This window comes from Bos javanicus, chromosome 11 (genome assembly GCF_032452875.1).
Source record: "Bos javanicus breed banteng chromosome 11, ARS-OSU_banteng_1.0, whole genome shotgun sequence".
NCBI classification, from domain to species: Eukaryota; Metazoa; Chordata; class Mammalia; order Artiodactyla; family Bovidae; genus Bos; species Bos javanicus.
Window position 1 is genome coordinate 99,936,557 of NC_083878.1, and position 227,031 is coordinate 100,163,587.

Genomic DNA, 227,031 nt, shown 5'->3' on the forward strand with positions numbered 1-227,031 from the left:
ACCAGGCCTCCCTGTCCATCACCAACTCCCAGAGTTCACTCAAACTCACGTCCATCGAGTCAGTGATGCCATCCAGCCATCTCATTCTCTGTCGTCCCCTTCTCCTCCTGCCCCCAATCCCTCCCAGCATCAGAGTCTTGTCCAATGAGTCAACTCTTCCCATCAGGTGGTCAAAGTACTGGAGTTTCAGCTTTAGCATCAGTCCTTCCAAAGAACACCGAAGACTGATCTTCAGAATGGACTGGTTAGATCTCCTTGCAGTCCAAGAGACTCTCAAGAGTCTCCTCCAACACCACAGTTCAGAAGTTCTTCGGTGCTCAGCTTTCTTCACAGTCCAACTCTCACATCCATACATGACTACTGGAAAAACCATAGCCTTGACTAGACAGACCTTAGTTGGCAAAATAATGTCTCTGCTTTTCAATATGCTATCTAGGTTGGTCATAACTTTTCTTCCAAGGAGTAAGCATCTTTTAATTTCATGGCTGCAGTCACCATCTGCAGTGATTTTGGAGCCCCAAAACATAAAGTCTGACACTGTTTCCACTGTTTCCCCATCTATTTCCCATGAAGTGATGGGACCAGATGCCATGATCTTCGTTTTCTGAATGTTGAGTTTTAAGCCAATTTTTTCACTCTCCTCTTTCACTTTCATCAAGAGGCTTTTTAGTTCCTCTTCACTTTCTGCCATAAGGGTGGTGTCATCTGCATATCTGAGGTTATTGATATTTCTCCTGACAATCTTGATTCCAGCTTGTGCTTTTTCCAGCCCAGCATTTCTCATGATGTACTCTGCATAGAAGTTAAATAAGCAGCGTGACAATACACAGCCTTGACATGCTCCTTTTCCTATTTGGAATCAGTCTGTTGTTCCATGTCCAGTTCTAACTGTTGCTTCCTGACCTGCATATAGGTTTCACAAGAGGCAGGTCAGGTGGTCTGATATTCCTATCTCTTTCAGAAGTTTCCTTGTGATCCACACAGTCAAAGGCTTTGGCATAGTCAATAAAGCAGAAATAGATGTTTTTCTGGAGCTCTCTTGCTTTTTTGGTGATCCATTGGATGTTGGCAATTTGATCTCTGGTTCCTCTGCCTTTTCTAAAACCTGCTTGAACATCTGGACGTTCACAGTTCATGTATTGCTGAAGCCTGGTTTGGAGAATTTTGAGCATTACTTTATTAGCATGTGAGATGAGTGCAACTGTGCAGTAGTTAGAGCATTCTTTGGCATTGCCTTTCTTTGGGATTGGAATGAAAACTGACCTTTTCCAGTCCTGTGGCCACTGCTGAGTTTTCCAAATTTGTTGGCATATTGAGTACAGCACTTTCACAGCATCATCTTTCAGGATTTGAAATAGCTCAACTGGAATTCCATCACCTCCACTAGCTTTGTTCATAGTGATGCTTTCTTAGACGCACTTGACTTCACATTCCAGGGTGTCTGGCTCTAGGGGAGTGATCACACCATCGTGATTATCTTAGATGTGAAGATCTTTTCTGTACAGTTCTTCTGTGTATTCTTGCCACGTCTTCTTAATATCTTTTGCTTCTGTTAGGTCCATACCATTTCTGTCCTTTATCGAGCCCAACTTTGCATGAAATGTTCCCTTGGTATCTCTAATTCTCTTGAAGAGATCTCTAGTCTTTCCCATTCTGTTGTTTTCCTCTATTTCTTTGCATTGATCGCTGAAGAAGGCTTTCTTATCTCTTCTTGCTATTCTTTGGAACTCTGCATTCAGATGCTTATATCTTTCCTTTTCTCCTTTGCTTTTCACTTCTCTTCTTTTCACAGCTATTTGTAAGGCCTCCCCAGGCAGCCATTTTGCTTTTTTGCATTTCTTTTCCACGGGGATGGTCTTGATCCCTGTCTCCTGTACAATGTCACGAACCTCAGTCCATAGTTCATCAGGCACTCTATCTATCAGATCTAGGCCCTTAAATCTTTCTCACTTCCACTGTATAATCATAAGGGGTTTGATTTAGTTCATACCTGAATGGTCTAGTGGTTTTCCCTACTTTCTTCAATTTAAGTCTGAATTTGGCATTAAGGAGTTCATGATCTGAGCCATAGTCAGCTCCCGGTCTTGTTTTTGCTGACTGTATAGAGCTTCTCCATCTTTGGCTGCAAAGAATAGAATCAATCTGATTTCGGTGTTGACCATCTGGTGATGTCCATGTGTAGAGTCTTCTCTTGTGTTGTTGGAAGAGGGTGTTTGCTATGACCAGTGTGTTCTCTTGGCAAAACTCTATTAGTCTTTGTCCTGCTTCATTCCGTATTCCAAGGCCAAATTTGCCTGTTATTCCAGATGTTTCTTGACTTCCTACTTTTGCATTCCAGTCCCCTATAATGAAAAGGACATCTTTTTTGGGTGTTAGTTCTAAAAGGTCTTGTAGGTCTTCATAGAACTGTTCAACTTCAGCTTCTTCAGCATTACTGGTTGGGGCATAGACTTGGATTACTGTGATATTGAATGGTTTGCCTTGGAAACGAACAGAAATCATTCTGTCGTTTTTGAGATTGCATCCAAGTACTGCATTTCGGACTCTTTTGTTGACCATGATGGCTACTCCATTTCTTCTAAGGAATTCCTGCCCACAGTAGTAGTTAAATTCACCCATTCCAGTCCATTTCAGTTTGCTGATTCCTAGAATGTCGACGTTCACTCTTGCCATCTCCTGTTTGACCACTTCCAATTTGCCTAGATTCATGGACCTAACATTCCAGGTTCCTATGCAACACTGCTCTTTACAGCATCAGACCTTGCTTCTATCACCAGTCACATCCACAACTGGGTATTGTTTTTGCTTTGGCTCCATCCCTTCATTCTTTCTGGAGTTATTTCTCCACCGATCTCCAGTAGCATATTGGGCACCTACTGATCTGAGGAGTTCCTCTTTCAGTATCCTATCATTTTGCCTTTTCATATTGTTCATGGGTATATATTATAATTATGTTATGTATTATAATTATATTATATCATTATGCTTATATATATTTAATTAAATAATTATATAATATTATATATTATATATTGAATATTATATATAAGTCTATGCAACCTCATAGACTGTAGCCTGCCAGGCCCCTCTGTCTATGGAATTCTCCAGGCAACAATACTGGAATGAGTTGCCATTTCCTCCTGCAGGGGATCTTCCTGATCCAGAGATCAGACCCACATCTCCTGCATTGGCAGGCAGATTCTTTACCACTGTTCCACCTGGGAAGCCTGTAAGTCAGCTATATTTTAATTAAAAAAAAAAAGAAGAAGAAGAAAGGAAAGTTGCTGAATTTCTGGTGTATTGCATCCTTACAGTGATCCATCCCACATGACCTTGATAAGTCATCTGTTATTCCTCCAGGGACTCACATACCCCAGGCTGAATATGGCTAGCCTAGCAAGGGCTGTCACTCTACCCCCAAAGGTGGGTGTGCAAAGCACCTCTCCTAGGACCCCCTGACAAGCTTTCTCCACCAGGGCTGGTATGAACAGGTGAGCTGGTATGAATAGGTGGATTGGCTGCCAGACCATATCTGTTGAGTCTAATCAGTTCTCCTTCTGCCTCTGAGGACAGTGGCTGACTCAGGCATGCAGTTGGCCAAGTCCAGCATGTTCCCTGTGGTGCCGCTGTAAGAGATGGAGGAGCAGCTCTGTGGCCTCCGGGGCCATCCGTGCAGAGAGAAGGAGGTTGGGACTCCAAAGGTCACAGAACTTGGTTCATTCCCTCTCTTCCTGGCTGAGTGGCTCTGGACACTGGACGTCCCTTCTCTGGGCCTCTGTTTCCCTATCTGTAAACTGGGGATCACAGTGGTCCTTCTTTTTGAAGTTGTCTGGGTACCAGTGAGCTGATGCAGATACAGCCCTTACTGCTGCAGATAGTAAGAGGTCAGGAAGACCTTTTGCTGTGACTGTCACCTCTTTTTGACCCTCTCAACAAACCCATGAGGCTCACAAGTCAGTTCAGTTCAGTTTAGTTGCTTAGTTGTGTCCAACTCTGCAATCCCATGGACTGCAGCACAACAGGCTTCTCTGTCCTTCACCGTCTCCCGGAGCTTGCTCAAACTCAAGTCCATGGAATTGGTGATGTCATCCAAAACATCTCATCCTCTGTCGTCCCCTTCTCCTGCTTTCAACCTTTCCCAGCATCAGGGTTTTTGCATCAGGTGGCCAAAGTATTGGAGTTTCAGCTTCAACATCAGTCCTTCCAATGAGTATTCAGGACTGATTTCCTTTAGGATGGATTGGTTGGATCTCCTTGCAGTCCAAGGGACTCTCAAGCATCTTCTCCAACACCACAATTCAAAAGCATTCATTCTTTGGCCCTCAGCTTTCTTTATAGTCCAACTCTCACATCCATACATGACTACCAGAAAAACCATAGCTTTGACTGGACGGACTTTTGTTGGCAAAGTAATGTCTCTGCTTTTTAGCATGCTGTCTAGGTTGGTCATGGCTTTTCTTCCAAGGAGCAAGCGTCTTTTAATTTCATGGCTGCAATCACCATCTGCAGTGATTTTGGAGCCCAAGAAAATAAATGTCTGTCACTGTTTCTATTGTTTCCATATCTATTTGTCATGACATGATGGGACTGGATACCATGATCTTAGTTTTCTGAATGTTGAGATTTAAGCCAACTTTTTCACTCTCCTCTTTTACTTTTATCAAGAGGCTGTTTAGTTCTTCTTTGCCTTCTGCCATAAGGGTGGTGTCATCTGCGTATCTGAGGTTATTGATATTTCTCCCAGCAATCTTGATTCCAGCTTGTGCTTCATCCAGCCTGGCATTTTGCATGATGTACTCTGCATATAAGTTAAACAAGCAGGTGACAATATATAGCCTTGCTTTACTCCTTTCCCGATTTGGAACCAGTCTGTTGTTCCACGTCCAGTTCTAAGTGTTGCTTCTTGACCTGTATACAGATTTCTCAGGAGGCAGGTCAGGTGGTCTGGTATTCCCATCTCTTTCAGAATTTTCCACAGTTTATTGTGATCCATACAGTCAAAGGCTTTGGTGTAATCAATAAAGCAGAAGTAGATGTTTTTCTGGAACTCCCTTGCTTTTTTGATGATCCAGAAAATGTTGGAAATTTGATCTCTGGTTCCTCTGCCTTTTCTAAATCCAGCTTGAACATCTGGAAGTTCATGGTTCACGTATAGTTGAAGCCTGGCTTGGAGAATTTTGAGCATTACTTTGCTAGCGTGTGAGATGAGTGCAATTGTGCAATAGTTTGAGCATTCTTTGACATTGCCTTTTTTTGGAATTGGAATGAAAATTGACCTTTTCCAGTCCTGTTGCTACTTTCAACCTTTCCCAGCATCAGGCTTTTTCCAATGAGTCAGTTCTTTGCATCAGGTGGCCAAAATATTGGAGTTTCAGCTTCAACAACAGTCCTTCCAATGAGTATTCGGGACTGATTTCCTTTAGGATGAATTGGTTGCATCTCCTTGCAGTCCAAGGGACTCTCAAGCATCTTCTCCAACACCACAGTTCAAAAGCATTCATTCTTTGGCTGAGTTTTCCAAATTTGCTGGCATATTGAGCGCAGCATTTTAACAACATCACTCTCACTTGGTCAACTCTTTCCAGTCTAGACAAACGCCTTCCCTGCTCCATGGCCCCTGAGCTTCAAAGAGCTCAGTATGGACCCTCACCCACTGACTGCCTTCCCCAGAGGTCCAGAGGGTAGGGGCAGCCTCCTCTACTTCCTTGCTGTCTCCCAGCATCCAGCAAAGAGCTGGCCTTGTAGCAGCTCAACGTAAGAATGGACTTCTGGGTTGGACCTCGCACGTCTGCCTTGCTGTAGCCACAGGGCTCAGCCTGGGGCCCGCAGTCCACAGCACTCAGCAACTGTTTCAGGAAGGCAGGTAGGTGGGGAGACTTGACAAACGCTCAGGATAGCTCCAGGGGAAGTGAAAGGAGGGCTGACAAAGCAAAGTGTGGAAAGATCTGGGAAGAAAACGAAACAGTAGAAGTTAGGCATGGGTTTGAAACAGAAGCTAACCACTCCAGTATTGTTGCCTGGAAAATCTCACAGACAGAGGAGCCTAGCAGGCTACAGTCCATGGGATCGCAAGAGTGGACTTAGAGACTAAACCACCACCACCACCACCAAGCGGGTCCCTAGACGGCTTTTCTCCAACTCTGGAGTTGGAGAAGACTCTTGAGAGTCCCTTGGTCTGCAAGGAGATCCAACCAGTCCATCCTAAGGGAGATCAGTCCTGAATATTCATTGGAAGGACTGATGCTAAAGCTGAAACTCCAATGCTTTGGCCACCTGATGCGAAGAGCTGACTCATTTGAAAAGACCCTGATGCTGGGAAAGATTGAAAGTGGGAGAAGGGAACGACAGAGAATGAGATGTTGGATGGCATCACCGACTGGATGGACATGAGTTTGAGTAAACTCCGGGAGTTGGTGATGGACAGGGAGGCCTGGCGTGCTGCAGTCTATGGGGTCGCAAAGAGTCGGAAACTAGCGAGCGACTCAACTGGACCAAGCTGAGACGATTTTCGTGCCACTCTCAAAGAAGGCGGCACAAAGCCACGCCCCTGAACGGAGACGTCTGGCTTTTGTGCCACTCACAAAGATGGCGACACGGAGCCACGCCCTTAGCCAACGAAGCCGTCCTATGGAGTGGGCGAACCTAGAGGTCGGAAGTGACGCACACCGGAAGTCCATCCCACCGCCCGGTCGCCTGGGTTGCCCAGACTGCTGGGAAGGCGGTAGTTGTGGGGGCTCTGTGTGCTATGCGGCTGGATCCGCGGCTTGGGGCCGCCGCGGCGCTGAGGCTGCTGCTGGCGGCCCACGTGGTGGCGGCATTCGAGCCTATAACTGTGGGCATCGCCATCGGGGCCGCGTCGGCGCTCACTGGCTACCTGTCTTACAAGGACCTGTACTGCCGCTTCGCCGAGTGCTGCCGCAGCGAGCGGCCGCTCAACGCGTCGGGTACGGCTGGGCTGCCCTGGAGGGGCTCGCGGGGTGCGGGAGACAGGCCCCTCGCGGGCGGCAGTGCCCCCGCACCCCGCGCTCACCCTTCGATGGGGTAGGAGGGAGAGGTGGGGTTTCGGTCCCAGCTGCAGCCTCGGAAGCCGTGTCTTCGGAGAGATCCGGATCGTGGGGGGTTCTGCCCAACTTCCTCCCTAAAAGTTTGCATTCCTTGGGAGGACAGTAAGAAGAAACTGAAAAAGCACCCGCCTTTCTGTGCCGTGTCGACCCTGTTAAGTACCTTTCAGACGTGCAGCGTCCGCCCCGAAAGCCCACATCTGACCCTCGGTTTTCTTCCAAGCCAGTAGGGTTGACTCGGGAAATTGCAAAGCAGCCCAGTCGAGAGGGCCAGTCCTTGGGTGAGCGAACACATTTAGTTTCCTTCTCCAGTCCGTTTCCTTGGAAGTGGCCTCGTGTGACCGCAGCCCCGTGGTTCCGCCTCAGTGCCAGCCCTGGGGTTTGGCAGAGATCCCATGCTGGACCACTTTGCGAACCTGTGCCTTCCACTTTGGCCAGCTGGGGCGAGCACTGCTCTTCTGGTGCGTGTTTAATGTGTATTTTTCTCTCTTGTTCTCGGGCTGGCTCCTGCAGCCCTCAAGCAGGACTTGGAGGAGAAGCTGTTTGGGCAGCATCTGGCCACAGAGGTGATTCTCAAGGCGCTGACCGGCTTCAAGAACAACAAAAATCCCAAGAAACCACTGACTCTCTCCTTACACGGCTGGGCTGGCACAGGCAAGAATTTTGTCAGCCAAATTGTGGCTGAAAATCTTCACCCCAAAGGCCTGAAGAGCAACTTTGTCCACCTGTTTGTGTCGACCCTGCACTTCCCTCATGAGCAGCACATAAAACTGTATCAGGCAAGGAATTGTTATCCCGTCCTCTGGCTTCTCCGACTGGTCTGGGTGACCCACTCCCTGACTCCAGCCTCTGTTTCTTTCTTTGCGCTGCAGTAGCCCCAGACCCCACGGGTTTAAGGCACAAGCCCCCCACCCTGGTGACCCTTTGCCATTTGCAGTTCTGCAGCTTCTGCCTCACCGATTCCAAAATAATACAGCGGGGTGTGGGTGTGCTCAGTCGCTAAGTCGTGTCCGACTCTTTGCCACCCCATGGACTTGTGGCCCACCAGGCTCCTCTGTCTGTGGCATTTCCCAGACAAGATACTGGAATGGGTTGCCATTTCCTTCTCCAGGGGATCTTCCCGATCCAGGGATCGAACCCGCGTTTCCTGCGTTGACAGGTGGGTTCTTTACCACTGAGCCACCAGGGAAGCCCAGTACAGCGGGGTGATGTTCCATTAAAAGATGGAGCCAAGAGCGGGAAGGTGACTTGCTCCCTACAGTCTTTGTGACCTTACTACAAATGAGAAACTGGAACCCAAATCTCCTGTCTCCCAGTCTGCAGGGTAGCCATGCTGTGCAGTGAGTATGCGCAGCATCCCCGTCCCAGCCCTTGGTTAAGTGAAACAGACTCAAATGGCTTTATTTAAGGCTCCTTTGGGAATTCCTTGGTGGTCTCTTGGTTAGGACTCCGTGTTTTCACTGCTGAAGGCACAGGTTTAATCCCTGATCAGGGAACTAAGATCCCTCAAGCACAGCCAAAAATGAAAAAATAAATTCCTGCCTATGATGTAGCTTCAGCTTGCCCTCTGCATTTAAGCAGTGAGGACCAGAGGATTTTTTTTCCTCCTCAGTAGCGGTTTTTCCCTTTGCTCCTCCTGTCCTTCGCATTCTTGGCATTGTATTGTTAAGTTGTCCAGTAGGGTTCTTGTTTAAGTGGACATCCTTGTATTCCTACATCCTTAGTGTTCCTATTTAGTGTTAGGTGGGGACTGAGATAAGGAATAGAAACTGAACAAGGAAGTAAAAGTGTATATCTGCCACATAAACAATAAGACAGGGAAGACAGCCAAAAAGAGAATGATTTTCTTATTTTCCAAATTCTTTCATAATTCCCTGGAAATACAGGCACAAACGCTTGTCATGACATGTTATCTAGCTCAGCGTCTTTGTTCGCTGCACTTGTAACGCCGTACAAGGCACTGGCCTTGGATACAGCGCTGGTCTTAGTCTAGTTTCTTATTCCTCAGTATGTCTAGTAGAATTGAGATTTCCATCCACAGTGAGATGAAAATTACTGGTTGGTTACCAGTGAAATGATAAATATTCACATATCTTATACTTCTTAAACCTTTAAGTTTAAAAGTTTAAAAGTTTAAAAGTTGCACTGGGTACTTCATTTGAGTTAGGAAAACACTTATTTGCCTTTTAGCACCCATCTCTCTGCTGGTTTCCGTCCCCCCCTCACCCCTTTTTTTCTTTCTTTTTTTAAAATTTAATTTTTAAAAAAATTTTATTTAATTGGAGGCTAATTACAATATTGTAGTGGTTTTTGCCATACATTGACATGAATCAGCCACGTTCCTCCCACTTTTTATAGATGAAGTTTTGGAAAACTACTTACCCAGTGAGTACAGATTAGGATGTGGTTTTTGTTAAACCCCAGAGAGCTCTGATTTTTCACCTTCCTGAGTGTGAAGAACAGCATAGCATTTCTCCCCTGGGCACACCCTTTTGAGTCCCCATGTCCCATTTCTTCTTTTATGGTTGGTCCAGGACCAGTTACAGAGGTGGATCCGGGGTAACGTGAGTGCATGTGCGGGCTCTGTGTTCATATTTGATGAGATGGATAAGTTGCACCCGGGAGTCATTGACGCAATCAAGCCGTTCCTGGATTACTACGAGCAGATTGATGGCGTGTCTTACCGGAAGGCCATCTTCATCTTTCTCAGGTCAGTGGGAGGCATTTCTTAAGTGGGAATGTACCGAGCCCTTCATTTTCCCAGGGCTAGAATGAGGTGCTGGGGACAAATGTGCCAGCCTGGCAAAAGTAACTTGCAGACGTCTTCCAGGGCAGGGGCAGGAGGAAACGAATGACGGAAATTGTTTCTGAAAATAGGCAGTTTCGCTACCTACACATGTCATCTCTGGGGTTTATAAAAAGTTGCAGCGTTGCACACCAAGTTTTTTTTTTTTTTTTTCTCTGCCTGAGAAAACAGATTTTCAGCTCCTGAAGGCAGATGCTTTGTTTTTTTTCTTTGTCTAGTAGCACATACTAAATACTCTTTGATTAAAAATAAACTTTAGAGAACTATCACAAACTGATTCCATCTTAGAAAACTCAGTGTTTCCTGATAATAAGTGACATCAGTAAGAAGTCATTACGACCCTTTAATACATATAGACTGGTTTATATATTTGGCTTTAAGCTGCATAGAAACTGAAAAGAAAAAAAAGACTGAACTTAGAGCAGGTACGTTTCCTGATTAGAGTCTTTTTCTTAAAATTAATTTTTATTGGAGTCTAGTTGATTTAGTATGGTGTTAGTTCTGCGGTAGTTTGTTGTTCGTCACTCAGTCATGTCTGACTCTGTGACGTCAAGAACTGCACCACGCCAGGCCTCCCTGTCCTTCACCATCTCCCGGAGTTTGCTCAAACTCATATCCATTGAGTAGGTGATGGCATCTCATCCTCTGTTGCCCCCTTCTCCTCCTGCCCTCAGTCTTTCCCAGAATCAGGGTCTTTTCCAATGAGTCAGGTCTTTACATCAGGTGGCCAAAGTATTGGAGTTTCAGCTTCAGAATCAGTCCTTCCAATGAATATTCAGGACTGATTTCCTTTAGGATGGACTGGTTGGATCTCCTTGCAGTCCAAGGGACTCTGAAGAGTCTCCTCCAACACCACAGTTCAAAACCATCAATTCTTCAGTGCCCAGCTTTCTTTATGGTCCAACTCTCACATCCATACATGACCACTGGAAAAACCATAGCTTTGACTAGACGGACCTTTGTTGGCAAAGTAATGTTTCTGCTTTTTAATATGCTGTCTAGGTTGGTCATAGCTTTTCTTCCAAGGAGCAAGTGTCAAATTTAAAAACTTCATGGCTGCAGTCACCATCTGCAGTGATTTTGGAGCCCAAGAAAATAAAGTCTGTCACTGTTTCCATTGTTTCCCCATCTATTTGCCATGAAGTGATGGGATCAGATGCCATGATCTTGGTTTTTTGAATGTTGAGCTTTAAGCCAGCTTTTTCACTCTCCTCTTTCACTTTCATCAAGAGGCTCTTTAGTTCCTCTTTGCTTTCTGCCATAAGGGTGGTGTCATCTGCATATATGAGGTTATAGCAAAGTGATATATACGTGTGTACACTGTGTTTTAGATATTTTTAGCCATCTGGGTCACCACAGAGCATTGAGTAGAGTTCCCTGCGCTATGTAGTCGGTTCTCACTAGTTATCTTTTATATATACTAGTGTGTATATGTCATAGAGAAGTCAGGGTGTGATTTTAATCTGGTTTCTTTGGCAAACTCAGCAACGCAGGCGGAGACCTCATAACTAAGACGGCCCTTGACTTCTGGCGGGCTGGGAGAAAGAGAGAGGACATCCAGCTGAAGGACCTGGAGGCGGTGCTGTCTGTCGGAGTCTTCAATAACAAACACAGTGAGTCTCCCTGAGTGGGTGCCCTCTGCCCTCCGCCCTGCCCACAGCATCACTGTTCTCTCTCTTTTTTTTTATTCTGGCCCTGCGGCTTGTGCGATCTTAGTTCCCCAACCAGGGATCGAACCTGTGCCCTCTGCAGTAGAAGCTCCGGTCCTAACCACCAGACTGCCAGGAAAGTCCCAGCCGTCTCTCTTCCTTTCACAAAACCACAGAATCTGCTCACCCCTGTAGCTTGGCTGAAGTAGGGACTCTTTTTTTGGAGGGCATGCTATTCTAGAAGCCAGTTAGCGGGGGTAGCCAACCAACCTTACATCAGCCTTGACCAAAAGCGAATCTTGAGGGCCGCAGACGTGGGGAATGTGCTGGGGATCAGGACAGGCCCTGTAGGAGCCGCACGCTGGCGGGGTGACAAGGACAGAAGTGGCAGGAAACCCAGCTGTGCCCTGTTCCCCAGGTGGCCTGTGGCACAGCGGCCTGATAGACCGGAACCTCATCGACTACTTCATCCCCTTCCTGCCCCTGGAGTACAGACATGTGAAGATGTGCGTGCGGGCGGAGATGAAGGCCCGCGGTTCCGCCGTCGATGAAGACGTCATCACCCGAGTGGCAGAGGAGATGACGTTCTTCCCGAAGGACGAGAAAATATACTCAGACAAGGGCTGCAAGACCGTGCAGTCACGGCTGGACTTCTACTGAGCCCTCGTGCAGGCGGGCTGAGACGCGAGCAGGCGCCCAGCAGACCTGGGGCCGGGCCCGAAGAAGCACTTTGAAGACCTCCTCGGGGTTTGCTCATTTGCACCTGTGGACTCGCGGGATCCGGAAGGTTCTGAGGGTTGATTTGTGAAATGATGCTCCGCTGTCAAGTGAACTTGTGTTGCAGCACGGTGGCGGCGCAGCTGTTCACAGTTGGAAATGAACTTTTGAAATCTGCCTCCCCCACACACTTAACTGACCTTGACAGAAGTGCCTTGAGAACAGAGGCCAAGGACTCTTTCTGACCCAACGGTACCGTCATCCCAGAAGCTGAACTAAAGTTCAGGGGCTAATGCAAGCCAGGGAGCATTGGTTTTCACCTGCCAGAAACACTCTTCAGCTCTAGCTCTTTTTCTTTTACAGAACACGTTCACTAAGATGAAGTATTTTCAGGTAACATTGGTGGCACCTTCGGGCACAGATTGTCCAGTGGGAGAACCCAGGTCCGAAGGCCAAGCACACGGCTGGGCGAGCCGTCTGCTTGTGGGGTGGGGGCTCCGTGCCAGGCCCCTGCGGCCCCACAGAATGGGCAGGACCTCTCCTTCTGTCCGCGGCTTTGCTGCTGTTTACAACCCTCGTCGTGAGATTCCATCCCCAATTCTCACTTGGTGTTGACCGCAGCCTTTCTGGTACTGCTGCTCCTCCTGAATTTCAGCCAGGGCTCCGGGTCCCACCAGCCATCTCATCTCTAGAGATGGATCAGAACACAGCCGTTGGCTTCGAGTTTGAGTCCTTGGTTCCCACGGTGGAATGCTTGTTACAGTTTACATGTGGGTCAGCTTTTCACTTGACTCCACAGAACCATTGGAAATCCGCAGAACCCCACCTTTCTCCACAGATGACACGTGCCAACTGGATGGTCAGCTTGCAGGTTCTGCATTGCCAAAGAGAAAGTATTGTACACTAGAAACGCTTGAGTTTTTAAGAACATGGCTATTTTTAATAATGTTTTTACTGGGAATCTTACATAATAGAGAAACAAAACGTTGCTTATTTTAAAACATGTGAAGGGATAATTTCCTGTTTCTTTATCAGATGCTCTTAAAACAGATGGTCTTGGCTGGTCCTGGGTGTCATCTAAGAATGATGTCCTTTATGGTGGTGCCAGGCTGCACTGCCCTAGCCTTGGGGAAATAAGACTTTGATTCCAGCCAGTGTGAATCGCTCCATCTTGTGGTTGCAATGCAACTGAAGACGCGTAATGAGAACATGCAGCTTTTTTATATGTATAAGATGTGGCAGAATGAATGTTCCTACAGCATGGCAGTGCCTTATAGAGGATCACACTTAGTCTTTAAAAAATGTCAAGGTGAGGCTTGAAACTTTTAGTACCTGTCTTCAAGTTGGATCTAAATTAAATTTCTTTTAGAACCTTTTGGGTGTCTGGTCAGGAGGAGATAAGATTTCTTGTTTACAATGATGCAATAAACTCAAGACGTGTTGGCTACCTTTGGACTGCTGTTACTGACTTGTAACTTGAAAAGGCCACAGATGCCCATGGCCCAGCCTCCTCACCCCGAGTAAGACGTAGATGAGTTTGGACTGACCTACTGAATGTCAAATAATAAAGCTTAAATTTTATCATGAGATGCCACTTGAAGATTTTTTTTTCTGGTTTATTTGGGAGCTCTGAAGTTTGAGCTGAGAAGAAAGGCTCTTTAATAACTTGGGTGAATTAGGCTTACTGGACACGCTGGTTGGCTGTCTTCATGTCAACGTTTACCTTAAAGGCTGTTCGGTACAAAGTTAAGTTGGATTAGATGATGAGTCACACCCCAGCTAATTTTCCTGGATGTAAGTACCATCAGAAAGAGCTGGTCTCACTCTGTGTTTTGGCTGCACTCCACGGCATGTGGCACCTGAGTTCCCCCACCGGGGGTCAGAGCCACACCCCCTGCACTGGAAGCCAGTCTTAATCACTGGATCACTGGGCTAAGTCCCAAGCCGGTTTTCTAACAGATATGTTCTAAAATTAATGCAGGCAGGAAAGCGAGGCCCTAAAATGTGATTCACGGCTGCCATTCTGGACCTAAAGTGTGGCCAAGCTCAGATCAGGAAACCTGCTTGCCTGGTCTTCCCGCCCAGAACCTGAAAATAACGAAATCCTTGTTATGTTAACCAGATCTCAGCTTAATCTCTCAACCTGGGCTCTTCAGCAAGTGATTTGTTCACAATGGCTCTTCCTAGGACTGAGGATGGAGCCCTTTCTACAAAGTTGAGACCCTCTTCACCATCAGGTCACCCACTCCCCCCGTTTTCAGATTGGAAGTGTGCACCCCGTGAGCCTGCCCTCTCTCCATCTGGGTCCCAGGCCTCTGCCGCTTCCACTTCACCCCACACAGCCTCATCTGGAAGACTGAACTTTCTAGGTGAGTCAGGGACCCCAGTGTCCCCTAACAGAGACTCCCAGGGGCTGGGGACTTCTTCAGATGAATGGATAGCCCCAATCCGTGACTCCTGGGGACATGACAGCAGGCCAGCTTCAGGGCAACATCAGGAACTTCCCAGTGCTCAGGGCTGCCTTAGGGGCCTGGGTGGCCTTAGTTCCTGTACTGGGTGCGTAGCCCTGAGGCAGGGGTCCCCCGTCTTCTGTGCCTGCTGAAGACCGCCCCTGTGAGCACTGCAGACACACACCCACAGGAGCCCTTGTAGGCACACATGTGTTGCACAATACAAGGTATTTAGGCGCCTACACTGCTCTGTGCTCCTGCCTGGCTTCTCAGTGGGGGCTAGGTCTCCAGACTTGAATGAACTTCACAGCTGGGAGTTGGGAGCTCCATGAATCCGTGACACCCCAGGGAGCTGAGCAGAGCCGGAGCCACCCGGATCCTCAGCTGTGTCACGCTCCTCCCCATTTCAGCCTGGGATGCGCTGTTAGGTCTCAATTCACAGCTCAAGCACAGAAGGTAGGGCCTCGAGGTGTTTTTTTTTTTCACTAAAAATGTATTCACTAATCATACTGTTTTATTGTAAAGTGGCAGCATTTGCATTTAACAAATAGAAACACCGTGCTCAGCGTCATGGGGGCTAAGCTTTCCTAGAGGTTTGGGGAGTTGATTAAACATGATGAAAATGAGTAAAAAAATATGAAAAACCGTATTTTATGAAAATTTGGCAAAACCTGCCACTGAGTGCGTGACTCATTCAGGAATGGAAAGCAGAGAGGGGCCATTGCAAAGCTGACTGACAGGCAAGCGACAGGCTTGCAGACACTTTCCTTTCCAGGAAATTCTGTTTCTAACAAATTGTTCACAGTGTTACTAAGATCATTCACAGTGTTACAGTTCACAGTGTTACTGTGATGAACACTCTTGGGAAGGACACTTGGGCCTGAGTGTGTCTGTCTGCTGTCTAAGGCTCATCGCCCTTGCAGTGGTCATCCCATGACAGGTCTGCTCGCTGCTCCAGCCTCGGTCCCCGTCACGCCACCCTAGAGGACAGACTGAGGGCGGCAGGCGTGGGCACTTAGCAGTATGACATCACAGCGTACGCTGTAATGACAGGAAATTACTAAAACACACACAAGTCAACAACTTAAGAGTCTGAAAAGTTTCTCATAATGTTAAAAACCATTTTAAATAAAAATGATCACATTTTTCAGTAAAACTGATTCGTCCTTCCTTGAAACAGAAACATTTGAAATTAAAACATGATTTTTAAAAAAAAAAATCATGAGCCCTGGCTTGGCTGGGCTGGGAGCTGGCTCCTCCCCTCCTCTGCAGGCCCTGGGGGCTGCTCCCCGTCCGCATCTGTCACCGACAGCCTGCAGATTCTGCTGGATGAAAAAATAATGCCCGGGCAAGCGCCTGTCCTGTCACACAGGACGAATTCATTTCACTCCTCGTCCAGGACCAGAGAGGGGACGCGGGAAGCAGCCGCTCTGGCGCCATCAGTCATCATAGTAGTAATCTAACTTGGTGAACACGGTTTTACAGCCTTTGTCGGAGAAAACTCTCTCCTCTTTGGGGAAAAATGTCATTTCCTCGGCCACCCTGCTCACAATGTCCTCGTCCACCTCGTAGCCTCGCGACTGCATTTCGACTCTGATGCACATCTTCAGGTGTTTATATTCCAGCGGGAGGAAGGGAACGAAATAATCGATGAGGTTTCGGTCAATTAAGCTGCTGTGCCAGAAGCCACCTGGGAAGAAAAAGGTGCTGTTCATCCACCGTCGGTCTGCCCATCGGCCCGTCCACACGCGTGGGCAGTGTGTCGACCACGAGGGGGAGCCCCGTGCCTGCCCTCAGGGGAGACTGGTCTAAGGAGCAGGCAGACTAACCAGTGAGCTCGCCTGGCTTGTCAGCAGCCGATGACAGGGTGACGCCACAGTGGGCGGGGAGGCCTCTCAAGACGTGAGCTCAAGACCTCACGCGGGAAGGAGGCTCACCGGCTGTCCCAGGACAGACAGGCCATGCAGGCAAGGGACCAGAGACTCACAGGTTGGCAGGTTCACAGAACGGGGAAGGTGACGGGAGTTCCCGGGGAAAGACCAGCCTCTTGGAAATTTGTGACTGGCTGGGGTTCCTGTGGCTGGATCAGTGACAGGGTGGACGCTCTCTGCTGCCGCCACCGTGTCCAAACCCTCCAGAGCGTTTGGGGGACCAAAAGCTAGAGCCCCCACTAACGTGTGAAGACAGTGCTGTTCTGGCCGCAGGGCGCACGCTTTCCCGGACGAGGCCTGAGCCGCTGCGGTCACGGGTCTGGGAGGACCCCGGCCTCTGGACCCTCCCACTCCCTCCTGAGGCGAGCCAGCACCTGCTGGGTCACGGCCGGAGGTTCTTCAGAATGTCTCTCCTTCCACCTTCCCGCTTCTGTCCTGTGCCTTAATCCCGGGCTGGCTCTGCCGCCCTTCCCACCTGGGTTTTTCCCCCACACTACCAAGCACTCCTCGGACACCACCTGGAGGCCCTACAGTTCACCTCAGTTCTGGCGACACTGCACCCGGAGACCTCATCAGGTCCCACAGGCCGGGCGCTGTCCCACAAGACAGCCCCCCCAGCCCCCGACCGAAAGTTCCGGCTGTCCCCTGTGCTTCTGAGGGGCCAATGATGTCCCTCCTTGGGTTCAATTTCTTTGTAAGTGGAGCTCATGGAACTCAGAGAAATCTTTTACGACTAGACTACTGGTTTATTATAAAAAGATATGACTCAGGAACAGCCAGCTGGAGGAGACGCAGGGGCCAAGGCATGTGGGAAGGGGCGTGGAGCTCCCATGAACTCTGAGCCCATCACTCTCCCCAAATCTCTGCGTCTTCACCAACCCGGAGCTCTCCGAACCCTGTCTTTTAGGGTTCTTAAGGAAAATTCTCTACATAGGCATGACTGATTAAATCACTGCCCACTGGCGACTGAATCAACCTTCAGCTGCCCCTCCCCTCCCCAGGGGCCTGAAAGGGTTGGAGACTGAAAGCTCTAACCCTCCAATCCAGGGCGGTTCCCCTGGAAAGCGCCCCCCACCTTAGGTATTCTGCAAAAGTCACCTCACTTAACACAGACTCCGGGTGGCTGAAAGGGGCTTGTCAGGAACATCAAGACACCTTTATGGCTCTCACTTCTTGGAACCTCCAAAGGGCTTTAGGAGCGCTGGGCCAGAAAATGCGGACAAAGGCCAGACACACGTTTCTTACTGTCAATCATGGCATCACAACTGGGGTTTATTCTTTTCCTGCCCAACAGGGCTTTGCACACAGCCGGGGCTCAGTAAACATCTGACTGACTGGATGGGGTGGAGTCTGTGGCCGTGGGAAAGAACCAAGCTGAGTGCTGGGTGGTAGGCCCGCAGCAAGTGGGACAGCCCTGGCCAGTCTCCCGAAGGCCTGCTGGACTTGCCTGAGGCTGGGGACAGAGCACAGCCAGGCAGACGCTGACCTGCCTCCCGGGGTTCACAACGGAGGAGCCGCCCAGTCAGCCAGTAAACAGATGATCCCCCGTAGTGCCAGGGGCTATGAATGCTGAGTTGGGGCCGTCAGGCAAGGAGGGCAGAAGGCTAATCAGCCAGGGAATCAGGACAACCAGGACCCCCAGAGAGACCCCTGAAGAGTGCTCAGGTGGAGCAAATGACTTTACAGAGCCCTGGTGACCACTCCCTGGCCTGTCCTCAGCCTGACAGGCACTCCCCCCACATGTCCCCACACAAGTGCACTGGGACTTCAGCTGCCTGCTCCCATGCCTCCAACGCGTCATTTCCCCTGCTCCCTGCAAACCTGCTCCTCCTGGAGGCCACCCCCTTAACGAACGGGGCAGGGAGGGGGGCCCTGCCAAGTGCTCAGACCAGATCCTCCTTTCTCATTCCCACACACAGTCTCGTTGTGGGAAATCTCATTGTTTCTACCTTCAAAGTACACACCAGGCCGACAGTGGCTGACCACCCCCACCGCGGCCACGCCTGGCCAAGCCGCCAGCATCTCTCCTCTAGGTTGTTGCAGCCGCTCCTCGCCGGCCGTCCCCCTGCCCCCACTGCCACCCTCAGTTTGTTCTCCACCTGGCAGCCAGGCAGTCCTGTTAAAACTAGGTCTGAACAGGGCCGTCGGCTCAAAACCCTCCAAGGACTCCCTTTTCCACTTGCAGCCGAGCCCTGCTGTGGGTCCCCAGGCCTTCCACGATCTGCAGCCCACCCCAAGCTCCAGCTCTTATCTGGTCCCCTGCTATTCTCCTATGTTCCTCTTCGTCCCGGCACACTCCCACCTCAGGGGCCTTGCGTGTGCTGTTCCCCCTGGTGCAATGCTTTTCTCTCATTTCCCCATGGCTCCCTCATTCCTCAGGTCAGCTCAGATGTCACCCTCACGTGAGCATTCCCTCACCACTCTATTTAAAACTGCAGCCCTTCCTTGTCGGGCTGTTCCTCCAGGGCACAGACCCTCAGAGTTCCATGGCAAGGCAAGAAAGCAAGGGACCTGACGGCCCATCTGCATCAAAGCCTCCCCAGCAGTCTTCCTTGTTCCACCATCTGCTTCGATTTAACTGAAGAAAACAGGAAACAAATATTCAAGATCTTGAGGATCAACAAAGTTCCTCTTTCTTGAGTGTGAGTATAAGTCACCTGAAGTTTGTTTACACAGATTCCCTCAGAATTCAGACCTCAGTAGGCCTGGGGAAGAGACCGAGAATCGGTCCCAGGTGATGGGGAGGCTGTCAGTCTAAAACAGGGATGCAGGATCATGAATGGGGCCAGGGGAGGGGTCTGGTGTTAGGAGCAGATAACCCCATTTACTGTGCTTTCTTTTCTTTCGCTGCGCTGCACTGCATGTGGGATCTTACTTCCCTGACCAGGGTTCGAACCCATGGCCCCTGCATTGCAAGTGCGGAGTCGGAACCACCGGACCGCCAGAGCAGTGCCCCCACTTACTGTTCTTGTTATTGAAGGCCGACACAGACAAGGCATGCTCCATGTCTTTGAGCTTGATTTCTTCCCTCTGCTTTCCACTTCTCCAGAAATCTAAAGCCACATCTGTGATCCTTTCTGCTCCAGCATTGCTGCGGGACAATTCCAGTGAGTAAGGACTGGGGTGTTTCTCCCCGAGGCCCCCAGGGCTGGGGCTCAGAGCTCTTCAACCATGTCCCGGCCCCGACTTTACCTGAGAAATATGAAGATGGCTTTCTGATAGGAGACCCCATCCAGGTTGTCGTAATAGTCTAGGTAAGGCTTGATGGCGTCTATGAGGCCGGCGTGCATCTTGTCCATTTCATCAAATATGAAGATGGACCTCGCACAGGCACTCACGTTGCCGCGAATCCACGACTGTAACTGATCCTGAGTGACAAGGGGGAAGCCAACAGAGATTCTCAGAAGTGCGACTGACACAGCGGGGGGGGAGCACTATTAACACTACACCTGGGGTCTACAAAGGCTGCATTTACAAGAGCTCACTGTGTGCTTCCTGCTGTGCGGAGCACTTCACACGAGCTCTTCTGTTCCTCACCACAACCCCACACAGTGGGCATCATCATGCCCATTTTACAGATGAGAAGACCGAGGCACAAAGAGCAGAATCAACTCAGGTTCCAAAATTTTCCCAATGTTACACAATTGGGCTGTAACAGAGTGAAGACCTGAACCCCACCCTGCCTGATTCCACGGCCCCACACCCTGATTATAATTCTGTGACGTGTCACATGGATGCTACATTGCTAGTCCTCTGTCATCAAAACGAACATGTTAAAATGTATCCTGTGGACACCAGCCTTCTTGGGAGAAAGCAGAGACCGAGCAACCTCTTCCCTGATTAAGTCCTTCGAAGAGCCTGGAGAAGGGCTCTAAGGTTTCGAGAGGGGTAAGGAGACCTCAAGAGCACACATGCTCGAGGATGAGTGTGGGGAGGCAACATTCCTGAGTTTCTGAAACAGTGCCTGGAGACTGCTGGAATAAATCTGCTTAAATGGAACATTCCCTACAAACATTATGTAGGTACTTCTTATATTAAGCAATCAAGATGAGAAGGAGAGAGGACCCTTTCCATCAGAAATTTGAGCTATGGTTTTGCACAATGCTTTCCTAGATGTTTCCCCCTACGATAAGGAGAGGGCTTCCCAGGTGGCTCAGTAGGTAAAAGAATCCGCCTGCAATGCAGGAGACACAGGAGACCTGAGTTTGATCTCTGGGTCAGGAAGATCCCCTGAAGGAGGACACAGCAATGCAGTCCAATATTCTTGCGTCAAGAATTCTATGGACAGAGGAGCCTAGCAGGCTACAGTCCACGAGGTTGCGAAGAGTCAGACACAACTGACGCAACCAAGCACGACGCAAGGTAAGAAGAAGAGTTAGCTATTAGTTTCTGAGGAAAATTCTAGAAGTTACGATATAGGTCTTGACTTCTTATGATCTGGAGTTTTGCTTGGCTACTCAGATCACGGCTACAGTGTTCCATGGGTGCCTATTAACCAAAGCAGTAACTTTGCTCTGTTCGTGCAACGTCACTTCAGTCGTGTCTGACTCTTGCGACCCCATGAACTGTAGCCGATCAACTCCCCTGTTCATGGGATTCTCCAGGCAAGAATACTGGAGTGGGTTGCCACGCCCTCCTCCAGGGCATCTTCCCAACCCAGGGATCGAGCCCGTGTCTCTCAGATCTCCTGCGCTGGCAGGTGGGTTCTTCACCACTAGCACCGCCTGGGAAGCCCACCTCTGCTCTGGAGATATGAACTGACCTCTATTTACAGCAGAACCTCAGGAGAGCTGGAGTGACTTGAACAAGGCCACAAAGTGAGTCACTGTTTAAACGAGAATTCCCTCAGGTCTGGCGGGCTCTAGCCGCCAAGGCCTTCCATTCTGTTCCTCCCTCTTACAGACAACAGAGAACGTACATGGAGCACTCACTACAGGCAAGACCCTGTTCTAAGCACGGTTCACCCGTTTTATTGTGACGTTCCAAAACCCGTCAAAGCAGTTAACTACTGCATTTCCTATTTCACAGACCAGGAAACTGAGGTGCAGGGAGGTTACGTAACTTGCTCAGTCACACAGCTATTGAACAGTGAAGATGGAATGCTAACTAGGAAGAGCAACTCGTCCCTATTTGCCTGGAACTTTCCCAGTTGTAGCAGCGAAAGCCTCACATCCCAGGAACTCCTGGGCGGTCAGTGACCCTGATGCTCATCCAAGCTGAAGGGAAAAATGTGTTCACACAGGTGAGACAAAAAAAAGGCAATAGTTACCAATGATTTGAACGCTCATGTGCTGAGCATCATGTTACATACTTGACAGGTTTAAGAGCTCAAGAAATTCTCAGACTTCCCTGGTTTTACAATGGTTAAGACTCCCAGCTTCCACTGCAGGGGGTGGCACGGGTTCAAACCCTGATCAGGGAATGAAGACCCAACATGCTACGTTGCATGGTCAAAATTTTTTTTAAAAAGAAATTCTCACAACTGTCATTTGACAGATGAAGAACCTGAGTCTCAAGAGAAGTCAGGTGACTCTCCCAACGTTACACAGCTAAGTGGGAGCCTGGGGCTGAAATTCAGATGTGTCTGCCCTGGAAGCCAGGCTGTTAAATCAGTGAGTTCAAGTATAAAAGCAAACTTAGGCCTCCCTAGAAATGTTTCCCCTTTTATAAAACATGTTAGATTTGAAGAGCTTTAACCCGGATTTGATTACGTCCATCTGTAAAATCCTACCACACCACTTACTAAGTACCGCATGCAGCCTGTTTGCAGAAACCAGCTTTGACGTTGTCATTGCTTCTGTCATCTCCAACCCTCTGTAATTTCCACACTTTTTAAAGGGAAACGGCCACGTGTGGCTGTTTTCAGGGCTCACTCCTTTCAACACAGAACATCCAAATCCCACCCCCCAACAAAGAAACCCCAAAGCCAGCATCGTCCCTGAAGGATTCCCAAATTCGACCCTTGCCTTATACAGGGTGATGTTCGAGATGTGTGGGAAGTGCAGCGTGGCCACAAACAGGTGGACATAGTCACTGTTCAGACCACCCTCGTAGATATTCTCCGCGATGATTTTGCTGACAAAATTTTTGCCAGTGCCTGTCCACCCGTGCAGGGAGAGGGTGAGAGGTTTCTTGGGCTTCGGGTTGCTGATGAAGCCGGACAAAGCATTTAAGATGACTTTCTTTGCAAGATGCTGTCCAAAGAGCTTGCTGTCGAGATCCTTCTGCAGCGCTGCGAAAAAATCCAAAGCCAGTCAGGCAGGGAGTAGGGGGACACACCTGGCAAAACGTAGCCGTTTACAGGCTCACGTAAAGCCGGCAAAGCCCGCTAAGCTCTTCCAACCGTTTACTGGGACGCAGATGTACGTAGGCACTCGGCCCAGATGACCCGTGAGTCCAGGAGGCCCTCCCTCTGCAAGTCCTGCCCACACTTTCGGATGAGACCCACCCCGGCCCTGTCCCTCCCCACCCGAAGGCCGGCAGGAAAAAAAGGGCAGCTTAATTCAGATCCGCTGCTCCGAGTCGGGAGAGCCCCCACCAGCCTTCCCGTCTCCGGTGAGGAACGAGCAAGAAATTCTCTGGAGGAAGTTTCGGATCGTCCACCCGTCCGCTTTCTGGGCGAAGGTGCAGCTGGCATCCGCAGGTCTCAGACCAAAGTCCCGTCGGCCTGCGGTCGTGGCCCAGGAGCCAGGCCCCGTGCCGCACGCCAGTTCCGGGTCCGGCCCCCCCCCGCCCGCCATCCCCCGGCTGGGCACTGCCCGGGCTTCCGGGCCTCCTGGCTGCCCCCCGCCTCTGACCCCCTTCCCAGCTCTCACACCAGACCCCGGCCCATCCTACCTTCCCGGCTGAGGCTCCGCTTCGGGCTGCAGCACTCGGCGAACAGGCAATAGAGGCGCGGGTAGGAGATGTAGCCGGTGAGGACGCCGGCCAGGGCCAATCCCAGGCTGATGGGCTCCACCGCCCGCACCGCCAACGGCGCCAGCAGCAGCAGGCCCAGCGCGGCCCGCCCCAGCTTCATGCCGGGACCCGCGCCGCCCCGCGCGTTCTCGCGCCTACCGCCGACCGGCGCCGCCACCAGACCGCGCTTCCGGTTCCTCCCGCCGGCGCCCCCATTCTTCAAAGGGGCGGATCGCCTCCGACGCCGGCGGCCGCCATCTTTGTGAAGGGCAAAGCCCTTTCCTGCTTTGGGCGCTGGGGTAGTTGGAGGGGCCAATTTTTTTTTTTTCCTTTTCCTCTTTTTAGTAAAACTTGCATTTGGGGAACAGTTTTACATGGGCTTCCCTGGTGGCTCAGACGGTCTGCCTGCAATGCGGGAGACCCGGGTTCAATCCCTAAGTCGGGAAAATCCCCTGGAGCAGGAAATGGCAACCCACTCCAGGGGATTCCCCCAGCCAGGGATCCAACTCGTGTCTCCCGTTTTGGCAGGGGGATTCTTTACCACTGAGCGACCTAGGAAAGCCCTAATCTTTTGTAGGATTCTCAACTATTGGAATTTGATGCTCTTCTTATGATTAGATTGGAGTTATGGGTTTGGGTGAGGAATATACAGAGATACTATTTTTATAACATCATATCATAGGTACATATAATCAACATGATTTATGACTGTTGACGTTGACCTTCCTCACCTGGATAAGGTAGTGTTGGTCAGGTCTCTCCCAGGTAACAGTTACTTCCTCTCATTCATTGATTCATAATTTTGAGGATCTCCTATGGACTAGATCCTGGGGATTGAAGAAAAAAAAAATGAGGTGCAGGTGAATCCTGCCTTCACTGACCTTGCATTTGAGTGAAGGGGAAGAAAAGAAAATCTCTTACAGATGAGAAAACAGGCTGCAAGGCAAACAGATGTGTCCAAGGATTTAATAAAGAGGCTGTGAGCAGGACTCAAATCCAACTCCAAAGCCAAATGTCACTAACCACACGATACCTGATTTAACTCAGCCCAGGAGTCAACCAACCTGTTCTTTCCTCATCACAACCTGTGTACCTGCCTCACAAAAAGCGACACCACAAGTGGCACCAAACCTGGTCACTCAAAGGCTGGTGCCTATCCCAAACGAGAAGAACCCCTCTCAGTGACGGAACTGTGCTTCCGAGTTGCCCAACCCCAGAACATATGATCTGAGTCACTGCTGGTGCAAGGAGACACAAAACAAATAAGGCTAGGTCCACTTCATATTTAATATTTAAATGCTTAAAATGATAGAAATTATTTTTCTTTCTTTAATGAAAAGAAACATAACTGTAAAAGTCAGAAAATACTAGTGTTCCTTTGATCGTCTAGATTTTTCTACTTTCAGCTGGATCCATTGTAAACAGTGAAGGAGGCATTTCTGAATCTCACTCCAGATGTTTGAAAGCAAGAGACAATGACAGCATGTATTATAATAAAAGCCCAATCTAAAGGATATTATCTTACCCTGAAACACAGACCCATTTCCTCCTGACCCGGGGCAAATACTAAGAGAAAGTCAACATATTTACAAACAAGATTTAATAATGCTCACAAGACTAGTTTGCCCCCAAATAGGAAAACTACACATTGTTTCAAAAGGTTACAAATTCAATGCCTGAAAATCCCACAGGTAAGCAGTGGGACTGACAGAGTCTCTTTTGGGAGCCATCTGCTAGCCAATGAGCAGGCTTCTGTCCAGGAAATCTTTTATCATGGGGATAAAGGGAGTGGACAACAGTTATTTATATCCCACGCTGCACCTCTCCCCATTTAGCCTCCCTCAGTACCGCCTGTTCATCTTCTTGAACTTCTCGTAATGATAATCATCCGTGGCCTTCTCATTAGCAGGACGCTTGCGGTTGGGAGGGGACCCTGAGAAGGAAAAGAGGAAAAGCTGTCTGCCACGCTAGAAGCCACTGACAGGTTAGCTCTGCACAGGCTAGGTCAACCACACCTGTGCCTCACTCTCGAGAGGCGCCCCAATGCCCACCCTGGTCAACAGGAACACAGGAGGGCCGCAGGGAATATGTGTTGCTGAGCAACAAGCACGGTGGAGTCAGGTGCCAGCTGAAATACGCTGACTTTAGTGTTAGACCAGGTGAGTAGCAGAGTCCTTTGGACTGCAGAGAGATCAAACCAGTCAATCCTAAAGGAAATCAATCCTGAATATTCATTGGAGGGATTGATGCTGAAGCTGAAGCTCCAATACTTTGGCCACCTGATGTAAAGAGCTGACTCACAGGAAAAGACCCTGATGTTGGGAAAGATAGAGGGCAGGAGGAGAAGGCGACAGAGGATGAGATTTTTAGGTAACATCATTGACTGAATGGACATGAGTTTGAACAAACTCCAGAAGATAGCAAAGGACAGGGAAGCCTGATGTTCTTCAGCCCATTGGAGTCACAGTCGGATGTTACTCAGCAAATGAACAATAACTAATTCAGCAAACTCTTAACTGCATTGAGAGTCTGACTAGGTCAGGCATGGCACAAGCTTTTAGACATGACTTCCTTTTACCTGCCCAGAAATCCCAGCAGGTGCATGTTACCGTCTCTCCTCAGAGAGGTTAGCTGACTTGCTCAAGGTCACTCAGAAAGTGACAGGAAGCTAAGCGTTGAACCCAAATCTGGTGCCTCTAAAATTTCTGTTTAACAGAGATTAATAACAGGAAACTCTTTGGGAATCAAAGACTACTCGGCCAAAGTGTTACAGGAAATAATTTCTGAAGTAAGAAGGAGGAACAAGAGAAGTCTCAGCAAATGTAGCATTTCCTAAGAATTGTCCCATTGTTGATGAAAAAGATGATACTGCCTGGTGCTAAGAGCACGTGGGGAAGGGCACTGCTGGATGGACGATCATCATTACATAGGGAAACATGGGAAACAGCCTGAGTGTCTCGCCAGAGGAAAGCAGTTAGACTAAAGGATGTCTACCTGTACAGCAGAACGTGACGTGCCCACTGAAAGGGAAATATAATTTACTGTCACGAACAAACAGGCAGAGGACAGACACTGAAGAGCGGTGATATCCTATTAAGTATGTATACAATATATGTGTGTGCTTTTTTAGAAGTCGGGAAGGTTACAGAGCTGGCCCTTGGTATCTAGGGTTCAACAGCCAATCCCAGGCGGTGTAGTGCTGCATTTGCAATCGCTGTTGGTTGGCAGCTGTGGGTACCGAGGGCTGACTGTGGAACTTGAGCTTGAGCATCCACAGATTCTGGTGTCGGCAGCAGGTCCTGGAACCAGCCCCCCGAGAATACTGAGGGTTAACACTACGTAACAATGTTGTGTATACCAGAAACTAACACGGCAGTGGAAAGCAATTATATTACAACTGGAAAATAAATAAATAAAAAGAACCCACTGTATAGCTCAGGGAAAAAAAGGATCTATTGTACAGCACAGAGGACTATACTCAATATCCTGCAATAAGCCATAACAGAAAAACTGTGAAAAAGAACATGCATATGTACGTGTAACTGAGCCACTTTGCCATACAGTGGAAATTAATGCAACACTGTAAATAGACTATGCTTCAATAAAGTAAATTGTAAAAATAAAAAATGTTAACTGTGGCCTTCTTTGGGTGGTGAAATCATGAGTAACTTTTGTTTTTGCTTATTCAAGTTTTCTGAGTCTCTGTTACACTTGATAGCCCATTGAATCCTTAGAGCAACCCCCAGTGGTACATTTTATTACCAACCCCATTTTAAAGGTGAGGAAACTGAGGCTTGGAAAGGAGATGGCACATAACCATGGTCCAGAGAAAGAACTAGAACCCAGATGCCTTGGCCCCAAAGCCCAAGCGCCACCCCTCCCCGCCTCCACCGACCCTGGGCCACGGCCGCCCCCAGCGGCCCTGAGGCCCCTGCTGTACTCACGCTCAGGCTCCGGCTTCTCTGTGTCCCCCACTCGCAAGGGTCGGGCTTTGGGCTCCTCTTTGTTTCTCCGTATGGGAGCGTTGAGCTCCTCGTGGTAAACTGGACCGAAAGAGACCAGGGGGTGTGTCAGACAGAACAGGGCCCAGGCACCTGAGCCCAGGGGTGCGGGGAGGAGCCGCCGCCCCGGACACGCGGCGCTCACATCGGTTGTGCTGCACGTAGTTGACAGCCATGTTGGTGGGCACGAAGGAGGTCTCGCTGTCCTTCTTCTTGTTCTGCTGCTCAGCCAGCAGGCGGGCCTTGGCGTCCTCCGTGGAGATGATGTTTTTTATTTTCGCACTGTGCGGAGAGAGGGGCCACTCCACAGTTAGAGCTCTGCCACTGCGGGCCTCAGATGGAACTGACTGGAGGGGCTCAAAGCACCCCTCCTCGCTCAGCTGCATAAGGATGTCATCTTTCTCAGGGCACAGCTCTCTACAGTTCACCAACTCCCCTGAGACCAGAACATCATGGCACTCTCACAGCATGGGAGATGCAGGACTTACTCTCTTCTGACTGAGGGGAAACTGAGCCAGAGGTCAGGTGAACAGGTGAACTCCCTAAGGCTCAAAGCCAGTGAGGCCAGCAAAGAGGTGAGAACTCAGACGTCTCCCAACTTTCTACCACACCCGAAGAAGATTCTGACCCTGTATTTCCTCCACAAAAGTCCCCTTTTAGAGCAGATGCTTTGTAGTTGAAATGAAAGGAGGATCATGGGGTGGGTGAACTTTATCACTGCTCCTGCTGAAGCGGGCGGGAGACTACAAGCACCTATTGGAAGGACTGTGAACAAAGGCTAAACAAAAACAAACACTTTCAGAACTTCCCCGGTGGCCCAGTGGTTAAGAATCCACCTTCCAATGCAGGGGACTTGCGTGTGATCCCTGGTTGGGAAACTAAGATTCCACACGCCATGGTAAGCCCGTACGCCACAACTAGCGAGAAGCCAGCATGTCACAATGAAAAGATCCAGAATGCTGCAACTTAGACCCGAAGCAGCCAAATTAATAAATAAATATAAAAGAAAAAACAGAAAGAAAGTATCCCTTTACTTTATAAAATAAAACAAATACTTTTGTTTTTGGTGGTGACAGTCCCTGGGGTCTTTAACTCCTCTGATCAACCCAAAGAAACTCTGGGCAGCAACCATGTCAGCAGGCCAGAGAGGGTAAGTTTGTATATGTGGATTTCCAAGGAGACAGGTTAAGAAACAGCCCCCTTAACTGTTACCTGGAAAGCAGAGAGCTAGCCCTTCGGCCTAGGGGCGGGAGAGAGGCGCAACTGTGGGTCTGAAACTCACTCGATGCCGAGGTCCACCTCGGGGATGCCGCTCAGCATCTGGTTAGACAGCATCTCCTCCGTCTTCTTTGCCGAGGAAACCCGGATGTTTTCTGGCAGCTCATAAAGGCAATCCTCTGCATTCTTTGGCTTGACTTTCTGTTCCTCATGTTCCACGATCCCTTTCCGCTTCTTCAGTTCTGTCTCAATGTACTTCATCCTGAAATGAGATACCCGCAGGCCTCAGGGAGGGGCAGGACAGCTCCAACCCTGGCCCAGAGCCATGATGGGTGATGATGAAGTTGTCATCATTCCATGGAGAAGTGAGAAAAATAAAAATAACTTTTCAGTTTTTAAATCAAGCTAAAAGTTTTCAATTTAAAGCACCAGTCTATACAATGAGATCCTGTCCCACCACATTATGTGGAAGTTTCTTTGATGGCAGTTTTTATTTAACAGCCTTGGTGGCAAAATGAAAAATGGGCAAGTCCAATGTTTCTCCCCACAATTTTCTTTAAGGGGTGGGATGGGAATATTACCAGCCAAGGAATTTAAAAATTCTAAGAACCACGTTCTTGAAGAAATCTTGAGGTTTTCAAAGTTCTCAAGCCTGAGGTGGTGGGGTAAGGGGGACCAGGGACACAAGAGGGGTCAAATTTGCTGTTTTTGGATAAGATTAGAAATGTCATCTGTGACTAAATGTCAGACACTATCTGGCTGGAGCCCACCTCCAATCGCTCAGCGCTGAAAAGACTGACACCTACATGTCGGCATCCTCGTCCCTTCGGTTGGTTTCTGCGGAAAATGATGTCCCCAGATGGAGGTCTTCCTCTTCGCTGATCCTACAAAAAAGAGAACAGTGAAGGAGAGCCTTAGAGTCACATATAAATGAGGCTGAATATGATGCTACATGAATAAAACAAGTATGCAATGAAATGTACAACATCCTGTCCATAGTTGGAAAAAATAAGATACATATATAACACGTAACCAGAAGGAACTCCAGGAATATACGCAAGCACACTGATGGCCTCTGGAGATACTTCAGGGGGGAAGAGTAGATATATTTATTTTTCACTTTTGCGTTGCTTGTATTATTTTGGTAATTGTGTTTTCTATGTTTTTCTTAAAAAAGAAAAATAACTTCCACGTGGGTTTGAAAGACAATATATAATGCACCCTTACAAGAGGTGCCTACCTACATTACACTAAGTTAACGTTTGAAGAGTTTCTGTTTTCTTTGCTTTTAAACAACATACTCTTTACAGAGCACAAAGGGCACTTCAAGCCGTATACAAGCTGCAGCAGGCCCCAGCTCCCTGGCTGGCAGGCGGTGCAGGTGAGTTTGTATCTGAGCCTGTTTTGCACGTACTTATCTTTGCCCCTTTCCTTTAGTTTCTTCATGTCCACCATCCCGCCTGTCTTCATCTGAAAGGGATCATCCTGCAGAAAGCAAACAGCGGAGAAGCAACATCTATGTAACTCGCAGTGGAATGTTTTGTTCTTAAAGAAAACTCAATCACCCACTGAAGAGCAGTCACATCTTCCCACTGCCCAGGGAGGGTCCCACAACTCACCACTAGAGTGGTCTCTTCTTGTACTTTCTCTCCCACCAGCAGGGCAACAGCACTGAGAATAACCAAAAAGCAGAGGAGAGAGAGAGAGAAATGGCACAGTTCAAAGATGAGGAGAAACATTTAGGAAGTCTGAAGAAACATTTAGGAAGTCTGCAACATTAGTGCGGGGTTAAGATTTGAGCAGTGGACACCAAAGTCAGATGGAAAGCCTACAAGAATAACAGGGATCAAGAGACACTCTAGGGACTTCTCCTGTGGTCCAGTGGCTAAGACTCTGCACTTTCAATGCAGGGGCCCTGGTCGGGGAATTATCCCACATGCAGCAACTAAGAGTTTGCATGCTTCAACGAAGACTGAAGATCCCATGTGCCACAACTAAGACCTGGTGCAGCCAAATAAATAAAATAAATGTTATGAAACAATAAGAAAGCGAGAGAGACGCTCTAGATGCTAGAGATGGGGGTAGTGTTCACCTAAGTGGTACACTTTCCTACAAAGTCATTTGGCATTATCTTGGCTTAGAAACCTCATTTCTAAGATTTTGCCCTCACAGAAAATGAAGCTAAAGACAAGTGTAGGAAAATACTATTGCAGCCTTATTTGGTGGTGAAATTTGGCACAATGACCTACAGATCCCAAAACAGAGGGGGCAAGTTAAATTATGGTATGTATATCTGGTGGAATATTATGCAGCTATCAAAAAGGTTTTTTGGGGGGGGGGGCGCGATTACCCACAATGTGGATGAATACCCACAATATCATGAATTGAAAATACAGTAGTTACCCTCCCCTTAGCTGTGGTTTTACTTTTCACAGTGTCAGTTACCTATGGTCCAAAAATATTAAATAGAAAATTCCAGTAATAAAAAAATTGTAAGTTTTAAATTATCTATCAGCTATTATGAACAGTGTGACGAATCTCTGCCCTCTTGCCTGGTCCAACAGAGGAAGTGAACCACCCTTTTGTCCCGAGGGTCCACACTGTATACACGACCCACCTATCGGTGTGGGGAAAAATAGTCTGCATAAGATTAGATACTATTCAAGCTTCAGGCATCCACTGGGGGTCTTGGAACATAGCCCCTGTGGATAAGAGGAGACTACTGAAGCATAGAATAAAAATAAGGCTGCTCACAGTCTTTACAAAAGAGAGAGAGAAAACAGGCAGGGAAGAACATTAAATGTCAATATTGGTTACCTCTTTATGGGAGAATTATAGGTACTATTTATTTTCTTGATTATACCTTTCTAAATTTCCCAAACCCTTAACAATCAGTGTGCATTTCACAATTAATTGAAGTGTAATAAAGACACTAGTCTGGACTTCCCTGGTGGTCCAGTAGTTAAGGATCCACCTGCCAATGCAGGGGACATGGGTTTGATCCCTGGTGGGGGAAGATTCTGCAAGCTGAGGGGCAACTAAGCTTGTGAGTCACAACGGAGCCCACATGCCATGAGTCCTGAAGTCTGGGCACCCTAGAGCCCATCTTTTGAAACAAGAAAAGCCACTACAATGAGAAGTCCAAGCACTGCAACCAGAGAAAGCCCCTGCATAGAAACAAAGACCCAGTGCAGCCATCAGCTCAGGTCAGCCGCTCAGTCGTGTCCGACTCTTTGCGAACCCACGGACTGCAGCACGCCAGGCCTCCCTGTCCATCACCAACTCCCAGAGCCTACTCAAACTCATGTCCATCGTGTTGGTGATGCCATCCAACCATCTCATCCTCTGTCGTCCCCTTCTCCTCCCGCCTTCAATCTTTCCCAGTATCAGGGTCTTTTCCAGTGAGTCGGTTCTTCATATCAGCTGGCCAAAGTATTGGAATTAAAACAAAAACAAACCAAAAAAACACAAGCAATGACCTGTAACTCTGGAAGAAGTGAAACTTGCTCAGTTGTGTCCGAGTCTTTGCGATCCCATGGAATACACAGTCCATGTAATTCTGCAGGCTAGAATACTGGAGTGGGTAGCCTTTCCCTTCTCCAGGGGAATCTTCCCAACCCAGGAATCGAACCCAAGTTGCCCGTATTGCAAGCGGATTTTTAACCAGCTGAGCCACAAGGGAAGCCCAAGAATACTGGAGTGGGTAGCCTATCCCTTCTCCAGCAGATCTTCCAGACCCAAGAATCTAACCAGGGTCTCCTGCATTGCAGGCGGATTCTTTACCAACTGAGCTATCAGGGAAGCCCATGGTAGCTCTGGAGCAAACTTCAAGACCACAAGGCTCAGGGCATGTCCTGGTTGAACATTTGCAAACAACAACGCTTGAATCCCTCTCCAGGAAGTACAAAGTGTAAAGTTTGTCAAGAAAAGGGGCTGTCTATGTCTGAGAATATATTTGTAACAACGACCCGGGCGGGGTGAGAGGAGTCGGGGGAGGTGGTGTCTCTGTCATCCCCTCCTGTTCTGGGTCCTCTACTCCCAAGCGGTACCCACCTCACCCCGTTGGGCCTCTTCCTCAAGTTCTGCACCTCTCGGGTCTCTTCCAGTTTTAATCTTAGAAGAGAAAAAATAAATAAAAAGGCAACGCATAGGCTGAGATATCCTTCACGGAACTCAAAGAGTCAAAAGGCAGCTTCGACGGACACCAATGACTGGCCATCTAGCCGCCCGCAGTGGTCCAGAGAGTGACTGTGTCTCGACACACCAGGAGTCAGATCCACTTCGCATCCCAGGGGCACCCCTCCCAACCATGAGACCTTGGGGCGGCGGTCTCATCCCTAGGAGCCTCGTTTTCTTCGTTCGCAGAGGGGTAACGACACCGCTCACAGCAATGGTGTCAACGAGGTACCCGGCTGGTCGTGAGTCCCCTTAGGTTGCCTCTCTCTTCCTGCCCCGTAGGATCCCGCCCCAAACGCACCGAACCTCCTCTGAGTCCTGCTCGTCTTCCTCCGACTCCGAGTCGGCGCGGCGCCGGCGGAAAGTCTTCCCGGTGACCCGCATAGTCGCACCGGCACTGGGGCCCAGAGCCGCCAAGCCTCTGCGCCGAGAACTGGGATACTTCCGGCGCGCGGCTGTGAGGTCAGAGCGCCGGCCCAGCCCGGCCCCGCCCCCAGCTCCGGCCCCGCCCCCAGCCCACACGCCCATCTGACCACGCCCCCGTCCGTGGCGTCGGCCTCTCCCGATTGGGCAGCCCAGGGGGGAGGAGGCGGGGCGCGGCTGGCCGGGCCTCAAGACCCTGCGCCCGCGGCTCGGAGGGCGCGCTTGACTGACAGGCGGCGGTGGCGGCGCGGTTGCGACTGCAGGTGAGTTCCGGGCCGCCGCCGGCTGTTTCAGGGGGCCGGGTCTCTCCGAGCAGGGGCGACCCCAGTCCGGCTCCGGGCCGGCGGGAACCTGGCCCTGCCTGGTGCGCATAACGCCGTGGCCAGGTGAGCGGAGCCCGGGACCCCCCTCGGCCGCCACTGCCCTGACCCCTCCTCCGGCCGGCGCCCAGGGTATCTTCTCGGGCCCCGGGCGCCCCACTTCGGGCCCCTAGGCTCCGGAACAGGGGGCGCCGTCTCTTTCATTTCTGCCTGGGCCTGCCCCAGCGTTGAAAGCACGCTTGTGGCGTCTCGGACCGCTGACTTCTTTCCTCCGGTCTGGGCCCTGACGTGCACTTTTTTTTTCCTGTAGGGACAAAAGATAACCACTTCTTAGCCGTGATGAATTAAAGCCCCATCCCCGACTCCCCAGCTAACGATCGCTTCCAGCCACTTCTCCCGGAGGAGAATCGTGTCTGGTGTTTTGAACCCACTCGGGAGGGTTTGAGGGCAGAGGGTGCTTGCTGGCCGCTTCCCGGGACCTTCGGGGGCCTTGTTTTCGTCCTTTGTCACGAGGACTGTCGCTCTGGCCTCCGCCCCTTCTACCCGAGGATGCTCTGAGGATTAAGTTTATTTGAAAAACAGAAATCAACCGACGCTTAGGATATAACTAAAGGCATAAATAATGGCTTATGGGACATCTAGCAAGCCCTTATTAGTTTTCCTTTTTTCAATATGCTGTCTGTCCTTTCCTTAGCAAGAACTACCTCTTATTAAGCGCTTAACGTGGCAGGCACTGGACTCAGCATTATTTCATTAAACTCATCCAACAGTCCTAAGAAGTAGATTCAATTATTGTTTCTCATTTTGCCAAGGAAGACACCAGGGCTCAGAGAGGCAGTGTGTACCTCAGGGAACACAGCTGGAAGGGGGAGTAGAAATCAGTTACAGGCCTCCCTCGTGGCACCTTGCGCTCAGTACCTGGCACAGTAGAGTTGGTTTTCTGCAGGTTCCCTCCTCGTGAAGACCATCCAGAAGTCGGGCAGCATTTCTGGAATGCCTTACTGTTCTCTGGAACAATCTCCTCTGAGGTTGCCGTCGTCTTCCGTGTACTGAGACAGATAGTAGACTCGGGACTTGTTGGAACAGCCTTGTGGTTTTGATGAAAAGCCATAGTTTAAAAGTGTCCAGGTCTAACCCTCTGCAGTCTGGTTCAACCAAACCCAGATGCACATGGGGGTCACTGGGCCCCTCGTCTGTGATGGCTGCAGGAGACGCTCCTTGGGAACTGCCGCAGGAACCCAGGGAGTGGACGCCTGCAGCTCTCACGCTGTCAGAGTTGGCTCCAATGTTGCCCTCCCAGTATCCCTCCCACCAGTGGGTACTGGACAGCACTAAGGAGAGGGCTGCAAGGCCAAGGACATTTCTGCTGATATCCCAGGAAGGACCATCTGGTACAGATGTACTGTCCCTGCTGGGCAAGACCAGCGTGCCCACTGATAACCTCGGTCTGACTGAGTTGAGTTTAGCAGAAGTGATGCTGCAGAAGTGGCAGGGGTGAATCTGGTGGCCTGTGGCTGGGCTGAGGGGCTGCAGATCCTCTGAACTTTGCCGGGCCTTTTAGGGGGTGGGTTGAAACTGCTTCTCGGAGGGAGCCTGTGGGAAATCTGAGTTCTCTTCAGTTCAGAGAAATGCCATGTTTTTCATTTGGTTTGAAGGTTTGGTTCTTGAAGAAAGTGTCCAGGTTTGGCTTGAGTTTGGGTTCGCGCACTAGCTCCTGGAACCAGGTGAAATGTGGGCTTGTCTCAGTGAGCATTAATGTCTAGGTCGATTTAGGAAAATCATTTTGCAATCCAGCAAAATGATTGCAGCTCACAGCCTGGCCATAGTAAGTATTCATTGAGTGTGGGACAGACTTACTTATTCAGCAAATATTTACTGAGCTTTCAGTATACAGGGCACTGCTTTGGGTGCTTGAAATACGTCAGGGAGCAAAAGAGACTAAAGACCCTCTGAACTCATGGACTTTATGTTCAGATAACCTGATAACTATGTAAAGGTGTTAGAAGGTGATGCTATGGGTAAAAATAAGTAGAGCAAAGGGAGGGAATCAGGATCGAGAGAGAACTGACTTGCAGATTTAAATTGGTGTTCTGGTTTGTGGTTTGGTCGGTGACATGACAAAGCAGTGGACTGAACTGTAGGCCCTGGGTTCAAGGACCAGTTCTGCCAGCTTGCTGTGTGAGCCTGGACAGGAGCCTTTCCCCACCAGAGCCCCTGCTCTGCCATCCGCTGGTCGTGTGACTTCAGCGTAAACCTCTCTAATCCTCTCCTGCTTCGTGGTTTTAGGGGTCCTGGTCTGAGTTTCTGCTTTTACTTACTCCAGGGTTTGCAGCTTCTCAGTGACCTGGGCCAGTCACTGCCTCTAGCCTGTCAGCCCCCAGGGACTGCCAGCATGGAGCAGCCATAACCCCAATTAACGGACTCTTATGGCCCCTTGGACAGAGTGCAGTACCGGGCTTCAGGCCGTGCAAGGATGTTAACCTAAACTTAAGGAACTGAAATTGAGCAGAAAAAAGTGCTGTGTGGAGAATGACTCAGAAGAGTTGCTTGTGAGGAAGGCCAGGGGAAGCCACCCTTGGGGTTGGGCATTTGGGTCTGAGGACCTGAAGGTCATCATCCCCACTCCAAGCTGTTTGGCAGCTGGTAGAGCTGACAGTTCAGAGCACTGACTTTGGGTTAGGCAGTCCTGGGTTTGAATCCTGGCTCAGCTGTTCTGTAGCTGTGCGACCCCCAGCCAGTTGCTTCCCCTCTCTGAGCCTCAGCCTTCCCTCTTTTAGTGATGGAGGCGGAGATGGATTTTGCTCTCAATGTTGCCTGACCTCCAGGGTGATTGTGAGGATTTCGTGAGGTCTGTTAGTATCCGTTTCCAGTTCACAGGGCCATCCTGAATGGGGGCAAGCAGAACTTGGCAAGAAAGAAGGGCTGAGGGTCCTGCCTTGAGAGTTGGAAGGACAGTGGACTTGGCGTATTAAGTCTGGTTAAAGAGAGGAATTTGGGGGCAAGGGGATGGCTTGGAAATAGAGTGGGGAGCAGGCAGGAGCGGGAGGTAAAGGGGACATGTTTTGTGGGGTAGAGGGGAGCATGGAAAGGTGTGGGCACAGGTGTGTGGGGTGGCCAGTGTGGTGAGGATCAGGGCAGGGGGTGTCCTTGTGTTGGTGCCAGAGTTGGCAGCATCACCTTTAAATCCTGAGGAGCTGGGCTCGCAGCTGGCAGAAGGATGTAGCCAGAGCCTCCAGGAAGTTGATGAGTAATGGGCCCCTGAGGCCTGGTCTCAGTGGTGGTGCCCATATGTGCTGCCTCACTGCCTGCGCCCCTGTGCGGGGCTGAAGTGGGGGTGGCTTTCCCCATCACTCCATGAAGGCCCCGGGGAGGGGGGACTCACCCGCCCTTGTTCAGGACAAGAAGCCTCTTAGCCGTCTCATCCGGGGCCTGCAGTGGGCAGGCTCTCTGCCAGACCTGCCAGCCTGCCTCCTCTCCTCCTGCTTTCTCGTCGCAGAGAGGAGGTGGGTCTGGTGGGTCAGGAGGGAGAGGTGCCCTGGGTGTCTGTAGCGGAGGCGCAGCCCCTTGGCTGGCATCTCGAATACCAGCTATGGGGCGGTGACTCTTAACAGCACCACGGAGCTGCTGCTCTCAAGAAGGCCCATGCCCAAATCCAGGCCTCCCCGCAGTGGAGGTGTCTTTCCTTTTCAGTCTTTATTAAACACCTTCTGTGTCCTTTCCGTTTATTTTGCACAGAGGGAAGGATGGGAAGGCTACCCCACCTGGCTCACTTCCCGCTGTCCCACTCCCTTGCTCTGTGGTCTTGGGCAAGTGGCTTCCCATCTCAGAGCCTCCGTTCTTCCTCCATAAAATAAGAAACAGCTGTCCTCACCCGAGAGTATGTAGTGAAGCGCTGCCCATCACGCCTGGCTCAGAGTAGGCACTCGGTCCTGGAGCTCCTGTTGTTGAGCTGTTGTTCAGTCGCTCAGGTGTGTCCAACTCTTTGCGACCCCATGGACTGCAGCACGCCAGGCTTCCCTGTCCATCACCAACACCCAGAGCTTGCTCAAGCTCACATTCGTTGACGTGAGTTAAGGTTACCTTTTCCAAAAGACCCTTCTCTGCTCCCATCTTAAGTGAGATAAAAGGAATCTTTAAAAAGTTTCTATTTTGATCATGTAAGTGCCTGTTCAGTGTTTCAAATTTTTAAAATGCCAAATGTTTTCATGGTCACTTGCATGTAGTGATCTGGAAAATATTCAAAGAAAAATTGAAAGCCAGTGGTATTTAACCAGCCTCAAATTGTGCAACCATGATGTGTAATAAAGAATTTGAAACAAACAAACAAAAAAAGTTTCTATTTTGAAAAAAGTCAAACCCAGACAAGTAAAAAGAGTCATAAAATGAAATGCCATTTACCCTTTACCTATATCCACCAACTGTTAACATTTTTGCCCCATTTACTCTCTATGTATTTATATATTCTTCATCATCAGAATTATTCTTGCCAATCCATTTAAGAGTAAGTTGCAGATATCATGACCCTTTGCCCTTCAATATTTAGGAGGAATCATCTAAGAACAAGGATACATAACCAGAAAATGGTTTTCATCTTGAGAAGCTTTTTTTTTTTTTAACTACATCAGGGCTTAGTTGCAGAGCTCGGGTTAGTTGCTCAGAGGCATGGGGATCCAAGTTCCCTGACCAGGGATCAAACCCACATCCCCTGCATTGGAAGGCGGATTCTCAACCACTGGACCACCAGGGAAGTCCCCATCTTCAGAAGCTTTAATGTTGATCTAACACTGTGTCAGTTTCCCCGGGCTGCCATAACAGAGTACCACAGGCTGGATGACTTACACAACAGAAATTTATTTTCTCACGGTTCTGTAGGCTGGGGGTCCAAGCAAGAGGTCAGCAGGTTTGATTTCTTCTAAGACTTCCCCTTGACATACCGGTGGTGACTTTCTTGCTATGTCCTCACATGGTCCTTTCTTTTGGTGCCTCTTGGTGGATCCAAATCTCCTCCTCTTATAAGGACACCAGTCACATTGGATTAAGGTCCACCCTAAAGACCTCACTGAACTGAACTACTTTACTTTTGGGGGGATAGTTTGCTTATTTTTAATTGGAGGATAATTGCTTTACAATGTTGTGTTGGTTTCTGCCAACATTAATATGACTTAATTACCTTTTATATAAAATAAATAAATACATAATTTAAAACAAAACCAAAAACACAGCCAGTGACATACTTTACAGGCTTCCCAGGCAGCACAGTGGTAAAGAATCTACCTGCCATTGCAGGAGACCAGGGTTCGATCCCTGGATTGGGAAGATCCCCTGGAGGAGGAAATGGCAACCCACTCCAGTATTGCCTGGAGAATTCCATGGACAGAGGAGCCTGGCGGGCTACAGTCCATGGGGTCACAAAGAGTCGGACACGACTAAGTGACTGAGCGCCACAACAAACTTTATAGTACCGAGCATTTTTTGAACATTCTTCCTCTTTTTTAAAAAATTTATTAAAAAAAAAATTATTTATTTGGCTGTGCTGGGTCTTAGTTGCCACACACAGGATCTTTTGTTGCAGCATGTGGGATCTAGTTCCCTGACCAAGGATGAACCTGGGGCCCCGGCGTTGGAAGCTTGGAGTCTTAGCCACTGGACTAGTAGGGAGGTGCTTGCTGTTCAGATAAATACAAACTCTGAGCAAGTCCCTATGATCAGAAGTCGTTACGCTAAATCCTTGCTATGTGTTGTCCCACCTCATCTTCTCAGTCACCCTACCAGCCACCTGCTGTCTTTGTCCCCATTTTCCTGGATGAGGAAACTGAGGATTGGTGATTTTAGCTAAAGACACCAGCTTGTGAGTGACAAGATCGAGGAGCTGAACGCAGGTCTGGCTGTCCCCATTATTGCCCTCCGTGATCGTAGTCAACTCCAGGGGGGTTGACGCCTGCGGAGCAGCTGACTGCGGTAAGAACGGAAAGTGGCTCCCGTTAGCGATTATAATATCCTTCATGGCTGCACACAGGCACCCTGGTGTTGAAACAGGGAACTCTGTGTCCCATGAGGGCAGCGCCCATGCCTGGCTTGTTTCCCATCACCCAGGAAGGTGCCTGGTCAGCGTTGACTGGGGACCAAGATAAAGCAAAATGACAGCTTTTAGACGGCCGGGGTCATCAGAGTGTGATCCTTGCAGACTTGTGCACTTTAGATGTTTCAGGTCCTGCATAGAATACTAAGCATCTAGTTTTTGATACTACCACTCGACATTTCCCCATATATAAACTGGCTTTCTTAAATTGAAGTCTAGTTGATTTACAGTGTCATGTTAGTTTCAGGTGTACAGCGCAGTGCTTCAGTTATACATACATACGTGAATTTATGTTTTATTCAGATTCTTTTCCCCTATAGATTATTGCAAACTATTGAGTATAATTCCTTGCGTTATAGAGTAGGCCCTTGTTGGTTATCTCTTTATATATAGTAGTGTGTGTATATACTTATCCCAACCTCCTAATTTATTCCTCCCCCCCTTCCCCTTTGGTAACCATAGTTTGTTTTCCATATCTGTGAGTCTGTTTCTATAAACTGATTTTTAAACATTAACTTTAAAAAAATATTAGTAAGCCTTAAACTTTCTATGTTGCTCAGACACTGTTGGGAGGCCAATAAATTTATATAATGTTTCTGGAGGAAAACTTGTCGGTATATATCTAGTACTTTCAAAACAAATATTTTGACCCAGTAATTTTTCTTTTGATCAAAGATGTAGTCAAAGACTTATATTCTAAAATAATCCTCACTGCCATACACACACACACTCACACAGATATCCTGTGTCTACCAGTAGGAGAATGATTGAGTAAGGTATTGTAGAGCTTAGATTATATGTGGTGTGATATTATCCAGCCACTAGAAATGAAGCTGTTAAAAAAAATTAAGTGATGTGGGAAGCATATAAGTACACTCAGTCCTGCCTGGCTCTTTGCAACCCCATGGACCACACAGCCCATGGAATTCTCCAGGCCAGAATACTGGAGTGGGTAGCCGTTCCCTCCTCCAGGGGATCTTCCCACCTCAGGTCTCCTGCATTGCAGGCGGATTCTTTACCAGCTGAGCCACAAGGGAAGCCCAGCAATGAAGTTGTTGAAAAGAAATTTAGTGACATGGGAAACAGAATGTGAACCTCCAAAAGCTGTATACAAATTAAATCTGTTATGTTTTGGCTTATGTTCTTTAATATTTATTTATTTGGCTGCAGCATGTGGGGTCTAGTTCCCTGACCAGGAATTGAACCTTCTGCCTCCACAGCATGGAGTCTCAACCACTAGACCACTAGGGAAGTCCCAAGCGATTTTTGTTTCCTTCTTTTTTGTTCATCTGCATTTTCTACAATGTTTTACTTTATTTTCTTACTGTACTGGGTCTTCGTTGCTTTATTTGGCTTCCTCTCTAGTTGCGGTACAGGCTTCTCACTGCAGTGGCTTCTCTTCTCGCAGAGCATGGGTGTAGTTGCAGCACGCAGGCTCAGTAGTTGGGACACAAAGGCTTAGTTGCCCCTCGGCATGTGGAATCTTCCCAGGCCAGGGATCCAGCCTGTGTCCCCTGCCTTGGCAAACGGATTCTTAACCACTGGATCATCAGGAGAGTCCCTTCTACAAACTCTATGATGAATTTGTGTTGCTTTTGTAATACAGACCCTAATAGGTTACTTTTAAGTATCATCTTTAAAGTTTTGAAAATAAGAGGAACCTGTGTCTGGCATCCTTGGTACATGAGGTTCCCCTCTTAGGTCTGTGCTTGTTTCTCCCCAGACCCCTGAGAGCACCTTGGGGAGCAGAACCTCCTTCCCTGGAGATCTCCAGGCCCATAGAGAGTGAACAAGACACTTGGGGACCATTTCAGAGAAGGGCATCAGCCCCTGAGAGGTCCCGGAAGCCCCAACCCAGGAAGTGCCCCAGGCTGCTACCTGGCTGGCTTGAGAGCGCAGCTCTTCACCCCATGACTCATCCAGAAAAGGGTCTCCTCTTCACTCCTTTGTTTCTGCCTCGTTAATTTCCGTGCTGGATTAAAACGTTTCATCTCCTGCCTAGCCTGTAAATAGAAAAAGGCTGTTTGGTTTGGTTTTAATAAAATTAATGTACGTGATAAAGATCAGCGTGGCCCGCAAAGCCTAAAATATTTCCTACCTGGGCCTTTGTAGAAAAAGTGTGCTGACCCCTGACTTAGAGCAAGGCTGTGCGCTGGATAGACCAGTCAGGTCCCCGCCCACTGTTTACTAGCCCAGAATTGATCTTGGCCAGGTTCCTGGCTCCTTAAACTCCAGTTCTGTTTCTTCATCCATGAAGCAGGGGCAGCGACAGTACACAGGTTTGTTTGCCACAGGGCTTTTTTTTTTTTTTTCTTCTGCTTCTTCTATCTGAAGTTGCAAGAACCTGAGTCGTCGGATGGCACCTGTGACTCAGGAGTGGGCCTGTCGACCGTCGTCCTTGTCCGGGGCAGTGTTCCTAGCATGGAGTCTGCCGCTCATGACCTGGCTTCACCATCTAGCCCAAGAGATGGAGCGCATACCAAAGACACTGAAAAGCCCACATACTGCAGCTTAAAATAGTGTGAAGCTGGCAGCCACCCAGCACACTTGACCTCAGTGGAAACGAAAAAACTAAAAGTCTGACTTCAAGTGAGGAGGCTTGGAATTCAGAACCTTGAGCCCCATCATTGTCACGTGACCGTTTTAAATGGCAGCTTCTAACCGCCTCTCCCTCTTTGAACTGCCCGCGCCTAGAAGACGTGGCCCACCACGGGGGGCCAGTGTTGACGCGCAGACGCACACTGTTGTGTCGGTAGCCTAGGCTTGCTCCCGACCCAGGAGTCAGGGGTCCTGAGCAGCGGGAAGTTCTTGGGAGGCTGGAAGGCTGATCTGAGGGTCTCAGATCAAAAGGATGATCTGAGTGCTTCCACGATCTGAGGCACTCGTGGAAAGGGTGGATCCTCTGGTCCAGCGGGGAGCAGTTGTCGGAGCGGCCCCCCGTGGCCCTCTGCTGCCGAACCATCTCTCGGAGATCACAAAGGTAATGCCCAGCAGTGACTAGTGAGGGGTCTGACACCCCCCCGGAGGGGAGGGCTGACCCTGTTTGCCAGCTCCACCCAAGCCTTCTTCAGCCGTCCCAGCAGTGGTGTGTTTTCATTGTCCCTGGAGACATACTGGAGAGTATGTCTAGCCTGTGGATGCCCCAAATGTCCAAAAATTCACTCCCTGCACCCCCTCCCTCAGGAGGAATTGTGGGCTGTTTATAGCTTCTGCTTGGTGTTGAGAGTGTTTCTTTTTCAAGGTTTATGTATGTATTTTATTTCGATGTTGGCCGTGCTGGGTCTTCGCTGCTGCGAGCACGCCTTCTCCAGTTGCAGCCGGCGGGGGCCACCCTCCGTTGCAGTGTGTGGGCTTCCCTTGCTGCAGAGTACAGGCTCTAGGTGCGCGGGCTTCAGTAGGTGCCGCTCCTGGGCTCTTCAGCACAGGCTCAGCAGTTGTGGCTCAAGGACTTAGTTGTTCCAAGGCACGTGGGGATCTTCCCAGACCAGAGGTCAACCTGGTGTCCCTTGCATCACAAGGCTGACTCCTAACTACTGGACCCCCAGGGAAGCCTTGAGAGTGATTTTTAAGGTTAACAGAACGACATGAAGTGTGCTGGTTTGTCTTCCCAGGTTCCCCAGCAGAAGCCTGTGCTCACCCCAGCCCAGCGCATCAACTCACCACCGTTGGCCGGGACCGAAGAATGCGGAGGGTGACTGCCTCCGGGGGCTGTCGCTTTGCACAGAGGTAGGCCTTCAGCCTCTCCCACTCAGGTGTCGCCCTTACACACGGACCAAGAAGGAAGTATAGATTTTTCTTTTTAGGTGAAATGATAGAATCTTGGTTGTGTGGGGTTTTTTTTTTTTTTTTTTCTTTTTTGAGTCTCATAGAAAGATGTATGCGGATGAAATGATGTGATATCTGGGATTTGCTGCACAAAGGAGGAAGTGGCAGGTTGAGATTCAGCAAGGTTGGCCATGGATTAATTGTGAAGCCAGGTAATGAGTGCTTGGGGGTGGGTTACACACTTCTCTCTCCTTCTGCCTATGTTTGCATTTTCTGTACGTTCCAAAGAGCGGGCCAAGAGTCTGACCCACTTGGGTTTTGGCCCCAGTCCTGGAGCTCCCGTCTGCAAGACCTGGGACTAGAGGTGTCCTGTTTAGTCATCTATAAAACGGGGAAAGCCCCGCCTCTGAGATGGCCGGGGAAGCTTTCAGGGGAAGAATGCGTGGAAAACACTAAGTTTGGCCCCTCGTCAGCACCAGTCACTCCTGTCTGGCGTGGAGTCTGGGCCACTTCACCGTGGGCAGATCTTTTGGGGTGGGGTGGGGCTTGCAGGAGGGCGCTTGGGGGGTCCACCTCCCTCTGGTGGTTGCACAACCTCTGCCTTTGATTAAAGCACCGTTGGCTTCTCCTGCATCTTTGATTGGGCCCTTTTTCTTGGTAACAGTTTGGAGCTAGAGTCAAAAGCCAGGTTCCTGGGTACAATTTCTGCTAAAATATTGGGTGGCGGCAGCATTTACTTATTTATTTTTAAACGTTTTCTTTCGAGATAATTATAGACTCAGAGTAAGTTGCCAAAAACTGTGCTGGGAGGTTCCCTTCCCCACGGTCCCCAGTGGTACCGCATCTCTGGTGTATCCGTAGTACAGCGTCATGACCAGCAGAGAGACCGGTACACCAGGGAGCTCATTCAGACTTCACCAGTTTTACTCGCACTCGTGTGTGTGTGTGTGTGCACGTGTGTGTGTTCAGTTCCAGGCAGTTTTCGCTGGTGGCTCAGACGGCAAAGGCATCTGCCTGCAGTGCAGGAGACTTGGGTTTGATCCGTGGGTCGGAAAGATCCCCTGGAGAGGGGAATGGCAACCCACTCCATATTCTTGCCTGGAGAATCCCATGGACAGAGGAGCCTGGAGGGCTGTATTCCGTGGGGTTGCAAAGAGTCAGACACAACTGAGCAACTAATACGTACAAATGCATACAGGTCCATGTCACCACCACCACAGTCAAATACAGAGCTGCCGGCACACCAAGGAGTTCCCTCCAAGGAAGCATCTGCTTTTCAAACTGAAATAGCTTTTTTCCCCTTCTGGTTTAAAAAAGAGAAGAATTAGTTAGCAGGCAGTGAAGATGGCGGAGAATGGCGGTCTCGCTGGTGAGAGCAGTGGGAGCGGCACGGGGCAGGGGTGTCCACAGAGCAGGTAATCGCTGGCTTCAACCGTCTTGGGCAGGATCAGCGGGTCCTGGCGTCCAAGGCCGCTGAGCTGGCGATGGAGTTGGATGAGCACAGCGCAGTGACTGATACTCTGAAGGAGGTAGCGATGGAGTTGGATGAGCACAGCGCAGTGACTGATACTCTGAAGGTGGCGATGGAGTTGGATGAGCACAGCGCAGTGACTGATACTCTGAAGGAGGTGGCGATGGAGTTGAATGAGCACAGTGCAGTGACTGATACTCTGAAGGAGGTAGCGATGGAGTTGGATGAGCACAGCGCAGTGACTGATACTCTGAAGGAGGTAGCGATGGAGTTGGGTGAGCACAGCGCAGTGACTGATACTCTGAAGGAGGTAGCGATGGAGTTGGATGAGCACAGTGCAGTGACTGATACTCTGAAGGAGGTAGCGATGGAGTTGGATGAGCACAGCGCAGTGACTGATACTCTGAAGGAGGCAGATGAAACCCGCAAGTGCTGCCTCATGCTTGGAGGGGTGCTGGGGGAGCGGACCGTCCAAGAGGCGCTGCCTGCCTTGGGGAACTACAAGGAGCAGATACAGAAGATCACGGAGACGCTGACACAACAGCTTCAGGCAAAGGGAAAAGAACTAAATGAATTCTGGGAAAAGCACAACCTTCGTCTCCTGGGGGAAGGCAAGAAGCCAGCAGCCAAGGAAAACTCAGAAGGCGCTGGGGCTAAGGCCAGCTCAGCCGGCGTGTTGGTCTCCTAGGAACCAAAGTCTTTGCATTGTTTTCTACCCTGATTCCCACTTCGAATTTCTCTTTATTGTTATTATTATTTTCTCTGCCATTGTAATATTTTTCTGTTAATTAAATGTTTTGGTCAGGAAAAAAAAAAGAGAATTATGCACAGAAGAGCGTCAGGATGGAAGTTTGCCACAATATCATCAGCAGTTTATTTTACTTTATTGTTACTGTCGTTTAGTTGCTAAGTCATGTCCGACTCTTTCGTGACCCCATGGACTGTAACCCTCCCAGGCTCCTCTGTCCATGGGATTTCCCAGGCAAGAATACTGGAGTGGGTTGCCATTTCCTCCTCCAGGGGATCTTCCTGACCCAGGGATGAAACTCGTATCTCCTGCATTGGCAGGCAGATTCTTTACCACTGAGTCACCAGAAACTGAAGTGAAGTTGCCCAGTCGTGTCTGACTCTTTGTGACCCAGTGGACTGTAGCCTCCCAGGCTCCTCTGTCCAGGGGATTTTCCAGGCAAGAGTACTGGAGTGGGTTGCCATTTCCTTCTCCAGGGGATCTTCCCGACCCAGGGATCGAACTCAGGTCTTCTGCATTGCAGGCAGACGCTTTACCGTCTGAGCCTCCAGGGAAGCCCTCTATTTTGCTCTTATACCTCGTACTTTAAAAAGTATATCGTCTGAGTTTTGTTTTTATAATTGTAAAAAAAAAAAAAACAAAAGCAACAACCACACAGCTCTTATGAAATCTGTCACCCAGTTACACCACCGTTGGTGCTTCAGCGAACATCTTCAGACCCCTTCCTAGCTTGGTTTGCCCGCCCTTCTCTGTGACTTTCTCATTCTCAAATAACATTATCTGGAGGAGCTGCTGCTCTGACTTCCTCCTCTAGTATCTTGGAGTTTAAAGATTCTTCTGTAAGTGGGGTTTCTCACAGGAAGTGAGATAAGTGGCCTTTGGGTCACCTGGCCTCTCTGAAGCTCTTGAGAAGAGGGAGCTTGCTTGCTCAGAGAAGAGCGCAGTCCCCTTCTGGTTTTGCCTTTCTCCTTGGTTTTCAGCCCTGGCCTCTCCACCCTGCCCGCTGCTGCCCCCTAGTGTAGAGTGGTCTCCAGGTCAGGGAGCTGGTGTCTCTCAACAGGACTGCAGTTTTAGATTCCCTAACAGGCAGCTCCCCAAATGCAGGAAGCACCCTTGTGTCTTCCCTATCAACAGTTCTCATCATCACACCCAGCGCTTGAATTCTAATCATCTCCCTGCACTTGCTGTCCCTGGGCCAGGCATTTCGCTGATATTTCCTCAGTGAATCTTCTGAGCAACCCTTCCGGAAGGTGTTATCTCCTTCTCCAATCGTCAGGCGAAGAGGGTGAGGCTCAGAGCAGTTAAGTAGCTTCTCTGGGTCACCAGCAAGTACGTGACAGATCTGGGGCTCGAGACCCAAGTATGCACTTAACCCCTCAGCCTCTCCTGCCTCCAGCCGGCAGGGGCTGCCATTAACCCAGGATCCCTTGTGTTTCCTTATAGGTGAGCCCGGGCCAGCATGGGGGACTCCAGGGATCTTTGTCCTCATCTTGATTCGATAGGGGAGGTGACCAAAGAGGACTTGCTGCTCAAATCCAAGGTAAAGGGTCAAACTTTCCGGGACTGAGGCCCACACCCAGGGCACCCCCCGCCTCCACCACATTCCTGGGATACAGACATTTCTGAAGCCACGGAAGCACTGGCTCCCAGCAGTCTCAGCTTGGCCTTTTATGTAAATGGAAAAGCTGGCGTCTGTTCAGGAGGCCTTCCGGGGCTGCGTCCTAACAGCCATTAATTACCACGTAGACCATCCTTTTGGGAGCGCTGATGCCCATTAGTGGCTGGAGCAGGTGCAAGGCGGAGAGTCAGGCTCCGAGAGTCCACGGGCTTTTTGCACACTTGACCTGAGGAGGGCTCAGGGAGGTTCAAAGAGAAGAGGTGGGCCTCTGTTTTTTTTTTTTTTTGTCTATACTGTGGCTTGCAGGGTCTTCGTTCCCTGACCAGGGATCCAACCCGTGCCCCCTGCAGTGGAAGCTTGGAGTCCTGACCGTGGGACCCCCAGGGGACTCCCAAAGGTGGGCCACACTGAGTAGGGAGGATGTGCTGTTTGTCTGTTTGTTAGATTAAAAACAATTTAAGTAGGTAACGCTTTCACATGGTTCAAAACTGAAATGATGTAAGAAGAAAAATGTCAGGGAGTCCCCCTCCCACCCGTCCTGTGCTCACCCTCTCCATCCCACCCTCCAGACAGCCACGAACGTTGGATTCTTTTGTATCTTTTCAGAGTTTGCTTATGGGAATACTTATTTTTCATTTCCCCTCTATTACATAGAAAGCAGTGTACTGTAGCTGTTTTGGTAACGTGCTCTGTTCGCCTGGCAGAGTATCTTGGAGCTCTGTGGTCTCAGCACATGGGTCTCGTGGTCTGTCTTAAAGCTGCATCATAGTTCACTGTGTAGACTCCGCAGCCGATCCTCTGTGGGTGGACATCTGGGCGCTTTGCAGCATTCTGTCTGTACAGTGTCCTCGTGTTCAGGGGCAGGGCCGTGTGGAGGGGCCATTCCCAGGGGTGGGGTTGGGTCAGACTCCTAGACAGATTCCTGTGTCTTCTTTCCCGGCACCTAATGCTGGTCATTCAGCCTCCCTGCACCAGCAGGTGCTGGGTGGCTTCTGGCCTGAGCTGGCTCAGTCTCAGGTGTGATTCTTCAAAGTTCCTGTGGCTTCTTTTGAAGTCGTCTTGTTTGCTGCTACTGAACCAGGTTCATCTGCTGATTCATAGCAAGCCAAACGCTGAGACACCAAGGTTTGCAGCAAAGAAAGGGTTGATTCACAAGTGAAAAAACAGGAGAACAAGCCTCAGATCAGCCTCCCAGAAGGCGAGGGTCTTGGAATATTTATGGGATGAAGAAGCAGGATGGTCTTAGGCATGGGGAGAGATGAGGTCATCAGTGTTCTGCACAAGTGTGTCTGAGTTACGTGCTTCTTCCTAGGATACGTGTTCAAAAATGGAGGTGCTTAGCATGATCTGAGGCTGAAGTTTTGGGCCCTTTGACATCAAAATGTCATTTATCAGACACTTACACACACCCAGTTTTAGGGTCAGTGGTCCCAAACAGTCTTAGCCGGCTCGAACTGGACAAGACTCCAAGTTTCTGAAAAAACAGCTTAGACCCCTATTACTATAGCAATGCATACATCAGAGCTGTTATCTGTAGGGGTGATTAAGGAGTCTTGTGATGTATAGGCTAGGGGTTTTTTACCCAGCTGTTCCCTTAGTTGCTGTTGTGTAAGACAAGTTCCATTTCTGTTCATCACCAGTTTCTAACCCTGTAGAGGATGGTTTCAGTGTGGTCAGGAGGAAGAGCAGAGCAAGGCTGTGGTGCATTTGCCCCATCTAACACTGGTCTCTTCCTGCGTCTGCACAAAGGAATAAGTGAAACAAACTGAGAGTTTCTTGGGAAATCTGAGAGCAGGGAGGAGACAAACAAGGTGGGAAGAGGGAGGCAGAACTTGGGAAGATCGGGCTGGGACATGGCAGCCTTTTGGAAATCTACAAAATGAAACCAACGTGGTTTTAAAATACCCAGAAGGCGCAAGGACTGAGCCGGGTAGCTCACAATGGAGGCAATGCAAGTGGCTGAGAAACTCTTGAAAAAAGGTGCTTGATTTCCCTGGTGGTCAAGGATTTGGCCAGGAAACCAACATGGCACCGTTTCAGATGCGCACGGCACAAACTGCTGTCACTCAGGGATAGGGAGGAGGGACGTGGACCCGACGTTTGCAGTCAAGTTACCGTGACTGCAGGGGTTCAGTTCCCGTGCTCGGAATGTGTCTAGGAGCAGTGTGTGTACCAGTTACAAGATACAAATACAGCAGTGTTTACTGAGCATTCTTTGTAAAAGGAAAACACTGGTGGTCAAACGCATATCTACCAGGAAGGGAATGAGTGAAACAGTTGTGGCGTCTGTACCCGCAGTGTGGGCCCCTGTGTACTTATCGCAAAGAATGAGATGGGGATCTCTGTGTACAGACACAGAAGGGTGGCCCTAAGTAGGTGACAGAAGCCTGTTACTGAGAAGTGTGTACAGTGTGATCTCATTTTTACTAGCCCAGGGTATGGAGGGAAATACTTCAAGTTATTACAGCATGTATGTATTATACATAATACACTACGTATTATGTACAGCATATATGTAATATATGATACATTATGTACAGCATACATATATACAATATATGACACATATACAGCATATATGTTTTATATATAATATATGACACACATATAGCATGTATTATATATAATATACTACATATTATATACAGTGTATATGTGTTGTATGTAATATGCTACATATTATATACAGCGTATGCGTCATTTAAGTTGTTGAAGTAAGCACATAATACTTTTATCATTCATATGACTGAAATGAAAAAACAAATTTGGGAAGATGGGAGTGAACTGTGAAATCAGAAAGTCACAAAAGAGATGACAAATTTGGAAAGGTCAGGAGTAGCAACTTTGAGTCTATCGAGCAGACTGGTCTCCTGCCCCCTTAGCATCCTTGGCAAGAGACCCTAAGACACAGACTGCAAACCTCAGCCCCACTGATGGGATGAGCTGCGCCTTCTCAACCTTGCTGAGAGAGCCATGTTCAGGATTTTTACAAACACAGCCAGAATCTGGGCTTAGTGGAAAGAAGTTCCCATGGAGGCCTAAGGGTCGATGTGGCCACCCTTGGAAGGAGACTAGACCTTTCCCGTAAGTCTGATGACCCTGACTCCTCAGCTGATAGTGCTTCTGACAGTAGGGTCATGACCTCTCCAAACCTCCATTTCTCATCTGTAAGAAGGGGGTCTTGGGACCTATTGCAGAGACTGTGATAAGGATTACATGAGCAAGGTCCAAAGAACTTAGCTGGATACCTGGCTCATTATGATCCCTCACCAGGGATCAGCTCTGTAACTGCTGCAGAGACCAGTGCTTAGAATTCATCTCACAACTGGCAGAGACACACTGGGTATTGTGGAAGCTCAGCTGGAAACTGCTGTTCTAGAGAGGCACAGACAAAATTACTTAGGACAGTTTAAATTATAATGAAAAGACCTTGAAATATAGTGAGTTAAATGAGATAGGAGTTTGCTTTTCTCATTGAGCAGTCCAGATGTAGGTAGCTCTGATAGAGTAGATCTGTCATTCTCAACACATGCCTTTCACCTCCAGGTCCAAAGTCGTTACTTGAGTTCCTGCCATCACATCTGCATTCCAGCCAATGGAAACAGGAGAGAGACCAAGGGTTGTGCAAAACTCAGAAGTGGCACATGTCACTTTTACTGTTACGCTATTGACTAGAACCAAGTCCCATGATCACAGTGGGGGCTAGGACACATAGTCTGTAGCTCACTGACCATGTGCTCAGCCAAAATACGTAGATTCTTTTATTAAAGCAGGGAAGAGAGATATCAGTGGACCAGAAGCAAGCTCTGTCATCCTGATCAACAGATACCTGGGTGTTTCTGTGGTCAACAAATATACTGATCTGGTTTGTACCATACTCTGTGAAGTCGCAGGGGTAGGCAAAACAGACCATCCCTCCTTCATGGAGCCCATAGTGTAGCCGGGCAGAAAGGCTTAAATAAATGAGTGTCATAAAGGAACTGGCAGTCCGGAGTTGATGATAAGAACGTGCAAGAGAGAAAGAGGCTGATATTCCCTGGTTTACGCAGAGAACCAATAAAGCTCTTGACACAGGGCTTGTATTGCTCATGAAGGCACAGGGCACCCTCTCAAGGGGCTGAAGGCACAGGGCGCCTTCTCGGGGGAGTCTTGGAAACCCGGGCAGGAGAGTAAGCGCGACGGGTTTCTGCGCTCCAGCAAATTAGCCGGAGAGAGAGAGAGAGAGAAAGAAAGAAAGACACAGGGACCCAAGCTCTGATGGAGCAGAGTGCTTTAATGGTCTTTCTGTGAGTATATATAGGCTATGGTACAAGAAATTTCTTTCGACAATGATAAAGATCAGAAAACCAAAAGTACAACAACTGTTACCAAGGTAACAAGGGATAATAATGGTCACAAGGTCAGGAGACAATCCATATCCAAGAAAGAGGATCGAGACTGGGCAGTTTTGTCTTAAGGAGAATGTTTACTGAAGGAGATTCAAGCCTGTCTCATCGTATGACCTCAGTCCTGAGAGCTGCGTGCAGTTCTACTCGCTTCTGGCAGAAGCTGATAAGCAACAGAGGATTTATGAGAAACAGCACGTAGGAATCCTCCTGTTAAACATTCCCTGATAAGCTTTAAGTGATTGTATTGAAAATGTTTTTTCAGGCACATGAAAAAACAAAATTTGAACAGTAAAGCTTAAAGTGGCCCCGTGGGCTGGAATCTCTGTGAGGCAAAGCCTCTGGGCTGAGTCTGATGGCTCATGTCCTGTGGCCACTCACACCCTCCTCTTGGTCTCTTTCCCCGCCTCACACAGAGCACCTGTCAGTCATGCGGGGTTTCTGGACCCAACCTGTGGGCCTGTCTCCAGGTAAGTTTCCTGCAGCTGTTGGGGCCTGGAGCTGGGTCCAGACTCTGGGCTGGGAATACCTGTCCTCTGTGGGCGTGGCCTGAAACCTTGGGCAGGGACACAGGGCATGGATGTCTCGGGTGTGGTGCCCAAGCCAAGAGGGCCCCAGAGTGTGTGAGCCCCTGGGCTGCCTGCCCTTCCAACCATTAAAGATGAAGAGGGAAAAGCTCTGGACTGAATGAGCCCATCGACATGAAGGGGAAATTTCTGTTCAGCACGTGCATATGAGACGATGTAGCATCTTGGCTGTGAACCCTGGCACTTGTTAGTGGCAGTCAGTTCCTGGGCTGGGGCTTCCCAGGTGATTCAGTGGTACAGAATCCACCTGCAGTGCAGGAGACGCTGGAGACAAGAGTTTGATCCCTGGGTCGGGAAGATCCCCTGGAGGAGGAAATGGCTACCCACTCCAGTATTCTTACCTGGAGAATCCCATGGACAGAGGAGCCTGGTCGGCTACAGTCCATGGGGTTGCAAAGAGTCAGACGTGACTGAGTGACTGAGCGTTCACCCACCCAGCCACACACACATACACACACACACCCCTGGGCCAGTTTGGGTCTTCGTTTTGCCATCTATAAAGCAGAGGCCACAATACTGATGACTGCCCCCGCCTTGTGGACCACCCGCCTTAGGGTAGAATTTGGCGAGATGGTGCCTGTGATGGCCTTAACATGGTTCGTGGCCCTTAGACAGTGTCCAGTAAAATCTGGTTGTGATTATTATGCTCACGCAAAAGAGTAACAGTCAATGTGTGAACAAGTGACAATTTTCTCTGGGGGAGCAGAATTACAGATAATTCATTTTTCTTTATAACTTTGTAGTGTTTTCCAACTTTGCCACAAGTATATATCACACTATATAATCTTCCTAAAAATTTCTTTGAAAACAAATACAAGGAGAGACAAAAAAAGGCAGCAAATGGGCACAAAGATCACAGTTCAAGTCTCTTAGCAGAAGGCACAGGAGCCTCCGTAGGGCTCTGGCCTCGTCCTTTGGGGCCTGTCGCTGCAGGACATGGTCTGGGGCCCCGGGGACGGCAGGAAGTGGGGGTCATGGCCCTGCCTCCTGGGAGCCCACAGACGCCCCCCTAGAGACCGAGACGGAACCCGACGCAGAAAGTGACGCTGCCCCTCACCAGCTGGTGCATGGCTGACCGCTGCTCAGGGTGCACCAGCGCTCTCCTGCAGTGAAGCCGTCTGACAGCCAGGGCTGGGTGGAGACCACAAGCTGCGCCGTGGGAGCTGGGCGGATTTGGGGGAGGAGAGTGCAAGGCCAAAGGCAGGTCACCACGGGGCACGGGGTCAGCACAGGGCCCCCGGCTGCCTCTGCCCGTTCAGCGTCCCTGTCAGAAAACGGCCATGAGGCCCAGGCTCCCCCCGCCCCCACCAAAAGTGTGGCCCTGCCAACTGGCCCATCAGGAAGTGGGGTTTTGGTGGAAAAGGGGTGAGTGGAGGGAGGAGCGGGTCAGGGCGCCCAGCAGCCAGGCCTCAGCCCAGGGCCCACCGCCCGTCTCGCTCAGAGGCAGGGCGGCTGTGTGGCAGCCAGCCGTGCCCAGCGCACACCTCGGGTGTGCAAACCGGCAGCCGGGCCTTGGTCCCTGGGGTCCCGAGGTGGCAGTGGGGACACCCCCTCACGGCATGGCCCTGTCTGTCCTCTCGGCCCCCCGCCCGCTCCCCTTCCATCTCTCCCCAGGTCTCCTGCTCCTACGTTGGCTGCGGAGAATCCTTCGCTGACCACAGCACGCTGCACGCACAGGTGAGCGTGGGCCCTGAGGTCAGACCCCAGCTCCAGCTGCCCCCTGGCTCCACCCACCTCTCTGGGCCTCGGGGGTTGTGTGTGTAAAATGGGAACAGTCACGGCAAAGAAGGAAGAGAGAAGGCAGCCGCAGCCCTTGGCAAGCCTGGCTGAGGTGGGGGGAGCAGAATCTGAGATTCCTGAAAATCTGAGATATTCCCGAGCCCGTGTAGCTGAGGCAGGCCCGCGGCACCCGGTAGGCCAGTGTGTTCTCCTTCCTCTGCACCCTGCCCTCTAGGCGAAAAAGCACAACCTGACGGTGAACCTGACCACGTTCCGGGTGTGGTGCTACGCCTGTGAGAAGGAAGTGTTCCTGGAGCCGCGCCTGGCGGCCCACCCGCCTGGCCCTGCGCCCAAGTTCTCAGAGCAGGTGAGGGGGCGCAGGGGCCAGCCGGCGGTGAAACAAGGGCGAGGGCAGGGCAGCGGGTCCCCGATGGTGTCTGTTCCCACTCCCGAGTTTCCAGGTGGCTCTGAAGAGCTCAAGTCAGCTAATGCCCGCTGAGCCCCAGCCCTGTCCAGGGCGGTGTGAGGGCTCAGGATGCAGAGGTGACTGGGGGCGGGTAGGCCTTGGGGGTGCCCTGGGCCAAGGCCGGCACGGGAAACACCCAGACACCCTCCCCCCAGGCAGTGCACCAGGCCAGGAGCCATTCAGGCCCTTCGAGGAGGCGGGTGGGAGAGCCCAGCGTGGAGCTGACCCTCAGGGAGGGCTCATTAAATCAGCATCTGAGCCTCCGGAGAGGCCTGACGTGTCTGGGTACAGTGCTGTCTTTCCTCCATGTTGACAATGATGGTCACATAATAGGTGCTCAATAAATGTGTATGGACTATGTTTGTGGACTTAAATGATCAATATATATGAGTTGTTTTGTTTTTGTTTTTGTTTTTTTTTAACAAAAAAGTCTATAAAAAAGTATATACAAGTCCTGTTTTGGATGTGTGTGTGTGTATTAACAGTTTAAATGCAACAGAGATATAATAATCAACAGTGTTTGTCTCAGAAAAGTTGGGCTGCCTGTTGTTTTTTCTTTGTTTCTATTTTTTTCTCAAATTTGTTATAAATAAAATATTATTACTCATTACTGTAAGTAAAGCACAAGCCAGAGAGTTCTTAGGGCAAAGCCACCAGTTCAGTTCAGTCGCTCAGTCGTGTCTGACTCTTGGCGACTGCAGCACGCCAGGCCTCCCGGTCGGTCCATGACCATCTCCCGGAGTTGCTCAAACTCATGCCCTCTCTTAACCACCATGTCCCCTGCTCAGGTGGGCTGACTGAGTGGCTAGGGGTCTGGGCTTCTCCCCCGAGACCCCAGCGCAGGGCCCGTGCCCAGCCCCTCTCCCCCCTCACCTACTAGTCTTCCTGACTTCTCACCCTGGTTCTTGGACGCAGGACTCTCCGCCACCCTCCCACCCTCTGAAAGCCGTCCCCATCGCTGTGGCGGACGAAGGAGAGTCCGAGTCGGAGGATGACGACCTGAAGCCACGAGGTAACAGCCCCGCGAGCTGTGCCGCCTGGACAGGTGGGGCGGCGTAGGGCGGTCTCTGTGACATGAGGGCTTCCCTGGAGTGCAGCCCTGGGGCCCGGCAGCCCTCAGCCACGCCTCAGCCCTGTGCCCCTGGGCAGGCCGGCTTCTTTCAACCCGGGTCGCTGCCCTTGCTGACTCGGCAGGTTTCCCGGGCAGGTCCTCGGGGGCTCGGGAGCCACGGCTCCTCTCCGAGTGCTCATGGTCCCCTCCCTCTGTGTGTGCTGGTCCCCAGGCCTCACGGGCATGAAGAACCTCGGCAACTCCTGCTACATGAATGCGGCCTTGCAGGCTCTGTCCAACTGGTAGGTTTCGCCTCATCTGGGATTTGGGGGGCCCTGGGAATAGCAGCTGCCGCCCCCAAGTTGGGGCGTGTGTGTTGCTCATAGAAGCCTGGATGTGGGTACACATCAAAACGCCCCAAACCACACCTGCCCTTTGACCCAGCAATCCCTCCAATGGGAATTTCTCCTAAAGGAGGTACCAGTACCCAGAGAGGTTGAAAAAGCTGTCTGTGCTGTTCCTCACCCTGCCATTTATTGGAAACATGTTAAAGGCCCATAAAAATCACAAATTCAGTACAGACCAGCTTTACGGTGAGTTCAGGGAAAAATGGTGCAGGACAATATTTACTGAAACGGGGAGGAGTTCAGAATATGATAAGTAGGAAAAGGTTGTGATCCTTTATATGGTGCAGTCCCATTTTGGGGGTGAAAATATTTTTTTCCATCTAAGACACCCTCTACTCCCTGAGGCTGGGCCATCTCCTCTGCCTGGCACTCAGGGTCTCACACCTACTAAGGGTTCTGTGTGTGTGTGTGTGTGTGTGAGAGAGAGAGAGAAGGAGGGCAAGGATGGGGGCTCTGCATGCATAGAAAATTCTAGGAGGATATCTTCAGAGTAGCTATCCCCACTCATGGTAGGATTAAGGTCAGTTACTATTGTTTGCTTATCTGTATTTCCTAATTTTTCTACAATAAATGACTATTTCTTATGTAACGAGGTAACAAAAACAAAGAAAAAAGAAGCGAGGGAGAGGCCTTCAGGCTCAGGAAGGTTTCTAAGCAGGGGCCGATGAAAGGAGGGGTGATGCTTCCTCTAATTTTTACACAACAGTCTTTAAAGAAAGACCTTATCTCCAGTGCATTTACATTCTACGGTGGGGGGGTTAGGACTTCAGTGTATGAATTTGCAGGGGGATACAATTCAGCCCCATAACAGGTGGGGTCTGTCAAGTCACCTACAGGTATTTATGGCTCTGGGGGGCCCTGGTATATCCCCACACAGGACAGGTTTTCTCCTCCAGCCAGCTCTTGTAAATGATGCCGTGTACCCTTCTCTTCTTTGCTGACCTGGCTCCCTGCCCCCTCCCCCAGCCCCCCGCTCACCCAGTTCTTCTTGGAGTGTGGAGGCCTGGTCCGCACAGACAAGAAGCCAGCCCTGTGCAAAAGTTATCAGAAGCTGGTCTCTGAGGTCTGGCACAGGAAACGGTGAGTGACCGAGTCCCCGACCTCTGGCAGGGGCATGGGGACAGGCTTTCTGTCGGGCCCCTTGATGGAGCACTTCCGGTGCCCTCAACCTCTCGCCACCACGGGCCACACTTTCCCCTGTGTCATGCTTACGGGGGCCCTTCCAGGTACAGGTCACAGCCAACTCTGGCTCGCAAACTGGGGAAATTGAGGTTCAGGGAGATTCAAGCATCTAGCCCAAGATAACACATCTTGTGAAAGGCACAGCAAGAACTTGAACCTGGCGTTGACTGCAGCTGGCAGCGCTTCAGAGCGTGTGTGCTGCGGTCTGGAGACACACGGTGACCACTCCTAGGTCTCAGCCACATCTGTGCACATCGAACAAGGTTTCAGAAGTGGTGGCTGACACTGACCAGGGGCTTTAGCTCAGTGTAAAAGGAATTTAAAGACCAGATGCTTGGGGTAGATCCAGGAAAACGTTAACATTGGGAATAAAGTGAGTGCATCGAAATATATTAAATTAAAAGCAGATTATTAAACAGCATGATGCAATACAGCTCCAACTTTAAGCCACGTTCAAGTGTTTACCTGCGTGTAATTTTGTGTCTGCATTGTCCAGGAAACGTCTGGAAATCTTCATGGTCATTATCTCTGCAGGATGCTGCTAGTGTTGATGATTCTTTGCTGTGCTTTCCTGAAATTTTGTATTTTTTTTTCCGAAATTTTCTACTGTTGAATAATGAACATGTATGACTTTTGAAATTAGAAAGCAACAGTAAATATTTCAGAATGAGAACCATTTTAAAGGAGGCATGTCACGGGCTGGCAGGACGTGATGCCATCCTAGTCAAGAGCTGACTAGGCCTGGCTGAGCCATGACTTGATGTTTTCCTTTCCTGACCTTAGAGATGTGCAGACCTGCTGGGTCCCTGGCTGGGCCAGCACCGCCCGACATCGCGGTAAACGCCACACAGAGCCTGATCTGGCCATCATGGTTGCCCAGCTGCCCTCGCAGGCTTGAGTAGCTCAGAGCAGACCACCGCCTGTACTAACGGATTTGGTCTTCCTACAGCCCCAGCTACGTGGTTCCCACCAGCCTGTCCCATGGGATCAAGTTGGTCAACCCAATGTTCCGAGGCTATGCCCAGCAGGTAGGCCATCTGAGCTGCCCCGGGGGACACCCAGGGCTATAAACCAAGACCAGTGTGGAAAAAACCAGAGGTCTGCTTTGCCAGACGGGACTCCTAGACCAGACTTGCTGCCCGAGCCCTTCATGGGTGCAAGGACCTCAGAGCCTCCCAGAACCTGCTGGTGTTCTCCCCACTTGACAGGTTGGGAGACTGAGGTTCAGCAGGCAAGTCCTTGCCCAGTGACCACGTATCAGTTACACAGCTGGTACAAGGCAGAGGGGAGAGTTGACCTCAGGCAGCCTTGATTCTAGGCGCATGCATCTCTGACCACTCACATAGGCCTGTGCTTTCTCCTTCCCCGAACCACGGGCAGAATTTCACTCTTAGTAAACTAGACATTTTGATGGTAAGTTTTTGTAAATCTAGAGAACCCCTCTGGAATCAGTGGTATCTTTCTACAGCATAAAATCATGGACCCACGGTGAAGCAGAATGCAGCCACGTGCTGCCCACTGCCCCAAGCTGACCGTTCAGGTCCTACCCCAGATGGGGGTTTCACTGCTGGGCTTGCAGCCGGGGCTGAACCTGTTTGACATTCTGCTGATGAAATCCACCCAGAGCTGGCCCCCTCCCTCAGCTAGAACTGAGAAATCAAGGCCTCTCTCTCCATGTCGGCGACCTGAGGCTTTGGGTGTGCAGCTGGCTCTGGCCACTGCATAGTCGCCACCTTGTGTGGGTGGGACTTGGGCCCTAGGGGCTGCTTCTGACATCCAGGTCGGGGACTGTGAGGGACAGGACTGGACTTTGAACCCAGTGGTCCCACACAGGCACCAGGGGCCCCCAGCTGCCCGCGGCCTGCACTATCATCTTCTGACCTTCTGAAGCACCTCCTGTGTGCAGCGTGCCTGCCTGAGCCAGTGGGCAAAGCTGTGCCAGAGGCCTTGCTGCCCTGGCTCCCCCTGGGCTTGCGACCTCATCACAGAGTAGTCAGGGTCACGGCAGCACTGCCAGGATCAGAGGCCCAGCCAGCCTGCAGTGGCAGCTGTGTTCTGCCCACTTCCTGTCCTGGCCACTGAGTCGTGCCCAGGCCTGTGGGACGCCTGTCCCTCCTGCCACAAGTCATTGGAAGGCGTGGGCACCAGGGCTGGCAAAGGGCCAGAGGAGCAGAGAGCGCCAGAGATGGGTTAAGATTGTTGGTGGCCTGGCCTGCCGGCTGGCGTTGCTACCCACAAAACTCAGCCAGGTGCTCACATGCATACACCCCCACAGCGTCACCTGTGTCCTACTCAGCTCCGTGCTTACTCTCACTTCCCCTCCTTTTGGGAACAAGGAGACTTTCATGGCTGAACGCTTACATCCGCTGTCTCCCATGCTCAGTCAGAAGCAGGGCTGGAAAGCAGGAGCCTGGAGACGGGCAGACCTGGGTCACCCTGTCTACTCTGCCACTTCAGAGCACGAGACCTGGGAGGGGTCGGCTGGCCACCCAGCCTTTGCGTCCTCCTCAGTAGAAGGGGTGGAGAAGGAAATGGCAACCCTCTCCAGTATTCTTGCCTAGAGGATGCCATGGATAGAGGAGCCTGGTGGGCTGCTGTCCATAGGGTCGCCTAGAGTTGGACACGACTGAAGCGACTTAGCACGCATGCATGCATTGGTGAAGGAAATGGAAACCTACTCCAGTACTCTTGCCTGGAGAATTCCAGGGACGGAGGAGCCTGGTGGGCTGCCGTCTACGGGGTCGCACAGAGTCGGACACGACTGAAGCAACTTAGCAGCAGCGGCAGTAGAAGAGGGTCAGGTGGGCCCTTCTGGGGAGGGCTGCCCATGCTGAGGCCGCCCTGGAATTCCAGGACACCCAGGAATTCTTGCGCTGCCTGATGGACCAGCTGCACGAGGAACTCAAGGAGCCCGTGGTGGCCACAGCGGCGGCGCTGACCGAGGCGCGGGACTCGGACTCGAGCGACACGGATGAGAAGCGGGAGGGTGACCGGAGCCCCTCAGAGGACGAGTTCCTGTCCTGCGACTCCAGCAGCGACCGCGGCGAGGGCGACGGGCAGGGGCGCAGCGGGGGAGGCTCCCAGGCCGAGGCGGAGCTGCTGATGGCGGACGAGGCGGGCCGCGCCATCTCCGAGAAGGAGCGCATGAAGGACCGCAAGTTCTCGTGGGGCCAGCAGCGCACCAACTCGGAGCAGGTGGACGAGGACGCCGACGTGGACACTGCCATGGCCGCCCTGGAACAGCAGCCCCCGGAGATGCAGCCCCCGTCCCCGCGGTCCACCAGTCCCTGCCGGACGCCAGGTACCAGCCAGCTGCGGGAGCACCGCGGCCCTCTTGGGCCGCAGCCCTACCCTGGGGGGGTTAGACGGGAAAGAATCTGCCTGCAGTGCAGGAGACCTGGGTTTGATCCATGGATCTGGAAGGTCCCCTTGAGAAGGGAATGGCAACCCACTCCAGTATCCTTGCCTGGAGAGTCCCATGGACAGAGGAGCCTGGTGGGCTACAGTCCATGGGGGTTGCAAAGAGTCGGACACGACTCAGTGACTAACACTAGGTGGCTGCTCTCCCACTAGACCTGACCTGTAGGTGAGCAGTCAGGTGAATAGCATGTCACTTGGTGAAGGAGTGAGATAGGAGCCTTCCCCGAGTTCAAGCCCCCAGCGGGAATGGGAAGTGTGTGGACACAGGTCCTGTGTAGGGGCTGGGGAGTGGGCTGGGCTCAGGACAGAGGAGACGTGGTGGGTTCAGGCCTTGGTGCCCTTCGGAGGTGCTGGAGGTCTTCTTGACCAGGCTAGGGGCTGGCTCAGCCGCCCAGTACTGTCCCCCTCGCTCCGTCCGCCCCTAGAGCCGGACAACGAGGCGCACATGCGCAGCTCCCGGCCCTGCAGCCCTGTCCACCACCACGAAGGCCACGCCAAGCTGGCCAGCAGCCCTCATCGTGCGAGCCCTGTGAGGATGGGGCCGGCCTATGTGCTCAAGAAAGGTTCGGAGGAGCGGGCAGGTGGAGAGGGGAGGCGGGCAGGGCCTCCCATCCTGGAGCTCGGGCAGGGGGCGGGAGCGGGGCGGGTGGCGGAGGTTGCGCCCCTGGTGGCGATGTTTGGTTCGCGAGCACTTGCTACCAGGGGCTGTGCCAGGCGCCCTTCACGCGGTGTCTCTGAGCCGTCCTAACATGGCTGGGACACGAGTTGTTGCTGGGGGGGCTCCCACAGACCCAGGAGGTGGAGTGGGAGCTGGTCACGTGACTCGTACAGGCGTGACCACCCAGCGCCTGCCCCTGGCGCTGGGCAGGCGGGCGGGGCGGGGCCTAGTCCCAGGTCTAGCCCCAGGATGTGGTGCCCCCAGCCCAGGTCCCCGGCAGCCGGCGGCGAAAGGAGCAGAGCTACCGCAGCGTCATCTCGGACATCTTCGACGGCTCCGTCCTCAGCCTCGTGCAGTGTCTCACCTGTGACCGGGTGGGTGCCGCGCGGGGAGGGGAGCGATGCACAGGGCTTCCCACTCAGCTTGGGGCTGGGGCACTGGCTCTCCGCCCTGTACCCCCCGACCCCTGCATTTCTCTAGAGGCAGGCCCTGGTCCTGGGGTTCCCCGTGTCCCAGGACTGGGGAGCTGGCTCTCTGCCACACACCTGTCATCTGGCAGCTGGGGTTTGGGGTCCAGACCTGGGCTCATCTGGGCAGGGCAGAACCCTGGCAGATGGAAAGCCAGGCTGACCTTCAACCTTCCCCCCGTCCCAGGTGTCCACCACTGTGGAGACATTCCAGGACCTGTCACTGCCCATTCCTGGCAAGGAGGACCTGGCCAAACTCCACTCGGCCATCTACCAGAACGTGCCGGCCAAGCCGGGCGCCTGCGGGGACAGCTATGTGGCCCAGGGCTGGCTTGCCTTTATTGTGGAGTATATCCGACGGTGGGTCCACCTCCCTGCCTGCTGAAAGATAACCACCCTTGACCTGGTCTTCCTGGAGCTGGCAGCCTGATGGGCCAACAGACCTTTAACAGCAAAATAACCAGCTTTCACAGGGATGAGGGTGTAGTTCGGAAGGGGCTTGAGGCTGAAGGATGCTCGTGAGTTAGCATGTTCTGTGGCCATATTGAGGTGGCCTGGTGTGAGCAGGGCCATAGATTGGAAGGCAGTATGATGGGGAGAGTGACCAGGTGGCAGCTAGAAAGGAGGGCAGTGGCTGAGTGAGGGCCTGGCCCTGCAGGGAGAGCCGGTGGGCTTTCTGGAGCCCCTGTGTGTTCCACGAAGCCTGCTTTACCCTCCTGATGTCAGGAACCTGTGCTCTGCCCTGAAGACAGGCCAGCATGGCCAGGGCCTCTTCACAGACAGGGAAGGCAAGACTCAGGGGGAGGTGACGTCACCCTCGCAAGGACACTGGCTGGTGGTCCCAGGTTTCTGGCTCCAGACCTCAGCTCAGACCATGTGCCAGGCCAGGCTGCCTCTCTGGATCCAAACAGACCTCAGCCCCCCAGGCCCCCCACGTCTTACTCTTGCCAAGACCCTGGCAGCACCCCCCCACACTCGCTTTCTGTCTCTGTAGGTTCGTGGTGTCCTGTACCCCTAGCTGGTTTTGGGGGCCAGTCGTCACCCTGGAAGACTGCCTGGCTGCCTTCTTTGCTGCTGATGAGCTGAAGGGTGAGTGGATCGGGCGGGAATGGGGCTGGGGGGCTGGGTCAGCATACGGTTCAAGGTTCCGGGACGCACTCTCAGCGTCTCACCCCTGCCTGCGGACTGGGTCTGGGACTGCACACTCTGGCAGCCCCACCAGCCTGAAGCTCTTAGGGGTTCCCCTGTTTTCCTTTCTTTACTTATTTGGTGGGCAAATTGGATAGCATTCTTTAATTTTGCGTTTCCTTGATTATTGATAAGCTCAGACATTTAAAAAATACTGACTGTATTTCCCATTTTGAAACTTCCCGTTCCTGTCCTCTTCCTGCTTTTCTGTTCAGTGATTGGCATTGCGTTAACCTTTGGGAAAACCCCTTTTAATTTTTAAGTGTGGTAAGATATGTATTCCCTTCTGGAGAAGGGAAAGGCTACCCACTCCAGGATTCTGGCCAGAATTTCATGGACTATACAGTCCATGGGGTTGCAAAGAGTCGGACACAAGTGACTTTCACTTAAGACATACATAACATAAAATGTAGCGTTGTGACTACTTTTAAGTGGTCAGTTCAGCGTAGTGTTAACTATATACATACTGTTGCGCACCCAGTCTTCAGAACGTTCTCCTCTTGCGGAGCTGAAACTCTCTGTCCCTTAGATAGCCGTGCCCGGTCTCCCCTTCCACCCGCCCTGGGCAACCACCATCCTACTTTCTGTTTTTCTGAACGTGACTATTCTACTTGCCCCATCCAAGCTGAATCATACAGTGTTTGTCGTTTAGCAACTGGCCTGTGTCTCTTAGCGTAACGTCCCCAGGGTTCATCCATATTATGGCAGGTATAGAATCTCCTTCCTGTTTTAAGGCCGAATAATATTCCATCATTTTGGATAGACCGTGTTTTGTTTATTCATCATCTTGTCAGTGGACCCTTGGCTTGCTTCCACCTTTTGGCTCTTGTGAATAACGCTGTAATGAACAGGGATTCACAGATAACTCTTTGAGACAGTGATTGCGTTCCCTTTGGTTATATGCCCATTAGTGGGATTTCTGGGTTATTTGATCATTCTCAAAATTCTGGATTGCTTGAAATTCTCCAAGCCAGGCTTCAACAGTACGTGAACCGTGAATTTCCACATGTTCAAGCTGGATTTAGAAAAGGCAGAGGAACCAGAGATCAAATTGCCAACATCTGTTGGATCATCAAAAAAGCAAGCGAGTTCCAGAAAAGCACCTATTTCTGCTTTATTGACTATGCCAAAGTCTTTGACTGTGTGGATCACAACAAACTCTAGAAAATTCTGAAAGAGATGGGAATACCAGACCACCTGACCTGCCTCTTGAGAAATCTATATGCAGGTCAGGAAGCAACAGTTAGAACTGGACATGGAGCAACAGACTGGTTCCAAATAGGAAAAGGAGTACGTCAAGGCTGTATACTGTCACCCTGCTTATTTAACTTATACACAGAGTACATCATGAGAAACGCTGGGCTGGAAGAAGCACAAGCTGGAATCCAGATTGCTGGGAGAAATATCAATAACCTCAGATATGCAGATGACACCACCCTTATGGCAGAAAGTGAAGAGGAACTAAAGAGCCTCTTGAAGGAAAGATAGAAGCATCTGAATGCAGAGTTCCAAAGAATAGCAAGGAGAGATAAGAAAGCCTTCCTCAGCAATCAGTGCAAAGAAATAGAGGAAAACAACAGAATGGGAAAGACTAGAGATCTCTTCAAGAAAATTAGAGATACCAAGGGAACATTTCATGCTAAGATGGGCTTGATAGAGGATGGAAATGGTATGGACCTAACAGAAGCAGAAGATATTAAGAGGTGGCAAGAATACACAGAAGAACTGTACAAAAAAAGATCTTCACGACCCAGATGATCACGATGATGTGATCACTCATCTAGAGCCAGACATCCTGGAATGTGAAGTCAAGTGGGCCTTAGAAAGCATCACTACGAACAAAGCTAGTGGAGGTGATGGAATTCCAGTTGAGCTATTTCAAATCCTGAAAGATGATGCTGTGAAAGTGCTGCACTCAATGTGCCAGCAAATTTGGAAAACTCAGCAGTGGCCACAGGACTGGAAAAGGTCAGTTTTCATTCCAATCCCAAAGAAAGGCAATGCCAAAGAATGCTCAGACTACCGCACAATTGCACGCATCTCACACGCTAGTAAAGTAATGCTCAAAATTCTCCAAGCCAGGCTTCAGCAATACGTGAACTGTGAACTTCCAGATGTTCAAGCTGGTTTTAGAAAAGGCAGAGGAACCAGAGATCAAATTGCCAACATCCCCTGGATCATCAAAAAAGCAAGCGAGTTCCAGAAATACATCTACTTCTGCTTTATTGACTATGCCAAAGCCTTTGACTGTGTGGATCACAATAAACTGGAAAATTCTGAAAGAGATGGGAATACCAGACCACCTGACCTGCCTCTTGAGATCTCTGTATGCAGGTCAGGAAGCAACAGTTAGAACTGGACATGGAGCAACAGACTGGTTCCAAATAGGAAAAGGAGTACGTCAAGGCTGTATACTGTCACCCTGCTTATTTAACTTATACACAGAGTACATCATGAGAAACGCTGGGCTGGAAGAAGCACAAGCTGGAATCCAGATTGCTGGGAGAAATATCAATAACCTCAGATATGCAGATGATACCACCCTTATGGCAGAAAGGGAAGAAGAACTAAAGAGCTTCTTGAAGGAAGTAAAAGAGGAGAGTGGAAAAGTTGACTTAAAGCTCAACATTCAGAAAACTAAGTGATGGGACATCTGGTCCCATCACTTCATGGGAAATAGATGGGGAAACAGTGGAAACGGTGTCAGATTTTATTTTGGGGGGGCTCCAAAATCACTGCAGATGGTGATTGCAGCCATGAAATTAAAAGATGCTTACTCCTTGGAAGGAAAGTTATGACCAACCTAGATAGCATATTCAAAAGCAGACATATTACTTTGCCAACGAAGGTCCGTCTAGTCAAGGCTATGGTTTTTCCTGTGATCATGTATGGATGTGAGAGTTGGACTGTGAAGAAAGCTGAGCACCGAAGAATTGATGCTTTTGAACTGTGGTGCTGGAGAAGACTCTTGAGAGTCCCTTGGACTGCAAGGAGATCCAACCAGTCCATTCTAAAGGAGATCAGCCCTGGGTGTTCTTTGGAAGGAATGATGCTAAAGCTGAAACTCCAGTACTTTGGCCACCTCATGCAAAGAGTTGACTCATTGGAAAAGACCCTGATGCTGGGAGAGATTGAGGGCAGGAGGAGAAGGGGACGACAGAGGATGAGATGGCTGGATGGCATCATCGACTCAATGGACACGAGTTTGAGTGAACTTCGGGAGTTGGTGATGGACAGGGAGGCCTGGTGTGCTGCGATTCATGGGGTCGCAAAGAGTCAGACACAACTGAGCAACTGAACTAAACTGATGAAAGTGAAAGAGGAGAGTGAAAAAGTTAGCTTAAAGCTCAACATTCAGAAAACTAAGATCATGGCATCCAGTCCCATCACTTCATGGCAAATAGATATGGAAACAGTGACAGACTTCTTTTCATGGGCTCCAAAATCAGTGCAGATGGTGACTGCAGCCATGCAATTAAAAGACACTTGCTCCTTGGAAGAAAAGCTATGACCAACCTAGACAACATATTAAAAAATACAGACATTACTTTGTCAACAAGGGTCTGTCTAGTCAAAGCTATGGTTTTTCCGGTAGTCATGTATGGATGTGAGAGTTGGACTATAAAGAAAGCTCAGCACCAAAGAATTGATCCTTTTGAACTGTGGTGCTGGAGAAGACTCTTGAGAGTCCCTTGGACAGCAAGGAGATCCAACCAGCCCATCCTGAAGGAAATCAGTCCTGAATATTCATTGGAATGACTGATGCTGAAGCTGAAACTCCAATACTTTGGCCACCTGATGGGAAGAACTGACTCATTGGAAAGACCCTGATGCTGGGAAAGATTGAAGGCGGGAGGAGAAGGGGACGACAGGATGAAATGGTTGGATGGCATCACCGACTCGATGGACATGAGTTTGCATAAGCTCCAGAAGTTGGTGGTGGTCAGGGAAGCCTGGCATTCCGCAGTCCATGGTGTTGCAAAGAGCTGGACAAGACTGAGTGACTGAACTGAACTGAATGATTGTCCTATTAATAGTTTTATTTTTTTGAGGAACTACTCTGCCATCTTCCATAATAACTGTGCTGATTTACATTCCCACTAATAGGGCACAAGGGTTCTCTTTTCTCTACATCCTTGCCAAAAATTGTATTCTCTTGTCTTTTTTAAAAACCTCTTTCTGGGATTTCCCTGGTGGTCCAGTGGTTAGGACTCCAGGCTTTCACTGCTGAGGACCTGAGTTCAGTCCCTGGTTGGGAAATTCAGATCCCATAAGCCGTTTGATGCAGCCAAAAATAAATAAGTTTCAAAAATTGAAAAGCTTTCTTTTTGATAATTATTCTAACAGGTGTGGGGTGACATCACATTGTGGGTTTCATTAGCATTCCATGATGATTAGTCATGTTGAGCATCTTTTATGTGCCTGCTGACCATCTGATATCTTCTTTGGAAAAATGCCTATTTAGGTTCTCTGCCCATTTCTAAGTGGTACTCTTTGTGTTTTGCTATTGACCTGCATGAATTCTTTACATATTTTGGATGTTAACCCCTAATATTATATGATTTCTAAAATATTTTCTCCCATCCTGTAGGTCACCTCCTGATTTTGTTGCTTGTTTTTTTTTTTTTTTTTTGCTATGCAGAAGCTTTTTAGTTTTATGTAGGCCCACTTGTTTATTTTTGCTTTTTTGGTTTGTGTTTTTGATGTCATAGCCAAAAAAATCACTGCCAAGACCAATGTCCATGAAGTCTTTTCTCTTATGTTTTCTTCCAGAAGTGTTACAGTGTCCGATCTTACATTTAAGTCTTTAACTAATTTCAAGTTTATTTTTGTGAGTGGTGTAAGATGGGGTACAGTTTCATTCTTTTGCATGTGAATATCCAGTTTTCCCACACTGTTTATTGAAAAGATTATCTTTTCCCCGTTGAGTATTTTTGGCGCCCTTGTCAAATGTTAGTTGACCATATATGCACGGGTTTACCTCTGGCCTCTCAATTCTGTTCATAATTCTCTGTGTCTGTTTTTAGGCCAGTACCATACTGTTCTGATAACCGGACTTTTTGCAGTAGAGTTTGAAATCAGGAAATGTGATGCCTCCAGCTTTGTTCTTTCTCAAGATTCTTTTGTTTATTTGGGATCTTTTATAGTTTTATGTGAATTTTAGGATTTTTTTCTATATCTGTAACAATGTCATTGGATTGCATTGAATCTGTAGATGGGTTTGGGTAGTATGGACATTTTAATAATATTTATCATTCTGCTCCATGACCATAGGATATCTTTCCATTTATCCGTGTCATTGTGTGGGAACAACTCAGTATTCCTGAGTTGTATCCTACCATTTAACTTGATTTTGACACTTTCTACTTAGAGACAGCCCCAGAGCCCAAGGTTAGAGACTCAGTCCTACAAGACCTCCCCCTCCCCAACTTCAGACGCCAGACACAAGTGCAAGTTGTCACTGGGATTCTGACCAAGTGTCTGCAGAGGGGAGTCCCAGCAGCCCCCTCCTGGGCTTCAATTAGAGCAGCTAGAGCAGCTTGCAGAACCCAGAGAAGCATTTTATTCCTAGATGACTGGTTTATTATTAACATAAAAGGATATGACTTAGGAAGAGCCAGATGGAAGAGGTACATCGGACAGGTCATGTGGGAAGCTGTGCGGCATTTCCTTTCAGATTTTCCATTTCTTCATAATTCAGTCTGGGTAGGTTTTATATTTCTAGGAATTCATCCATGTCTTCTAGGTTATCCAATTTGTTGGTGTATAGTTCATCGATATAAAGTCTCTCATGATCCTTTATATTTCTACAGTGTTGGTTGTATGTCTCTTCTTTCATTTATAATTTTGTTTGAGTCCTGTCTCTTTTTTGTTGCTTAAACTGGCTAAAGATTTGTTAATTTTTTCTTTTTGAAAAAAAAAAAAAGTTTCATTGGCTTTTTTCCCTATTGTCTTTCTAGTTTGTTTCATTTATTTCTGCTTTAATCTTTATGATCCCCTTTCTCCTGCTAACTTTGGGTTTAGTTTGTTCTTTTTCTGATTCCTTAAGGTGTAAAACAGATTGTTTGGGAACGTTCTTTTTTGCTTACTGTAGGTATTTGTTGCTCTAAAGTTGCCTCTCAGAGTTGTTTTTGTTGCCTCCCATAAGTGCTAGTGTGCTGTATCTTCATTTCTGTCCCAGAATACTTTCTGATTTCCTTTTGATTTCCTCTTTGACCCATCAGTTCAGGAATGTGTTGTTTAATTTCCACGTGTTTGTGAGTTTTTTAGGTTTCCTCCTGTTACCGGTTTCTAGCTTCATACCGTTGTGGTGGGAAAAGATATTAGACGTGATTTTGGCCTTCTTAAATACGTTGGGGTTTTTACTTTGTGAGCCAACATATGATCTCTTCTGGAGAGTGTCTGTGTGCACGTCTGAAGGACGGGTGTTCTGGTGCTGGTGGATGGAATGTTCTGTGTGTGTCTGTTAGGTCCATTTGGTCTTTAGTGTTATTCAGGTCAGCTGTTCCTTTATTAATTTTCTGTCTGGATGGTCTGTCAAAGTTTCCAGCTGTTACTGAATTGCTGTATATCTCTCCCTTCAGTCGTGCCTTCAGTATTCAGGTGCTCCCGTGTTGCCCGCAGTTGTTACATCTTCCTGATGAACGCACCCCTTTATCACTTATAGTGACCCTCTTTGTCTCTTGTAACTGATTTTGGCTGAAAGTATTTTATCTGAGATAAGTACAGCCACTCCTGCTCTCTCTTGGTTACCACTGCACAGAATATTTTTTTCCATCCCTTCACTTTCAACCTCTGTGTGTCCTTGAAGATAAAACAGAGATCTCGTGTAGGCAGCATGGTCTGGTTCTACTTCTGAGTCATCATGTGTCCTTCTCCACCATGTTGCATCCTTTCTAACCTTGGTCTCTTTATTTTACTGCCCAGGTGACAACATGTACAGCTGTGAACGGTGTAAAAAGTAAGTGTGTGCATTCTGGAGGCTTCTCCTCGACTTCCTGTCTCTATCTTCCCCCTGGCCTTCCCCAGGGAACTCAGCCTCACAGAGTGCCTGGGGTGGGAGGGGCACTCGCCTACCCCGGCCCCTCTCCAGATGCTCACGTCTCCTGCTCTCTCCTCCCAGGCTGCGCAACGGGGTGAAGTACTGTAAGGTCTTGCGGTTGCCGGAGGTGAGTGGGCAGCTCCCCGCCCCTCTGCCTGCTGGTCCTTGTCCACCGCGTGCACAGTGCTGTGCAGGGCAGTGGCTGACCCCCTCCCAGACTCAGGAGACCCGTGGAGATTCTGCTGCTGAGTCTTGAGAGACCCCCCCCCATACTCCCCACCCCGGGAGGGTCTGGCTGATGCCAGGGAGGCTCGTTGTTCAGTGTGTAACGCAGAGCCCAGTTCTTTCATCCCTCAGCACGCCTTGTGAGGGCAGGAGCAGGTGTGGGGCCACCGAGCTCACCCTCTGGGGTGAGCCCGAGGCAGGGCTGCTGGCAAGGCCTTTCTGAGGAAGTGGCGTCTGAGCCGGGCCTGCGGTCGTAGGCAGGTGTTGGCCTGGTGGAGCGAGACGAGGGGAGGAACCGGTGGGGGAAACCCTGAGGCAGAAACAGGCCTGGCCGAGGCTTGTGGCTGCAACGAGAGGTGTGCGTGGCCTAAGGCACAGGTGCTGAGCTTGGCTCAGCCGGTCTGGGGGGAGCCTTTGTGGAGAAGCCTTCTACAAGTTGGCACCCACAGAGCTGGTGGTTAGAGTTCTTTGGGGGGTCAGTGTGATGGGCCAGTGACAGCTTCTTGTCCAGACCAGCCGAGTGTTGAGAACAGCCCATCCCAGCGGCCAGGCCTGGTGGTGCAGCTCAGTCACACCTACCTTCTCTAGGGACTGGAAGCTGGCCTGGGCCCACTCCCATCCATGGTTCTTTTTTTAATGGCTCTAATAAAGGCTGTTAATCTAAAATACAACCAAATTACAAGTAGTCAATGAGGATTTTCCATCCTTGAAAATGTGTATTGAACAAAGGGAGGCTGCTCAGACACCCAGGGGGTGCCCAGCTAGGGTGGGCAGCATACCCCCAGGCGTGGTTCTTTGAGGTGTTCACACGGAGTCGAGGGCCGGACCATTGGCTCCGGGCCTCTGCGAGGCTGTAAGCACTTTCTTGTAGTCACCTGGGCTGCAGGGCCTGAGTGGGTCACACAGTGGGCTTGGGGGGGCAGTTCCCGGAGCCCTGACTTGAGGCCTCCATCAGGTGCTGGGGGTCACGGGGCCCTGGCCAGACCACGAGTGATCGGCACCTCTACCCACCTCCCCCAGATCCTGTGCATTCACCTGAAGCGCTTTAGGCACGAGGTCATGTACTCTTTCAAGATCAGCAGCCACGTATCCTTCCCCCTCGAGGGCCTTGACCTGCGCCCCTTCCTCGCCAAGGAGTGCACGTCCCAGATCACTACCTATGACCTCCTCTCGGTCATCTGCCACCACGGCACGGCAGGCAGTGAGTCCGCGCCCGCCCCTGCCCCGACCCCGCCCCGACCCCGCCCAGTGCCCCGGGGGCTCCGTCACCGCCTGCATCTCCCGCCGCAGGTGGCCACTACATCGCCTACTGCCAGAACGTGATCAACGGGCAGTGGTATGAGTTCGACGACCAGTACGTCACCGAGGTCCACGAGACGGTGGTGCAGAACGCGGAGGCCTACGTGCTCTTCTACAGGTGCGGTTCTGCCAGCGCGCCGGGGCCCTGCCCAGCAACCCGCGAGCCTAGCGTTCCGCGCCACCTCCACAGGACTTCACCTGGGTGCAGAGGGGCGCCTGAGAGGGCTTTAGGCCAGGGAAGAGTGATGATTGGGGGTTTTAGAAAGCCTGCTGCTCTGGCTGCTGTTGGGAAAGCAGGAAACCCACGTAGTTGAGTTGGGTTTTCTGCAGTGGTCCTGGTGGGAGGTGATGACGCTGGAATTCTGGCAGGGGTGGTGGGGCCTATGAGATGTGGAGGATGCTGAGATGGGAGGATGCTGAGATATGGAGGGGTGCTAAAATGCGAGGGTGCTGAGATGAGGGGTGCTGAGATGAGGAAGGTGCTGAGATGAGGGGTGCTGAGATGAGGAGGGTGCTGAGATGCAGAAGGGTCCTGAGATACGGAGGGGTGCTGAGACGTGGAGGGTGCTGAGGTAGGGAGGGGTGCTGAGATGAGGAGGGTGCTGAGATGAGGGGTGCTGAGGTCGGGAGGGGTGCTGAGATGAGGGTGCTGAGATGAAGGGTGCTGAGATGGGAGGATGCTGAGATATGGAGGGGTGCTAAAATGAGAGGGTGCTGAGATGAGGGTGCTGAAATGAGGGTGCTGAGATGAGGAGGGTGCTGAGATGTGGAGGGGTGCTGAGGGGCCTGAGACGTGGGGCTTCCAGCTCGGGGCGTGGCTCCCACCCCTGACCCGCCCCCGTGCCGCCCCGCCCCAGGAAGAGCAGCGAGGAAGCTGTGCGGGAGCGGCAGCAGGTGGTGTCCCTGGCCGCCATGCGGGAGCCCAGCCTGCTGCGGTTCTACGTGTCCCGGGAATGGCTCAACAAGTTTAACACCTTTGCGGAGCCAGGGCCCATCACCAACCACACGTTCCTCTGCTCCCACGGAGGTGAGGCCACCTTCCTGTGCGGGGGGCGGGGCGGGGGAGGGCTGGCAGGTCCAGCTCCTCTGTGTACCTTCCTCCTCAGGGATCCCGCCCAACAAGTATCACTACATCGATGACCTGGTGGTGATCCTGCCGCAGAACGTGTGGGAGCACCTCTACAGCAGGTACGGCGCCCGCAGCATCCTCTTCTGTCAAGGAGGGCCTGGGAGGGGTGCCTCCTTGACCCCACGCTGCCCTCACCCCGGTAGCGGAGCAGCACAGAAGCAGTTTGGGAGTGGCTCCCCCTTGCAGCCGTGTCTGCCTGGGGCATCCAGCCAGACCCTCGCAGTCACAGGGGACAGAAACCTGGCCAGAGAGAGCATGCGGTCCCCTCGCAGTCCATTGTGGGGCTGCCGGCTGGTAGATGTCTCTCCCCACCCCATGCCTCGCTTGGGGCCATGAGTGCCTGCTGCCTGGGGCCCTCCAGGTTCAAGTCCCTAGCCTGTGGATCTCTCATGGAGGGGTGAGCCCCTGCCCAGACTCAGGTCACTCTGCACCCAGCAGGCAGGCTGTGCCATGTCATCGGGGTGATATCGTAGTATGGGGAGGAAGAGGCTGGGGAGTCCCTGCTGCCCCAACTCCTTGGACTGGCTCGGCCCCACCCACTGGCAGGTCAGGCGTGGCCTGTGCCCTGATGGATGGGTTAGAACCCCTCGAGAGCATCCGCAGGCCCAGTGTAGACCACCCCTGCGCCCCCGACCTGCCCGCAGAAGGACCTGCAGCCTTCCTTCGGCATTGTCCTCAGAGTCAGGTCAGGTGAGCTTCGGCCACCACGGCCGCTGCCCAGTGGCCAGGACGGGAAGCCAGAGTGTTGAACGGTCCTCGTGACCATGAAGCACATATTTGTGACGCCCCTGCCCTGGGGCAGGCGCTCTCCTGGATGCTCCGGGCCCTCAGGTGCGCGGGCAGCACCGCCAGTCAAGTGGGGAAGGTGAGCTGAGCCAACAGGCCGTGCGCAGGGAGCCCAGGGAGCCCGAGGGCTGGGCCAGGGCGGCACTAGGAGACCTCACTTTCTGGCAGGTTCTGCTGCCTCCCCCGGCGGAGCCCTCCCCTCAGGACTCTTGTGTGTGTGTGTGTCTCTCTCTCCCGCCCACCCGGGTGCAGGTTTGGGGGCGGCCCCGCCGTGAACCATCTGTACGTGTGCTCCATCTGCCAGGTGGAGATCGAGGCTCTGGCCAAGCGCAGGCGGGTGGAGATCGACACCTTCATCAAGGTGCGAGGGGCGGGGAGCCCAGGGCAGGCAGGCTCAGGTGGGAGCCTAGTTCTGTAGGAGACCAGAGGGCCAGAGGCCAGGCCAGATGGTGAAGGGGGTCACCGGAGGGAAGGGTCAGGTTTAGTAAATTCAGGTGCCTCCACTCAGGGGACTCCACGCAGCTGTTAAAGGGATGGGTGCTGCCCTTTGGGGCTGGATAGTCCTTTATTGGGCTGGTTGTAGGATGTTTAGCAACATTCCGACCTCTGCCCACTTGATGCCAGTGACAGCAAAAATTACCTCCAGACCTGGGCAGGTGTTCCCCCGGGGAACCACTGGGCTCTGTGAACTGACAACGGAAGGGTGCATTGAATGAAAACACCAAGTTGCAAGATGGGACCCAGTATGATCCAGTTTGGGAGAAAAAGACTCCTGCGGGGGCCACAGGGGTGTGTGAGAACCGAGACCCCAGGTGCTGCTCACAGAGGTGGGACCCAGGGTGCCTCCATCATTCAGCCGTCCAGGGTTGGGCGTTAGACACCTGGCTTCGTCGCTGTTAAAAAATAATATGTCAGGCTAGTTAAGGAGTGAGCAGGGGACCAGGTTCAGTTCAGTGCAGGGGGAACAGCATCTGCCGTGCGATCTCAACTGGGTTTTTACAAAGTCATTAACAAGAGATTCACCCAAGTGTTAGCAACAGTCCTCGGAGTGGTGGGAGCGTGGAGGAGAGGGTTCTTTTCTTTGAACTCGTCTGGCAGTTCTAAACTTTCTCTGGGTGCCCGGTGTTTCGTGAGAGTCCAGGGTGGGGCCCGAGAGGGGCTGGATGTTCTCACTGACCCTCCCCTCGGCTCCACCCCGCCCAGCTGAACAAGGCGTTCCAGGCCGAGGAGTCGCCCAGCGTCATCTACTGTATCAGCATGCAGTGGTTCCGAGAGTGGGAGGCCTTCGTCAAGGGCAAGGACAACGGTGAGTCAGGGGGACCCGGCCCATGCCCGCCGCACCCCGTGCTGGCAGGGACTTGGGGCTTGCCCACCTCCCGGGAGTGTCCCAGGAGGTGTGGGCTGGGGTGCCCGGATCTGAGCCTGCCCAGCAGGTTTTTGGTGCCACCCTTTCCAGCGCTCACCCTCTGCACAGAGCACGGGTGTTCTCCCCGCCCCGGTCGGGCCTTCTGGTTGCAGCAGGACAGGAGCTATCTCGTGCTGCCCGTTCCGTTCCTGCCCCTCTGCCCTGTGGTGACCAGGGTGACTGCCCTTCCTCCTGCCAGGCCCTTTCCTCTGGGGACTCCGTGGCCCTAGATAGATGTTAGTTGTTCGATGCCTTCAGACTCTTAGGACTTGGATGCTGTTATTCTCCACTCACAGAGGTGGAGACAGCAGGGCCGTTCATTGAGACCCTGGGCTCACTCACCTGCACGTGGCTCTCTCCCTACCCCTTGAGTCCCACACTCGGCTCCCAGACCAGGGTTTAGAGCCCAGCGGGGCCAGCAGAGCCCGGAGCCTCTGAATGTTCATTTCACCCTTTCGAGCACAAGCACTGGACAGGACGTGGGGAAAGGAGGCGGGTCTCACTGCCATCCACACACCCCCTCCCCGCCTGTAGCGGCTTCGATTGATCAGGAACCCGGCTCCAGAGTCACAGCCCCATCTCGGGCCAGACTCTCAGATGAGGGCAGGGTCCAGCTGACACTGGATGTCCACCTCCCCACGACTGCCTCTGCCCCAAGCTAGGGTCTGAAACTGGGGCTGGTGTCCTCAGGATGCCCCTCTGCCGGGTTCAGGGACACCATGAGTGCCTCCAGCCTTTAGACTCATGTAGATGAGCCTTTGGAGCCCTGGGTGCCTCACCCCGTAAGACCTTGACCCTGACTCCTGGGGCCCAGCACCACCTCTCCAGGGTCAGAGGTATGATCTCACACCTGGAGAGCAGCTCTCATCTGCTGAGGGCTGGAGGCTGCCAGTGGCTGGGGACTGGGTTTCTGCCCACCGCTGCAGAGGCCCAGAGGTCCTGAGCCCGAGCTGTCTGTTTCAGAGCCCCCGGGGCCCATTGACAACAGCAGGATCGCACAGGTCAAAGGAAGCGGCCACATCCAGCTGAAGCCGGGTGAGGCTCAGCCCTGCCCTGCCCCCTCCCAGCCGGCCAGGCTCCCCTCCTGGCTCCTGGGAGCCCCCTCTTGCCACCTCCTGGCTTCCAGGTCCTCCCAGGAGCCCCCTTGCCCCCTGAGTCAGGCTGCGACATCCATCCAAGTCCAGGCCTGGGCCTTGAGCAGAGCGATCGAGGTGCTTAGCCTCTGCGTGGGTGCCCCAGCCCCTCTGTTCCCTACCCACGCCCTCTCCCCACTCTGCCACCTCACCTGCCTGTCCTTTTTGCATGACCCCCACCCCAGGAAATGAGGGGCTGCAGCCACAGATGTGCCCTCTGGGGGTCCTCAGGGGATGGGCTTGCCCCTGGAGAACCCCAAGATTCCCATTTACAGCTTGGCACAGAAGCCCATGATTGTCCTCCCTGCCCCCCCGCCACCTCCTTGGGGCCTGGCGCTCCCAGAGCCCCCCTCTCAGAGCCCCCATACTGCCAAGGTGGTGGCTCCAGCAAGGGCAAGCCCAGCCTGAGCGGCAGCCCCTCGGACCCTGCAGGAGCTGACTATGGGCAGATTTCTGAGGAGACCTGGGTGTACCTGAACAATCTCTATGGCGGCGGCCCCGAGATTGCCATCCGCCAGAGCGTGGCTCAGCTCCCGGACCCGGAGAGTTTGCACGGTGAACAGAAGATCGAAGCCGAGACCCGGGCCTTGTGACTCGGTGGGCCAGTCTGTAAGTCCCCTCCTCCCTGGCAGAGACCCTCCCGTGTCCCTCAAGCATTGGGGAGTGCCCTGCGCACACAACCCCCCACCCCTGCACCCCCTCCCTGAGGCTGCTCAGAAGAAGGACCTTCTCGAGGGATGACCCAGCTGTCCCCACAGGCCCCCGCCTTTGCCCTCCGCCCCGTGGAGGGTGTCTGTCCCCAGAAGAGAGGCTGGCCGCTCTGGAAACCCAGATGTGTAAAGAGGCAGAAGAGTTATTTTGGTTCACAGTGAGTAACACCGCAGCTCGGAAATACATCCCCTTCAGGCTTGTTTAAATGACCACGGCTCCGCGACGTTAACTCGGGTCCCTGCCGTTGTGTCGTCGCTGTCACCGAACCTGCCCTCTTGCTGGCTCGGGCCCAGCCGTGGTCCCTGGAACCCTCAAGTTGGGGGCTGCAGCCTTGGGATGGGGGGTCGCAGGGGGGCTGCTGCTTCCCAGGCGTTGCCCACCGGTGCCTGGTCCAGCTGCGGGTCAGAGCCCCGAGCAGGGTGCTGCACACCGGCCCTGAGGATGCCGCCCCCGCGGGTCCCCGTGCCAGTTCCTGCTGAGGCCCCGCTTCGCCCCGCACCTGGTCGGTCATCACAGAAGTCTCCAGAATCCTGCTCGCAGTGTTTCTCCTGCAGACTTAACAACTCTGGACGCATTGGCAGTTGGGACCCAGGGGCGGGCTTGGTGTTCTGTTCGGGGGGACGGTTTCCAGAGGCAGCTGGTCCCCTCTCACTCTGCCTTGCCCTGCCCCGGGCATCACTGGTCACTTGCCCCTGCCAGGGACCCAGGTGGTGCAGCAGGAATCCCTCATATTCCTGTGTCTGCTGTTAATGCAGCTTCCGCAGGGGGGGCGCTGACATTTCTCCCCAGCACTGAGCCACGCAGAGCCCCTGGCCCGGGGAGGGGAGTGCCTGGACTAGCTCACATGGGTGGGTCCCAGAAGGGTGTCTTGTAGATGCTGAGTGAGGCCACTGCCGGGGTGCTGGGACCCCTGAGCACAGCAAGGTGACACAGAAGCCCCCGGACAAAAGAGCCAGGTGGAGAGGCCCACCTCCTTGGGGCCAGAGTGAATGAGGGGCAGGGAAGGGGTCCTGGGACCAAAGCCCCCCAACTGCTGTGCCCTCAGTCTCCGTAGAAGAGATGCCCGTGGAACGTGGCGGCCGGTGGCCCTGGCAGGGCCCCCGAAGCTCTCACAGTGTGTCACTCACTTCTGTGATCTCGTTGCACCCGGATCTGGTTCCTTCCCCACTGAGGCAGCCGAGATCAAAGAACAGGCTGCTGCTGGAATCTCTGGACATTTGCCGCAGCCCTTGGGAAGTCAGCGCCGCCGCCAGCAGTCACCCCGCCCTGCAGATCCTGGCGGCCGCCCGCTGCCCCATTTTGTGACATGGACTCCGCTGTGCAGGTTGTACTCGCCCCACGTCTGCATCTAGCGTGAGCTCAGAGCATCCCAGTAAACACATGCCATGCCCCACAGTCCTTGCCCGCGTCTCTGCATCCGCCGCGCTTAATTCTGTTCCTGGGTGGGGAGGAGGCGAGGGAACCTGGCTGCCATGGGGGAGGGCCGTGGAACCACCGTGATAAACGTGACAAGTGACCAGACGTGGCAGGGGGCTCTGCACGGCTCCCCAAGAGGCTGCAGGAGCGGAAGAGGAGACCGCATCGCTTTCAGCCCGTGTTGGCCTCTGTCCTTCCTTTCCTGGGACCCACCCCAGCCCCAGAGAAGGGGGGCCGGTTGTGGTCGGGGCTTGAGGCCCCCATCGCCCACAGATCTCTCTTCTCTGCAGCACGGACTCCTCGGAGCAGTTGAGAAGCAGGGGTTCTTGCTGGACCCTTCGAGGGCGGCAAAGCCTGGGCGGGGGGGCGGGGGCACCATCTCCTCCCCAGCGGCTGACCTTGGCACCTCTGTCATGGCATTGTGGTTGCCTGTGTCTGGCACCCAGGGCTCCCTGACACTTAAGTGACGCTAGTGTTTTACAGCCTCTGCGGTTTGAGTTGGTTTTGTTTATGCTTTGGGGGTTTGGAGGGGAGAGAAGAGCTTGAGATTTTATGTATGACTTGAAACATTTACTTGCGAAATCCCATCAGACGAAGATCTGCAGAAACATCAAGAGAGTGATAAAAGGGGCAACAGATACCCACCCCCAGGAAAGACTCTTACAGTCCCACTGAAGCCCCTCCAGAGCCTGCGGATCGCCCCCGCCAGCCTCAGCCGAAGCTTGTTCCCTGCACTTCCTTTGGCCCCCAGTTCAGTTCAGTCGCTCAGTCGTGTCCGACTCTTTTGGACCCCATGGACTGCAGCGCTCGAGGCCTCCCGGTCCATCACCACCTCCCAGAGTTTACTCAAACTCGTGTCCACTGAGTCGGTGATGCCCTCCAACTATCTCATCCTCTGTTGTCCCCTTCTCCTGCCTTCAGTCTTTCCCAGCATCAGGGTCTTTTCAAATGAGTCAGTTCTTTGCATCAGGTGGCCAAAGTATTGGCGCTTCAGCTTCAGCATCAGTCCTTCCAACGAATATTCAGGACTGATTTCCTTTAGGATGGACTGGTTGGATCTCCTTGCAGACCAGGGGACTCTCAAGAGTCTCCTCTGACACCACAGTTCAAAAGCATCCGTTCTCCGACACTCAGCTTGCTTTATAGTCGGCCTCACTTTTCTTTATACTTTCACCACGTGCGTGCTGTGTGTGTGTGTGTGTGTGTGTGTGTGTGTATGTGTCTGAGCCTCATTTTAGCTTTGCTCCCCCATTTGAATGGGGGAATCTCATGGTAAAGATAGGGTGACTGGCTTTTCCTGTTTAACATGGAAGATGGGAATGGGAAAGTTTTGTCTGGAGGGTGGAGTCATCTGGAGGCTTGGAGATGAATATTCATTTGTTGCATCTACCACAGGAGGGTAGGGCTTCCCAGGTGGCACTAGAGGTAAAGAACCTGCCTGCCAGTGCAGAAGATGTTAAAGATGTGGGTTTGATCCCTGGGTCCAGAAGATCCCCTGGAGGAGGGCATGGAAACCCACTGCAGTATTCTTGCCTGGAGAATCCCATAGACAGAGGAGCCTGGTGGGTGATGATCTATAGGGTCACAAAGAGTTGGATACGACTGAAGCAACTTACCACACGCACAGGAGGATATAGGTACCACTTGGCCTTCAGATATTTCCTCTGTTTTCCCTTGAAATAACAGGCTGGGCCATACTGAGATAGAATGTGAAAGCAGAGCAGGAGTGTGTAGTTGGTGAACTTGGTTTACAGACGAGTGGAGATGGGCAGCGCTGGGCAGCAGAGGAAGTCGCCTCCATCTTCTGTCTCCCACATGGCATCCTGTGGTCTGGCTCCTCCCTCCAGGCTGGCCCAGGCCTTGCTCCAGCAGCACCTTTTAGAGTCAAAAGCCACCTGGCAGACCGGGGAGTCTGTAGACCAACTGCTACCTGTGTCTGCAGGCCTTTCCACCTGTCTGTGCTTCTGTTCACAAAGCTGCATCAGAAAATACATTGGTAAGGTGCTGCTGCTGCTAAGTCACTTCAGTCTTGTCCGACTCTGTGACCCCATAGACGGCAGCCCAGCAGGCTCCCCCGTCCCTGGGATTCTCCAGGCAAGAACACTGGAGTGGGTTGCCATTTCCTTCTCCAATTGCATGAAAGTGAAAAGTGACAGTGAAATTGCTCTTAGCGACCCCATGGACTGCAGCCTACCAGGCTCCTCCGTCCATGGGATTTTCCAGGCAAGAGTACTGGAGTGGGGTGCCATTGCTTTCTCCATTGGTAAGGTGCGGCTATCCCCAACGTGTAGTTTCCTTACCTTTATTCTAGTTGGAATTCCATGCGAACAGTAGATTATCCTGCAAGTCTTGCCCAACCACATTTTGAGTCCCTGAGAGCCTCGGGGAAGGAAGTGGTGTTTCGGAACCATACCTCCCTCTGGTTGTCTTCCCTATGACACCTTTATCTGTCCACAGCTGAGAGGCTTGTTGGTCATAGCAAAGGCACAGGATGCAGAAGAAATTAATGCCTTTGGGAAAAGCTCTTAAAGAGAGCCATCCCCATTTTAGACAAAGCGTGTCCAGGAAGGCTGCCCCCAGGATGTATGTGTTCCGATGCAGCCTCCAGGCCGTCTTTGGACCAGGCACCAGCATGCAGCCCAGATGAGGGCTGACAGGAGAGTCGGCACTGCAGGCAGGGCTCTTGGCCTGGCATGGTGGGAGGATGCACACACATGCGGGTCATGAGGCTCCTGGGGCAGAATGCCGTAGCACCCAGGGGATCCTCCCCACCCCCTTTGCTCCCGGGGCCCAACAGAGGAAAATGAGGAAATCCCTGTGTCCTCCCGCAGCTTTTGGCCCCCAGGCTCTGAGGACAAAGCCACGTGGGGGTGGTTCTGTTTCTGCTCCCATCTCCAGCTCATGGGAGGTCATTTAAGTAAACACCACTCGTTCTACCATCTGGACAGAGATAGTGTTAGGTCCGAACACGTGCAGCTGTGAAGAAATGACTCCTGACACAAAGAGGCTGCTGAGTGCCATTCTGCAGCCTTTGCACTTTAATCCTGGGTCTCAAAGGGTGCTGCAACAAGGCTTATGCCTCCCCTTCTCAGAAAAGGCCAGCAGAAGCCAGGGAGAAGAAGGAGAGGCCTTCTGTAGGCCAGGTGGGCAGCGCCAAGGTCTGGACTTCCTCACTGCCCAGGACCCATGGAGACGTTAATCCCCACATGGCGGCTGGGCCTGCTATTGGTCACCATCCAGGCCTCCTGCTCCTTCCCTCACTCACACCTGCACCATCCTTTTTTTTTTTTTTGCTGTCCCTGGATCGCACAATCCAGAGATCTCTTTCGCTTTAATTTTAAGAGGGAGGGCATCCTGGAACCACCCCCGCTGCCTCTGCCCACTTCCATTTCCGGTCTAGTCGCCCTCCTGGGGACCCTCGTCCTTCCCTCCTCGCAGGCAGGCTTCTCTGCCACTAGGGGTCGCGCGGGCGCCTCTGCGCAACGGCGAGCGGGGGCGGGGCCGGCCGCAGGGGGCGGGGAGAGACGGAGAGGGGCGGGGCCTGGCCGGGGCGGATGCTGCGATTCCCGGACCCACCCGAGGACCCTGACCGACTAGTCTGAGTCAGGGCTTTCTGCGCTACCGAGGCTGCCTTCGGGAGCGCACCAGGAAACCAACGGTCCGCCGCTCCTACTGCGTCACCGCCCCTGGTTTTCGATCCCGCAGGGGCGGGAGGTGGGTCGCAGAAGGTTCAAGTGTCACATCCCCAAATGCTTGAAGCAAGTAGCTGTATATAAAGATGGGCCGAGCTGGACGGCGGGCGGTTCAGTGTTTCAGACCTGCGCGCAGAGTGAGGTCACAGAGCTCCCAGCCCTGAATTCTGCCCAGGAATCAGAATAACACCATCACGGAGACGGGAGTGAGCTCCTGCTCAGAACTGATATCTAAGAACCTCAGAACTGACATCTAAGCTGTAGCTGTGGCGTCGACCGAGTGCTTTCTTGCCGGCCTCCTGTCCTCACCCCGCTACCCCGGAACCGGAGGCCAGAGAGGTGGCAACACGCGCCCCAGGCTGACCCAGCTCCCAGCCCCTTGGTGCTCCCCGGTCCAGCCGGCGAGGGGGGCGGTGTGTGTGAAGGGTGGGGGTAGGGTGGAGAGGGCGGTTCTAAGAGACAGGTGGAGACATTCTGCCTCCTACAGACTGTTAAGAGACTATTCCCCAAATATGAGAGAAGCCCAGAAAGAAAGTGCTGGCAACAGTCTTCCCATAATAGCCCTTTGCTGACAACCTGGACCAGAGGGCCTCGGCAGGACAGTCATAGGCCGCCTTGTTCCCTTGACCACCCCTGTCTCTTGCCCGAGAACCCTGCTTGGCTCTCTGACACCATCCTCCCCAGCAGAGAAGACATCAGGCTTTGCTGAGAACTTGGCGATGTCCGTAGGAGCTGAGGCCACAGTGAGGCTTAGCATCTCATTGGTGGCCTCCCCTCCCACCCCCTCAGCAAGTGAGTGGCACTTGGCATTAGCTAGGGCGCCCTGCTCACTTAATATTTCACTCCCTCACCAACTGTTTTCCTACCTTGGCTCTAAAGAGCCTTAAAAAACAAAGAGGTCTGGGCATGAACCAGTCTCCCCCCAGCAAAACCCGGGGTGAGACTGTCAGTGCTGGATATGGAAAGGGCCGGCCGGTGCAGGCACAAGGCCCTTACCCTTAAACGCGGCAGGCTGTCCTGAGCTTCACACAAGCCAGTGATTATTCCAGCCAGGCTGCCAAGAAGAGGGTGGGCTTGAGCACTCGTGACACCAGACCACGAATGAAATGCAAACCTGCTGCAATTTCACGGCTCCCTCCATCCCCCCACAGACAGTTGGGTCCTCGAAATCCCAGCGTAGCTGCTAGCCAAATTTGCATGCATGAAAAATGCCCCGGACTGAAGGAGCTTCCCCAGAACTCTGCACTGAGTCAACCTGAATTCTGCATCACCAAGGTCTCTGACAGCTTTTCCCCAGAGGGCCAGGGTGGAATTTCGAGCTGGCTGGGTCTGAGGCCCTTCTCCAGGCAGATGGCGCCGGGACTTATGTCCAGTTTACACCGTAAATCAATGACCTGATCGGAGCTCAGCCTCCAGCCCAGGGGACTCTGATTGCTTCCAAGACTGGGGTCACCTCTTTGTGCAACAAAGCAGTCCCGCGATACTGTGCCAGAAGTTACACTTTTATTTAACATTTAGAGGATTAACATATAGTTACAAGGTCGATATGAGCCTTCCAATGGAAGCACTTTATTTGGTTTAATTCCATCTCTAGAGACAAATGGGCAATTCCAGAACCTTTACAATGGCAGTGGGCCGTTACAACACTGAAACGCCTCTGAAGTTTAGAATTAGTGCAACACACACTGATAAACCCAGAAGTTTAAAGGTGCTGGACACCAGGTTAAAATAGAATTCTGGATCACTTTTTAAAGTTTTTTTTTTTTTTCTTCTGATGATATAAGCACAGGAGGCAGAGCCATTAGGAAGTATGAAATTTGACTTCTCTGGAAAAATACTTAGCATCCACATAACCTTTTCATGTTCAGTAAACTTTTCCCCAGCAATTACAGATGTTACCAAAAGGGACTGAGGCCTCTGCACTAACCGCTGGAGAGACAGACTCCTCGAACCCCAAAGCTTCAGGGTGTTCATGATAAAAGCCCAAAGGAAAATCCCATCCCAGCTTACCATGCCTTTTTATTCTTTCCTATTCTGCAAAGGAAAAATTGGGTAAACGACAAGTTCCTCACTTTCTGTTTTTAAGTTATTTTCAGAGTACGTTCTTTAACAATGAGTCATTCTTACGGCATAACGATATTCTAGCGTCGGTGGAGAAATGATGGTCAGTGGATATGAGGGAAGGCTGAGAAAGCACATGGCAGAGTCCACGTTTCTACTCTATGTGAACTGCTCATAATAATATATAGACGACTTCACAGTAGGATTCCCAGAGTAAATGATAAGTCTCAACTAGCCTATAATAACTTATTTTCTTGACTAAGCCCCAGCTGGTACAGCACTCCCCTTTCCCCGTAGCCACACAGACTGGCAGAGAAGCAAACACCGAGGTGAACATTGAAAAGCACTTCTTCGTTCTTTTTTGGACGCAGGTGGTACAGAGAAAAAGAAAGGCAGAGGGGACACAAGAGGACACAAGCATAGTCCATGTCAGGTTAAACAGACGTTTAAAAGAACAAATCCTGCAGCTTATACCTTTCCCCCTAATTCGGAAGGAGTTCATCTACCCTGACCCCTAATATGAAAGATGCAATGCACATGCATTCCCGAGGCTCTAGAATCCAATTTTTTTTTTCTTAAAAAAAAAAAAAAAAATTAGCATCCTTGTGGAGAGCGGGCAGCTTGACTTGGTGAAATTCAGAATTCCTGGAGACGCCTGATGGACAAACCCTATGTGGGGTTGCTGGGGCTGCACGGAGCAACCACGCGCCTGCTGGTTTGCAGGGACGCGGGTGGAGCCCAGACTCTTCCTGTCCTTTGGCATCCTGGCTTTGCCGTCATCTGCCAAGACAGTCTTGTGAGACTGAGGAGCCTGGGACAATGGGGCTGCCCCCTGGGTTAACAGAGGGGTCCCAGACGCTCACAGCTGCAGAGGCTCACTCTGGGGCGGAAGGAGTGAGTGAGAGGGGCCCAATGCCTGCTCCAACCTGAAGCCACTTCCTCTTCCCCTGCTCACACTTGGCGTTTGTTCCCTCGTGGTTTCCTGTCACCAAAGGTTGACTGAGCAGCTTTGAGGCTGGTGTGTGGTCAACCCTGGTTTGCTGAGAGGAACAATTTTCCTACCCCTGAACCAAGGCCTAACCCTCGGGACCCGTCCTGTCTGTACCGGTCCCTTCAGCTCCTGCCAGATTTCCTTGTCTTAGATTCGCAAGTGTGGCAAAGCAGCAAGGAGGCTCAAGGTGACCATCTAGTCACCAAAAGCCGAACAACAGGAAAGATGCCTGATGGCACCCTGGGGCTTCTGACGGGATCTTTGTTCACAGAAACCCACAGTCCAAGATTTCTCTTGACTGTTTCTGCACCAGGTAAGTAGAGAAGCTACGCTGCTCTAAGGCGTGAGCGGCCCACTGGGTACGGGACCTCATGTCTTCCTCAAAGATCCATGAGAGGAAGGAGATTCAGCTCAAAACACGATTAACTCTGCGTGGCCTGGAGAGCACACACTGAAATGTGGAAGCTGCAGCCACAGGATCACTTGGCGGACCACGAGAAGCACAGGGGCTTTGGTGATGACAGCACTGGAGTCCTAAGGCGCGGACTTTGGAATTCACAGAAAGGGGAGAGTCTTCCTTTGGCCAATGAGCTAATGCAGAGGCAAGACGCTCATTCACGACCCGTGGTCCTTATCAATGGGTGGCCAACGGGGAGAAGGTGGGCTGGGATGTTCCTTGACCCCATGAAAAGGGAGGGGACACAGGCAAGACAGTGGGACTGGCCTAAGAGCTGGAATTTGACTTCTGGTGTGGACTTTTCTAGGCCACTGAAGACAAGACCTCAAACAAAAACGTGTGTGTGTGTCCACCATGGACACTCAGGCCGTGAAACATTTCAAGGGCCAATTGTTTAGTATCTGGTGAGGGTCCATAGTCAGGAAAGGACCACCGAATACCCAATGGACTTGGGAAAAGATGAGTATTTTCTAACGTAAGGGACACATCAGTGACTTTTGGGCACCCAGTCCACCAGGCGCAGGCCTGACCCTCCTCGCCCAGATTCGGTTGTCTCGCCCGGAGACCAGTGGCAAAGTTTTCACGGAAAGGCACAGTGTGAATCGTGGACGGGCCGGGTTGCGCCAGGTGGACCGAGGTCGCGGGGCAGGGACGCCCTCCCCCTGCCAAGAGGCGGCCAGACTGGGCCAGGGGCGGAGCCGGGCTCTGAGGAACATGCTGTAAAAAGGAAAGAAAAGAAGAAAGCGAGCAGCTGCAGGTGGGGATGGATGTCAACTTCAGGCTGAGGGGCCCAGGGCCACACAGCAACCCAGGCCCAGGGCGTTCGCGGGCGCTCAGGCCTGTGGAGACAAGCAGACCGAAGGGTTTCTCCTGGGAAGGCTCCCCGAGGCTCTGGCTCCCGGAACCACCTTTAGCAATCTACAACACAAAAGACAGAGAAAGAAAAAGGCAGTTAGAGTGGAGGGCGGGCAGGTCAGGGGCGGGCACTCCGCCTCTCAGGCAGACTGCACCGCCCTGGACAGGGCGGGGGAGGGGGCATTTTTAGAGCACTTGGTTACCACAGGGCAAGTCTGAGATAAGGAACTTTCACGGTTTTATCTGCAGTCAGAGCAGCTAGTCTTTCCTTCCGGGGCAAGAGAAAGCACCCAGGAGACGGTGCACTCCCGCACGCCCCCAACTCATCTTTCTCATCAATTGAGCTCTGAGACAAAGAAAGAAACCAGCTTCCCAGAAAGATGTCAGGAGCCCAAGGACCCGGTTCTCTCTGTGACCGACACTCTTGGTTCCTTGGCAGTAAAAGGCAGCATCTTTGATGAAAAGGAAAACCTATTGCTCAGTAATAAACAGTGAAAGTTCTTCATCTGGGGGACAGAAGAGAAATGAGAGACAGACTCCTGAAGCCCACAGGCACACACAGGGTGAGCAACAGAGAAGGTGCCATCATTTAACAAGGGGGAAAGGGCAGAATTTTTCTTTTTTAAAAAAAAAAGCATTTGGCTAGAAAACTCCCCATTATTGAAGATGAGAGGGTTAAATGCTTGGATTACACAGAATTTCTTGGAGAGGTGAAAAATCATTTAAAATACACAACACTGAGAAAAATATAACGTTTATTAGAGAGGCAGATACGAGGGTACAGCTACAAGATGCCACACAGATTCTTTTCTCGGAGGATAAGGAAGAGAGAGGAAACAGTCATGTTGGCCGTATTTAAACAAAACTTACTCAGAACCCAAGTGTCTACAATAAACTCAAGTGTGGATCAGCCGGCAGGGGACCTAGCTACCAGTGTAACCGTCCTTCCGGCTCCCCCAGCGGTTACAAAAACAAAAAGGTCATTAGGCAGCAGAATCACCAATAAAACAAACAAATATAAGAGTAAAACGTTAAAACAACGAATTCAAGTCATCCTTTTAGTTTTTCTATTGCAGTATATACAAATAGATTGGGGAAGGGGCAGTTATGGACATATTTCACAGAGAGCAATTAAAAAAAACAAACTAAACCATAAAAGAGGACAGTCACAATTCAGTTGGCCAGTGGAACTTCCTCTAGTCTAACTATTTTGGCGGTTATTAAATAGTCACTTGGCAGACACCACACACATACACGAAAGTGCATGGGCATCACTGACGATAAGACCACTGCTCTTGAGTCGCAGGCATCGGAAAGCAGCAGCCCCACCCGGCTGCGCTGGGCTTAAAGGGAGGGCAGCGTTTGTGGGGCAGGCTGAACAGACTTATGAACAAGGTAGGGAAAGGAAAGAGTCTACATCCATTCTTAGCTTCTAAGTGTATCTCTGCATAAATGGAGAAAACTTTATACACAAGCTGAGACTTTGCTACTTTTGACAGATTCACTGTTACAAGAACACAAAGTGTGCCTTGGGGGTGGAAATGGAAGTTCCCGAACTCTTTGGGAATTGTTTCAAGACTTCTGCTAATCCTTTGCACACTGACTGAGATGGACCTGAAACTAAAAAATATCTTCTGCTGTTGAGTCACTAGGACACAGATTCATCTGGTTGAAGGTACTGAGGCATACAAGCTAAAATAATGATCATAATTTACGTGCCCAAATCGCCCCACCCATATCCAAAAGACAGTTGAGCTATTTCCTGAATTCGATTTGCACAGCTCTAAAGAGGAGGGGAATAAAAGCAAAATGAACAAACAAATAAATCAAAACTCAACCGACTTCATGGCATGCCATACTTTTCAAATCAAGTTTTAAAAAGCCTAATGTTGACTTGCCTCATTTTAAGACTTTTTTTTTCAGTGTCTAGTTTATTTTCTCCAATACTTCACAGTCTGGAAATGAGTTCATCCTGGGTTTTAATGTCTTAGGTATTCACTTGGTTTACATGCCCAAGGCTGTGACCACCTACTGTTCATGAACTCCCCATGGGTTAAGGGCCAACAGATTTTCCTTGCTGTGGTAGTTAAAAGGAAGTGCTAAAATGATTCTCCTGAGAGATCTGGGGTCAGGATGGGTGGTTTTATCAATACTACAGCAGCAAAGGTATAATAATGCAAAAGAAATTTAAATGACAATTATACCAAAAAAATAAAATCGGGCTGGCCAGTGTCGGTTTCCTGTTTTTGATACTGGATCACGATTTTGTCAGATGTAACCACTTGGGGAAGCTGGATAAAGGGGATCTCTCTACTATCTTTGCAACTCCCTGACAATCTGTGATTATTTAAAAATTAAAAGTGTTTTAAAAATCAGGCAGTCATTAAGTAAAGGTTACTACATTCCATTTTGGTGGCCCTTAAAATGTTAGCTGCCCAGTCTTGTCCAACTCTGTGACCCCATGGACCATAGTCACCGAGTTCCTCTCCAGGCAAGAATAATGGAGAGGCCCTTGGGAAATGCAGAAGAACTTTCTGCTAGAATCTGCCACAGGCACCCATAACTCCTGCCAGGTCCTGGACCCCATAATGCATTGCTGTCAGTTTTAAAATCAGTTTTAAATTGACCCGATCTTCTAAAAGGAGTCCATAGTGTAGAAGCAAGGAGCTGATTTCCTATTTAAAAGTAGGAAGGACATGAATAAATAATTTTCAAAGCCAAAAAAGAGAGAATCTCAATCCTATACCTTTATTCTGACTCATTTTTAGCTGGTTCTCTGTGATCTCAGGGAAGATTCTAGACATAAGCACAACCATTGGGCATGTCCCCAGTTTCACTACCTAGCCTGCCAATTTAAAAATGCAAATCCCCATGTGACCCAGATTTCTTTAAGATGGTGAAACATTTTATTATATAATTAACCACTTTATGGTTATTATATAAAAGGATCTAGAAGTTCTAAAATGATTTTCAGTAAAATATACACTTTGGGTCTTAACAATGCCAACGATTAAAACAAACCAAAAGAACATTAAAAAGTGATGTGCTGGGGTCTGTGTGTTGCTTACAAGGGTCTATTCACAACACCACCTGGGCACAAAAAACCTCCCACAGAACAGAATGAAGGGAGTTGTTTTTACATAATTTATCTCAACAGCTCTAGCACGTCTGATCAACTCTGTCAACTGGCAAAAGAAAGATGAGTAGTCATATGTGAAAACCAACTGGTTGAAAGACCAAGTTTTCCATAATTCAATGGGTTGTCTAGGATCGTATCGACATAACCGGGTAGCATGGTGCTCTAACAATGATCTTAAACATGTTTAAGGAAATATACACACTTTTGGTACCAACGCCATTCTTTACTTACGCTATTCTTTATTGATGACTTCCTCCAAAATGAATGACTGTAAAACTTAACGCAGTTCAGTTTATGAAGTTACCAAATGTAACATCTTAAGGTGGTTCACTTTCTGGCAGACACTAGTTATTAGTGAGAGCTGAAGTCTTCTGCACCCCTAGGACATGCATGGACTTTCAGATTCAGAAATATGAATCAGAAGCTAAAAGGCAACTTTTTGGTTATCTACAGTCGCTGCCCCAAGGAGAAATGTTTATCAGATTTCAAAGGACACCATTGTAAATTGGCAGTTGGCAGCTTTCCAGGGAAAATGTCATGAGCAAGTGACACTGAATTATCATCAAAACCAGCCCAGGAAATTCAGCTTGTGCCTAAAAGAAACACACACCGTGACGCTCCCCATCCAGTCTTTTGAAGAACTGCCTGTAACAGGCATGATTGCGGGGAGAAACAACTCCAATTTTAAAGTTTTGTGGTTTTTTTTAAAGTTGTATTAAATATAAGTCTTAGCACCTTTGGCATTTTTGTCCAAATAGACTTCGACGTAGGAAGTGGGAACATAACCCTCTTCATCTTCATTTCTCCGAATTCGGGTCCACCCGTCGCCCTTGTCTTCCTCTATTACGTACAGCGTCTCTCCTTCAACTACTGAAATGGTTCCCTCATTCTGACCTGAAAAAGCAAAGTCAGAGTAGTTTAGGTTTCTTGTCAAACCCGGGTTTGGAGCAGACGGCGAGTCTTGCAGTGAAACAAGTGGAGAAAAGACGGACGCTGTCCTCCCGTCCGGAAGCTGCCAGGCCCTCATCCTGCGTCGCTGGGACCCTTCTCTAAACTCCCCGTGGGAGCCCTCTCTCTCCTGCCTCCCAGAACAGGCGGCATCTCCCCCGGAGGAAATCTTAGGTCCTCTTCTCTACCCTCCCCTGAAGGTGCTCCTTTGGCATCAATGACACCTCTTTACACAGCATCTCCACTTTTCTTTCTCCCGTTCTGGTTCTTATCTGAGGCTTAGGTGCCACCGTGCCTTCTCTCTGAAGTCCATTTCCACCCTGATGGTGCCTGGGCATCTGAGACACAATTCGGGTGAACCTGGGCTCACTGTCTGGCCTCCCAAACTAGATCCTCCTCCCACTTTCCCATTTCAGCGGCCATCTCCATCGTCCCAGGAGTGCAGCTTCAGGGATCAGCTGTGGGTTCCTCCCCGCTTCGTTTCCAACTTCCAATCAGCCGCGCATCTGAGCGTGTTATTGGCTGCAGCATCTCTACGTCCATCTGTCTCCTAATCAAGGCCCCCAATACCATTCACTAAGATAATTTCAAAAGACTAGTCACCACCGCCCAAGCAGTGTCCCGAAAGGCAGACTGCTTAGGGGGCTGTTAATAGCAGTAACTGTGGATGCAGGGGGAGAGGGATGGTGTGGACCTGAAGTTACACTGGGAGCACTGAACCTCGGGCTTCTCTTCTTTGTTTTGTCACAATGAACATTTAGTTTATCGAAGGCTCTAAAAGTCCTACAGTAAAGGGAATTTCCTGGCAGTCCAGTGGTTAGGACTCTGCCCTTCCACTGCAGGGGGCATGGGTTTGATCGCTGATTGGAGAACTCAGATCCTGCAAATCAAAGAGGCAAGGATGAAAAAAAAAGTCTTACAGCAAAGAAGTTCATTTATCCCAGGGTTTCTGAAAACGATCTGAGCTCCAATTCCTTCTTTCACAGCATCCTTCCCAGCATCCTGCAGGACGCTGTTTCAAGGCTCATCAGTTTGGGAACCATGAGGTTAGGCGTCCTAAGCATTTGCCCTGTCTTCTAACTGATAGCACACGTATGAGAATAAATGTCTATGGTACAGACATTACAGTAAATGTCTGCTTGTGTCAACAACCTGCTCAAATACTTTCTGGAGGGCCTGATGTTTGCCAGATAACATACAAGTGTTTCTCTTACCCATCCCCCACACTGGCCCCAGACCCCTCCTCGTCTTATATTCCACTATTACTCCTAAGACACCTGAGCTCCAGGCGCACAAACCCCGTGCCTTTCCTGCTCCATGCTTGGCAGTGCCTGTGCCTCTGACACCCTGCAGCATGGTGAGTTCAGTGGATAAGAATCCAGCTGCCAATGCAGGGGACACGGGTTCGATCCCTAGTCTGGGAAGATTCCACATGCCACAGAGGGGCTAAGCTTGTGCGCCACAACTATTGAGCTTGTTGCTCTAGAGCCCGAGAGCTGCAACTACTGAAGCTCGTGCCCTCTAGAACCAGTGCCCCACCAGAGAAGCCAGCGCGATGAGAAGCCCTTGCACCAAAACGAGAGAGGAGCCCCCGCTCGCCACAACCAGAGAAAGCCTGTATGCAGCTGTGAAGACCCAGCACAGCCAAAAATAAAAATAAATACATCGCCTCAGGGAAGGGGTCATATCCTCGTGTGGACCCCCCATCACTCCGTCCCTCTCTTCTGCTGAACCTCCTCTGCTTTATTTCCTCCCAGGGCGGATGCCAGACCACACCACCTGCCTCCCACGCTTTCAAGGGTCTTTGCAAGACAGGAGCTCCATAAGTATTGAAGGTGTGGATGATATAATCATTATTCCATACTACCTGCTGCAATTAAGCTCACCGAAAGTTGGTCAACAGTCCAGACCCAAAGGCAAAATACACAGCCCTCAAACAGAAAGAAATCAGAATCACAGATACTCTGGGCAGAACGAAAGAGGAAGAGAGGAAGGTTCTGAAGGAAGGTTCATTTGAAGCCTCTTCCTGAAAGGAAGGTTCTGAAGGCTTCAAAAGAAAGTCTGACCACAGAAAGAGAAGAGGGACCTAGACAGTTGGTGTTACCTTCAAACGTGTAGAGGGCTTTACATGTCCCTATGGCAGGAAGAGGCTCCTCGTCGTCAAACTCGTCATCAAAGTCTGTGGCCAGCACCTTGACCTCACTCTCCTGACTCTGCTCCTCTGTGTAACTGCCATCGGGGCTGCTCAAGAAAGCAAAACACACAGCAACTATAGCAACTGACCCCAGCAAGCGCTCGAATGCAGCCCCTGCGAGAGCCAAGTGCTGGCAATTCTGGAGCGTTGTAACCAGGGACCGCCCCTCACCCCGCAGGCTCCAGCACCATCCGCGGGGCATCAGACAGCTGCACTGTGGGGAAAACCACAGGCCAGTCATGACAGACGCATGGAACCTGACAAGGACCTTGTGCTTGTCTCTGATTCCAGAATCGGGCAGTAAATACAAAGCCAAAAACAAACAAACAAACAAAAAGCCCCAAGCAGGCGCCGTACAGATACTGTACCTCTCCCGATCCTGCGCGCAGTTGTTGACGGAGGGGGCGTTCTGCGCCTCGTACATCCCACTCTGCCGACGGGCCTGGTCGCTGCGGGCTGGGAGTCGGCCTTCCACCTCGGCCAGCCAGGCCTGCAAAGAGAAATCAGGAAAGACTCTGGTCTGAGCTCAGCTGAGGGCCGGACCAAGCAGGGTTCAGGCCCCCAATCTGGGCTTCTGGTTGGTCATTGAAGCCGACTGAAGAAGGACCACGTGGCAGGGGTGAGGAGCCTCCAGTCTGTTTGCCTTGACTGTATACACATACTTAAAGGCAAAGTTGGAGGCGTGTGAGCAGACTTACATTTAACCATTGCCCATAAAGTGGCAGAAAGACACCGGCCTGTCTTAAACTCTCGGGCTTTCATTCATTCATTTATTGCCCGGCATGTGGGGTCTTAGGGCTTCCCTCATAGCTCAGCGGTAAAGAATCCGCCTGCCAATGCAGGAGACACGGGTTCAATCCCTGGGTGGGGAAAGACCCCTGGAAGAGGGTATGGCAGCCCACTCTAGTATTCCTGCCTGGGAAACATTATGGACAGAGGAGCCTGGTGGGCTATGGTCCACGGGGTCACAAAAGAGTCAGACATGACTGAGTGACTAACAACAACAATATGAGATCTTAGCTCCCAGACCAGAGATTGAACCCATGTCTGCATCCCTGCATTGGAGTCTCCGCCACTGGACCACCAGCAAAGTCCCCACGGCTCTCGGGCTTTTTAAGCAGCTGTGTGACTTCTGATAAGTCGCGTCTAGTTCCCCCGGTTCCAAAAATTCTGTGACCGTGATGTCACACTGGGAACCATGAGGGTCCTTGCCGCACTTACGCAGTGACTCAGTTTAAAAGCCACACTTCCCTTTTATCCGCCCCCCCCTCCCCGCCGCCTTAGGAATGTAGTATTTTTTATAATAGTGAAGAAACCTTGTACACAGGAAATCAAAGTAGATCACATTTTCTTCAGCAACCTTTGAAATAGTGTAAAAATGGCAAAAGAATCCAAATGACCAGAAAAGGACATTTCTAGGTTCTAAAATCTCAACCAATAACAACTTACTGACAGATTCTAGAAAGAATGAGAAAATGTCATATTTGGCTTTTCATGTCTGGAAATAATCTATTTTGATCAGAATTATCAGTTAGTAATTTATTTTTCTAGTCTTTACGTTTTAGGGGTGGGGGGAGAAGCCTTTTGTTCACAGCTTGAAAGATTCATTATCTGTGTTTCTTCTTCAAGTCTCGTGTGTGTTTCCTACTGGTTTTCATCTTTTGATAATGGGTCCTTAAAAACAACTATAACATATTTCGATGGTTCCCCCCACAACCCAGAAATAAACCCTGTATTTATGATTAATTGGCCTATAACAGCCAGTTACAAGCTGTCTTGAACAGCCAAGACAGTTCAAGGAGAGAAAAGGTCTTTTTGACAAATGGTGCTGGGACAACTGAAAAAGAATGACTCCGGACCTGTACTTTTAACCGTGTACAAAAATTAACTCAAAACGAACCAAACACTTAAACAGAAAAGGGAAAACTACAACATTTACAAGAAAACATAAGCATAAGGGTTTGTGACCTTGGATTAGGTGCTGGTTACTTAGTTACGGCACCAAAAGCGCAAGTGATAAAGAGAAAAAAACCTGATAAATTGATTTCATCAAAATTAAAATGATTTGGCAGTTCCCTGGCAGTCCAATGGTTAGTACTCAGTGCTTCAATAGCCGGGGCCCCGGTTCAATCCCTGGTCAGGGAACCAAGATCCTGAAAGATGTGTGGTATGGTCAAAAAAAAAACCCACAAAAACTTTTGTGCTTCAAAGGCCATCTTGAAGAGAGTAGAAAAGCAATCCACAGAATGGAAAAAAATATCTGCAAATCATAGATATGAAAAGGAATTCACATCCAGAATATATTTTGAAAATGTTGACACTGATACCAAAGCCAGACAAAGACCCTGCAAGACAATTACAAATATTAATGGCTTTCTTAAATTTGTCGTTTTGATTCACTGAGATGATGGACAACTGTATACTCCCCAATTATACCCACTGTCGACACAAGGTGAGACAAACCAACTTGAGTGAATTTAAGTGAAACACTTAAATGAAAACCAAAAAACACCCGTATATAACTATCACCTTAAACAGTGTCCCCTTTAAGGGACACCATTAAAACAGGACACGCTGAAAAGCAGAACAGCAAATGGATGACAGTCTCTTTTTCCTTTCATCATAACTCGTGGAACACCTGACTTTTCCCGCTGCATCCCTCACAGGGAAAGAAACGCTGGTGCTCTACAGCCTCATCGTCCCATGACCCCACACCTACTTCTGTTTCTTTCCTTTATTTTTTTTCCCCCCAACAAAACTTTTCCACAACAGCTTTTTCCTACCTCGAATTTCTGGGTCTCTAGTCTCAGTTTGTCTATATTTTGGCTGACTTCCGCTAATTTGTGATCCAAACTGGTGGGGTCTCCCATTTGCGGATTCTTTAGGTAGACATCTTTCATTTTTGTGATGGCGTCTCTGAAAAAGAGAAGGGGCAGAACATGGTCAAGTTAATGCCACTGTTAGATTTAGAGCAAATGACTCCCTGCCAGGCAGGGGACTGGGCAGTAGGGTGGACAACTTTACTGAATGTCAGCAAAAGAAACTCTACACTAACCACCCAACACAAGACCAATAACACCAACTGCATTGCGAGTCACAGGAAATAGGTTAACCAAAATATAGAAATAAGTGGAAGAGAATTTCTATGTCTTCACTACCCCTCCACCTGCCTGCTTGCCTCTGAGCCCACACATCCTGCTGCCACTTGATGGGTGCCATGAACCATTTGTTCTCTGTAGGAGCCTTCTACCCACTTGCCCTCCCAGTCCACATACCCTGTTCTATCTTTTATACACACACACACACACACACACACAGGCCACGCTGTGCGGCATGTGGGATCTTATTTCTCTCATTGCTGTTCAGTCGCTAAGGGGTGTCTGACTCTTTGCAACCCCATGGACTGCAGTGTGCCAAGCTTCCCTGTCCTTTACCATCTCCCAGAGTTTGCTCAAACTCATGTCCATTGAGTCAGTGACGATATCTAACCATTTCATCCTCTGCCACCCCCTTCTCCTTTTGCCCTCAATCTTTCCCAGCATCAGGGTCTTTTCCAATGAGTCAGCTCTTCACATCAGGTGGCAAGGTATTGGAGCTTCAGCTGTAGCATCAGTCCTTCCAATGAACATTCAGGGTTGATTTCCTTTAGGATTGACTGGTTTGATCTTGCTGACTTGACCATGGGTTGAACCTGGGTCCCAAATATTGGACGCTCAGAGTCTTAAACCACTGAACCACTGGGCAAGTCCCATCACTCTACTTTCTTTTATTTCCACTGCATGTATTGCTTCCCGACATTACATATCTTGTTATTATGCTTATTGCTTATTGTCTATCTCTTCCTCCTAGAACAGCAGCTCTCTGAGAAGCTCTCTGGGCTCAAGCCCTTTGGTAACATGATACACCCCCAGTGGCCAGACCACACCTGGCATACAACAGATGCTCAACAAGTACATGACCTTCCCAGGTAGCACACTGGCAAAGAATCCGTCTGCCAATGCAGGAGACGCAAGAGATGTGGGACAGACTGTATGGTCATCCACAGGTTCACGAGTCGTCTCTTTACTTCATGACCTGTACCTCCAACTACTGCCCTATTTCTCAGTAAAACTTCTCAAAAGAGGTGTTTGAAGTCATTATCTCCCATTCCTCTCCTCCAGATCTCTCCAGAGGTTTATCATTTTTATTAATCTTTTCAAGGAACCAGCTTTTGGATCTGTTCATCCTCTCTGTTGAATATGTGATTCTATTTCGTTAGTTGGTACCCTTTCCTTTAGTATTTATTTCCTTTTTTCTATCTTCTTTGGTTCAATTTGTTTCTAATATGTATTGAAAGCTGTCAATTTCCCTTTGTGAGCATTGGCTTTAGTGACATCCCCAAATGTAGGTGGAGAATGTGTGTTAAGGTTAAGTTCTGTCTCACATATTTTCTAATATCTATGATGATTTCTTCTTTAATCTATGTGTTACTTAGAGCTACATTCTTTCCTTTTCTAAAGCAGTAAAAACAGATTTTATTCAAAACTAATTACAACTGGGGGAAAGAGGAGAGTGAAAAAGCTGACTCGAAATTCAACATTCAAAAAACTAAGATCATGGCAGCTGGTCGCATCATTTCATGGCAAATAGAAGGGGAAAAAGTGGAAGCAGTGACAGCCTTTATTTTCCTGGGCTCCAGAATCACTGTGGCTGGTGACTGCAGCCATGAAATTAAAAGACGCTTACTCCCTGGAAGGAAAGCTATGACAAACCTAGACAGCATATTAAAAAGCAGAGACATCACTTTGCCAACAAAGGTCTGTATAGTTAAAGTTATGATTTTTCCAGTAGTCATATGAGAGTTGGACAGTATAGAAGGATGAGCACTGAAGAACTGATGCTTTTGAATTGTGGTGCTGGAGAAGATTCTCGAGAGTCCCTTGGACTGCGAAGAGATCAAGCCAGTCAATCCTAAAGGAAATCAATCCTGAATATTCATTGGAAGAACTGATGCTGAAGCTGAAGCTCCAATAATTTGGCCACCTGATGCAAAGAGTCAACTCACTGGAAAAGATCCTGATGCTGGGAAGGATTGAGGGCAGGAAGAGAAGGGGGAGACTGAGGAGGAGAGGGCTGGATGGCATCATCAACTCAATGGACGTGAATTTGAGCAAACTCCGGGAGATAGCGGAGGACAGAGGAGCCTGTCGTGCTGCAGTCCAAGGAGTTGCAGAAGAGTGGAACACTACTTAGTGACCAAACAGCAACAAAGCTGGGTCTCCACTGTCGCCTGGGCTTCTCTCTAGTTGAGGGAGTGGGGACTACTCTCCAGTTACGGCACGTGGGCTTCTCATTGCAGTGGCTTCTCTTGCTGCAAAGCATGGGCTCTAGAGCACAGGCTTAGTAGCTGTGGTGCATGGGGTAGTTGCCCCATGCAATGTGGGATCTTCCTGGACCAGGGATCGAACCCATGCCTCCCGCATTGGCAGGCAGATTCTTTACCACTGAGCCACCAGGGAAGCCCTGAAGTTGATCCTTTTGAACTGAATAGTTTGGGGTGGGGGGCGGTTACTTGGCTTGAGAGTCAGTCTTCTCACACCCGGTTCCTTCTAGCTGACACCTGCATGGTCTGTCGTTTTCCGTTCTTTACTCTCAACCTCTCTGCACCTAATGAGCAGGTGTGTCTTTTGTAACTGGCACACAAGTGGTGTGCTAGTTTCAGGTTTTTGTCCAGTTTGAAAATCTCTTTTAATTGGAACATGTAGTCTGTTCACATTTAACATACTGATTCATTTTATTTTACAAACACAATATGCCAGGCACTGTCCTCAGCCCTTGAGGTACCCTGGTACACTTCACGTGGGCATATTAACTCCCTTTTCATGGTGAGGAAACCCAACTACCAAGAGCTTAAGAATCTTGTCCAACGTTTGCAAATGAAACAGGTGGAACCAGATTGGAACTGGGGTGTCTAGTGTGCTTGGTATTTTCAATCTTCCACCCTAATTTGTGCTTTTGATTTGTCCTGCCTATTTTATATATATTTTTTCTCTCCCATCTTGCCTTTTTGGATTATTTTAAACAAAAACAAACCAAAAATCCAACCTTTTCCAGATCATGTCACCTCTGCTCAAAGCCTTTCATTTTCTGTTTGTCCTGCGTAAAACGTAAGTTGCACAACAGAGGTTTTTGATGTTTTGTTCATTCTTTATCCTCAAGGCCTAGAATATTCCCTTACATACAGTAAATGGTCAACAGACAGAGGTGCAGTGAAAGGTGAAGGTGATTTGCCTTATTACTAGAGAGAGCTGCTCTGGGGGTTCAAAGGTCGGCCATGGTCACAACCCAAGTGACAGAAACTTTTCTCCATGAAATCAAACAATTAGGGAGGATCTGTCAATCACTTATAAAATGGCATTTCAGATATCTGAGTCATAACTTGCTACTCCAGGCAAACTATATCTGCTTACTTAGTAAACAGCATGAGGTTTATAATGGATTTATAAACCTTTTATATCTGGTCCCAGATGTTATAAAAAGTACAAAGACAAAATTTTTATTTCACGAAGTATATTTTTAATTCAAATCTAGAACAAAGTTCATTATATGTGTTCTTCTTTTTAACATACTGAAACAATGTTTATAAAGTGATATATTTTTCAGGAGTTGCTCTCCCAGGGATTAAATATATATATATCAAAACCACTTTTTATCTGCATGTATTTAAACTGGCTGCCTTGCCAACTTTGTTTATTTTTTGAATAACTAAATTATAACCTCAGCTTCAATATCACTGGGCTTCCCTGGCAGCTCAGCTGGTAAAGAATCTGCCTGCAGTGCAGGAGACTCTGATTCAATTCCTGGGTCAGGAAGATCCGCTGGAGAAGAGATAGGCTACACACTCCAGTATTCTTGGGCTTCCCTGGTGGCTCAGCTGGTAAAGAATCTGCCTGCAATGTGGGAGACCTGGGTTTGATCCCTGGGTTGGGAAGATCCCCTGGAGAAGGCAATGGCTACCCACTCCAGTATTCTGGCCTGGAGAATACCATGGGCCGCACAGTCCATGGGGTCACAAAGAGTTGAACACGACTGAGTGACTGTCACTCACTCCCTCGATGTCACTGAATCTATGTAGGGCTACCATGTGGCGACTTCATGCCACACAACATGTGGGCTCTCAGTTCCCTGACCAGGGATTGAACCCACGGCCCCTGTACTGGAAGCGCGGCATCTTAGCCACTGGACTACCAGGGAGGTCCCTCAGGTTATCCTTTAAGTCCAAATCTCCATTATTCAATGACTCACTGAAGTCCCTCATTGAGAATATAGAAAGTGGGGGATTTTCTCTTTTTAAATTACGTGTAGTCAATTAACAATGTTGTGTCAGTTTCAGGTATACAGCAAAGTGATTCAGTTATACATACACGTCTAACTTTTTTTTTTCAGACTCTTTTTCCTTATTGGTTATTACAAAACACTGAGTTGCTGTTGCTCAATCGCTAAGTCGTATCCGACTCCTTGCAACCTCAGGGTCTGTAGAATGACAGCAACAGCAGAAACAGAAACATGTATTTTAAGTGCTAATGCAAAGGTAAATGAGAAATGCGTTTTAAACCTGTGCAGAATGTTTATTTTCTCTATAAAAATCATAACTATTAAACCAAATAAATCGCCTATAATGGAAGGTGATTTAAGAATAAGCTGGTTTGCTCAGACATCATACAGACAACAGAATGTTGTGTTGTACTTGTGAAATTCTCTTATCTAACCTGATTTTATAGTCCATGGTGACAACGTGGTAAATGTAGTGCTACTACAGTAAGTGAACACATCCAAAAAAAAAAAAGGAGAGAGAGAACCATAATGCATTTTGTTCCCCAAACTTAGAATAATACCTATTTGTTAAAAGAATCCTCCCTGTCTTTACTTATTTTTATAATAATAATTATTATTTTGGCCATGATGTGTGGCATGTGGGAATATGTGATCTTAGTTTCCCCACCAGGGGTTGAACCTGTGCCCCTTGCATTGGAAGCACAGAGTCTTAGCCACTGGACCACCAGCAAAGTGCCCAGGAATCCTCTCTGTCTTGAATAAAGGAATCCAGTAGACTAGATATGACCAAACAACTGGCTAAAACAACCACCTAAATTAAAATCTAATTTAGAGCCTCTCATCTTTCCAAACTGAACTCGAATTTCTTAATAAGTCGTTTCAATCCACTCTACCTTTGATCCATTTCCTTTTGGATTTCTTTATTTAATTCATCGACTTTCTGCTGGAGCTTTTTCCTTCTCTGTTCGGGTGGGAGGTTGCTGAAATCTTCTGGTGTCGCGCCCTGCAGATACAAACAGAAATTAGCCAGAAAGCCTCCTTGAAAAAAAGACACCGAGAGAAGCCTGCAGGGAGATTCCCCAGACACCAGGGCGATGCAGATGTCTGCGTGTGTTTTCATGAAATAAATTAAGCTCTTTCCCACGACACCCAGCTGAGATGCAAAAATCCATGCATGCAAACTGCAAAGGCCCCGCAAACCGTCTTCCATGCTGGCCCCGCAGCCTCCGACAAGGAAGGGACCCCTGAGACAGGAAGACATACTTCTGACCCCAGCGAGAATCAGTGAGGAACTAGTCTGGAGACAGTCTGCACTTCGCTGTCAGTGTCGATGGCAACACTGAAGCTTTAGGCTTATGTTTTCTTCCAATAAAAAAACTGGTAAGTGCCCCCATCAACTGTTTCATGTCGATGGCACTGTTCCCCACCCCACCCCCACCCCGGCTGAGTATTCCTTCCCGTCTCTGCATAGAGCCTGAGGCCAAAAGTTTCCACCCCTGTGAAGTGGCAGATGGGACATCTAGTTCCTCCAGGAATGTGGGTGAAAAGGACATTAAGGGAAAAAACCCTCCCCCAGCTCCCATCCACTCTCCTTGCCTCTGCTTCCTCTAAGTCACTTCTTTTTTGTCACCTTTAGGAGCATCTCAGAGAATTCGCAGAGAATCACCCCCGCCCCCACTCCCCCAGTTTCAAAACCAACTTTTCCATAATGTCTGAAATCAGCCTCAGCTGTTTCTAACTCATCGGAAGACGTACACTTTGTTTTTTTGCTGTACTACACGGCATGTGGGATCTTAGTGCCCTGACCAGGGATCGCACCCACGCCCCCTGCATTGGAAGGCAGAGTCTTAACCACTGGACTGCCAGGGAAGTCTTGGAAGAAGTATACTTTGATATCTTGATTCCCTTTCAAAAACAACTGCTCTCTTTCCTCTGTGTATATGTTATAAGTAGAAAATATCAACTGTGACTTGCCAGACTTTTACCCACGCTTATGCATCATTTCCTTAAATGAGGCTATTTTCATAAAGAAAGAAATTTGCTCAATAGCCAGGGATAAGCCAGGGAATTTGAAAAGAGATTTTGCTTTAGAATCCCTTAAAAAAAAAAAAAAAAAAGCAAGACAGACTTGCTTGGGAGTGGATGGAAAAGAAGGGACCTGGATAATGTAATTGCAAAATCAGCTTGAGTTTGCCAAGCAGCTTACACAGGGGCTTGTGACTGAAGTTCCTAGGCTGCTTATTAGAAAATGCCAGGCTTCTGGGTTGGAAGTTTGTGATTCAGCAAATAGTTCACCACTGAGGCCACCAAAGACCTTTCAGCTAATATTCTCAAAAACTGTTTGTGCACGCGCGCACGGGCGCGTGCACGTGTTTGAGTGGGACGAGATCTGAGTGAAAGCAAAATAGAAGTGATTATTCCCTAATGCCAACGCAAGAAAGCTCAACTTGCTTCTAAAGCTAAGATGAAGCCAACTAATCTTCAATATAATAATAAAACAGGCTTGTTTTTCCTTTTCCATACAATACTTGAAACCTCAATTGCTTTCCAATTTTCTCAACTCAGTCACTGAGCCCAAAAGCTCAAGTTTGTTCTTATGCTGAATTGACTTAAATCAGCATGTTTTCTGGAACTGGAGATTTTATTTTCATTTTTGTTTTAATGCTGCTGCTGCTGCTGCTAAGTCGCTTCAGTCGTGTCCGACTCTGTGCGACCCCATAGACGGCAGCCCACCAGGCTCACCCGTCCCTGGGATTCTCCAGGCAAGAACACTGGAGTGGGTTGCCATTTCCTTCTCCAATGCATGAAAGTGAAAAGTGAAAGTGAAGTCGCTCAGTCGTGCCCGACTCTTAGCGACCCCACGGACTGCAGCCTGCTAGGCTCCTCCATCCATGGGATTTTCCAGGCAAGAGTACTGGAGTGGGGTGCCATTGCCTTCTCCATGTTTTAATGCTAGACTGTGACAAAACAGTGGAAGACGCACTGCTTCCGAAGGCAGGAAAGCTAGTAAGTGGTCGACGTTCATTCATTCAGATGCTCTGAGCCTCACTATGTGCTGTGAGACCCAAAGACCTTTCTACAATGATGGAAATGTTTTCACACGTCCACACCATCTGACCTGGTAGCCGCACGTGGCTGCTGAGCCCTTGAAATGTGCCCAGTGCAATTATGGAACTAAATTTAAACATTTTAGTTACATGGGAGATTCAGGTCAACAGTTCCTCTAGATCCAAAGACACTCAGGTCTCTGGACAGTACCTTCAAAAGTTCACTTTGTCGTATTCACCTTTTGAAGCTTGAATTCTTTCAAACAATACTCTAACCTATGATTTATTTTACCATGAAAGAATTTTTATTTCTGCCTTCGAGTTGGAGTAGATTTTCTGAACTCTTTGGAGGGGCCTCAAAGAGACTGGCCCTAGCAGGGTTTGGAAGACAGGCCGCAGGCACGTATGTATATTTTCAATGGCTGTGACTCTAAGGAGATCTTGTTTTACTTGCTATCGGAATCAAACACTTGCTCGCTTGACATGAGCTGCTTCTTGAGATTTATAATTTTTACACCCACCCTATCTTTGTGTAACTTCTTTATCAGCTTCAAAGTGAGGGTATCAAGCAACAATATCTCAAACAGAAAGACTGTCTGATAATATTATCTTTTGCCGCCAGCACCTCAGCAAAAGAACAAATAAAGGGCGAAAAAGAAGCCCTGGCATCTGACAGATTCCCAGTTAATTGACCCACTGTCTCCCAAATTCATACTGATGTTCATTTAAACATCTAGATCTTTCCTTCTTGTAGACACCTTAATCGAGAACTCTTCTCAGGATTTTATTTTACCCTCTAAGAAATGTTCCATTTAATAAAAAATTCTTTCTCTTTAGGGCTGGATCAGTTGTCAAATACCAGGTCAGGTCGAAAAAATTATGTATATACTTTTATATATACTCAAGCACATGTAATAGTACATACCTACAAAGATAACCATAAATACTGTCCTATATTCTCAATAACAGTGCGTAAAATGCTGATGTTATTCCTGGTCGGACTGTCAAGTTCATCCTGTCCATGACTTCAGGATACTCTCAGCTGTGGTGTTTGAGCTTATTATATAACTTACACATATCTGAAGAACAGTATGGGTTATGTGGTTAAGGGTTTCTTTTAATAGATTTAATGATTAGTTTGACTATTTACTAGGGCTATGAAATTAAAAGTAGAAAACACCGAACACTAAAGAAATCATTTTAGAAAGGCTTAGGAGGCTCTTTTCATTGTCCATAAAATTGTCTTTGATTTCTTGAATCAGCTACGCACAAGGCACCAATGTATTTACGGAGCAACTTAAAAGTTTCATGACCTTCAATTCTCGAAGGTGCCTTAGACCTGAGTCTGAGCCCAGCATCATTCCCGCATGCCTTCCTCAGGTCCCCAGTGATTGTCATCTGCTTCTGTGGCTCCTGGAGAGGAGCAACTTTCAGCTATTCAATTTGCTTTCATTTAGAATGATTCGATACATAAACTTCCTCATATTTAGTATTTATGTTTATGTTCATATTTAAATAAAGCTTATCAACATCTGTCATCTGTCATCCTCTTAAGACTCCAGTGGTAAAGAAAACCAAATCATGAGTTAAGCGTTAATTTTCTTAATGGGGAAAGATTACGATCACCTCTGTTAGACTCTGGACCTTCGTATTCCAGAGATCTAATAAGGAAACACCAACAAAGCCACACACAAGGGAAACACACATCGACAGTTAACTGTGAAGATAGGTTGCACGCGGCACAGCACCCACAGAATGTACACCGAAAGGCCTGAGTAGATTCAGGACATGCATGGGGTAATTGTGCTTACCAGCTTGAGAGAAAGCTTCGCGTAAAAATCGAAGGGGTAACAGGGAAAAAAAGAGAGAGAGAGAGAGAAACAACAACACATGAGAAGAAGAGGAACTTGGTCCGTTCCACTGAATTAACATAACACATAAATTCAACCTGGCGCTTTGTGAACATGGCTTGTAGCGGATCTGTGCCGAAATTCCCAAGAGGGGCCAATCTACCCAAACCTTTCTTTAGTGGCCATGTTGCCAGAGCAAAGTATAAAGATAGGAAAGGAGAGCTTCCGCTTACTCTTCTGGATTGGTCATGTCAGCCTGAGTATAAATTAGTAAGAGTTTGCAGTCGGTGACATGTCATGATGATAAAAGATGGAAATGATCACAGAAACTTTTGTTCACCAAATTTTCCATGGAAAGTTTCCCACAGACTGGCAGAGTTGGGAAAGCAATGAATTCCACAACATATCAGTAATATTTTTATCTTAAGGGGCTCTAATACATCTGAACACTGGCATTTCCTAAAGGACTAAGGCAAAGTCTCAAATTGGTAAATGGGAACCAAGGACTGGAAGATGCTCTGAAACCCGACCTGCAGGAACCAGGAAGCCTCTCAGCACCAGGTTGGAGATGGATGCTCTCTCCTACCTGTGTACTGCAGGCACTTCCTGCTATACAGAAGGTGCCTTCTGGAGCTTTCTATCGAACTGGGGGCCCCACCCACAGAGGTTCCATAGCACCTGGGGAGTTAACAGAAGTTGCTGCTCTTGCAAGTGACCTCTAGGAAACAGCCAACTGTCTTAACTACTGAGGGGTACTTACTCCTCGCTGTGGATTTCCTGTTAATTGCCAGGACACAGCAGTTTGCAATTCTGCTAGGCCTGGAGGTTGGCAAAACTATACCGATTACTGGATCCAAAACCAGATTAAAAGGCATCTCAAAATTAGGAAAAGAAACACTGGTTCTTCAGTGATAGGTGAGACGTGCTTTTTGGCAATAGCAGTATTTTGAGAGTTTGGTGCATATTTACTCAGCTGTTGTAATCCTAAAAGTTCAGGCAATTGGTAGGAGGATCCAAAAATACATTGGAGATAGAATGGCAGAGAAAGTGCCTCTTGAATTTATTTACTTACTTGGATATTTATTTATTTGGCTGCACCCAGTCTTAGTTGGGGCACATGGGATCTCTAGTTTTGGCAAGTAAACTCTTAGTTGCTCCATGTGGGATCTAGTTCCCAGACCAGGGATCAAACCTCGGCCCCCTGCATCGGGAATGCAGAGTCTTAGCCACTGGACCACCAGGAAGTCCCCAGGGCCCTTTGGTTTTAAATTGGGAGGGAACAGGGTGTTAAAAATTCCTTAACTAGATTTAAAAAATCTTATTATTCAGATTAACTCAAAGTTGATACTTCATTGTGAATAGACATTAAGCTTTTAAAGAAATTTTCCCTCTGGGGGAAAAATACTTTTAAGGAAAGGCATAGCAAGACAAAGTTTTGGGAAGAAAAGATGCAAACTGTCATATTTGTGATCGCTGTCCAGGTAGGCAATCTATATAATGCCTTGAGCCCCTCCTGTAAATTTTAGCACAGATCTGTTTATCACAATTTGAGTTTTTTACAGACAACGCTTTTGGTGCACAGCAGAAAACCTTGCAAATATCTTTCTTGCAAAGCAGACGACCGTATATAAACGTTTCCTCACACATTACCGTGTAAATGTTGCTAATTTGAACTCGGCACTCTATCTGCTGTCTATTCGGCTACTTCCATGGCTTAAGGTAATATATATATATATATATATATATATTTAAAATTTTATTTATTTTTAAAGTAATATATTTTTTTCTTAGCCATTCCAAAAACAGAATTCTAACATCAAGACTAATAGCACAGGACTATTACCACTTCATAATAAAAATAAGTCATTAGGATTGAGAACAGATCCCAATAGAAATAGGCAATATTGCATTCTCAAATCCAATTTTCTGAAGTGGACAGGTGATGGATAATCTACAAGAAGTGCCATCAGTATAATCTTTTTAACGACTGTAAACTGGTTTTCCATCTTAAGTTGCAAGCCAGCCAGTTAGATCCTTTTAAATTAGAAACTGAATCACCTGCCAAGAGAATACTTTGAAAGGCTGCATTAAGTGCGCTGCTCGACACCTGAAGTACTAAAAAGCTGTCAGTTTCAGGCAACGATTATGGAGCCTGGGGAGCCACGAGTGTCAATAACACATGAGGGCACACAGAGCTGGCGGGTCCATGTGTTATTGGGCCGTCACAGGTACTAACCTCAAGTACAGAGAAAGGGGACAGTGAACACGAATATGTAAGTGTCTTTGGTCTAAGGTCCATGGAAGGTCATTTCACTGCTCTGTGACCTTGCTCAGGCTTCGCTGATTTTTTTTTTTGGTTGTCCTTTATGGACCCATCTGTTTCAGATGTGCATGTGGGTTAGGGAGCCACACACGGCCGTCTGCGAGACTGCCATTCTCCTGTGACCAGAGACGTTTTAGGGGTGAGATTCTGCCGTAAAATCACACTCAGTGACACCAGCTCAGACAGCAGTCCCAATCCACGCAAAGGGGAGAAACACAAGCTCGGCTCGCTGACGTTTTTAGGAAGCTTGTTATTGGAAAGTTGGGCCCCTTTTTCCATGCAACTTTCCGGGATGAAGAAGCCTGTGGTTGGGTGGGTACAAGGAGGCTTCTCCCGCTGTCTGGGCCAGAGAGCACCTGGGTCCCCAGTCTTGGTGCTGTCACAGGGGTTAGTGCCTGTGCCGTGACCGCACGACCTGGCCGTCACAGGTAAACTTACAACATAGTCCCTAGCTTCAAAAGCATACGTGGGTTTCCCTATCGTCCTCTTCATGAGTTCTTTGTGAAAACAGAGAGCCTGAGTCTGCCAATAATCAGCAAGAGAACAAAGTAAATCAAATGAAATTAACCAGAAGATTGTAACATCTGACAAACAATTGGTAGGGATTTTCAAAATCTTTTGATCAATGTTGATGGTATTTTTCCATACAATGAACTCTAAAGTGTGGGGAGGGGGGAGATAGGTCCATATTTTAGATTTAGAAGGCCCTTACTCAGATCAGGAAATCTTACGACAGTAAAGTCACACTTTGTAGACTGCAAATTGAGAACACACAATCTTGCTTCATTTTTCTTTAACTTACATAAAGATGAAATAGTGGTTAATAATGGTGGCATGCCAATCTTTAAAGATGTTCAATGAAACATTTTCTTACAAATGTGAATGATTTACAACAAAAAATATTTTATCCTACTTATTCAGAAACAAAATCAGTTATGTGACAAAATATTTGCATTGCATTTACACATTCTGATAATCAGAAACAAATGATTAAAATCTAGATCAGAAAGCTGCACAGCACCATAAAAGACACATTAAAGTCACAGATTTGTTATTCTCCTAGAAGCCTTTCCCTGTCTTTGGTGCAATAATCTTAAAAAGTGGAATAAATGAAATACTAGTGAGGACTGTATCATTTTAGTTAGGGATCCTGTAAACCACGTACCTTCTGTTTTGAAATTGCTTTAAAATCAAATTTATTTCCCCAAACTTCAGATTTTTTTTAAACTTCCTTATCTTACTTCTATGATGCATTTCCTTTTCTTTTTTCGCACTGCTATTTCCTGAAGAAAAGCACATCAAATCTGACCCTAAAAACAGATCAACTAAAAATGAGAGAAGTAAAAATATGTTTATACTTATTTACTAATGCCTCATGTGTGTGTGTGTTTATTCTCAAAAACACACTCACCGTTTGGGAAGTTTCTTTTAAAGATAGAGGTTTGCTGAGCACAGATTTGAGGTGTAAGAAATAAAATTTATTTTGCTAATTATGTTTTTTTTTTTTAAAGAGAAGGGCGTTCCTTTAATTTATCAAAATAACCCATTTCTCACTTCACTGTTTTTGTTTTCAAGTGTTTATTTTTTTCCTAGCCATCTTTTCTTATGCTTATTGATTACTGACATTCTTGGTCTCTTCCTAAACATTTAGAGAACACATGAAACATGCTTCAGAAACCATTTGCCACCAAGATTGTGATGTTGACGGAAGAACGGGATAGATACATATACAAACAGTGAAAAACCATGAATATTCGACATTTTTCATTATGAGATTACAAAAGACAATACAGACATATTTTTATAAATATAATAAATGAGTGCTCTGTAAAGGTTTTGGAAGCAGCAGAGGTGGGGTAACTGTTTTACAGTTAATGTAAAGCTTCCTAGTTGATAGTCTAGTATAGCGACCTATAGTCATCTGTTGGAGATTCTCCCATGAACAAGGAGCTGAGATGGATGGAGAATTAATTCTAAAAGCCAGCATAATGGAGATCTAATTATAGAGTTCAACATGAGCCACCATCCACTGCTGAAGCTATGTTCTGCCTTCTGACAAAGGCGCTTTTGAAATCTTCAGGAAATTAAATTTGAATTCTTACCCTGATATGCTGGGTAACCTTAAAACAGGATAATTCCACCAACTATACTCTTTGCAGAAAACTCAGATTTCATTACCAAAGCAATCAGCATATAAAAAAATGAGGGTTTTGCCCCTTATTTTAAAAGGTAACAATGTAGCTATTTTTTTTAAACATCTTTTATACACAGAGGAAAAGAAAAGAAAAAATTTGTTACAAGGAACATATCTCCACTACAACCATATTGTAACTCTCACAGACCAGAATAAAAGAAAACCTTACCACATATGTGTTTAATGTTTGTTTACCCATTATTCATTATAAAGAGTGTTTTGAGATGGCTTAGACTGACCATTTAGGTTTATTCAGGTGGCTACAAATGAATGACCTTGTTCCAATTTTTTTCTGAAAAACCAAACTGGTATCTGCTTTGGGCTGCTGATCAATTCCATAAAACCCTGTGACTTAAGCACACGCGATCTTAATTAGGACGGCAAAACTGAGTCAGTCAGAATAAAACAGGTTCTTCTTGAGTGTGAACACATAGACTCTCAGATCATAAACAGGTTCTCTGGCTTTAAATCCCGGCTATATATCTTCCTAGCTTCATCTCTGTAGGTACCAGTTTGCTTATCAGTAAAATAAAGAAATCTTAGTACCTAGGTTCATAGGGTGGTTGACAGAATTAAATAAGCACGTAAAACAGAGTCTGGCAAAGGACATGTCAGCTGCTGTTACGTCACCCTTTCAAGATACGTACTGCACTAGCTCTTATGCAGTCAGATCTGTTCCCAGATATCTGATCAACATCTTGTAAATTCACTGAAAACAGCTAAAGAAACCCCTGTAACCCATACCATTTCCCTGCAGACCTGGAGGCATAGCTCAGAGAGAAGTACCCTCTTTATACACTGTTTCAGTAATTATTAAGCAAATATTTTCTGACTATGCAGTGATTTTCACCTCTTCAAATGTTGCTAGCTTTAGAAACCGAATTTAAGTTTCCTTTTTTTAGTTAGATCAAGGTAAAATATTAATGACTTAGATATTTCAGAAAGGAAATGAAGCAAGGTCCCACCAAAATGGATTAGAGACAAAAAAGAACTCTGGCTGGCTGGCTTCCCCTCTCTCTCCTTCCATCCATCCTGCTTCCTTCCTTTTTCTTTTTCTTTTTTTTTTTTTTTGCTCTCTCTGTGCTCTCTGTGGCTCTTCTTTCCGGCTATAATGAATCATAGGTTCTTATTGTTTTATGTTATGGGAAAACACAATGGAGTCATTCACAAACAAAATTAAGTTATGCGGAACAAAACACGCAACCAAAGCGCACCAGAGAGACAGGACTTGAGAGGAGAACTTACCCCACGCTTTAGACTCCTGAAGCAGTGGATTTTGGGTTTGGAGGTCATGAACTCGTTGAAGCGATGGGAGAGGGGTTCCTTTTGCTGCTTGGGAGACTGGGGGCCGTTGGGAACAGCAGAGGGTGAGGCAGAGGCAGGGGGAGGTGGGGGAGGCTGATGGGGGGATGTTAAAAGGGACATAAGCTACGTGTAAGAGATGGAGCGGTGACAGAGTAAAAAATCAGAAACAAGAAGATAAGACACAAAACAAAAATAAGCATCAAATAATATTTGAAATCCAAAGCAAGTCAAACACAAACAATTAAAAATTTAGGCCATGGTCCAAAGGAAAACATGGAAGGACATGTTAAATGGAGAATATGGTGAAAGTGGGAGTTTTAGTAAGTAAAGCAACAGAAGAAGAGCAAGAAATATCTGACAAGAAGCTCATGCAGACTTTGACATGCAAACTACCGTTCTAACTAGGTACCCTAACCCAGTCTAAGCCAGAAGGGTAAATACTTCTAGGCCACCTAGACTAACACAGCTGGATGGGAGAAAATGAAAGTCCTTAAATGCTAAGGTTGTGAAAACAGCAAGACAGTCTTAAAACGAAATTTTAAATTATTCTAAGGTTAAAGCGGTTTGTGTCGCCTCGATCACCCACTTTATGCCCAGGTTAATGCTGCCATGCACCTACGTATCACACTCTAGAAAGAAAATAAAAAATGTTCATGGATACATATGTTAACATGAGCTCAAAACCAAGTTGTTAATCCATGGAAACCATTTTGATTAGAGATGCTGATACATGGTTATAGAAATGTGGCACAACGTCCCTTCTCTCAGCCCAGGGAACCAGCAATCTAGGAGACTTAGGAGTGAAAGGCGTGATGCGAAACGGCCAGAGGTCAGTAGTCTGTTAGTGTGGGTGACACGGTGCAGGTGATAAGTGCATCTGAAATAAGACAAATGGCCATGGCCAAGGTACCACCACCGAAGAGAGATATTGCCTTAAAACAAAACAGCACACTAGCCTTCTGTTTGCATTCTGAAACTACGAGCTTAAAAATCTTCATTCCTTTAAAGACTAAAAGACAGAGTGAACATCTCCACACCTTGTAACACTCATATCACACTGGGTCCAGTCATCAGTACCTTATTTTTTTTGATGAATGGCCATAACTTTCCTTTGGATTTGCCACCAAATTTGAGCTCTGATTTGCCTTCTCCTCTGGAATTTGAAAGGCTGTTATCTGACACAGTGCGTTTCATAGGCTGAGTGTAATCCTCAAATTCAATGTCTCCTGGAGGCTCGAACCCAGACTTATAAGCTTCTACGACCAGCTGTGAATCCTGCAATGATACCCATCACACACAAATATGTTCCAATCTATGTAAATACTTTCCACACACTGAACTATGATGCCCTCACACAGATGACATTCTAAGGAAGTTATACTGAGTAACAAATTTTTTTCTAGTAATATTTTTATCATTTGAAAGAATAACTTGTAAAGCTATACATGTAGTTGAGATTTCAAGATAATTTTAATAACTACTTTTCTATATTTAGAGAAATGAATATTAAGAACAACTTTGCCAAAAAGCAGAAAAACTGGGTCATTTATTATGCAATTCCCTTGAAAAATTGTTGTTGCTTAGTTACTAAGTTATGTCTGACTCTTTGCAACCCCATGGACTGCAGCCCTCCAGGCTCCTCTGTCCATGGGATTTTCTAGGCAAGAGTACTGGAGTGGGTTGCCATTTCCTTCTCCAAGGGATCTTCCTGATGCAGGGGTCGAACCTGCATTTCCTGCTTGGCAGGCAGATTCTTTACCACTGAGACACCTAGGAAGCCCTTCCCTTGAAAAATGCAATAATATATAAACTGATTCTCATCAGAAGGTCTTAAAGCAATTTGGCATACACAAAGTCAAGGCAAAAAAAGATGCTCCCTCCAATTTCTTTGGTTCACTGTGGTTCAAAAATTTATCGAATATTTTCCTTTATATATATATTTGTTCACTAGAATGTAAGCTCCCTTCTGTTTTTCCTCCACTGCATCCCTAGCACCTGGATGATGCCTGATGATAATGATAGAATAATTATTAGCTGAATAAATGAGGGAACTGACTGCCTACTCTGTGGTGTCCCCCTGCTAGGAACTTTGAGTTCAGAGTCTTTTCGGGGTCAGGTGATGAAGACCAATGGGTAAGGAAATGACAACCATCGTGTCCAAGATAGATAGATGTACAGTTAAAGTATTACAAAAGCACCTGTGACTTGTAATAAAATTCTAACTCAATGATATCTGATTAAAAAAGAAAAATCTATTAGAGAAGACAATTTGGAAAGATCTCAACTTTCTACCATGAGCCCACATTTTAATTTGTTGTAGCTATTTTAGCTAACACGGAATTTGTAGGTGTGCCATAGATGTCAGTTGTCTTGTAAGAGCCAATCATCCTTCCTTCTGAGTAATAAGAACCCTGATTTTAAGCTGAGCACACGGCCACCCAGCAAAAAAGCTTCACTCTCCAGCCTTCTGTACAGCAGGAAGTGGCCCCAGGACTAAGTTTTGACTTCTGAGATCTCTGAGATGTAGGCAGAAGCACAGTGAGCAATTTTAGAAAGCTTCTTTAAATAGATAGTGTGGACTCTTCTCTATATAATGCTTTATGGAATTTGGATGTGATGGCTGGAGCTATGGAAGCCATGTTGAGTTTGAAAGTCATATCATCAAAAGTTGTGAACTAGGAGAAGCCTGAATTCCTGAGGATTTGCAGATCATTTGCCCACACCGCAGTTGGACGCTCTGCCTGGCAGACATCTTCATGTGGGACGAAAAACAAACTCTTAAGACACTCTCTTGTCATTGTTACATGAACCTAAACCTACCCTCTCAGGCTTCTCTGGTGGTTCAGCGGTAAAGAATCTACCTGCCAAGCAGGAGACGTGGTTCAGTCCCTGGGTCGGGAAGATCCACTGGAGAAGGAAATGGCAACCCACTCCAGTATTCTTGCCTGAGAAATCTCATGGACAGAGGAACCTGGGGGGCTACAGTCCTTGGGGATGCAAAAGAGTCAAACATGACTTAGTGACTAAACAGTGACAACAAAACTTATACTAACATCCACAGTCCCAAATGCGCCAGGGACCACACTAAATCCAAAACACGGAGGGCTGAATTTAAAAAACTCTGAAAAGGTATTGCCATTGTTGAAAAGTACTTGTGATCACTGAAAGCAACTACTCTCAGATGACTGAATATGGTCACTGTGGGAAGGGACAGGGAAATAACGGAACCACAGTTATACATTAAGTCCAAACTATAGTACTTACATTTTTCGGATCAATTGACTCGGCTGCCTTTACGATTCCATCCAAGCATTTCCCAATGATGGGAATCACCTGCCGGTCCAGCTCTGCGTATGTCTTCACTGATTCTCCAATTCTCACTATCCTCCTCTCCTCCATCTCTTGTATCTTCTGCAACATTAGAGTTTGCATAAAATTAGTTTGGTTTACTACTATTTAAAGAAGTTGTTTTTTGGCAGCATTGTTACCTCTAAAAAATTCTCTAGGAGGGAAATAGGCCTACAAAAAGGTTTGAGTTAGGGACTTCCCTGGCAGTCCAGTGGTTAAAACTCTGCCCTTCCACTACTGTGGGCAGGAGTTTGATCCCTGGTCAGGGAACTAAGATTCCTTCATGACGCTCGAGGTGGCCAAAAACAAATAAAAAAAGGTTAGAGTTAAAGCAACCATAAATTTGCTGTGCTTCTACTTTAGCCAGCTGGACACATACTTTACTAATTGTGAGGCTGTCTAAATGTACACTTTACACAATTCCATTCCAATTTCAGTAAGAACCTGAAATGCAGGTAGTTTTACTATTAATACCATTTGGTTCAGTTCAGTTCAGTTAATGGATTTCAAATATTTCCTCCATCTTTGAGCCACTGTTTCATCCTTTACCAAAAGCATGGCATCCAGGTTAACTGCCTTGACCCAACACAGGCTGAGATTAACTAGTGTACCCTCCTTCTACAAGTTGGGTGTTTTTTTTTGTTTTTGTTTTATTTCTTTTTAATTGAGGATAATTGCTTTACAATATTGTGCTGATTTCTGCCATACAACAATGTGAATCAGCCATAAGTATACATTTGTCTCCTCCTTCTTGAACCTCCCTCCCAACCCCCCCACCATCCTTCCAGGTTGCCATAGACTGCCTCGTTGAGCTCCCTGCATCATACAGCAAATTCCCACTTCCTATCTGTTTTACATATGGTAATGTGTATGCCTCATTGCTACTCTCTCAATTTGTCTCACCCTCTCCTTCGCAAGCTGGAAGTTCTTATTTGCTGTGTAGACACCAGGGTACACATTTTTGTTATTTTTTCTACAGTGGAACTTGAAGTTGTAAAAAATTCCCATAGTGGGAGAACAGCATCATGTATCCTCTCTCACACTATTCTTGACAACTTAGAGTAGCCCAAAGAAAAACAGTCCAAAGGAAAGACAACAGGACTATCAAAACAACAGTGAGCTATCACTTCACACCTGTCAAAACGGCTATCAGGAAAAGTCTACAAAAACAAATGTTGGTGAGGATACAGAGAAAAGAGAACCCTTGTACACTGATGGTGGGAACGCAAATTGGTGTAGCCCTTTGAAAGCAGTATGCAGGTTCCTCAAAAAATAAAAACAGAGCTACCATATGATCTACTCCTGGGTATATATCCAGAAAAAAAAAAAGAAAACATTAATTCCAACAGATACATGCACCCCAATGTTCACAGTCATCTGCTCAAATCCTACAACTGTCTTCATGTTGCTCTGACTCCTAAAGGTGAGTTTGGCATTTTTGTAAGCAGAATGGTCCTTTTAGCAAAAAGAGTGTTAATGTAAGAATCACAGTTCTAAGTCTGACCAAGAATGGTTGCAGGGTCAAACTAAGGAAACTTACAAAGTCTATTGATTAATCTTGAAATTCATGTTACGTTTCATCTTAATGTCAGTATGTGCTTAATCTGAAATTTTTTTTTAAGTGATTTGAGTTAGAGGAAATTTAGAATGCTATAAATACTTGGAAATCATGATTCCAAGTAACGTGTTTCTAAACCAAGCAAATCTGAGAGAGCTGAACCACTTACCTGAAAGATATTGGGAACGTGAGTGTGGTAATATTCATGCTGCTCGTGGTTGAATTTCTGTAGAATTGATGAGTAATCTGTTTTGCTGTCCTCTGCCATTTGATGACGCGTTTGAGCTTGCTGTCGTGCCTTAAGGCAAAAAATGAGAACTTCCCATGTTTATACATAATATATAAAAGCTTAGGATTGCAAACTGGAGGGACTGGGGGGAGGGGTGTCACATTTTCCTCAAACATATTCTATTTACCAGGTGCTGGTTTTTTTGAAAATTGTTTAAACAACCCAATCCAAAATAGGGCAGAAGACTTGAAGACACATTTCTCCAAAGAAGACCCACAGATGGCCAATAGGCACATGAAAAGATGCTCGATATCACAAACTATTAGAGAAATGCAAATCAAAACAACAGTGAACTATCGCCTTGCACCTGTCAAAATGGCTATTAGGAAAAGTTTACAAATAACAAATGATGGTGAGGATGTAGAGAAAAGGGAACCCTTGTACACTGTGAATTGGTACAGCCCCTATGGAAAACAATATGCAGGTTCCTCAAAAAAATAAAAACAGAACTACCATATGATCCAGCAAGTCCACTCCTGAGTGTACATCCAGAAAAATAGATATGTGCACCCCCGTGTTCATAGTGGCACTATTTACAACCGTCAAGTCAGAGAAGCAACTCAAGCGCCCACCAACAGATGAATGGATTAGAAAGATACGATATACATACACAACGGAATATTGTGTGTTAGTCGCTCAGTCGTGTCCAACTCTTTGCCACCCCATGGACCGTGACTCGCCAGGCTCCTTGTCCATGGGATTCTCCAGCCTAGAATACTGGAGTGGGTTGCCATTTCCTTCTCCAGGGGATCTTCCCGACCCAGGGATCAAAACCGGGTCTCCTACATTGCAGGCAGATTCTTTACCATCTGAGCTATGTCTTGGAACACTAATGGAATATTACTCAGCCATAAAAAAGAATGAAACACTTCCATGTGTGGTAACATGAATGGACCTAGGGACTATTATGCTTAGTGAAATAAGTCAGAGAGAGAAAGACAAATACTGTAGGGGCTCACTTACAGGTGGAATCTAAGAAAAAAATATTACAAATGATCACCAGACTCACAGATATAGAAAACAAACTTGTGATTATCAAAGGGAGAGGGACAAATTACGGGTAGGAGACTAACAATTCAAACTACTATATTTATAATAGACAAGCAACAAGGATATACCGTACAGCACAGGGAAATATAGCCAACACCTGAAACTAACATAATATTATAAAACAACTTCTGTTGCTGTTCATTCAATAAGTCGTGTCCGATTCTTTGCGACCCCATGGACTGCAGCATGCTACGGTCCTCTGTCCTTCGTTATCTCCTGGAGTTTGCTCAACTTCATTTCTGTTGAGTGGGTGATGCTATCTATCCAACTCATCAACTACACTTCGATTTTCACAAACCCCACCATTATTGCCTTAACGCGGCACTACTTTCTAGTTTGAAACGTACCAACATTCTTTATTGTCTACACTTGGCCCAATTCACATATTTATTACCAAGATTTAGGTTCCCTCATGGGAACCTCTGATCCTATTTTTTATTTTTTGAGTCAGGGACAGGGGATCCATAATATTTTTTATCCAATTATCAAAAGAGTTCATGAATTAAAAAGGCATGTGAACCACTAATCTATAGGGTTCTTTCTAAAACCCTCCACTATGGTTTTTTTCAGAACATATTTTAAAGCAGCACTAAGTATGGAGTCCTCTCTGAGCCTTGTGTGTGTGTGTGTGTGTGTGTGTGTGTGTCTTTCAGTTGCTCAGTTGTGTCTGACTCTTCGTGACCCCATGGACTATAGCACACCAGGCTTCCCTGTCCTTCACTATCTCCTGGAGTTTGCTCAAACTAATGTCCATGGAGTCAGTGATGCCATCCAACTATTTCATCCTCTGTCGCCCCCTTCTCTCCTGCCTTCAGCCTTTCCCAGTATCAGGGTCTTTTCCAATGTTTTATTGCATTGCTTTTCTCCTAAATAATAATAGAACTCCTAAATTTGTTTCTCTCTTTTAATTCATATTTTGGTTAATTACACACAAACAACAAAGAGGCTATTAGCGACAAGCCGTGTAATCGATTTGAAAGTTCAAATAAGAATGTCTGAAAAGCCTAAAGTCCTCCACAAATACCAACGATTGTTATGCTGGTATTAGCTCCTCAGATTCCTTGGAGGAGCCTTGATAAATATAATCTCATGAATCTCTAAGACGATCTGAGGTCCATGCAGGGCAAGAACTGCCTCCTGCCAGGTGAAGAGATGGCTTGGCTTGTGTGCTTGGCAAACTTACCACACCAAGCCAAGAACACAACAGGAGAAGGGCCTTGTTCCAACACAACCAAGGCAACTCTTGTCTGCTTGTTTTGCTTTGTTTTACTGAAACTATGTTTTTTTTTTTTTAAGATAAAAAACAGAGAACCATTCAAATGCCAACACGAAGAAAAAGGGTTGGAGTTGTCTGTCTGTCCTACCCTCTGTCTGGTCGCTGGTTCCAGGTCGGTTTCTTTGCATCTCAAAGTCCTTTATTGGTTTCCTGCCTCTGTGACTTGAAGGCTTAACCTGATTTCACTTCCGTGACACGCTTCGCTCATCTGTGTATTTGTGAAGCCATGGGGGTCATTCAGACCTGCTTCCTTCATTCCCTTCTCTGTTTCTCGGTAAACATTTCCCTAGTGCAGGTATCAATATTAACATTTCCAAACTGATTTCCTTATTACCTGAGATTTCTTAGTTTCTTAAGACCTTTAGGTACTTAAAACCCAATTTACCAACGTCTCATCTCCCCTCCGTTATTAGTCCAGCTGCCACGTTCTTCCTCTTTGTCGGCGGCCTCTTAACGCCCTTCCTGACCATATGCTTCGGCTTCCGCTTTACTGTGCTCCCCAGCACATGTATTAGCCAGTCCCCAGCTACCCTGTAAAACCCATGCCCTTCCAATACACACTAACCCCCCTCCGTTTAAACAGTAGCCTCCCCACCTACGTGCACTCCATCTGTTTCCGTGATGCAACCAACTCAAAAACCCTTTTAACTCTTGCAGTTACCTAGAGTTTTATCATTTCTCACTCTGCTAGGACTATGGAAAAAAAGCGACAATGACAACCCACCACCAAGGAAATTCCCAGGTAGCCCCTCACCTCCGTCCCCCTCCACCCAGCCATTTCTAAAAAACTCACTACTTCATTCACAAACCTTCTTCAGAAAAAAGTCAGAAAATCCCCAGGGCAGGCAGGTTCCTTCATCTCTTTTATAAATGAAGAGTACCAAGGTGGAGCATCTCCTGATTTATTTTGGAGAAATGATCCAACTTGGTGAACACTGAATATAGCTTAGTTCTGAAACAAGGATCAGAATGTCATCACTAAATATGCACGTATGTGTGCGTGTACACACAAACACACAGCCCACATAAGCAGACCAATGCTTCCTGACAATCCGTCCATCATAACGACTGTGGAATATTTCACTCATGAGAACAGGAGGCGAGCCTGTTGGAGGTGCCCCAGGACCACCTGACTGGAAGGGCCTGTTACCCTCCTTCCTCTGAACTCCCCAGAATCTCTAATGTTTTTGCTTTGTCTAGATAATTACTTTCTGTTGTTGTTTAGTCACTAATTCGTGTCTGACTCTCTTGCTACTCCATGGACTACAGCCCACCAGGCTCCTCTGTTCACGGGATTTCCCAGGCAAGAACACTGGAGTGGATTGCCATTTCATTTCCTTCTCCAGGGGATCTTCCCGACCCAGGGACTGAACTCAGATCTCCTGCATTGGCAGGCGGATTCTTTACCAGTGAGTCACCAGGGGAGCCCAAAATTGCTTTAATAAGCCTATCAACTCATTGTTTCGCAATGCTCCATACGCTGTAATCCCTAAATACAGCTTGGTGACCGGTACACGTAAGCTACGGAAGAAACTGAGATAAAGAAGAGCATGGATAAAGTCCAGCCTGGAAAGTGAGAGCACGGAAGAAAACAGACTCCAGAGGGAAGGAACTGGTCTACCCTTTGTGAAAGAAGCATTACGTCTTGGGCAGTTTTCTGAAAAGAAAAATCTTGGCCTTCAGGATGCAAAAGCCTTCGTATATCTACAGTCTGTCTCTGAGTCACTAAGAAGATAAAGCAACACTTAGAAGCAGCAAAACATCGTCGCATATCACGTTCTGCAAGACCATAGACGGAACACAGGGCTGTCTTAACGTTCATCCCAGGACCCAGCTGCTTTGAATTAATACCCACTGTTGAACTCCAGGCTCAGGAATGTGCCACTGTTCTGACTAAGATTTACTATGGAAATCTATTTTTGTTTCATAAGCTGTGATGTTTACTTCGCACTGGAACTTCAAGAGTCTCTCTCAAACAACAGGGCTGAGTCAGTTACTCATTATTACAAATATGCTTTTAAAAGTAAAGTATTTTCGAAAACTTATTTGGAGAAACTGCTAAATAACTAGATATTTTCGAGAGTGCATCTCCTCATGCCTAAGGCTGCGTGAAGATTACAAGCATCACCATTTCCCAGCTCTTTGTAAGTCTGTCTAAAAATAGCAACTGTTATCTTAAAGAGGTACAGTATTTCCATCCTCAGTAAGACCATCAGCTATTTCTTTTCATTCAAGTTCCCATTCTAAGAATAAAAGATAAAGCATCTTGTGGCAACATTACTGTGGGGCAGAGAGAAGTTCAGAGGATTTTTTTTTTTTTTTTAACGAGTCAGAGTTACAGAATTTAGAGATAATATTCTAAAAAAGTCCAGAATGACCACAATTGCCTGAGGCCATAAGTCACAGAGATCTTTAAATAAGCGCTACACCACTTTCACCGTCAGTCAGAAAGACTGAGCTTGAACTGTGGAATTTCTTTAACAAATCCTTGGGAATCTCCCCAAATAAATCCAAATTGGCCTAAGTATGTATCACTTAAGTGTGACTTCACTGCTTGGTAATTCTTAACATTGTTTTATCGACATCTGCTTCAAAGGTCAGAGTTACAGTTTCTAAATAAAGGAAACAATATTTTAGAAACCAAGCTGCAGCCCAATGCTTCTAAATCCTAATGGGTTTAAAGACAAAAATACTATAATCCATTTAGTTAGTTAAATTTAGATGATCAACATGGCCAAAATGTGCAGCTACTTCCTGTTCAATTCATTAAGAAAAGAATACTGCTGGCTGAGTCTCAGTCGTCATAAACAGAGAAAATGAGCCGTACTAAGGGATGTGTTTACTTTCATATGGGGAACGTTGTAGATTTTCTTACTATGTTATACCCTCACATATTTTACCAGGACTTCTTATGGCTTTTGACCTTTTAACGAAATGAATAAATACAGACTGGTTCTATTCATATACATCAGCTCAGTTCAGTCACTCAGTCGTGTCCGACTCTTTGCCACCCCGTGGACTGCAGCACGCCAGGCCTCCCTGTCCATCACCAACTCCCAGAGTTTACTCAAACTCATGTCCATTGAGTTGGTGATGCCATCCAACATCTCATCCTCTGTCGTCCCCTTCTCCTCCCGCCTTCAATCTTTCCCAGCATCAGGGTCTTTTCCAATGAGTCAGCTCTTCACATCAGGTGGCCAAAGTATTGGAGTTTCAGCTTCAGCATCAGTCCTTCCAATGAATGTTCAGGGTTGATTTCTTTTAGGATCGACAAGTCCGATCCCTATACCCTAACTCATATACATAATGAAGCGTAACACGGCTTCTCTTGCTGTGGCTCGAGGACTCCAGAGCATGCCCCTTCAGGAGCTGTGGAATGAGTGATCTTGGGCTTTCCAGGTGGCGCTAGTGGTAAACAACCCGCCTGCCAATGTAGGAGATGCAGGTTCGATCCCTGGATCGGGAATTTCCCGTGGAGAAGGGCATCGCAACCCACTCCAGTATCCATGCCTGGAGAATCCCATGGAGACGGGCAGCCTGGCAGGCTATGGCCTGTAGGGTCACAAAGAGTTGGACATGACCGAAGCAACTGAGCATGCATGTGTGGGGGATCTTAGTTCCCAGACCAGGGATCGAACCTGTGTCCCCTGCAGTGGCAGGCAGATTCATAACCGCTGGACCATCAGGGAAGTCTCATGAGATATATTAATTTTTTGAACATGTCCTCAGACTTCTCAGAACTGTATCCATTGCTGTTCCTTAAATGACAAACTATTCATTGCAGAAGAACTCAGAGCTTTGAAAAGTCATTTTTTCCCTTGGGTTGGAGTATGTAATATAAGAACTTAGAAAGGCCCTCCTCGATTACCAAAAATTGGGGGAACACAATGTAGAGGGTTTCATCAGTCGTAGTTCCAACAGCAGTAAGTATCTTCTGGAGAAGTTGGACTTCCAATATTTTATTTCATCATCATCATGTTGTTGTTCAGTCGCTCAGTCGTGTCCATCTCTTCGAGACCCCATGGACGGCAGCACACCAGGCTCCTCTGTGCTCCACTATCTCCCGGGGTTTGCTCCAATTCATGTCCACTGAGGCAGTGACGCTATCTAACCATCTCAGCCTCTGCCACTCTCTTCTTTTGCCTTCAATCTTTCCCAGCATCAGGGTCTTTTCCAGTGAGTTGTCTCTTTTCATCAGGTGGCCAAATTATTGGAGCTTCAGTTTCAGCATCAGTCCTTCCAGTGAATATTCGGGGTTGACTTCCATTAGGATCAACACGTTTGATCTCGTTGCAGTTCAAGGAACTCTCAGCATGATGAGAAACCAATTGTATTTTAGGCCAGGAAGAAAGGGGAGGCTAAATCAAGATTGTATTCTGAATTTACTATTCTGCACCACAGCTAAGGCTGCCCATATTTATTATTCAATAGCCAGCAACTTGCAGCAGCTCCACTTAGGGGGCAGATGGCCTAACCATCAGCCCCGGAAACCAGCATACAGCATTCCAAAAGGGCACACAGCCTGGCCTGGAGGCACAGCAAGAATGCGGCAGGGCACCTGGCTCTCGCCTCACGCTTCTGCAACTACCTGAGCTGCTGACTTCATGTCATAGATAAAATTAAACACACCAGTTTTATAATCTGGGTTATCTGACTTCTCTCCATCTTCATCAGTTCTTTTTTTTTTCACCTGATTACAAAAATATGCTTGTGGTAACTAATTCAAATTTATAAAATTGTACGGTGTAGAAAGTAAAAGTCCCTGCACGTCCCATTTTCTGATAATCACTGGTAACACTGACAACAGGACCTCAGGTGACATGGAGAGGAGGTAGAGCAGCCTCGGGAACTTTCTGGTGAAAGTTCCAAGAACACAGCAGCAAGGGCATCACTAAATGAATGATACCACCACGCTATAAGGATCGCTAGTCAACAGCTGGCAAAGTTGGTGTGTCTCAGAGTCACCAGCAGCTCCAGCGACTGGAGCACCTTGCCTTTGGGATGTGGCCAGGTTAATGGGAAGAAATGCACACGTTTTCATGGCATACAAGGATATTATAACCTGTTTTTGAGGTTGGTTTGTTTGGCTGTGCTGGATCTTCACAGCTGTGCAGACTTTTTTCTAGTTGCAGTGAGCAGGGGCTACTCTTCGTTGCCGTGTGCAGGCTTCTCACTGCTGTGGCTTCTCCTGTTGCGGAGCCCGGGCTTTAGGGCACGTGGACTCAGTAGTTGGGGCTCAGCTGCTCTGTGGCATGTGGGGTCTTCCCAGACCAGGGGTAGAATCCACGTCTCCTGCGTTGGCAGGTGGATTCTTTACCACTGAGCCACCAGGGAAGCCCTAAGTGTTTTATTTTTTAAATTTCCTAATTTTGCTGTGCCACCCGGCATCTTAGTGCCCTGACCAGGGATCAAACCCAACCCCCTGTGATGGGAGCACAGAGTCTTAACCACTGGACCATCAGGGAAGTTCCAATAGGTATTTCTGAGATCAGAAAAATAGCACTCTTTTAAGAATCACTGAAACCTCTAACTGCTAGACTGAATTTCTCTAACATTAGTTAATGATTAGAAGCAAAACTGATTTCACCCTAGTCTTTGACTTAGCAATTCTACTTCTGGGAATTTGTCCTAATGAAATAATCTTCAATGTTCATAAAGAAATCCACTAACCCTAATAATTTGAGACAAATGTCCAGTAATGTAACTGATTAATTGTATGTCATACTATTGCATAGCACCCTGCTTATTTAGCCTATTGTATATACATCATGCAAAATGCCAGGCTGGGAGAAGTATAAGCTGGAATCAAGATTGCCAGGAGAATTGCCAATAACCTCAGGTATGCAGATGACACCACCCTCACGGCAGAAAGCAAAGAGGAACTAAAGAGCCTCTTGATGAAGGTTAAAGAGGAGAGTGAAAAAGCTGGCTCAAAACTCAACATTCAAAAAATGAAGGTCGTGGCATCCAGTCCCATCATTTCATGGCAAATAGATGGGGAAATAATGGAAACAGTAACAGACTTAATTTTCTTGGGCTCCAGAATCACTGCAGATGGTGACTGCAGCCATGAAATTAAAAGACGCTTGCTCCTTGGTAGAAAAGATATGACAAACCTAGGCAGCATATTAAAAAGCAGAGACATTACTTTGCCAACAAAGGTCTGTATAGTCAAAGCTGTGGTGTTTCCAGTAGTCAAGTATGGATGTGAGAGTTGGACCATAAAGAAAGCTGAGCACCGAAGAATTGATGCTTTTGAATTGTGGTGCTAGGGAACACTCTTGAGAGTCCCTTGGACTGCAAGGAGATCCAACCAGTCAATCCTGAATATTCACTGGAAGGACTGATGCTGAAGCTGAAGCTCCAATATTTTGGCCACCTGCTGCAAAGTGGCGACTTATTGGAAAAGACCCTGATGCTGGGAAACATTGAAGGCAGGAAGAAAAGGGGGTGACAGAGGATGAGATGGTTGGATGCATCACGGACACAATGAACCTGAGTTTGAGCAAGCTCCAGGAGATGGTGAAGGACAGGGAAGCCTGGCATGCTGCAATCCACGAGGTTGCAAAGAATCAGACACGACTGAGCAGCTGAAAATCAAGAAAATTGTGTGGCTTGGAAGAAAAAATAATTTGAAAGAGTATTGAATAAGGGAAAGTGAAAGCTCTATGTGATTTAATTTGTTTAAGTTTCCAAAGCAATATTTACAACATACCTTCATTATTATTAAAAAAACCCCATCACTAATGATCACTTTTGAAAGTGATGAAGTTATAGTTTAGTTTGCTAAAAAGCTTAGTGAAAGAGACAAATTCTATGCATAATTCCAGAAACAGTGAAAGACTGAAGCAGTAAGGCTTGTCTTTGAGGTACACACACACACACACACACACACACACACACACACACTGCCCTGAGAGGTATAGTAGGAGGGGCATTAACAAAGGAAGAGAAGGAGCTCTCTGTCTGGAGTAATGTTATTGTATGATAGATGGCATTGTTTCAATTTCCCAGCAAACTCTTGCATCTAGAATACATTTTCAGTTCAAGACTAAGAATGCATTTAAAAATTCCTATTCAGACAGAGTGCTGTGAGTTTTTGTTGGAGGCTTCCAGACCAGGGAGTTGCCAAAACAATGAGCCTGTCTTTGATAAATTATAAGGCCAGCTAAAATACAGAACAGAGAAAAACTTCAAAATAAGTTAACCAAAGAAATATGCCTGAAGTATTCCAGCAATTTCCTGATTTTTTTTTTTTTTAAACTTCTAGCCCCGGTATTGTAGGTTACTTTGGTACCCGGTCACTGAAATAGAAGCGAGAGAATACGGAAAGATAGCAAATGAGACCAGCATCTCAATCTCTCATGGGCCATTCACTTGCTAAACAGTTTTTAAGAAAAGCCTTCTGTTTCCCTACGCCCCAGTTGCCTTATTTAAAAAGTAGAATTAGAAGGTGAGCTACAGTTTCTGCTGGAAGAGAAGCCACTGCTGATATAACTTGTCTTGATGCTGGCATACCTCCAAGGTAAGCTGGAGAAAACAAACGTGGCATGAGCTCAGAGATCTTGGTCAAATATAAAGCATGGTCTCCAAGACTTGGTCCCTCCTCCCTCCTGGTTTCTAACACATTATATTTGGCAAGGGTCTTGAGTTTTTAGTTACAGTAGATTGACATTAATTATCTCTTTCTCTTCCCTTTTCCCCATTAATGAACAACATCACCCCCAAATATGACACTTGTGAGGTTCCATATATGCACAGCTGATGAGAACAGCTGAGATTCTGGAAAGTTAATGACTTAACTGTATGATGATAAACAGTGATCACTGTTCTCTGTGGCTGTGGCGTTATTGTGAAGAACAAATATACTGAAAGCACTATGGAATGCAGCTCTACAAAAGATACATTCCGTAGAAGAGTGAAAAAAATTAATCATGTTATATACCCCAGGGAGAGAAATGAAATACCATGGAATCTGAGATACACACACACACTGAAATATTACTTAGCCATTAAAAACAATGAAATAATGCCATTTGTAGCAACATGGATGGACCCAGAGATAATCACAGTAAGTGGAGGCGGAGAAAGACAAATACCATGTGATATAACTTACACGTGGAATATTTTTAAAAATGATACAAATGAACTTATCTACAAAGCAAAAATAGACTCACAAATATAGTAAACAAACTTATGGTTACCAAAGGGAAAATGTGAGGGGGATAAATTAGGAATTTGGGGTTAACAGATACACACCACTATATATAAAATAAACAATGATGACTATATAGCACAGGGAACTATATTCACTACCTTGTAATAACTTGTAATGGAATAGAATCTGGAAAAGTACATATATACACGGATATGTGGGCTTTCCTGGTAGCTCAGCTGGCAAAGAATCTGCCTGCAATGCAGGAGACTCCAGTTCGATTCCTGGGTCAGGAAGATCAGCTAGAGAAGGGATAAACTACTCACGCCAGTATTCTTGGGCTTCCCTGGTGGCTCAGCTGGTAAAGAATCTGCCTGCAATGTGAGAGATGTGGGTTTGATCCCTGGGTTGGGATTATCCCCTGGAGAAGGAAACAGCTAGCCACTCTAGTACTCTGGATTGGAGAATCCCATGGACTGTATAGTTCGTGGGGTTGCAAAGAGTTGGACATGACTAAGCGACTTTCACTTTCACACACACACATACATATATGTGTGTGTGTATATATATATATATATATACACACACACACACACACATATGTATCACTGAATCACTTTGCTGTGTACATGAAACATTATTAAAAAACTATACTTCAATTAAAAAGAAAAAAGAAATCTGAGGTGTTTGGTGAGCAGCTGTTCATCCTCAGTACCCAAGTCACAATAGATATTTCCTCTAGGATTCCCAGAGGAAAAAGTCCATCCCTGCTGAAGATATGCTCATACACACACACAAAATAATATTAACAATCATAAAAGCACAAGGAAATAAACCACCGTGAGAGCGGACACAATAGGGAGAAAAACTAGCACCATAAAAACTTGAGCTAAGGGACTTCCCTGCTGGCCCATGGTTAAGATTGCACTTCCAGTGTAGGGGCCCAGGATGATCCCTGGTTAGGGAACTAAGATCCCACATGCTGAGTGGTGCAGTCAAATAAATAAAGTTATTGTTTTTAAAATAATCTTGAGCTAAAAGAACAGTTTAAAGAAAATACAAGAGAAGAACATTTTAAAATGATTAAAGAAATAAAAGAATCAAAATAAATCATAAGAAAACGAGAGACACAGAATAAAAAGTTTCATACACATCTGAGTCCCAGAATTGACAATTATAGAAATGAAAAGACAGGTATATTTGCAGAGGTAACACCTGAGAATTTTCCTACATAGATGAAGGAAACAAATCCCCAGTGAATCCCAAGTAGAGTAAATGAGAATCAAAAAGTCTGTATTTTGAAATAACACAGAAATGTCAAAACACCAAAAGAACACCAAAAGCAAAGATAAGGTCTTAACAGATAGTGTGGACAGTCAAATACCCACAAAAGGAATGTTATTAAGTAGTTAGTCAACTTCCCAAGAGGAACAATCAAGGATAAAAGACAATGGAATGAGGTTTTCAAAATGTTTAGAGAAAACCATTGTCAGCTTAGAATTCTATACCTAACTAAACCATCACATTAGAGTGAGGACACAATAGAAACATTTCAGACAAATAAACAACTTATGATTCACAAGTGAAGAGAAAGTGTTAGTTGTAGTCACTCAGTCATGTTCTACTCTTTGTGACCCCATGGACTGTAGCCCATCAGGCCCCTCTGTCCATGGAATTCTCCAGGCAAGAATACTGGAGTGGGTTGCCATGCTCTTCTCCAGGGGATCTTCCCATCCCAGGGATCGAACCTGGGTCTCCTGCATTGCAGACAGATTCTTTACCATTTGAGCCACCAAGCCCACATACCCTTATGGAAAAAAATAAAAACAACATCACTCAGGAAGGAGGAAATTTAACTTAAAACATGTAAAATTTAAAATAGTTTTTAAAATATTTAATATAAATTTAAAATGTTCCCTGAGAAGGGAATAATATGCAAGAAGGAACAACACTAAGCCTGCCTAAGCACATGTCTATGGCTGTGTGGATAGATGGCGAAGACATGGCTTCCCCCTCTAGATCATCCCTGGGGCCCAGTTTTCCTTACTGGACCCCTTGTACACACTGAGGCTTCACGTCAATTACTATTTATCATGTATTCCCAACCCAGTATCCCTGGCCGAGTTCTGTAGACAAGAGCAGTGGTTAACAACAAAGAGCTCATTTACTATACAATCCAGGAGTGAAATCACATGGTGCACTGGCAGGAACACTGAATTCAAAAAGAATTCATCGAAATATGCTTCAGTCTCAGCTCTCCCATATCCAGCAGGGCCACGTTAGGTTAATGGCAATTTAACATTGATAGCCTTACCTTTTTTTTTATCTGTAGAGGGATAAAAGAATTATGGTAAGGACTGAAATCCTTTAAGAAAAAAATAAACCATGTTCTCAGTGTAAATTTTTTGAGAAGTTGGTTCAATAGCATTTTACACGGATCACACTCATTCTCCCATTTTACTCTTGATATCCTTCACAATCGGTTCTCACATCATCTCTCCAGGAGACCCTACTCAGCCCCCTGTTCTGTAATATCATCAGCATGCTACCCTCAGTGCCTGGGATGAAATTCTTTTCATCTCAGAGGCTCCCTCTCTGCTTTATCTATTCAATTTCTACCCATCCATCATACTCAAGTCCTGATTCTTCCTTCAGCTCTATCCCAACAATCTTTAATCCATGTAGGGCTTTTCCAGATGCTGAATCTATGAGCAACTTTTGAGCTCCTAGTATTTGCTGGTCACAGGACCAGGTAATTCCACATATGATGTACCTCATTATTTTTTAAATTATTTGGCTGCACCAGGTCTTAGCTGAGGCACATGGGTCTTTTAGTTGTGGCATGCAGAATCTTTATTTTTAGTGTGGCATATGAATCCTTAGTTCTGACCAGTTTTCTGACTAGTGATGGAACCCAGCTGGACCCCTGCATTGGGAACGTGGAGTCTGAGCCACTGGACCACCAGGGAAGCCCCTCAATAATTTTTTAACTACTGCTGCTCTTAATATTTTCACCATGGGCAGCTTTGCATATATAAACATTATCTTATTCTGTAACTGAGTTTTCCTGATCTCTCCATCTCTTTGGTATCTGCTAACCAAGGCCCTTATGAAAGATATTCCTTTATAACCTTACTGATGCTCTGAACTATTGGTTCAATAAATACTCTAGCAAATGCCTTGGATGTTTAAAATATACTTAATCAGGGACTTCCCTGGTGGTCCGCTGGTTAAGACCTTCTGCTTCCACGGCAGGGAGTGCAGATTCAATCCCTGGCTGGGGAACTAAGATCCTACATGCTGTGTGGCATGGCCAAAAACAACAACAAGAAGATAAAATATACTTATTGATTCACAGCAGGTTGAAGGGAGAAGAACTAAGAAGAGAAGAGTCCGAAGCAATCAGAAGAACCCCAACAAGGAAAATACAGATGACAATAGTGTCAACCAATGGATTCACATCCAAACATAGGCTCTGTTTTCCTACATCATGTACCACTGAAACCTCTCAGCCAGCCCCTGAAGTGTATAATATTATCCTTATTTTATAGAGTAGGAAACAGGCTCAGAGATGAAGTAAATTGCATCACACCAGACCATTATCAAATGACAGAAAGAAGATAAGAACCTTTATCTGTGCGGTATCAAGACACAGCTCCTGGCCAAGTTAGACCATTTACTACTAGTAAAAATTAAAGCATTTTATTAAATGACTTGCCATACAAAAGCCTTTAGAACAGTGAAGGGCATGATGGAAATGCCAAGAATTGAAGCTACACACACACACCCCCAAATAAGTAAATACCATTTTTAGTTAAATTCATTTTATTTTATACTCATGTATTCATATAATATGAGTGTTTGTATTCACTTTATGTTTTATTCAATTCATTTTTATTTTCAGATCTATGGTATGGGAATGAACTATCATCCTCATCCTATTGCTATTTTGAACATTTACTTAGAGGCTTGCTGTTAGGAGTACTAAAGCAAAGCTAAGATAGATCTTCATGTTAGCATTTTCACGTAAATCACATAATGTATACTGGAAATATTTCATTGAAGAGGTTCTTAAAGTATTTATTCTTTTTTGGGGGGAGGGGGGGCATGCCACACAGCATGCAGGATCTTCCCAAACCAGGAAGGGCCAGGAATCGAGCCTGTGCCCCTTGCAGTGGGAGTGCAGAATTCTTAACTGCTGGGCCACCAGGGAAGTCCTAAAAGTATTCAGTCTTTACACAAATTCACTTTGGGCAGCACCCCCATCCCCAGCATTTCTGATACTCTGAGATTTTGACATTTTGACTTTCCTATTTCTTTTTAAACATTTACCCAAACTCCATTTGCTGTGCAAAAACCACTTATTTCCAAAGCAAATAAGCAAAAATTAAGGTAAACAACATAGAGACTGTAGTAATCACTAGCAAATGGACTAAAACTGGGAGCTGAATGCAACTTTAAGAGTATCTGGTATGTGAAACATTTAACCATAGTAAATAATTTTATGTTTTGACATTCCTATCACAAATTCAATTTTTAAATATTGAGTGTAGCCTTAAAAAAAAACTTCATCACGCTAATATTCATTTATGACATAGATCAAAGTTGTGTCCCATTTCCAAATATAAATACATGTATTCTATATTTAATAATTTGGGGGAATTTCCATTAAATTCCATTTCCCATGGGAAGCATCAAAGGAAGAAAACACATCCATTATTACTCAGGACAAATATTAAGCATCAAAACAATGGAAACCGATGTTCATTCAATACAGGCACACTGAGAAGTAAAATAAATAAAACAAACTCTACAGATATGACTGCTTACTGGACAGATGTAAACAAGAGGGTAACGAAAGTGACTTTTTTGGGCATCTTTGTTGGAACATTGATCCTCTTTTAAAGAATAGTTACAGCAACAATACCATTTTAAATTCTATACATTTTCTCTTGTTGCAAACAAAACAATTTTTAAAGTAAAAGATCAAGCTGCCGTTGCAAAATTTGTTTCCTGCATTCATGCTAACCACTTCCTCTTTTGGGAAAAAAAAAAATTATTTTCTAAATCGTTACAGTGAACAATCCCTTCAGATAACCAGGCAGACATTTGCTATAAAGCAAATTTGGGGAAAACACTAAAGATATTCACATGTTTAATAAAGATGTCAACCTCGTAGTTACAGAGAGGGAAGAGAAAAAAATTTAATAGTACAATTCCTTATACGTACAACGACTAAAGTAGTCATCTTGCTAGAGAATGTTTCCCCAAATGGTAAAAAAATTTAACACTCTGCTCCTCAGCTGGCTTCAGTTAGAACAACTTTGCCCTGTTGGTGCTTCACAGAGCCAGCATCCCTGATTCCAACTGAGGGCAACCTCCCAAACTAGTAAATTTAATTTGCTTTATTAAGATAAGTATCAAACTGATAATCAAAGTAAACTCCTTCATTCTTGCTTAATACTGACATAGATTCTTTACTAAAACTGTATTTTTCCCTTTAAGGGATTCTATTTTGTAATATCGGAGAAGGCAATGGCACCCCACTCCAGTACTCTTGCCTGGAAAATCCCATGGACGGAGGAGCCTGGTGGGCTGCAGTCCATGGGGTCGCTAAGAGTCGGACACGACTGAGCGACTTCACTTTCACTTTTCACTTTCATGCATTGGAGAAGGAAACGGCAACCCACTCCAGTGTTCTTGCCTGGAGAATCCCAGGGATGGGGGAGACTGGTGGGCTGCACTCCATGGGGTCGCTAAGAGTCAGACATGACTGAGCGACTTCACTTTCACTTTTCACTCTCGTGCATTGGAGAAGGAAACGGCAACCCACTCCAGTGACACATAAAAACAGTACCTGTATATTTTATTATAATTAGAAACGTGAAGTTTTTTCACCTACTTCTTAGAATTCTACCTTAATTCATAGATGACTGAGTGTCTTATTCTATAATACTTTATGATAGGGGCATCGATGAAGAATTTAAAAGCTAATAATGTTCAAAGTCAAAATATTTTTAGAAGCTGTAATATCACACAAAAATGGAATGCAAGCTCCCTAAGAAATGGAGACATTGTTCTAAAGGCTCATAGTCAGCCTTTTAACCTAATATAACTTTAAAAACATTTTCTTAAATCAGGTGATACAGGAAAACTCACGATTAGGCCAAATAAGGCAACTTCTCACATGGTCTAGAGAATTCTTCTGGTTAGTCAACACTCAGAATTGCAATGAATTTGAATTAAGAAGCCAAGTTAACCATTAGACGGCAAACAACTGCCTAGAAAATGAAGACGTTGGCAGTCAAAGAATCAGACGAGTTAAACGACACTAGACCTATATAGGAAAAGGAGAAATGGATGCTGGAGTTTAAAAATCAAACCTCGAACTCACTAACCATTTCTGCAGCTACTTGTAACCAAACGAACTGCAGTTTCTGTTAAACAATATCCTATTTTGCATTTAGAAATTATGTAAGAGCCAACAGTCACAAGGCGAGGGCGAGTTGGAGAAAGGGAATTATTCATTGCCTGACATGGATGAACTCAGTTTAATGCATGCATTTAGAAAACACTGTGCTCTCTGTTGGGAAATATTAGTGCACATTCCATTCATTTTGATAACCTTTTCCTTTTCATCCCAGCGCCACACTAGCCGGCTGCAGCGTTATCAGGAAGCAGAGATGAGGCACCGCTTCTCTTCCACGTCTGTCTAGTGTGTTATTATTCCAACGCACAGGGACAGATAAAACCCGACTTTAATGTGTTTGTCACCAGAATGGCATTCAAGAAGTACTTAGGGAACACGTGGGAAAACTCACCATACAGTCCCTGAGTGTTAGGAAGAGAGTGAAAGGCGAATTCCTTAAAGTCAAGGAGGCAGTGATTCCCTGATGGTATGTGTGTCAACCCCGCACCTGGCCAGGATGTAGGCCATAGATAATGGCTGAGGGGATGAATCGATGGATGGGAACAGTTCACAGCTCAGGAATTTTGTCAACAAAGGGAGATGCTACTAACGCAACGATATAAAGCAATCATCCTCCAATTAAAAAATAAATTTAAAAAATGTTAACCCTCTCCCCCTAAAAAAATACAACACAAATGAACTTATCTGTGAACAGAAACAGACTCACGGACTTAGAAAACAGACTTGCGGTTGCCAAGACGGAGGGAGAGTGAGGGAGGGATGGACCGGGAGGTTGGGCTTGGCAGATGCAAACTATTATATAGAGAATGGCTGAACGACAAGGCCCTACTGTGTGCACGGGGAGAATTACTCAGTATCCTGCGACAAAGCAGATGAAAAAGAATGCACATATATGTACAACTGAATCATTTTGCTGTACCGTAAAAGTTAACACGTTATTCAGCTCAGTTCAGTTCAGTTCAGCCGCTCAGTCGTGTCCGACTCTTTGCGACCCCATGGACCGCAGCACGCCAGGCCTCCCTGTCCATCACCAACTCTGGGAGTTTACTCAAACTCATGTCCATCGAGTCGGTGACGCCATGCAACCATCTCATCTTCTGTCGTCTCCTTCTCCTCCCGCCCTCAGTCTTTCCCAACATGTTATTAACCAACTATATATCCATAAAACAAATTTAAACAAGTTTTTTAAAAATGAGAATAAGACCATGAAATGCTGATTCTATTAGAATTCCCTTAAATTAAAAAAAAAAAAAGTATGGAGCAACTCATTTGGGGGCCTATGTTTACATAGAAAAAGACAAATTTGGAATTTAATTCTATACCAAATTTAGAACTATACCAAATGGAAGAAAACTGCAAGAAAGACATTACTAGAAACAATTTTTATGAAAATAAATTAATGGCTACTTAGAATTCTTATTCTTCACGAGTAATCTCCAAACTGTATAAAACTTGAAATACTGACTCCATTAAAAGTAGTCTTGGGATTTCCCTGGTGGTCCGGTGGCTAAGGCTCCCTGCTCCCAACACAGGGGCTCCGGGTTCCATCCTCGGTCAGAGAACTGGATCCTGCATGCCGCAACTAAGAGTTTGCACGCTGCAACTGAAAGATCAAAGACCCCACTCGCTGCAACTAAGATCCAGAATGGTCAAACAAATAAATATTAAAAAAAACGTCTCCTGCCCACTTCTTTATACACTGTACTCTACCACCATCCCCCCCCCCCAAAATCGAGAATACACGAAGAGCTTAATTGCTCACGGTGGCCATGAACAATAGTTCTTTGGCACCATGTCCACTCTGATGGCACTGGTACTGAGCTTCTGAGAGAAGGGGCCATGGAGAGCTGGGCTCTCTGTACTTCTAAGCCTAACCCTTAAAAATGTGTGACTTGGAAATGTTAATATTCCAGTTGTCTAGGCTTTTCCCATCACACAATATTTCAATAGTAGTGATGAAAATTTTAAAAGATCAATCACATAGTAATTAAAAGTGTAGCAAAAAGCTTGATTGGGGTAAGTAAAGATAACTGTATAATTATATACATACATACATATGTATATGGCTATGCAGGTGGCTCAGTGGTAAAGAATCTACCTGCCAAGCAGGAGTCACAGGTTCTATCCCTGGGTCTCCTGGAGAAGGAAATAGCAACCCACTCCAGTATTCTTGCCTGGACAATCCCATGGACAGAGGAGCTTGATGGGCTACCAATCCGTGGGGTCGCAAAGAGTCGGACACAGTTCAGCGACTAAACCACCACCACTACCATACGCCAGAAAGAAGAAAGTCTGTTTTTAAAATGAGTTAAAGATTTGGGCATTTTACAAAAAAGGTTATTATAACTAGCAGATAATAGCATACGAAAAGATGCTCAACATCATTTTTTATCAAAGAAATATAAAGGTAAATTAAAAACACTACCAGAATCCACTCCATACTCATTAAAAAGGCCGAAATAGAAGGACTGAGAACCAACCCTCGGTGAGGGTGAGGAGCCGCTGCTGAAGGTGTGTCCACTGGTAAAGCCACCTTGTCAAGGTCTGACAGCGCACTGCGCCAGATACGCACCTGTGACTCAGCGCTCCGCCTCGGGCACGCCACTAAGGAGGAGGAGAGCCCGTGTCTGCCAACTGAGGTGTATACACATGTTCGTACGAGCTTTGTTCTTCATTTGGCCTCAGTATGGAAACAGTCCAAACATCTGCCAACCTGAGAACGGATAAACTGTACATCCGCACGACGGATGCCACACAGCAACACACATCTCCCTTACTTGAACGAGAGTATGAATCTCACAGACACCATATTGAGTTAGAGAAGCTAGACAGGAGAATACGGATGGTATAACTTGTATGAACTATAGAAACAGGCTAAACAAATATATGTCCCATGTCAGGATAATAGTTATTATTATTATAATAATAACTTTGAGGTGGGGATAGGGTCCCAGGGGGACTGCTGAGGTCTTAGGAACGTCCCTTATTTGGGGTCCTAGCACACAATTTCATTTATATGCAAAAACTCTTTGAGCTGTCCACATAAGACATGGCCACGCTATGGTATGTAAATCACACCTCGATAAACACCCATTTGAAAGGTCTCGGGACCTCCCTGGTGGTCCAGTGGTTAAGACTCGTAACACAGGGGACCTGGATCGGCTTCCACAAGCCAGGGAGCAGCTGAGTGTGCACACTGTAATTACTGAGCCCTGCACTCTGAGCCCACCGCCACCACTAGGGGGTCCGTGCACCTCAAGCAAAGACCCTGCGTGCCCCAACTAAAACCTGGAACAGCCAAGTAAACAAATAAAATATATTTTAAAAAAGGCCTAGAAGGACACATATCATGTGGCGAAAGTGACCACCCCTGAGGAGGGTCTGGGAAGGGGAGGGCTGGACAGCAGAGAATACTTCACCTTATTCTCAGTGCTTTAATTGCCTTTTTTTACATGAGACTCCTGTAGCTGAGTAAGACATAACATGGTTTAATTGTTCCGTGTTCGCTTGCAGTCCTTCGACCTCTCAATATTACAAGACAGAGAGTAAGGATTATCTTTTCCATCTCATTAAAAGGGAGGGGAAAAGGCTGGTTTCCCTTACCTTTAACCTGAACATGTAGGTCACAAGCCACAAGATGACCTATTCCACCCTATACTGGTTCTCTGACAAACCCCGCTTCACCCATTTCAAGTCACTACAGCTCACTCCAAGTCTTCAAATTCAAAACTTTCCGACAGCGGCCTCTTGGCAAGGGAAAAGAAACCGCCTGGCTCCTTGCATTTTCATCACCAATAAAAACCATTCCATTGAACTGACTTTCTTTCCCCATCATTCTTCTAAGGGACATGGCAGGATCATGACACCCAGATATTTCCACGGGCCCACAGACAAGACTGCCAGTGGGTTTGGGGTTTTTTTTTTTGTCTGTCTATTTATACATATAAATTTACATTTAGTTAAACTGGGCACCTCAAAGCTAACACATGCCCGCTTGTAAGCAAAGGACGAAAGACATACTCAAGGTGAACCCAAAGCCAAAGTGTGGGCTGGGGTAGATCTGGGCAGTCTCTCTGCGGAACATTAACCCCCCAAAGGGAAAGAAGATCAGCTCCCACCCAGATCCCATGCAGCACAGAAGCATCATGCAGACACAGTCCCCACGGACGGTGTCATCAAACACAAGCGCGATTTAGGAAAGTCCATCCTACACTCAGTGGGAGCAGCGACAGTATCTTTGTAAACACAGGCTTATCATTCCAAGGGCTGTGGAGCTGACTGCCGGAAAAAGCAGGGGGAGTCACCTCAAAGACAACTGGGTAATTGAATCATTTGCAGAAACTGGAGGAAAAGACATTTATAATAGATCTGAAGACTCTCAGAAGTCAAGATGGGAAATTACATTAAGTGCCCCTAAGAACTGAAACACTGCTTCCTTTCAGCTTGATCCTGACAAGAGGCTTCACTGGCGACAGATAATGCAAAAACTAATACAACAATCAAATCATGGCTTTGCTTTGGGGAAATTACAGCGCTTCAAGTCACATTCATAAACAGAATAATTTAAGAATTCCGATGTTTATTTATTTTTTTAAGTGTGAAGTGCCCTAGTTTGTGTCAGGAGAAGCACAGTTATCGTTGTTATTATTGTTTTTTAAATATTTATTTATTTTTATTCATTTGGCTGTCCCAGGTCTTAGTTGCGGCACATGGGATCTAGTTCCCTGACCAGGAATCAAACCCAGGCTCTTTGCATTGGGAGCACAGCCTTAGTCACTGGACTACCAGGCAAGTCCCAGAATTTCAACATTAGACAGTGCACGTCCTTAGGGAGGAGGTAAATAGGAGAAGGGGACGACAGAGGATGAGATGGTTGGATGGCATCACCGACTCAATGGATATAAGCTTGGGTAAACTCCGGGAGTTTCTGATGGACAGGGAGGCCTGGCGTGCTGCGGTCCATGGGGTCGCAAAGAGTCGGACACGACTGAGCGACTGAACTGAACTGAACTGCAATAGGACTTCCGTAAACATAACTAAATGACACTGTCAGTATAAGAAATAACAATGCATCCTTGGAAATATTAAAATAGTTGAGAAGAGCGATTCAGTTTGGTAGTACCTTTCAAAAGCGCTAAAGCTGCAACCGGACCTAGAAATTGTGCTTTTGATACATTAACTCTCCTGGACCCGACCCAAGGGAGGAAAACTAAAGAATCACCCTGGAAAATTTTTCAATCACAAAGGCCCAGAACTCACCCAGCAGGTGTAGATTCCCTAACCTTAAGTGGGAAACTCAGACTGATGTGGTCCCGGCCTGGCCGTGAGCCGGGAGAGCTTCCCGGAGAACCCACTTTAAATGTGGGCCAGAGTGGAAATTCCAAGGAACATCCATTTATAATCACACACACTGTCTTCTCAATCTCACAGGTTTTCTCCTGTGACTTCTACCTTCTTATGTGACTGAAATATAAGGCAGTGGTGATGTTGGTATAGGAGGCTTGCCAGTCTCTATGCAATTTTTCATACTCAATATTTGGAAGCAATCATGGGTAAGCCTTTACAATGTCATGAGATCTTAACTAACACAAAGGTGAAGTTCACCTGACACTAATATAATATTGTAAGTCAATTATACTTCAATTTAAAAAAAAAGGAAGAAAAAGGCTAAAGATTGCAAGTAGTGGCTGGCTCAGCGGCTTCAAGAAGTACTACAATGTGCATTCTGTGAGCTCTCTAGAGAAGCTGGGACTATGAATGCAAAATCTGGAATGATATTTCCACCTGTGTAAAAACAGGTAAGCGTAGGAAACTACATGTGGGATCAGATTTTTCATTTTGCGGAAAGTGAATGCTTTCAAGGACAAAAAAGGAATTAGATCAGTAGTTAGAAACTCTCACCACTATAAAATATTACAAAACATTTAAGGAACATTTCTAAATAATAATTTAGAAAATAAAAAGGAACATTCCAAAACTAATATAGAAAACTAGAACAGCCAAGAAAGAAAAACCACAGGTTTCTATTTCAATGAACCAGAAAAACATTCTACTTCTGCTTTATTGACTATGGCAAAGCCTTTGTGTGGATCACCATAAACTGTGGAAAATTCTTAAAGAGATGAGAATACCAAGACCACCTGACCTGCCTCCTGAGAAATCGGTATGCAGGTCAAGAAGCAACAGTTAGAACTGGACATGGAACAACAGACTGGTTCCAAATTAGGAAAGGAGTACGTCAAGGCTGTATACTGTCACCCTGCTTATTTAACTTATATGCAGAGTACATCATGAGAAATGCTGGGCTGGAAGAAGCACAAGCTGGAATCAAGATTCCTGGGAGAAATATCAATAACCTCAGATATGCAGATGGCACCATACTTATGGCAGAAAGTGAAGAAGAACTAAAGAGCCTCTTGATGAAAGTGAAAGAGAAGAATGAAAAAGTTGGCTTAAAGTTCAATATTTAGAAAACTAAGATCATGGCATCTGGTCCCATCACTTCATGGCAAATAGATGTGGAAACAATGGAAACAGTGACAGACTTTATTTTTGGGGGCTCCAAAATCATTGCAGATGGTGACTGCAGCCATGAAATTAAAAGACACTTGCTTCTTGGAAGAAAAGTTATGACCAACCTAGACAGCATATTAAAAAGCAGAGACATTCCTTTGCCAACAAAGGTCTGTCTAGTCAAGGCTATGGTTTTTCCAATGGTCATGTATGGATGTGAGAGTTGGACTGTGAAGAAAGCTGAGCGCTGAAGAATTGATGCCTTTGAACTGTGGTGTTGGAGAAGACTCTTGAAAGTCCCTTGGACAGCAAGGAGATCCAACCAGTCCATGCTAAAGGAAATCAGTCCTAAATATTCATTGGCAGGACTGATGCTGAAGCTGAAACTCCACCTGATGTGAAGAGCTGACTCATTGGAAAAGACCCTGATGCTGGGAAAGATTGAAGGTAGGAGGAGAAGGGGATAACAGAGGATGAGATGGTTGGATGACATCACCAACTCAATGGACATGAGTTTGAGTAAGCTCTGGGAATTGTTGATGGACAGGGAAACTTGGTGTGCTGCAGTTCATGGGGTCACAAAGAGTCGGACACGACTGAGCGACTGAACTGAACTGATTTCAGTGAACATCGATGCAAGATCTCAAGTAAAATGTTAATAATGTAAATTCAGCTCTGTATTTAAAAAAAATATACATCAAAATCTAGTTACACTAGTCCCAGGAATGCTAATTTGGTTCAATATAAGAAAACTTAATAATGTAATCTGTCCATTAATGGATTAAAGGAAACAGAAAAGGTATTTGATGATATTCAATATCAAGTTGAGTTTTTACAAAAACAACCTCTTGGCAAAATAGGAAAAGAAGGGAATCCCTTATAATAAGCCTGATAAAGGCTTATTATAATCATGTTTAATGGGGAAACATTTGAAGCACTCTCTTTATCTAGAACGAGATAAGGAAGTCCACAATAACTGCTTCTGCCAGGATAAAAGAGGCCATAACCAGAAGAGCAAGATAAGAAAAATAAATAAAAGGCATAAAGACTGAATAAGACTGTCATTATCTGCTGTTACGACTGTCTCTAAGGAATAGAGACAAAATTAGAAATAAATAGAAATAAAAAGAGTTTATTAGCAAGGCATCTGGCTCTAAATGAATATACAAAAGTTTTATGTTCATTTAACCTCCAGTTGTTTTTTTTTAATAAACTTTGGGTCAATCTATTTTAATTGAGTAACATATTACATACTTTGGGGCATTAACATTTCATGAGAACTTATGGTAATTTATGGTGCATTTTGGGGCTTCTCAGGTTGGAGAAGGCGATGGCACCCCACTCCAGTACTCTTGCCTGGAGAATCCCATGGACGGAGGAGCCTGGTACGCTGCAGTCCATGGGGTCCCACAGAGTTGGACACGACTGAAGCAACTTAGCAGCAGGTGGCTCGATGTTAAAGGATCTGTCTGCTAATGTAGGAGACTCAGGTTCAAACCTTGGGTAGGAAAGATCCCTTGGAGGAGGAAATGGCAACCCACTCCAGGATTCCTGCCTAGAGAATTCCATGAGCAGATGAGCCCAGTGGGTGGCAGTCCATGGGGTTGCAAAGAGTCAGACATGACTGAGTGACTGTTACATTACGATGAGCATGGTAATTTTACCAGCAAATGAATGTATCTTTTGGTAAACTAAATATCCCCACTCAAGATCAAATATAGATATTAAGAATGTGTTTTCTAATATACTAGGTAATTTTAGAGGAAGCCATACTAATCTATGCCTAGGCTTTAAGCAAGGAATTTGGCAGAATTGGGCGAATAACTAAATACCTAATTTACAATATTTTCCAAGCAAATTCATCTCCAAATTATCTGGCAAAAAGTGAAAGAAATCTACAAAAACGCAGTGCTTTTCCCCACGTAAAAGCATTAAGCTATGAATGCCAAATCAGCCCTGGGCAGTCAGGAATGAATACGGTTCTTTAACAGCCTAATTTTGTTTACAGTCATATTGATGACTTTTATAAAAAGAAAATTTAGCTTCTAGGGAAAAAACACACAGGGAACCACAAGAAGACACAGTACAAGCTTTATAATTATATTCCTAATTGCCAACCACACAAGTCCATTTTGGGAAAAGCTTTGGAGAGGACCTCCCAATGCAAGCCTTGGGCTACAACCTGTTAGCAACCTGAATGAGTCCATCAGAACTCTGGCCACTAGCGTGAGTCTCTTTATCTTTTTATCAGAAGCAGTGCCAGCAGCCAAGCTCTTTCAGATGGCGCTGGGCGGTCTGCTCCAGCTTTTAAGAGGTCGATTTTTTTTCTTTGAAAAGCCATTAAGAGAGAACCACAGTCTGCGGAAACCACCCCGTAAGATATGTTCATGGTTTAAGTCTCCACGTTAATCGTCCTGGTGACTAAAGAAATCAACACGCTGCTTAAATCAGAACACTGAAGATTCCCCCACATTTTAGATTCCCCCACCAGCCTCCTCCTAACACCCCACACCCCAAGTTGACACGAAGCGAAAATAATCCCAAGTTGAGTGGCCTTTTGTGGTTGCATCAGAAAGAAGAACTTGGGGACCAGCAGTCTGGGAGGATACGTGACAAGCATTAAAAGGGGAAATGAAAAAAAAAAAAAGACTCTCGCTTTCACCTTACCTTTTCAACATCTGCTTTCGTAACATTTATGTCAGCATCCATTTTCTCAAAGTACTGCTGGGCTCGGTCAGCCTCTTTGCAATCCCGCTCAAAACGTCTTTTACTCTAAGAGCAGAGGAAGATGGTGACAGGGAAAGTGATTGTTAATGAAACCATGAGATTCCTATATGAAGATGTAATTTTATCATAATTTTATCGGCATTCCCTCATGCCCCCTCCCCAAAAGCATTCTTTTCCGAACTGATTTGTTCCATGCCATCATTTCAGGAATTTATTTTAAAATCTGCCTTTATTTCCATCCAAACTGTCTAATCTTTGTTCTTCCCTATGATTTTTAGAAAAAAGACTCCACTTGGGTTCTTTGGGGCTCAACATTTTACTTCCAGTAATAATCTCTAGAAATCAATTAAATCCAAATTGTAAAATTCCCTAAAGACGTTAGGGTCTCTATTTTGTACTTCCTGTTGATTCAAACTTAAGTTAAATTCAGATCAGAAACACCTATAAAGACATTTCTTGAGCGGTTGGTTTTTCACTTACTGATTCTAGTTGCTTCCAGCACATCTCTATGTGTTGCTGTGCCTTCCGTCCATCGTGAAAGTGCTGGGGGGTGGGGGGAGGAGCAGAGACACACCCATGATTAGTACCCCATCTTGCTCTTATTAAGACTTGAAAAAAAATTCACCCACTCCAAGGACATTTAAATATTAATATCTAGCCCATGCATTCCGAAGAAATGTAAGACTTAAAAAATAAATGAGAAATGAAAACAGTAATAAGTCAATAGTCACAGAGTTCCATCTGACTTTAGCTATAAGACTACTGAATGCTAAGAGTTATTTATGCTACTTGTAAAAATGACAGGAATGCTTTATAAAGATGGCAATCAGATCTTTATTTTTAATCGCTTTGAGATGTAATTCGTATATCATACGATTCACCCACTGAAACTGTTCAATTCAATGGGTTTTAGTCTAGTCACAAAATAAATAACTCTCATCACAATCAATTTTAGAACATTTAAAAAAATTTTCTGGCCGTACCCCTGTCACCCCACCCTCCCGAGGCACGTGCGATCATAGTTCCTCAACCAGAGATCGAATCCTCACCCCCTGCATTAGAAGGCAGAGTCCTAACCACTGGATTGCTGGGGAAGCCCCTTGAACATTTGTATCACCTCAGAAGAAATGCTGCACCTCTTAGCTGTCACCTCCCATCTTCCCCAGCCCTAGGCAAATACCGCACCACTTCCGGTCTGTATAGACTTGCTTATTCTGGATATTTCATATGAAAGGAATTGTACAATATGAAGTCCTTTGTGACTGACATCATGCTTTCAGCATATCATAATGTTCACTTAGTCTAATGTTTCCAATGATCACACATATCAGTACTTTATTCCTTTTATTGCCACATGGTAATTTTTTGGGTGACCGATCCCCAGTTTGGGGCTATTATGAATAATGCTTCTGCAAATACTTGTCTAAGTTTTGGGTAGATGTTTCCATAACTTAGATTTTCTTAAACTTCGATTCACCTTCCTGCCATCTGCAAAGGCCCTGTGGCAGGTATATGCTTGGTGTTGACCACCAGGGACGTCAGAGAGGCAGATCAAAGTGAGTCTCGAGAATGTGAGGAGATGGGGTCAGAGAAGAAAGGTGCAGCCTATGCAGAGTCTGTAGGCTTTTTGTCTGCATGAGCTGGGAATTCAGGGATGTCATGCAAGAATGTTCCAGGTGGGAGTCCCTCTCCAACCCTAGAAATGATGGACACTTGCACCCTGGGGCGGCAGTGTATGTGGTGACAGAGGCTCAGACTCTCGGTGTCCTTTGATCGGGAAAATCACCAATAAATCAGATCAGATGTGGGCTGTGAGATATGGAGAGGTCAGAGTGATTCCAAGGATGTTCTGACCTGCATGGACCACGTGCACGAAAACCCTTGCCCCCTGTTAGACTTGACAGGTTCTGGCAGATCAGAGAGCGGGAATTTCCATCTGCACTGTCGCTAGGATGCAAAGGAGTGACCAAGTCCTTTGACCAAAGGCCACAGCTCTGGCCGGGCAGTGCCCCCACAGCTCATCTCTGAAGTTCCTACAAGGCTCCCCTGCTCTTTGAGACCTAGGGCCACGGCAGCTCCCTACTGTGATCAGCCCAGGGTGTGGGGAGTACCAGTCCATCCCTTTGCTCTTCCTGAATCCTCTCCACAAGTGCTAAATGCTCCTTTTAATAAATGACCTTCCTTCAGTGACCCGGCGTGAATGTGCTGTCTGTCTTCTGGCGGAGGAGGTAAGCATGGCTGGGAGGGGGGTGTAGTGGAGGGAAGCAAAAGGGTGGCGGGCATGGAGAGGTCCCCTCGGTACTCAGAGCCTTTTCTCTCACCTCACCACAACCTATGGCTTAGCCGAGACACACAAGGTAACTGACCCCGGGAGGCCAGCGAGGAGGAGACAAAAATCAGACTCTTTTTTTTTTTTTCTTAAAGAACAGTGTTCCTTTATAAGGGAATGTTTTCTTGTCTCTCTTCGGAGGTCACGTTTCACCATTTTAAGTGCCTCTTGACAGCAAGGTTTACCCATCTAGCAATTTTTTTGGTCTGGAGGAGCCCCGTGGGGCTTCGTATTTCGAGTCTCATAATAGACAGAGGGATACGACAGAAAAGAGGTGGATACGACCAAAAAGAGATGGAGTCGAAGGTAGGCATAAACAAGTAAGAAAGGATGGACTTTGGGGAGGTGTAAGATGAGCCCAGAGCAGAGTTGAGCTTTGAGGGGAAGTACAGAACGGGAGCAGGTTTTCTGAAAGCCACAGACATCACTTTAAAGAAGGCGAAGGGGGGTGGGGAGGACCTGGGGAGACAGAGGAGTGAGGGGTTCGGGAGGGGGACAAAGGCTCAGCTGTGCCCCTCGGCCCCGAGAGTCCCTCATCCCCAAACTATCCAGAGGACCAGCCCCATTTCCTATGCAGGTCCCTGGTGTCCTATAGCTGGCTGAAAAGCTATCCCCATTTCTCCCCAATCTTACTTTGAGATTCAAAGACAGACACAAAAAGAAAACCTCGGCACCCAATTCAGAGCTGGGCTCTAAGCTTCTACTCTAACAGCAGCTCTGAAATGAACGGTTTCACAAAACGAAAGCTCCCCCACAGCCAGCGCCGTCCTGACCGAGAGGAAACGCAGCCCAAGAACGTGCAAAAGCCACGGACCCTGCACAGGAAAGGGGGATCGGGCTTTACCAGCAGAGGGACCGGCTCTGAAGACCACAGTCTTCCAAAAAAGGCCATGTTTGGGATGCACAAGTGGATAATTTGATCAAAAACCTACTAGATAGTAAATTCTCTTGCTTCTTCATTTCCAGGTTGAATAATAAATATGCATTTATTTTTCAAGCACAGTGTGGACCTCAACTTTATTGGTTAGCTTTTTCCCAGGAAGGGCTCCTGTCATGACATTCTCCCCCACCATCCCCGCTCCCCGCCCCCGCAACACCAAAACAATTATTCAAGAAGTACACTTGTGCTTGCATTTCCTGTGGCTTAAGAGAAAAAAAAAAAAAACTGTCACCGATTTTCTTTCTAGTCTTTCTTGCCTAGTATGTGTTCTCCAAGATGGATTTGCCTACAAGACACAAAAACCCTGGGCTGGCTGATCCCTTAGGAAACCAATGGACGGAACAAAAGCCCTTCTGATGGTTTCGAGCATCCCATGACCTAAATAGCAGCGGCCCTTTGTAGCCAGCTAGATCTTCCCTCCTTTAATGGCTTTATTTCAACAGTTGCAAAGTTAAACAAACCAACCAGCTTGCCAGATGTGTTTCTTGTTTATTAACAAACAATGGTCAAACATTTCTTCGCTGGGCAGTGAGCAAGTGTGGATCTAAAAAGTGTGCCTCCAAGCTCTAAATAAAGACAAATTGTTCTAGAGAAAAAAGATAATAGGCACTTCTTTTGGAGCCACGGAGTGAAGTCATCACAGCTCTTTGCTCCTATCAGAGGAGAGACAGGAAATGCCATCTCTAGAGACCCAGGGAAAAAAAAAAAAAAACAACGCTCTTTGCTTTCTCCTGTAATAAGATGCTTTAGTCTCTCTTCAAACATGATAATAGACCTTTTTAAATGCCTGATGCTATCTGGGTGGCAGCGAAGCTTACTTTCAACTTTTGGTTGAACCTTAAAAATATACAGGTAAAATCTATACAAATCAAATGAGCCTTCAAAAATTTTTCAGAAATTTCCCAGGGACCAGGAGTAGCTGAGATTTAAAAAAAAAAAAAAGAAAAAATCACAAGAAACCTAAAATAGGCAGGCATTAACTCAAAGCAAAATGACAAAGACAAAGCTTCGAAGCAGATTTAACTGTGCTGCAAGAAATCATCCTTAGGCTGAATAGATAAATGGTGAGATTATTTGTTACTCACACACTGCAATTAGGTACAACAGCTACTCATTTTGCTATATATATAACATAGATCAACAATTTTTAAAACTACATTAAAAAAGCAAAATATGGCATTGATGTGAAAAGAGCCACTTCTTTAAAAAAAAAAAAAAGGTGGAAAAAAAATAACAGAATAAACACTCAAATAAGGACAGCCAGCCAGCCAGCCATCTGGAATTTTAAATAAAACTCAGATTCTACATATGAAAACAAAGGAACACAAAAAACTTTAAAAGGGGAAGAAGAAAGGAGTTTCCAGAAAATATAGCTGTGACAGATACTAGAATTTCCAAAAAACCCTACAGTGTGATGGGCTTGAATACCAGCAGGCTTCTGGTGCTAGCCTGACTCAGGGTTAATTAACCTAATGATAAATCTGTGTGTGTGGATATTCATGTGGACTGTGTAGGGAAGCTGTGAAGCACCTTCAGACAGGTTCAGGGCAGTTGTCACTTCAGTGAAGCCCAAACCATAACCCCAGAAACATTTGTGATGGGAATGGCCTTGTGGTTTTCTTCAGTAAGACCTGTTTCCTCCAAATTCATTTATAACAAAAATACTTTCTCAATGGACTTGTTTAAAGTTCCTAAAATGCCTGCCTCCCTGTGTCGTGTGCAGTTACTTAACTTCCCCCATAATACTGACCGTCCGGGCACTGGGCAGCCCCCACCCCCAGCCCAGTCCAGGTCCAGCAGCTCTGGTCAAGTTGCCGTCACCCCCTCTCCTGCTGCTCCCCTCCGCCCAGCACCCTCTTATTCTCCTGCTGGCTTTCACTCCCCAGAACTCTCCACAAACACACTATTGCTCTTTATGTCTGCACACGAGGCTCATGGGATCTCAGTTCCCCAAACAGGGATTGAACTTGGGCCCTCGGAAGTGAGCGCACAGAGTCTATCCACTGGACCTGCAGAGAATTCCCCTCATCCACACTTTTCACCTAGACTCCAGAAGTCTTTTTTAAAACTGTTCTTCAAAACAATCCATTCTTTCACATTCCTTAAGATTCTAATTCCTCTGAAGAATCCTGATTCACTTAGGATGAAAGGATCTTCAAAGGATCGATAGTAAGCAGCCAATGGCTTAGATTCTTCAGGTGATCTCTTCCAAGGGTATGAAACTGTTCTTCCAAACCAAACCAAGGGAAATCACCTTTAATAAGGGTTTTAGATAGAGTGCTAGGTGAATAGGTGAAGCTTCAGGGACAGTCATCCTTCCCTGAGCTGAAAGGTTTTAAAGTCCAACTCAAATCATTGATTCAAGTGTGTTCATTGCACACCCACACGTGCAGGGTGCTACATTGCTTGTGAATAAAACAAAGTTCCTTTCCCTGTGGACCTGTAGACACAGCGGTAGGAGAAGAGGGTAAGGAACTAGGGAGGGATGGGTGTGGGTGTGGGCAGTGTTTAGACGGGGCAGTCTGGGAGGATGCTGAAGCAGAGGCTTGAACAAAGTGCAGGAGTGAACTTGCAAAGTTCTCAGAAACACCGTTCCAAGCAAGCAGCGGGAACAGCTAATGAGGATGCTTTGAAGTGGGAAAGGGCTTGGCCTGTCCAGGGAACTGAGAGATGCCAGTGCAATTAGACTAAAGAGGGAGGGTAAGGCAGGAGAAGAAAGCAAGGGCCAGACCGTGGACGGCTTCCCAAGCCCCATGAGCACTGTGGAAAGCTACTGGAAAAATGTAAGAAGGGAAGTGACATGGTCTGATTTGCATTATCGCAGGGTTGTGCTGCCTGCTGTATGGAGAACATACTGAATGGAAGCAGGAGGGGCAGGCTGCTGCACCTGCCCAAGGGGGAGCTGGTGGTGGAGATGGAGATGGGGAGCTGGACCACTGACCAGGGAGCAGGCCTGGAAGCAGAGACGAGTTAAAACTAAAAGGCTTAGGACAGTCCATCAGATGAGAGATGATGAGAGACTGGTTGTGCAGGAAGTGCTGAGAAGTGTCTGGATTCAGAACATTTACTGAAGGTACAGCCGACAGGACCTGACGTTAGCCAGAAGACGGGGTGTAAGAGAAAAATAAGCCTTGGGTGCCCCACGTTTTTGGCCAGAACAACTGGGTTAAAAAGGACTGCCATTCACAGACGGTGGGAATTGTAGATAGGAATGCTGTGCTTAGTCACTCAGTCGTGTCCGACTCTTTGTGACGCCACAGACTGTAGCCCGCCAGGCTCCTCTGTCCATGGGATTCTCCAGGCAAGAATCCTGGCATGGGTTGCTATTTCCTTTCAAGGGGATCTTCCCAACCTAGGGATCAAACCCAGGTCTCCTGCATTGCAGACAGATTCTTCACTGTCTGAGGCACCAGGGAAGTGCTGGACTGGATAACAGGATAGGACTGGGGCAGGATAAAGGATAAACTCTGGGGATCCACAGTTTGTTTTTGGACAGGTTGAGTGGGCCACCTCATCACAGAACTCTGGGACATCCTTTACACTCTTCCTGGGCTCCAGGGCCTCCATTGACAACGATGCTGTGTCAGTGAATCAGGGGAGAGACACACAACTTTCGTCAAGGAATTCTCACAAATTTTAGAAGAAAAAGGTCTCATTCCTACTTACAAGGGGGAAATACAAAGTCACATTTCAAATTCAGGAAGTCAAGGACAAAACTGAAGGATCCTGATAACTAAGTATGTCATCCCATAAATGAGAAAATAGAATTTCTTTGCTTCATCAGACCAGTGGTTTTGCAGGTGACAGAGCCACAGTGGGGACAGGGTCTTAATAGAATGCTGGTCTAAATAGAATATTCTTTGAAAACAAAGAGGACAGAACAAAACAAAATATACCTTCTAGACATACATTAAACCCAACGCTATTAGTGGGTGTTGTATACGCATGACTTACAAAAGGCCAACTAGTTTTGGAGGGTTTCCTGCTTTGTGAGGGGTTTCCCAAGTGGCTCAGTGATAAATGAGCAATGCAGGAGATGTGGGTTCCATCCTTGAGTAAGGAAGTTCCCCTGGAGGAGAAAATGGCAACCCCCTCTTGCCTGGGAAATCCCACAGACAGAGGAGCCTGGTGGGCTATCTATACAGTCCATGGGGTTGCAAAGAGTCAGACATGACTGAGTGATTCAGCACAGTAACACCAGTAAGGAAGAACTAACTGCTTTTTTAGACCCACTGCTCTTTTTCCTGATCATGAAATCTAATATCTGCCTTGCTTTTCTGCATTTTCTTCTTACAGGTTCTGGCTTTATAACAGAGTATCCACAGCTGAATCTCAACAGGACTGAATAAATCAAAAACAGATTTGCAATTAGCTTGATCACACAGATAAGCTCCTTTTACTTTCTGCTTTCCTTCATGCTACGTTTTAACTGTTCACTGTCATCTCTTATAAAAACATGTTCTAGGGAGTTTGCTGGTGGCCCAATGGTTAGGATTTGGTGCTTTCACCGCCATGGCTGGGGTTCAGTCCCTGGTCAGGGAACTGAGATCCCCCAAGCTGCACGGCAGGGTGCAGCCAAAACAAACGAACAAAAAAAAACATGCCCTAGACATATGAGAGCCAGTCTGGGCTGCAGAACTGCCTTACAGGCAATTAAGTTTGTTTTGTAAGTTTCATAAACAGAACCTATTCAACGCCTAAACTTTAAGAAGAGTGCGTGACTTTTAGTTATCAATTTTTCAACATCTCTGAAACCTTGGGGAAATTTTTCTTATGGTCATTTTGCAGTAATGTAGGGTCTTGCAAGCATTATCTGAGATTTAGAAAAATTTTAGTGAGTCACTGAAGGCATTGTATAATTATTTCCTCTAGAACTCTTCAGATAACCATTGCCAAAAACTGATTCTGCTCCTGGCCAACATTTTGAAATGAAGCATTCTTTCCACCTGCCGGGAGAAGTGTAGTTAGAGGTTCCAGTAAATGTTGGCTGGAACCTCCTGATTCCCCTCCTGGAGCTATAAATCTCCATAAATCCCTCATATGTGGTTAGTGGTGACCACTGCAGATAACCCTACACAGACTCAGAGGTTGGAGCTGAACACTGCTCTCTAAAATTATTTAATAACTATAGCCACTAAAATTCTAATTATGAAAACCACATATTTTCAGGACTTCCCAGGTGACACTAGTGGTAAAGAATCTGCCTGCCAATGCAGGAGATGCAAGAGATTCGGGTTCAATCCCTGGGTTGGGAAGATCCCCTGGAGAAGAAAATGGCAACCCATTCTAGTATTCTTGCCTGGAAAACCCCATGGACAGAAGAGCCTGGTGGGTTACAGTCTATGGGGTCACAAAGAATGACCTCATGGACTGAAAGAGTTGGACAAAACTGAGTGACCGAGCATATACACAGAAGGAAACTTACAAAAATGAGGATTTTGATTGACAAGGATTTTAAGTTTTTGTTCTTTAATTCAGAGTTTTTGTAAAATTTTGGCAACTAATAAATGAATCACAGTCACTCTACCTAAAAAGAAAGAATAAATAAAAGAAATTGAAGTTTTCATTGCATGTGGTTAGATACACAGATAATGAATATCGCTCTCATTGTAAATTTATAAAAATCTAGAAAAACCAGCCCAAGCTTCCTGATAGCCAGATAAAGAATCTGCCTGCAATGCAGGAGATACAGGTTTGATCCCTGGGTCAGGAAGATCCTCTGGAGGGGGAAATGGCAACTTACTCCACTATTCTTGCCTGGAAAATCTCATGGACAGAGGAACCTGGTGGGCTACAGTCTGTGGGGTTGCAAAGAGTCAGACATGACTGAGCACTCACTCACACTCATGAAAAGCAAGCCAGTATAAAACTTCCAGATTTTACACATTAAAATTCGTCATGCTGCCTTAGAAAGAACTGTTGATTTCCCCAGTTGTTTCTACCCATGATCATTGAACACCAGTAAATCCAAGACACTGGCACAAAATCAGATGTGTTAATTTATCTTTGAGAATAAAAGACTGAATGCGAAGCACAGGAAACGGTCACTGTATATTTTGACTTATACTCACCCCAAGGGCAGGCTACTAATTCCATTACTTCTAAAGAGAAGGTGAGCATCTTGCCAAAAATACAGTTGCCTTGAGTGGACCCATTAGGTGAAGAAATTAAGAGCCACTGCCCCTCTCAGGCTTCCAGAAGTGCTGGTGGTCCCTAGTGAGGACTGCTGCTGGCTCAAACACCAGGCAGGAAAGAACCTAAATGGCTGTGCTCTTGCAAATGGCAAGTCAAAGCTCTCTTTTAAAGAATTTCCTTTCACAAAATCAACCCATTTTCGTCAAAACAAGCAAACACACTTTTGTGTATCAGGACAGACACTGGTTATTCATAATACTAGGTGAGTGAGCTCCCTACAGAACAGAGCATGTGTGGAAACTGCTGCATAAAAATCGTATTTCCTCAAGTCTACAAATAACAAATGAAAGAGAAAGGAGAAAAGGGAACCCTCCTACACTGCTGATGGGAACGTAAGTTGGTGCAACCATCATGGAGAACAGCATGGAGGTTCCTCAAAAATCTAAAAATAGAGTTATCATATGATCCCGGGGCTTCCCTGGTGGCTCAGGTGGTAAAGAATCTGTCTGCAACGTGGGAGACCTGGGTTCAACCTCTGGGTTGGGAAGATCCCCTGGAAGAGGGCATGGCAACCCACTCCAGTATTCTAGCCTGGAGAATCTCCATGGACAGAGGAGCCTGGTAGGCTATAGTCCATGGGGTCCCAAAGAGTCAGACACGACTGAACGACTAAGCACAGCACAGCACATAAGATCCTGCAACTTCACTTCTGGGCATATATCCAGACAAAACTAGAATTCGAAAAGATACCTGTACCCCAGCGCTCATAGCAGCTCTATTCACAAGAGCCAAGACATGAAAACTTAAATGTCCACAACAGAACAATAGATAAAGAAGATATGGTACATATATACAGTGGAATACTACTCAGCCATAAAAAGGAACAAAATAATGCCATTTGCAACAGTACGGATGGGCCCAGAAATACCATATGGCATGACTTCTATGTTGAATGTAAAATACGGCACAAATGAACGTACCCTCAAAACAGAAACAGACTCCTAGACATGGAAATAAGACCCGTGATGGTTAACAGGGAGCAGGGGAGGGAGAGGGATGGACTGGGGTTTGGGGCTGGTAGATGCAAACTATTCCATTTAGAATGGATAAACCAGGGCCTACTGTGCAGTACAGGGAACTGCATCCAATCTCCAGGGGTAAACGACAATGGAAAAGAATATTTTAAAAGAATGTCTATATGTGCATAACTGAGTCAGTTTGTTGTACAACAGAGATTGGAGTAAGATTGTAAATCAACCATGCTTCAATTAAAAAATGAAATAAATTTAAAAAAATCATCTTTCCCCCTAAAAATATGAACAGTGAGCATCATTCTATCTTACAGTTGGAGATTTTTTGAAATTAATTTTTTGAAACTCTCAGGTTGTACACTTTTTTAATTAAAAAATTTTTTTGGCCACTCAGCATGTGGGATCCTAGTTTCTGCTCTACAGCATCGTGAATTGGTTACACCTTTAAGACCTCAAGATTCTGCTTAAGATCAGACAACTCAGTTGTGAGCACAACATGGCCCAGAAGCAAGGAGAATGTCCGTATCCCCCTCTACTCTCATCTCTCACACCACCAGCGTGCGTTGCCTCAGCCATGTCCAGCTCCGTGTGACGCTATGGATCGCCACTTGCCAGGCTTCTCTGTCCATGGGATTCTCCAGGCAAGAATACTCGAGTGGGTTGCTGTGCCCTCCTCCAGGGGATCTTCCCAACTCAGGGAGCGAACCCGTGCCTCTTACATCTAACCTGCATTGGCAGGCGGGTTCTTCCACTTCCTTTCAAATCCATCCAAGGAAGGAAGGAAACCTCATCTTTTGCATAGTGAGCCATTTCTCACCTTGTTAGAGATTAATGTGCTCAAACATAGAAAAATCGAGATGAAAAATGATTTTCTACTGCTATTGGAACTGAACATGGAAACACTCTCTATTGGGAGTAATAAGATCCAGCAGTAATCCTGTAAATTCTAAACTGTCCCTTTGGGCAGGGAGGAACTCGCCACTATATTAAGTGGCTCAGAAGGTATTAGGCTGACAGTTAAGAATGATACTTCAGCAGGACAGTATTTCTAGTCAGCCACAAGAAACAATAGCTTGACCTAAAATTTTAAAAGCAGCTTGTTTTCAATGCCATCCGCCAAGTCAACATTTTTAGAAAGGTCCTTTTAAATGCACCGGATAATACTGTTATGACACATGGTCACAAGGAGACCTGTAGATGTTCCTGCTTTCTGTAATAAACCCTGATCAAGCCCTTTCTCTGGAGTAGGAAGGAGATTCTGTATTGAGAAGCAGAAGGACCTGATGGGAGGTTCCGGATGTGTAGTGCCTACGCATCAATACCAGCGAGGTGCTAGGCGGTGGGTACTTGTCTTGTAACCCTCCCCGCAACCCTGGAAGGGGTTTATTACCATCAGCCTCACTTACAGATGCAGAACTAGGTTGCTCAGAGTTTTACATCCTGACTAAGGTTTCCTAGCTAGTGGGGCTGTCGGAGTCCTAAGCGGGTTTGTTGACTGCAGACCCTGGGTCCCTTCCTCACCTCCCCGACCACCAGGAGCTGAGGCTCTCCGGACATACTTCTGATTCAGGCTCTCCTCTCCTCCCAGGAAGATCTGAAGTTCACTGGCAGCGCTTCACAGTGCCGCAGCAAAGCGGCAACTGAATGTGACCCCAGAAGAGCTGGATTTGGTCTCTAGCTCTCTTGGTGTCCTTCTGCTGATAGTTACCATCACCAGAAAGTGGAAGCGATAGCAGTGCACTGTGGTTTTGAGAATCATCCTTAAGAAAATTAGATCACTTACTAAGAAAAGTCAGGGTAACCAAAAGTAAAAGGTCACGGGGAGAAAGGCTGCTCAGCATGAGAGCATCCCAAGGAGCCCTTCTACAGCCCTTTCTACGCTGCAGAGACCTTCATACCTGTCAATCTGGCATCCTTGGATGTAAGTTCAAGAAAATAAACTCAGCGGGAACAAAAGCTCGTATGCGAACAACCACTGCCCAGAGAGGTGGGCTGGCTGGGGGCAAAATGTAAGTAAAACAATGAGCAAAATGTATAACAGCCCGCCCCTCCTCCTCATCAGTTATTATCACCTATAAAAATAAGCACTTGAGGCCAAATGGTTAAATATCCAATATTATCTATTGATACTCTTTCTAGAACTTTAAAAAGTTTCAGTTTCCTAAATTTTCATCTGAATAGAATTACAAAAGGCTTTAAGAGAGTATGTTGTTTACATCTCCTCCCAGCAGAACATCTGACTCAGAGAGAGTAATTCTCCCTAAAATAAAAGCAATGCTATGTATTGCAAGATATCATTTAATGTCTGACTGTACTACCTATCATTTACTCATTAAATGACTATAATTTTTGATTAAAGAAGGAAAAGAATTCAAAGTACAGATATGACACACTATAAAAAAGACATATGATTAACAGTGAGTCAATTAAACAAAAGGATGCAGTCATAACACAGAAACACAGGATCCCCAACTAGTAAAGTCCCACTGAGAACTAAGCTATGCTGAAGATGGCTGCTTCTACTCCTCAATTCTTCCTTTCAGTCCAAGAGTAGTGATTGGGAGCCCGACACTCGTCACTCTTTTAGGGGCTGAGACAAGACATGTCTTGCCCTTGTGGAGTTTCCAGTGTGGGGTGAAAGAGAAACAAACAAACACTTAAAATGCTAGGTACTATTAAGTACTAAAGAAGGCAAGAGGCGAAGGGGATGGCAGAGGATGAGATGGTTAGATAGCATCACCAACTCAACGGACATGAGTTTGAGCAAACTCTGGGAGATAGTGAAGGACAGGGAAGCCTGGTGTGCTACAGTCCGTGGGGTCGCAAAGAGCCAGACACAACTTAGTGACTGGACAACAACAACAACATAATGTTATTTACATGAAAATGCAAACATGAGAATCTAAGCTTTGCTTTAGTACAAGGAGAAGGCAATGGCACCCCACTCCAGTACTCTTGCCTGGAAAATCCCATGGATGGAGGAGCCTGATGGGCTGCAGTCCGTGGGGTAGCTAAGAGTCGGACACGACTGAGCGACTTCACTTTCACTTTTCACTTTCATGCTTTGGAGAAGGAAATGGCAACCCACTCCAGTGTTCTTGCCTGGAGAATCCCAGGGATGGGGGAGCCTGGTGGGCTGCCGTCTCTGGGGTCGCACAGAGTCGGACACGACTGAAGTGACTTAGCAGCAGCAGTACAACAAGTTAAGTGACTGAACAACAACAGCTAAAGAAAAATAAATAAATAAAGCAGGGGGAAGTAGCATAAATGAGGTGGAGAAGGTGGGAGGACCTTGTAATTTTAAAAAAATATTTCTTTCTTTGGCGGTGCTGGGTCTTAGCTGTGGCATGTGGGATCTTTAGTTGTAGCACAGCAGCTTAGTTGCGGCGCATGAGATCTAGTGCCCTGACTCGGATGGAACCTGGGCCCCTGCACTGGGAGTGCAGAGTCTTAGCCATTGGACCACCAGGAAAGCCCTATAGTCTTCAATAAGATAAACGAGACAGACCTGAATGAGAAGCCGACATTCCCGAGAAAGAAGTCGGGAAGTGGACTCTGCAGATACTTAGGGAAAAGTTTTACCAAGGCAAGAAAACGCAGTGCAAAGGCTCTGGGCCAGGATCACAGAGGGCGTGGGCGAGGAGCAGCGAGGGGCCGTGTGGTTGCAGGGCAGCATTGAAAAAAGCAACAGGAGGCCAAGTCACGTGGACTTCACACTTCACAATTCACTCCAGAAAAGAGAATGAATACTTCCCTCTAAGGTAAATACACGGAGTTTTCAACTTAGAGTGTTGGCTAAAATGCTAAACCGTATGAGTGAAGGAAGGTCAGTAAGAGACACGAGGCACTGACCAAAGGAACAAATAAGAAGAAGGTGTTTAACAGAACCTTTGCGGGGTCGAGGGAAATTCTGGAGCCAGGGAAGCAGTCCAACATTGCATCCAGATTTACCGTGTTTATTTTATGACTGTATGGGGATTTTGCTTCATTCCAAACCTCAGTATTCTGTTTCGCTGCTTCCTTGCCGTCACATATAAGTTCCCCTTTTGTGAACAGTCTATCGAGCCTGTCACCCTACTGGAGCTCTGGCGCACACATTTTGGGTCGGGTAATTCTTTGTCGTGGAGGCTCATCCTGTGCATTATGGGATGTTAACAGCACTTCTGGGTTCTACCCACTGGAAGCCAGCAGCAACCCCCACCCCCAGCTATAATAACCCAAACAACCAGAAACATCTCCAGACATTGACGAATATTTGCTGGGGTGGGTAGAAAAAGCTGTGCCTTCTTGGGAATCACCACTCGAATGTGAACAGACAAAAAGCCTCATCTCAATATAACTTTGTTCCAAACACCTTCCTGCCTCAGGGCCTTTGCACAGCTGTTCTCTCTACTGAATCTTTGTCCCAGGTGGCTCCCACTTGTCCCTCAAGCCCTCTGGGGAACCTTCCCCTGATATGGCGCATGAGCATGTCAGCTGTTCCCATTATATGTTCATTTGTGTATATACATTGGACTTTGTTGACACTATCACAATTGCAATTAAATAATTATTTTGGTCATTATCATTTAATGTCTCCTCCATTTCAGCAAAAACTCTACCAGTCTTATTGGCTCATGTATCTCCAGAGCACTCAGAGAAGGACTCAAACGTACACAGGAAAGCATTTTGTCATCGTTGTTCGTTCCTCAGCTGTGTCCAACTGTGACCCTACAGACTGCAGCACGCCAGGCTCCTCCGTCCCTCACTATCTCCCAGAGTTTGCTCAAATTCACGCCCACTGAGTCAGTGACGCTGTCCAACCATCTCATCCTCTGCCACCCCCTTCTCCCGTGGCCTTCAATCTTTCCCAGCATCAGGGTCTTTTCCAACGAGTCGACTCTTTGCATGAGAAAAGCATGTCACTGGCCAACTTTGGTATTTTATTACAACAAATTATTACATGCCTCACAGGCAATCCAAGTACAGTGATATAGACCACGGCTTAATGATAAATCTCTTCGGTCAAAATCTTGACTATGAATATACTTTACTCGAGGGTACATTTTTCCCTTTTGTTAACAATAAAAGTCATGAAAAGACTGTAATGGTGATGAGAAGACCAAAAAGGCCCTTTATTAGATGACAATGAATGAGCCAGGGAACAGAGTGTCTGTAACTGAGGCCATCTTTCTGGCTCTTTCGAACTCCTTATAAGGATTTATTTTAATACAGTTTATTCCACACAGCAGACACCATATTACCTTGCTTGCTCTTGTATGTCCCAGAGCCTCAAATATATTTAAATTCATCGTAAAAGGTTAGTATTCTGGGGCCCACAAATGAGTTGCAGAGTATATAATGGACCCTTGAAATCATACGTAAAGATCTGGACACACTTTCTAGGAATAGGGTCCTGAATTTTTATATGCTTCTCAAAGGTGGCAATTTAAGACCCACCGTCTCATATGATTTCATTTAACTTTGAAACTTCTCGGGAGGGACTTGCCTGGCGGCCCAGTGGTTAAAACTCTGCACTTCCAATGCAGGAGACACAGGTTTGATTCCTGATTGGGGAGCTAAGATCCCACATGCCTAGCGGCATGGTCAAAAAATAAATAAAATAGATAAGCAACAAGGATTTACTGTATAGCACAGGAAACCATAAAAACAAACGAACAAAAACTTGGAGGGATAGTCCCATCATCTTTGCTCCACCTCTTAGGAAGAAAAACAAATTTTAGTTACCGATTTCCTCTCCTGCTTCAGCTCCTGGACGTAGCGCACTAACTCCACAATGATCTGAGAGGTCATATTCTCGGAGATGAGTTCATGCTGCCCAGCATAATCGTTCATTTCATTCAGGGTGGCAAGGAAGGCTTGGCAAGCCGTATACCTACAGAACAGAACACACACCACTCCTTTCCAAACAGGGCACATCCTCTCTCACGCGGCTTCCCGCCAGCGAAAGAGTAATTAACGTCACTATCAGGGTAATATGCCTCCAGCTCCCATAGGGTCTTGACAAATTCATTACACATCAGGGTGTTCTCATCAACATGGCACACAATTAATTACAACTGAAACATTTTTCATTTGGCGAAGCCAAATTGCTCTGTATCAGGCAACATTTGGCTTTGTTACTAGCCCAGGTAAAACCCCAAATACATATATCTACTAAATGTTCTAATGTCATGGATATTTAGATCTAAATTAGAGATGATACTTTTGGACTAGCCATGTTAAGATGTCTTAACTGCTGTCTGAAACGGACATATTTCCTAGATGAATGAGACACCTGAATTTACCAAGATGAGGAATGCACAGTCCATCCACACTTCCTGTATTTGCTTATAGGCTAAGCTTTTCCTAATTACCTTAATTGAAACAATCTGGACGAGGTCTAGTGCCTCTATAAGAAAAGTTATTTAAGTTTTTATTGTCTTCCCCCAAATTTAAAAATTGACACAAATATGAATGAGGAATGCAATTTATTTTTGTCGGTACACTACATCTACAGAGTATATGTAGATTTCCTTTATAATCATCACCAAGGACATATACATACGGCCACATAACAATCAGTGATAAACACACCTGTATTCTTCTTCCTCCTTCGAGTTCTTTTTAGGTTGGTATTTCTTTGAAAGATTCCTAAAACAAAAAGGCAGACATATCACCTTATACAGAAGATGATTGAGAAATCAAGGATAAAAGATGAAGTTAGTATTTTTGTTTACAAGTTAAAAAGCCACAAAATGTTCACAACTGAACCATTTAATTCCTTCCATCTTTCAATGTGAAAGACTTGCATAGGTTTGAATCTTTTAGCTAAAGATAGAGCAAATAAGAATAGGCATGGTCACCAGCTGGTCACTTACCTGGATGTTAAGACCTGACATTATTTAACTAGAGAGGGCAGACCATGGGTTTCTATGCAGTGGCTTTCATTTACAGCAATGAGCTGGGGTAGTTTTTCTTACCAGGTCACCATCCCGTATACTCATCCTCAGTCAAGCATTATTGCTCTAAATCCAAGGCAAACATATGGACTGGGTCCAAATGTTTAAAATTAAAATTCAAAGGGCATGTTTTCAAGGCTCTGTGGCTTCTCTTTCAAAGAGCTAATGAAAACCACTTGTGTGAATAAGTCTCCTTGAAGGAAGTAGAAACAATATTTGGAGGGATGTTTATGCTAAGACATTTAACTAGGAGAAATTTTAACCTGTGTAGCAGGCTCACACTGAACACACTCAGATTAGCCAAAATTGCTCTAATCTCTCTTCCTAATCCCATCTCCAGGTCAAGAATCCAAATACTCCCCTCTACATTCTGCAGGCCTAAATTTACATAAAAACTAAGAGTGATCTTGAAAAAAGAAAATTCACTAATGGCTCCACTGATTGATTTCTCTTGGGTCCTATTTTGGCTTCTGTAGTTAGAAGAACAGCCATAGATAAAGAAGATGCAGTACATATGTACAATGGAATACTGCTGCTGCGGCTGCTGCTAAGTGGCTTCAGTCGTGTCCGACTCTGTGCGACCCCAGAGACGGCAGCCCACCAGGCTCCCCGGTCCCTGGGATTCTCCAGGCAAGAACACTGGAGTGGGTTGCCATTGCCGTCTCCAATGCATGAAAGTGAAAAGTGAAAGTGAAGTCACTCAGTTGTGTCCGACTTGTATCGACCCCACGGACTGCAGCCTACCAGGCTCCGCCATCCATGGGATTTTCCAGGCAAGAGTACTGGAGTGGGGTGCACACTGGAATACTGTGCAGTCATAAAAAAGCATGAAACAATGGAATTTGCAGCAACATGGGTGGACCTAGAGACTATCGTACTAAGTGAAGTAAGTCAGAAAGAGAAAAAAAATGCCAAAGCACAGCACAGAGGAACCTGTCTATGAAACATTTTTATGTAAATTTAGAAACTCACAGATACAGAGAACAGATTTGTGGCTGCCGAGGGGGAGGGGACGGGGGAGGGAAGGACCGAGAGTTTGGGATTCGCAGATGTAAACTATTGCCTGTCGGATGAATGGACCATAAGGTCCTACTGAATAGAACAGGGAACTATATTCAATGTCCTGGGATAAACCATAAGGAAAACAATATGAAAAAGAAGTGACTCAGTAAGTACATGTATAAATGAGTCACTTTGCTGTACAGCAGAAATGAATACAACATTGTAAACCAACTATACTTCAACTTTTACAAAAAGAAGAAGGGGAGGAGAAAGAACAGTCCTAGGAGGTGACCTGTGGTCCACACTGAGACTCTCCGTATGACGCCATTCCACTGTTCACTTCTCTTTTTATTCCCTACTGCTATTCCTCTTTCATAGTACCTACTTTCATTATTTCACATTTAATTTCTTTCATTTCCCCTGAATCTACAGATGTGCCTAGAGAAGTATACAGGAATCAATTTGCAATTTTGATCATGGTACATTTTACAGACAGAGTGAAACGTGAGTTCATCTCCAACAGGTGTTACTAGATGACACAAGAGGCAGAGGACTTCAGTAAAAAGGACATTGCTCTGGGAATCCAGAGACCAAGTGTCTGGATGGTGTGACCTCGAACAAATCAATGGGCAAGTCTGTGCTTCCAGTTCCTCATCTCAAACCCTGAGGTAGGGGCATGAAATGACCTCTCTTGTCCCTTAAAGTTTCGAAATTCCAAGGGAATATACATCACCCAATAGAATAGTGATTGCTGCAATTACTTAAAAAAGGCAGGGGTACATAACAATTTAAAATTTCTAAGTAGACAAACTGATAAAAGAAAAATGTACTGACTTGGAGGTTGCTATCACATGAGCTGTGCTTCAACTACGTCGTGTTTTCTCTACTGACACTCTCACAGCAAAGATTATCTGGTAGATTTAGATTCAAAAGACTGTGAAGAAGCAATATTTCCTAAATATGAAATATCTAAAGCAAGTACTTCAGAGAAAAACAATGATGCAGAAAAGAGAAATCTTGCATATCGAGAACACAGTGGAATTCTTTGAGTTGGTCTACCACATTTCATCTTTAAAGATTTGGGGACTTCCCTGGTGGTCCCATGATTAAGAATCTGCCTTCCAACACAGGAGATGTGGGTTCGATCCCTGGTTGGGGAACTGATATCCCACGTGCCTTGCAGCAACAAAGCACCTACACCATGGTAAAGACCCAGTGCAGCCAAAAAAAAGATAGATTTAACAAAAACAGTGGCTCCAACTTACATGTACCAGGAATATTAAAAGGGGAGCCATGGAAAGCAGATGACTAATCAATAGATTCTTTGGCAAATATATTTAAAGTAGCATATATGTGATCTTCAGTATTGAAAAGCCTAGAAGTTTTATGAGACATTTTTAGTGCATGGTTTTAAATAATGACCATTTCTTCTGCTAACCATAAACTATAAATGGAAAAATGCCCCTTCTAAATTCACACCTTATATAAAAATCCATTCAAAACTGTTTTTTTAGAGGTTTATTTAAACCCACACTTTTTTAGCTTCCAGTCCTTAGCAGCCATAAAAATAGTTCAAATTTTATACCTAAAAATTGAAGGAAGCAGAGCTTGAAGAGATCCAGGAGAAACCAGCACTTTTTATAGTTCCGTTTTCCCAGTCAAACCCCAAACAGGATTAAAGACCTGTTGTGGAAGATCTGCAGTAAAGATGGTCCACTTCTGTGCATGAGTATCACTTTGACAGTGTTACACATATATAGCATTCAAATGCTTCTTAAAAGCATCAATGAATAATTTACTCTATAAATGCTAACAGAAAACTAAAACCTTAAGAGGTCTAGAAGAGAACTTGAGATCCAAAGATACTTCTGTCAGGGGCCACTACAAAAAAAAAAAAAAGAGAGCCTTTCCATTCTCTCGAGATGGGCTTTCTTGCCCTATGTGTATGAAGTTATTATAAAAATAAGCAAGCAAATAAACCACCAAAAGCAAATTTAAATTTATGGGATCTTTCTGAGAAACAAGTGTTTTATATATTTGCTCTTCAGATAGGCTAATTAAAAGGTAGGAGGAAAATACACTTCTTTTAATAAAAATACTAGACTTAAATTTGGTTGTTCCTAAGAGCTGCCAGGAGGCTTTTAAAAGGAGATGCTTAGGCTCCATTTCAGATCCTCTAAAACGGAAGGTCTAGGGTTGGACCCAGTAAATTTTTTTTTTCTATCTTTCTTTCATACTTTTAAAAGCTCACCGCAGATTTCCAGATAAAGATGGCAAAATAAAATCTCATCAGAGAATTGTGCTTTTTTCCAACAAGAGGTAAAATAAAAGCCAGGAAATTTTCCAGAGCAGAAAATAAACCAATGAAGAAAGGCACATAACCTCCGTCTACACACTTTGAGAAGCGGTGACCCATGTGAGAGATGGAAGGTTCTAGAACAGTGTACAACAGATGCTTGACCCCTCCCTCACAGTCACTGGAAGGGAAATAAGTCCGCGGAACATGGACTGACTGAAAATCGAGTCAGACAGAAGTTAAATGAGGGGTGAGCCAGCACTCAGGGAACAGAGACAGAAAAGCTCTGAGAGGGAGACAGGCAGACTGAGCATCCAGATTTCAGGACTTGGCAGGGGCCGGGGCTGGCCCCCTGGGTTTCCACTTCTCAGGGCCGCAAGCTGAATGCCTGGGGGAGATCACCCCAAACCTAAGGACCCCCAAGGAATAGGAGTGAATGCTTGTGACCTAATGGAGTGAATGTCAAAATAGAAACACTAACAAAGTTTCAGAAGAGACAATGAAACTCAGAGTCTCAAAGACAAGAGGTACAAAGTCAGGCGCCCCATGGGGTTAACCGATACTGGTGATTAACACGAATTCTTGAGCTTGCCTTCCAGTTTGTTCAAAACGCCTCTGCTTGTAACCTGCCTTCACCATTCAAGCTTGCTTTCTTGCTTGTCTTCCAGGCATTACACAGCCGAAACAGTAAGATGTTTGCCTGGGAACCTGGAGTCAGCTGTGTTGAGCTCAAGTTCAAGCCAACTAACACTGGTTTTGTGTCTTAGTTGCTCAGTCATGTATGACTTTTTGAGACCCCATGGACTGTAATCCACCAAGCTCCTCTGACCATGGAATTCTCCAGGCAAGAATGCTGGAGTGGGTAGCCATACTCTTCTCCAGGGGATCTTCCCGACCCAGGGATCAAACCCAGGTCTCCTGCACTGCAGGTAGATTCTTTACCATCTGAGCCATCAAGGAAGCCCCACCTAAACCTGGAGCTGCACAGGTGTCCAGTGAATGGCCTTTTGATGGCAGAGGGTCAGAAACTCCACCCTCAGATCATGCTAAGCACCTCCATTTTGGAACATGCATCCCACAAAGAAGCAGGCAACTCAGGTACACCTGCACAGAAAACGGATGACCTCATCCTGCCCGCAATCATCGTTTTCCACACCTAAGGCCAACCACCACCCTGCTTCTTTAATAAATATCTCAAGCCCCTCGCCTTCCAGGAGGCTGATCTGGGACTTGTTCTCCTGCCTCCTCCCTTGGCAGCCTTGTGAATGAACCCTTTCTCTGCTGCAAACCTCGGTGTCTCAGTGTTTGGTTTACCGCGTGTTGGCCAACGAACCTGATCTGGTAACACCAAGACCAATGGCGCCAGAAGCACAGCAACGATCGTTCACATTCTATCAGATCAAACAGGAGCGCTGGTGATGCTTGTTAATACCAAAAACATGCTTAGACATCAACCTAAGACACTTACATGCTTTATCTCATTAAGACCCCTCAACAACCTCGTAAGGCAGGAAAGATCATCATCCTTATTACTCACATATTACAGATGAAAAAAGACAAAGCACATAGAGTAATTTGCCCCCAATCATTATTACTGTTAAGTGGAAGAACATTCCGGACACTAAGACTCTAGAGCGGGGTCCCCCACCTCCAGGATCTGATGCCTGATGATCCAAGGTGGAGCTGATGTAATGATAATAGAAACACAGTGCACAATAAATACAACACACTTGAATACCCGAGACCGTCCCTCCCGCACCCCAGTCTGTGGAAAAACTGTCTTCCGTGAAACCGGTGTGCCAGAAAGGTTGGGGCCCGCTGCTCTAGAGTCTGTTCCTTTTAAGCACTTCACCAAACTGCCTGCATTAAATACAAGCAAGGTGAAAAGATGCAATGTAATACAGAAGACAAGGGAGGAAGAAAATGACAGAGAAAAACCCAATCTGGAAGAAAATATATGAGGGCATGAAATAAACAACTGACTTTGCAATTGAAAGTAAGGAAAATTGATAAAGAGGGATCAACCACAAAGCATTGCTTGGAAAAGTTACCAAACTGCTAAGTGGCACAAAAAGGTTAGAATAAATATTGGGCTGCCCCTAGACTTTTACACCAGAAGACAATGTAGCAACAACAAGGTTTGGAGAGAAAGAATGACCACAGAATAATTTAAGTCAAATTGTTGTTAGATGCAGTCTATCCTCCATATCTCTGGGGTCCACATCCATGGAGTCAATGAACTGCAGATGAAAAATATTAGAGGGTACGGGGGAGTTCCAGAAAGTTCCCCAAAGCAAAATTTGAATTTGCTTCACGCTGGCAACAGTTGACACAGTATTTACATTGTATGAGGTATTATAAGGAATCTAGAGATGATTTAAATATTTGGAAGGATGTGTGAGGGTTATACACAAATACTATGTCTTGCTATATAAAGCAACTTGAGCATCTTCAAATCTCCGTATCTGAGGAGGTGGTTCCTGGAACCGATGTTCACAGACACTGGGGGATGACTGTAGAGTGGTATTCTCAAACAAGAAAGAACTCGAGGAGCATGCCAAAAGTTCCCATCACGGGTAAAATATCCCTATTTTTCTTGATGCCAACAAACAAGTGCAGAGGCTGTGGTAGAAGGAATGCTGATGAACATATATCTGTAATTAAGACAAACTAACTGTGAGACTCATTTTATAAACCAAGTTATATAACTCAACTAGGAGAGGAAGTAAAAGATGTAAATACTCTCTTCTTTATCTTTCCTAGCAGTGAGTCAACTGAGACTGTTTAAAATTACAACATGAGTTAAAAACAAAACAAACAACAACAAAAACACACACAAAAAACCCCACCAAACAGTAATGACAACCTGCATTTTTTTTTTTTTTGCTAAATCTTATAAGAATTTAATATTTCAAGCTCAGTAAATCCTTCAAGTTTCCCTTTAATATCTTGCTAACTGTTCAAGTAAATTTAAATTCAATACCTTGTATATACAATGTGCAGTATATTTTATAAAATGACTTTGACAGTTTCCTTTTATTTACAATGGGCTCCAATTAAAAAAAACAAAAAACAAATGACCAGGATAAGAATGGCTCAAGAAGAAAGTACAAATGACTCCAATGCATAAAAACATACTCAACCTCATTCTTACGAAGAAAAACATAAATTACTGGTCAGATCTAGCAATATTTACTTATCAAATTAGCAAAGATTTAAAAAAGACGGGTAACAAGAAGTACTGAGGGTCAAGGTGGGGAGCAGTGCCATGCACTCTTGGATGGTAACAATGTTACAGTTTCCAAGAAGGGCCACTTAGCAAATTTTACCAGAACCAAAGTGCTTCTTTTAGTAACTTATTCTCTAGACATGTTTGCCCAAGTGTTTCATTCAAAGTTATCCATCGCAACTTTGTTCAGAGTTGCAAACAGCTGGAAACAATCAACTATCCACCAATCCAGTACAACACTGTATAGTTATAAAAGATAAACATGAACTTCTAGAATAATCTGCAGGATGCAGAAAGGCAAGGCCACTCTGAACTTCAGGGAAGCAAGGATTAGAAGTTTCAGTCATATGAGTTCATTACCTGGTCATAACAAATAAGTCAGTGTTTTGTTTTGTTTTAAGAAACAGTTGCTAAGGGGCAATCAATATTTGGTTCTCTTATATAGGTCATATAACATATTTTAAGATTATATTCAGAATTTAACCCTGCCTTGAATGGAGGGGATTCCCCGGTGGCTCAGCAGTGAAGAATCTGCTTACAATACAGGAGACATGGGTTCAATCCCTGGGTCAGGAAGATCCCCTGGAGGAGGGCATGGCAACCCACTCCAGTATTCTTGCCTGGAGAATCCCATGGACAAAGGAGCCTGGTGGGCTATAGTACATAGGGTTGCAAAGAGTCAGGCATATCTGAAGCGACAGAGCACTCATGCACACATGCCTTGAATGGAGTGTAACTATAGTAGGTGTCAGCAAACTTATATAAGCATATATATATATATATATATATATATATATTTATATTTACATTTGAGAAGGGGACGACAGAGGATGAGATGGCTGGATGGCATCACTGACTCGATGGACGTGAGTCTGGGTGAACTCCGGGAGCTGGTGATGGACAGGGAGGCCTGGCATGCTGCGATTCATGGGGTCGCAAAGAGTCGGACACGACTGAGCGACCGAACTGAACTGAACACGTACATAAGCAAGCTTAGCAAGGACCAGACACTAAATATTTCAGACTTGCAAGCAGGTCATGGTCATGTGGTCTCTGTTGCACTATTCCACTGCCATTATTTTTTGCAAAAACAGCCACAGACAATACATAAATGAATGGATGTGCCTGTGTTCCAATAAAACTTTATTTATAAAACCAGGCAGTGATGGATTGGGCCACAGAGGTGGCCAATAGTTTGTTAACCACTGACCTACAGAAACCAAAGCCTTAATTATCATCTTCTACATCTAAAATAAGTTAGCATTTTTTTTCTTCTAATGCAGAAAAGAATTAACGACAGATATCTCCCCCAAAAAGTGATGTTTTTCAACATCATACTGATATTTCAAGCAAGTCTTTGTTGAATATGCTCCAGTCACACTGGCTGGAACTTTTCATTCCTCGAACTTGTCACCACTTTAGGAGCTCTGCACTTGCTGACTCTTTGGCCTGGAAGAACGACTCTCAGACCTTTGCTTGCTGTCTGTCAGTTCTCAAGCTATGGATTTTCCCTGGCCGGTGTGACTAAGTAACCCTTGCCCCACATCAAGCTTTAACGCATCACTGGTTTTACTTATTCAAGGTGATAAAATGCTATCTTTAAGTGATTTACGGCCTTGTTCATTTGCATGCGGTCTGTTTTCCATAGTGAGAAGATGAATCCCTTAGGCTCTGGCACTTCCGGTGTCTCTTTCACTAGAATCCCCTCCCCTAACCCTACCGACATATTGTTAGTTGTTCTGTTTGTTGCTAAAGCCTCATCAGCTCTTATAGGCCTGTGACAACACGCAATTCTCCTTGAAACAGTGTTGACCAAATATTGCAGACCTGTTCCCATTGATTCACTCTTTCTACAACTATTTACTAAGTCCCTAGTATGTGCCAGACACTGTTCCGTACTATGGGGATTCATCAGTCAACACAACTCAAGGAGCCCTGCCCTTGAGAGGTTTATATTCTAGCAGAAGTGGAAGGCAATGATGAACAGTATATAAGAAAATTATACAATATTAGAAAGTTATCAGCACTTTGGAAAAACCAGAAAGTACAGCAGGGAGGCAGGGAGACCCTCACTGTGCAGGCGACATTAGAGCAAAGACTTGTAGGAGGTGAGGCAGTTGGCCACGTGGATCCCGGGAGATAAACCTCTATGTGATCCATATGAAAGGCCATGCAGCATCCCTGTGGCGAGAGCAGGCCTGGCGCGCACAAGATTGAACAAGGAGGCGGGGATGGTTAGAGCAGAGATACGAAGGGAGAGATGATGTAAGAGAGGGAGGGAGACCGTTTGTGTTCGCTTTGTAGGACATCCACCGTAAGGATTTAGGATTTACCTGAGGGAAACTTGAGTTGCGGGGGGGGGGGGGGGGCAGTGGGGAGAGGGAGAACTGGGCTGCAGAGATGCAGATTTTGAGCGGAGAGATGCCTTTTCAGATACGTTACATGTGAGATGTTTTCTAGACATCCAAACGGAGATTCTGAGCAACCTGCTTCTGGAGTTCAGGACAGAGGTCTAGCTTGGAGACACATATCTGTTGCCATAGAGACCATCCTGAAAGCCAGGAGACAGACAAGATCACCAGGAGAGCATAGACTGATAAGAAAAGATGACCGGGAGTTGGGCACTGGGACAGATTGGGGTGAAGGGGCGGGAGGAGACGAGGAACCTCTAGGGAGCCTGAGCAGAGCCTTCCAAAGAGCTTTCGGTGAGATAGGAAGGAAGCCTAGAGATAGGGGTTTCAGATGCCAAGTGAGGGAAGTGTTTTCGAAGAGGCAGCATCCACCCCATCAAAGCTGCTGAGGGGTCAAGGATGGTGAGGACTGAGGACAGGCAACTGGCTGGGGCAGGATGAAGGTCACGGGCACCCCTAGGAGCAGTTCACACAGGTGAGCTCAATAAGGAGAGGAGGGGTGAGCTCAAAAGTTTTGTTTTCTTTGCGGATTTTCAACGATGGGAGACGGTGCGTTTTTGTGCAGATGGGGATCATCTAATAGAAAGTGAAGCACTGATTACATGGAGATGGAGGAAAAACTAGTGGAATCGAGTTCTGGGAAGGGCCAGGGTGTAAGAGGTGGGCTGGGATTCAGACAGGAGCATCAGGTATGGGAACAGATTCGGACAGGTGGGTTACAGAGTGTGAAACTCTAAGGATGTTTTCCTTGGACTGCTTCGATTTTCTCAGGGAAGCGGGAAGCAAGCAGTGAAGATAGTAGGAAGGAGATGTTGGGGTGTGTGGCAAGAGAAGACATGAAGAACTCAGGCAAATGGAAAAGCAGATCAACAAAAGACAGTCTGATTACTCCTCAGCACCAAGGGCCCTGCCCAGATCTCAGTCTTAAAGATTAGAAGACACTTTCAGAGGATTAGTAATTGTCTTGAAGGCAAGGTTCAATTACTCATTATCTGTTTTTGTCAACCTCTCCCATAAGCATAGGACTTTCCTGGTGGCTCAGAGGGTAAAGAATCCGTCTACAGTGTAGGAGACCTGGGGTTCGATCCCTGGGTTGGGAAAATCCCCTGGAGGAGGGCATGGCAACCCACTCCAGTATTCTTGCCTGGAGATTCCCCATGGACAGAGGAGCCTGGTGGGCTACAGTCCATAGGGTCGAAAAGAGTCGGACATGACTAACCGATTAAGCACACACCCATAAGCACAAATTTAGATACTTTGCAGGGATGGAGTGAAACAAATGTTAACATTTACATCTCAGGAAAAGGACTTCCCAAGAGATAACAGCCACAGCAGTAACACTGCTATTCTAGATCTGAAACAGGGGGAAATGGTCAATGGAGAGAGCTATTAAATGTTACCCCAAACCTACTGCTGGAATTGGGAGTCTTTTCCAATAGCCTCCAGTTTTGTTACCTAAATCCTCGCTCACAGAGTCATGAGAAAGGGCCGGGAGACAGGTGCTGCCCAGAGGGCAGCAAAAGCAGTGCCTTTCTGTCCTGACACAGAACTGACGGAGAAGCTTGCCGAGGACAGACTTCACGACATTGGATGACAAACCTCCCAAGCAAATCAAGGCAGTGGCGGAGGCTCCAGGAAAGAGGAGATGACGCCAAGACAGAAAGTCAATGGAGGCAGGGAAATCCTTTAGGGGAGACCAAGCACAGCGCAGCACACTTTGGCTAAAGCTGTTGCGCAACCCATCTCCACAGGAAAGACAACATTTTATGACGGTGCAATGTTTAAATAATCAACACGGAGCAGCTCGCTGGCCACTCACACTGTCAGTTATGAAGCTTTCAACTGCTAATGAGGCTGATGCACATATAAGGCATCAGAAGTTCATCTGCAATAGAATTCATTTATAAAAATAAGTTTATTTATGAAATTCTTATTGAGGAAATTTAATTTTACTTAAATTTTATTCAGCAAAATTAAAGACAATTTAATTGATAGTAAATAAATTATCAAATTATTATTAAATAATATATTTATTACTAAAGAAATTTGTTGTTGCTGCTGCTCAGTCTCTATGTCATGTCCAACTCCATGACCCCATGGACTGCAGCACGCCAGGCTCCTCTGTCCTCCACTACCTCCCACAGTTTGCTCAAATTCATGTCCATTGAGCCGGTGATGCTATCTAACCATCTCATCTTCTGCCACCCCTGTCTCCTGTTGTCTGCAGTCTTTCCCAGCTGTACTATTAAGCAAATAAATAGTAAATTTATAAAAAATTCTTTATAAAAATTATTTCATTGAGCAATATATATTGTATTTTATTTGCTCAATGGAAACAAAACTTATCATCCATGAAGTGCACCGTATGTACCACTTAGGTGCTTATTAAATGACATCAGGAGCTCTCTAAGATGATTCTTTCAAAGATACATGACATTCACCTTGTCCAGATGGTCTTTGGATTAAAATGAAATGTTTCTAAATCGAAAGTCATCTAGATACTCACAATCTGCACAAACCAACCAAACAAGAAGTCATTAAAGATCTTGCCACTTCAAGCTTAGTTCTGCCAGCAACTTTTAAATATTTTATGTAAGAACACAAACTTCTTGGATAATTTTGTCCTTGGAGTTGTAAGAAGGGCTGCCTGAGGACCTCTCAGCTGCTGCTGGAGGGAACATGAACCAGACGAGCTCTCTGGAAAACTGACTCCATCTGCTAAATCTAAACATACACAAAGCCTAAGACCCAGGAATTCCACTCCTGGACATGTACTTTACAGCCCCCAGTTGGAAACAAGCAATAGCCTAGTGACAGCAGACTGGACAAGCTTCGGCACACTCATCAACCAAAATAAAAAGCACCACAACATGTAACATGAATGAATCTCATAGACCTAATGAGGGACAAAGGAAACCACATACAAACGGTGCATAATAAATGATAACATTCACCAAAGCTTCAAAAACAGGCCAGACCAATCCATGCGGCCAGAGATCAGCAGAGTGGTCAACCACGGGGGCAGGGGAGGGGCATGAACCAGAAGGGACCGGGGGAGTGGACACTGAGGCTGGTAATTTTCTGTTTCTTGACTTGGGTGCCGATCACATAACTGTATTCACTCTGAAAACTTCTGGAGTCATACACTTGTGATATGTGTACTTCTCTGTTGTTATGCTTCAGATAAAGTTTTCTGGGGGAAAAAAAAAGCTGCTCAAAAATTCAGCTGCTGACCTTTTAAGCAACAGAGTATAAAAGCAATAATTTGGTTTTTCTGTTTACTGTGCTCTGAAAAATAATTTTCTATATGAAAAAAATTGCTTTCACTGAAATATAAGCTTTCCTGAAAGGGGAAAATCAATATTTAAAGGCTTACACATTTATGGTATAAAATGAGGATATAAATGACCCTTACATTCATTCTGCAGTTAACAAACAACCTTTCTCAATATCAACTTACCTGAGTTGCTTTGCATAGCTGAGTTCAATCTCTGTCCTCTCCTTTACAAATTTGATGTATTTCTCAAGAATATCAATTCCCCACTGTGTGTGTTTTTCTAAGTTGTCAAATTGATCCTGTTAATAAAAAAAAAACAAAGGCAGAGCTTGTAATCTTTCTCTGTGATTAACATAATTTCAGTGCACAGTTCTCTCAACAATATATCAGTACGTAGAAAGCAGTTCTAACATTTTCCATGATTGTACTTGGGTGCTTTTTCGTTGAGCAATTTTAAATCAACATTACCAAATTTGGTTTGAAAACTGCCTGAGATATTGAACTCTGACCCATCCGTTCACGTTCCCTATTTCTGTTTAGAAACGTGGTGTTTGGATATATTTAATGTATTGGCGCAAAGCAGAGTGTCTTCTGCAGATACCAAAAACTGAGACATGAAACACACTCCCGAGTTAACTCAGCCACACTCTTAGCCCCTTAAGGGTCATTTGCGAGTTAACTTTCAACATAAGCTCACTGAAATTTGGGGCAAAGAAATGGGAGAGAGAAGAGTTACAAAATAAGAGTTCAAACAAATAAAATGACTCACATGGACTCTATTCAACATTCACCCATGCGTCAAGCCTACCGTGTGGGGCAGGTATGGTGACTGGGGCTGGGGAACCAAGAATAAAAATATAGCCCCAATGTGCCGAGTGCCTTGAGAACAGCAGTCTGGAAGAGTGAGAACAGGTAGGTATTCCAGCCACAGCTAATGCAAAGGCAGGGAGAGGAATCAGGTGGACTGGTCTTGCTAGAGCCCAAGGTGGGGGTAGGATGCAAGGGAACGAGTGGCAGTGGCTGATGGAACCAGAGGGGCCCGGCTGAATCACCCAGGGCCTTGAATGCCGAGTTAAGGTGCTCAGACTCTCTGGTGGGCACCAGTGAGCCACTGAACGGCTTACAAATGGAGGGGCACTGCCAGAGATACATTTAGCATCACCAGGAGCTGGAAGTCAGGGGACTGTTCAGTAATCCAAAGGCAAAAAACCAGGAGCAGAGGGAAGGAGTCTACAGATCATGAGCAAAGAATCAGCGAGGATGCAAACGATTACATTTAGAATGCATGAACGAGGACCTAATGTACAGCCCAGGGAACTATATTCAGAATGCTGGGATAAATCATAATGGAAAAGAATGTTTAAAAATGCATTGAAAAGATTATAAGAAAAGAATATACATATGTGTATAACTCAGACACTTTGCTATACTGCAGAGATTGGCACAACACTAAATCAACTGTACTTCAATTAGAAGGGCTTCCCTGGTGGTTCACATGGTAAAGAATCTGCCTGCAATGCCGAAGACCTGGGTTCAATCCCTGGGTCGGGAAGGTCCCCTGGAGAAGGGAATGGCCACCCACTCCAGTATTCTTGCCTGGAGAATTCCATGGAGGGAGGAGCCCGGTGGGCTACAGTCCATGGGCTCGCACCACTGAGCTCAAACTCAGCTAGCCTTCATGACAGATTAGATGGAGAGTTGGAAGGGATGTGGAGGGGAGAATCCTAGGGTGGCTGCTTGGTTCTGCTTCATGGAACCCTAACTCAACAAATCACTTCACCCCAAACTGCCGCCCCTCTGCCTGTCTTCTCCATGAAGCAGAACTCGGCCCCACACAACAGTTGGAGAAACGACGTAAGAAATTCAGGTTTTCTTGGACGTCCCTGGTGGGGTACAGTGAATAAGAATCCACCTGCCAATACAGGGGACATGGGTTCGAGCCGTGGTCTGGGAAGATGCCACATGCCAGCAGGGCAACTAAGCCAACTCCACAACCACTGAGCTTGTGTCCTAGAGCCCGTGAGCTGCAACCACTGAAGCCCATGCGCCTAGACCTGTGCTCTGCAACAAGAGAAGTTGCCACAAGGAGAAGCTGGTGCGCAAAACAGAGTGGCCCCCACTCTCCCCAGCTAGATGAAGCCCATGCAGAGCAGCGAAGACCCAGCATAACCGAAAAGAATTAATTAAAAAAAAAAGGAAATTCAGGTTTTCTTTTACTAGAATGTTTTCTAATTGAAAATTAGCACTGTAAAATGTTTATCTCCATACCTAATAATGTTTACTGTTACCACAAAAAAACTGAGTGAAAGAAAGTGAAAGTCACTCAGTCGTGTCCTACTCTTTGAGACCCCATGGACCGTACTGTCTGTGGAATTCTCCAGGCCAGAATACTGGAGTGGGAGAAGCCTTCCCTTCTCCAGGGGATCTTCCCAACCCAGGGATCAAACCCAGGTCTCCCTCATTGCAGGCGGATTCTTTATCAGCTGAGCCACCAAAAATCAAGGACCAATATTAAAGACTTTCACTGATTCCTGGTCCCCGAGAATAGATTTCACAAACTGAGACTTCACTGCTCAAGAAGGTTATTTATGTTACCTCTAAGGACAAGGATGGTCAGGCAAATTTAAAGTGTAAACAAGACTGTATATCTCTTTAAAGTACTGCAGAGAACAAATATACAAACAGTTCAAGTAATGATTGCAATCGTTCCTAGTTATTCAGAGGCTTCTTTTATTTTTAATTAGCTGTTTTATTTTATTCTTTATTTTGGCTGCTCTGGGTCTTCGTCGAGGTGCATCAAGGCTTCTCTAGTTGCAGGGCTTGTGGACTTAATTACCCCACAGCATGTGGGATTTTAATTCCCCAACTAGGGATCAAATCTGTGTCCCCCACATTGGAAGCTGGATTCTTAACCACTGGACCACCAGGGAATTCCCAGAGCAAGGCTACTTTAAAGCTTTCTGCTAATCAGTAAACCGTTGTTAATACAGTTTTACAATGACCTTATTTATTTAACTCTTTTTCATACCCCTCCCTCCATTTGAGACCCCTCTCTCTGTATAATTTCTACCACCAGAGCCTTACTTTTTTTTTTTTTCACCCATGCTACAGGGCATGTGGGATCTTAGTTCCCTGACCAGGGATCAAACCCACACCCCCTGCGTTGGAAGCATGGAGTCAACCACTGGACCATCAGGGAAGTCCCCAGCCTTACTATTTTTAAAGGTATAGATGTTTCCTCAAAATCTTACTAAGATCATCTGCTCTTAGATTTCACCCTTGTCCTGCTAACAACCAAATTTCCTACTTTTCCTTACTATATTATTTTGCAATTCTTTTCAGCACTAATGTGTACAATATAAAGCAATAGCTTTTGAGATCAAAAAACTTAAAAAAAAAAATTTACACTTGAATTGAGCCTACCTTAAAAATTACTGGCCTCAAACCAACAATATGTTTTCAATAAAGTTATCTCTATTCAAGACCATTCTGCAAGCTATAATAAAGCACTTACTAAAATAAGTGTCCAAATGGGATAGAAGATCTTAATAATAATAATAAAAAAAAAAACCTGACTCAGTAACCAACTAGCACTTGCTCATGAATATAGCATAGTTCTTTTTTCTGCTATATTACAACACCTCAGTGATGCAAGACTCTACTGTTGCTGTCACATGGATGGCCGCAACATGGACTTTCTGACAGCAGCTACAAGAAAATTCAAAACAGATGAAAAACCAATCAACCCACTTACATTCTTGATGAAAATGTGGAAAACTTAATGGGAAAAAAAAAAACCCCAAAACCCTCCAGATCTTAAAAAGACTCTTTTATGAACAAATATTGTATGTGGTATTTTTCAAAATAGCCTTTACCACTTTGCAGATGGTACCATGATCAAAAATGAGTCCTTTCCATTTTCTGTGAATTATACTTGATTTAAAGAGCGGCAGGGAGAGAAAGAGAGAGATAAAATGTATCCTTTGCTGTTTGATGTCACATCGCAGCAGTTTTGAAGACTCCTTTCCCCTCTTAAAATTCATTAAAGACCCCAAAGAGCCTTTGCTCATCTTATTTTATCACATACGCATGTGTGTGTGTGTATCTGTGTACACACACACAGAGGCTGTGCTGGGTCTTAGCAGCAGCACACAGGACCTTTTTGCTGCAGGATGTGAAATCTAGTTCCCTGACTGGGGATCAAACCCAGACTCCTTGCATCAGGAGCGAGGAGTCTTACCCACTGGACCACCAGGCAAGTTCCTGTTTATCTGCTTTATAGCTATCAATATTTACTCTATCAGAAATTAAAAGTTGAAAGACTTAAAAAATATCAATTAATTTTAAAAGACAACAATAAATTTGTTGTATATTAATTTACCTAGCATATATATATATCTATATATATTATTTTTAGGCACTTTACTTCAAAAAAACACCCCCTCCCCCCACAAAAATTAGAAGTATGGTACTGTTTTACATGTCTACAAATCTCTTTAATGTCTGGTTTAATAGAAGACAGCTGGATTCTCATCTTCTTTCACATTCAGTCTGTTGTGGGTCCTTATTTTGGTGGAAGTATATAAAAAAATACAACTTAACCCAGATATGCAATGGTTAGAAAATAGAGGCATATTTCAATGTCCTTTCTAGATAATTGTGGATACCATACCCAAACTCAACAAATACTAGTTTCTTAAAGGCTAGCTGGAATGTGAAACTTGAAACCATGGCAATGAATTTTTCATACCAGTTACAATAAAATGCACTAGTCTGTCTTGCACTGTGAATGGATCTCTTACCTGGGCATGACTGCATTATGCTCTGGTCATTTGGAAATGTTATTTCACTTACTATGCAGATCTTCCAAGTGTCGACATGTTTCAATATAAACCATTTTAGAAACACACGTCTATATCATTACTGATCTTATCCGATGAGTCTTTAAGTATGTGGTAACAGTCAGGTCACAGTGGCAAGGACACATTTTCCAAAGCTTTAATTTCCACTTAAAAGCTGGGATTTTATCTTTAGCTACAAATATGGTCAGTTGTTTCCTTGAGGTGACAGGCTTGATTCATTCACTTTAGAGAAAATGTCTGCCAAATGCCCAAGAGTTCATCTGTTGATTGTTCTTTGAAGTAAAAACGACAGCCTATGATAAAAGTGGGCTTCCCTGGTGGATCAGTGGGAAAGCATCCACCTGTCAATGCAGGAGACTCAGATTCATTTCCCGGGTTGGGAAGATCCCCTGGAAAAGGAAATAGCAACCTGCTGTGGGATTCTTGCCTGGGAAATCCCATGGATAGAGGAGCCTGGTGGGCTACAGTCTGTGGGGTTGCAAAGAGCCAGACACGACGTAGGAGCCAAACAGCAGCAGCAGCATGACTGAAGCAGCTGAGCTGTGCTCAGTCACTCAAGTCGTGTCCGACTCTTTGCAACCCCACGGAGTGTAGCCCGCCAGGCTCCTCTGTCCATGGGGATTCTCCAGGCAAGTATGCACTGGAGTGGGTTACCATGCCCTCCTTCATTTGGTCTTCCATGGTTTCCCTCATTGCAGGGCAGATTCTTTACTGTCTGAGCCACCAGGGAAGTCCAAGAATACTGGAGTGGGTAGCCTATCTCTTCTCCAGGGAAATTTCCCAACCAAGGAGTTGAACCAGGGTCTCCTGCATTGCAGGCAGATTCTTTTTCAGCTGAGCTACCTGGGAAGGCCCCTGATAAAAGCAGCTAGTCCAGCTCAAAATACAATCACTTAAGTATTCTGGATTAAGTATTCTTAATACTTTAATATACTGGTTTAATTACTTAATACTTTAATATCTGGTTTAAGTATTCTGGTTCCTATCTTGCCACACTATTAAAAAGATGAATGATGTATATTCAAACATTGAGATTTAATAAAATCATTCATCTTTACTGTTTCATCAAAGACATTTAAAAATAAAACTGATTTTTTTTTTCTTTAAACAGGCAATGATGAGAATACAATAACCACTACCACAATTTGGAGCCAGCACCCTGATTCCTGCTAAGCCACCAGTCATCTTACCCACCACTGCTTTTGTATCATTAGTGCAAATGCCCACACGGTGAAAAAGACAATGTCTTAGTATCATTATGAAAATAGTTTTGACCTCGTGCACTCCACGAGAGGGTTTCTGGAACCTCCAGAGGTTCAGAGATGCACTTGAGGAACCTCTATCATATGACACATACCCTAAAATTTCACTTGAAAGCTTCATACTGCCAAAGACGAAGAAAGTCGGATAATGTAGGACCTAATGGAAAATGTTTAATTTATAAGTGTATACTATATACACACTCAACAAATAACTCCAAATTTGCCAAGAGAACTGCAAACGGATGTGTCCAAGTAACTGATTACAACCTGACAGGTACCTTTTCAGAATCCCCTTCCCCCTCCCCCCCCTCCCCCCTTCTCTTGAATTCTCATTGCTCCTTGAATTCTAATGAACCAAAGGCTCCTGGCAGGAGCTTTCAGCCACAAGGGGCCGAGTAAGCCGAAAAGACAAATGAGGAAAGTGCAACTGTATTAATCGGTATTTTACAATTATTTTTTCAGGTCTGGTTTTACGTCCTAGACTGTGATCAAGCTCCTTTATACCCTGAAGGTTGAACAATGAAATAAGCATGACCTCTAGCATTGGTTTAGGTCATGAAGTTATCGTCATCAGAGGTTCTAAAAAATCATGAAGTTTATTTATTTTTTTGTATTTTGGGTTTCTATTTTTTTTTTTTTTTTTGGCTCCACCATGTGGTATGCGTGACTTTAGTTCCCTGACCAGGGATTAGCATTGGGAGCGTGGAGTCTTAACCACTGGACCGCCATCAGTTCAGTCAGTTCAGTTCAGTTGCTCAGTCATGTCCGATTCTTCGAGACCCCACGAATCGCAGCACACCAGGCCTCCCTGTCCATCACCAACTCCCGGAGTTCACTCAGATTCACGTCCATCGAGTCAGTGATGCCATCCAGCCATCTCATCCTCTGTCATCCCCTTCTCCTCCTGACCCCAATCCCTCCCAGCATCAGAGTCTTTTCCAATGAGTCAGCTCTTCACATGAGGTGGCCAAAGTACTGGAGTTTCAGCTTCAGCATCATTCCCTCCAAAGAAATCCCAGGGCTGATTTCCTTCAGAATGGACTAGTTGGATCTCCTTGCAGTCAAGTCCCCAAATCATAAAGTTTAATACAAACAAAATTTGCCTTCCCATAGACCTACAATATAAACCCATCAGTCAGGGTGAAGACTGGTTTCTCTAGGTCAGATATAATGACTATTCTTGTTTACTCAAGAAGACTTCTGAAATCGGATTTTTTTTTTTTTTCAAATTATACCAAAGAACTAACACAGGAACTATGAGCACAAAAGCTATTTAAGATGAAGAGACCCATATCGGCCACAGTGAAGCTGTCTCCAAAGTACAGGTCAATTTTTAACACGATACTTCCTCTAATCAAAAAGGATATTAAACAGACACATCCAAAGCCAATCTAATAAGAAACTAAGTTGCCAAAGTCGCCTCTGTATAAATGGCGCAGACTGGAGAAAGGGTATCCAAAGGCAGCCCTCCTCCACACAGAAATGCGGAAATCCATCCCCTTGCCGGAAGTTACTTACTCAGGAAAGGGAATTATCCCCTCCTGTCAGTGGAGCACTTCCATGTGGTATCAAAACACTGTTTTAGGGTGCTCGAATTCTGTAAGAAACCCGCTTTCCTAAGGACTTGGGCGCCTTGAGAAGCACCTGATCCTGAACGGCTGTTTCTCTTTTGGCCGTGCCATGGGGCACACGAGATCTTAGTTCCCCAACCAGGGATCAAACGTGTGCCCCCTGTGGTGGAAACTAGGCGTCCTAACCACTGGACAGCCAGGGAAGTGCCCCAAATGGCTCTATTTCAACACAATCCCTTGGGATGATATTACCGGTGTTGGCGTCCTCTTCTCTTTGAGGGAAGTGTTAGAAGAGATTTGAAAAAAGACAGATACAGGTATATGTGTAACTGAATAATTTTGCTGGATCCCTGAAACTAACACAACATTGTTAACCTACTATTGTATGAGTCCCTAGTTGCTCAGTCATGTCCAACTCTTTGAGATCCCGTGGGCTGAAGCCCCCCAGGCCCCTCTGTCTATGGGATTTTCCAGGCAAGAATACTGGAGTGGGTAGCCATTCCCTTCTCCAGGGGATCTTCCTGACCCAGGGATCAAACCCAGGTCTCCTACATTGCAGGCAGATTCTTTACCGTCCGAGTCACCAGGGAAGCCCTGTTAATCTCCTATACTCCAATGTAAAATAAAAAAACTTTTAAAAGAGTGTCAGAGCAACCTAGATGTCTACCAACAGATGAATGGATAATGAAGTTGTGGTATATATATACAATGGAATATTATTCAGCCATAAAAAGGAACACATTTGAGTCAGTTTCAGTGAGGTAGATGAACCTAGAGCCTGTTTTATAGAGTGAAGTATAAGTCAGAAAGAGAAAAGCAAATATCATATATTAATGCATATACATGGAATCTAGAAAAATGGTACTGATGAATCTATTTGCAGGACAGGAATAGAGACACAGACACACAGAACCGAGAGGGGTCACAGCACTCAGCAGGGGAAGGAGAGCCGGGATGAACTGAGAGAGCAGCCATCGAACATACAGATTACCACGTGTAAAACAGCTAACGGGAAGTCACTGTGTAACAGGAACACAGCCTGGAACTCAGTGAGAACTAGAGCGGTAGAATGGAGTGGGAGGCAGGTTCAAGGGGGGAGGGGACAAATGTATACTTATGGCTGATTCGTGTTGTTCTGCGGCAGAAGCCAACACAATATTGTAAAGCAATTACCCTCCCATTAAAAATAAAATTTTTTAAAAAGTTACTACACACACACACACAAAATGTCAGAAGATATAGATTTACCCAGACTGAATGTAAGAAAAACTCACTTAAAAAGTTTTTAAAAATCCACTTGAGTCTGAATATTCAAGTGGTTGCATCTATAGAAAGAACAACAAAAAATTATAGAACTTTATAAACAAAAACGTGTCATCCAAAATACCATCTGCGACTCTATTTCTTGGATGTTTAACAAAGATTTCAATTCATTTCCTTGGACAAAGGAAGACTTGTCCTCATACATTAAATTAAAGGCAGAAATACCCCAAAATATAGGTTCAACGTAAAAGCTGTCAAACCTTGAAAGTGATGAAAAACCATTACCCAAAGTGACATCAGCGTTTGTCCACAGTAGATAAAACGTGAGAGACAGCATTAGAGGGTTTCTTTCAAGGAGCCAGATAGCCTTGTGTTTTGACAATACAGATTTTTGCAGATTCTGTCAAACCATATATACATCTGCTGATTCTGAAATGGGTCCAGTGAATTGGGGTGGTGCGGCTCCTTGGGTTGAGAATGCCTACTCAGGCAACAGCCTGTAACATAACTGACAAAATAGGGGCTCTGATGTGACAGGGTCATGGCTGGACAGTCAAGTTGGTACAACAGATTTTAATTAGGAAGGGAATGCATGCAAAACGAAAGGTTTTCCTGAACTTGCTGCTGGTGCTAAGTCGCTTCAGTCATGTTTGACTTTGTGCGACCCCATAAGACGGCAGCCCACCCGGCTCACCCGCCCCTGGGGTTCTCCAGGCAAGAACACTGGAGCGGGTTGCCATTTCCTTCTCCAATGCATGAAAGTAAAAAGTGAAAGTGAAGTCGCTCAGTCGTGTCTGATTCTTTGCGATCCCATGGACTACAGCCCACCAGGATCCTCCACCCATGGGATTTTCCAGGCAAGAGTACTGGAGTGGGGTGCCAATGCCTTCTCCGTTCCTGAACTTGAGATCTCCTTAAAAAGCAGGTCTAGGGATTCCCTCGTTGTCCAATAGCTAAGACTCTGTGCTTCCAATGCAGGGGACCTGGGTTCAATCTCTGGTCAGGGAACTGGATCCCACGTGCTGCAACTAAGAGTTTGCATGGTATAAGGGTGTATAATGCAAGCCGCCACTAAAAATTCTGGGTGCTGCAACTGAAAGAACCCACATGCCACAACGAAGATCAAAGATTCCACGTGCCACAACTAAGACCCACTGTAGCCAAATAAATAAACATTTAAAAACAAACAAGGAAGTCTACAGCATGTCAGAAAAAACAGGTACAAAGTTAGGTATATTTGCTATAATGAGTCACTGTTGTGAACTCTCTCTGTTACGAAAATGAAAATACTAAAGAATCACTCCATGTTCTTTCCAGCCAGTGCTCTGGAAACATGAAAGGTAAGGACATAAACACGAGATGAAAATACATGTTCAAGTCAAAAACAAAAACTGTAGCTGAAGTTTAAGAGGCAACAGCGTATGGGTGAAGTTATTGACATAAAGAATGTGGAAAGGCGCACAGTACATGAAAAGTTGCATCTTGGAATTTTTCTAACAATAATTACATTGTGTACAAAGGGCAGTAAGGAGGCTGGTGCTGGCTGGATGTACAACAAATTAAAGGCCCCAGAAAGCAGAGGACTCAGGCCAATGAATGAGGGGTGCCCTCGGCCAAGTGTAATGTGATTTTACCCTGCATCCTGAAATGAAAAGAGAAGGTAACAAATCATATGTGAGAAAAAGCACCCAAATTCTGACTGTTCTGGAGACCAAGCAGATGAGACTCGCAGGGGAATTTGCTCTGGAACATACTGCTTTAAGAAGCTGCAGTGAGCTTCCGGCCTATTTCAATGTTCTTAGAACACCTTAATCACTCTCTGCCCTCTTCTCTGTTCCTTTGGATACAGTAAAAGCAACAAACAAACAAAAACAGACATCTGTAACTACCCCAAACAGACTGCGTGAAAGAGATAGCAAAGAATAAGATTTTGAACGAAAAAACATTTCAAGGAGCTTTCACTATTTTTCATTAAAAAAAAGAAAAAAACACTAACTTTGTAAATAATATTTCATGGTTAATATATATATTTTTTTAATTGGAGGAAAATTGCTTTACAATTTGTGTTAAGTTTCTGCCTGTAAATGATATTTTTAATGGTACTCCTCCAGACAGACATTGTCAAATATTTAAGTAGAGGAAGAAAAGAATGAAGGGTGATGGGTAGGGTGGGCTAAATTAGGAGTTTGGGATTAACAGATACACACTACTGTATAGGGCTTCCCTGGTGGCTCGGAAGGTAAAGAATCCACCTGCAAATGCGGGAGACCTGGGGTTCGATCCCTGGGTTGGAAAGATCCCCTGGAGGGCGTGGCAACCCACTCCAGTGTTCTTGCCTGGAGAATCCCCATGGACTGTAGCCCGCCGGGCACCTCTGTCCATGGGTGTCTGAGAGTCACAAAGAGTCGGACACGACTAAGCAACTAAGCACTACTTGTATATAAAATAGACGAACAACAAGGACCTACTGTATGGCACTGGGAACTATACTCACTATTTTGTAATAACCTATAACTGAAAAGAATCTGAAAAAAAAATATATATATATATATAAAATCGAATCACTGCTCTGTATACCTGAAACTAACACAACATTGTAAATCAAGTATATTCAATGAAAGAAGGAAGGAAGGAAGGAAGGATGATGAAACTATAAAAACTAGGCTCAGAAAGCCGGGTCTAGCTTGAAATTGTAGTGGGCTGCATCAATGCTGATTGAAGATGGAAATTGTTCAGAGAACAAAACCTTGCTCTTTATAAGAAAAAAAAACGCTCTCCTTGTGACAGAACGCTGTCATTGCTTAGTCAAGTTTGTTAAGATGAACATTTTTAAAACAAACCCTCAGGATCATCGCCATCTGGCCTCGACCTGGAATGGAATCTTCTCATTCCTTTCCAGGTTTCTGTGCATCAGCTTGGACATGGAAGGCTGTCTAAATTCGAACTGGTTTCTTTCCTGGGCCGGCTCCCTCAGCAGGTCCAAGAGTTCAGTCCCCTCCCCCTCCTCCAGCTGGCCAGCCGTCCTCTGAGTCCTAGAGAACTCACTGTACCTCTCAAACGTCCCACACCATCCTCCACAGGTTTAAGACTAACCCAAGGGCAGAAGAAAAGAGGGAGAGGGAGAGAGGAGGAAACCACATTCTGAATACCAGGAGGAACTTTGAAGGCAGTCCAAACTCTAACGAAGAGCAAAGTATATAAACTAAACTTTTAATGAGAAGGAAAAAGCCAGATTTTAAAACTCTGACTTATTTCTAAACTCTATAAATTATTTCCAGGTGTGTGTGTGGGATTGGGCAGAATATTAGAGAAATACCATAGGGGAAAATTTTTGTTTAAGTCCTGGCACCTGAAACTTAGTTAACACCAATGAAAAAGAGTAAACGCGTAGCAATTAACTCACTTCCAATGTTAAGTAAAGACGGTTCAGGGACTTCCCTGGTGGTCCAGTGGTTAAGAATCCACCTTCCAGCATAGGGGTCACAGGTTCAATCTCTGGTCGGGAAACTTAAGATTGCACTTACCACCGAGCAACTAAGCTTGCATGCCACAACTAGAGAATTTTTGAGAGTCTGTTTTGCGACCAGGAGAGCTCTTATTTGTACGAAACAGGTTTAAAAATACAGAATAAAACATTTTTATTTCTGCTATTATTCACAACATCTGGTCCAAATACTACATATTTTTTAAATACTTAAGTTTAAAGAAGGCATGTTAGAAAAACTAATGAAAGACCCTGCATGATGAAGACCTGATGCATACAAATAAATAATAAAAAAGTATTTTAAGAAATATTAATTCATCTAGTGACACGCTTTACCCATGTGTCACACTTACTGTGATTAGTTTTATCTTCCATGGTAGAACCAGATTGTTATTACATTACATGATATATTTACTGTAGTTCCTTTCTAAATTTAAAAAAATCTGGAATTCCAAACACATCTGGTCCCAAAGGTTTTGGATAATGGGTGTCAGACCTAATTTGGGGAAATCAGTTGCTCAATAAGACAAGATAGGGAAAAAAATATAAGGATTAGGAAGGAAGAAATATGTCATTCACAGAGCATATGATTAACTATGTAGCACAGACAAAAGAATCCAGTGATAACTTTTAAGAACTAAGAGTTTAATACAGTTGCTGGATATAAAATCAATGCATAGGACGCAACTGCTTTTCAGTACAAGAGCAACAAGCCGAACGTGAAGTTTTAGCAATAATATCATTCACAATAGCGTGAAAACTTGCAACTGGGTAGAAATGAACTGAATAAAAAACCTTTGAGACCATCAGGGAGAAAACAATAAAACCTTCTTGAGACATTAAAGAAACCCAGAAGAAATGAAGAGATACAAGGCTCTATAATGTAAATATATCAAATCATTCCCAAATTATCTATAGATCTAATGTAGTTTCAATTAAAACCCCAGGTTTCTGGAGAATGTAATTCAAGACTAAAAGGAACTGCAAAAGTCAGTCAACAGACAAAACACTCTTGAAAAGCAAGGTAGGGGTAGCGGCCACACCCAGCACAGACTTACTGTAAAGTTAATGCTGTGTGGTACTGGCCAGGGACAGAAAAATAGGAGAATGCAAAGACGAGACGGCCAGGAACAGGCCCAAGCCAAAAAAGACTTTGTCTAGAAAACAGGTAATCGTATAGAAGAGTCAGAGAAGCTAAAGGCAGGAACCGGAGGCTAGAATGAATTGGTTTGAACTCCAGCTCTTTGGGGCTTCCTTGGGGGAGTCAGATGGTAAAGAATCTGCCTGTAGTGCAGGAGACCAGGGTTCAGTCCTTGGGTTGGGAAGATCCCCTGGAGAAGGGAATGGCAACCCATTCCAGTATTCTTGCCTGGAGAATCCCATGGACGGAGGAGCCTGGTGGGCTACACAGTTCATGGGGGTCACAGAGAGTTGGACATGACTGAGTAACTAACATTTTCACTTTAGCTCTTTGATAGACCAGCTATGTCACATGGAGCAAGTTACTTGAACTCTCTGTGCTTGTTTCTTATCTAAAAACTGGGAATAATAGCAGGATCTGTTTGTAGGAATTTGTAAAAGGATTTGTATAAGCTGTCTCACACTTAGAACATTGCTTGGTACATGGTCAGTCCTTAGTGAGTGTTAATACTAGCATCATGACCACCATCATACCATCATGATCAAAGGTCAATGGGGAAGAAACAAGCTGTTCGATAAAAGGTGCTGGGATAATTGTATATTTGTTGGGAAAAATGAAATCAAAACTCTCTTTTACACAAAATAATTCCAGGCAGATTAAGGACCTAAATGGAGACAAGCAAGACTGTTAACACTTTTAGAAGACAATATTCAAGAATGCTTTTCCAACCTTGAGGTGGGAAAGGATTTTTAAACAAGATAAAAAAATGCATGTACCATAAAGAAAAATAAATTGATAAACTTGTCTGTGTAAAAACTAAAAACTTCTGTTCGTGAAAAGATACCATGAGGAAAATGAAATGATACATGACAAGCTGGGAGAAGATATTTGTAATACATGATCAACAAAGGATTAGTAAGTATCTATAATATATTAATAGAAGGAATCGTCAGATCAATTTTCTTTTTTTAATTGAGGTATAACTGACATATAACATTATATTAGTTTCAGGTGTACAAAATAATTATGATATGTATATATATCCTGAAATGATTGCAACAGTAAGTCAACATCTGTCACCATACATAGTTACAAAAGTTGTTTTTTCTTTGAGATGAGAACCAAATTAAATTTCTGAAAAAGAGGAAAGAAACCCAATAGGAAAGAAGGGAAATCATAATAACTTTAAGAATGAATATCAAGTCATAGAATTGACAAAACTATTCTACTGTTTACTGGTATATTCATAAGTGAGGAAAAACTACAAAGAAAAACTGAAGACTGTTTTTAATACAAAATTTTGAATAATGCTCAATTAGAGCAATACGACAGGAAGGGGAGATGTGATCGGGCTCACAGGGGACTTCTGGATGGAGTAAAGTTCTATTTCTTTCCCTGGATGAAATGCTCATGGGTGTGCATTTCACTATTTCTGCACACATCATTCTATCCATACACAGCTTCATACATTGATTTATAATAGATCATACTGCTCTTTGCTCGTGCATGCTCAGTCATGTCCGACTCTTTTCAACCCTATGGACTGTAGACCGCCAGGCTCCTCTGCCCGTGGGATTTCCCAGGCAGGAATACTGGAGTGGGTTGCCATGCCCTCCTCCAGGGGGTCTTCCTGACCCAGGGATGAAATGGGTCTTCTGGGTCTCCTGCACTGGCAGGCAGACTCTTTACCACTAAGCCACCTGACTCAATTATACTATACTAATTATACCATAAATAATATTTAATTATTAGTTTACAGTTTGATTAATGAGGAAACCTTCAATACAAGAGGAACTTAAGATCACTGAAACCTCTGCCAACGGGCAATCAAAAATGAAGATACATTTATGAAAGAAAAAAAAAATGAAGTCAATAGAAAAATCTATTACATTAAGTATTGAAATATTACTTTTTCCCTGATTGATGTGCTTCTTAGTTTGTTCCCATAAAAAATATAAAATGTTCTTCAGAAGATGGGCATCATTTAATACCCAAGTATGGATTGATTATTGATTGCAAAAAATATTTCACACTTATAAGCAAAAAAACTTTAAGAATCCAAGACTATTATTGTCTAAGAGCCAAAAATATTTTTCACATACTATCACAGGAACATAATAGATAATTTCTCTCCAATAAAATGCTGATGAAGGTTAAGACAACACATTATATTACAGAGTAAGCAACATATGCTATGTCTTCTCTATACCAAAATCACATCCATCCATCCATTCATTCATCCAGTGATATTTTATTGAGCACCAACTATGTGTCAAACACTGGAGGGCATAGCAGCAAAGAGAAAACATAAATTTTCTATTCTTATGGAGCTTATGTACTAGTAGATCTTTACTGTATTAAACTATAAAAAAAAATCTCAGAAAGATTAATCCAAAATTAATTTAGTTTACATTCCCATGATAACTACTAGGTCTCCAGATAACATCATTTTAAAACCCGCTAATACCTACTAGCAGAAGTGACAGTCAAAATATTTAACAACCAAATATCAACAGACTCCCCCATCCAATCAGAACAGAGGCCATTCTGACCGAAAATCAGCCTTGTCTGTTGCCCAGGTCTCTTCCAGAAAAGGTGGACCAATTACAGTTACACCCCACCAACAGAGAATAAGGGTGCCTATCTTACTGAACATTGACCAGAATTTAATATTACCATTTGTAAAGCAAAAAACAAACGGTGCTGGGAAAACTGGACAGCTACGTGCAAAAGAATGAAATCAGAACACGACCTAACAACGCTATACACAAAGATACATTCAAAATGGATTAAAGACCTAAATGTAAGACCAGAAACTATAAAACTCTTAGAGGAAAACATAGGCAGAATACTCAATGACGTAAATCAAAGCAAGATCTTCTATGACGCACGTCCTAGAGTAATGGAAATAAAAATAAGCGAGTGGGACCTAATTAAACTTAAAAGCTTTTGCACAGCAAAGGAAACTGCAAACAAGGTGAAAAGACAATCCTCAGAATGGGAGAAAATAATAGCAAAGGAAACAACTGACAAAGAATTAATTTCCAAAATAGACAAGCAGCTCATACAACTCAATACCAGAAAAGCAAACAACTCAGTCAAAAAGTGGGAAAGGGACCTGAAGAGACATTTCTCCAAAGAAGACATACAGATGGCTAACAAGCACATGAAGAGAGGCTCAGCATCACTCATTATTAGAGAAATGCAAATCAAACCTCCAACAAGATACCACCTCACACTAGTCAGAATGGCCATCATCAGAAGGCTGGATAGGGTGTGGAGAAAAGGGAACACCCATGCATTGCTGGTGGGAATATAAACTGATACAGCCACTATGGAAGACGGTATGGAGATTCCTTAAAAAGCTAGGAATAAAACCACCATTTAACCCAGCAATCCCACTCCTAGGCATATTCCCTGAGGAAACCAAAACTGAAAAAGACACATGTGCCCCAATGTTCATTGCAGCACTGTTTACAATAGCTAGGACATGGAAGCAACCTAGAAGTCCGTCGACAGATGAACAGATAAAGCAGCTGTGGTACCTATGCACAACGGAATACTACTCAGGCATAAGAAGGAACGCATTTTAATCAGTTCTAACGAGGTGGATGAACCTAGAACCTATTGTACAGAGTGAAGTAAGTCAGAAAGAGAAAATAGAAATATCATATACTGACACATACATGTGGAATCTGAGGAGATGGCTCTGATGAATTTATTTTCAGGGCAGCAATGGAGAAACAGACAGAGAACAGGCGTGGGGGGAGGGGAGGAGGGAGAAGGGGAGACGGATGCAGAGAGTGATAAAGAAATTTATAACACTATATGTAAAATAGACAGCCGACGGGAATTTGCTGTATGACTCAGGGAACTCACATGGGGCTCTGTGACAGGCTGAAGGCTGGGATGGGGAGGGAGGTGGGAGGGAAGTCCAGGAGGGAGGAGACACGGGTGTACCTATGACTGATTCGTGTTGTTGCATTACAGAAAACCACAAAATTCTGTAAAGCAATTATCTTTCAATTAAATTTTTTTTTAAAAAACGAACAAAAAAAATTTATTTTGCCAATCTGTTAAACACATTGCTTTATTATGTGTTTCTTTGACGACTGATGAATTTAAGTTTTTTACACTGGTTCATTAGCATTTGGAATTTCCTCTCATAACTATTCTCTTAACCTCTATTCACTTATCTACTAGAAATTTTGAATTTATCTTATTGCTTTGCATAAGCTCACCATTTCTTAAAAGTTTAAGCGTCATGTTTGGTATAAATGTCTTTCGTAGTTTGTTGGATTTAAAATTGGATGTATATTTTTTATGCAGAGAAATGTAATATATGGTTATGGTTACCTCAGGGGATTAGAGAACTCTGAGGGTCCCCCCACTATTTTATACTTCTCTGTGCATTCCAAGTTTTCTTCAATGAGCATTTTCCCTGATTATCAATATGCTGCTGCTGCTAAGTCGCTTCAGTCGTGTCTGACTCTGTGCGACCCAATGGACTTCAGCCTACCAGGCTCCTCTGTCCATGGGATTTTCCAGGCAAGAGTACTGGAGTGGGTCGCCATTGCCTTCTCCGATTATCAATATAGTTTGGTGTTAATTTAAAATTAGCTATTATTTTTAAAGATACCTAAGGAGAGCCTTCCCTAGTGGCCCAGTAGTTAAGAATCCGCCTTTCAATGCAGGGGACACAGGTTTGATACCTTGTCGGGGAACTAAGACCCCACATGCTGCAGGACAACTAAGACCGAACCACAGTTACTGAGGCTGTGTGCTGCAGCTAAGACCCGCTGCAGCCCACAATACACATACATATGTATTTTAAGACACCTAAGGAAATAGCATATGTAAACATCTAGTATACTGGAAGAAACTCCTACCTTCACTTTACTGTATTACCATTTCCTTCCAGGCTGTGTGTGTGTTAGTCGCTCAGTCGTGTCCGACTCTGCGACCCCATCAACGGTAGCCCGCCAGGCTCCTGTCCATGGGCTTTTCCAGGCAAGAATACTGGAATGGGTTCCCATTTCCTTAATTCATGATAAGAATAGCATAAATGCTGCCATTTTATTCAAGTATGGTGCTTCTACTAAAAGGGAAAACATCTCCACTGACTTATGTACATTAAACAGGAATCCATGGCTCACTTTCAAATGTCTTTTCATCTAAATTTCTAAACGTGCTGCCAAGTGCCAACACCTTCATAGTAATCCATTTTCCAAAGATGCGCTGGGAACTCTCACCTGTAATCCCAACACTAGTTACCTCTTTCACGGAGCACGACCTCATCTGAGCCTGGCTCACCACGTCTTGCACCATCAAACAAGACTAACATGGCACGTGCCACCAGGGGGGCCATTGTTAAATATTTGCGGAATGAATGAATCAGTGGAAACTTCTTCAGCTACAACTGTAACTCTTCTGCTGTTTAATTCCTTCAAGTCCATGATCAGAATGAGTTTAGCTCACATATGTTGTTTTTATCCTGGATTTCAGGATAATGTGTGCTGGCCTTTCTGCCAAGAGCTAGGACTGCAGTTGCGAGCAGAAAAGTACCGTGCTCTCATGGAGGCAATAAACATGTTACTTTTGAAGAACCTACAATAACATGAGATTTTACATATATAAGGTTGCTTTTACTTTTTGGCCTTGTTTTCTACAACTTCCAATCACAATAACTAAGATTTGCCTTAAGTCCCTAAAAGTGAAAGTCACTCAGCTCATGGAGTTCTCCAGGCCAGAATACTGGAGTGGGTAGCCTTTCCCTTCTCCAGGGGATCTTCCCAACCCAAGGATCAAACCCAGGTCTCCTGCATTGCAGGCGGATTCTTTACCAGCTGAGCCACAAGGGAAGCCCAAGAATACTGGAGGGGGTCGCCTATCCCTTCTCCAGCGGATCTTCTCAACCCAGGAATCGAACCAAGGTCTCCATGCCCTTAAGTCTCTGAGCTCAGGTGCAAAAAAAAAAAAAAAAAACCTTAAAATTCTAGTACATGGCTGCTTTCCCAAGCTGTTACCAAGGAATGTGAGACAGCCAAATGTTTAGATAGCTATAATTCTGGCACAAGTATTTTCTTTTCTTTTCATTAATTATACATGAGTAGTCAGTTTTCTTGGCTACCCAGGAGGCACTAGTAGTAAAGGACCCACTGCATCGGGAAGATCCTCTGGAGAAGGAAATGGAAACTCACTCTAATAGTCTTTCCTGGAGAATCCCCATGGATAGAGGAACCTGGCGGGCTACAGCCCATAGGGTCACAAAGAGTCGGATACAACTGAAGTGATGTAGCACTCAGCACAGTTTTCTTAATAAGTAAAAGCTATTCAAGTTTTTAAAATAAACACAAACAGATAGCTCAAAGAAAACCCATCGTGTTTGGCTCTATTTTTGAGAGGTTGTAAAGTGTTTCTAGCTGCATCTTATTCCATTCTTTTGAGCTATTTCTATGTCACGCTTTAAAAATGAACTAAAATGAGTAAGCTAAAAACATACAGCGTTGCTAGTCAGACTCCGTGTTTTATTGCAGGGCAGGGGGAGGGAGGTTTGTGGACGCTGCAGCATGAGGCACCACAGTTGGCCTCCTGTCTCAGCGCCCCACCACGCTAACAGTGTGAAGTCACATAACTTCTGTGAGTGCAAATACCACTCTTAAAGCCATTGAACTGTACACTTACCAGTTCAGTTCAGTTGCTCAGTCCTGTCGGACTCTGTGACCCCATGGACTGCAGCACGCCAGGCTTCCCTGTCCATCACCAACTCCCGGAGTTTACTCAAACTCACGTCTTAATAACTAAAAGCTATTCAAGTTTAAAAAATCAACACAAACAGATAGTTCAGAGAAATATTATGTATATTTTACAATAAAAAAAAGTTTATGCGGACTTGCCTGATGGTCCAGTGGTAAAGAACCCCCCTTCCAATGCAAGGGACATAGGTTTGATCCCTAGTCTGGGAAGATTCCACATGCCTTAGAGCAACTAAGCCTGTGAGCCACAAGTACCGAAGACACTGCACTCTAGGGCCCTAGAGCCACAGCTAGTGAACAAGAGAAGCCAGCCACAATGAGAAACCCGGGTACTGCAACAAGGACCCGGTGCAACCATAAATAAATAAATAAAACCTCTGTTTATTCTAAGTAAAGGAAACAAAGTGCAACAGCACAAGAAGAGGTCATAATAATAGTTGGTACTATAAACAGCAATTGAAACAAAAGTCAAGTTCAAGTTTCGCTTTAAGAAAGATCAAAACCTAATAGCGATTAACCTTGTTGTTCTCATCGGAGTGACCCAAAGCACTTCCAACATAGAATTTGGCTTGCAGAGTTACTTGCTTTTTTACTTATTACAAATAAATGAATAGCAATACTGCCCAACAGAGTAAGCCAATCATATCCTGGTTATTGTCGTACAACACCATTATGTGTTTGAATATTTTAATATTCTTGAAACTAGAGCCTCACTCTTGGTGTAGTACCAAATTTTAGGGGTTGTACCAAATATGACTTTTTTAGTTTGGTAAGGAATTCACCTCCAATGCAGGAGACCCTGGTTTGATTCCTGGGTCAGGAAGATCCCCTGGAAGGGATAAGCTACCCATTTCGGTATTCTTGGGCTTCCCTGGTGGCTCAGCTGGTAAAGAATCTGCCTATAATATGGGAGACCTGGGTTCGATCCCTAGCTTGGGAAGATCCTCTGGGGAAGGGAAAGGCTACCCAGTCCAGTATTCTGGCCTGGAGAACTCCATGGACTGTATAGTTCATGGGTCGGGCCAAGACTGAGTGACTTTTTTTTTTTTTATAGTTTGCCTTCTCCAAAAATGTAATATAGTTAGAATCAGACAGTGCGTAGCTTTCTCAGACCAGTTTTTTCACTTAGCAGTATGCATTTAAAGTTCCTCCCTGTCATACACAGACCTACTGTATAGCACAGGGAACTCTAATCAATATTATGTAATAACCTATAGGGGAAAATAATCTGAAAAAGAATGCATATATTTATATGTGTGTGTGTGTCCCTGTATAACTGAATCACTGTGCTCTACACCTGAAACTGACATGATATTGTAAATCAACTATACTTCAATTAAAATTTTTTTAAAGTTCCTCTATATCTTTCTGTGACTTGATAGCTCATTTCTCTTTATTGCTGAAGAATATTCCATCGTCTGAATATACCAGTTTGTTTCACCATTCACCTATTGAAAGACATGGTGTTTCTTTCTTGAGTTTTGACAATTATAAATAAAGCTGCTATAAACATGGGTGTGTCTATCTGACTGATATTTTCCCTTCAGAAAAAAAAAAATCTTGAATAATTTAAAGTGTGGTAAATTGTAGGCATGCCATGCAAATTTTTTTTTTCAGGCAGTATTTGTAAAGATAGCATAAACGAGCAAGACGGTATTCACTTCCCCAGGGAAACCTCTTGAAACTCCTAGTTTTAGCTAGCTCCCCAAGCACGGTCTCATAATATGATGTACTCCTCTCTTGTGGTAATGATAAGAGTATAAATCCACACTTATCTGGGATGTTATTTGATTAGTAAGCTCTATGAGGGTAGGCACCCTCTGTGTGCTCACCCCTGTATTCCTCTGGGGTATAACAGAATGAGTATTTTGGCAAAAGAACTATTTTAATAATATCAAAAGAGCCAGCGTTAGTGAGAAATTTCTTAAACTTAAAAACATTTCAGGTTTTGAAAAGATTCAAACAGCATCTCATATACAGCTGATTAAAAATTGCTGCAGAAAGAAAAAGACAAAAAAGAATTGCTAAGGTTCACTGCAATTTTCGCTACCTCAAAATTTTGTTTTTAGACTTGTCACATAGCATATGGAGAATACGGAATTATTTTTTTAATTGGAGTATGACTGCTTTACAAAGTTGTGTTAGTTTCTGCTGTACATCAACGTGACTCAGCTGGGTACACATGTATCCCCTCCCTCCCACCACCCCCTGGATTATTTTAAATGCAGTAAAGAAGAGTCCACTTTTATATACAGGCACTTACCACTTACTAAAATAAGAATACATGAATAAAGATATGTGATGTACATATAAGCAATGGAGTATTATTCAGTCATGAGAAAGAAGGAAATTCCAACATTTGTGACACATGGATAGACTCGGAAGGTATTATGCTAAATGAAAGAAATCGGACACCAAAAGACAAATATTGTATAGTGTCACTTATATGCGGAATATAAAAAAGCCAAACAGAGAGTAGAATGGTGGTTACCAAGGACCAGGGAGTAGGATTGGAGGTGAATGTGGGAATGGTGAGATGTTGGTGAAAGGGTGGAACCTTCCAGTTAGAAGGTGAAAAGGTTCTCAGGATCTAATGCACAGCATGGTAATTATAGTTAATGATGCTATATTACATACCTAAAAGTCGTTAAGACAGTAGCTTTTCACTGTTCTCACCACAAGAGAGAGAAGATAACTACGTGACATGATGGAGGTGTTAGGTAATGATGGTGGTAACCACTTTGTAATATATAAGCATCGAATCGACAAGTTGTACTTCTTAAGCTTATACCATGCTATATGTCAATTATATCAATAAAGCTGGGATAACGAATGTAAGGTAGCTAAATTGTTGTACAAGAATTTCTACAAACTGAAAACTCTGCTGCATGAAAATCTGAAGTGGGGAATTTATTTCAAGCAAGTAAGTATCAGTTTTTCCTAGCTAGAAATAAAAAAATAACACATCAAAAAGACAATCAAATTGTTATATTTTTCCCCAGACAAAAGCCAACATACACCAGCCAAGATGATTTCCTGGGTTAAACCAACAATGTGATTGCATTGGTTTCATAAAAAGTCTTTATGAGTTTAACAGTGATTTTGGATGAAAGAGACATCATGGAGTGGAGTGATTTAAGAAAATATTCTGGGAGTATCAGTTTTGTAATTTGCTCCTGTGTTTACAAAAATCAATGAGTAAAGCTCCAAAAGAGCTGACTGCTCCATCTGGGGCCCAAGCTGCCACACAAATTCCTATTTGACAATAATTAACTGGAAAGAAAGAAACAATACCACTCCTGCTTGTTTGGCTGTTTGTTTTGGTTTTCTAAATGATGGCTGGCCAGGAAGGAACCTCGAGTTTTTCGAGTGGTCAAATGCGCGGTGCTGATCGTATCTCTGTAAACAGTGGACTATTTCACAGGACCCCACTAGATTAAACACAAAAAAGCCTACAGAATGTGAAAGCAACCTGGACGTCCCTTAGGAGGCTGTTCTGATGATCTGCCTTTTAGGCAACAGAAGTATGTTCCAATCATATTTCTCCATGTGGATACTAAAGGGAAAATCCCCACTGGCTGTCAACACCCTAGATGATACACAAGGTACGAACAGCAGTGATTCAGCCTGGGAGAAAATGGCATACGTGCTTATTGTCACATCAGCAATACACGTGAACACTGATTTTTCTCATTGAATTCGGGTACTTCAGAATCGCCCTGTCATTATTCTTGTGTTAGGCATTTTTTCCTTTTTTGGTTTATTAAATGTTATCTATTTGAGACTAATAGTACAATGACAACTTTAAAATGACGGTTTCTGTAACATTTGAACTACCTTACATCAACATAAAACCAAAAGGTGGGACTTCCCTGGTAGTCCAGTGACTAAGACTACACCCTTCCAATGCAGGGGCATGGATTCAATCCCTGGTCAGGGAACTAAGATCCCACACACCCCATGACTTGGTCAAAAAATAAATAATAATAATAATAATAATAAATTACAGGGAAAAAAAAAGGTACTAAGAATTTATTAAGAAGAAAGTGTTAGTTGCTTAGTCGTGTCCGACTCTTTGCAACCCCATAGACTATAGCCCGCCAGGCTCCTCTGTCCATGGGATTCTCCAGGCAAGAATACTGGAGAAGGTTGCCATTCCCTTCTCCAGGGGATCCTCCCAATCCAGGGATTGAACCCCAGGTCTCCTGCATTACAGGCAGATTCTTAACTGTCTGAGCCACCAGGGAAGCCCTAAGAATTTATTAACAACACCAAAAATTGCCAATAGGAAGAGAGCATTAATATGCTATGCCAACTCAGCAAAGAGAGAATCCAATTCAGACCTTGAGTTTCTTGTACTCGGCTCTGAATGCCTTAACAGATTCAAGGGAGGGGAGCACTCCAGGACTTTGAAAAGCTGCCATCTTTTCAAGTGGCAGGCAGCCTTCAGCCTTTCATTCCCACTGCAGGAACAGCAGAGAATATAAAGCCCAACTGGCCCCTGTAGACTGTGGGTGTCAGGACATCCTTTGTTACTAAGACAAATCAAAATCACCATTAATAGATACTCTAGATCCCCACCTGCTAAAAAAAAAAAAAAAAAAGCCTTCTTCAAACAATATCAAATACTGGCTATTAATATGTTTCCAACATGCTTTTGACCTAACAGAAAACTGGCCATTCAGAACAAATGGGTTTTTGGGTATTGAAAAATGATGACAGCAATTTCTAGAAACCTCACACCTGGTCAGCTTAAGGACGGCTGTCAGGTCTTTTCATATCCACCCCCTAGGCACCTCGTTCCGTGCTTTGCACACTGCATGTTTGTGGAAGCGAGTTACAACACAGGTAAACTGCATGATGTTTATAGTCGATCTAACTATAGTAGCTTTACAAAAAAAAAAACAAAACCACGTAGCTATTTTTAGTCCCACGCAGTAATTACAGTGAGATGTAAAAAGTCAACCTTGACTGCTCACCGTCTGCTCCTTTCTCTTCTTTGGAACACTAACATTAGCCAACTTAACTGAAAGCCACTAAGTACTGGTTTGGGTAGACAGCTTAACAACTGATTTGGTGAAAAATTAATTTGCAAAGAGAACAGTTCCCAATTAATTCTTCGAGTTTGGGCTAATGTTGTGGGTGTATTTTTTTTTTTTTAATTGCACCTAATATACCCTTAGAACCTGTTTTGCAACAAGAGTTCTCAGACAATCATTAAGGAGACTTGAAACACAACACAGCAATCCTTTAATTACTTGGGAGAAAATTTCTAGAACCCTTCTGAGGAGTTTAAGCTCAACTGTTTTATATAGTGTTTACAATGGCTTTTAAATTTCCAAAGATCAAGAAGCTTCCCAGATTGGTTGTCGTCTTGGAGATAACAAATATGCCCAGTACCAATCTGCTTTTTATCTTTTTTTTGTCTTAAACTGAGATGAAATTCACCTAACGTAAAATTAACAACACTCAATTGTTGAGCAGATATTGAAACATTTGATTACAAACAGTTAAGGAGAACTCAATACGTGCCTGGTGACAACACAGTTGTCAGACCTCTTTGGAGGGTGATCTGATGACACTTACCCAAGTTTTTGGTATTTATCCTTCAAATATACTTACACTGATGGAAAATAACACATAGAAGACTATTAATCTGCACTGTTTTTAATAGGAAAATACACTGAAGGCAGTTGAATGATCTTAGCAAATTTCAATATATCAGTATCATGGGATTTTATTAACTAAAAGTTAAGTTACATTAAATTACAGGACATTATACTCAATATTTTGTTATAATCTATAAGGGAAAAGAATTTGAAAAAGAATATACACATAGTTAAATACATAGTTATATATATTGATGTAGACAGTTTTATATAAAACTATCACTGTGTTGTATACCTGAAATTAACACAACATTGTGAATCAACTATACTTGAATTTAAACAAAAAGAAAAGAGGAAAAAAGGGACACACGAAGAACGAGGTAGCTAAGGAAAAAGACTAAATAAAATACCAAGATATTACAAGTGATAAAAGGTAGCAAAAAGTGAGAATAATATACTAACATTTCTATGGGGGAGTGGCAACTGTTTATAAACACTCGATAGCTCACTGGAGCTATCCATCGCGTACGGATGTGAGAGCTGGACCGTAAAGAATTGATGCGTTTGAACTGTGGAGCTCGAGAAGACTCTTGAAGGTCCCTTGGACTGCCAGGAGATCACACCAGTCAGTCCTAAAGTAAATCAACCCTGAATATTCACTGGAAGGACTGATGCTGAAGCTGAAGCCTTGATACGTTGGCCACCTGATGTGAAGAGCTGACTCATTGGAAAAGACCCTGATGCTGGGAAAGACTGAAGACAAAAGGAGAAGTGGGTGACAGAGGATGAGATGGTTAAATAGCATCACTGACTCAACAGACATGAATTGGAGCAAACTCTGGGAGAAAACGGAGGACGGAGGAGCCTTGTGTGCTGCATTCCATGGGATCACAGAGTCGGACATGACTTAGCAAACGAAAACCAACAAGTCACTGGAAGAAGTCACAAAAAAACACCGGTACAGTATATTAACGCATATATATGGAATTTAGAAAGATGGTAACAATGACCCTATATGTGAGACAGCAAGAGACAGATATAAAGAACAGACTTTTGGACTTTGTGGAAGAAGGCAAGGGTGGGATGATTTGAGAGAATAGCATTGAAACATGTATATTATCATATGTGAAACAGATCAGCAGTCCCAGTTCGATGCATGAAACAGGGCACTCAAAGCCAGTGCACTGGGACAGCCCTGAGGGACGGGATGGGGAGGGAGGGTCAGGATGGGGGACACGTGTACACCTGTGGCTGATTCATGTCAGTGTATGGCAAAAACCACCATAATATCGTAAAGTAATTAGCCTCCAATTAAAATAAATAATTAAAAAAAAAAACAAAATAGTAACAATGATTGTCCCCAGGGAGGAAAAAGGGTGTATCGCCTATTCAAATACATAAATAAATTCAGTATGTAAATAAGAAATAAATCACTCCTTTGAAATCATGACTCTTCTCCAGTTTGGCTACTTTAACAGTCTTCTCTCAGGGCTGAACTCACAGAGTTCATTTAAGTGTGGAATTACATGAAGGATATCACAGGGAGAAACGACACACAAGGAGGTGAAGAGGCACGAAGCTACCCAGGCAAGGGTGCTCCTGGTGGAGGGTGAAGCTGGACAGAGCAGTGCAGAGCCCAAGGGGAGAAGCAGGCTGGTGCTTAGGAAGGAAGGCAGATTTGGCTGAAGAGAGTGTCTAGGGATACCGGGCAGGCTGGCAAGGTAAAGGGTTGTCTAATTACAGGTTTTTTTTTTTTTTTGATGTGGACCATTTTTAAAGTCCTTATTATAATTGTTAAATAATATTGTTTCTGTTTCATGCTTTGGTGTTTTGGCTTAGAGGCATGTGAGATTTTAGCTCCCCAACCAAGGGATCGAAACTGCACCCCCTGCACTGGCAGGCAAAGTCGGAAACCCTAGACCGCCAGGGAAGTCCTCTTAAATTCCCATTTTACTCCAGCATGGCAAGGCCTCCTTAGGTGTGGGCTCAGGGCCACGCCTCACCTACCGCGTAGGAGATAACCCAGGTTCCTACGTGTTCTCCCCGCAGTACCCCTTGAAGCTGCCTACGAGATCCCAAGAGTGGGTCATCTTTTAAAGTCTGAGTATTTAGCATTTTCCCTGTTTACCTGAGCTCAACGTCCTACTGACGTCGGCAAACCCGACATTCCTCCTATCTAGTCTCTCTTTTCTCCCTTTCTTTCTTTCCTTTCATCCCATGTGAGATTGCCTGGTCCCCAGGATGAGCCCACAGTTCAAAGATGACCAAGTAAATAGTGTAGAAAATCCTCTAATCTCCCTTTGAGCTACCCTGGTCTCTGCCACATTGTAAAATCAAGATACGTACAATCTTCAGCTTGGCCTACGTTTGCAATCGTTTAACAGCCAGTCCCATACTCCAAGCATGTGACCTGAGTGGGGTCTATACCTCAAACAAACTTGATCTCTTTTTAATCAAACAGATCTTTTTACAGACTATGGGACATGGGTGGCACCTAACTGAACACTGCTGATGGAGATGATCCTTTGCCCATTTCTTTCTTTTTTTTTTTGGCCCATTTCTGCAAATGACAAAATTTTAAGTTTTTCTTTCTTCCAACAATCAAAGCATGTGTAGATCTGCTTGGAATTATCAGGAACATTCTTTATCCCAGTGTCTCTCATCTAATGGAGGGTTTCCTTCTCATTCGACTGGCTGTTCCTTCCACTTTCTCAATTATTAGCACTTCATAAACCAAAAAATAATCCAGAAAGTAAAGAAGAAAAAAGTCGCCAACCTGCATTTCATTTTTATCAGTGTCTGAATATTTTTATCTAGAAACGAAGCATTGACGGCCTAAAAGTTTTCCTGGAATGATCTCATGTAGCTACCTTATTTACCTGCAGCTACCAAAGTGACAAAATAAGTTTAACATCCAGCCTTTCAGGTTTCTCAGCCAAAAAGCTTTTGTTTGGCAAAATAGTCCCAGATATTTCTGTGTATGGAGTCACACCCAAGACATTCAATCCATGTATAGAGCATCTGACAACTTAGGGAATGGGTCTAATGAGTCTATTTACATGCCACTTTTTGATCTGTTGAAACTTCTACAAACCTCCGATTAAAATTATTGGCATCTCTTTGAGCTCCAGTGTGGGAACTGTATGTAAAATTTCTAAATAGAGTTGCTAGCCTTGGAAGTAGTTACCCGACCATAATTGACCTTGATGTATTCTCCATGTATTATGAAGCATTACTCTTGGGACAACCACCTCTAGGGTCAATTGATCCTGGAACTCAGATTACCCTAGAACACTTGAAGGGGCCTGAGGTCATGCGGTCTAATTTACACCTAATTCATCGGTCACCTCAACAAAACCCCCAACACAGAAAGGAGTACTCATTTAGTTTCTTCTCAACAGAAAACTCAAGATCGTCACAACACGGAAAGGTGAACACCAACACACAACGCTCATAAAGCTTATTGTGTCAGACACTCACTGCTCCAAGTATTCATTAACTCATTTAATGTTCTCAGTACCCCCATAAGGCAGGCACTCTTCTCCCCATTTTACAGATGAAGGAACCGAGGTCGGATGACTTGTCCACAATTACTCAGCTAGTTAGTATCATGTTATGAACCAAGCCGTCACCATCCAGTCCCTTGCTGTTGAACAATGTGGCGCTGGCTAAATTGTGGAAATCTTGTTAAGAATAAAAGAACTTTAAGCAATCATTCAGTTCAGTCAGTTCAGTTCAGTCGCTCAGTCATGTCCGACTCTTTGTGACCCCATGAATCGCAGCACGCCAGGGAATCATTAGAGGCTATCAAGCCCAAGTGGTCCACTCAGAGAATGAAGACAGAATGAATGAGCAGCAGACAGACAACAAGATGCATCTGCTTAGCTTTAGTCTAACAGGTTCATTGCCTCCAGAATATTGACTCTATTTCACAACTAAAGCAACAGAAATCATGGCATTTTACTTGATATTTCTTATATAACACTTCTTTAGTGGATCGGTATGGCTTACGGAGAGAAGATGCATTTTAGGCGGGAAAAAACTAGAAAAACTATTTGCTATGAAAAGGAATTGCAGGGAAATGTCCTCTTCTGTGGGTCCATGGCTGTGACAATAATGCAGAAAATCTTGAGGCTTGGTAAAGAATGACACAGTATCATCATATTCAAAGTTGACAATTTCATGACAAGAACCTTAGGACAAATTTAGTTTAAGGAGTTTATTTTCTCCTCTATCCGCCTGCAATGCAGGAGACCCTGGTTCAATTTCTGGGTCAGGAAGTTTCCCTGGAGAAGGGATAAGGTACCCACTCCAGTATTCTTGGGCTTCCCTGGTGGCTCAGATGGTAAAGAATCCATCTGAAATGCGGGAGACCTGGGTTCGGTCCCTGGGTTGGGAAGATCCTCTGGAGAAGAGAAAGGCTACCCACTCCAGTATTCTTGCCTGGAGAATCCCCATGGACAAAGGAGTCTGGTAGGCTATAGTCCATGGGGTCGCAAAGAGCTGGACATGACTGAGTGACTAAGCACAGCATAGTTTAGGGAGTTTATTTTCTCCTATAAGTCTTCATGTCAGAGCTTCTCTGTTTCCTATCCCATCATCTTCAGAAAGAGTAAGCATAAATACTACTTGAATGTTCCTCAACTTTTCGATTTCTTATTCTAAGGAATTTCTTTGGAAAGGTATTTTATTTTATTTTTAGATAGAAGAAAAAGACAAACTGTAGCTCTATTCTTAAGTAAATGAACAACGGTAGTATTATTATCAAGCATGACACCCAAGGATATTGTTTTACTTGTTATTGTGTAAGAAATCACCCCTAAACCTTAGTGGGGAAGAATCATTTCTAGGCCAGCAGTTTGACAGGGACAATTTGTCTCTGATCCTCCATGGCTGGGACCCCAACTGGAAAGGCTTGAAGGCTGTGTGTGGGGACTTGACTGCAAGAGGGTATGACCATCTGCATGCCCTTCCCTAAGGCTGGCTGTTGATTATGACTGTTCGCCAAGCCCTCAGTTGGGCTGTCAGCTGGGACCCCTACAGTTAACTTCTCCAGATGGATTCTCTACATGGACAGCTTATTCATTGGAAGGACTGATGCTGAAGCTGAAACTCCAATACTTTGGCCACTTGATGCCAACTCACTGGAAAAGATTCTGATGCTGGGAAAAATTGAGGGCAGGAGGAGAAGGGGATGACAGAGGATGAGATGGTTGGATGGCATCACTGACTTGATGGACATGAGTTTGAGCGAGCTCCGGGAGTTGGTGATGGACAGGGAAGCCTGGCATGCTGCAGTCCATGGGGTTGCAAAGAGTCAGACACGACTGAGTGACTGAAAAACAACAACAACAACATGGGCTGCTTGGGCTTCCTAACAGTATGGTGCTGAATTCTAAGAGTAACCATCCCCAAAGGGCAAGGCCAAAGTGCATGGTGTATTTGGTGTATTTACAATCCTGCTTCAGAAATAACATGGCGTCACTTTTACCATATTCTACCGGTCAAGGAAGTCATAAGGTTCTGCCTAGGGTCAAGGGAAAGGGACAGAAGCCTTCCCCCGCTCCTCAGTGGGAGGAATCTCAAGGTGACATTGGAAGAGCAGGTAGCATGGGAGATACTATTGTGGTCATCCTTGCAAAACAGAACCTGTCACATGTGTGAAGTAGAATCCCTCCCTCCACCCCCCCACCCCCCCACCCCGTCCAATCTGATTGATTTTGTGATCTAATATTTTAAACTACCTCTGAGAAATGCAAAGGGGAATATTAGGCCATATATCAGGCACGAGAGAGATCCCTAAGTCAACAGAATGCAAACTGAATAATTATAAACATTCTTTAAGCATCTCCAAAGCACACGCGGAGCTTTCAAAGAAGTACAATTGAAACTCAGATTGTCTGCAAAAGCTTATTAAAATGATGCATGTGTGACATTAATTTCTGATTATTACCAAAAACTCAGTGCCCATCAGTGGCCATTTACTTTTATTTTTTCATCTATGAATCGGTACATTAGTTTTACTTCTACGCCTATCGAAGCTTCAGATCTGTTTATTATGCTCCTATAACATTTTACAAAACCAATCAACTCTTAATAGTCTATGCCCTCCTAACCTAACACAAGTCTCACATTATGATTCTCAGTAAGGTTTTCTTTTTTTTGTCTTCGTTTTTGTTTTTAGCCATGCCACGCAGCATGTGTGATGTTAGTTCCTTGACCAGGGACTGAAACCTCATCTCTTGCATTAGAAGCATGGGGTCTTAACCACTGGACCACCAGGCAAGTCTGGATTTTTAGTAAGGCAAACAGTGGAGCAGAGAGAGCACAGCCCCTGTCCAAAAGGGCAGCATATTATGACAGTTTTTCTAAAGTTAAATAAGAGTGCTTGTAGGAATATAACCATGTCAAGAGCTTAGAATTTTCTGATTCCCCAACCTTATATTGAATAATCAGATCCAAACAGACCCAAACAGCCCAGAGCCCAGAGCTCCAGATGCATATATTTAACTAGATACTTAGATATCTAAGAGCATCTGGCAAAATGTCCAACATTAAACTTCTGTTCTTCCCCCTCTCTCCGCCACCGTCAACTTTAATCCTGTTCTCAGTCTCTCACAGCCTTATTTTTCTCCACGGCATTTATCGTTATTGGATACATTAGATATACCCTTACACTTGCCCTTCGATCACATATATGAGGGCAATGTTTTTTACCATTTGGTTTATTGTCCCTTTCCCGATGCCCAGAACAAAGCCTGACATATAGGAGGTGGTCATTAATCTTGCTGAATGAATGAATGATGACTTACCTGGTGCCTGAATAAATCACAGTGAGAGACCCAAAAGGAATAAAGAGACCTTGACTTCGCTGGTGGTCCAGTCACTAAGAGTCTGACTGCCCATGCAGGGGACAAGGTCGGGGGAGATTCCACATGCTACGGGGCAAATAAGCCTGTTCATCACAACTGCGGAACCTGTGCTCTAGAGCCTGGGAGCAGCAACTCCTGAAGCCCATGTGTCCTAGAGCCTGCAACAAGAGAAACCACCGCAGTGAGAAGCCCGCGCTCTGCATCCAGAGCAGGAAGCCCGCGTGCGGCCATGAAGTCCCCATTCAGCCGAAATTAAATAAATAAACATTTTAAAAAAGAAGTGACACCATGTCATGTAACTTCAAAGAAAGAGTACCTTAGAATGATTATGCTTGTAAGTGGTTAACGGGGTAAGAAAGTAGCTCCAAAGTATTGCTAGATTTTAAACTTGTTATAAAGGATAAAATGAGCAAAAACTGAGGATGTATGAAAAAGGAATCTTAGTGTTGAATCATGCTTCTTCAGCAACATCAGAATTACCTAGGAGAGCTTTTAAATGCACAGATGCTTGGATGTGCCAGCCTGGGGAATGCTGGGAAGGGAGAAGATGATGAACACCCAACGCCCAACCTGGAAACCCTGATGGAATCCTCAGGGATGGAAGATGGAATAGAGATTAGAATTTAGAAAGTCTGACTTAATACGTTATAGTCTGTCTAAAGAAATATAAAAGGAAAGGGAATAATCTACATAGTATCAGTAAAACAGACTCTCTTGTTTAGTCGCTCAGTTGTGTCTGACTCATGGGATGTCCCAGGCAAGAATCCCGGAGTGGATTGCCATTTCCTTCTCCAGGGGATCTTCCCAATCCAGGGATCAAACCAGTGTCTCCTGCTTGGCAGGAGGATTCTTTACCACTGAGCCACTGAGGGAAACCCAAAACAGACTCCATTCTATCCTTAATGCAGATTTACCTCTCTAGAAGAAACAGATGCCTCAGGCTTCCACTGCTTGGCGTCACAATCCATTAAATTCCTCCAACTCTATTTTGATTTTATGCTCTCCAAGAAACTTTGTATAGAATTTAACTTTCCACAAAGATTAGCCTTCAGGAAGAAATACGTGCGCTTCAGCAAATATGAATAGCTTAGTCTGCTCATAGATATACTTCTCGTTGTAAATTTGAAACTTTGCGTTCTGGTTTGTGCATCAGTCTTGGGAGTTTGGTTAATGTGAGTCACCTCTAACGCAGATTGAAAATACCAATTCTGTTAGGTGAAAAGAGCTGAGAAGCAGACCCCGGTAGCCCCATCAAGGTTGCACTGAGCACAAACAAAGAGACAGCAAGAAAGAAGTGACTGTAGGTTTGCAGTTTGTGTCCAACTGGAGAGAAAACAAAAATGAACTAAGGCCAATATACTGTTTAACCCATTAGCCAAAGCAGTGAATTGACCTCATCCTTCCAATGCCCTGGCTCACCACACATGAAGTGCACTGCCAGGTCTTCCCTAGGCAACAAGACTCCCTGGCAAATCATTTACACCAATTCCACGCTTCAGTTCAATTCAGTCGCTCAGTCGTGTCCGACTCTTTGCAATCCCATGGACTGCAGCGCGCCAGGCTTCCCTGTCCATCACCAACTCCCAGAGCTTGCTCAAACTCATGGCCACTGAGTCATTGATGCCACCCTTAGAAAAATGTGAAAGGGTGCTCTCTGCTCCAAACCAGGGGATTAATCCAATAGGCCAATTAAGCCTAGTCTGGCCCGCAGCTTTGTCGCTGCTTTCCAACCTTCTCTGCACTGCCGTAAGGAGACTGAAGAACTAGCCCCATAGCAATTGCTTTCAGCAGTTCAAGGATGGATATCTTATTATGTCCCCAAGGTGAAGCCATTGTCTTCACCTGTTTTCAGCCGCAGTCTACCTTTTCAGGCTTCTCTTCATGGCTCGGTTCATTCTGGAGCTCGGCATTCTGTTGTACTTGTGGGTCTTTGAACCTGGCATTTAATCCCTCCTCCAGGAAGGCTGTCCAGATCGCCCTCCCAACCTGATCACCTGTCTTCACCTGTGTAACTTACCAGTCCTACAGGACAGGATATAGATCCAGTTCTTCCCCAACTGAGTTACACTCCTATGTACAAGTTTCTGGGTAGTTTACTCTATCTTAGTTCTTACCCCTGCTGCTGCTGCTAAGTCGCTTCAGTCGTGTCCAACTCTGTGCGGCCCCATAGACGGCAGCCCACTAGGCTTCCCTGTCCCTGGGATTCTCCAGGCAAGAACACTGGAGTGGGTTGCCATTTCCTTCTCCAACGCATGAAAGTGAAAAGCGAAAGTGAAGTCACTCAGTCGTGTCCGACTCTTTGCGACCCCATGGACTGCAGCCCACCAGGCTCTTTCATCCATGGGATTCTCCAGCCAAGAGTACTAGAGTGGGCCACCACTGCCTTCTCCGTAGTTCTTATCACACTGTACTGCAATTTCCTATGTATGTTTCTGTCCCCTGACTAGACTGCAAGCCAGTGGGCAAGAACACTGTCTTGGCACTTAGCAGATGCTCAAAGAATACATAGATACTGTGGACAAAATATGAAGTCTCAGTCACTTTCAAGGTGTTTGTCTCCCTCGTCTGATGTACTTTTTTCTAATTTTGGTGTCTTCCTTTATCTACTAAAGTCGTAATTATTTGCCACCAACATCACTGATCCTCTTGCTGAAAATGGTAATGACAATTAAGAGTTACATCTATCCTAAGATGATAGATAGACTTTTCATGTAACCTTAGTATCTTTTGAAAATTGAATAATGCAAACAGATAACCTAAGTTTTTTTAAATTTATTTATTTTTAATTGAAGGATAATTGCTTTACTTTTAAAGATAAGTAAATTTTAAATTTAAAAATTCAGAGTCATGCTGAAAAATATATTTTACATACACATGTACACTCATGAAATCCAACTTTCTTTGCACAAACATTGTCATTTTCATATGTATCTGTCCTAACACAAACATTTTTAAAATTCTTAGTTCTCTTTGCTAAGAAGAAAACAGTCTCAAACTGAGCTGATATATAGAATATTCATTAGCTGCCTCAAGCAACAAACACCCAGCTTCTGCAGGGGAGGGGGGAGGACAATGTGACTTCGGCAGAACTTTTTTTTAAATGGTAAGAACAGCCACAAAGAATTATGTCCACCTGAGGGATAATATGAAGATTATACCTTAAGTCGATCCAAGTATGTTGCTAAAAAATTAGAATGGTTAGAGTCTTATCTCTTAAAGAAAAGAGATAAACATGCATGCATAGTCTATAATTCAGATTTCCTTTCCAAAGCACTTATTTCCAGGCACTTTCCTACTATTGCTGCTGCTGCTGCTGCTGCTGCTAAGTCGCTTCTGTCGTGTCCGACTCTATGTGACCCCATGGACTGCAGCCTACCAGGCTTCTCCGTCCATGGGATTCTCCAGGCAAGAACACTGGAATGGGTTGCCATTTCCTTCTCCAAGGCATGAAAGTGGAAAGTGAAAGTGAAGTCGTTCACTTTCGTGTCCGACTCTTAGCGACCCCATGGACTGCAGCCTACCAGGCTCCTCCATCCATGGGATTTTCCAGGCAACAGTACTGGAATGGGGTGCCATTGCCTTCTCCCTACTATTAGGTTATTTTATTTTATGGTTAACATGAAAACAGAATTTTAAATCAAAGGACAGCCTGTGCCATGCAAACTAGAAATGTTCATTTAACAGAGACTAGCTTCCGGCAGGAGAACTCTGCAATTTGTTCCCAAGGAACAGGTTTGTCTGTTTTTTTCCCCTTTAACCTTCCCCCAGACTCTAGCTGGACCGTAAAGAAGGCTGAGCGGCGAAGAATTGATGCTTTCAAATTGTGGTGCTAGAGAACACTCCTGAGAGTCCTTTGGACTTCAAGGAGATCAAACCAGTCAATCTTAAAGGAAATCAACCATGAATCTTCATTGGAAGGACTGATACTGAAGCTGAAGCTCCAATACTTTGGCCACCTGATGAGAAGAACTGACTTACTAGAGAGGATGCTGATACTAGGAAAGACTGAAGGCAGGAGAAGAAGGGGCCGACCGAGGATGAGGTGGTTGGATGGCATCACTGACTCAATGGACATGGGTTTGAGCAAACGCTGGGAGGTAGTGAAGGACAGGGAAGCCTGATGTGCTGCAGTCCATGGGGTCACAAAGAGTCAGACACGAGCAACTGAACAACAAGACTCTCCTAACTTGTATTTACCCATCCCCTCTCATCCAACAATTTCGAAGCACTTCACAAGCAAGCAGGTACTCATCTTTGCACTTTCTTGTGAAGGCAAAGCTTCATCGTAGCAATTGATAGATCAGGAAAACGAGGAGCAGAGATAAAGATGTGCCCAACACTAATAAATGCTGGATGGGGCAAGCCATGCAGTCCTGGCTGAGTGCTTCCAGGCCCTCTCATCCATCTGGGTGTGCCCACACCATTTCTCCCAAAGACCTATAGGTATTTTATTGCATTTCAGGAACCGTCCAGTTTGGTTGTGCAGATAGAAGTACAAAGGGTATAGCTTGCCGTAAAGGTGCTGGGTTTTTTTTTTTTTTGCTGTTGAAATGAAGGGAAATATTTAATTTCTTGTTCCTAGGGAACCAAAACTTTGAGGTGCTGCCTGGGACGGCCAGATCACCCGCAAAGTGGTCAGTATCTAATTCTCTTTGCTCTGTCTCAATTTCATTAAAAGTACTTTTCATCAAGACATAATTTTGTTAGACCCCAGATCAGAAACTTGATACTCCCTTTACAAAATAATACCTTTATTTAATTGTAATACAAATTAATAGATACAAATTATAACACCTTTACAGGGCTTCCCTGTGACTCAGCTGGTAAAGAATCCGCCTGCAATGCGGGAGACCTGGGTTCGATCCCTGGGTTGGGAAGATCCCCTGGAGAAGGGAAAGGCTACCCACTCTGGTATTCTGGCTCGGAGAAATCCATGGACTACAGTCCATGGGGTTGCAGAGTCCGACACGACTTTGAGTGACTTTCGCTTTCATTCTCTTTCACCATACCTTTACAAATTAATTTCTTTAAAAAGAAAAATAACCTTCAGATTTACAGGAATGGGGGATCATTAGACATGCACGCAGCACCTGCTAGAACAGAAGCTTTGTTCATAGTGGTTTCTGCTGTGATTATAGCACAGCACTATGAGTCATTAGTTCTCAGTGATTCTCAACGTGAGTAACATTAAATGCTTTAGAAAGCAAAACCCCCATCAGTGGTTGGGGAAACACGAGTGAGTAATGGGGACAGCAGGGAGATCCAACCAGTCTACCCTAAAGGAAATCAGCCCTGCATATTCATTGGAGGGACTGATGTTAAAGCTGTCAAAGCTGTTAAAGACGTTAAACTCCAATACTTTGGCACCTGATGCGAAGAACTGACTCATTTGAAAAGACCTTGATGCTGGGAAAGATTGAAGGCGGGAGAAGGGGACGACAGAGGGCGAGATGGTTGGACGACATCACCGACTCAACAGACACGAGTCTGAGTAAACTCCGGGAGTTGGTGATAGACACGGAGGCCTGGCGTGCTGTCGCCAGGGTCGCGACACAGTCGCGACACAGTCCATGGGACCGCAAAGAGTCGGACACGACTGAGCGACTGAACTGAACTGAATTGGGGAAAGAGGGATTATGAGCTGCTAATACAGAAGATACATTTTTTAAAACTCACATTTGTTTAGTGTTAGGAGAAAAAAAAAAAAAACATTCCAGCACTGGTATTCATGGTTTGGGTGGGTCTGGTCTATAAAATGTGAATAACAAACTCACAGGGTCCTTATTAGTTTATGAAAGCATGTATTTAAATCCCTTAATCAAGGTGTGTCAAGCACTGAACAGGCTGGTTCTCTCTGTTTTCACACTTTAAAAGATGGAGGGACAATTTGGGCTCTTTGCAGATTCCCCAGAAAAGGAGGCAGCAGAGAGGTTTTGCGATGTGTGCTGGTGAAGACCGAAGGGCCGGAAAAACCACATGGGGGCAAAAAGATGCCAAAACGCTGATAATCTTGAAGCTGGGTGGTGAGTACAGAGGGGTTCATCGTATTTTCTCTATGTATGTTTGAAAATTCCTATTAAGAAGTTCAAACAATTAAAATTCGTGTGGCTGAACTTCCCTGTTCGCCTGAAACGATCACAACACTGGCAATCGACTGTATCCCAATAGAAAATGGTTTTGGTGTTAAAAAAATAAAAATACATAAATAATAAAAATAAAATAGACAACAACGACAACAAAAACATCTGAAAGTATTAACTTGAAAGAAAGATGAGGAGAGCTCTAGCATCCCAGACCTGGGATTGAATCTCTGCTTTCTGCTCTGTGAACTTGCTAAGTTATCGTACTGTTTGTTCTGTGCTTCGATTTCCTCTCTTGTAAAAGGATAATGATGGTGTGGTCAGTGCAGAGCTGTGCCACTCAGATCCTTCTTCCAGAAAGGACTTGCTGCCCAGCTGCACAGGGTGTGGTTAGCAGACAGCTTCCTTTAGGGTCTGCCTTGTCTTCCGAGCCAAAGTCACATTGTTCTTGGGGTAGCCCTTTGCCAGTGAACGAGCAAGGCAGTGGTACAAGGGCCTGGCCGTTTCTGCCCACCGTGAGACTCCCTGAATGGATAATCTTTGCTCTAGAGCTTCTCGTTGGCCGGGTGGAGACTTTCTCAGGCAGCATTATGGTCTGATGGCTCCCTCGGCCCAATCGCAATTACTCCCTTTTCCTTTCACAGGTGGTTCCTTCCCTACACAGCTCAGCATTCCTAGTTCCATCTCAGAATCTTCTCAGATGCTGGCCCAAATGGTACTTTTAACTTCACTGGATTCTTCTGAAGATTCAATGAGATGACGGACAACAAACTTTCACAGCACCTGAGGCATGGTATGCTCTCCGTAAGCAGCAGTGTGTTTTGTTTTTTGCTTTGGTTTTGTTTTTCTTCCAGTTTTATTAAGGTATAATTGACATACAGAAAATAAGTGTGAGGTATACAGCATGATAATAATCAGCAACGTTGATGACACCAATTCAACTGTTTTTAAGGCATGGTGCACGTGAAATTATTACAAGAACTACAGAGTTTATGCAATGATAATCTATTTCTATTTTTACAACCCGTAGAGTAGAGAAGTAAAGGTGGAAACTGTAGCTGCTGAACTGTTAACACACTAAAACCATAGCTTTAGTCTAAGAATTAATTCTTATTAAAAATTTCATTCCAGTTATTAGAATAGTGTGTTCTAAGTTTTAAAAAGAAACCATAATATAGTGAATGTGATATTACAGTTTCGAGGTGAACAAATCTTATAATTTGTGCAACAGGAAATTTTAAGTTTCATCTATTTTTTTGGTGGTGGTGGTGGTATGAATCCAGTTCTAGTATTAGGCAATTGAGGTTGTTAAGATTTACAGAAAGTTAGCACAGAGTCTTACAGATGACATTTATGAGTTAAAAGAATCAATATTAAAAAAATGTGTATATTCCCAACTAACTCTTTGACATAATAAACACATTTGGCCCTTTATTGACTTTTTGAATTCATTAACCAGACACATCACTAGGCTCAGGCCGTTAAGACTATATATTACTAAATCAGGAAACAAATATTTCATTACAAACACTAATTCCAGAAGACTTCACACCCACATTCCAAAATCTAATTAGATTAATTTCCTAGGGCATACATGTATTCTTGGTAGCTTGCAATTTTTAAGTGTCAAAATAAAGCTTTATTTTAAACTGTGGGCGGTGTTGATGAAACAAGTATGAGTAATACTTGCAGGAAACACAATATTAGCTTAGCGAGGAAGTGGGTGACACTTGAGCAGTCCTTCCAAGAGGCACTTTCCATGTCGCACAAATGTAAAGCAAGAGTTCTGATGTAGTCACACAGGAAGCACAGGCAAAACCGCTTACGGTAGTGAAGTACAGCTTTACCTACCAAAATGCAGGTTTAGGATGATATCTGAGTACAAGGTGAAAGCAACAAACTGATGGGTAAATGTCAACCAGAAAATCACCAGATCTCCCCTGTTTTGTTTAATATCTACTAACCAGAGCGTTGGTGATGGACAGGGAGGCCTGGCATGCTGCGATTCATGGGGTCACCAAGAGTTGGACACGACTGAGCGACTAACTGAACTGAACTGACTGAACCAGAGAGGCAAATATCATATTACTTATAAGTGGAATTTTTAAAAAATGACACAAAGGAACTTACCTACAAGACATAAATAGACTGGGGCTTCCCTGACAGCCCAACGGCTAGGACTCGGCGCTTTCAATACTACGGCTCCAGATACAGCCCTGGTCAGGGAACTAAGATTATGCATGCCTTGAGCAGTGTGGCAAAAAAAAAAGAAAAACAGAAATAGATTCGGAGACATAGAGAACGACCCTACGGTGACCAAAGGAGAAGGGTGTTCAGTTGCTAAATCGTGTCTTGACTCTTTGTGACCCCGTGGACTACAGCACTCCAGGCTTCCCTGTCTTTCACTATCTCAAGGAGTTTGCTCAAACTCATGTCCATTGAGTCAGCAGAGGGATAAATTAGGAGTTTGAGATTAGCAGATACAAACTACTATATATAAAATAGATAAACAACAAGGACCTACTGTATGAACTACATTCAATATTGTGTAATAATCTATACTGGAAAAGAGACTGAAATATATATATATGACTGGATCACTTTGCTATACACCTGAAACATTATAAATCAACTATACTTCAGTTACAGAACATAAAGATAAAAAATAAATTAATATTTTTTAAAAATCTACTATCCAGAGAAGACGGTGCAAACCCTGTTTTAATGGAGAGGTGGGGTTGACAGAACTACATTTGATTTTTTTTTTTTTTTTGGTCTGTCTTTTGAGGTGGTTTTGCTCACCCTAGTTCCAGGATTGATGTCTCCCAAGTCAGTCTTGCCGTGTTTATCCCAAACAGAAACCTCTGAAGGGTTAAAGAAGAAAAGAGCTGGAGGAGAGCTATGAACTGTTGTTAGTACTCTGCTCCATTGAGTGCTGGGCAGTGAGAAAAGCTAATAATTCTCCAAATCCTGCAACTAGTTAATTACGTCAATGTTAAAAAAAAAGAATCAGTATTGTCTAGCTTGAAATTTTAACACACTATAAAGTGCTCTTTATGGGCTTCCCAGGAGGTGCAGTGATAAAGAATCTGCCTGCCAATGTAGGAGATTCAAGAGATGGGGGTTCCATCCCTGGGCTGGGAAGATCCCCTGGAGGTGGGAAGGGCAACCCACTTCAGTATCCTTGCCTGGAGAATCCCATGGACAGAGGAGCCTGGTGTACAGTCCATAGGGTCAGAAAGAGTTGGATAAGAATGAGTGACTTAGCACGCACAGGAGCGTGTCCACACATACACACACACACACACACAGTGTTCTTATATAAACACACACATATGCATCAGGTATCAGCCACATGAACAACAGAAAAGAGACAACTTTTCAAGCTCTACTTTAAAGGTAAAAAAAAATGTCTAGAGGGACTTCCCTGGAGGTCCAGGGGTTAAGACTCCGCGCTTCCGCAGGCCCTCCTCCAGGGGTGCTTGCCTGGAGAATCCCACGGACAGAGGAGCCTGGCAGGCTACAGTCCGTAGCATCGAAGAGACTCAACTTAGCATGCACACACGCTTCCGCACACAGGTCTCTGGGGTGGCCAAAAAACAAAAAAAGGTCTAGACTGTGTTTGTGTGGAAGGAGTATATGAGAAATCTCTGGACCTTCTGCTCATTTTCACTGTGAAACTAAAACTGCTCTAAAAAGTAGTCTATTGGGATTTCCCTGGTGGCCTAGTGTCTAAGACTCCAAGCTCCCAATGCAGAGGTCCCCAGTTCATCCCTGGTCAGGGAATTAGATCCCAAATGCTGCAATTAAGAGTGCAAGCCACGACTAAGACCTGGCACAGCCAAGTAAATAAGCAAATAAATATATATTAAAAAATTTTTTAATAGTCTACTTTTTACAAAAAGGTGCCTGGAATTTTTTTTTTTAATCTTTACACTGCCAAAGCAAAGAAAGGCATTAAAACTACCCTGCCATTACTTTAAAACAGCAAATGTTGGGACTTCCCTGGTGGTCCAGAGGTTAAGACTTCACACTCCCAATGCAGGGGCCCGGGTTCGACTACTGGTCAGGGAACTAGATCCTGCATGCCGCAACTGAGATCCAGCACAGCCAAATAAAAAATAAGTAAATATTAAAAAAAAAAAAAAAAACCAGCAAATATTAAAACAAGAGGGAAAAAAAAGGATTCATTCATTTATTCAATAAGTTATTTCTTGAACTACTACTGTGAGGCAGGTATTGTTCCTGATCCAGTTGGTCGACAACTTTCACTGCTGCCTCTTAAAAGTGAACACCACAATCAATGTCACTATAGCCAACAAATTGTGGAAAGCATTATATGCCTGGCACTGTTCTAAAAACAATATGTTTAAAAGAAAATTAAGTACCATCAACACAGGTGGCTTAACATAGTAATATGTTAACCAATATGTATTAGTTGGGTCTCTGCTTTCTTGTTATTATTTTGGGCTATTCCATTTCTTATTAGCATCAAAAGAAAGAAAGATAGCAGAGAGAACACTAGGAGATAAAAACAGATTATATCACTTAGTAATTTATTAGCCACAAAGAGTAGACCATTGTAAGGCAGGTTAAAATTTCCAATGGATTTATTTTTACTTCACATTAATGATCAAGCTTATAAAAAGTTGAGCTGACACTTCAGTAATGCCTTACTTCTTTTTAATATGCAGATACAAAACCCCAAAAATTCAAAAGAAATTCTTGCTTTGCCATTTCTCCAATGACCAGAGACAACTTGAACAAGTCAGTACAAACTAGATAGCCTCTTAACATGACCTTTTAAACACAGTCTTGAGTAAATGCATTTTGGTTAATCTTGGAAACAAATCTCTTTTTTGACTTTGAGGTTGCAGGCTAGAGTTAAACCCGATTTTACATGCTTTCACTGAAATAGGCAGATTCCCTTCGAAGTATATAAAGCGAAACCACAGGCTCCTGTCAGTCTTACACACAATAGCTATTCAATAAAAAAATTAAAAATTGACTAAAATGCAAATTAGGAAGAGATGTACAGAAATATTTTATTATATCCTGATTACTATATTTTTTAATTTTTAAATTAATTTTAATTTTTAAATTAATTTATTGGAGTATAGTTGATTTACAATATTGTTAGTGTCTGCTGTGCAGTAAAGTGAATCAGTCACACATACATAAGTTGATATATCCACTCTTTTTTACATTCTATTCCCATCTGCTCGATACTCTGTAATGACCCCATCACTTCAAATCATCCATTTTATACTTTGTTACGACCTACTGGTATAAAATAGAAAGCCCCAATTTTCACACAATCTAGTACAGTTATTACAAATCATGGGTTTTGAGTTCATTTTTATGATTGCATGAGACCTTCCTGACATTTCCTGATTTCTCACTATCAGGAATATCAAAATTTATGCCGATGAAGAGGTTAAAAGAAAAAAGAGAAGAGAACGGTTTTACTGTCTACAAAGCAGGATGTGGCTAAGAACAGAACTTTAATGTGAAGTGCACGTTAGAAACACGTCCTTTTGAAAAGCCTATAGGGACGTTGACTTGCGTTCCTAAAACATGTGTAAAACCTGATGGCGTTCGTGAAGGTCTATGAAAGCTGCAAAGACCTGTCGCAAAGAACTCATGGCCATCCAAACCAGAGCTCCATCTCTCTCCATCTAGAAGCATCGTTCTGCCAAGTTAGGCTTGAGTGCACCGTCATTATCTCATTACCCCTGTGCAAAATTCCACAGCCACCATTCAAGGAAAACCCTCAATCAGGGCTCTGCCAGGCCGCCCCATGCACCACACCACAGTCTCTCACCACCAGAGAACTGGAGGTTCGTTTTTCAGAATTCTTCATTTTTTAATCTCACATTTTTCTTCTTTTTTTTTTTAAATTTTCTTTTTTAATCTCAAATTTTAATGAAATGAGGCAACTGAAAACAGACATTTTGGTGCCCTTATGCTTCTTGGAATTTAAACTCAGATTTTGCACTTCTCTTAGTACAAATTACAAGTTCCATTCTTTTCCCTCTATTAACCTCTAAACCACTCAAGGGCAAAGGGCGATACTCTAGTAGAATGCTGTTTTCTTTTTTTTAACTCTTCATGGACAGGTGCTTCCTAGAGACAACAGATAACTAGTTCTTTCTCGTAAACCTTAACAAGTGAGAAAAAATTTCAAGTAGTTTACACACCCTCTCCCTTAAAAATCTTTTCCAGTTATTTTCACTGTAGGAAATTTCAGTCCTAGAGAGTAGAAAACCTGGTATCACGAGCCTTCCTGTACCCATTCCCCAGGTCAGCAGTGACCGGCTCTGGCGCAGTTTCATTTCATTCCCATTCCCATCCACTATCACCCCAAACTCTTTTGAAGCAAATCTAAGGTTTCTTTGTACTTGTATATATTCCATTTCCTACTGATTTTCAACAACTTGCCTTTGCCTTCCTTTCCACCCTCTACCTGCCAAAAGAAGTGTACAGAATAACGCAGGGGATTGAGGCTATTTTATCTGGTGTTTCCTCATAACTACTATCCCACCGCCCACCCCTTTCTGGATCACCTTCTATAACATTCACCAACATCACCATGAAATGGCCACCATGGTGTTCAATCCCTAAACTATAGCCTATTTCACTTGGAAATATATTGTATTCCCTCCTCCCAATAAACCCTTTCTCTTGTTTGAACAAGTGAAAATAAAAATTGTGCCAAAATTTCTATTCTGTTGATAAAAATTTATTCTGATTCGTTCCCCCTAGGGTAAAAAGAGGCAAAGGGAGTGCAGAAGGAATTGAAGAGGAAAGAAATCCAACACTTAAAATGGTAGACTCTGCCTAATTGGCTGTGTATGAATACTTACGACCATCTGCTACTTTAAGAATGAATATTTGCAAACATCAGTCGAAAATTTGAGATCCTTTTAGCCGGGGATGTTTACAAAATGAATTCTCATTTAAGGAAACTACTGCCTTCAGGATTTTGGTATCAATAACAGTAGCTGCTTCTGAGCCTAAGAAGTGGTTATGTAAAAACAATTAAAGGAAAAAAAAATTAATTAAGGGAGGATGCGCTCTGTTTCTATAGCTGCTCTAACCTTTTATTTTGACGTGAGATTTCTTGGCCTCCACTCAGATAGCAACCACCACCCCACACTTTCTTCTCCACACCCTTTACAAATGGAATTCCGAAAGGAGGCACTTTCGAGTTCCTCCTGGGAAATGTCTCATCTTGAGGACGTCTCGGTGCAATAACTGAGATTTCATCTCCTTCTTCCTCTGCACTCCGCTCTGCCCATCGCTTGCCCAGAGATCTCCTTAGGAATCCAGAGGAAGCAAGGAATCCAGAGGAAAACAAGCCCCAGTCCACAAGCCACAGCCTCTCCTCCCCAGGACCGCCAGTGTACCGCCTTGGCATCCGGGTCCGGGGAGAGAGGAGCTTGCACACACCACTCCGCTTGTTTATCCATCCGCGCCCCGGGTTAAACATCCCGGCGGGGCGCTCCCTACCGCATTTCAGACTCTTTCCTCCCAGCGGTTAAAAAATACAAAACTGACCCCGCTAATGCCTCTTCCCGCAGGCGGCAACGCAAGGCGTCCCTCTTAACTCCTACTACTCTCCCCTCCAGGCCGAACGCCGCAATCCCATCAAATCCAAGATATGAGTTGCCCCGGGAGAATCACAAGCGCACCCCAAACCACCACAGGGCAAACGTCCTCGCCACTAGAGGGAAGACACCAGTTCTCACTCACCCCTGCACCCCCAAACCCAAGCCCTGGGATCCGGCCCCGCCAGGGCCGCCCCGCCCCCCGGGAGAGCGCCCGACACACCCGCACCTCCTTGGAGAGACAGCAGGGGACCGCGGGTCTGGGCGCCGAATACCTAACGCAGCCCTGAAAATCCCCGGCCTTCCACGCCCCCATTGAGTCGGCCCGCCGCGCTGAAGACAGGGGGGTCCCGCCCGCGCCTCTGATCGGGAGGTGCGGGGACCCAGATCCGCGTGCCCCTCTCGGGCCGTGGAGGGGACCCACACCAGCGGCCCCTGCTCTGGCCGCCGGGGCGGGGGGCGCGGTTCACACCAGCCCCCCCTCACCTCGGAAGGGCGAATCTGGCGCGCACCTCCCGCTCAAGCCGAGGCCAACGAGAGGCACTCGGACCTGCGCCTCCCGCCAGGGCCGCCGAGACCCCCGACCGGCAAGCGATCTCGTCCACCGGGGGCAGGCCGGCCCGCGTCCCCCAGCCCAGGCGCACCAGGCACCGCTCCCCGACCTCCCTGCATCCTCGCGGGCCCGGCCCCTCACTCACCCAGAGCTCGATGCCCCAGCTCATGGTGCAGGGGGCGGGAAGGGGCGCGCCGCACGGCGGGGCGCGGCTCTCCGGTCCCCCTCCCCAGCGATCCCGTCTCCCCGGGAGATCCCCGCGATCGAGGAAAGTTCGTGCTCCGTGCGGCCGCCGCCTCCTCCGGCTCGCCGCTCCTCGCCTAGGGTCTCCGTGGCGGTCCTCTTCCCCGGTCGCTCCTCGGCAAAATGGCCCGAGGAAGCAGCAGCCGCGGTCTCCGCAGCGCCCGCCCGCCCCACACCCGAGAGCGAGGGGCGGGGGAGGGGAGGGGCGGGGCCTGGCGTCGGAGGCGGGGCCGGCCTGACAGCTCACGCACGCGCGCGCCCCGCCCCCGGCCCAACCTCCCCTCGGGAGCCCCCCGCCCGCATGGCCCAGGGGTCCGGAAGGACTTGGAGAAAGCCGGGGGCCCTGGTGGGACCCCTGGAGCCGCCGTCCTCCCCGCTGCCGTTTGTTTTGTTTTGTTTTGTTTTGTTTAATTATTTATTAGCAGCCACACTCTGTGCTCTTAGGGACAAACCACTCGCCTCTGAACGGAGCCGGCCTCTGTTATTACGGGGGTTCCGCCGAGTAGCCTGAGGTTGCTCCCCTGCGCCGAGCGCCGCTTTGAATTTAAGGACCATGCTTTTCGTTGCTCAACCATCAGAGCTAGCTCGAGCGGGTCTTTTCCCCCACCGCCCGGGAAGCCTTGGAGGCCCGGGGGTCTTTCGCAGCCTTGCGCGGGTGGGCGTGGGGCCAGGTGCGGTGCTGTCTGCGTACTGCACACAGAAGGACTCGGAGGCCGAGAGCGACCTAGCAGAGTGGCTGGGGAAAGGAGTCCAGGGGCGCACAACCGGTGATTTCTAATCTCTGAAACCGGTGATTTCCGACTTGTTCGGCCAAGAAACTCTCAGACGTTGAAATCACGTTGCCGCGTAGTGGGTGAAAAAAGCAAAGGCTCTGGGTCCACAGATTCGCGTTTCTGGTTCCAGTCCCGCCAACCCGCACTCACTAGCTGGGTGGCCTAGGACAAGGCCTCCACCTCTGGAGAAGCTCAGAGCCTCCTCCCCCACCTCCCGCCAAAGGGAGGCAGTAACTACCCAGCTCAGCGAGAGATGACCACCTGTTACCCGGCCAGTGGTTGGTAAATTGAGAACTAATTTTTAAGTAGATACGGACTCCTTTTTCCCTGCACTCCCAGAGTATACACAAATAACATTCCAGGATTGTGTGTGTGTGTGTGTGTGTCGCTCAGTCGTGTCCCACTCTTTGCGACCCCATGGACTGTAGCCCACCAGGTTCCTTTGTCCGTGGAATTCTCCAGGCAAGAATACTGGAGTGGGTTGCCATTTCCTTCTCCGGGGATCTTCCCCACCCAGGGATCCATCAGGGTCTTCTGCATTGCAGGCGGATTCTTCACTGTCTGAGCCACCAGGGAAGCCCGATTCCAGGATTGGGACTGGAGAACTGTTTGGGTTCCCACTCCTTCCTCTGAATCACTAGGCCCTTTCTCCCCCAACTTTTCTTTCTTCCTCAGCTAATCCTACTGACTTTTCTGACTATCTGTGAACTCCTAAAATGGGCCCCATTTAAGAAGTATTTCAGCTGCCTGTCTCTCTAATCCCACTACACCCAGCTTCAACCAGCTTATCATTCTTCTCCAGGAGAGGGTGGAGCAAGGGTGGTGTCCTACTCCTGCAGATAAACCAAGTCTACTTCCTTTGTTGGACAGGACTACAATAAATTTAAACTGTCAAACCTGTTTTGGTCTATCTTTTTTCAGTAAGGAGTTCCTTCCACCAGTTTGTTGTTAGTGTGCATTTAAAATATTTTTTTCTCAGTTACCCGGTCTGGAAACTCTGTACTCCAATCCTGCTAGACCTGTAACCATCAGAACAGCCAGTCACTTACCTTCCAAGGTACATTCATTAACAGCTTGAGTGAGTTGGAGGGGTCAGAAACTCAATCAATACTGCACAGTTGTTTGCTATTTGGAAATGCTGAGTGAAATGCAGGTAATCTAACAGGACCCTGCCTCACAAATCACCTCAATTTCTTCCTGCCAAGATTTACTGTTTTTTCAAATACAGTGATCTAATCTCGACTGCCAGTGACTTGTGAAAAGATGCTAATCAGGAGGAAAAACAACCTGCAGCTCTAAAGAAGAGAAACGGGGGACAAAGAGCAAGAGATAGCAGAAAGAGAGAGAGACCACATTAGAAGGAAACCTTTTAAGATGAGTAAGCAGGAAACAGTTATAGGAACCCATTAAAAGCCACGGCAGCAGTACTGTATGGAACTGGGTTAATTAGACCATACTGCAAATACCTTTAACTTCATTAAGTCTGGTGGTAACTGAAAAAAAGGGTTGAAGGTATCAGAATCTCCAAGAAATAAAAGGATGATTTTAAAGCAATGGAAACAAACAGGATTCAGCATAAAAAGAAATAAGCTAGCAAAGAAAAAAATTAAATACAGCACAGTATCTTTTAGGAGGAACTGAATCCATTTCAGTTTACCTTATAGTAAAAGGGAGTGAGTTTAAGAGAAGAACTTCTATTAACAAGTCACTGTGACTGACCTGCTTAGCAATCAGTTTTCACAAGAGGTGTTGTAAATCCTGTGGCTTCCCCACTGGCTCAGTAGTAAAGAATCCATCTGCCAATGCAGGAGATGGGGGTTTGATCCCTGGGTCAGGAAGATCCCCTGGAGGAGGAAATGGCAACCCATTCCAGTATTCTTGCCTGGAAAATCCCATGGACAGAGGAGCCTGGGGTGGCTACAGTCCATGGGCTGCAGGAGAGCCGGACATGATTTAATGCCTAAACAATTGTAAACCTCATTTATGTAAATACTGCAATGACCTCAGTTCAGTTCAGTTCAGTCCTGCAGTCGTGTCCAACTCCCTGCAACCCCATGGACTGCAGCATGCCAGGCCTCTCTGTCCATCACCAACTCCCAGAGTTTACTCAAACTCATGTCCATTGAGTCAGTGATGCCACCTAACCATCTCATCCTCTGTCGTCCCCTTCTCCTCCCACCTTCAATCTTTCCCAGCATCAGAGTCTTTTCCAATGAGTCAGGTCTTCGCATCAGGTGGCCAAAGTATTGGAGTTTCAGCTTCAGCATCAGTCCTTCCAATGAATATTCAGGACTGATTTCCTTCAGCATGGACTGGTTGGATCTCCTTGCTCTCCAAGGGACTCTAAATTACCTAGGGGATCGGTTTGGGCTATGTACACCTGTTTTACCTTTTAGGAACATGTGGAGAATACTGATTTACAAAGTTATGATCTTGGCAGGTGACTACATAAATTCCCACTGAATAATCTGATCACAAAGATGTTATTAGCACTGAAATAAGGTATCTAGAAAATATAGACCCTGTATAGTTGCCATGGAGTTAGAGGTAAACAATTCTAATACAGTCTTTCAGCAACTCCAATGCTCTTGCTAGTATAAACATCTAATTCAGGGGCTTAGATGTAGAGATATCACTATCTAATCTATTTAAAAGGCTTCCTTGTTCTTCAGTTACTGACTCATGTCCAGCTCTTTGTGATCCCATGGACTGCAGCACGCCAGGCTTCCCTGTCCTTGACCATCTCCCAGAGTATTATCAAACTCATGTCCATTGAGTCGATGATGCTATCTCACCCTCTGTTGCCCCTTTCTCCTCCTCCCTTGATCTTTCCCAGTATCAGGGTCTTTTCCAATGAGTTGGGAAAGTATTGGAGCTTCAGCATTAGTCCTTCCAATGAATGTTCAGGGTTGATTTCCTTTAGAATTGACTGGTTTGATCTCCTTGCTGTCCAAGGGACTTTCAAGATCTTCAGCACGACAGTCTAAAAGCATCAATTCTTTGGTGCTCAACCTTCTTTCTGGTCCAACTTTCACATCCGTACATGACTACTGGAAAAATCATAGCTTTGACTATATGGACCTTTGTCGGCAAAGTGATCGCTCTGCTCTTTAATACGTTAAGTGGTTTTGTAATTGTTCCATTGGGATCCTAGTGTTACACTACTTATTAGGTCTGTGGCCTTAGACAAGTTACTTAAACTCTCAGAACTTCACTTGAAACACAGACCTCCAAGGTTGTTGTGAGGCTGAAAGAAGGGAGCTGGCATGAGCACAGAGTGGATAGCCCCACACAGAAACCTCTAGAGCTCTGGTTGAATTATTTCCCTTCTCTAGGCCTCAGTTTCCTCCTCCATAAAATGGACATAATGCTTTGCTCCAAAAGTTACTGCAAAGATGAAAAGAAAGAACACATGTAAAATGTTCTAAAATGTAGCACATGGGGGCACGAGTATCAGTTCCCTATTTTTCCTCTTATTTTTTGGAGGATTTTTACTTCCTCTATCAAGGAAAGCAATCCTTTAAGCACTCCTGATGTGGTAAAACAGATTGCTTGAACTACCATTGACTGGTTGTCTATCGCTGAAGTACTCTTCTTAATGAGATTCTCAGGATTTCTTTTTTTTCCTTTAAAGTAGGTTCCATCAGTTTCCAGCTTAAAATTCTCCATTTGTTTAGCATTCAAACTACTTACTAAGGACCCAAGAAAGCAGTGGAGTGGAAAAAGTTGGAGTGGGATAAAAGGAGAACTCTGTCATGAGTAGAATCTTAAGACTGCAACCAATTTTTGTACTCAATAATGGAATTCCCCTGATGGTCTACAAAGATGTGCATAATATCAGGAAAAACCAGTTGTCTGTGGCTGAGCAAGTTACGCACTGTGCCACCGAGTTGAGGAGAAGCGGATTGGAAGTTCTTCTCCAACCTGCAGGATTCAAGATGTGTCCGGGGCTAGCTTTTCCAGGAAGATGACTCTGCAAGGAGAGTTGTGGGCATTCCCCAAGCCCCAAGAAATGACATTTCAAGTCAAAGAATGAAAGTGACATTTGACTTCTGAATATATTGCCAAGCTCTAGTTTGACCCCTGGTTCCCTGTACTGGTTTATACAGAATTTTGATCAGAAACGTCATCTCTTTTGATAAGAAAGACAAGAACAATCATAACTAGAGAATATTAACCCCATAATTACATTAAATATCTCTGGAAATTTCTAAACTGATGTCAAACATTATTAATCACACTAGATTCAAACTCCAAATTCTGCTACTAGTGGCAAACTTCAGTAGATCTTGCAATGTTAGAGGAAACAGAAAAATAAGACCCACTTGACGAAGAGGGTAAGGCTGAAAGTCAGGTTTAGGATATAGTCTTTCCAGCCCCTCAAGGCTTTTTCAGTCAGTACCTTAAAGTTTAATGCCCCTTTGAAAATGCGGCCAGGGAGAGGCAAACCTAACTTGCTCTGTTACTCAACAGGTCTGTTCCCAGTTACAGTATCATGATTATGCAAATAACCTGCTCTTGAAACTCTGAAATCATGTGCCTAAGTAAAATTGCCAAGATAGCATTTCCACAGAATTTGAGAAGTAACTATCTAAAAACCCTTTACTTTCAGTTCAATCCAGTTGCTCAGTCATGTCCAACTCTTTGCAACCCCACGGACTGCACGGCAGGACTCCCTCTCCACCAACTCCTGAAGTTTATTCAAACTCATGTCCATTGAGTCGGTGATACCATCCAAACATCTCATCCTCTGTCGTCTCCTTCTCCTCCCGCCTTCAATCTTTCCCAGCATCAGGGTCTTTTCAAATGAGTCAGTTCTTCGTATCAGGTGGCCAAAGTACTGGAGTTTCAATTTCAGCATCAGCCCTTCCAATGAATATTCAAGACTGATTTCCTTTAGGATGGACTGGTGGGATCTCCTTGCTGTCCAAGGGACTCTCAAGAGTCTTCTCCAGCACCACAGTTCAAAAGCATCAGATCAGATCAGATCAGTCGCTCAGTTGTGTCTGACTCTTTGCGACCCCATGAATCACAGCATGCCAGGCCTCCCTGTCCAACACCAACTCCCAGAGTTCACTCAGACTCACATCCATCGAGTCAGTGATGCCATCCACCCATCTCATCCTCTGTAGTCCCCTTCTCCTCTTGCCCCCAATCCCTCCCAGCATCAGAGTCTTTTCCAGTGAGTCAACTCTTTGCATGAGATGGCCAAAGTACTGGAGTTTCAGCTTTAGCATCATTCCTTCCAAAGAAATCCCAGGGCTGATCTCCTTCAGAATGGACTGGTTGGCTCTCCTTGTAGTCCAAGGTAGGTGTTGCAAGAGGGCATCAGAGGGCAGACACACTGAAACCATACTCACAAAAAACTAGTCAATCTAATCACACTAGGACCACAGCCTTGTCTAACTCAATGAAACTAAGCCATGCCCGTGGGGCAACCCAAGATGGATGGGTCATGGTGGAGAGATCTGACAGAATGTGGTCCACTGGAGAAGCGAATGGCAAACCATTTCAGTATTCTTGCCTTGAGAACCCCATGAACAGTATGAAAAGGCAAAATGATAGGATACTGAAAGAGGAACTCCCCAGGTCAGTAGGTGCCCAATATGCTACTGGAGATCAGTGAGAAATAACTCCAGAAAGAATGAAGGGATGGAGCCAAAGCAAAAAGAATACCCAGCTGTGGATGTGACTGGTGATAGAAGCAAGGTCCGATGCTGTAAAGAGCAGTATTGCATAGGAATCTGGACTGTCAGGTCCATGAATCAAGGCAAATTGGAAGTGGTCAAACAAGAGATGGCAAGAGTGAATGTAGACATTCTAGGAATCAGCGAACTGAAATGGACTGGAATGGGTGAATTTAACTCAGATGACCATTATATCTACTACTGTGGGCAGGAATCCCTCAGAAGAAATGGAGTAGCCATCATGGTCAACAAAAGAGTCCGAAATGCAGTACTTGGATGCAGTCTCAAAAACGACAGAATGATCTCTGTTCATTTCCAAGGCAAACCATTCAATATCACAGTAATCCAAGTCTATGCCCCAACCAGTAATGCTGAAGAAGCTGAAGTTGAACGGTTCTATGAAGACCTACAAGACCTTTTAGAACGAACACTCAAAAAAGATGTCCTTTTCATTATAGGGGACTGGAATGCAAAAGTAGGAAGTCAAGAAACACCTGGAGTAACAGGCAAATTTGGCCTTGGAATACGGAATGAAGCAGGGCAAAGACTAATAGAGTTTTGCCAAGAAAATGCACTGGTCATAACAAACACCCTCTTCCAACAACACAAGAGAAGACTCTATACATGGACATCACCAGATGGTTCAAAAGCATACTTCACCTTTAAATCTTTGTAATTTGTGCTCCCTTTCTTTTGTTGCTCAGTTGCTAGGTTGCATCTGACTTCGACCCATGGACTGCAGCATGCCAGGCTTCTCTGTCCTTCACCAACTCTTGGAGTTTGCTCAAATCTCTCAGTTCCAAACTAATGACTGGCACAGTATAGTTCTCAAATACCTGAAGAAGCCATTTCTCATAAACTTTTGGACAGATGTCACTGGTATGTGACCCTGTGAAAGTCACATAATAATTCCCAAGTGAAAAGCAGCAAGGTATAAAAACCCAGCTTTGAGCCCCTGTCAAACTGTTTTCCAGAGACTAAAAGACAAAGGTCTCCTATTTTATAAACTGGTTATTCTAATATAAAATTAAGATTATTCCTGATCAATCCATTTTTAGAAGCCTATTATTTTCAAATTTAAAACCAGAGATTCTCAAAAATGGTACCTCACTTTAAAAAGTATACAATAACACTCCAAAACATTGCAGATTCCCTTTAAAAATGAAGTGCGTGCGTGCTTAGTTGTATCTGACTTTTTGTGACCCTATGGACTGTAGCCCGCCAGGCTCCTCTGTTCGTGGGATTCTCCAGGCAAGAATACTAGAGTGGGGTGCCATTTCCTCCTCCAGGGGATCTTCCCAACTCAGGGATCAAATCCCCATCTCCTGCACTGGCAGGTGGATTCTTTATCACAGAGCCAGCTAGGAAGCCTCCATAAAAAAAAGGAAACTGCACTTAAAAATCCCCATTTCTTTTGACAACTAGTTTGATACTGACGTGAGGATCAGTTGACTGTCTGGTTTTTCTTTCCTCTTACCTAAAAGAAAGTATCAATTATTTTTTATTTCTTCCATGTTCTTTCATATTGCTGATTTTTAAAATGCTTTCTGAACATTTCTCTTGAATTTCACTTCATAAGATACTGGCTACTCAGATTCTGGGATTTTATTTTTTGAAAATTTAAAAGAATTTAAAAAATAATAAAATTTGAATAAAAAGAATGCCATGTATGGTACAGTACAAGAAGCAGAGAGCCAGTTTTAAAGCACATGAGGTCCAGTCCTGGATGCTTGCCCAAAATTACCTAAATCCTTGTGTGATCCTGAGAAAATCATTTTTGAGTTCCTTGGATTTGTTTTCAAATCTATTAATAAGGTGAAAGGATTTGCTGATTTTCTAAGGACACTTCCAGCCTCGTATGAGATTTTTTATAACAATTGCAGAATAAGGATTAAATGCTGGGCTTTGTGGGCAAGGCCTGGATGAGAGTCATTTATAAATTATCAGACCATC

General features: G+C 45.6%; 5 protein-coding genes, 1 long non-coding RNA gene and 1 pseudogene across 23 annotated transcripts; 4 read left to right on the plus strand and 3 right to left on the minus strand.

The window, feature by feature from the left end:
• The first annotated feature begins 6,665 nt into the window (after nt 1-6,665).
• Nucleotides 6,666-13,820, plus strand: TOR1B (torsin family 1 member B). Of its 2 annotated transcripts, XM_061433828.1 has the most exons (5): nt 6,666-6,944; nt 7,575-7,840; nt 9,596-9,771; nt 11,353-11,480; nt 11,935-13,820. In XM_061433828.1, the coding sequence occupies exons 1-5, from the start codon at nt 6,746-6,748 to the stop codon at nt 12,174-12,176; spliced, it is 1,011 nt and encodes a 336-aa protein (XP_061289812.1). In that variant the 5' UTR covers nt 6,666-6,745; the 3' UTR covers nt 12,177-13,820. The 2 variants fall into 2 exon arrangements, with proteins under 2 accessions (XP_061289812.1, XP_061289813.1); XM_061433829.1 differs by lacking the exons at nt 11,353-11,480; nt 11,935-13,820 and adding an exon at nt 8,173-8,220 and having other exon boundaries at nt 6,668-6,944; nt 9,596-9,683.
• Nucleotides 13,821-15,767: 1,947 nt separating this feature from the next.
• On the minus strand, nt 15,768-24,708 carry TOR1A (torsin family 1 member A). Its single transcript, XM_061433830.1, has 5 exons — nt 23,452-24,708; nt 22,581-22,846; nt 19,807-19,982; nt 19,578-19,705; nt 15,768-16,373 (listed from the first exon to the last, which is right to left on the minus strand). The coding sequence occupies exons 1-5, from the start codon at nt 23,630-23,632 to the stop codon at nt 16,123-16,125; spliced, it is 1,002 nt and encodes a 333-aa protein (XP_061289814.1). The 5' UTR covers nt 23,633-24,708; the 3' UTR covers nt 15,768-16,122.
• A 76-nt stretch (nt 24,709-24,784) lies between these two features.
• Nucleotides 24,785-33,345, minus strand: C11H9orf78 (chromosome 11 C9orf78 homolog). 2 transcript variants are annotated; one of them, XM_061433823.1, is made up of 9 exons: nt 33,208-33,344; nt 32,784-32,843; nt 30,350-30,401; nt 30,145-30,215; nt 29,537-29,614; nt 28,795-28,992; nt 27,658-27,794; nt 27,456-27,554; nt 24,785-25,444 (listed from the first exon to the last, which is right to left on the minus strand). In XM_061433823.1, the coding sequence occupies exons 1-9, from the start codon at nt 33,288-33,290 to the stop codon at nt 25,353-25,355; spliced, it is 870 nt and encodes a 289-aa protein (XP_061289807.1). In that variant the 5' UTR covers nt 33,291-33,344; the 3' UTR covers nt 24,785-25,352. The 2 variants fall into 2 exon arrangements, with proteins under 2 accessions (XP_061289807.1, XP_061289808.1); XM_061433824.1 differs by lacking the exon at nt 32,784-32,843 and having other exon boundaries at nt 33,208-33,345.
• Nucleotides 33,346-33,485: 140 nt separating this feature from the next.
• Nucleotides 33,486-77,985, plus strand: USP20 (ubiquitin specific peptidase 20). 4 transcript variants are annotated; one of them, XM_061433803.1, is made up of 26 exons: nt 33,486-33,592; nt 43,340-43,454; nt 47,156-47,252; nt 52,132-52,185; nt 53,917-53,979; nt 54,257-54,388; nt 55,403-55,499; nt 55,771-55,840; nt 56,912-57,025; nt 58,077-58,155; nt 59,981-60,428; nt 60,973-61,110; nt 61,470-61,579; nt 61,860-62,032; nt 62,667-62,761; nt 69,788-69,821; nt 69,984-70,029; nt 71,148-71,328; nt 71,418-71,544; nt 72,284-72,453; nt 72,533-72,614; nt 73,594-73,702; nt 74,545-74,647; nt 75,710-75,781; nt 76,312-76,488; nt 76,638-77,985. In XM_061433803.1, the coding sequence occupies exons 3-25, from the start codon at nt 47,172-47,174 to the stop codon at nt 76,470-76,472; spliced, it is 2,739 nt and encodes a 912-aa protein (XP_061289787.1). In that variant the 5' UTR covers nt 33,486-33,592; nt 43,340-43,454; nt 47,156-47,171; the 3' UTR covers nt 76,473-76,488; nt 76,638-77,985. The 4 variants fall into 4 exon arrangements, with proteins under 4 accessions (XP_061289787.1, XP_061289789.1, XP_061289791.1 ...); XM_061433804.1 differs by lacking the exon at nt 33,486-33,592 and adding an exon at nt 42,387-42,708; XM_061433805.1 differs by lacking the exon at nt 56,912-57,025.
• On the plus strand, nt 43,489-47,147 carry LOC133257639 (prefoldin subunit 2-like; annotated as a pseudogene).
• A 5,194-nt stretch (nt 77,986-83,179) lies between the features above and the next one.
• On the minus strand, nt 83,180-219,020 carry FNBP1 (formin binding protein 1). Of its 12 annotated transcripts, none has more exons than XM_061433813.1 (16): nt 218,521-218,801; nt 171,497-171,612; nt 158,734-158,790; nt 157,885-158,032; nt 142,203-142,265; nt 141,663-141,767; nt 115,452-115,580; nt 113,641-113,787; nt 111,454-111,651; nt 110,317-110,469; nt 100,551-100,660; nt 95,127-95,259; nt 92,712-92,833; nt 92,254-92,390; nt 89,937-90,095; nt 83,180-86,125 (listed from the first exon to the last, which is right to left on the minus strand). In XM_061433813.1, the coding sequence occupies exons 1-16, from the start codon at nt 218,542-218,544 to the stop codon at nt 86,118-86,120; spliced, it is 1,809 nt and encodes a 602-aa protein (XP_061289797.1). In that variant the 5' UTR covers nt 218,545-218,801; the 3' UTR covers nt 83,180-86,117. The 12 variants fall into 12 exon arrangements, with proteins under 12 accessions (XP_061289797.1, XP_061289794.1, XP_061289793.1 ...); XM_061433810.1 differs by having other exon boundaries at nt 110,317-110,499; XM_061433809.1 differs by having other exon boundaries at nt 92,254-92,393; nt 110,317-110,499.
• On the plus strand, nt 143,718-145,957 carry LOC133257640 (uncharacterized). Of its 2 annotated transcripts, none has more exons than XR_009739631.1 (2): nt 143,718-144,357; nt 144,764-145,957. It is a non-coding gene; the product is annotated as an uncharacterized LOC133257640 (long non-coding RNA). The 2 variants fall into 2 exon arrangements; XR_009739630.1 differs by having other exon boundaries at nt 144,767-145,957.
• Nucleotides 219,021-227,031: the final 8,011 nt, after the last annotated feature.

Excerpts from the sequence above, each read along its gene's own strand:
- TOR1B (XM_061433828.1), top strand. The coding sequence starts at position 6,746 with ATGCGGCTGGATCCGCGGCTTGGGGCCGCCGCGGCGCTGAGGCTGCTG. Across the intron at positions 6,945-7,574 it reads GCGGCCGCTCAACGCGTCGG|CCCTCAAGCAGGACTTGGAG; the intron begins GTACGGCTGGGC and ends TGGCTCCTGCAG. Across the intron at positions 11,481-11,934 it reads AGTCTTCAATAACAAACACA|GTGGCCTGTGGCACAGCGGC; the intron begins GTGAGTCTCCCT and ends CCTGTTCCCCAG.
- TOR1A (XM_061433830.1), bottom strand. The coding sequence starts at position 23,632 with ATGAAGCTGGGGCGGGCCGCGCTGGGCCTGCTGCTGCTGGCGCCGTTG. Across the intron at positions 22,847-23,451 it reads GCGGAGCCTCAGCCGGGAAG|CGCTGCAGAAGGATCTCGAC; the intron begins GTAGGATGGGCC and ends ATTTTTTCGCAG. Across the intron at positions 19,983-22,580 it reads CGAACATCACCCTGTATAAG|GATCAGTTACAGTCGTGGAT; the intron begins GCAAGGGTCGAA and ends CTTGTCACTCAG.
- C11H9orf78 (XM_061433823.1), bottom strand. The coding sequence starts at position 33,290 with ATGCGGGTCACCGGGAAGACTTTCCGCCGGCGCCGCGCCGACTCGGAG. Across the intron at positions 29,615-30,144 it reads AAGGAAAGGGGCAAAGATAA|GATCAGCGAAGAGGAAGACC; the intron begins GTACGTGCAAAA and ends TCTTTTTTGTAG. Across the intron at positions 27,795-28,794 it reads GAGGTGGACCTCGGCATCGA|TGCGAAAATAAAAAACATCA; the intron begins GTGAGTTTCAGA and ends CTCTCCGCACAG.
- USP20 (XM_061433803.1), top strand. The coding sequence starts at position 47,172 with ATGGGGGACTCCAGGGATCTTTGTCCTCATCTTGATTCGATAGGGGAG. Across the intron at positions 57,026-58,076 it reads GAGGTCTGGCACAGGAAACG|CCCCAGCTACGTGGTTCCCA; the intron begins GTGAGTGACCGA and ends GTCTTCCTACAG. Across the intron at positions 58,156-59,980 it reads TCCGAGGCTATGCCCAGCAG|GACACCCAGGAATTCTTGCG; the intron begins GTAGGCCATCTG and ends CTGGAATTCCAG.
- FNBP1 (XM_061433814.1), bottom strand. The coding sequence starts at position 218,544 with ATGAGCTGGGGCATCGAGCTCTGG. Across the intron at positions 110,500-111,453 it reads CATTCATCAAAAAAAATAAG|CTTATGTCCCTTTTAACATC; the intron begins GTACTGATGACT and ends TCTTACACGTAG. Across the intron at positions 92,834-95,126 it reads TAGAGACCCAGAAATTCGAG|GCCTGGCTGGCCGAGGTGGA; the intron begins GTAGGAAAAAGC and ends TTCTCTTTGCAG.